Source organism: Tiliqua scincoides, chromosome 9 (assembly GCF_035046505.1).
Source record: "Tiliqua scincoides isolate rTilSci1 chromosome 9, rTilSci1.hap2, whole genome shotgun sequence".
Lineage (NCBI taxonomy): Eukaryota > Metazoa > Chordata > Lepidosauria > Squamata > Scincidae > Tiliqua > Tiliqua scincoides.
In genome coordinates, this window is record NC_089829.1 from 47549888 (window position 1) to 47837262 (window position 287375).

The window sequence follows — 287375 nt, forward strand, 5'->3', positions numbered from 1 at the left end:
GCTCTGACAGTCTGCAAAGCCAGCAAGAATAAGTACAGCCTGCAGCACCTCTTTCTGCGTGTGTGTCTAGGCCGAGTGTTTGAGTGTTTCCCCATTAATTTCAATGTGTATTTTATGTGTATTTTAAATATTAGACTTGATGCTGCCATGATCTGTGACTGTGTTTGGGAAAATGTGACAGCTCTGTACTTTTAACAGGCTACTCTGCATATGCTTTTAACAATGATAGTCAATGGGACTTACACCTGGGTAAGAGTGTAGGACTGCAGCCTAGGATTGCTAAAACTCTTCCTGTTGTTGGTGTCAGTTCTGGTCATGACATCACTTCCAGTGGGTTCTGACAGATTTTCATTCTAAAAAGTGGGTGAGTCTAAAGTGGGTGCTAAAAGTTTGAGAACCACTCTTAGGGGACTTACCTACCGTAAGCCAGCCTGGAGCTTTGAACAGTGCCCAGTAAGGGACATGTGGTTGAGGGGGGGGGGAGAAGGAGGCAGAGCCTCCCCACCGGAGTCCTTTGAAAAGTGGCAGCAGCAGCACTTTTCAAAGGACTCCAGTGGGGAGGCTCTGCCTCACCTCACCTGGCGGCTTCGCTTTTCAAATGACTCTGGTGGACTGCTCACGTAGCAGCTGCACTTTTCGAAGGACTCCGGTGGAGAGGCTCTGCCTCACCACCTCACCCGGCGGCTGCATCACCTCAGCTGGCACAAGCTGCTGCGTGCCTCTAGTCACAGCCATGGTACATGTGAGCCAGTCCCACTGAATGCACAGGAATCTGCTCAAGGGGCAATACTGCATCAAAGGGGCTGTTCTGTGACATTCTGACTCACAAATCCTGCTCTTTAAGATATGACAAGACAGAAAACTCCACATATGCTGGTCATGAAGGAATGGATTTATTTACAATAAAGCTGTTATACAATTCCAAGTCATCTGTGCCATCTATTTAGTCCCAATACAATACCAGTGCCACTTCTCTGTCTACATCAAGTTCCAAAGTCTGACAAGACCTTGGAACAGGATTGGAGGCCTCCATCTTTGGCCGTGCAGAGCGCCACTGCTATGTCACAAAGAGCTTCTGTAGGCCATATCTGGCGTGTGGGCCGCATGTTTGACACAAACTCTTTGCTCTCTATTATGGGTGTGTAAGATTACAGCCTTAGACTGAGCTTTTGAGGGGTGGGGTTTGTTCTACAATGCTATGACGCACCCTGATCCTTTGCGATGTAGCATCAAATCTGAATTTAGCTACAGTATTTTTAACTTTACTTGCTGCTCTTTCAGATGCATTGAACTGATATTAGAAACACCTAAAAAGTTTCAGTTTCTGAATACATTAAATCAATTTGCTTTCCAATAAGTGTCACTGGATTGACCATCCTTAAGACTTATCTTTTCCTCACTGAACACAAGGGGCTTACTTCTAAGTAGATATGCACAGAATTGTATTGTTAATTGCTAACTGGCAATACACTATCAGCATCTAACAATGTTTATGGAAAAATAACATCGCAGTCCTATACATGCCTAGTAAATTCCACCTAGTTCAGTGGGACCTACACCCAGATAAGACTGTATAAGACTGCAGCCTAAATCCCTCTAAATGAGCTTTTATTCAAGAAAGTAAACTTATGATACCCTCCAAAAATGGAATTCTGTGTCCACTCTTGTGACCCAAGTACTGTAAAATCTTAACTGGCGTTGGGGCAGGGAGACAGATTATGATGCCTTTAGAGGGGGGCAGTGATTTTCACGTCTACATTTAATCAGGAAAGCACTAATCAGAAACTAAATTCAGAGATTATTTAAATCAGCTGCCACTGATTATTCTACAGTCACTGCACAAATAGACTTTAAGGATATTCTTCCTACGAGAGGCAGTTTTCAAGTACAGCAACAAGACTGCATCTCTACAAATCACTCAATTAGATGGCATTTGTCCTCAATAGATCCAATAAACCAGAAGGAGGATCTTGGCAGAGGGGGAGGCTTAGAGTGCACCTTTCATCATATTTCAGTTTAACCTTATAGACCTGAATGCAAAATATGGGGGGGGGGGAGAGACGGGACAACAAGACAAGGAGCATGCATTGCATCTGACAGGAGACACAGTGGGGCTGCAGTTCTATACAGAAGCTCCCCTACTCAAGAACATTCAACTTAAGAACTTTCAAGAGCCAAACATGCCTGGCCATGTGTCCACAGATGGCATGAGCGGCCATTCCCACACATTCCCCATCTTATTCCAGCAAGCCCCCTTAGCCTGTGTTTCAAGTTAAGACCGCACAATATAGAGTGATGCACTGCAACTACATTTTTTTCATATTTCCCATGTTTGCTACCAATATAGCATTTTTGGACCTGGACAACTTACAAACAAATCCCTGGAACCTAATCTGTCCTTAAGTAGGGGAGCTTCTAACACACTATCCTGGGAGTAAGTCTCATTGAATCCAATGGGGCTTACTTCTGAGTAGCATGCAAAGGACTGCACTGTGAGGCTCCTTCCAAGTGGCCAACTGCCACTTGGCCTCTCCTTGCACTAAGCAAAATCCACCAGAGGACAGCTACCCTGCAGAAGGAGAAATGGGAAGCTTTCTCATATTGTTCTACCTAGATGTATTTTATTGGTCTCTTGTGAGCAGACCTTGGGGTTTTCTTTCAACAAGAAAAAGGCAAAGAAATACGGGAAGTAAAGCATGAAACATACACAGATAGCACCAATTCTACTAGCTGCTAGTATGTTTTTAAAAAATCATAAACATTTCCCACACAGAGATGAAAGACATGAAATATGTATTTGGGTAATTCAAAGCAATTTGCTACTTCAGAAGGTCTCATATAAAATCTGTAGAAACATCAGATTATTCCTAGACAGGCTGACTGGAGTCTTAACATGATGACCAAGGCCTCACATCTCAGCCCCCAACCACCACACACACAAACCTCTTTTAGCTGACAAGAAAGTAATTCATTTGGAGCAGCTGAGATTTCATAGCAATGCTCAGAATGGACTGCCTGATGCTGACTGTTATTCAGAAGATATTCTCAAGGCAATCTCTTCAAAGTGGGTTTTCTGAAGACATAGGTGACAATTCGGCATGCTGCCCAGACCCAGAGCCATTCTGGTACGTGCTGTCCTAAGAGAACCTACAAAACATAAGCAAGTTAGATTCAAGGGTTTATTTAATACAGTGATTCACCTATAGCTGACATTCTCTCCTGCCATCCTCCCCCCTTCCCTCTCCAACATTTGATTTGAGAGAGCAGATTAATGATGTCTTCTTAACAGACCACTTGTCACCAGTGATGCACAGGCTCCTACCAACAGGTGTTCCTATCAACAGTTAACTGAGTTCGGGTGCAATCCTATCCTGTGGTGCAAGAGGCAAGCCAAGAGGTTTGTGCTGTATCCAGCGCAGGATAGGGGCCCAAAGTGGCTCAGTCAGAGGTAAGGGGAAATTTTTCCCCTTATAGGTAAGGCACCCTGGCTCCTCTGGGTCTCCTTGGACTTGTGCCACCACCAGAGGTGGCGCAAGTCCGAGGAGAGTGGAGTGGCTTCAAACCGCTCCAAACTCCCCAGGAACGGAGGTTGGGATCTGGCATAACTTCAGGGTCCCTGCTCCGCCTCCCGCTCCCCACCCCCTCGCCCCTGGGGCTGCCCTCCACCCACCCTTCCCCCGCCCTGGAACACCTCCCTCCCGCCTCCTCCCTGCCCACCTCAGAGCTTGCGTCGACCCAGTTGGGCTGACGCAAGGCTTGCCATGCAAGCCACCGTGGAGGCTGGGTTCGGCCTCCATGTGCCAGTGCACTTCTGTGTGCTGGCATGGCTTGCTTGCAAGGAGGGGCAAACTTGCTTTACGGCATGTTTGTGACCCTCCTGGACTGGTTCAAGGAACTTCTCTGGATTGCGCCCTTCAAAACGAACCATTTGTAATAACAATGGGGGTACTGAGAAAAAAATAAGCTTCCCTCCCCCCCCCACCCCAGCCACAGAGCATTTCAACCTGAGCTGAATAAAATCGTATTGTAACTGGAAATTTATTGCATGAAAATGGGGAAAAATTTCTCTGACAGACATTCTCATCACCCAAGTCAAGAAGGCTTTGGAAAACACAACTATGTTGGTTCATAATATGCAGAAGAGCACATGATATGCATTCGAACACGGGAGTTGTGCCCTGCTCCCAGTCTCTAGATCTATGAAACAGTAGCCAGGCAATACTGAGTGGTGTTTGAAACCGTAACACAAACTAGCTCAGGATCCTCCACTAGATTCTGCTTCATAAGCTCTGTTAAATCAACCCAGGGTCTGTGTTCATCCAGGTTTTCCTTCCTGGAAAACCAAGAGAAAATTTATTCCAAATAACTGAATTCACAACTTCACCATAATTGAATGTGGCCAGTATCCTGCAGTCCTTCTGGATATTCCAAGGGTGGCAATAGCATGATGCGCATACTCTTCACCAGAAGGCACTAAAATCCCCTTTTGGCTGAGCTTGTCACTGTATGTTGTCATGTTGGTGGACATGAAAGATGGAAGTAAGCTCTGAACAAAGATGCCTTGGGAACCATACTCGTAATGAAGTGCTCTGCTGAAATGGTCCACGTAAGCCTAAGATTAAAAGCACATTGTTAGGATTCTCTGGTTTTGACATGGAGAAACTACAAGGCCCAGCTGCTTAGGGAGCATGGTGTGCAGAAGATTGTGCCAGAGCGGCCAATGGCTTTGATGGCGATCTGAAGCCGATACATTCTTGCCCATCCCACTCCACCTCTCGGTGCTTTCTTTTTTTTTCTTGTGTCCTTCCCAGTTTCTAGAAATTCAGGTTCAAATCTCAGCTCTGGTTGAATCACGGGTAGAATACAGAAAGTGAGAGAGGATGTAGCTCCAGGAAATCTCAAATCTACTTTATACCACGTCTCTCAGACATTGAGGTCTCTACCGGCCCTCTTTGCAACACATACTGTTTGACATGAAATACACTTTCTGGAGGATGATGGTGTCCCCAGCCTAGCACTGCCTGGATGCATACGTTCTTGCATTGAAGGATTCCTTTGCCAGCATATTGTTGAGTTGCATAGTAGTCTGCAGGGAGAAGAGAGGCCCAGATCCCCAAAAGCCCTACTCATAGGCAGCAATCAGGGGACTCATTTCTACCTTTAGTTTACAGTACAGTCTATAAAGGAGCTTTCTGGGGAGGTGGAAGAACAGAGTTCATTAACTAATACACTAAAATCATGGCTAGAGATGGAATCTATTACAGAGGCCAACACACATTTTGCTTCCTTAAACATTACACCAATTCCTGGGTATATTTGGGGTGCTGATTTCAAAAATGGCATCCGTTTTGCCCTATCACATCTAGTTTTGGAGACACAGCACAGCCTCTTTAGTGAATGGTTCAAACACCTTCCTCATGAGGAAACCTACAACATGGCTTCCTCATGAGGAAGCTGCTTGAACCAGTCACTAATGAGGCTATATTGTATCTCCAAAACTAGACGTGATCAGGCAAAATGGATGCCATTTTTTGGAATTGGCACCCCAAATTCATATCAAACCACCATAAAGTTTGGGAAAAACTTTTCTGACCCTCAGTTTTGTAGGCCTGTGTTATTATTTTCACTCTATTTCCACTGTATTTCCACTGTACTCCATGGGTTCAGAGTGACTTACAGATCCTTCTTTCAAATCAAATAGCCTCTGCTTCCTATAGTCATTCCAAACAGAAAAATGCATTATTGCACAAGTGACATATCAGATGGTTTTCAGAGACTGATTTGTTTGCAGGGCTGGTCTATGAGGCACCCAAGGCAGCGCACCAAACTTCTTTACCCCGTGGCATATTAGCTACAGTCTCCACCACTCTTTCTCCTCCCATTCCTTGGATTCAGAAAGGAAAAGGGGAACAGAGGAGAAGAGAAAGTGTGGTGGAGAGGAGCGTGGTAGACTTGAGGGGTCATTTCTGGTGGTGGATGAACAAAGGGTGTCTGCCTCTTCCTTCCACTTCTGATGCACTAGCCCAGGGGTGGGCTAACATTTTGGCAAGAGGGTCACATCAGCTCTCTGACACTGTGTCAGGAGGAAAGAATTAATTTACATTTTAAAACTGAATAAATTTACATAAGTTTACATAAATGAATACTTTAGAGATGGAACTTATATGAATGAATGAATTTTACTAGGCTTATTAATAATAAACATGAGAACTATAATATAAGCATGCAAAGAAAACTCACGAGAACTACAGACTATTAATGTGAGTGGTGGAGCTGTTGTCTTGAGCCACCAACACATCATTCAAGCCCAGGAGGGGAAGGGGAAAAATCTCAGAGCCACCAACTTATTAGAAAGCACCAGGAAAAGGAGGGGAAAAAAATCTCCGAGCCATTTCCCGTCCTTCAGTGCCCCCCACCCGCCACACGAGTGAAAACAAGCAGCACATGGAAACAACCCTATTTCTCCATCTCTCAGAGCCCCCAGCTACCCCCTGACTCCTAAGTTGGCGCACATTCCTTCCCATTCAAAAGCTCCATGTCTTTTCCCCCTCACGCCCGCCCCTCCCAACACAAAGCACACTCTACACTCCAGCAGCATTCACCAGACTTCTCACCCCCATCCAATTTCTGGCCTCTGCTGCGGCCTCCCCAAACTCATCCTGTTTGCCGAATTGGCAGGGCTTCTGCAGAACTCTGGCGCAAGAGCCGAAAAGCTCTGCAGAGCCAGCCTTTCCCTTGCTGCTGCCGCTGCAAAGATCAGTCATGTTGGGCCAGCGAGGGCTCCGGCAGGTCTCCAGAGGGCCAAGTGCCAGTTGGAGATGAGAGGCTCTCTGGGGCCGGACTGGGGGTCTCTGACGGCCGCAAATGGCCCGTGGGCTGGGGTTTGCCAACCCCTGCACTCGCCCACCACTCCCCTCTCCTGCTCTCTTCCTTCCTTCCTAAATCCAGGAAGAGGAGCAGCAGAGGCAACAAAAGAGGATGGCACCCCTTGCCAATCAAGCAATGGAGAAAACTGCCCCAGGTGGCCCCATGGATGGATTAGCCCTGTTTGTAGAGTCTCATGCCCATTTTGCAGCTCAGAACAGTCCATATTACAAGTACAAGGAACAGGGGTGGTCCAGAAGAGAGGCTTGGGCTTCAAGAGCAGGGATCAAGCCTTACTTGATGAACAGCCACTCCTAATCCTGCGTGTCAGACTAACAAGCCACTCATTCATTTATTAATAACTATTTCTCCAGCTCATTAAGTGAGTTTTTGCACCGGTGTTTTATGATTCAGCTAATTCTGAATGTCTGCCTTTATACAGATGGGACTGGTGATGCAGCACATATGCAATCCCCCTTCCCAGGCCTGATCCTCCAACATGGGTCAAGATGGACTTACACCAGCAATATCACTGGCGCAAGCCTGAAGTTACCCATAGCAGTGGCTGGGGCTTTCTCTGGCGGAAGGAGACAAAGATCCCTTTACCTTAAGGAGACATACTCCCTGCTAAATTACCCTATGGGATTCAGCATAGCCTGTGCTGGTGCCATTGCATCAGCACAGGGAAACCCAGAGCGGACTGAGCTGCACATTTGTTCATATTTCCAGAAATTTTCTCCAATACATTTGAATGGGCTTACTTCTGAGTAAGATAAATAACACCTTTTTCAAACACCTCTGTTTATAAGAAATGGTCTGGCAGCTGTTGTGTTTTCAAAAAGAAAGAAACATTGCCACCCTTTGTAGCCAACTTCCATTCAGCATCTTCTCATTTTTTCCTATACCTTGTCCATGGTTGAACTTACTGTCCTCCCTGAGTGACAAACGAAATCCTGATCATTCTTGCAGTGGCAAAAAAGGAAAAGCTACTTCCAGTTTTTGTCACGAAACCAAAAATGACTTTTCTTTGGTGCTAATTATAGCAGTTTGGAGGCACAGGGAGGACTGCAGAGGGGGTCACAGGCTCCCCAGACTACTACCCCAGGTGAGCAGGAAAAAACCCTTCTGTCCCCAGCTGCACAATCATGGCGGCTGCATTGCTGCCTCCTCCCCTCCCCCACAAGCACTTACAGTTCCCAAACGCTCTCTGCTTTAGATCATTATGCAACAGATGAAGCCAGAAACTGAAATGTTGAACACTGACATTTTAAATGTTCTTGGTTTGTTAATTACTAATTTAGATATTACTATTGTACTAGACACAGTATCCTTCCAGGATCCAGAGCCTACCTGTCTGCAGTGTGATTTGGCTGCTTCAAATTCAGTGAAGAAAGCAACTACTCAGTGCTGAATTACCACCACCCCCTTGCTAGAACAGGTAAAAAGAAAAATCTTCTGAGTGAAACAACACCCCTCTTCCATTATTATTAATTGTTATTATTAACAGTATTTATATACCGCTTTTCAATGTACCATACTGGCAGTGAGACAGATAACAGCAAAATATTGGAAGGCAGTGGAACAGCCAAAAGTAACGGAATGGCTTGTAAAACTTTGGGATCTCACCAAAATAAACAAATTTATATGGTACAGGGGTCACTTAAGGACCATGATACCTTCTCCTATCCCCACAACACTGTTGTGTAAACAGACACTCCCTGCCAGACACTCACTGTGCAGGCTATGGGAGACCTGATTGCCTCATTAACAGCCTCTTCTTTGTTGTGTAATCAAGCCACTTGCTGGCTACAGGAGACCTTGTCCCATTAAGAGCCTTTTGGTTGTAGTTTGATCACTGTCCTATAAGTGGTTTGTCATGGAAGGTCTGAAGGTCTTTAAGCAGGCCCACCTGTATACACAAACCATTAGATGGAATAGCTGCAGAGAGGTTTTGAAGAATTTTAGACCAAATTGGAACAGTAAACAAGGTTCAATGACAGGCGATCCTCCTTTGCGTAAACAATGTTAGGATGTGGGTGTTAAGACCACCTTGTTGTAAACGAAGCACACACTGGTTCAGAGATGATTGGTGTTTAAGTGGGAAATGGTTTTTTTTCTTTTGTTCTTCTGTGCGCCATTGTATTTATTTCTTTTTTTGACTTTGATATACCACTTTGTGTAGTACTTATATTTTGCATTACCATTTCACCACATTATCTTTTTCTTCATAATTTAATCATATTTGGCTGTTCTAAAAGCTTCCAAGGAAAACTGCTCACCCACCCACCCCCACACACACACACACACTATACATATATTTTGAACTGTACCTTGGAGGCAGAATATGCTGACATGTGCGGAGTGGGCTGGCAGCAGGCCAGAGATGCAATACTCACAATGGCACCTTTCTTTCTCTCCACCATTTCTGGCAGCAGCATGTATGTCATCATAGTAGTTGCCCCAATATTGATATTGATGATCTCCCAGATTTTATCCTGTGTCAGATTGGTAAAATAATCTGGACAGTCATAGAACACGCCAACATTATTCACCAAGATGCCAACCTCTTTGCCCTTCAAGCCTTTCTCAATGACAGGATAAATCCCATGGCCTTTACTGAAGTCAGCCACAATCACAACTGTTTCAACCTTGTAGGTATCTGCAATCTCTCTGGCAACAGCATCCAGTTTTTCCTTGTTCCGGCTAATTAAGATGACATTAACCCCGTGGCTTGCCAGCTCTTTAGCATAGGCCTTTCCGACACCAGAGGTGCAACCTGCAAGAGGAGAGCAACGAAACCTTGGCATGCCAATCCTAAATGCATTCACCAGTAGTAAATCAAACAGATTTCAGAAGAATTTGTTATTTAAAATCTTTGCATCATGACTGAAAAAAGCAAACATCATTCAAAGCAGCTCAGTCAAAACACAGTATAGCAATAAAAAACACAGAATAGAAAAAAAACAGAAATTACAAAATGTCAAAGAGAACCCGACAAATAAAAAAAACTCAGCAGCAGCAACCAACGCTGAAGCCTCCACAAGGTAAAAAGCTCCCTTTGAAAAACTATTTTCAGTCTCCAATGGAATGAGAGTATAGATAAGGCAAGATGGGTTGCCCAGGTGAGTCATGCAGGAGAGCCTCTCCAGATGACTTTGGAGAGTGGGCAGGTTCACACCAGGGAATCTTTGAGGGCAGTGTTTCTCAAACTGTGGGTTGGGACCCACTAGGTGGGTCGTGAGCCAATTTCAGGTGGGTCCCCATTCATTTCAATATTTTATTTTTAATATCTTAGACTTGATACTACTATGGTATGTGACTGCATTTAGGAAATGTTATAGACCTGTACTTTTAACAGGCTATTATGTATATTCTTTTAGAAATAATAGTAAATGGAACTTACTCCTGGATAAATGTGGGTAGGATTGCAGCCTAGGATTGTTAAAAATGTTCCTGCTTGGTGATGTCACTTCCGGCCATGACATCACTTTTGGTGGATCCTGACAGATTCTTATTCTAAAAAGTGGGTTCCGATGCTAAATGTGCGAGAACCACTGCTTTAGGGATATACAGGTATAACCTAATTATTAACGGATTTTTCACCTGCAGTTTTATCTCAATGGAATGCAGGAGAGCGGCAGCAGACAGGCAATCACTCATTCACTCACTCACTCCATGTCTCTCCCCAGGGCCTTAGAAGTTTAGTTCACTCTGAGGCAAGCAACCCTTCCCTTCCCCTTGGACCAGGTGATAAGAATGCAAAGTGGAAGTGATTATCACCTCCACTTTGCATTCTTTCAAGTGCTCCAGGGGGAAGGGAGGGGTCACTTGCTTCTGAGGGAACTGAAACTAAGCTGTGGATTGATGGCTTGCCTGCCTCCTGCTGCTCTCCCACTTACAATTCTAAAGGAGGCTATTTTTAAACCTCTGAGTGAAGGAGGTTGTTTCTTTAAACTGATTTCATTTAACACAATTTTCAGCATCGGTTGAGGTTCTGGGAACAGAACCCCCACGTACGCCAAGACACCACTTGTATTACTTCCAGATAAATGGCTTACAGTGCTGGCTTCAATCTCACAGTCCTGGTTTTATGCATTTGGATTGTGTCTCACAGCAAGACGCTGCCTAGGAATGCAGGCCTGTAAAGGCCCAAGACCATTTTCTAATCTATGGATATATTGTGACTTCTGAAGGCAGGAGCACCTGGAGAAGACAGGCGAGTAGCTGGCTACTGAAGAGAGGGCCTGTGCAGTGGTAATATCCAAGGTACAGAACTTGCTAAGCATGGTCATCTAGTGCAGCGGTTCTCAAACTTGTAGGTCAGGACACACTAGGTGGGTCACGAGTCAATTTCAAGTGGGTTCCCATTCATTTCAATGTGTATTTTATTTTTAACGTATTAGACATGATGCTGCCATGGTATATGACTGCGTTTGGGGAAATGTTACAGAACTGTCCTTTTTAACAGGTTACTATATATATGCTTTTAACAATGATAGTCAATGGGGCTTATTCCTGGGTAAGCGTGGATAAGACTGCAGCCTTTGGGATGTGTGAGGATTTTTTTTTAAACAGATCTGCAACTACTTGGGAGGGTTAGGAGGGTTCTTCTTATACTTTTTGTAAACTTCTAATTTACTTAATTTGATTTCATTTTGTCATATTTTTCCTGCTTGACAATGTCACTTCCAGCCATGACATCACTTCCAGTGCATCCCGACAGAGTGACATTCCTTAAAGTGTGTCTCCCCATACTAAAATGTTTGAGTACAATTGATATAGTGTCTTCCTTATTATCTTTTAGATGCCAGGCAAAACCTGCCCTGTTATCTTGGCCCTTGAACAGTACTATATAACATTGTCTCCTAAATTGATCTGATTGGCTGTTTGACTGATTTTTGTTATGTTTTGTGTGTTTTTTTTCTTTTTCTGTCTTGTCTTTTTCTGCTTGATTTTTTCTGTTTTATTGTATTTTTAACTGCATATTGTAAGTTGCCATGAAGCTGTTATGAAAGGCAGGGGGAAAATACCTTAATGTTGCAGTGGTTTCAGATGTGATGTGAGCATTTATTTCACATTTCTTGATGCCTACTTACTGCCCTCACAGGGCCATGAACTAAGCACAGAGGGTACAGCCAAGGAGAGGAACTCAAATTTTGGCAGGGTGTAGCAGGGTTTCAAGGCAGCTACCAAGTTGACTTGAAAGGCAGGGCTAGATGTATTAGATCAGCCATTTTCAACCACTGTGCCGTGGCACACTGGTGTGCCGCAAGTGGTCCACAGGTGTGCCACAGGAATTTGGTGGAAGGTCATTTATTAATAGGGCCAATGGGAGATGTGAGCCCCCACTGGCAGCAAGGTGTGCCTTGTCAATTGTCAAAAACCTGGTGGTGTGCCTTGACCATTTTTAGTGCCTTGTCAGTGTGCCATGAGATGAAAAAGATTGAAAATCACTGTATTAGATGAAAATGTTCAGGAAAGTACAAAGTCAGAATTCTGGGCAAGGTGAAGCCAAGATCCAATCAACCGATCCAGGACTCCAGAGTTGCCAGCAAGATAGCAAATGGAATGTGTTGAAGCACAATTCAGTTTGGAAATATTTATTACTGGAGTGTTTCATTTTTGGTCACAGACATCATTTCTCATTCAGGGGAACAAGAAAAAACAGTTGCAGTCTCTTACCTGTGACAACAGCCCATTTTCCATATAGCTTAACTAGATCAGCCTTTCTGACCAGCCTAGGAATGAAATGTAACCTGATCAAGGTGTAAGTGTCATTTGCAAAGGTTAAACAAGTCTTGGCCATATAGAGGGCACCAATGAAAGCCAACATCTCCATATAAGAACTGCAGGACCGTCCAACCTCCCTGAGTAAGAGGGAGAAGCTGTCCACAGCAGCCATGCCAACTGAATGTCTGGAAAATAAAATGCAAAATATTTCGGTGAGGAATAAAGTCATTAGATTAAGTGGAAGTCACAGAGACTATGTCTACCCTACTATTTCCACAGCTGAAAGCTCAGAGAGGTCACGCTGTCAACCAAGGAAAGAATAATTGAGTTATTAATCACCAGTGTTTAAACAGAGTCAATTATATATTTATATACATCTGCATATTATTAAAATCTTGACACCGGCACCTTTGGGGGATTCTGTATTAATTGCATGCAAGTGCTTTCAGTTCAACAAAAGCCACCCATCACTGCTAGGAGGAAAGGCATTCTCCAATAAGTTCTTTTCCTATTATTTATGTGAGGAATTTATGTCCTGTCTTTCCCTTCCAATGCAGGCATCCAAGGTGGTTAATGCTAGTGACCAAGCCAATCTAAAACACAGAAAATAACAGTAAAAAGCAGTAACAAGCAGTGGGAGGGGAGGACATCAAACAAATCCCATAACCCAAAAAGGGAAAGGGAAAGAAAATCACTCCAATTCAGAAAGGCAGCAGAAAACAGAAAGGTCTTCAAGTGCCACTGAAAGACTTGCAGAATGTATGCAAAGTTGCAAAACATACACATAGTTTTCAATGAAGCAGATAACACCCATTAATTCTGTTGAGGTCTGTTAAATCAAAGGTTTGCTGCACTGCTCTCACTAGCAAGTCAGTCTTGGAAAATCTGTTACCTGAGGACCAAGAGGCTCATCTTACTGAACATCCACCTGCAACTACTGCCCAGCAGTCAGGTAGCTGCTGCCCTCACATAACACTGACTAGTCTCCCTACAGGCCAAGATCCATTAAAAAAGCAAACAGAGGCCATTGAGGCATCAGCAAAAAGCATCAGTTCCAAAATCAGTGTTCGTTTTATCCTTAGTCCCATTCCAAAAGAACGAAACCCACAGGAAAGTTGAGAAGCTGAGAGCATGGAACTGCCTCCCAAAGTAGAATTTGTTCTTGGATATATTCTTTTAAACTATTTGCCTACACTATTTCCATAAGAGTTTATGGAAACTATTGGATGGTCAATGAAAATGGATTCTCTGCACTCTTCCTGTCACTAAAAGACTTATACTGAAAGGCTGGAAAGATAAATACCCACCTTCTATTATGCAATGGATGGAAGAATTCTCAACTCTCTCTATATTTGAATCAGCTGTCAATAAAAGGCAATTTTGTATGGATAAATTTATGAAAATCTGGAAACCTTTTTCAAAGTAGTCATCTATAGAAGTTTATCATTGATTTTTGTTATATAAGATGTATGATAAGGCTTCTATATGTGTGTGTGTGTGTGTGTGTGTGTGTGTGTGTGTGTGTGTCCTTTTTTTGCCTCCTTTATTATTATAGTATATATACACTGTGTCAAGATTTTATTATTGTATTATTTTCATTCTTCAATAAAGGTTTAAAAAATTATATCTAATCTATTAGGTAGGATTAGAACACCTGCACAGGTGTTCGTGCACTCCAGCCACTTCAGCTATTTGCAATTTGCCCTGAACCAATTGTTTGCAACCAGCTCTAGCTATGCCTGAGCAAAGAGTTAACATAATCTATTGGCCCCCAGCACTTCTGCACCTTAATTGTACTTCTGATCCTAGTGCGCTCTCGTTCTCTCACAGCTTCTCTATTCTAGTCTATCCTGTCTCTGGCACATGTTCCTTTTCTCATGTTGTCTTCTTCTCTCCCTTCCAGCTAATCCTTCTGCATCCTTGCCTATCTCAATGGTTGCTAGAGCAGCATGTTGGGAAAGAGGTATTACGGGAGTTGCAAGGCAAATGCTTACACAGAAAAGTGCAATACACAGAACCAGGCAGGGGTAGCCCAGACACCATGCAAAAGGCCATGGATGTTGGCCTGTAGGGAGAGTAGTCAGTGTTATGTGAGGGCAGCAGCTACCTGGCTGCTGGGCAGTAGTTGCAGGTGGATGTTCAGTATGATGAGCCTCTTGGCCCTCAGGTAACAGATTTTCCAAGACTGACTTGCCAGTGAGAGCAGTGCAGCAAACTAGGGGCAAGCCAGGACAATTGCATAGCCCAGTGGACAGGCAGAGAGAGAGAGAGAGAGAGAGAGAGAGAGAGAGAGAGAGAAGTGGGTGGGTTAGCATGAAGAATGAAAATAAAGTTCTATTTCTTTAATTAGTCTTCCACTCTCTTCATTACTGAAAAAAAATAAGCACAATCAACATAAAAGAACAAAGAAGAATGGGGTAATTATATACATAACAATACTACTTACATTGAGAGCCAAAAAATTTATATAGTGAAAAATGTGAAGCAATCAACAGACCTTAATCCATAGACAGTAAATATACCATGCATATACAGTATATCTTCAAATATCCCCAAATAGGTCCATTCATACTTGCCATCTATAAGCCATTCACTACAATCTTGGTAACATTAAAAGGTTAAAAAATAAAAAACATTAAAAGTTATGACAGGAGGGGACAAGTGCATGGAGAGTACTTTTCACAAATTCTGAACTGATTGCCAGGCCTGCTGGGTCAGAAAGAATAGTTGTGCAATTTTGTGCACACTACACAAAATCAATGTGGCATACTGATTTATAGACCTGTTTATACATAAGTAAGTTCCACTGAATCCAGTGCTTTACTGGCAGGTAAGCGTGCACATATAGCTGCAGTTCTGGATAGAAAAAAACAAAGGAACACACAAGACATGGTGGTGGCTTCTCAGTTGTCCCAGAAATCATGGCAATTTTAAATTCTTAATAAAATCCAGTTATCTCAGTTTTAAAGTGCACAACTGGAGACAAAAGAGAATTATTCAAGCATGGAAGCAACTGCACATGATCCTTGAACAAAGCTGCCACTCAGCTCCATAAACAATTTCGAAATGATTGCCCATGCAAACAATGCTCTTTTTAAAAACCAAGCAAGCAAAGACAGGCATTAAACTCATTGCGTGTCTCCCTTTTACCTGGCTTCCTTCTTTTATTCAGGCAGCCTCTGCTTTGGAATATAAATACTGCCTCCTGCCTGAAAAGGGTTCCCCCACCCTTGGAGCCTGATGCTGAAGCAGGAAGAAAATTCTCTTTTCTCCACCCCTTACCCTGAAGGGCAATCTCCAGCTCTGAGAGAAATCCTGGGAAGTGGATTTCTGGAATGGCCAATGTAGTAACAACTGCACTGTTAGGTGATGACAATCCACAATCCAGGTTTTGATGCTGCCAGCTTCTGCAGTTTCCCAGGCAGGTGGCAGACTTTGAACACACCCTTAAAAAAGAAAAATACAAGAAAGCAACATAGTATGAAATGTTATCTTCTGCTCACTGTCTAGAAATACTGATGGAGCACTAGAAAAGCAAATACTGATGGAATACTAGAAAAGCAAAGAAAAATACTAGAATCCTAGAAATACTAGAAAAGCTCTTTGCCCCAAATAAACCTGGCGAGAGGATCTAGGCATTTCTATTAATACTAGGGTGTGACTCCTTGTCTGCAAGCAAACAATAGACAATAGAATAAGCAGTTACACAGCAGGCACAGTGCAACGTTGTTAGAGCTGCACTCCAACAGGGCATCTGAAAGCCTTTCATACAAGATGTGAAGTGGCAATGACACATAGAGGCAAATGTTTCAAAATGCAAAGAAAACAGGGTATGCATATTAAAGGGTGTGCGTGTGTGTTCTTTTTCACTGCTGTAACTTAACAGCATCATGCTCTCTTCGCACCAAAAGTTGTAATAATGATAATGAAAAGAACGGCGTATAACTTCAGAGCTCTGGTGAAGATGAAAAACCCACTGATTTCTCTCTCTCCCCCACCCTCTACCAGGCCCCTTTTGCCTCCAAGGCAACCCCAAGAGGCTAACAATAAAATAAAGACATGAATTACAGGCAGTGTCAGCAGAACCAAAATCCACAATTGAATGATCAACATAAAAAATACTGTTCCCCCAGGATCACCATCACTGCAGTCAGCATCCTTCTCCAAAAGACAAACAAAAAAGCTAGCATTTTTGACAGATCTCCTAAACTTCGCTATGTAGGGTAGGGACCAGCTCTGGTCCTTCTCAGGGAATATATTTCACAAGCCTCACCACCAGAAAAGGCCCTGCTTCCTAGTGGAGGGTGCCCATTGTAGTAAAGCATTTAACTGTTCATCATTCCCCACAGTATTCCTCAAGCTGTTGCTTCAAGTCTCCATGTCCAGTAACAACAAGCAAAGTGCTTTAGTAACAACAGCCCTTAGCATCTATTTCCTGGAACAGTTCTGTGGTGGTGACTGAGGGCATACAAAGGAACACTCCCAGGCATGAGGCACTTCTGTAGGAACTGATGCTTGGAAAAGTTGTGCGTGTTTATTGCAAATGCTTCCTGGGCGAGGGAGATGTGAAATGGGGCCACATTTATTTGGTCACCAGTGTGTTACCTCCTAAAAGAAGCTTGCGCAGATACGGAAATGCTTGCTTGCTCGATCAATTGCACACCCTCTCTCTCTCTCTCTCTCTCTCTCTCTCTCTCTCTCTCTCACACACACACACACACACACACACACACACACACACACACACGCACACACACACACTTATTCATGCAAGACTGTTTTCCTAATCGTTCTAGAATAAAACTTAACATCTGTACAGCACTTTCCACATATGATCTTGGTGCACTCCCTACCACAACTGTATAAAGATAAGGAAGCATTGCTACCTCCATATTCAGGCTTGGGAAGACTGAGGTCAAGACAAAGGCCTTTGCTTGAAGCCACCTGATGAGCCTATGGCAGAGGCAACATTCAAACTAGGGAAATCCCAGTTGATAGCTCTGTGCCTTACAGTGCAATCCTATACACACTGACTGAGAAGCCCTATCCAACTCAGTGGAATTTATTCCCAAGTAAGTGCATAGGATAGAAGCTTTAGGGCCCAATCCTATCCAACTTTCCAGCACTGGTGCAGCCGCAATGCAGCCCCAAGATAAAGGAACAAATGTTCCCATTCCTTGAGGAGGCCTCTGAGACTGCCTCCCTGACACAGGAAGAAGTGCATACCCCAGTGGTTTTCAAACTCTCATGGAGAGTTTGAACCACTGTAAGTGCTCGCAGGGGCAGTTGGAAGGCAGTGGCACAATCCACAGGATCATGCCACTCAGGGGGCTGTAGGGGCTTGGATGCACTTACCCAAGCCTCCTGCATCTTCCCCAGGGTGCAGGGAGCCTGGTGAGACCTTTGGCAGAGCTCCCCACAGCAGCTAAAGTAAAAGTGGAGTGATCAGGCCCCACCTCCACTAAAGCCCCACCTCCTCCCTGCCTCCAGGCTGCGCCCACCCCTTAAGGGGGCAGAGGCCAGGGCCCAAAGGCTGGGGCATTGCGATGCCCCAGTTTGAAAAGCCGTGGCATACTGCATTGGCAGAGCAGCACCGGCACTGGAAAATTGGATAGGATTGGGACCTTAGTTTCTATCCAAGCACTACAATTTGAACCTGGTATGTCTTGGAAGTGGTTTAGTGGCTCTTTAAAAAGATACAGATTTACAGCTTTCTGTTACATTTTTTCTTCATTAAATAGTTTGGAGGGTAGCATTTAAAGGAGTGCCTTTTCCCACACAAACCTGTTTGGGTTTGAAGAGTATCCTCAGAAACCCAGATTAGCAAACTTCTGAAGCAAAGCAAGCGGTGATCACAAACAGGGTCTTTTCACTCTTTGAACCTCATCTGAGCAGGTTCCTCCAGAGGAATCTGCCAGGTGGCCTCTGTATACTCTTTCCTGCAGCAGGTCAAAACAGGTAATTTTCCAGGGTTATTTAGATGCCAGCAGTGTCATGCTTTTCAGTTGCTTCTTTTGCTTTGTATTACTAGACTTTTGAGGGTTTCTAACCAAAATCATCAAGTATAAATATGTATATAAAATTGTTGCATACGCTTCCGTCTGGGTGCATTAAAAGAGTGCATGACCACTGGTAACTATAACCCTTGCACCTGGGATTAAAGACTGAGGTCTGAGGGTAATTTTAAGGTTTTCCTCCTCTAGTTTCCTTTCTTGCACACAAAATTTCCCTCCTGCCTGATGTTATCAAAACAAGCTGTATGTATGTATTAATTATTATTAACAATATTTATATACCGCTTTTCAACTAAAAGTTCACAAAGCAGTTTACAGAGAAAAATCAAATAACTAAATGGCTCCCTGTCCCAAAAGGGCTCACAATCTAAAAAGATGCAAATGAATACCAGCAGACAGCCACTAGAACAGACAGTGCTGGGGTGAGGTGGGCCAGTTACTCAGTTTGCATTAAAAATGCAAAAGGAACCAAACACACAGAAAAGAATCTGGAAGAAACAAATACATGCACTGCGCCAACTGTCCGTCGACACCTGCGCTGATCCCAGGCCTCTGCTTGAGGCAATGCCAGTGAGGCTGTGACTGGCATTTGTGTTCTTACCATCGTTCTGATTGTTCTTAACTTGAATAAAAAGGTTATATGTATATATACACTATTATTATATTATTACATTTTATATATGATTTCAATATATAAATTACATATTACATGTAACATATTTCATATATTAAAAATTATATATAATTAAAATTTTTATTTATATATATTGTCTACATATGTAATTCTTAATCTATTTATATTTGTAGAATTATAAGGAGTCCAGGCACAGAATTAAAACTCAGTTGTTCTGCAGAAGGATCCATGTCTGCCCGGCGTTGTGTAGACGCAACAGGGAGCACAGCTGCGGACCGGACAGGAAGGAGTTAACAGCCGCTCCCCATTCGATGCTGACACTCAGTGCAGGTTTTCGGACCTCTATGATGGGCGGACACTGGAGGCGCTCTAGCCAAGCGTCTCTATGTTAGAAGGCGTCCTATGCGGGGGCCATGGAAACGGCGAATAAACTTCCGGCTTCAGACCGGAAGTGCAGCTAACGGCAGAGCTGCTGTCGGATGCGACCGCCTGAAAGGAGGTGGGTGGGAAACGAAGGGGGGGCGCGCGCACAAGCCACACCCCCTACGCACACCCTGTTCCCGCCTCTCAACACGGGCCTCTTCTGCGCAGACGCCCAGGCTCCACAGAGGCTGAGACCACGCCCCCTTTATCTGGTTCCTCCGAGGGAGCCGTTGCGGGGGGCGGGGCCCGCTTCCTGAGGGCTCGCGCGGCGTCGCCATGGTGACAGGGAAGCGGCCGTTGAGCGGGCAGGCGGCGGGGTCGGGCGCTGCGGTGAGGGGCTGCGAGGCGCCTCTGGGCGGCTGAAGGGGCTTGTCATAGGCGGGTCTACTCAGAAGTAAGTCCCATTCTAGTCAATGGGGCCGGTGGCGTAGCTGGGGGGCGGAGCACTGAGCCTGGCAGGGAGGCGCGGTGGGCGAGCGGCCCCTCCCTTCGCAGCCATTCCCAGCGGGAGGGGGCAAAACAGAGCCGTACGGGGGGGGGAGGGGGAAGGGAGAAAGCCTACGGCTCCGTTTTGCCCCGCCCGCCAGGAATGGCTCCGAAGGGAGGGGCCGCCCCCCTCAGCTACGCCACCAAATGGGGCTCACTCCCAGGTAAGCATGCACAGGAGAATGTGCAGGACCCAGCGGAAGTGGTGTCATGACTGGAAGTGACACCATCAAGCAGGAATATTTTAACCATCCTAGGCTGCAATCCTGCCCCCACTTACCCAGGAGTAAGCCCCATTGACCATCATTGTTAAAATATACAGAGTAGCTTGTGGAAACTACAGGTCTGTCACATTTCCCCAAACACAGTCACATCCCACGGGAGCATCAAGTCTAATATACAGTATTAGAAATAAAATATTGAAATGAATGGGGACCCACCTGAAATTGGCTCGCGACCCACCTAGTGGGTCCCGACCCAGTTAGAGAAACACTGCTCTAAGGTACAGTCATTTCCAGTCTCCCTTTCATGACCAGAGCACAAATTGACTGTTGATATGAGGATAATGGAAGTCTCCCATGATTACAGACCTCTTATTGGCAGCTTCCTGATTTGTTATCTCAAGGTCTCCTTTAGGTTTTTGATCTGGAGGATGATTGTGTGCCCTTTTAACCCACAGTGATTCTATGGGGGAGTTGGACCCTCCGTCTGCTCTGTTCAACTCTGCCATTCTTCTGACATAGATGGCCACCCCGCCTCCAACACACCCCTCTATAAACTCCTATAGAGGCTATAGCCTGGGATTGCGGTATCCACTGGTTCTTCACGTTCCAGGTTTCTCCAGGTTTCTCTTATGCCCACCATATCAGTGTTTTCCTTAGCCACCCAGGATCGCTTCGCTAAGGTGGGGCGAGGAGGGTGCTTTGTACTTACATTTAACTAGATAGGACTGCTGAAGGATGCGGGGAGCCCTGTGCAGCCATACGTAGCGCTCCCTGAGGGTCAGAAAAAGTTGGCGTAAAGCATTTCCATTTTACCATGCCATAGGGGTAAGATTCCAAGTCATATTTGAGTGCAAATGAGCTTCATAATTATAACAATTAAAAATAACAATTAATGTGAATTATAATTAATAATTATAAGAGCAGGAACAGGTAGAACTTACTGTAACATTTTTGTACTCTGCCTCACTAGGAGTGTTTCAGAATGCACCCACACAATGAAGCATCTGGGTCAGGAGAGGATGTGATAGAGAAGAGCAATGCAGAAGAAGAGATGGACTGCAGACACACAGACACCCTCTCCAACAGTGAGGACAGCTTAAAGAAAGCAGGTATATTTTGCTACGTAAGCTGCACCTCTATTAAAAATTAGCTTTTTTCTCTCCTGCCATGTCGTACATCTCGCCCTGTATTTCCCTCCATATTTTTCCAGCTCCTAAACCACCCCTTTGTAAGTGTGGTGAAACACACAATGGGGACTGGATGTATTAGTTCCTTTTACCTGGCTATAGGGAATGCCTTGCGTTTTTGAATGGATATTGGAATGCTTTACAGTGCGGATGACTAGCTGCTTTCACACTGTTCTATAAGGACTATTTCCAAATGTTCATACAGAAAAAGTATTGCCATTTAAACCCATGGTGATAGTTGGCATTCCAGTGGCTGTTCATTGCCACTAATTTTAGTATGATCCCCACTGGTTTTCATACTATGTTTAGGGGAACCCTGCATTTCTTCCAGAGCTGTTTGGGAGGTCCCAACATTTATCATAAACATTGAGAAAGGTGAACAAAACAACCTTAGAAGATACAGATTTTCTCAAGCAATAAGTAGCTACAGGAAAGTGTCAGGGGTTTTGTGCCAGCTCACAGTTAGTGCAGAGCATCAGTTAATCTGAACAGGCTTGCCTACTATATGAACTGTGCATGCACCCTAAAAAGTGCCCCAGAATCCCCTCCAATACGCTGAGATTTATGTGGAGACTCCATAGCAAATTAGTTGAGATAAAAAAGATTCCATGAAGTTTGGAAAATGTAAAATCTAGGATAGCAGTTTAGTTCTTTCTTAGTCTACCCCATCTGTACTTCCTTTCTCATCACATCCTTTTTGTCATCTATGCATTTTTGACATTTTATCACTGTTTTGCAGCATAACCCCTAGAGTAAGTGTATAGTGGAAGCTCATTTGAAGTACCACTTCTCTGCTGCAAAGATGGTTACAATCCTATTTCAGTGTACATGTGTGCCCCGGTGTCTGCAGGGGGTCCGTTCCATAACCCCTCACAGTTAACTGAAACTGCAGATACCAGGGAATGCCCCCCCCCATCCTCCAGAGGCAAGAGGAACTCCACCCCCCGTCACTTCCAGAGGATCCTCTGAAACCAGCAGAAGTTACAAACGTCTGTCTGCAGCCTCTGCTGGACTCAGACTGAGCCTTACAGTTAAAAAGAAAGTGATTTTTTTTTTAACTGTAAGGCTCAGTTTGAGCCTTGCAGATGCTGCGAACAGACATGTACGGCCTCTGCTGGGTGAGCCCTCTAGAGCAGTGTTTCTCAAACTGTGGGTTGGGACCACTAGGTGGGTCACGAACCAATTTCAGGTGGGTCCCCATTCATTTCAGAGACTAGATAGGTCTAGAAACAGAGAGTGGGTGTCAATAGGCAATTTTCACAATGGAGAGGTGAAAAACGGTGTACCCCAAGGATCTGTCCTGGGACCGGTACTTTTCAACCTCTTCATAAATGACCTGGAGACAGGGTTGAGCAGTGAAGTGGCTAAGTTTGCAGACGACACCAAACTTTTCCGAGTGGTGAAGACCAGAAGTGATTGTGAGGAGCTCCAGAAGGATCTCTCCAGACTGGCAGAATGGGCAGCAAAATGGCAGATGTGCTTCAATGTCAGTAAGTGTAAAGTCATGCACATTGGGGCAAAAAATCAAAACTTCAGATATAGGCTGATGGGTTCTGAGCTGCCTGTGACAGATCAGGAGAGAGATCTTGGGGTGGTGGTGGACAGGTCGATGAAAGTGTCGACCCAATGTGCGGCGGCAGTGAAGAAGGCCAATTCTATGCTTGGGATCATTAGGAAGGGTATTGAGAACAAAACGGCTAGTATTATAATGCCGTTGTACAAATCGATGGTAAGGCCACACCTGGAGTATTGTGTCCAGTTCTGGTCGCCGCATCTCAAAAAAGACATAGTGGAAATGGAAAAGGTGCAAAAGAGAGCGACTAAGATGATTACGGGGCTGGGGCACCTTCCTTATGAGGAAAGGCTACGGCGTTTGGGCCTCTTCAGCCTAGAAAAGAGACGCCTGAGGGGGGACATGATTGAGACATACAAAATTATGCAGGGGATGGACAGAGTGGATAGAGAGATGCTCTTTACACTCTCACTTAACACCAGAACCAGGGGACATCCACTAAAATTGAGTGTTGGGAGAGTTAGAATAGACAAAAGAAAATATTTCTTTACTCAGCGTGTGGTTGGTCTGTGGAACTCCTTGCCACACGATGTGGTGACGGCATCTGGCCTGGACGCCTTTAAAAGGGGATTGGACAAGTTTCTGGAGGAAAAATCCATTACGGGTTACAAGCCATGATGTGTATGCGCAACCTCCTGATTTCAGAAATGGGCTATGTCAGAATGTCATATGCAAGGGAGGGCACCAGGATGAGGTCTCTTGTTATCTGGTGTGCTCCCTGGGGCATTTGGTGGGCCGCTGTGAGATACAGGAAGCTGGACTAGATGGGCCTATGGCCTGATCCAGTGGGGCTGTTCTTATGTTCTTATTTCAATATTTTATTTTTAATATATTAGACTTGATGCTACCATGGTATATAACTGCTTTTGGGGAAATGTTACAGACCTGTACTTTGAACAGGCTACTGTGTATATTCTTTTAACAATGGTAATAAATGTAACTTACTTCTGGGTGGGTAGGATTGCAGCCTAGAATCAGTGGCGTCACTAGGGTTCACGTCACCCGGTGCGGGATGCCAGCGTGTCACCCCCCATGCAGTGGGCGGGGCAGGCCCGTAGCCAAGATTCTAGAGGTGTCAGGGTGACTATTTTTTCAAGGCGAGCAATGATGTCAGGTATCTGTACTGGTGGGAAAAATGAAAGGATATGTCTCGAGAAACATCAAATAACTTTAACTCTCCCAAATTTCATGAAGAGAAATTAATGTGGGTTTTTTTTTAAAGATGCATTCATTAGCTGTAAAGCAATGTAAAAATAATTTGCATAGAATAAATGCATCTCTACATGCAATGCATCTCTACATGCAATGTAAAACGTATTGCCTGTATAGAAATAACATGCAACATATCCTTTCATTTACACACCAGTGCAATACACAGGCCTGCAACCCTGCAAAAGTAAAACATATCACTGTGATGCAGGTAGTATTTACTTTTATTGAAAGTGCCTATTTAATTCCTATAGAGCGCTTATCTAGCACCTTTCTAACACCTACAGTATATAGCACCTATATAATGACTATCTAGTGCCTATGCAACACCTACCTAGAACCTATATAGCTCCTGTCTAGCACCTATATAGCGGCTATCTAGCACCTATCTAACACCTACATAACGCCTATTTAATGCCTATATAGCACCTATTTCACCTGTCTAGCGCCTATATAGTACCTATATAATACCTATCTAGCGTCTAACACCTATCTAACACCTATCTAATGCCTACATAGCGCCTATTTAACACCTTTTTAGGCCTATCTAGCACCTATATAGCACCTATTTAACACCTAGTGCCTATTTAACACCTATCTAGTGCCTATTTCACACCTATATAGTGCCTATCTAACACCTACATAATACCTATCTAACACCTATATAGCACCTAACACCTATATAGCTCCTATCTAACACCTATATAGCATCTATTTAAAACCTACATAGCGCCTGTCTAGCACCTATCTAGTGCCTATCTAACACCTACATAACACCTATTTAACGCCTTTATAGCACCTATTTAGGCCTATCTAGCACCTATCTAGCACCTATTTAACACCTTAGTGCCTGTTTAACACCTATCTAGTGCCTAACACCTACATAACACCTATGTAACACCTATATAGCGCTTATCTAACACCTATATAGCATCTATTTAACACCTTTATAGCACCTGTCTAGCGCCTATCTAGCACCTATATAATGCCTATCTAACACCTACATAATGCCTATTTAACACCTTTATAGCACCTATTTAACACCTATTTAGGCCTATCTAGTACCTATTTGACACCTATACAGCGCCTATATAATGCCTATTTAACACCTATCTAGCATCTATCTAGTGCCTATTTCACACCTATCTAGCACCTATCTAGCACCTACATAACACCTATTTAAAGCCTATATAGCACCTATATAACACCTATATAGCGTCTATTTAACACCTATCTATCACCTAATGCTTATATAGTGCCTATCTAGTACCTATATAACATTTGTTGATGACACATTGCTGATGCATTGGTGCATATTAAAATAAAATTTATTTACTTTACATCAAAGCAAGAGGAAAGATATGCTAGTCAAATACAGTAATGCAGTTGGAACACTAGTTTTTTTTTTACAGTATTCATTACTTTTAAAAAGCAAAGTACAGAAGATTTGAATTTACTGAATCTACCTGGTTGAACTGAATCCTCCCAAGCTTTCTGAGTTGAATCTCCTTAGAACCTTAGATGTTCTCCTTAGATGTTGTCTCAACATCACTTGCGGTGGGTCCTGACAGATTCTCATTCTAAAAAGAGGGTTCTGGTGCTAAATGTGTGAGAACCACTGCTCTAGAGGTGAGGGGGCAGAGGTCCCATCGCCCTTGGAGGGTGTGCGCATGGGGGTGGGGCTGTCCAATCCACAGATACAGGATTTTTTTCAGCATTAAAATTACAGTTGTCTTATTGCTGAAGCTCTGGGTTTTTTCCCCTCAAATATTGTGAGGATGTGTGCTATGTGGAATGGAATGGAAACAGTTGTGCATGTTTCTTGAGGATCTGTCAAGTTGTGATGTGGCACAACTCCCCCCCCCCATCTTTTCCACATTGTTAATGACTCTTTACTGACAGCATCCAGACTCATTTGAGTTGTACCCCTGCAACTGCATGCTTTTTTTCTTCCCTATTGCCATTGTTGTGAATGAAATTCTACCAGAGTTGAGCTTTACCCATCTTTGAGTTCAAAGGTTGAATTGCATTTTGATTCAATTATATATTTTGCTTCTAGTTAACTATCTTATGAGAAATCTGCTTCAACTGAAACTGAAGGCAAAACTATCCCTTAATTATGAAATGTCTGTTGAGCTGCTTTCCATCTCTCTGAATTCTAGAACTGCAATTGTCTGATGGAGAACAAGGGACAAAAACGGAAACTGAGGATATGAGCCAAGAGCAACTAAAGCTGGAAATAGTTGAGAATACTTATAGCAATGGAGAACCAGGTAATCCTACAGACAAATGTCAGCAACAACATCATCCAACTTCAAAACTACAAATTAATGTGTGCCTTACATGGCAATCCTATACCCACAGGATGCCTGCAGCCTGGTTATACTAGTGTAACTGTAGTCTGGATCCTGTACTGGAACCACAAAGCAGGAGGAGCGAAGAAGGGGTTTAAAATCCCCAAGAAGTACAACCCAGTCAGCCACTCCAGACCTGTGATAGGAGGTACCAGCCATGGGGCAGTGCCCTCAAGATGGGCAGGAGCCCATCACTGCAAGGAGCCAGTGCATAGCAATGCAGAGCTGCTGTCATGACATTAACACACCACACGCAGACAACTTGCTTGATACAAGGATGCCATAACACCTCCTACTGTAGGAGCCACAATGGCATAGGCATCAAAGGGGCAGAAGGAGAGAGCAGTCAGGAACCCTAGCGCTTAGTTCAAGTCTCCTTATGCCACTTGCGTAAATACATCATGCCAGGAAATATCTTTTTGGATTGCAATAAATAAGCTAAGGTGGGGTAGATACACAGAATTCAAGCCTTTCCAGAGCAAGCGTTCAGTTTGCTGGGCGAAACCTATCTGCTGGAAATAACATTTTTGCTTGGCAGAACTGGAACAAGTTAGAAGGGGAGTCCGGAGTGCAATACTAGTAGCTCACTACACAGAAGCCTGTGCTTGGCAAGCCAATTCAAGCTGAGAAAAGTTCTATTTTCTGTTACAACTGTTGAAAATATTTTTCCAGTGATATTTTAATATAACTGATGTAAACAGATTTTGATTCCAATTACAAGTTTAAGCATAGTGTCAGACCTACCATATTGTTTAATTGCAGAGTGTTACATTGCAATATGAACAGCATATACACTTGAAATAGTAAACAACTATTCTTGGGTACACTGAAATACACTATGCTATTACTGTACTAAACACCATACAAAAATTAGTTCTTTGAATCCAGCCTGAATTTCAATTACTGTTGTTAAACTTGAATATTTGGATCCATACATTTTAAAGGCTTTGCAATGTGGATTTTTTTTAACATATAATGTTCAAGCACCACAGAAGAAAAACTACTCTGTGACTGGAATGTGTCAACAAAATGGAGAGAAATCAGATAACTGTAAGCAAGAGACAGACTCATCCTGTGAAAAATCAGAATTAAAACGAGGTGGTTTGAGGTAATTTTGTTTCTAGCTTTTTTTACATGTTTAGATAAACAGGCCAAGCAAAATTATTATGAAGATAATGCTGCTGAACTCTTAAACATTGTTGAGAGATTGGGAATGGGTTTACAGGCTCTCTCCTTCTAGGTTAAACATGGTGAAGTGAGATGTTTGTACTGGTGCAAACCATGGTTAACCAGAGTTTTACCAAATTGTAACAAAGATTTGAAGCTGGCCTGTCAGTAGTGAATTCTGATTAATCCTAGATACAGGCATCCCACCACCATATCTGTTCCCTGCCTCACCCCATGGGTATATATACAGAAACTGTGGCTAAAAGGGAATGCCATATAGAGAAGTACAGTACTTCTCTGTGGCCCTGGCACCACCACCTTCATTTCGCTTCTTTACCAGGGGACCAAGCAAGTCTGTTTCTTCCTTTTACTGAATGCTAAAGCAGGAACACAAAAGGCAGGCAAGCTTAATCTGGACACCTTGAAGTAACCTCATCTAGCCGGGTTTCCTAGCTCGATGAGCAGCCCCATAAGTGGACACTGAGATTTGTGGTACTAGTCCTGTTCTCCCTAAAAACAATACTGCATGTTGGTAAACTGACTTCATGGAGATTTTTTTTAATGTACTCTTTTACAAGCATGGAGAACATTCACCAGTACATCTATCCTCCAAATAAGAAGCCAAAAGCAGAAACCAGTTATAAAATAAAACAGGCACAGAATGTTTTCACTTGATTTGTATTGGCCAGGGAAAACAGTTGATGTAGTTTGATAGCAGAGATTGAGACTGTTTACAGTCAACAGTCAACAAAACCTTTATTAGGCATAAACATTTGATGGGTGAAGACTCTGTACAGAAACTGTAGAGAATAGAAACCTAAGCAGTACACAAATGTATGTATATGTGCGCACCTACGTGTACACCCAGATACAAACATACATTACATTATACATACACACATGAATTATTTAGAAGACAGAAAACAATCAGTAACTACAGACATTGCCAAGATGTAATCTACTCAGTGGTTGCTCGGTACAGAAAGCTCGGCTCGATTCAAATTACTCAAATTTAAGAACTGTGCGACTGAGAGGGTTGTATGCTCCACGTCACCTGGCAGAAGGAATTGAATTATAGCAGATTCTATAGCAGAGATTATAGCATTCTCAGAATGCCCTGTTTTAGCATTGAGCAAGGGAGAGAGAAATTGCTGTCTTAGTGCTTGATATCTGGTACAGCGCAACATAATGTGTATGGATGATTCTACTTCGCCTAAATTGCAGCTACATAAACGATCTTCCCAGGAGGCGTTTCTGAATCTGCCAAATAAGTCATTAGAGGGGGTCACATTACAATGTGCCAAGGTAAAGGCCCTTCTCTCCAGGGGGTGCATTAGGAGGGACAGATATTTTGGTTGTTGACCAGCTGTAATTTTAAGTTGAAAATTCAAAGGGGAACATTTTTTCCGTGCTGCGCCTAGAATCTTTTGCCTTTCTATATCATATAGTCTGGTTGTCAAAAGCCTGGTGATAACCTCAGGAGAAGGGGCCCCTTGTAGATCAGTCTCAAGGCCCATCTGTTGAGTTTTTTTTATAAAATAGTACTAGGCAAGGAGTTAACGTTGAATGAGGCTGTTTACAAAAAGCTTTTAAAACATTTGTTACAACTTATGTTTCTCCTGTTAATATTTTAGAATGACTAAAAAGCTACTTAGGGACCTCTGCAAACAGCATAAGTTATACATGACCCCAAGCTTGAATGATACACTCTATCTCCATTACAAAGGTAAGAGCCATCTGTTGCATTGGATATGAAAACTGAGGATGGACAAATGAGATAATCATGTGATGGCTGAAATATAGAAGTGGAAAATCGAGATCAATTTAACCAATTAATTTAAGAAAAGTTCCATATTCAAGTGCACACGTCAGCTCCCCTTGCATTCTTCTGATGTAGAAAGTGTGTCCATCAAACTAGTTTAAAACGAGGTATCCACATATGCGTTTGCCATGGGTGTGTGCCTCTGGGACTCAGATGAGCAGATTCTCAGCAGCATACAGTTCCCCTTCACAGAGTTCTTGCTTGCAGGACTGTTTGGAGAAAATAAGAAACAGCAGAGGCTTTTCCAGGCAGCAGCAGAGATTGTGTTATTTCATTTCCAAAATGCTGTGCAAATGAAAGAAGCCTCTCTTGCAGGCACTCTGCTTATGCCAAATACAGTAGCTAAGGAGAGGTGAAGGGGTTGGTGGCAACAGCGAATGATGCCTTTCTGGTAAGCCAAGTCAACCTCTGGACCCAGCCCCTCTTTAAAGCTGTTTGATGTTTGTGATGCAGATGCTATCTGTCATGGGGAGATTTTGTTTGCATAGTATTCAACCAGCTGTGAAGTTCACCAACAGCTTATGATGTGGTTGCAACTATATAGTTTTTCCACACTGGAGTAAATGTGATTATATGCATCAACACACACACCCCTTCCCAACTACCTTATGGTTTCCAGTTTCTACTGTGGAAGGCTGCAGCTAGTGCATATTCCCGTTTATTCCACTGATCTTTGTAGCTACTCTCCTTCCACACCTGCTGTGGGATAAACACAGAGCAGGAAGGACAGGTGAGCAAGAAGATTCATGGAGGAAGGTTTTTCAGCTGTAGTGTCTGCATTTGTCTCAGTGTTTTTAAAAGTATATGCACCATCTCTGGGTGAGCACTGAGCAGCCCCTACCTGCTACCTTCTGCTGTTGCTATATTCTCTCCTGCATTTCAAAATGGTTACATCAGATAGTATTTGGTATTGTAAAATCTTTCTGGTAATTTTGTTTAAAGCTTCATCTTGGCTTGGTAGCCTCTCCCTTTGCCACTGCTGCTGCCACCTCCTGGCTGGAGAGGAAATCCCGCCCAGGCTAATTCCATTGCTTTCTCTCCTGTCTCTTTCTATTTAACTCCTGCTTGTCCAAAACACAGCTGTGTACAAGTATTTCTTTCACATGCAACCATTTACTGCTCTCCAGAGCAAAGTAACTGAAAGTACATTTTCCTTGCTGTCTATATTTATTAACAAACTTTATTTTTGAAAAGCTCAGTCTTGTGGCTACTGGTAGCCTGAGTTTGAGGCACTTTGATGTTGTTCTGCCGCTCACCCACATAAACCCAAAATCATCAGATGAGCAATTTGAACAACACAGGCTTCGAATCTTTGCTCAGCCGTGAAGCTTACTGGGCGACTCTTGGGCCAGAACTTCTTTCTTGGACTAATTCATCTCACTTGTGAGGAACAAGGGGAAGGAGAGATCCTCTTGTACACCCTGAGGTCAGTGGGGCGGAGTGGAGAATAAGAAAGAAATTACAATTATTTAGGGCCTCATCTGGGGTTTTCCCCCCTCCAGGATTTGATCGTTTGGAGAACCTTGAGGAGTACACAGGTTTGAGGTGCCTCTGGCTGGAATGCAATGGCCTGACAAAGATTGAGAACCTGGATGCACAGACAGAGTTGCGCTGCCTTTATCTGCAGCTCAATTTGATTCATAAAATTGAGAATCTTGAACACTTGCAAAAGCTGGACTCGCTTAATCTCAGCAACAACTACGTCAAGACCATTGAAAATCTGTGTAAGTATCTCCACACTTAGTGAAACAGGATCCATTTCCCAAATATCAGAGGACATGCAGGTGCAATCCTTGCATGCTTATTTAGAAGGGAATAAGTTCAGTGGGACTTACTTCCAGCCAGGTACATATGCTTACATACCGTTCCTATGAAGTCCCATTGAATCCAGTGAACCTTCTGAGTAAACATGCATAGGGCTGTTAGTGGTGTTACTGACAACTCTATGCATTTCTGACACATGTTGAAATGCAGCTATCTCAGTGACAGCAACAAAGGGCCCAATCCTGTCCCGTTTTCCAGTGCTTGTTGCAGCCATGCCAGTGGGGCATGCGCTACATCCTGTGGTGGAGGGAAAGTCACAGAGGCCTCCTCAAGGTAAGATAACATTTATTCTTTTACCTTGGAGCAACAATACGGCAGCACCAGTGCTGCAAAATCGGATAGGATTGGGTCCACACTCACGCAGGGCTGTTGCCTCCTTCCCCTCTGGTCTCACTCCCCATGCCAGCAATGCAGGGCTGTTGTCACTCTTACCTTGCCAAAGCTTTAGGCAACTGCAACTCCCCATGCTGACGTTGTTATACTGGAGATCCCTGCTTCTCTCCACAACTCCAGTGTGGCTTCACCAAGGTTCTACCAGTGCTGGTTTTGTTTCAGGACAACCAGGACACTTCTGGCCAAGTCATTTTCCTCTTCTGACCACAGTGGTCAGACTAGAGAGCACCCTACAGCACAGTTATTTATATATGTTCACGTACGCTATCTGAAATACCACCAGTGGTATGCATACCACGGGCTGAAAAACAGAGCTTTAAAATATCCAAGGAAAATAATGCTACAGTTCCCTTTTGTGACCTATTCACCAACTGTAGGTTTGTTTCCTTAACAACTTGCCTGAATTCCCTTTACTGAAATTGAAACCACCATCTGTTTTGTTGTTGTTGTCCTCAAACATAACCTCTATACTTGCATTTAATTAAGCACCACTGACCATTTTTATAGTGGGGCAGTTTAGATTTAAGACTATACATTCTGTGTGTAAGATTGAACTCTGTAGAAGGGCTTGGAGATATCCTTTAGAGAAACCCATGATTCTGACCACGTGTAATGTTTCCACAATAGCATATTGTTGTGGGAGAATCACCAGTTCTACACACTGATTAGTGTTAGCCAATTAAACCCATATACTCTGACACAAATCACTTTAAAAATGGTGGTGTTTGATCTGTGTTGAAACTGAAATAGTCACAATAAAGGACTTAAAAAAAGAAGACAGCCACATTAAATATTCTTACAAACCTAGCTGTGAATGCCCCCATGCATACATTTTGAAATTCCCCCCTCAGCTGGACTCCAATTGTTTTGCGTTCTTGTAGTACAGTCTTAATGTTCTTGCTTGGACTGGATTTGTACTTTGATCCTAATTGATTTGGCAGTCCCATTCATTCTGCTGGGGAGTTTGCTTAAATTAACTTTCTCTCATCACATTATTGTTGTTCAACAGCTAGCTTGAAAGTTCTGCACACTCTGCAGATTGCTCACAATAAACTACAAACAGTTGAAGACATCCAGCACTTGCAGGAATGCCCAAGTATCAGTGTTCTTGACCTCTCTTACAACAAGCTAAATAATTCAAACATTTTAAATGTCCTGGAGACCATGCCTGATTTGGTAAGTAAAATGTAATTTAGGATAACAATGATATGAGGGGTGGTGAACATTTTTGAATTGACACAGACACTTTGGGACAGCTGTTGGGGGGGCCTCCAAAAGAGAGCAAAATTATTTCCCAAAAGTGAGAGAATGCTTCCCAGTTGCTAAGGAAATCAGACTAACATGCACCACGATTGCCTCAGCAATGGGATATGGAATTCTTCACCACCACCTCACCAATTCCTCAAACTAAGAGTAAAGTAGGAGCTTTGTTTACCTTCAGACATATCATTGCATAGGCAAATCTGATTGGCTTAGTGCAGGGGTGTCCAAAGTTTTTGGCAGGAGGGCCACATCATCTCTCTGACACTGTGTTGGGGGCCAGGGAAAAAAAGAATTAATTTACATTTAAAATTTGAATAAATTTACATAAGTTTACATGAATGTATTAAAGATGAACTTATATGAATGAAAGAAGGTCTTGCAATAGCTCAAGGCCTATAAAAGGCCTTGCACAAAGCAAGGCTGGCCTTTCCTTTGCTGCCGCTACTGCATCACAGATGTGAAACAGCAAGCAGTGGAAGGAGCCCTCATCCCACAGCTTACAGTCATCCCACAGAGGTCAAACAGTCGCCTGCACACTGAGAGCAGTTGCGTCGGACCAGTGTGGGCTCCAGCAAATCTTCAGAGGGCCAGAGGCTCATTGGAGACTGGGGGCTCCCTGAGGGCTGCATTGGGAGTCCTAGAGAGTCACAAGTGGCCCCAGGGCTGGGGTTTGGGCACCCCTGGCTTAGTGGAATTGTGACATCATCACATTCAATATATGATCCTTGACTATCTGAGATCATCAGGATGGATTAGGAGAACCAACAGCAAGTGCTGCTAATAGCAGCAAAAAAGTCCACAGGAGTATTCTTCCCTCCCAAAGTCACAATTAAGGTGATGCTTGTTAGCAAGAAGCTGCAAGCCAGCCCTCACCCAGTGTCTTGTCCTAGAGATAGCTGGGGCTCAAGAGTCAGTCTGCAACAATACCTCAGAGCCAGGGCAACCTACAGTCAAAGTGCCTTTGGTCTCTTATTTCTCCAGTACTGTCCAGCTCACTATGGTAAAGGGTGGAGGGATAGACTAGGGTGGTGGGTGACTAGGCAGTGAAAGTGGAAAGTTACTGGACCCATGTCTCCTTAGCTTTGCTAGCCACACCTATGAGTTGAAATGCATAAAAAGCTAGCTGCGTGCATCTAGCTACACTTGCACATGATTCGAGGCAACTGGCTACCTTGCTTTGGTACTAGCAATAAACAAGCTGTTTTCTGCTATACCTTGTGTTAAATTGGGATGTAGTACTTCGGGTAACGGACCTCACGCTGCCTTTGTGGGTTCAAGGGCAACAATGCCCTGGGTTCAGCTCTGGCTAAAGCCCAGGGTGCAAGCAGCAGGCTTAAACAGAGCAATGGTAACAGTTGAGCAGCCAAGCCTGGACTCAGACACATCTACAACCCCACCTGTACTCCCTAAGATACATCTGTAAATATAGCTGTTTTATTTTAGGAATTTAAATATGTTAAATTCCTGTTTAAATAACAGTGAAGGATAGGCACTTAGAAGCAACAAGAATATAAGAACACAGACAATATTCAACAGCATAAAAACAATGAAATCTAACTCTTAAACAATCTCTAACCAAAGTATAGCTCACATCTCCTGGACAGGTCTTTCAGCCTTTGCAGTTAGCATAGCAAGCATCCATGTTGAGAAGAGGTGGCAAAAGGCAAACTTTCAGCAAAATGGTAGCTCTTTATACCAATCAGTAGCTCATCAACTAATCAGAAGTTTAAACTTGCCAAATCTTCCCATAGGATACTGACCCCTAGCAACTTGCTCATGGCGTATTCCCCTCCCTCACACTGCCTGAGCCCACAGCTTTAGTGCATCAAGTAATCAAGATTCTAGGAACACTGGCATGGATTAGAACAACCAAATTTTGGCTAAAAATTCTCTGTAATACTGATCCTAACACTCTCCTATATCACCTCCTTGATGACCCATACTTCTCAGATAAACCTTGGAGCACAAAAATAAAGCAACTGGGAGTTGAGCCTGACCTCCTTGGCCATTTGTCCCAAGATGAGGCATTTAGGCTCATCAAAGGGAGACTTTTGGATACCTATACTTCTAATATCCTACTTGCTGTTAATAAAACCTGTTCACCAGCACATTATCACCTACCGGTCAAAGTGGGGCAAATTCCCAATTATTTTTACATTTTGGAATGCCCAAAAATTAGAAGGGCCTTTTCTATGGCCCGTTGCAACTCTATTCCATCCGCTGTTCTTTGGGGTAGATTTCAAGGTATTCCTCTTCAGGAAAGAATCTGTCCTTGCCCCCAGCGAGTTGCAGAAACGTTAGATCACCTCCTTTATCATTGCCCGCTCCATAGTGTGGCTAGGGGAAAATGCTTAGTTCTCCAATCCTATCTTAACTCCTCTTTTGAGGTCTCTGTTATATTGCAATCTTTATTAGCCTCCACTGACCCTAACACCATTTTCCAGATAGCTACATTTATTTCACAAATAGTGGCGTCCAACTTGAAGCGTGTCCCTACTCCCTGAAGTCCGTGTTTTATAATTGTCAATTTTAGTTTGGTATGCTATGGTTCTCTAGTCAGCTCTTTCAAGTTTTGTTTGTTTGTTTTTTTCTTGTATATGTAAGTGTGTATGTATTGTAACGGTATGCCAATAAAGGTACTGAAACTGAAGTAATCAAGATGTCCTTGGCCAATTAGACAACTATGTGAGAAGGAGTCTAATCTGGTATGGCCATTACCACATTCCCCTGAACAAAGTCTTTCTCAGCACACTTAATGAGGCACTTTCCCACTGTACCCCCCATCAAATCCAAAGTGGCTACAGACAGAGGCCTACTTTACTCTTTCTTAACTTAGCCATTTCTGTCACACTGTTAGTCTTGCCTGTCATTAGTATCTCTAGAGGAATTTTACTTCTTTAGCTGATACCATCTGTGACAGGAGCATGTATTTGACATGCTCACATTAAGGAACTCATACAGAGTATCATAATTATACTGTTGGGTAATATGTGGATTTGCAAACTTTAGACCATTGAAATGTAGTTTACCATCACATATTCACACTGGAACTGAAAAAGCCTGGTGTCTTCACCAGATGAGACATGAGTTTCTCTCATAGAATAAAACTTGTAAAAACCGCATTTGAAGAAAGGGGCTGCCTATGTAAACCGCCTTGAATTAGTCTGAGGAGAAATCTGACGACCAAGAAAGGCGGTATACAGGTCCAGCCTATTTATACACTGATTTTTTATCCATTGATTTGACTCAACATGAATGGCCACTGCAAATGAGAAGGAATGTGCTGATCCCTGGAGAAGGGGAAAAATGCATACCTTTAAAATCAGTTTTAAAAACTGAACAGTCCTTTAACAACAGCCTCCTTAATGAGGGGGGGCAGCTGGCTGACAATCCATCAATCCTCCTCTCTCCAGGTGACCCTTCCCTGCCCCCTGAGCAAGTGAAAGAAAGATGATCGCTTTGCATTGGTGAAGGGAGGGGCTGAGTGAAGCCCTTGGAGGTCGACTGATTGATGGATTGTCTTAATGACTTCTTAGAGTCAAAAGGTCAGCAAGGCTGTTTTTAAATCACCAGAGCAAAGAAACTTTGTTTTTTAAATTGATTTGCTATAGTGCATTTGAGACTGAAGGTTGCCACCCATTTTGTGAGTGCTTGGAGCAGAACCCATGCGAATAATTAGTCTCAACTTCTATAAATACCTGTTATGATGTATGCCCCAGGCCTATAGGAATTTACAGGCTGGATAGGGCAAGGCTAGGCCCTGATGTCTTGTCCTGCGTACATGCACTATAGCCCTGCTGCATCATGGGATTGGCTGATGCAACAGGGCACAGCAGGGATGATGCAATAGCCTGCAATACCCTGTCACAAGACCATGAGTCATACTGTAATGAGTCATCATACCCTGCTTCCCATTGGCCAGTGCCAGTATATATTGCAGCTTGTGCAAGCTGCTGTGGGAGATGTTATGGTGTCTGTGGGAAGCTACGGCGGTGGAGTTGGTGATTGTGGAAAGTGCTCTTTGCTTTGCTGCCTTTACACTGTGAATATTGTACATAACTTCAGTAAAAGGACATCTGGTGGTGGAGCACTGCCATGTCTGTGCCTCGTTATTCCCAGGAGTATCTGCCTGACCTTGGGTCTCTGGAACTGCGGTGCCGGCTGCGTACTCAACAATACTTGTATTATTATTATTTATTATTATTATTATTTATTGTCAGCCTGCCTTGATTCTCTGTGACTCAAGTGTAAGAGTCTTTGAGAAAGGCAGTATAGAAATGCTGTAGTAATAACAATTGAAAAAAGACTGGTCCCTGCTCTTATGAGCTACAATCTTAAGGCTGGAATCCTAAACACATGTACTGAGGATACAGGCTGCAGTTCTATATATACTTTCCTGAGAGTAAGCACAAATGGGACTTACTTCTGAGTAAACATCCAAGGCTTGTGCAGCAGGCCCCATTGGACACAGTCAGTCCACGTAAGCATGCATGGGCTTGCACTTCACATTTCAAAAAACGTACTCCTAACAAAGGTTGCCACTTCTTTCATTAAGAGGGCTTTTGAAGCAGCTGAAAGCACAAGCAGTAGGGCTTTGGACTGAAAGCTTATGCAGTGCTGATTCCTGAATAGAGAACATTCTGTTAATTTATTCAAACACCATTTTGTTCTAGGTAGCATTTGCACATCATTTGAAATTTCTACCATCTCTCTTTTCAAGTAAAACTGCAGTCAGTTCTCTTTATATGCAAATTCACTATCTGCAAATTCACTTACTTGCAAGGGATAGAATTGCCACTTACCTCTTGTTATCTGTGAATACTGTGCAGGTACACTTGGGGTGGGGGAGGGGGCTTGACACAACTATGGCCAGGTAAGCAGAGGTGAGAGAAGCTGCAGGAGGAGAATGAGAAGAGACAGTGGCCTTCTCACAAGCAGAAGGTAGCACTGGTGCTGTGCAGGCGGGGAGAGGAAGACACACCTATACAGTATAGAGCCCATGGGGCAGGGGATTGCAGTACTTATGTCCTGTCAATGATACTCCTCTTTTTTTAGAAAGTTATCTGGATTAGGTCAATTTTCTGCATCAAACAGGCATTGGTATTGGCCCATGGAGAATTTGTGTCCACTTCCAGACTTGCCCCACCATCTTGGGCACCATTTCAGGGACTCCAGCTGAACCTTCACACCCCTGGTGATGATGAGAGGTCTCTGGAAGGCTACCTGAAGGCTGATCTGGGGCTGGGGCAAGTCCAGGGAAGGAGCCAATAAATAGGTGGTGGAGGAGGGTGAAGTAACCCGCTTCTCACTGCTGAACTCTGAGGCCTTGTTGGTGGGTCACCAACCTTCAACAAGTCAAGGTATAGCCAGCATGGAGAAGGAAGCATCAGTTGTTGGAGATGTTGATGAGCCCTAGCTTTCACCCAATCCCATAGACTTCAAGTTAAGATTCAGATTCATAGAGCGTATGGTTTCTCCTGGAACCTAACCCCATTTTTCCCATAGGCTCCATTATTCTGTATCCACTGATTCAATTTTCCAGGAACCTAAAACTAGTAGATAACAAGAACTGACTGTACTTTGCTTCCTTTTGCAGCGTGTGTTGAACTTAACAGGAAATGAAGTAATTAAGATGATTACTAATTATAGGAGAACAGTTACCATTCGATTAAAACACCTGACGTATTTGGATGACAGACCAGTTTTTCCAAAGGACAGGTAGAACTGGGGCAGAGCGTGGGAGCGACCTATCTGTCCTTGTAAAATCTGATATATTGGCAATGAGCCCATCAGAGCTAGCTATATCACCTGTGAAACTGGAGTATTAACTTTTTAATTATAAACAATAATAGTTATTATGAACCCTTCATGGTGTCAACAAACAGAATGCCTGAAATGCATTAAAATCCTGAAATGGGGCCGGTTTGAACATGGCAAGCAATCCTATAGCCAAGCAGTCACCCCTGGACTGGGCTCATAGAGGTACACAATTTACCTCCATAGAGATAATGTATCCTTCGATCCCATTGTGGTGCCATATGTACCCTACCCACAGAGAGGTCTTAATTTACACAAATGACACTTCTCTGCTGGTACTACCAGGCAGTGAGCATAACAGAGCCCTGCAGACTTCCAGAGTGTAGGAAATGCCAAATGTATGAAGCAGCTCTCTGTATGGAAATAGAAATCAGCAGAACATATTTCCAATTATTTGATTAAAACCTGCCTGCTTCCTTTCAGAGCCTGTGCAGAAGCCTGGGCTAAGGGTGGCCGTGAGGCTGAGAAAAACGAAAGGGACATGTGGGAATCCAGAGAGAGAAAGAAGATCCAAGATAGTATTGATGCTCTGAGTGCAATCCGGCAAAGAGCAGAAGAGAAGAAAAGACAGCAGAGAATGGAACAAAGAGATGGAACCTCTACTGGCCAGCAAGCAGGTTTGTGGTGAAGCTGCTGAGCAGACATTCCATATCACAAGCTCAGTTTGGAGTAAAGAAAAGCTTCAGGTCAAAGTAATATTGACACTAACATTTCTTATCCAACTGTCTCTAAGACCCAACAGGTTACAAATTAATGAAATCCAAACTATGCCAAACAATTATCACAAAAAGATGATAAAAACAGAGTAACTTAAAAGCAATCTTACCACATGCTTTCCAAAATGGGAAAAATTCCATAGATTTTTGCAAACCTCCCCTTCTGCCATTTCTTGTCCAGTGCATGGCTTTGCCTCTCGTACTAAGCTCCACCTGGCAGTGTCTAAGAGCAAATCAACATGACGTGCAGTGATGACATGACATCACTGCTGAACGTCCAGCCCCCTTCCAGTCAGCAGATAAATATAGTTTGAATCCTAGGGGTGACCTTCTGTCTCATCATCTTAGTATGTTTTAGGGATTCGTACGAACACACATTTGTAATTTATTATTACGTAAGTTAATTTGGTAGGAGGGATTTTACATTCTATTTGTTATTCTGCTGCATTACTTCTTGAAGCAAGGGGGAGGCTTCAACCACTGAAGGGGACCAAAGGGGTCATTTGCATAGCCCTACCCCTGAAGCACATGGGTGGAGTGACCCATTCCTAGAGAATCTCCATCCTAGAGAGAATGAACAGTTACAATAAGTAGGACATTTCTACCTTTATTCTTGCATTCATTACATTTGTATCATTGAGGCCCAGTTTCTTCAATACTTGAAGTACTTTGGAGTGACTTTTGCCACGCAGAAGAGTGTGATCAGTTTGTTTACACCTTCCAAATGGCAGATTTTAGCCTGTTCTGGTTCAAATAACCAGCAGCTAGTCTTTCACAGGCTCAAAACATGGACTGGGAGAACAAGCATTTCTCCGTTTTGTGTATCTTGACAAAACAGGGCTGCTGAATGTGAAAACAAGAATTAGTACTCTTGAAGGGTATACACATTACATTAATTTATGCTGGTTATGGGGCTGTTGTAGGGGCAATTCCAACTGCAAGCAACAATACTGTGGCAGATAATACCGTGGAGGCTTCAGGTACTTCAGAAGAGTTGGGGACAAAGCAAAAGATAGAACAATTTGTAGATGAAAGCATGAATGCCCTGCAGGAAATTCTGGCTACAACCACAAGTTCAGACCAGCCGGATAGTCCCAAGAACAGTACTCATCAGATGGTACAAGAAGCAATCGTGGACACTTGTTTGAACATTAGACCTACTGAAGAAGGTAATGGCATCATACCTGAAATGGCATCATACGTCCAGGCATCCTGAAAAATAACGAAGCCTTTAGAGAAACAGAATAATTATTTTGCTCCCAATTTTACTGGTACTGGTGGCCAAACTGCTAGTTACCTAAGCAAATGCAGACTTCCTACATTTGCCAAGGTAGCATTTGTAAGATAAAATTGATGGTCTAGGACTCTAGGTGTATGTGCACACTTGCCTTTTCCCATGCCCATGGATTAGCTCCTGCATGTCACAACTCGATTGCATTTCTCCCAATGGGACTTCTCATCATAGAGCTATGTGGCATTTCAGTAGAGAGTCAAGAGGTAGAAAATGACACACACATCTGTCAGTTTTTCTGAGAGGAAGTTTGCCTTGCAATGTTCTACACAGAGGGGGTGAATGTGAAACATAGCTGGCTTCACTTTTCACCAGCTTCTGTGTCCTAATTTTCAGGACATGAACTAAAGTAATATCTAAGAGTGAGAGTTCCAGCTCAGCCATGAATGCCTGAAGCAGCCTGGCCCCTGCCCATCTTTATGGATAATACTAGCCTACCTTACAGGCTTTGCTTTTGTAAAGATGACCAAAAATGTCAATGAATCACTTTGAACATCCTGAAGCGTGAACATCCTGAACACAAGTGTGTTATCAAAGCAAAACAGCAGCCTCTCTTATTATGGTTAAATGTGCTTTTAAAAAGGAAACAGCCCCAGTCAGAAGTTCCTCTGAATTACTACAATTTCTTGCATTAATATGAGGGGAAAGTGTCAGGCCCTGTATGAATGTGGCAGAAGAATGACATGTAGTGGTGTCAGGAGTCCATAGCTCTTCTATTATTATTATTATTATTCACATTTTTATACCGCCCTTCCTCCAAAGAGCTCAGGGTGGTGCACACAGCTGCTTCCCTCCTTTCATCCTCACAACAACCCTGTGAGGTAGGTGAGGCTGAGAGAAAGTGACTGGCCCAAGGTAACCCATGAAGCTTCATGGCTGAGGGGGTTTCAAACCTGGATCTTCCAGGTCTGAGTCCACCTCCCAAACCACTATACTGTCCTGGCTCTCAGTAATTGTACTTCTACTTCCACACCATTGTATCTAACACTGCTAAGCATTTTATCTCCTTTCTTTAGAGGTGCCAGTAGCCAAGATGGCTACACCAGGACCATTGCTTACTGAGCTTGCCAGCTCTGAAGGCATTGAGCAGATTAAGTTGGATGTACCGGAGAAGCTTTTCCTTCATGTATGTACTGAGATTGTGGAGCAGGAAAGATGGGTTTCATCCCCGGGTGTGTGCCCCTTGTCCCACAGAGTGAAACTGAATGGGTATCATCCCACATTAGGGCTTTTTAAAGTCACATTCCCACAAACTTTTCTTTAATGTTTAAGTCACTATTTTCAGTAAATGTCTGCACACTTTTAATTTTTAGGAACTGCCTGATTTGGAAGATATAGATAGCAATGACATTTCACTAGATGAGAAGAGCTTTACTAAAAAGGTGAGTTTTCCTCTCATCAGTTATTTTCATCACATTGATAATCCTAGGTCTATAGAGTTAAATTTACATTTATACCTAACAGAGCTTTTGGAGGCAAAGATCCCCTTGAAACATTAACATTGGCTAGTAACACTGAAGTTGCATATACCAGCAATTCCCAAACTTTCCAGAAGTTTAGGAACTGCTGTAAATCTTTGTGGGGGAGGGGCAAAGGCAGCAGCGCATTCACTAGAATTGTGCCACTGCCAGGAACAAAAGGTGTTTTTTTTTTGGTACTTACCAGTGGCAGTACTGGCCTCCCAGGGGGAGGGTGCAGCAAACCTGTGGAAGCCTCTTTAGGACTCCCAGTTTCTAAAAATAGCAATTGCAACTCACTTCTGTCACAACGGTCCAATTTGGAAACCTCTGGCTTATACCTTTCTTAGCTATCTGACACTTTTTAAAGGACTTCCCCATATGATTAGAATGCATTGTAATCTTGGGAAAAGCAATCTCACAGAGGCTTCTGGCCTATGGTGAGTTGATTGTGTACACCATACCCTGAAAGTACTCATTTTCTAGCAGTTTCTCCATGGTATGCCAAAAGGTGAGTTACATTCATTTGCTCCCAACACACTCAGATAATCCACCTCTTTCCCTGCAGGAGGGAATGCACATGCAGCCTCTCACAGGTATGTTGACATACATGCACCTTCTCTCAGATCCAATTCCAACGTGTAGTAACATTATGCAGCCACTTGAGAATTCAGGGAGAGAAAAATCAGACATCTGAATACTCCTTTCTATGGCCGGAACACCCTGTACATTTAAAACTAACACATTGGGGAAGGAGTCTGGGCTGAAAACAGTTTTCCTGACATGCTTTCTTCTCACATGCACAGACATTTTAATATGCAAATGTATACATGCATTCTAAAACAGTCCATTTTACTCTAAAAAGTGCTTAAACTTGGTAGGATCTTACTTGTGTTTTCTGGGAAGCCAAGAGCTTATGAAGGGCAAGGCCAGAGCATCAAGGCCATTTCTGTGGAAACCTTCTCTGGTATCTTTGGATGGGTCACTGGCCGTTTTCCCTTAATAGGAGATCTCGCCTCCAAAGATTGAAGTGATTTCTGAAGCAAGCAATAACACAGTCTACGTAGAGGAGGGGAACCGTTCAGCTACTGCAGAAGTGGAGGAGATCCCCACCACCATTTTCTCAAACATATCCAAGATATCAGAAGGCGATTCAGCCAGAAGGACCCTTGCAGCAGACCTTCTAGCACACAAGGAAGTCTTGGGAACCAAAGTACAACAAACCAAGCCTTTGATTGAAGAAATCATGCCAGAACCTTTGGATTTGTCACTGCATCCCACAGCATACAATGATGCAGATGAATCACCTCCAGAGGCCGTGGGCAGTGGAGTGTCCCATGGTATAGTCCCCACCTATTCAAATCCACACATGCAAAGCAAAGACATGGTGTGCAGATGTGCATTGTAATGAAAGGACAAACCCTATTGGGTTGTGTTCCTGGTCCATTTCAGCTCCCACAACCCTGTTTCAACCCACCCCTTTGCGCTTGGAAGTCACTTAACAGCGTCACCTCTTTCCAGGACCGCCTGTTTCCCTGGTGCTGGCTTATTAGCACAACTTAGCCCAACAGAAACCATAAACCCCTTTTCTTTAGGAGACTCCTGCAGTTCAAATAGGTAGCGCCCAATTGGGATGAGCTTCTGTGTATTTTGAAACCGAGGGAGCACTCACTGGGCGCACATCTTCCTGCTAAGATGTGGCCTGCAGGAACATATCAAGGAGCCACAGCACTTGAATCCCACATCTACTGGTCTGAACTATCTGGTCATTTATCCACATAAAATTTGGTAGTGACCACATGATTCAGACCAGCATGGATTTTACATGCATTAGGTCCTATGTATACATTAGGGCGAGTACACAGACATTCAGAAGGCCTGGAAATGGAACAGACATACTCAAAGATTGTGGGACCAATTTCCCTACAGTACTTTTACAAAGACATTAGCCTAAACAGGAACAACATTCACACAAGATAAAGTAACAGCACACTTGAACCTTTCTTGCAGAATCTTGATTGTGTGCAGTTAAGAGCTTCAGAGAGTTCATCAAATTGTCTTGCCCCAAGTTTCACGTCCAGCCAATTTAGTAGCTTTGCCTTGCCACAGGTTTCAGGTATAGTCAATTTAGGGGCAAATTGTCCTGAAACCCAATAGCCGCTAACAAGCAGAGAAGTACATCTTATCCTATTTGTTAAGTCCCCCATTCCGCTATGGATTGTGTGTCAATTTCTTTTTCTCCCCTACTGATTGTCTTGAAAGAGACTTTTTCTTTCCCTTTCTCCCTGAAGAAACAGCTGTCTTCAGTAGATTCATGTTTTGAAAAAGCAGCTTCATTCTTCTTAAACAAGCTAACAGTACTTTAATCTCTTAACAGAGAACATCTCTGAAGTGGAGAACAAGCAGCATGGAATGGAAAACTTAAGATCTTGTCTCATGCCAGGAAATGGTGAAGATGCAGCATGTGGTTTGGACTAAACTATGAACATCATTTTGTGTCTTGAGTCACATAACAGTGTCAGATGGTCTAGGTTAGCAGTGTTGTTTTTAGCAGCTGTGTGTGATTACGATCATGCTGCTTTGAGCAATGCCACAGCAGAACTTGCCATGAGGGTTTTGTGTCAGACACTGGCAGCACCCTCACAATATTCAAGTGAAGGCTCCACACCTCCCATCCAGAAGCCAGCATTTCAAGTTCAAACATAGTTTCTTACATCTATGTAAGAAAGACATCTTACATCTTTGTAGAAGTGACATGACTACCAGCACAGGCCAGCTTGAGTAAAGCATGTTTTAGGTGCCATTGGTTGCAAGGGGAGAGTTTAGCACCTGCCAGGGTGACAAGATACAATGGAGGACAGAGTGCCTATACCTTTAACCACTGTCCAGAAGAGGGAATTTTGGCAGGTGCAGTTTTTAAAAACCTTCCCTGTTGAGCTGCACCTGCCAGCATTTCCTCTTCTAGACAGAGGTTAAAGGTATAGGCACTCTGTCCTCCATTGTAATTGGTCACCCTGGTATTTGCTCAACTCTCTCCCAACTCAGACCAATGGAATTTAAGCTTTTCTTTGGTTGGAACATTACAAACACAGAGCACATGACCTTGTTTTTACTTTGTTTCAATTCTATGTTTGCTTTTAGTTTAAGTAAAAGTTTTTGTTCCCAGACTCTTGCCTCATTCGTTTATCTTGCTTGTGAGGAATATATTGACCTTTTATGTATCAAGATGAACTTTCACCATCCTGGCAATTCAGGGTGGTGAGTTCCTGGACAGATGCAGCTGGAGACAAAGGGGAAAGGAGGAGCAGAGGTTGTCAACCTGGGTCCTGAGCCCCTGCAGAGCATGTGTGGCTAAGCTAGTGTTCATCTCCTCTAGCAACATAACAGGCTGTAGGTCATAGCCTGTCTGGCTATGAATTGCCTGTGAATTGGCAAGCACTTAAAACTGAGTCTATTTCCACTGGTATGTACCTTTGTCAATGAAAACTGTCAACATGCCCTAAATGAGGTCCTCCAATGCCCCAACCTTATACATATGCATTTCCGTAAAAGCAACGTGTCAGATGTAGCTACAGCGGCTTCTTGCCGAAGGTAAGTGGGACTGATCCTCAAACAAATGCCTACTATGAATCCCCAAGAAGATTTTAAGAGTACTGTGCACAAGGGGAAGAGTGGCATGCAAGGGTGTGGCCGCCACCAACACCAACACCACGACCATGGATTCAGCTACCTTAAAGGACTGAGCAAGGCCAGGTATGTTATCCTGAATTACTAGCTGGATGGGTGGGCAGCATGCCTGCCCTGACTGATGCCAGACACCACTTTTGTTCATAGCAGAAACATAACTCAAAGGGGGGAAAAAGAGGATTGTCAAATTAAATGAGAAAAGAAAAACTTTTACTGATCACACCCTGTAAAACTTTACAAATGTACAGCATAGTGCAAGTTGCAGGCTCAGCGCATCAACTTCAAACAAAAAAGCAATCGGGTGGCATTTCTTGGTTATCGCATAGTTTGCCTGCCTCCCCTGCTGCAAGAGAGGCCTGGAAGCAGATATTCTTTTTCTGTTGATTTCAGAGTGGAACAGTGCCCCTGCCGCTGCCCCCCCCAAATAAGACCCTGCAGAAACCAGGTATCAAAATTACTTTACAAGCCTCACTTGCCTAAAAGTTTGGAAGCTAATTTTCTTAGTTAATTGGAAAAAGGAAAAATGTGTGCAACTACAACATGGCAAAAGCACAAATGGACCTAGAAAAATGTGAAGAACTTTATTCTTAACATTCTAAGGACTACTCACTCAAGTCATTGATCACAAAATTAGATGTGTACATCTCCAATTCCTGCCATTCCAATTGTCTTGCCTGTCCTGTTTCAGCTATAAAGGCACTGTAAGTGGATGGATGAGAGTTCCTTTAAGCAAAAGGGCCTTAGCGTAGATCCTGACAGTAAACCTGTAGAGTGAAATCCTGGTTTGAAAACTACCATTGCAAATGAAGCTTTATCTTGCTGAGAAATTCAGCTGTCACAACAAGACGACCAATTCAGGGTCCACTCAAGAAAATCATTTAAGACACAAAATGGATATAAACAGAAGCAAAGCATTCACAAGCAGTCATCCCCCCACTATCATACACCATTCGGGCTGTGGAACAAGTTTTACACAAAACCAGCTCCAAAGGAGCAGTGCCTGTTCATGCTACAATAATGAAACATTGAGGACAGGGCAATGGCAAAGAATATTCCCTGCAGATGGATCCTGGGAAGGTTTGGACCTCTTTATTGAGGTACAAAATTCCCCATAAGAAAATCTAGGTGTATAGTATCGTACGGGAACAAAGGAGTGACAAATTGGAGGTACAGAGTTTGCCCCCTACTCCAATTTTCAATACATAATAAAACACGAAAAAATATCCAGTTACTTCCAGCATAATCTGATATGATGCCAGTTCCAGAAAGCTAGATAATCCCCATTCATGACTTCAGAAGAGAAGCAGTGAAAACAAGGGATGGTGTCTAATTGCAACAGATTTTGACAGAAAAAGCAACACTGTCACATTTGTGCATCTCCTGACAGTGACTGCCTTCTGCTCCTTACTTTTAGATGGGCAAATGTTCATATGAGAGGAAGAGACACAATAGTCTTATCAAGCTAAGCAAAAGATCACTCAGTGTTCTCATATAAAGGAGTCCGATGTAATGGGATGCTTTCTCCTGAAGTCCACGAAGGATGAGAAGGAAACTGCATTTCCAGATTAAATGCAGAGTTGAACTTTAAGGTACATTCAAAATGGTGCCCTCCAAAGTTGTTTTGGTGGCCACTGGAGGTGCTCAGGTGTTTTCCAGAACAACCTTTCTCCCTAGGAATGTAACAGAAAATAGAGAATGTTTCTACTAACATCAGTTAGGAAATCTTTTCTAAGTGAGATACGATGACTGTAAACATTTTCTCAGAAGAGAAGCACGGCAACAGCATATGCAAAAAAGATCCTGCCATTTTAGACCACAAACTAAACATGAACCAGCAGTGAGATGCAGATGCAGTATTGGGCTGCCTTGATAAAGGAATGAGTCCAGAGATCCTAAGTAGCCATTCCACTTTATTCTGCTCTTGCCAGATCCCACTTGAATATGTGTCCACTTCTGGGTACCCCATGTTAAGGAGGACACCGGTACTCTCAAACAGGTTTGGAGGACAACAAAAGATAGTGAGAAATCTAGAAACCAAGTTATATCAGGGACAGTAATAAGAGCACAGCCCACCACTCTTCTCCCCTGCTCTCCTCCCTCCGACTCCCTTAATCAAAGAAAGGGGTGGAAAAGCATTAACATGGAGGAAATGGGAGGCTAGAGAGTCATAGATCTGATGGAAACCAGGCATAGTCTAGCTCAGGGGTGTCAAACTCATTTCATACCGAGGGCCGAACAGCATTCATGATACCTGCTGAGGGCCAGAAGTGATGTAATTAGGCAGGAAGTGATGTCATTAAACTGTTCATAACCAAAAATAAGCACTTTTTCTCACTTAGAAACTCATTAGCTGCAGATGACAGAAGAGAAAATGCACAAATCTTGATCATATTTCAAGATATAAGACAGCCCAATTTTCAAGTGGGCTTCCCTTACAGCAGTAACACCTCAGCATTGCTCAGCAGCTGAGAGCATGAGGGCCAGATAAAAAGCTTCCGCGGCCTGCATCTGGCCCCCGGGCCTTATGTTTGACACCCCTGGTCTAGCTCATCACACTCCTCCACACTTCCACTTCCACTCCCCTTTTCTAAGCCAGGGAGTGGTGGGAAGAAAACAGGATGGCATATCAGAATTGGGCACCCTGTCACACACATCAAGAGGTTTTTGGAATAATGGAGGATCTGTCACTCGACATGAAACTAGGGGTATGTATTTGCAGAGTCAGCAATTGGTGGTACCTGAGCATAGTTGTTAGAGTGAGGATTCAGCACTTGGAAGGACATCTTATTTGCATTCTTCTCCAGATCCACAGGGGGCTTCTGCATCTTGATGCAAAAGTACAAACTACGGCAATATACAATTACACAAAGACAGAAAGGGTCAGGAAGCATTTCAGACAATGGTGTTCTCAATAATCCTTGTAAGAACTGTGCAGGATAAGTCAGTTTTATGCATTCTAGCACATATCCTGAGTCTGCTTCCCAAGGGCCTTTTAGCACTGCTGAAGCAGGTCTCTTCCACAGTCAGCTGAAAACAGTTTAAAAATGCTGCTTCCACACAGACACACACTTAACACTAGGCACCATCCCCCAAAACAATCAAGGCAATGCCCATCTCAATTGCCAAAACCTAATATTAATTCCAAAAGGGAACTATTATGGACTAACAGCCCAGTCCTATGTTCCCCAGTGTCCACTGGTGCAGCAGCACCAAAGCAGCTACCACGGTATCCAGCAGGTGCCAGGAGGCTGCCAGAAGTCTCCTCAGGGGAAGGGGATTCGTTTGGATACAGGGGATTTGTCCCCTTCCCCCGAGGAGACTCCTGGCAGCTTCCTGGCACCCGCTGGATACCGCGGTAGCTGCTTTGGTGCTGCTACACCAGTGGGCACTGGAAAACATGGGTCTGGACTGTTAGTCAACTGACCATAATAGTTTCGTCCCCTTCCCTTGAGGAAAGCCGTGGCATGGCAATGGGACTCCTGCTGTCTGCAATGGCTATTTTGCCAGCACAGGCACGAGAGTCTCCTTGTTGGGTCTTCTGGCCCAACACAGAGTTGAGGATCTGCTGGAGCAGAGCTCCGCCCATCCCACCCCCTCCCACCCCAGTTACTCCCCCTGCCCTGGCCTCGTTCCACCCTGCCCTCCAGACGTTACCTCCAGAGGTGGCACTCCTTCCTCCTGCTGGCGCTGGACCTGGTGCCTGCATGGCACGGGCCCAGAGCCAGTGCTCCCTACTCTCTGGGTAACATAAATGTGCTGTATGGCACATTTATGGCATCTAGCACTAGCATTGGGAGAGTTTAGAATTGGGCCCTGGCTCAGAGGCTGGTGCAGGAATCTACTGGAGGCAAAACGAACACAGCTTAGTGAGGGGGAGAAGAACTTTCAGGCACAGGAAAGGGGGCAGGATTTTTAGTGTAAGGAAAATTTAGGTGTCTGAAGAGAGTTCTGTCTGAGTCCCTGGAGCATACAGGTGAATGTGTTTCTAGCCAAACCACTACCCAATAAAAGTATGTTTGACTTTGGGGGGTCCGGTGACAAAAGCCCTGTGGGGGGGGGGGGTTGATGGCATGCTCTCTCCCCCCACCCATGATTTGGCAAATGTGTGTACACACCAGCCACCCTTTTCCTTGGTTCCCAGAAACTGCTATACATAGCTACAAATGCTAGACACTTGCCTAGTTAGTGCTGAGCACCTTGTTAAAACTTTCTCAGCTGGGCACCCAATGGGGAGCAGGTGGCCAAAGCCAGCTCTCCTCTTTTTTTCCCATGCACTACTAACAATTGTTAGGTGACCTATGCCCAGATACTGTGCCCAAGCACCAAAGAGGGAAGGTGGTGGTACACTACTGCTCCATTCACCAAATAAGCAGCCCCCCAACCCTGGTGTATTGGGGGGTAGCAGAGACCAGAGCAGACCCTCACTGCCTCAGGGCTAAACTGGGCATGGGTAGAGACCCACCCACCCACCCCAAAATCCCATTTAGACATTCACCCCTTCCCTTCCTTACCGAGGACAAATTCGCCTCCACGTCATTCAAATTCCAATCACTGGCAGAAATACTGGGGCTGAAGACCTGATGGAAACAAGTTGTGCCTCCTTAAAAGCCTCCTTAAAACAAGGGGCTCCTCCACCTCCCAAAACTAAAAACAGAACTGCTGACTGTCAATTTCCACCCAAGTTTTTGTAGGCTTGTTCTGGGTCTCAGCAGGTTGGCTTGGAAGGCCCACCTCCATCCACAAGGAAGAGAGGGCAGAGCAAAAGAAAATGTGCACCAGACAGGAGTGGTGGGCAGAGGGTCGAAGCCCTTCCCATTTTTACCTTTTAGACCCAGAAGCTCATTTCAATGCCACTGAATAATCAGACCACTTTTGAACCTGGAAGATTCATTTACACGACCACAGCTAGTAACAGCCATTGACAGACTTCTCTTGCATTAACATTTCATCTCAAAGTGGTCTCCAGGAAGTTTAAATAGACATGAATAATGAGCAAACAAGTATCACGGATTTAAAAAAAAACTTACATCTAAAGTATTGGCAGCTTCTAGATTGTACTGTTGACTTCTCAGGAGGATCTGAAGCCCTTCTAGATTCAAATCAGTACTGTCCAGCGAATCTGAAATTTCTGTCCTAAGAAAAGCACAAAAAGAATATCTGTCATTGGGAGTCAAATAAGAAATTTCATTCTCTCTGTCTCTTTAAATATTACACAGAGGGGTCCACAAAACAGAACAAGACTCCAACAGGGGAAGCTTTAGCTCTTTGCCCCCAAGATGGTTCCCATGCCAATCATGTCCCACTATTTTTTCCCCAGTTCTTCCACTGAAAGATTCCCCACCCCCTACTGTCATTAACACACAGAAGCAGAGGGGAGGGGAGGGCAATTGGGATCAGAACCACAAGAACAAAAAACTGAAGGTCCCCTTCCTTCCCCCTCATCATGGATTTTCACCTTAGTTCACAACCCTGTGAATGCAATATTTAGCACAAGGACGTGCTATGTATTTGTACGGTTAAGCCCCAAGAAAGTGTCTTTTATATTAACAAATTTCATTTTATCTTCACCAACAGATTATTATTACAAATACTGTATTTCTAGACTGCTTTTCAACAAAAAAAGTTCACAAAGCAGTTCACACAGTGGTCAATCAAATGGTCCCCTGCCCCACAGAGGATCAGTCTAAACCAGGGTAGCCAACCTTTCAACTTTAGGGCTCCTGGAGCTTTGACAATGGTGTAGAGGAGGGAATTTCAGCAGTGACAGCTTGTCATCTGTGAGACCACAAGCTGCACCTGCTAGAATTCCCTCCTCTAATCAATTGTTAAAGGTTGCCCTAAAGGAGCCCTAAAGTTGAAAGGTTGGACACTGTGCTGGGGTGAGAGGGGCAGCTGCTTTTTCCCTGCTAAATATAAAGAGATCCACCAACATTCAGAATCAAGCCTGTTTATTTTCCAGAATCCAGAGGTCTATTTTCCATTTGCTACTTTCCGGAGGTTTCTTTTCCAACCCTGAGCCAGGTGCACATCACTTGGGACCCAGCCAGTCACCAACTGCATCTCTGGAGCTCATGTGATGTGGGTGACTGGTTCTACGCAGAGCTATGATTTTGCCCTGGGGCAACCTGCACATATCAGTATGAAACCACTAAGGGCCCAATCCTAACCCATTTTCCAGTGCCAGTGCCGCTGTGTCAATGGGGTATGCACTGCTTCCTGTGTTGGGGAGGCAGTCAAATAGATCTTCTCAAGGTATGGAAACATTTGTTCCCTTACCTTGGGGCTGCATTGTGGCTACACTAGTGCTGGAAAATTGGATAGGATTGGGCCCTAAGTTACTATGGATCAGAGATTCAACTGCAAAACAGGCCAGCAGAGTAGCCCAAAGGGAACCAACTGAAGTTGCAATGCTACAATACTGAATCCCCTCAGAATAAAGTTGCATTGAAAACAACTGAATTACTTTGAAGTGATTGTGAGGAGCTCCAGAAGGATCTCTCCAGACTGGCAGAATGGGCAGCAAAATGGCAGATGCGCTTCAATGTCAGTAAGTGTAAAGTCATGCACATTGGGGCAAAAAATCAAAACTTTAGATATAGGCTGATGGGTTCTGAGCTGCCTGTGACAGATCAGGAGAGAGATCTTGGGGTGGTGGTGGACAGGTCGATGAAAGTGTCGACCCAATGTGCGGCGGCAGTGAAGAAGGCCAATTCTATGCTTGGGATCATTAGGTAGGGTATTGAGAACAAAACGGCTAGTATTATAATGCCGTTGTACAAATCGATGGTAAGGCCACACCTGGAGTATTGTGTCTAGTTCTGGTCGCCGCATCTCAAAAAAGACATAGTGAAAATGGAAAAGGTGCAAAAGAGAGCGACTAAGATGATTACGGGGCTGGGGCACCTTCCTTATGAGGAAAGGCTACAGCGTTTGGGCCTCTTCAGCCTAGAAAAGAGACGCCTGAGGGGGGACATGATTGAGACATACAAAATTATGCAGGGGATGGACAGAGTGGATAGGGAGATGCTTTTTACACTCTCACATAACACCAGAACCAGGGGACATCCACTCAAATTGAGTGTTGGGCGGGTTAGGACAGACAAAAGAAAATATTTCTTTACTCAGCGTGTGGTCGGTCTGTGGAACTCCTTGCCACAGGATGTGGTGACGGCATCTGGCCTGGACGCCTTTAAAAGGGTATTGGACAAGTTTCTGGAGGAAAAATCCATTATGGGGTACAAGCCATGATGTGTATGCGCAACCTCTTGATTTTAGAAATGGGTTATGTCAGAATGCCAGATGCAAGGGAGGGCACCAGGATGAGGTCTGTTGTTATCTGGTGTGCTCCCTGGGGCATTTGGTGGGCTGCTGTGAGATACAGGAAGCTGGACTAGATGGGCCTATGGCCTGATCCAGTGGGGCTGTTCTTATGTTCTTAACTACAATTCCCAGAAGGCCTTGCAGGTCTCTTGTTATCTGGTGTGCTCCCTGGGGCATTTGGTGGGCCGCTGTGAGATACAGGAAGCTGGACTAGATGGGCCTATGGCCTGATCCAGTGGGGCTGTTCTTATGTTCTTAACTACAATTCCCAGAAGGCCTTGCAGGTCTCTTGTTATCTGGTGTGCTCCCTGGGGCATTTGGTGGGCCGCTGTGAGATACAGGAAGCTGGACTAGATGGGCCTATGGCCTGATCCAGTGGGGCTGTTCTTATGTTCTTAACTACAATTCCCAGAATGCCTTGCAGGTCTCTTGTTATCTGGTGTGCTCCCTGGGGCATTTGGTGGGCCGCTGTGAGATACAGGAAGCTGGACTAGATGGGCCTATGGCCTGATCCAGTGGGGCTGTTCTTATGTTCTTAACTACAATTCCCAGGAAGCCTTGCAGGTCTCTTGTTATCCGGTGTGCTCCCTGGGGCATTTGGTGGGCCGCTGTGAGATACAGGAAGCTGGACTAGATGGGCCTATGGCCTGATCCAGTGGGGCTGTTCTTATGTTCTTAACTACAATTCCCAGGAAGCCTTGCAGGTCTCTTGTTATCTGGTGTGCTCCCTGGGGCATTTGGTGGGCCGCTGTGAGATACAGGAAGCTGGACTAGATGGGCCTATGGCCTGATCCAGTGGGGCTGTTCTTATGTTCTTAACTACAATTCCCAGGAGGCCTTGCAGGTCTCTTGTTATCTGATGTGCTCCCTGGGGCATTTGGTGGGCCGCTGTGAGATACAGGAAGCTGGACTAGATGGGCCTATGGCCTGATCCAGTGGGGCTGTTCTTATGTTCTTATGAAGTAAATCTACGAAGAATTGTTCTACTACTATCGATCTTACACATGAACAAAGCTAGAAAAAAGGTTGAAAAATAGGCAATTAGCACAGCACCAAACATGGCAGAGAAGACAGCTTACAATCATAAAACCACTATCATAATACCAAACACCACGTTAATAATGGAAACAGGCATAATAAACAAACTGAGAGCAATAAGCGATAAGGGGCAGCAGCTCAACAGAAATACCTTCCTAGAAAGGCTTTTCATTGCATGGCGAAAGGACAGGCCTTAAGGGGAGAGGAATCTTTTTTTAATGCTGCTGCTGGCCGCTATCTGGCTGTTGTTGTGTGCAGATATTTTATAGTTATGTGCATTTTATAGGTGATGTATTTTGATTCGTTGGATGCCCTTCGGGAAGAAAGGCGGGATAAAAATTGAATAAATAAAATTATACCCTCAGAAGGCTGTGACCAAAAGGCCCCCTCATGTATCTCCCCACAAACAGACTTCAGAAAGAAGGGGGAACACAGAGTAAAGTAGGCCGATGCAGGGAAAATCAGTCCCTCTGTCCTGGTTCCAGACCATTTACTTGCTGCTGTTAGCACAACTGGGACTAAACCACCTTTGCTGATCTGTTGCAAGTCATTCAAGATCCTACCAGCAGATCCTGATCTACTGTACTTTATGTCTGCCCCAGATTACAGATTAGGCCAGGGCTTCTCAAACTAGGGCACTGCAACACCCCAGCCTGAGGGCCCTGACCGCTGCCCCCTTAAGGGGCAGGGGGGAGACAGCAATGCGATCCCCAGGATCGTGTCACTAACAGGGGAGCAAGGACTGTCATTTATTTACCAGTCCCTGCAGTAGCCTCCCGGGGGTGCGGGAGGTTGGGGGGCTGCCTCCCCCCACCCCCACAAAGACTTATTAGGTTGATTAGGCTGAGAGGGGTTAACTGGCCCAGGGGGTACCCAGGAGGCATCACAGCCAGTTGGGTTTTGAACACTTGGGTGTCTTCCCTCCCCACCAGCAGATTTTAACCAGATGGTGGCTAAAACCCATAAATTGGTTCAGCAAACTGTATCACCAGCACAGCCAGGATACTAATAAGTAGAAGGCAAGGGATTTGGCAAGTAAAGTTTTAAAATGTGTTTGGGCACAAACCTCTAGAGTAGGGCTACCCAAACCCAGGCCCAGCGGCCATCAGGGACCCCCAATCTGGCCCATAGGGAGCTTCCAGTCTCCAATGAGCCTCTGGCCCTTCAGAGACTTGCTGGAGCCCGCACTGGCCCGACACAACTACTCTTAGCACAAGGGCCAACTGTTTGATCTCTGGAGCAAGCTGCGGGCCAAGGCTCCCTCCTTTAATTGTTGTTTCATGTTTGTGAAGCAGCAGTGGCAGCAAAGGAAAGGCTTTGCACAAGATCTTTTATCATTGAGCTATCGTGAGACCTTCATTCATTAATATAAGTTTCATCTCTAATATATTCATTTATATAAATTTAATCAAATTTTAAATGTAAATTAATTCTTTTTTCCGGCCCCCAACACAGTATCAGAGAGATTATGCATCCCTCCTGCCAAAAAGTCTGGACACCCCTGCTTTAGAGGAATAAAGCACTCTTTTGCTTCCTTTAAAGGAATACTGGAACAAAGCATAGCAGTATTTTATTCTACAAAGATTAACAGCACACTCCATTGCATGTCTACTTAGAAGAAAGCCACAGTGAGTTCAAAATGACTTGCACCAAGTGTGTAGGATTGCAGCCCAAAGGTCAACCAGGCATGCTCCTAGTTGCGCAATGTGGCTGGAGGGGGCAGTTTTCTTTTTATAAAGAGCAAGTGTGGGCCACAAAATGTAGCAAAACCACGGGGATTTTCAACAGAAGTACCTCAGAACTCTGAAAAAGCAAGGGAGTCTCTAGCCCACCACCCTTCCCTCCGCCACACCACCCCCTGCCCCACTCCCTTTTCCACTGGCAGGCCAGAGTGAGTCAATGACAGGAAACAACTTTTTGCACAGAACTGTAACTTATGTTTGCCTGCATGTAATTGCACATTGCAGCTGATAATACGCCTTTTATGAAAGCATATTCACAGTAGATCCCCTGGGGCTGGGGATAAGAATAGGCCCTCAGTTTGGCTGTACTTGTCGTAAGAGGCGACTAAACAGCCACCGGGTAGATGGGGCTCGTCAGCCTGAGAAGGCAGCTCATCTGAGAGAAGGAAAACTCTGACCCCAAACCTCCACTGCCTTGTGGCTACATCCAGTTATGGAAGAGGCTTCAGGAGTCAACCTCGAGGCAAAATCCGGAGCCGGAGTCCCTGAGGCAGTTCATGGCTGAACACAGTCACGTTCTGGCAACTCCTGCGACGTCGCTAGAACCAACCGTATTGGCCTCTGCCTTTCCATTGGACCATTTCAGCGACGTGGAGAGGGGGGATTTGCTGCATGGGTAACAGCCTATCCTCCATACCTACTTTACCCAGGCTTCGCGCACTGGAGAGGACACTCTGTTCCAGAGCATGACACCATAGTCTTCCGAGACTAAAGGATGCCAACATATTCACAGTAGACTACTGGTGGCTGCATGTGCGGTGTGTGTGCAACCCAACCCAGCAGTCGCTTCACCTAAGAAGGTGTGCAGCAGTGGGCAGGGCTGGGGGGGAGAGGGCGGTCACACATCATTGCAAGACCACCAGGCTCAGCAGACAAGTCAGAGTGTGGCAGGGGAGGACTCCTGGCTTAGGGGCGGAGAGAGCAGGGCAGCTGCTCTAGGGACAAGAACCAGGCGCGCAGGTTTCTCTGTCCTTCTGGCATCAGAGTCCTTTTCTTTCTTACACTGAAAGCAGCTGTGATACTAGCCAATGCTGAAATGCACAGAGGTGTTCCTTCCCTCACCTGTCTGGAGGTGTCCTTCCTCTTCTTTCCTGTGGCTGGAAAGCCTGGGCACTCTCAGGCTGGGGCACAGCGCTGTTCCCTTGGCCATTCAGCACAGACTGAACCATTGCAACAGGCAGCACAGGAGGGTCAGAGCAGGCACCACAGCCCACCGAGGGGACTGCAGCTTCTGTGGCAGCGGCTTTCGTCCTGGGACTAATGGGCTCTTCCTTGATTAGCAGGAGGCCTGTCTCCCTGAACCAAAGAAAAGTTTCAGCACCTGTGATCAATGTCCTGTTCTCCCCCGCCCCATTTTGCTTCACTTCTAGACATTTCTAGTTTCGCCCCATTATCTTAGGATCTCTTCTCAGTATATTTCTTTAACAGATTGTTCCTGAACAGCCATGTATGGCTGGATGAGTCTGGCACACTCTAGGTCTGGGCTTACCCCCCTCAGGGACAACAGTTGCTAGCCAACCCTCTGCTGGAACTGACATGTGCCCACCAACTGGGCAGTTTATCCTTTTACCTGCATAAGTAAAGGAACGAGATGAAGAGGCCTGGTTTCCCCTTATCCAATTAGATAACCCCATGACGTCAGTCCCAGGATTCTCTAGATCAAGCAGAAGGGCGATTGGGGGCGTTTCACTAGGTCAACAGTCCACACCCTGGAATCAACAACCAGTCAGCCTGTGAGAGGCACACTCAGTCACTCAGATAAGTGCAGAAGTCCCAGGAAAGTGGGCTGACATAAGTAGACAGTCATAGGGACTCTATTCTAGGGACTAGAATAGGGACTCGAGCCAAATGTGTTTTGGGAAGCAATTGTTTTACTTGGACCGTCCACCCCTAGCCAGTCTGCAAACCTCTCTGATGAGGCAGTGGATTTTCTCTGGCGCAGCTATCTCGGTCCCCCTGCTGGGCATTACTAGTTATTTTGTGCACAACAAGCAACAAAGAGGTGGACTAGTGTTGCAGTAAGCGCTGTTTGGGCTTAACAGCCAAGGTCTACAAAAAATTCATTTCCTAATCTCAAAGGACTAGAGCTGAGAACCACAGACCCTTTGTCTCACCCCAGAGCAGCTACAATAATAGTCCACTGATCTTGCTCCCCGTGTGTTCCTTAAAGGACTACACGCTTTCTTTCCGCAACCCAGTTTTTTTCCTGTTCTGAACTCCTGGATCCCAGCCTTTCTAAGGGCTGGTATCGAAGCACTGCTCATGCTCAAAGTCTCCTCCTTCCTATTCATTTTGTTATGGTGTTTTCGTATTCTCACTCGTTTCTCTTAAATTTGTGTGTGGTATTGGGTAATTATGAAGAATATTTGTGTACATTGGAGTCTTTGCCACATGTTCAGCCACAGCTGATTTGTCAATCTGTAACAACCGACAGTGCTCATGTTCTTTTATCCTGGTGTCCACACTCCTGAATTTTAGGAACAGGGGCAAAGTCCTAGAGTCCGCCCCAAACTTGCTGCCATAGTTTCACTTTGCTTCTCTCTGGGTCCCCTCCCCACCATGCTATTTAATAAGACAAAACCAAAACAGGGCAAGTTACATGTTTAAGGTCACATCTAATCTGATTGCAAAGCACTACATATAGGCCTGTGTTACTGTAGCTGGTAAGTGGTAACAGTCAAAGCAGACAATACACACAAGCACACCCAGCAGGAATCTGGCAGCCCTTTTAAAGTCAGAAAGACAAACAGCCAGACACAGAGAGACAATGCAAGAGAGAAGCAGGAGGCCAGAGCAAAGCTGAAGGCTTTCTGGACCTGGCATCATCATCATCTTCAGTACACTACAACTTTTCCTCCTACGAAGCTCCAAATGCAGTTTGCTCACATTAAAAACTTCTCGGGGGGGGGGGAATGGTTGAGCAGCAAAGAAGGCAAGAAGTGTTCCTTCCCTCCCGCACCACTACTCTGCTCTCCATTCCCCTCCAGGAGCAGCATTTTCTGGTTTCGGAAGAGCACTGCCAAGGTCACGATACACACATCTGCAGGAAATGTTCAGTCTGGCCTTGCGCAGGAGCCTCAAGGCAGCACCAGCATTTTACCTCTCACTGTCAGGTGGTGGCTGCATGACCACAGCATTAGACGGTGCTGTTTCAGTAACGTCCGAGATGATTGGTCCTCCAGCAAGGGCAGGGCTACTTAAGCATGAGGCAGGTTCTGCAGGTGGCTGGAGGAGGATGGAGAAGAGACCATTGTGCAACATGGATGAGGCCAGAAAGCATCACTCATCGTGTTTGCTCTCAGTACAAACTTATGCACATTTGCTAGCTAGCCAAAAGCAGTTCCACTTGGGCCAGAACAAAACATCATAAGACCAGTTCTCAGACAGTCATGCAGAGACATCTATGCAGACCCTTCCCACCAGTTCTACCCCTTCCCCTTGTCATGGCTAACTTGTGTTTTTTCTCCCCCAACTAGGCTCAGGGAGTAGAAAGAAACATAACAATAGGAAAAGCTACCTGGAGAGGGCTTATGTAAGAGAGAATCGGCACTACAACAGGACAGAGATCCCCACTGATTCCTAAGAAGGTCCCCCCCCCCCACTAATTCACTCCTATGTGGAACTATTTATTTTAAACACATTTATATCCTACAATTTCCTATCCTGCAAGGGGAAGCTCAAGGAAGCTCATAATTTTAGACCATTCAACAAAAACAAAATAAATCTAATGCAAAAAACACTATTCAATAAAAAATACAGCAAACTACACAACAGAAGCCAATTAAAACAACCTTACCGCTGGGCCGCCCCCCCCAAGTCTGGGCCAAATGAAAGTGTCTTGACCACCCCCACCACCCTGCAACAATGAAGGAGCCAATCCAACTTCCAGTGGGCTGGTGCCACAACAAAAAGAGCTCCGTCACAGGTGGCTGCTGAGTTTCCACAGGAAACAGACCCTGTCACAGAACCTTTCACAGGACTGGCAGATTCGTGTGGAGAGAGCCAGTCTTCAGGTGGGGCTTCCTCCCAGAGAACTGTACCTTTGGATGGGCAGGCTTAGGGAAGCTTTGTCTGAAGGATACAAGCACACTCTCAAGCAGGACTGCAATCCAGTCACAGCTCAATTCCAGAGCTTTGAACAGCTCACATGCACTTCCCGGAGAGATGCAGAAGAGAAGGCAGAATTTGCCTCTTTCCAAATCAATCACCCTCGGAGAATGCAAAAGATCCTTAGCTGCCTTGTAGCACTAAATCTGCCAGTGTGCTTTATGTCTGAGGGCTCACTCCCCATAAAAGTAGTGGCGCTAGATTAATTCTATGGATATTATTCGTGTACGCAGAATTAATCAGCACATCTGCATGTGCAAACAGACACACGCGCAATGCTGCCAGCCCACCACTTCCTCCTCCTCTCTGTTCTCCTCTTCTTTTTTCAGACAGGCTTTAGGCCACCACAACTTCCTTCTTTTTCAACTCAAGCAAGGGAGGGCAGGCATGGCCGGGGCTGGCACATCTCTTCAGGCACTGAGAAGTCTTGGGCCAGCCTTACATTCCTTCCTGCTCATGAAAAGGGGGCAGCTCTTGCAGCACAAAACTATTTGTGTCTATTCAGAAGCTAGTCCCATTCTGTTCAGTGGAGCTTGTTGGAGTTGATGCAACTCCGTCTGCTGTCCAGAGGGGGCAGGATGCTGTCCAGAAGGGGTCACGAAATGGTCCAGTGACTCTGACCTTTCTACCTGTTCTCTCTGTGATCCTTGTGGGGTGTGGCCCTAACCCTTTATCTTTCCCTTCTCCTCTGAGCACTTCCTCTTGTCCTCTGGCCACCGACCTGTTAAGGTGGGCACACCAGGGCTCTGATGCCCAGGCCATCTTGAGCACAAGGCATGCAGGGCGCTGCAGCTCCAGGGCCTCGCTGTCTCTAAGTGTTAGCTGAACCTCTGATCCTAATCAGATGCTGTAAATACACACTCAATGGAATTTTAAGTAAATAACTTCTTTTTGGCAACTGTAACAAGCCATTGCCTCTGTCTTTTTTCATTGATTAGCAGTCAGCCAGGTGAGAGAGGTTCCCTGGGGTGATACCCAAAGGGGGGGGGGTCTGCTGCTTAAGTTACTCTGCTTTCCCCCCCCCAAGAGGAAACTATTTTTAACTTCCTCCAACAGAGCTTACACCCAGAAAGTGGGTACAGGACTGTAGCCTTGGTGTAGCATTCCAGCTGACAGAGTGAGCTCTGAATTGGACTTCTCCAGTACTAAGCTCTCCCTTGTTGTGAATTCACCAGATGGTCTCAGGCCAGCTATTCACTCTTAGCCTCAGCTCCCCAACTGCTGCAGGGGGAGGGGAAAGAATAGTCTTTACAGAATTGTTTTAAAGAGGACAAGGTAACAGAACTGAAGAATTCTGCATGCCACAAAGCACTATATAAATGTTAAGTACTGTAGTGTTATTCTAGATCAGTGGTTCTCAAACTTTTAGCACCAAGACCCACTTTTTAGAATGTGAATCTGTCAGGACCCACCAGAAGTGGCATAATCAAACAGAATTTTAACAATCCTAGGTTGCAATCCTATGCACACATACCCAGGAGTAAGTTCCATTTACTGTCATTGTTAAAAGCATATATATAGTTAAAAGTACAGATGTGTCACATTTCCCCAAATGCAGTCACATACCATGGTAGCATCAAGTAATATACTAAAAATAAAATATTAAAATTAATGGGGGCCCACTTGAAATTGGTTCACGACGCAACTAGTGAGTCCCAACCCACAGTTTGAGAAACACTGCTCTAGACTGGGGTGCCCAAACCCCGACCCTGGGGCCACTTGTGGCCCTCGAGGATTCCCAATCTGGCCCTCAGGGAGCCCCCAGTCTCCAATGAGCCACTGGCCCTCCAGAGACTTGCTGGAGCCCACACTGGTCTGATGCAACTGCTTTCAGCATGACGGCCAACTGTTCGACTCTCACATGAGCTGCTTGCTGTTTCATGTCTGTGATGCAGTAGCGGCAGCAAAGGAAAGGCCAGCCTTGCTTTGTGCAAGGACTTTCATAGGCCTTGAGCTATTGCAAGACCTTCATTCATTCATATGTTCCATCTCTAATATATTCAATTATGTAAATTTATTCAAATTTGAAATTTAAATTAATTCTTTTTTTCCCGGCCCCCAACACAGTGTCAGAGAGATGATGTGGCCCTCCTGCCAAAAACTTTGGACACCCCTTCTCTGGACAATGGGAGTCATCACTATAGTTTCCACTACTCCTACTAAAAATTAATCAGAAGCACGAAGCCTTTTAATTAACCAACATGCTTTTAACCAATTCATCTACTAAGCACTGCAGTCCTAACAGAAATGCTGAACAGCCACTTCCCGAGAGGAAACCAGAAGAACAGACAATGGTCTGGGCCAAGTCCCAGCTTACCGACTGAATGAAATAGGAATCAGGCACAGGATCCAGAGGCAAAGACCTCCTGAACTTGGACACTTGCGGAGCAGGATTCCCATCATCGAGCATGAGAGGTCTGGGGAGGAAGGAGACTGCAAACACTTCATCCCAGTCACTTGGCAATAAATGCTTCCTTCCCATCCCAAACGATTCCCAAGAATATTCCAAAACTCTGTGTTTCTGTGAATGAATATTAACTTTTTCTGCAGAACGATTCCCAGTTAAACCAGCAAGCACCCAGTCCTTTTCATGTTTCTGCAAGGCAGGGGGCTCAAGGCCCTTCCCCAGCACGTTGAGCCACTTACAGCAGTCGTTTGGGTTAAGGCAGAATTTTTAAATTTAAACCCCACCCTTCACCAACAATTCTCAAGGCAGCTAACCTAATGAAACATCACTTAACACTTCGCCTAAAACTTATCACAAGAAAGAATTCAGAGACGTAATAAATATCTTGGGAGAACAGCAGTTGTTATCCATCACAAGTGTCATGGAACTGGTGGGCCATTGCAATGAGCACTTTAAAACGGTGTCCTCTTCTGTTTAGCAGGAGGAGAGCAACTGTCCAACTTCAACCCCACACGGCGTCTTTTCCAGTGGCTGTGGCTGGTGACTCTTGAGGACTTTTTTAAAGACTCCTTTTGGACCCATCGCTTGACCTATTTTATTATGTCAACTGTTCTGTGAACTACTTTGGTTGAAAAAGGACATTGCTACAGCAATGGCGCCTGGGGCTGTGACGCTGCGTCACTTCTGGGCTCTCCTAGAAGAGAAGGTGGCTGTGGCGGCCATGCCATCTCGCCACCCCATTCCTTTTCCTTGGGAGGTTCAGGAGGCAGTGGCGCGGGCAGTCCATTCCCCAGGAGCTGACAGGTGAATGGATGAGCAAGAGGTGTGCAAAGTTCAGGTGTGGAAAGGCAAGAATGAGCCCTGCCTCCTGGGGAGGGGAGTGGAAGCCTGTCCATTTCACTGGAGGTGCCCCAGGATAAGAAGACCTAGTTCTCCCCTCTCCTCTGCTTGCTGCGGGAGGAGGAGGAGACTGTTCCAGCAAAAATGGGTAGCCTCAGTGTTCACCAAGACATTGAGGCCAATTATTACAAGCTGCAACTTTGGAGAAGAAATACACTAAGAAATTTAAAGAGTTATTTTTGTTCTTGTTGCCAAGTGTCAGCAGGATGTGGCTATGGGGGAGGGCATCACAACAGCTGTTGCATCTCGAGTTGTGTCCCACTACACCACCAAGGTTACATCATCATTGCAACAAGCCCTGTTATGGTGTACTTGTTTCACCACACTGATGTGATGAACAAGAACAGCCCTTGAGACACAGAATGTCCAGAGACAAATTGGCATTTAATGTGCTCTGGAATAAAGGCAGAGTTCAGGACACTGATGTGAATGCGGCATGAGAGAGGGCAGCCTTAAAATCAAATGGCAAGGAAGGGGCTGTAGATTGGGGGGGGAGGCACCTATTTTGCAACCAAGAGGCACCAGTTTCAAACTCTGGCAATTTTGGATAGAGCTAAGACTGACCATCTAGAATCCAGGACAGTCACTGCCAGCCAAGGCTGACTCTGGATAACTTCTTGCCTTTGTACTGCCAAGGCTGAGAAAGCCCCTGCTGAGTTTTGCCACAGGCTATTTGCAGAGTCTGCAGGAAGCACAAATGCTATCAAAACACAACATTGTGTAATCTAGCTGCCCATTGTGGCCAATCACTGGATAGCCCAGGTGGCACTTTGCCACAGAGTGTGCATATGCTATACTTCTAAATTAAAAGGGCAGAGAGGACAAGGGGTCACTGTGGAAAGGGAGGGGCAAGAGAGAGAAACAGAAAAGCCAAGCTGGCAGTCATGGGCCAAATGAACTGTGACAAGCAAAGAACATTCAAAGAGATCTTTCTCAGGAAATGCCATCAGAGGGTTAAGTCCAGACTCTTAGCAAATCTCACAGTGGTTCCAAATCTGAGCACAGACTATTCAGCTTCCCATCTTTGACTCCTATCCATCCCATTTACAGTCACTCTATTCCAGGAGTGCCCAAACCCCGGCCCTGGGGCCACTTGCAGCCCTCGAGGCCTCTCAATGTGGCCCACAGGGATTCCCCAGTCTCCAATGAACCTCTGGCGCTCCGGAGATTTGTTGGAGCCCGCAATGGCCCGACGCAACTGATCTCAGCGTGAGGGTGACTGTTTGACCTCTTGCGTGAGCTGTGGGATGAGGGCTCCCTCCACTGCTTGCTGTTTCATTTCTGTGATGCAGTAGCGGCAGCAAAGGAAAGGCCAGCCCTGCTTTGTGCAAGGCCTTTTATAGGCCTTGAGCTATCGCAAGACCTTCACTCATTCATATAAGTTCATCTTTAATATAGTCATTTATGTGAACTTATGTAAATTTATTCAAATTTTAAATGTAAATTAATTCTTTTTTTCCTGGCCCCCGACACAGTGTCAGAGAGCTGATGTGGCCCTCCTGCCAAAAACTTTGGACACCCCTGTTCTATTCCCATGTGTTGCTCTCTTCTGATTGGAACACTGTTCAGACACAATTCTGGGCATGTATTTAGGTACTAACCACTAGTTAGAGTGGCACCAGCCATCTCTGTTACTTGCACAAAAGAAGGTCCTTCCACTGCTGAGGAAGTCGAGATATTTGATGAACTCTCGTTCCTGGAACAGTCAGAGTGACTTCTAGGCAAACAGCCCTCTCAGAGCCACTGTCCCCACACAGCATATTATGTCCCCCACATTGCAGGGATTCTCCTAGCCGCACAAGGTGATTATGGAGGTGAAAAGGAAGGACACGCAGGGGCTGGCAGATCTGGAGACAACCGTTATATCAGTGCTTAGCAGTCTCACTTGCATTTGCCAGCTCCTGTCTGAACAGATGCCTCTATATTAATTATTCCACGAACTGGTGTTCACACCTCTGTGGACCAGTCAAGACAGACAACCTCCAGCCTAGAGTGGAAGAGGACATGCAGAAGGAAAGGAGAGTTCCAAGCTAGAGCAGCAGTTTCCAAACTGGCCAATTTTTGGTGGTTTGTGAAATTGACAGGGCAGATTATTTGGATCAAGGACTAAACCAGCTGCTACTTGGGGGTGGGGGGATAGCACTGCTGCCCAATCACCATTATAGCCACACTCCTCGGCATCAGGCAGCGGCTTCTGGGGGCTCTAAAAAGTTTGAGAACCACTGAGCTAGAGGTTCTCCAATGTTTTAGCGCAACCACTTTCCTTCACGCCTCTTCATCACTCTGCTCCTTTCAAATGCCCAGAGGAAGAGTGGCAGCAGGTGCCTCCTGCCAACCCAGAGTCTGAGGCAACCTCCTCACTCTGACTCACGGAGAGGCCAGCTCTGATTCTAGTACAATACTTTCCACGCTGGCAGTTGCACAGGACTCAGGAAGGAGTTTTCCAAGACGACCTGGAGATGCCATCAAGGGTCAAGCTTGCAAACCTCTGCATGCTGCTGCCACTGCCTCCACATCACAGGCTTCTGCCTTCCCCCAAACCACCACACCTGGGTGTCCTCAATACCATTCCATAGTCACCTACTAAGACCACCCACGACAAATGGTTCAGCGGTCTCGTCCCAATGGAAAAATATCAGTGTGGATTTCAGTGGAAGCACCTGCCTCCCCTTCAAAACAGTCTCCTTTCAGTCCCTTGAATGGTACCAGAACAAAGCTCACAGCAAGCTGACATCAGGGTTCTCCACAGGCACTGAATGGAGCATGTCAGCAGCTCTGACTCATCAGTTCATCCCATTCATGTTCCCATCACCATGGTGCCAGGTCCGGTGACCACCACGCCACTTGGAGCTGACCTCGGGCGTTTTTCAAAATAAAGAGCCATTCCCCAGCCCGGCCACACAACTAGCTCCTTGCCCAGGCACGTGTCACATGAGGTACTTACAGTTTTCTCTTTATTCCAGCACTGCTGGGGTTGGCTTGGAGCTGGCCAAACAAAAACTGAATCAGCTGTCAGGAAAGAACCAAAGTCAGGTATTCTGTCAGTCACCCCAGTGATTCAGCAGACCACGTCTCCTTTAACACCAGGAGCTTCTGTTTTGCAGCAGGAGGAGAGGCAGAGGACACCCACCTTCCTGAACATCAGCACGAACTCATGCAAAACAGGTGCTCAAATATGAAAACACCCAACACACATTTCCATGAAACTGCTTTCCACTGAATTGGTCCATCTAGAACACCTTCAACAGGTCAGTCAGGGTCCAGAGGCTGGCCGTGACCCTACATCAGGTGGGTCAGCAGGCTGCTGCCACCATGTTATTTTGAAGTTCAGACCCACACAGTTGGAACAGCAGTCAGGGCTGGAAGTCCTCTACGAACTTCTACAGGGACAATATTCTTGCATAGTTAAAGAGAATGTCTCTTTTGCTCTCTCGACTGCATTAACTAGGATTGAACACTTGTATAAAAGTCATGGGGAGACACAAGGGTAACTTCTAAATGCCACATTTCAGCAACAACTCTTATTAAATGTGATGAGAGCACGGCCAGTTTAAGCTTTAGGGACCCAGCACAGCTACGTCAAGTCTAAGAGAACTTACAACATTACCAAACTATTATTCTTTGTTAAGAATGTAGAAATATTTTTCTATTTGCATATATTAATAGGTGAAGGTTTTATTTTGACAGAGTACTGAAAAACTTGAAACTTTCAAGTCTAGAGACCACCTTCATAATGCAAGGCCCTCCACTGTAGCTTACTTAACTTGTGTACAGATCTGGCCCTGGAACACAGGAGAGATTTTTCTCCTGCTCCTCTAATGCTAGGACTTGGGGGTCAGCCTGTAACACCGATCGGCCATAGATTTCAGGACAGACCAAGTCCAGGCCTGCCCAAGTCTACATGCCAAAGGCCGTCCCCTCCCTTAACTGGCAATGCACCCATTTCTGCTCTTTCTACTCCCTAGGCTGGAAAAGAAAGAGGGGGTGGTATGGAACTGTCGAGACACTAACCCAACCACTCTCCTTTCCTTTCTTTTCCAATCCTGGGAATGGGTGAAAGAGCAGCACTGGATACAAGTACTCCCTGCTGTCTAAAAGTGACCAACTCAGTCAGCCTCTTGGATGGGCTGGCCCCGGAGCAAGTAGAACAGTTCTCCATGCACAGCAGATTTAAGCTTCATGAAATCCACGGTCACCAGATGTGACAACGGCCACTAGCTTGGACGGGTTTAAACCCAAACTGGGGAGGACAGGCCTCGCATATTCTAAGAAACTGTACCTCTGAATACCAGGTGCTGGAGACAAAAAAAACAAGGGAGGGCTGTTGTCCTTATGCCTACAGTTGTGCTCTTAGAGGACCTCACCCCCCCCCCTGGAATTTCCCAGAGTAACCTGGTAATGCTTTGACAATGACCTCTCCAAGGTGGGCCAGCTGCAACAAACTAAGCCTCACAACTCACACCACACAGCAGATGTTCTTGCTACCCTTTGGATTTGCAATTGGTATCTGTATTCATGTTACCTTATTGATCACTTTCTGTTGCTGGGAATGATTCTGCCTGAGACACACGACCTCCCTCCACAGCACTTCGTTCTGCCTGAAAGGAAGAGAGAATCCTGCAGTGAATGGGCAGTCGCGACCCCACGATGGACCAATGTCTGTGACCTGGGGTCAAATGACTTGCAACATTAAATGCAGCCCAGAGACCTCAATGTGCTTCAGTTTTTCTTGTTAAATAGCAACAGAGTCAGGACTGACTGACGGGGAGGAAAAGGACATTAACTCTACCACAGTCCCAGTCCTCCCAGCCCTGCATCTTATCTTCCAAGAGAAGAAGAGGTCCCAGTGGAAGCTCTCTTTGGAAAATGTGTTCAGAGAGATCGTCTGGACCAGAACCAGGGATAAGCTCCACCCCACCCCACAGTCCTGATCTGGATGCCACTGAACATGGAAACACAGGCGTGTCAAGGCCAGTGAGAAGTTGAACACACACAAAAATTGTTAAACTCTATAGTGGCAGTCCAAAGAAATAATAATGAGCAACTCTGGCAAAGAGACAAAGTTATCCTGTAAAGCAAAGGCGGGAGAATGCTACTTCCTGAACAGTTAAAGCGTCGTGCTCAGCAAGAGGCAAACTGAGATATCAGGGCATATGCTCCAGTCTGCCTTGCCCTCAAATGAAGATGGACAAGGGGAGAGGATGCAAACAGATGGACAGATAGGAGAAGGGAAGGGGCAGATGGATGAAAATAGGATGAAAATGCCCTGGGAGGGGCATGGGGGCTTGTTCATTTCCTCGGATATAGAGCCCAAGGAGTCAGAAAGTAGAAGTGAATGGAACTTACTTCTGAACAAGCATGTTCAGTCTTTGTATACTTATCTCTCCTGTCAATTTTTAGAAATTTGTTTTCAACTACTGCCATCCATTCCAAGAGCTTTGCATGAAACAAGCAAGACCTTCAAATGAAGGATAATCAGTTTCAGAGGAGGGGTCAGGGGCAGGAGAAGAAGGAACACGCTAATGAAGGACTTTAAAGTTGATTTTTTTGTTGTGCAGTGTTAAGTGGGACACAGCCAGGGGGGAGGGAGCACCACGACAAGCTCTTGCACCTCAACATTTATCACTACACCACCGGTTTTCCAAGTAGTCAAACCAGGAGCTCTGCTACGAAGCCGAACGCAAGACTTGCTTACTGCTTCATGTCCTGGACTTGGCATTCCATCGTCTCCTGTTGGCTCCTAAGGATCTGGATCTCATATAGTAATCTGCTGAGGTCTTCCTGGCGCATCTTGGTTTCATCGCTTTTGACAACTGACACCTGAAGAAATGGGAAGGAAGATGAAACAGCAGAAACACAAACACATGATGAGTGTTTAACACTCTCTCTGGCGCAGAATTGGCACCCTCCTTCCCTGTTTATTGGATACATGTTATGTGCCTCACAGTTTGATCCAACAGTGCCCCAGCAGCACCCAGTGCTGAACCTGCAGGTAAGCACCAAGCAGCGTGGGGATGTGGGGAGGGTGTCAGGGAGCCATTTCTAGGCAGGAGTGGGTGAGACAGGCATAGGAGGGGGGTGGGACTGATGGAGGCCTCCTCTGCTGAAACCTTATCCCCCCTCCTGTGCTTAAAAGCCTGACACGGGGCTTTTCATAAGAACACAAGAAAAGCCCCACTGGGTCAGGTCAAAGGCCCATCCAGTCCAGCTTCCTGTATCTCACAGTGGCCCACCAGATGCCTCAGGGAGCACACCAGACAACAAGAGACCTGCATCCTGGTGCCCTCCCTTGCATCTGGCACTCTGAGGAAGGTTACTTCAGAAATGAGGAGGTTGCACATACCCATCATGGCTATACCTGGTGCAGCTCTGAGAAACCCCATTGAGCAGGCTGGAGCTTTACTCAGGGTAAGGGAACAAGTGTTCCCTTACTCCGAGGAGATCTCCAGCCTGCTCAAATCCTGCAAAGGATACAGTAGGAGTCATTTGGCACCTGCGCTGGACAGGACAGTGTCCTTAGTCACTCTCCCACCACAGAAAAAAAAAATACAAGAAAGAGGAGGATTAGTCTAAGCTTCAAAAAGGGAGAGAAGGCCACCAGTAAGCTTAAGTATTATTATTATTATTATTATTATTATTATTATTATTATTATTATACTCATAGTAAGTAATTATAGTAATAGTAAGTACTATTAGAGACTTGAAAATATATTTACTCCTACAAAACAACACATTATACATTATTTTAACTTTCAATGAGCAAACATAGCAGAATACATAGCAGTGGTAGAGCATTCGAGTGATCAAAGTGCTCCAGATGTAGAGACAATATCAACACAACACCTATGCCAGATGCAAGGGAGGGCACCAGGATGAGGTCCCTTGTTACCTGGTGTGCTCCCTGGGGCATTTGGTGGGCTGCTGTGAGATACAGGAAGCTGGACTAGATGGGCCTATGGCCTGATCCAGTGGGGCTGTTCTTATGTTCTTATACAGGAAGCTGGACTAGATGGGCCTATGGCCTGATCCAGTGGGGCTGTTCTTATGTTCTTATACAGGAAGCTGGACTAGATGGGCCTATGGCCTGATCCAGCGGGGCTATTCTTATGTTATACAAGCAGCGTCACTGCAAAGATTTCTGTACTGCACCCTGTTTCAACAAAGAGCAGTTCACAAATCAGTTCATGTAGCAAAATATTCCATAAATGGTTCCCTGTCCCCAAAGGGTTCAGCCTAAAAAGAGATGCAGAGGACACCTGCAAGATCCACTGGAAGAGAGGCCATGTTGGGGTGAAGAAAGACAATGCTCTCCCCCCCCCCCCAACATAAGATGACACCATGTCAAAAGACTCCTTCCCGCCTAGCGAGCAAGGGCCTACTGCAGACAGGGAAGACTGAGGTGGAGAGGGAGCGGCTTGCCCAGCACCATGAATTCTTACTAGGTGGCCGAGGCAAAACTCAAAACTGGGAAAGTTCCAATCAGTCTCTGAGGCCACAATCCTATACATGCCTTCACTGAACACAGTAGGACTTAATCCTGTGCAGACATGCGTAGGACTGCTCTGTTATCAACAATGCCACACCAGCTTTCCAATAACATACTGAGCCTCAGAAAGCAGCCAGGTGCACTGCTGTTTTCTGAGCTTCTTCCAGGCTTGCCGCTTGACTCAGCTCAAAACTGGGGAGGAAAACAGGGTCTTGCCTCAGCTACTGCACTGGGCCCAGGCAAAGGAGGGACAGGGTCAGTAGTTGGGAGCAGCCAAGATTTCAGGATCTCTGGTGAGCATGACCAATGGTGACAGAAAGCAACTCTTGGCTGCAGTGGCACTGCTAAGGGGGGGGGGGAGCTGCCACAGGTGCCACCTTTCTGGAGACCAGAGTTTTTCCAGTTCTACCACTGCTTGTCTATTTGCCTGCTTGCTTCCCACACTCCAGACTTTTATTTTGATCTATAGATGCACACTACGAAGACCGCTAGCATAGAACCGCCCCACACAGAAACTGAGGCCACAAGCTCATTCAGGAACATGCTGATGCTCAGAGAAATGGAGACCACAAAAGCTCCGCTTTGTGGATTTCACCCAAATAGCTGGTTATGCCACACTCCCCACCTTCCTTTTGATGTGCTCCAAGAGGTGCTCATGGCCCTGCAGGAAATACAGGTGCTGGAACTCCGTGTCGTCACGCTCAGGCTTGACAAGTCCTCCTTGCTCAATATTCACCACTTTCCTAAACCCATCTAAACAGACAAACAGAAAACCGATGAGAAGAACGGCCTAAGAAGGTGCGTTGCCTGCGATTCAGATTATGTTCTTCTGGAGACCTCTGAGTGCAAAATGTGGATTTATCCAGTCCAGGAATGGTTACCCCACCCCAGCATCCTCACTATTCTCAAGCTGCAGGACAATTCCAAGCAGGTTAAACCAATGCAAAAGAGTTTGATCCCCCCTGTCTCTCCAAGATCAAGGGGGTCCCCTTTGCCAGGTTCTTTGGCCTGTGTGCTCTCCAAATCCTGGTGTCAGAACTGTTGTGAGCCCCTGTGGCATACATCAGGTAGACACAATTGGTTGTAGGTCCCTGATGGGTGATCTGGGCTTGCCTCCATGTAATGCGTGAAACGACCCTGAAAGGAACAGAGACCTGGATCAGACTTCTGTCCTCTCGCTCCCAACTGCGATCCTATCCATAAAAATCTCACTGCTGCTGCTGAATCCGGCTAATGTTCCTTCCAGCTCTATGTTCCCTCTGTCAACAGTGATCCACCAGAGCCAGAAACAAGATGTTCTTCCTAGATGCTACAGTAGCATTGGGGAACTATCCCTGACCAAGCATCACCCCCCGCTTCTGCTGGTTCTTACAGAAAAGTTGTATACAAATAAACAAACGAATGATTGCACAACATGGTCCTAAACACCCCAGGGGATGAAGTCATTTATTAAATTAAATAGTAATTTATTACTATCTGTGAAGCAATAAAGAGGGCGCAACGGTAACATAATGAACCCTAGAGACAAAATGAATGTGTTCCCAAAAATTCTTCCTGCGCCACTTTTTGGTGCAAAGGTCAATGCTGACCAAGGGGTCACATCCATAGGCATACTATGCAATAGTTGAAAATAGGGTTCAGTTGGGTATTCTGAACAGCTAGATGTTCAAACAAGGAGGGGCGAAAAACATCTAGCTGGCTTAGAAACTAGTTTGCTTCATTCTGAAGGCAGACATTCGGAAGGCAGACACACACATCAGATCCTAAAAGTGGCCAGCACTGCCAAGAGGATGCCCACTGCCCCTTTGGAAAGTGAACTATATTAAGATCATGGCATCCAGTTCCATTAACCCATGGCAAATAGAAGGTGAAGAAATGGAAGCCATGACAGAGTTTATCTTCTTGGGCTCCAAGATCACTGCGGACGGCAACTGCAGCCATTAAATTAAAAGATGCTGGCTTCTTGGGAGGAAAGCTATGGTAAGCTAGACAACTTAATTAAAAGCCAAGACATCACCTTGTCGACAAAGGTCTGCACAGTCAAAGCTACGGTTTTCCCAGTGGTAATGCATGGCTGTGAGAGTGGGACCATAAGGAGCGCTGAGCACCAAAGAATAGATGCCTTTGAATTATGGTGTTGGAGAAGACTTTTGAGAGTCCCCTGGGCTGCAAGGAGATCAAATCAGTCAATCCTACAGGAAATCAACCCTGACTTTTCATTGGAAGGACAGATATTGAAGCTGAAACCCAAATACTTTGGCCGTCTCATGAGAAGGGAGGACTCCTTAGAAAAGACTCTGATGATGGGAGAAACTGAAGGCAAAAGAAAAGGGACAGCAGAGGATGAGATGGTTAGATAATGTCACCAAAGCAATGAGCATGATTCTGGACAAACTCCAAAAGTTAGTGGAAGACAGGGGGCCTGGCGTGCTGTGGTTCATGGGGCCATGAAGAGTCAGACACAACTTAACAACTTATCTTGAAGATATGATGAAAATTTGCATATTTCCTCTTCTGGCATTGCAGCTAATGAGTTCCTACATGAGAACAAAGTGCTTGCTTCTGGCCATCATCTGCTTAATAACATCACTTCCTGCTTAACCCATTTTTTGCCTGACCCACAGGTGTACACCTGAATGTGGGATAGATTTAAATGTGTTGTATGATTGTTGTATAAATGTTTTATGTCCGTGTCTTGGAGTGCATTGAATTTTTGTTGTACCTTGTACAATGACAACAAAGTGTTTATCTTATCTATCTACACATTTGGTCCCTGTTGTGTATATGCGTCATTGGTTTAATGACGTCACTTCCAGCCCTCAGCAGGTGCCATGAATGCGATTTCGCCCACTGTATGAAATGAGTTTAACACCCCTGGCTTAGAGGGAAGACAGGTCAGGGTTATAAGCTAGATGGACCAAGGCTCTTGGCTCAGTTCAAGATTAAGTGTTTTGTGCATGTTCTTAGGATATTATCATCATAAAGGAGAGAATGCAGAGGCCAGCACCAACTTTCAAGGATAGGTTAGGGAGCAGCAGATCAGAAAACTTATAGCTAGGCTAGTTTTGCTGACTCTCCAAAATAAAGTTTGAGGTTTCTAAAATAGAAGCTAAATATCTAGCTGCCCATATCTGCATATGGCAAGTGAACAAAAGTTAATTCTGCCACGACAAATAATGCTGCAATGTTCTTTCCAGACACCAGCACACCATCAATGCTTATGCTGTTCTGGTGGCTGCATATTTCATTACTTTAGAATTCATTTCTCTCCTTCTCACTATACTAGCAAGCTGCACCTTAAAGATTTTGTTGCATTACTTACACATATTCAGCTGCCGGACAAAGCTGGCCATGTTGTTGTGCTTGAAATATTTGGGCAGGACTTCCTTTGCAAACCGACCCTGATCGAACACATGGAAGCTGGTGCCATTCTAAAAGGAGAAAAAAAATCCAGCTGGGTTAGGTCTCCCTCCCCCTCCCCACACATCAATACAAAACTTCTGATCAAAACTGAATGCGAATATAAAACTGGACTAGTTACAAATACAGAATATTTATTTCTCACTTTTTTATACAGTTCTGCTGTTCGTCCAAGGAGCTCAGGGTGGCACACATCGTTCCTCCCCTTCTTTTGTCCTCACAACAACCCAGGAGAGGCTGAGAGATAGTGACTGGCCCAAAGTCACCCAGGAAGCAGGGCCTCTGAGAAGAATTTTATCAGGGGGTACAAAGTTTCTTTTGGGCCCCTTTGCAAAAGGGAAGGGTGGTGATGGGTGAGCAGAATAGGGGCAGGGAGGGGTGAAGCAGGGTGAGGGGATGGTAGAGACAGCTGGAAAAGTCTTTGGAGCCCAGGTCTACCCACCCATGTGGCATTAGTAGTGTCCCCAGTATCCCCAGTCATGGTCGTGTCCCCAGCATCCGTACGGACAACGTCTGAGTAGATAGGAAAATGTCAGATCCCAGAAAATTTCTGGGCCCCCTCCTTTGGCTCCTGGGCCCCCCTTTTGACTCTGGGCCTGGGTATAAATTACCCCCTTTACCCCCCTCTCCTAGGCCCTGCCAGAAAGCTTCACATCTGAGTGGGGATTTGAACCTAGATCTTCCTGGTCCAAGTCCAACACTACACCACACTTGCTCTCAGAACATAGTCACATGCAGACTTGAAAGTTGTATTCTGAGGCATGTTTGCTGCCGTTTTAACTCAAATTTAGTCTGCCCAAGCTGTAAGGAAGGAGCAGCCCAGACCTTTTCATTCCTTGCTGCTGTTTTACAATTACCAGGTGACCCCCCCCCCCCAAAAAAAAGATGGCACTGGGAGGACAGGACGTTTGGGAATTGCATAAGGTAGTGCGATGGCAGGAGGCAAAGAGAAGAAATGAGGACTGTCCACTCTTCTCCCACACTTGCCCAGGAAGCATCCACATGGTAAGCATAGCCAGGTGATGGTGGGAAACAGTGGCAGACTCTCAAGGGTGACCCATGCATGGCACAGGCCCCTGCATAAGAACAGCCCCACTGGATCAGGCCACAGGCCCATCTAGTCCAGCTTCCTGTATCTCACAGTGGCCCACCAAATGCCCCAGGGAGCACACCAGATAACAAGAGACCTGCAAGGCCTCCTGGGAATTGTAGTTAAGAACATAAGAACAGCCCCACTGGATCAGGCCACAGGCCCATCTAGTCCAGCTTCCTGTATCTCACAGCGGCCCAACAAAGGCCCCAGGAAGCACACAAGACAGCAAAGGATCTGCATCCTGGTGCCCTCCCTTGCATCTGGCATTCTGACATAACCCATTTCTAAAATCAGGAGGTTGCGCATACACATCATGGCTTGTACCCCGTAATTTTTCCTCCAGAAACTTGTCCATTCCCCTTTTAAAGGCGTCCAAGGCCAGACGTCATCACCACATCCTGTGGCAAGGAGTTCCACAGACTGAAAACACACTGAGTAAAGAAATATTTTCTTTTGTCTGTCCTAACCCGCCCAACACTCAATTTTAGTGGAAGTCCACACATGCCCCAGCTGTGGAGTCACCCAATTCACACACATGTACACCCCGTATATTAAGAGGTGAGGTAACTGACCAGTATAGCCCCTGCTGGCTGCCTTGATGATGGACATGATAACTGGAACGAATAAACAAAAACCCTGCACAACACACAGTGCCCTGGAGTAAGTGAATTTGTCCTCTCTCTCAAAGACCACACCAGTAACTTCTAACATTAGCTATACTCACAATGCTCCAGCAGATCAAATGGTTGGTATCGGGATCTTCCACCAGGGTCCACAGCTTTGTAAGAAAAGCTGGCACATTACTGGAGTAGCCATCCATAGCCAGAGAAGTGGGTGACTCCTGCATAGTTCTGCAGCCTTCCAACTACACTAGCACCATGTCCTTGTCCCAGCAACTCTCCTTGCATGTGTCAGAGAGAAAGAGCCATTTAGTGGTCTGTACAGAGCCGAGGAAACACATTCTCCCAGTCTGCCCCCCCTCCCGTGAGTCACATCAGCACTGTTGCTGGCTCTTTTCCAACCTCAACACAATGCCCAGGCATGGCCGCCCATGGGAACAATACACAGAATGAAAGCAAGCCGCATCTGACCTCACAATGCCGTGAATAAAGATGCAGCATCATGCAGAGAGAATAGACTTGCTTGCACAAACACAGGAGGCCAGGGAGGTCAGCAAGCCACTGGAAAGCGCCAAGGGGGCCACCTGCTCGTTGCTCGTCGGCACACGCAACCTGAAGGAGGCAAGAGGACACAGGCCTCTCTCAGGCCTTCTGCCTCCAGTATATCCAACCAGCCAACTCCTAGTTGCCTTCCAACAAAGCGCTTCCTCCAGGCAGTTTATGAAAGCAGAACAACCACAACTCAAGAGAATTCAAGACGTTAGAGAAACTACAGCAAGCAACAAGCTGCAGAATTAAGCCCACCTGGACAGGGCCGCATTAGTCATAAGGCTGACTAGGCTGAAGCCTGGGGGTCCCACAGGGACTAGGGGTCCATCTTTTTTTCCTGAGGCCCTGTCATCTGTGCCCTGGGGCTCCAGTGGTTAAGGCAACCATTAGACCTCCAAAATGTGCTTTCCTGAAGAGTTCGACTTGCACAGTAAAAATACTAAAAATTGCGACTAGAATTCATCAGGAGACCCTCAAAACGGATTTAGAGCTACGTAAAACTATCCTGATACTGCAAATGCTTCTCATGAGAACTATCCCAATTAACAGCCACCCCTCTTCCAGCACTGAAGACACAAGCCTCTCACAGAAGACGGAATCCTGTGCTCTTCACATCCTTATATCCCTCAGGGTTGGGACCAGCCCAAGACCTTCCCCCCCAGCTCACGGTGTCACCTCCCCTCCAGATCTGGAAAAGAGCAAAGTGTGGAGGAGGGGAGAGGGTGGGCCTAGAGCCCCTCCAACATTCTGGGTCACCAATTTCTTCTTCTCCACACTTTTTCAAATCCATGGAATTGGAGGCAGGCACCTGTCAATCTGCTGCTCATGAAGACTACCTGCCTCAGCCTCACGGATAGGACAGTCCTGCTTCACAGCCCACCCTCCACCTTCAGCTGCTCTGTGATAAGCAATCCTCCCACCTCTCAGCCACAATTCAGCAACCAGCCATTGACATGCAGGTCCTGGCAGCCTGAATGAGCTGGCATCAGAGCCACGACCTACCAAGACAGGAGTCCCATGCAGTCATGCCAATTCTGTGAGAGGATCAGAAGGGTTCTCCTTGTGGCCAGACCTGCCCCCTCCATCAGTAAGCATAAAATCCATGCACTGGATTGCACTTCTCATTAGGGAGTATGCACGGCTGGAATCACCTGGGTCAAGTGCAAACTTTGAGTATAGTGGACCCTCACTTTACAATGTATTCACTTTACAATGGACTAAGTAAAACAAGGTTCACTATACGATGTCAGTGATTCTCAAACTGTGAGTCAGGACCCAACACTGGGTCACAAGCCAATTTTTGGTGGGATGGGAAAAGTGAACCCAGTTTCAGCCTTTTATCTGGCCTCGAACTCCCTAACTACACATCTTGCTCCTCAGTTCAGCCTTCAGGGTACCCTGGAATGACTATAAAGGTTTGAGGGAACAGACCTTGAACTAAATTTCTAGGAAGAGTATAGCAAATGTTTACACACACACACACACACACACACACACACATACACACACACTCTATATGTAAGGTTGCTAGGTGATATCTCGGCATAATCAGGAACTCTGTGTTATCAGTGGCCATGTTATATAAAATTAGCTCTTGTTGAAACAAGGTAGTGATATTCTTGATGATATCAAGCCATTCCATGCAATACTGACAAAGTTGTGTGGCAGCTGGCAAACCACATTTTGCATATTTACTTTTGGCATCATACACTCGCTTGACTATACAGGAGTTGTTCATATGCGGCTTGGGAACACAGGACCCCAATTATTAATTAATAATTTATTGATATTAATGAATAAAACATTTTTCTAGATATCTTTTTTTTGTTAGTGGGTTGCAACAGATTGTTGTTTTTAAAAGTGGGTTCCACTAAAAGTTTGGGAACCACTACTATGCACTTTGAAATGGGCTCAAGACTGCATCAACAGGACCTTATGGGTGACAGATAAGCCATTGTAAAGGCAGGCGTGTGGCAGCTTCTCAGTCAATAGTCCTGTTTAACATCGTGGCTGTGTATACAGAAGGAAGGGTAAAGTTGGGGCAACAGCTGATGCAAATTCAAGCCTTCCATATATCATCTCAGCCAGTAGCAGCATTTTAAATATCATGGCTGCTTGCACTGAGAGAAGGATACAGCCTTGCAACGTGTGTTTTATAATTACAACATCACGTAAGCAGATAAACATGACCATTAAATAGCTCAGTAGGCACTTTTTAGAGGGAGAAATAGCTCAATTCTGTGGCTGAAATGCCTGCTTCCAAGCTCTTGGAACGAATCCCAAAAAAGCAATGCCTTATTGGGTTCATATTACAAGGTTTTCACAATATCACAAGGTTTATCACATCACAAGGTTTTCACAGTATCTCTGGAATGGATCACCATTGTAAAGTGAGGGTTCACTGTATACAGATCAAGGGGCACAGATCCCATCATGACCAGGTAGAGCTCAACAGGTGCCATTTCCCTCAATTTAGGGCAAAGTCATTGAATTTCCACCTGACAGAAGGTGGCTGTGACAGATTCTCTTTACAACAGTCAGGGTTACTCTACCCTGGTGCATGGATTGGTGTCTGTATCAGACTCCCAGCTGGTGTATTCAGGCTTTGATGTTCAAACACGGCTTTAGAGTGAGACAATGTCTGACCAGTTGCGTTGGAATGGACAAGAGGATTAGCCACCATTAATGGCCTGAAAAGTCCCTTGAACAGAAGCCTCCATTTGGGCTAAACAGGTACTTGTTTTCTCTCACCCTGCCCCACACCTCCCTGAGCAAAGACAGCATAGCAATGATAAATCTCTGTGTATGTTTATGAAACAGGGAACAGCCTAGAATGAAGCAGTGAGAGCAAGACAACAAACAGGACATTTGGAGCCTGAAGCTTCCAAATGCAACCTGTTCTTGCTTGTTAAGAAGCACTGCTGCACAAGACCCAGGACTACCCAAGTGCCTGAGGCAGCCTGCCAGAGCAGCCCTCCCCACCTGAAGAGGCACCAGCCTCTGCTCCTCCTTGTCCAATCCAGGGAGCGGGGCTAGCGCAGGGGTGTCAAACTCATTTAATACAGCAGGCTGAACAGCATTCATCATGCCTGCTGTGGATCAGAAGTGACATCACTAAACGGGAACCAATAGCCAGAAATAAGCACTGCGTTCTCATGCAGGAACTCTTGAGCTGCAAGTGGCAGAAAATACTTACTTGAAAAATTTCTACCCTGCCTTTCTACCACTCATTGGGGCACCCACTGAGGATAAAAACACAAGTTGCAGTGATGTTGTGTTTGTTCCCCTTTGTGTCCTTGGGGCTTTCTGTGTTTCTCTTTCATGGAAAAGTTGGGGGAGAGTTGACTTTAAAAGAAGAAGAAAAGGTGGGAAAGCAGCATTATCCAATTAAGGAATAGGGCGAGGGTCAGTAGGAAGATAAAAACTCAGGAGGCCAGTACTCTTTGTCTTGATGTTCTGGATAGTTAGTGAGTGGAGGATTCAAGAACAGTGGTCTGGTGCTGAGTCAGGGTGTGAAAGAACTCTCCAGTTAGAGCAGAGGTTCTCACACTTTTAGCACTGGGACCCAATTTTTAGAATGAGAATCTGTCAGGATCCACCGGAAGTGACATCATGCAACAGGGAAATTTCTGACAATCTAGCCAGAAATCCTACCCACACTTACCCGGGAGTAAGTCCCACTGACTATCATTGTTGAAAGCATTTACATAGTAGCCTGTTCAAAATACAGATTCGTAACATTTCCCCAAGTGCAGTCACGTACCATAGCAGCATCAAGTCTAAAATATTAAAAATAAAATATTGAAATGAATGGGGACCCACCTGAAATTGGCTCGTGACCCACCTAGTGGGTCCCAACCCACAGTCTGAGAAACACTGAGTTAAAGAATCAGAGCGTCTTTAATGCCAATTAAGGTTATGGAATCGGTTCGAATCAGAGGGTCTGAATTTGGGGGTTAAGATCATTTTATAAATCTGTTGTGGTTATACAGTATTGAATTGATTGTTTGAATCTGAAGAGTTGTATTGTACAACCACTTGCTGTTTGCATTTTACTTTAGTCTGTAAATGTAATTGTATTCTGCCAATTTAGTTGTGGTAATTGTGAGTTTAGTATTTATTTTCCCGTTTCCCCCTTTTTACAGTATTAAATTCTTATGTCTTTCTTTCTCGCTTGGGAATTATGAGGGGGAGGGATAACTTCCCTTTCTTCATAGGTTTTATTAAAAGATAGTCTTAGGAAAGACCTTAAAGGGTTTTGCCTGGGGAGCCTTTGAGAAAGCCTGGACTGATAGTAGCAGAGGCATAACTAAGTTCTTCTACACTTGGCCAAGAGACAAGTAAAAGGTTAATATTAAAACCAAAACAATAAAACAAATCAGACCCCACTGGATCACACTCTCAGCAGCACTGCTTCTACTAAGGCAGCTCACTTCAGCTGCTGAGCTGCAAAGAGACGAGATCCAACGGGTGCAGACTGCAAGAGAGGTTCTGTTTTGATATCAGGACGAAATTCTTGACAGGAAGACCAGTTCGACAGTGGAACAGAGTGCTGAAGGCAGTGGTGGATTCTCCCTCACTGGAGATCTTCAAGCAGAACCTCAACGGGCACCTGCTGGAGATCCTCTAGGGCAGTAGTTCTCAAACTGGGGCAATGCCCCAGCCAGTGAGACCCAGCCTCTGCACCCTTATGGGGCAGGGAGGGGGGAGGCAGCAACATAATTGCCAGAATCATGGTGCTGTCGAGAAGCACAGGAGCTTGCTTAGACTGGAGCAGGCTTCCGGGGGTGCAGAGCAGTCTCTTCTTCACAAGTCCTTGAACACAGCAGCACTGGCCTGGCCAGGGTGCAAGAAATCAGAGGAGAGGGCACTCCCTTAAAATTAAGCCAGTGGCTCCTAATCTGTGTGACACTGTGCCACGGGGCACTGCAGGGCACTTGCCTGGGTGGGGCAGGCTGCCTGGCAGCAAGACCTCAGCACAAGCTTCCAGTCAGTGGCAGGAGCACAGCATGGCAGGCAGAGCTGCAGCGCATAAAAGTCACATGGTGCAAGAAGCCAGCCCGCCCTGACGCTCTTACCGCTGTTTAGAGGCTTGCAGTAGATTCAGAATCAGGAACTGAATGGTGGCGACATCACCATATACGCATTTTGTGAATCACCCTGTGATTCAAAATCCACTTCCAGGTTCTGAAGGCGTGACTTGCAGCAGTGGTAAGGTTGGGACACATTGCATTAAACCACTAACTAAAAGTACTTTACAACCAACTGCAGGGGGAGACCAGTTACCCCCCCCCCCTTCAGACTTGCCTCAGTAGCAAAATCTGGGGCAAAATAAACAATTAACAAGAACTGTAGCCAACATTTCACATTCAAATCTTTATTATGAGGTGATAATTTATTGTAAGTTAAAACTAAATTAAAATGTGCAGCTCTATAAAACATTTCAAAACCCAGCAGCCAGGGCAGAGACAACCCTGAGTGCTATTCGCACAGGTGTCATGCAGGATGTCAGATAATTCTTCTTTCCATGTTGGATTCTGGATTGAGAGTCTGCTAGTGCACATGATTCTCCCTCTTCCGCTTTCTCCAGCAATTTGATACGTCCGTATCTATACTTTAAAAACAGCAGTTACTCCAGAAGTTTCACTTCTGTCCTGTTCACATTGCCAACTTGGGTTTCCAAGTGTGAATGCTCCTCACTCGAGTCAAGTAGCTGGACTAAAGATACATGCAGGTTGTGAGAGTATATCTCCTCAGACCTGTGCAATGCAAGAGGAATGCATTCACCACTGCCTGGCTAACCGTGCAGTGACAATGGATCTCTTTCAAATGCACACATTTACTTGCCAGATCTATTAGTGAGGAATTGAGGTCACTGGATGGGGTCGTGGTGTGGAGAACCAGCTTCTGCAGAGTCTTGCTGTAGTTAGTAGTGACAAACTGGATCTGGTCTGACAGATGCCCAAAGGTATTAAACTGCAAAGCAGTCACAGGGATATTTGGCTTTAGGATCCAAGGCACTTTCCAAGCAGGGACAAGGGGAGCAAACTCCAACTCTACACGGAGTTGTGGATGTTTCTGACTAAGAGCAGACCAAAGCTCTTCAGGGACCTCGTTGTCTAGACCTTCACAGAAGATGTCCAGGCACCGGAAGGGTTCCCTACCAGGCTTCAACAGCTCCAGAAACACATCCTCCGTGAGGGTGCAGTGATAGATTCCCAACGTGGATATTTTGGGACAAGCCCGAAGAACCTCAACGATGGTGTCTGGCTTGAGGATGATGATTCCAGGGGTGCGGACGTTGATGAACAAAGCACGCAGGTTGGGATGGTTAGTCGCCATCAGCTGAACAATCCCATTGTCCAATGTGAACGGAGTCCTCCGGAAGTCAATATACTGAAGGTCAATGTTGCCGGTGCCCTGGCAGAGTCTCCTGATGCGCAGTAGGATGTCTTGGCCAGAATAGAAATACGGACTTCTTCCTGTGCACACGACAGACAGAGCACAGAGCTTGCGGCTCTGCCAGGCCAGGACATCTAAAATCTCAGAGACACGCCTCCGATTGATTTCCAGGGACTGATCAAACACAATCCTCAGGTGTTTGATGTGGGGCAGGAAATGGTGCAAGCTTCGCAACACAGTGTCCGCACTCACATCCTCTATGTTGCAACTGAAAAACATTGCAGAAACGTCACAGCGGGAGCGGCAGTGAACCTGCAGCCCTACCCTGCTGTCATTACTGAATTCTCATGTATGTGCAACCTCCATTCATACAGATTGCACTTAAACTGGAGTCCCTAGTAAGCAAGGTCAGCCCAGCCATGAGGCACGTGGAGGCAGATCCCTGAGCCCATCAGTCTGCTTTAGATAACCCTGGCTACTTCCTCAGTCCCAATCCTGGCCAGCTCTGCTACTACACTGCACATAGGAGAGCAGAGTTGGCCAGAACAAGGAGCTTGGGAGAAGCATTGCCCCACATCCCCCCTCCCCCCTCCCAATTTTTCCTTTTTGGGGGAAAAACAGGGTAGTACTTCTCCCAGTTTCCACGTGTCGACCCAATGTGCGGCGGCAGTGAAGAAGGCCAATTCTATGCTTGGGATCATTAGGAAGGGTATTGAGAACAAAACGGCTAGTATTATAATGCCGTTGTACAAATCGCTGGTAAGGCCACACCTGGAGTATTGTGTCCAGCTCTGGTCGCCGCATCTCAAAAAGACATAGTGGAAATGGAAAAGGTACAAAAGAGCGACTAAGATGATTACGGGGCTGGGGCACCTTCCTTATGAGGAAAGGCTATGGCGTTTGGGCCTCTTCAGCCTAGAAAAGAGGCGCCTGAGGGGGGACATGATTGAGACATACAAAATTATGCAGGGGATGGACAGAGTGGATAGGGAGATGCTCTTTACACTCTCACATAATACCAGAACCAGGGGACATCCACTCAAATTGAGTGTTGGGCGGGTTAGGACAGACAAAAGAAAATATTTCTTTACTCAGCGTGTGGTCGGTCTGTGGAACTCATTGACACAGGATGTAGTGCTGGCGTCTAGCCTAGACGCCTTTAAAAGGGGATTGGACAAGTTTCTGGAGGAAAAATCCATTATGGGGTACAAGCCATGATGTGTATGCGCAACCTCCTGATTTTAGGAATGGGTTATGTCAGAATGCCAGATGCAAGGGAGGGCACCAGGATGAGGTCCCTTGTTATCTGGTGTGCTCCCTGGGGCATTTGGTGGGCCGCTGTGAGATCCAGGAAGCTGGACTAGATGGGCCTATGGCCTGATCCAGTGGGGCTGTTCTTATGTTCTTATGTTCTCTAAAGAGAATAGGCAGAGGGGGATCCAGACACTTGAGGTAGCAATGGTCAGCAGGGTGCAAACAGCCTCAGGTACTGGTTCAACCTGGACCAGGTCTGCTAGTAAGAGTCACTTAAATCAGTGTTACCCAAACTGTGGGTTGGGACCCACCAGTGGGTCATGATCTGATTGTTTGTGGGTCATGAAACAGACTGACAAGCTGATAGCTGACAAGGAATATGTATTAAGCTTGGTGGAAAGTGAAACTGAGCGCACATGCACATAAGGACATAAGGACAGCCCCACTGGATCAGGCCATAGGCCCATCCAGTCCAGCTTCCTGTATCTCACAGCAGCCCACCAAATGCCCCAGGGAGCACACTAGATAACAAGAGACCTCATCCTGGTCCCCTCCCTTGCATCTGGCATTCTGACATAACCCACAAACATTCACTCACAAGAAAGTAAATTGGCATTGGTTGGGCATTGAAGGGGAATGGAAGGCCACCAGAATGGTCCTGATCCTATGTACGCAGAGCTCAAACGCTCCAGAAGGCAGTCCCCCCACCACAGTAAAAAGGATAAAAACAGAGGCTTGAAACTTTTTTTAGACTCATAAAGTGAGGTGGGTTCTGTCAGACTGCTGTTTCAAAAAGTGGGTCCCAGTGCTAAAGGTCTCGGAACCACTGACTTAAAATGAACTGAAGTTCTGCAATAGCGCCTACTACTATCACTCTGTAGTCCAAGAGGGTCCAACCTCCATTTTCAGGGATCACATTCAATAAACTCTGGGTTAAAACACCCCCTGACAACTGTTCAGCCTCGTTATAAGAGAGCTGATGTAGCACAGCAGCAGAGGATCCAAGCAGCGAAACGGAATATCCCCAAATCAATTCTCACCAGGTGGCTTTGGGCAAGTCAAGTCCCTCTCAGCCTTGGCTGCAATATGGGGCTAATACTTACCTTACACAGTGGTTGCAAGGAGGACATCATCAAGACAAACACCTGGGAAGTGCTTTGTGAAAGAGGCACTCTTCCAAGCAGTGCTCCTCATTTAGCAGGGGCGCGTGGATCTCCAGATTCAGCCCAGCAGTGTCTTTTCTGCTGGCATTTCTTCTGCGTCTGGTCACAGGATGACCACAGGGTGGTTAAGGGGCTAGAGCGTATGACACTGCTGGACCACTGCTTCCGCAACTACACTGGCCTGCCATTTGTTTCCAGCCCCAGTTCAAGATACTGTTATCTGAGGGACCGCCTTCTCCCCTATACACCAGCCTGCCCTCTTCAGTCATTTGAGGGGACTCTCCAAGTACTGCTTTATCCCAAGTTAGAGAATGGGGTAGGCCTTCTCTGTAGTGGCACCAAAAGGATGAATTCTCTTCCAGGGAACTAAAAACTGCCCCCTCACTCATGGTTTTTTGGAGAGGGCTCAAGACACGCCTTTTTCATCCGGCATTTGGGTTGCTGGGCGGATGTTTGCCCTCTCCAATCCTGCTGTGGCTTGACTGCTTTCCTGGACTAACCGGTTCCCCCCCTTAATTGTTGTGTTGCATTGTACATTTATTAGGGAGCTTTGTAAGTTGCCTTAGGCATTTGCTTTGGCATGTAAAAAGGCAGGATATAAATTTTTCAAATAAATAAATAAGATTTTTTTTATTGTAAGCCCTTTTGGGACAAGGAACCATTTGTGTTGCTGTGCAAACTGTTTTGTGAACTTTGTTGAAAAGTACCTAAAATTCTTAACATTGAAGGAACCACTTCAACGCCAAGGCAGTTCAAGACTGCTGGTTGGGTTTCTGCTCTCTGGCCAAAAGTTCAACTACCAACAGAGCAAGAACAGGAGTCAGCAGTACCTCCTGTCCCCCTAGCTCCAGCAGACCTTTTGGCCATCCTCCCCCCCCCCCCCCCGTGCAGCTACAGCTGATATTTAACCTTTGTACAGCTTCTTCTGAGGGTACACAAGTACGACACCCAAATAATACAAAGACCCTGCAAAGCAAACCTTATTGTCACCATATTGTAGATGCGAAAGTTGAGAAGGAGCAACTTGCCTGAGGGCACCTAGTGAGCAGGGATGACAGAGGTGAGCCAAGCCAGGAAAACCCCAGTTCGCAGCTCCAGCTCATGGCCACTATGCTACACCAGCTCTCAACCGAGCCCTCTTGCTGTTGAGTGCAAGAAGGAGGGCAGTGGTAGAGGGATTTTTGAACAGTGTGGCAGGAGGAATCTCAGCTACACACTCACACCATATCACAGAGCAAAAGGCAGGCAGTAGTGGGCCCAGAAAAGTGGCTGGCCACCTAGACAAGTTAAGGAGACCTGGCCAGCTTGGCCTTGCAGGATCTCGATTCCTCAGCCAGCTCCCTTCACCTTGCAAAATGAACACAAGCTGCATATTGCCTTAACCCAGCAGCAGTAGGAGCATCTGACAAGGGTCTGTGCAACTCCACAACCATCCACTGCAAGGGCTGCCTCTTCTTACCAGATCTCTGTAAAGCTCCAGACAGAACTTGCAGAAGCTACCTCAGCCCAGTGACTGCACACGCAGAAGATGGTGTGTCTGTCTCTGAGAGGCAGGTAGGAAAATATGTGGACCAGAACTTCTTCAGGGATGTAGTTCCAGGCATCTGTGGGTAGCTTAGCCATCCTTGCAGAACAGCTGGGTGCAAGTTCTGGGTGTGGCTTTCCTCACTGAAAGAGAAAATTGCCCCCAAAGAGGACACACCAGTTTAAAAATATAGCCAGACTTATGGATAGCATGCCAGAAAAGGCACACACACTCAGAGCACCATTTCTGTTATGTTAAAGCAACAGGTTCTCTCTCAATAGTCTCATAGGAACACGGCACTGCTGAAGGAATCCCACGTACATTGCCACACAACCGTTTACACATTCCCACAAGGCGAGCCCTTTCCTCCAAGACCACACAAATATGGAAAAAGTGACCTTAAGTCTTGTCAACCTCCCGAACTGTCATGCAAATCAATGGTCTTCAACTTGTCAAGAGCTGAAGAGACCCACCTCCAACCTACAAACATGGATACCAGCTTCCCATGCGCCCAACATGGCACAGCTCAACAGTAAAATGGTAGAGCTGGCTAGCCAGTCAGCTAGAAAGGTAGACAAAACTGTCATTATTTCTCCCCCTCCACTTAGTAGCAGCCAGTCAGCATGCACTGCTAGTGAGATTCTTCCCTTCTGAGCTGGAAGGAGAGGTAGGGCAGAGAGAACATCCTTGCTAAATCAAGCCAAAGGCCCATCTAGTCCAGCTTCCTGTATCTCACAGTGGCCCACCAGATGCCCCAGGAAGCACTCAAGACAACAAGAGACCTGCATCCTGTTACGACTTCCCTGCACCTGGCATTCTAAGAAAGCCCATTTCTAAAATCAGGTGGTTGCACAAACCCATGGACTTTTCCTCCAGATATCAGTCCACCCCCTTTTAAAGGTATCTAAGCCAGATGCCATCATGGTATCCTGTGGCAAGGACTTCACAGATTACCAATTGCACAAAGCAATTCCTTGATGTCTCCACATCCAAAGGAACACACACACACCACACATCAGAAAACAGGTTCATCTTGAGGCATTTATACTGTTCAACACTTAGGTTAAAATCCTATCCACACTTACCTGGGAGTAAGCTCCAGTGATAATAATGGGACTTACTCCTGAGTAAACATGCATAGGATTGGGCTTTTAATCAGTTACTCATTTGCAATTGCGTGCCCACAGTACTAATTCAAGGCATCATAACTCAAAGAGGATAATACACACACTATACTTTCCTCTTTCATTTGGCATTCAGTACAGTACAAGGTTCCCCTGGGGGCTGGGGATAAGAATAGGCCATCAGTTTGGCTGTACTTGTCCTAAGAGGCAACTAAACAGCCACCGGGTAGATGGGACTCATTAGCCTGGGAAGGCAGCTCATCTGAGAGAAGGAAAACTCTGATCCCAAACCTCCACTGCCTTGTGGCTACATCCAGTTATGGAAAAGGCTTCAGGAGTCAACCTCCAGGCAAAATCCTGAGCCGGAGTCCCTGAGGCAGTTCATGGCTGAACACAGTCACGTTCTGGCAACTCCTGCGACGCCGCTGGAACCAACCGTATTGGCCTCTGCCTTTCCATTGGACCATTTCAGCGACGTGGAGAGGGGGGATTTGCTGCATGGGTAACAGCCTATCCTCCATACCTACTTTACCCAGGCTTCAAGCACTGGAGAGGACACACTGTTCCAGAACCACCATTCAGAGTGTGACACCATAGTCTTCCAAGACTGAAGGATGCCAACACACATACTTTCCTCCAGTCCCACCTGTTGCACTTAGAATGCATTGCCAGGCCACCCCACTTACCCCTTAAGTGTGCTTAGGCGACCGCACAGAGCATTCAACTGCAGCCAAGCTCACTGTGTTGATTCACAAGCTCACTCTTGTGATTCTAAGGAAAAAGCAAGCTGGGCTTGTAAAAACCTCAGCAAGTGATTTTGCAGATGTGGCCTGACAGCCAGTGGGGAGGGGCAATGGCATCACTGGGGTACAGACTGCACCAGACAACACCCTCAGGGGAGAGGTGACACCACTACTGGCCAAACTGTGAAAATCTTGGTATTTTTGAAGAACACAATCATGTTATATATCATTTGATGGGTAATTTAATACACAACGCAATGAAACAAGCTGTGTTGTTTCAATTTTCATTCTATGAAACATTACAGCCAAATAGCCAGGAAAATAAACACACCTGCCTTCTGCAACAAAAAGTGGATTTCCTTGACTCACAACTGACCATTGAGACCGATTGCTCTAAGGGCCAATGGACACAGCAGGGAACCCCTACCGAAGTGATGTTCAACATCTTTCATCTCACAGCAGACCAACAAGGCACTCAAACATTCAGAGCACACCATTGGTTTTTTGCAGACCAATATGGCACACCCCACTGCTGGTGGGGGGGGTTCGCATCCCCAGTGCCCCCAATAGATTACCCTTGCCCTGACCTGGTGGAGAACTGCTGCCAGAAAGTGTGAGTCAGAATCCACTCTCATTCCCGCGTCTCCCAACTGATTCAGCTGCTTGTCACCAGGCAGGCCACTGGCTTTGGGTTGGGTGAGCTGGACTGGGACAGAGAGAGTGAGTGGGGGCGACCCCCTCCCAAGCTGCCGCTGTGATCCAGGAGAAGCTCCAGGGGCGATGGGGACGCCAGCAGCTCTCGCTCTGGGGGTCACCACCCTGGCAAGCAAGGGCAGGGCGCAGCCCCTTCAAACGCCCCACGGGCACCATTCCGCTGCCTTCAGGCCCCAGCCCAGCAGGCTCAGGCTGCAACCCTCTGCGCACTTTCCCAGGAGTAAGCCCCGCTGTGGTCAATGCCACTTCCTTCTGAGTAGACAAGCGCAGGCTGGTGTGCCTGCCAGGAGCGCCCTCCTTCCTCCCTGCCGGGTTCCCCCTGCTGAAGCCCGGGGCGCCTTCAGGGCCTGAGCCCACCGGCAGGGCAGGGCAGGGCAGGGCAGGGCAGGGCGCGCTGGAGGGGTCCGGGGCCCGCCCCGCCGGGAGGCGCAGCAGCAGCGCTGCCCCCGCTCACCTGCAGCCGCCGAGACGCCTGGCCCGCCGGCACGCGCCTGCCGAGGCGCCTCTTCTGCCCGCGCGCGGCACGTGGCGCGGCGCACCTGCGCGGGTGTGGCGGGGCGTGTCCCGGGTTAACTCCTCCGCCCCCGGGGGGCGCGCCGCGACCCGCCACGCCCCGAAAGTAGCAGGCACGTGCGCGGCGGGCTGCGGGACCCCAGTGGGGAGCCCTCCGGCTGGAGCTGCCAGTCTCCCGAAGTGCGGTCCAGAGCCAGGCGCCCCGCTGCCGCACTCTGCCCGTGCTCAGAGGCAAGGCGCTGCCCTGAGCACTGGGAAGCATCGGAAGGCGCCTCCAAATCGGGGCCCCGCGGTCAAGAGGCTGGGCAGGCGCAGCAGCCTCCTTGCCAGGCCTGCCCAAGGAGATGCCGCCAGAGGACAGGGTCGCCGTGCCCAGCAAGGCCCGGGCAGGTTGGGAACCTGCCGCCCGGCCACGAAATGGGAGCGACGGGCTGCGAAGGCTGCTCTTGCGCCTGCTGCAGCAGTGCAGCCCCAAGTCCCGCTCGCTCCTTCCAGTGGGACTGGCTGCAGGAAGAGGGTGGAAGCCCTGGTTGGTTTGGGGGGCAGATCCCAGAACAAGGTTTGGCCAGCCAGCCAGCCAGTGAGGGCAGGTGGCCAGGTGCAGTGGAGGGCAGAGTGCCCAGCTAGGCCTTAACCACTGCGTAGAAAAGGGAATTGGGCAGGTGCAGCTTTGTAAATCCACCCACACTGAGCTGCACCTGCCCAGATTCCCCTTTCTGGGCAGTGGTTAAAGGCAGGCCCATAGCCAGGATTCTAGAGGTGGGGGGGGGGCAACTGTTTTCAAGGGGGGCAATGATGTCAGGTATCTATACTGGTGGGAAAAATGAAAGGATAAGTCTCCAGAAACATCAAATACCCAAAACTCCCCCAAATTTCATGAAAAGAAAATAATGTGGGCTTTTTTGAAAGATGCATTCATTAGTTGTAAAGCAATGTAAAAATAATTTGCATAGAATAAATGCATCTCTGCATGCCATGTAAAATGTATTGCCTACACAGAAATAACATGCAACATATCCTTTCATTTACACACCAGTGCAATACACAGGCCTGCAACCCTGCAAAAGTAAAACATGTCACTGTGATGCAGGTAGTATTTACTTGTACTGAAAGTGCCTATTTAACACCTATATAACACCTATCTAACACCCATATAGCGCCTTTCTAACACCTATATAGTGCCTATTTAACAACACAATATTCATTACTTATAGCAACATCAAGCTGACACGTGCAACATCAAGGGGATATATGATGGTATCAAGCAGGCCCTAGGTCCAACACAGAAGAAAATTGCCCCTCTGAAGTCTGCCGCAGGCTAGGTCATCCAGGATCGGGTGCAGCAGATGGAATGCTGGGTGCAGCACTACTCTGAGCTATATTCCAGAGAAAATGTAGTCACCGAAGAAGCGCTGAACAACATTGAGTTCCTCCCTGTGCTGGAGGAGCTTGACAGTGAACCAACCCTAGAAGAACTTCACGTGGCCCTGGACTCCCTTGCCTTTGGCAAGGCACCTGGAAAAGACAGCATCCCTGCTGAAGTCCTAAAGTGCTGCAAAGAGATCATCGTCACTGAGCTGCATGAAATCCTCTGTCTTTGCTGGAGAGAAGGTGGAGTACCACAAGACATGAGGGATGCAAACATCATCACGCTGTACAAGAACAAAGGTGACGGGTGACTGCAACAACTACTGCAGCATCTCTCTCCCTAGCATTGTAGGAAAGTTGTTTGCCCGAGTTGCACTAAAGAGGCTCCAGGTACTTGCAGAGAGCGTCTATCCAGAATTGCAGTGCAGATTCTGAGCCAACAGGTCCACCACTGATATGGTATTCTCCCTTAGACAACTGCAGGAGAAATGCAGGGAACAACAGCCACTCTTTTTAGTCTTCATAGATCTCACGAAGGCTTTCGACCTGGTCAGCAGGGACGGCCTCTTCAAGATTCTCCCCAAGATCAGATGTCCACCCAGGTTCCTCAGCATCATCAGGTCTTTCCACAAGGACATGAAGGGCACTGTTGTCTTCCATGGCTCCACATCAGACCCCTTTGACGTCCGAAGCGGAGTGAAGCAGGGCTGTGTTCTCCTGCTGACCTTCTTTGGAATTTTCTTCGCTGTCCTGCTGAAGCAGGCCTTTGGAACTGCAACAGAAGGCATCTATCTCCGGACCAGATCAGACGGAAAGCTCTTCAACCTCTCCAGACTGAGAGCAAAGTCCAAAGTCCAGCTGAAATGTCTGCGTGACTTCCTCTTTGCCGACGATGCAGCTGTCACTACCCACTCTGCCAAAGATCTCCAGCAGCTCATGGATCGTTTTAGCAAGGCCTGCCAAGATTTTGGACTGACAATCAGCCTTAAGAAAACACAGGTCATGGTTCAGGATGTGGACTCACCTCCCAGCATTACAATCTCTGCGCATGAACTGGAGGTTGTCCATGACTTTGTGTACCTTGGCTCAACGATCTCCGACACTCTTTTGATACCGAGCTAAACAAACACATCAGTAAAGCAGCTACCACGTTTTCCAGACTCACAAAGAGAGTCTGGTCCAACAAGAAGCTGACGGAACATACCAAGATCCAGGTCTACAGAGCTTGCATCCTGAGTACACTTCTGTACTGCAGTGAGTCATGGACTCTTCACTCACAACAGGAGAGGAAACCGAACACTTTCCACATGCGCTGCCTCCGACGCATCCTCGGCATCACCTGGCAGGACAAAGTTCCAAACAACACAGTCCTGGAACGTGCTGGAATCCCTAGCATGTATGCACTGCTGAAACAGAGACGCCTGCGTTGGCTCGGTCATGTGAGAATGGATGATGACCGGATCCCAAAGGATCTCCTCTATGGAGAACTCGTGCAAGGAAAGCGCCCTACGGGTAGTCCACAGCTGCGATACAAGGACATCTGCCAGAGGGATCTGAAGGCCTTAGGAATGGACCTCAACAGGTGGGAAACCCTGGCCACTGAGCAGCCCGCTTGGAGGCAGGCTGTGCAGCATGGCCTTTCCCAGTTTGAAGAGACACTTGGCCAACAGACTGAGGCAAAGAGGCAAAGAAGGAAGGCCCATAGGCAGGGAGACAGACCAGGGACAGACTGCACTTGCTCCCGGTGTGGAAGGGATTGTCACTCCCGAATTGGCCTTTTCAGCCACACTAGACGCTGTTCCAGAACTACCATCCAGAACCACCATTCAGAGCGCAATACCATAGTCTTTCGAGACTGAAGGTTGCCAACTATTCATTATTTATTCAAAAGCAAAGTACAGAAGATTTGAATGCACTGAATCTACCTGGTTGAGCTGAATCCTCCCAGCTTTCTGAGAGTTGAATCTCCTTAGAACCAGGGGTGGATCCAGCATCTGTATCTGGGAGGGGGCCATAAGCACTACCTTCAGATCCCAGGTCAACCAGGCAGGTAGACCTGGGCTCTCGACTTTGATAGCTGGGTAGACCTGGGCTCCCATTTCAGTTTATCGCCTCTGTGGTGGTTTGCTGGGTGGGTAGACCTGGGCTCCCGTCTGGACTTGGAGCCCGGGTTTACCTGCTGTGTAGGCCTGGGCTCCTGCTTGAGCTTAACGCTTTTGTGGACATTTGCTGGGCAAGCAGACCTGGGTCTGGGCTCCCACCTGGACTTGGAGGCCTGCTTGGGTAGACCTGGATTCCTGATTGAGCTTATAGCCTACATAAGAACATAAGAAGAGCCCTGCGGAATCATGCCAAAGGCCCATCTAGTCCAGTTTCCTGTATCTCACAGTGGCCCACCAAATACTTCCGGGAGCACAAAGGACAGCAAGACACAACCTGCATCCTGGTGTCCTCTCCTGCATCTGGCATTGAGGTAGCCTACGTCTAAAATCAGGAGCTTGCACATACCTATCATGACTTGTAACCTGTGATTGACTTTCCACCAGAAATTTGTCCAATCCCCTCTTAAAGGCATCTGTGCAAGTTGCCATCACCACTTCCTGTGGCAAGGAGTTCCGCAGACTAATTACATGCTACGTAAAGAAATATTTTCCTTTGTCCGTCCTAACTCTCCCAACACTCAATTAGTGGATGTCCCCTGGTTCTGGTGTTATGTGAGAGGGAAAACAACATCTCTCTAGCCATCCCTTGCATAATTTTATATGTCTCAATCATGTCCCCCCTCAGGCCTCTGTGGCTGTTTGCTGGGTGGGTAGACCTGGGCTCCCATTCCAGCCAATCTCCTTGACACTTGCCCAGTGGGTGTTCCCCTGACAACTGATTTTGCTCTCCATTCTGGCAGGTGCCCTTCCCTGCTGGCAGGACAGTTGGGGGGGTATGCACCCATGGCCTCCCCTGGATCCGCCCCTGCTTAGAACCTTTCCCACACTTAAGTTCTTGGTTCTCTTTCGCTCAAATGCTTTCCATGTTTTCTCCCACCAGAAAAAAGATCTCCCTAGCACCCAAGCAGCAGCCATTAATTTTAAAAGTATATCTGAAAGGCAAGAACCTGCCCCCATGATTTCTCCAAACAGAAACATTTCTCCCTGCCCCCCACCCCACAGCAGTACCATTAGGGTAATTAGCATGTTCCACAGTAGAAGAAATAGCACCCTCCCTTCCCCCAGCCAGTACAAGTCAAAATCTCTCCCAACCTTCTTGTAGCTGCTCTTGACCAGCCCTGCTCTCCATGAGCTCTGGATGGGGGCAGGGTGACCAAAGGTCATAACTTCCAAGGAGCCCCCCCAGGACCCTGTTCTATTGCCAACTTCATGAAAAAGTGATGCAGGAAAGAGGACAGATGAAGAGTCTTCTACAATGTATAATAATGCAGAGGGAGGCATGGCCTGCAGTGGTCCTTGGTATTGTGCATGGGAAGGATAGAGTGGATAGAGAGATGCTCTTTTTCACCAGAACCAGGGGACAGCTACTAAAATTGCGTCTTGGGAGACAAAATAAAATATTTCCTTACTCAGCGTGTAGTAGGTCTGTGGAACTCCTTGCTACAGGATGTGGTGATGGCGTTGGGCCTAGATGCCTTTAAAAGGGGATTGGACAAATTTCTGGAGGAAAACTCCATCACGGGTGACAAGCCATGATGTGTATGCGCAACCTCCTGATTTTAGAAATGGGCTATGTCAGATGCAAGGGAGGGCACCAGAATGCAGGTCTCTTGCTATCTGTGTGCTCCCTGGGGCATTTGGTGGGCCGCTGTGAGATACAGGAAGCTGGACTGGATGGGCCTATGGCCTGATCCAGTGGGGCTGTTCATATGTTCTTAACTACAATTCCCAGGAGGCCTTGCAGGTCTCTTGTTATCTGGTGTGCTCCCTGGGGCATTTGGCCGCTGTGAGATACAGGAAGCTGGACTAGATGGGCCTATGGCCTGCTCCAGTGGGGCTGTTCTTATGTTCTTAACTACAGTTCCCAGAATGCCTTGCAGGTCTCTTGTTATCTGGTGTGCTCCCTGGGGCATTTGGCCGCTGTGAGATACAGGAAGCTGGACTAGATGGGCCTATGGCCTGATCCAGTGGGGCTGTTGTTATGTAACAATACAATTGGAAATAGTAACTGTCAGGCCTTTGGCACTGATATAGATTTTAGGGGTTAACCTAACTTCTCTCAGAGGAGGAACATTAGGAAAAACATGACTAGTGTTTTTCTGTTAAAAACAAGGTAGAAAATGTCAAGATGACCTGCAGAAAGAGAAAAACATGTGTGTCATAGCTCTCCCAAAAGGAACATTCCAGGGTCTTGTGAAATCAAAGTGCAAGCCAGAACTTCCCCATACATGGATAACGGACTTCCCAGTTAGGGCTAGAACCATGCACCAGTATGCCAAATAAGGAGAGGGAAGTGATGTGAATATCACATGGGTCACGTGTTTTTCATAGAGTACAAGTACAGGAGTTTTGGGTGTGGTTCGGTGAAGAAATCAAAGATCCACCATGGGGTAACTTAGAACCTGTATCCATCCTAATCTATTCTTAATCTGTAAATAGCATGTAAATAAATTTTTCTATATGCTTTTAAAGAAGTCTGTGTCTGCTTAGCATTTTGACCCAGAGACCAAGTCCCAGAAATCTATCAGTACCTCTCAGGCCTGGAATTGTTGTAAGCCAGGTTGTGGCAGGAGGGGCCTTGGAACAGCAGCACTGTGTTACTGCAATCAGTTGCACCTGTGTGAGCTGGGAGCCATGTGACCTGGGGTGATGTGAGCCAAGGCACCTAGGCAATGGAGGAGTGGTGGAATGCACCACTGAACAGCCAATCAGAAAGGGTCGCAAGACTGTCTTGTGATGATGAGGTCGCCCTATTCTGATTGGCCGGCCCCGGTATATATGGGGGCAAGAACAGACACCAAATGTGGGTTTGCTGTGGTGGAGTTCTGCGTGTTGTGCTGCTGGTTTGTGTACTGACTTGGACTGTCTTATTGTGACTGTGACCTGCTGTATCCCTGACTTCTGGACCGTTTGACTGACTACTCTTCTGCCTGTTCCTTTACCAATACCTGCTTCTGCAACAAACAAGCCTGTGCCTGCTTGTTTGGCTCTGTTTGGGATTGCCTGCTTCCTGTGCTATCTCCCTGCGCTCCTGTGCCACTCTGCTACCGGGAAGCAAGGGTCATCCTCCCCTGCCATCCTGACAGTAACAATTAATTGCACATTTATTCAAAATCCATTGAAAACATTTTATAGTTGAATATGTCAACGGAATTGAGAACTTGATCAAGCGATATCAGCTTTTTAAAGTCAGATAAATTATGCAGGGGATAATTATAATTATAATTATAAATTATGCAGGGGATGGACAGAGTGGATAGGGAGATGCTCTTTACACTCTCACATAATACCAGAACCAGGGGACATCCACTAAAATTGAGTGTTGGGCGGGTTAGGACAGACAAAAGAAAATATTTCTTTACTCAGCGTGTGGTCGGTCTGTGGAACTCCTTGCCACAGGATGTGGTGCTGGCGTCTAGCCTAGACGCCTTTAAAAGGGGATTGGACAAGTTTCTGGAGGAAAAATCCATTATGGGGTACAAGCCATGATGTGTATGCGCAACCTCCTGATTTTAGGAATGGGTTAAGTCAGAATGCCAGATGTAGGGGAGAGCACCAGGATGAGGTCTCTTGTTATCTGGTGTGCTCCCTGGGGCATTTGTTGGGCCGCTGTGAGATACAGGAAGCTGGACTAGATGGGCCTATGGCCTGATCCAGTGGGGCTGTTCTTATGTTCTTATGTTCTTAGATAGTCATTTAGCAAGAATCTTAGCTATCAGTTCTTAATGTGATGCAGTGATACCAGTTTCCCAACATCTGGTTTAAAGTCACTTAGTAGGAGTCTCAAATCACCGCATTCACTAATCCGGAGTTGACTGCTTGGAGAAAAGTAGGATGACCACACTAAAGCCATGCTCCACCAAATATAATGTTGGAAATACAACAAGGACTTGTTAAGAAAGCACTGCTCATAGTGCTGGTTAGCAATCTCAGGAAAGGGAAGCCAAAAAGGAAAACCCCACAAAAAGTTAAGTTGGTGCATGCCTAGTACACACTTCTGGGGACATTCCCAAACAACAAATGCAACCCCCACCACATAACAGTAATTTTACATAGTACCTTATAATTACTATGAAACATCAGCCAGAGGATATTAGCATGGAGAGGTATCTACAATATTTGCCAGGGGCAATATTTAAGCAGCATGTCCCAGAAGGAACAGCCCTAATTACAAGCAACAAAGGCTTCCAGCCTGCTCACTGCGGCTGGTGAGGAGAATAAATCTGTGGTTAAATAGCACTCCAAGGAGAATGAAAGAAAATCCTGATGGGGCAGGGAGATGGTGGAGGAAACACAGGGCAGAAATAGACCCTTCCTTCACAGAGGGTCTGCAACCCAACCCTCTGAATCCCACCCCACCAACTACGGTTTATGGAGCATGATGTAAGAAAACGCCTACTTGCCTCCAATGCTAGTGAGCAAGCCATTGCCAGGTTAACACTAACCCTGACCCAAGCTGCTGCTGCTGCTGTCCAGGAATGTAGCAAGGAACAACTTGCAGGTTGTTGCCTGAGCACTGAATAGGGAGCTTGGAAATGCTGAGGTCGGCCTGCCACAAGGCAGTGCACCAACTGGGTGCTGTTACATTGCGACTTGCTCATGCAAGGGCAGAGCTGAGCAAAGGAGGGAACCGCAAGGCCTGTGCGGTCACACTGCTGCGCAAAGATCCTGCTTGGACAAAAATCTGGTGCCTTAGTCACGTGGGCTGCGTGTCTGACATCCCGGTAGAAGCAGGTAGAAGCACCAGCCATCACCTTTACCAGTGATGATGATGATAATAACTAGGTATTTATATACCACCTTTCTGGTCATTGGATTACTCCTCTGACTTTATTCAAGGCAGTTTCAAGGCAGGTGTTTCTAAATCCCTCAAGGGGATTTTTACAATCATAAAGGTTCTCTTTTTCAAGAACCAACAACATTTCAGAATGGATCTTCCTGGTTTGGTCTCACTTCTGGCCTCCAGTTCTCCCAGCAGGCTGACAAGCAGCTCCATCTCTCACATGGAGGGCAGCCAAGATGCTTCTTGCTCACACCAAGAGCAGGTGGAATCACTCAGCTCGGCTTGTGAGCTGTTTCAAGGTCTCACCATTCTCAGCCCTTCAGGGAGTTGCCGGTGTCCTCAAACTGGCGACCTTCTGATGTTATCTTCGAGCTAATTGAGGCTCTACCCTCTAGACCAGACCTCCTTCCCTATCTATCACACAGGCCTGCTCCCCTGGCCAAACAGGCTCCAGGACATTGATCTAGTTTACAGGGCATGGTGCCATAATCCCACTACCTCCAGCATCCACCTACCTCGCCTTGCCTCTTAGAGCCGCCTAGCTAATAGCATTGCCCTCTAGGGGTATTACCACCCACTTTGGGAAACCACTGCTTTAGAAGAAGACTGAATTCATTATGTGTTCTTTGATAGGGGCTAAACTCAGTAGAGTGGACCAGTGACAACCCCCAGGAGCTCCTCTAATGATAATCCGGTTCAAGCAAATATGGTCAATAGCATTTTTAATGAAACCAATATACTTCAAAAGAAGACCTAAGCAAGGAGATGACCAAGATAAATGTATTAGAAAATGTTCTTTATTTTTTCTCCATTGGAACATTGCATTGCAGAATAAAGTAGATCCTTGTTGTCTTCACCTGTACACAATTGTTCATATATTTGATTAAAAAATTTTTTATATTAATGAATTTAAACAGCACTTCAAATTGTTGTTCTCACTGGAGAACAAGTCCTACGAGGAAAGGCTGAGGGAACTTGGTGTGCTCAGCCTGGAGAAGAGAAGGCTGACTGGGGATATGATAGTGCTCTTCAAACACCTGAAGGGCTCTTATGTAGAAGAAGGGACAAATGTGTTCTCAGCTGCCTCTGAGAGTAGAACTAGATCCAGCTGGTACAAACGGCAAGAGAAGAGATTCCAGTTGGACATCAGGAAGAAATTCCTCACAGTAAGGGTGGTTTGGCAGAGGAACAGATTGCTGAGGAAGGTGGTGGACTCCCCCTCACTGGAACACTCCAAGCAAAGGCTCGACAGGCACTTGCTGGAGATGTTCTAGAATTTTCTACTACAGGCAGGGTGTTGGACTAGATGACCTTGTGGGTCCCTTCCTATGCTATGAAATAGGCCGGGGAGGGAATCTTATGGAGTGCACCCAGTCCAGCACACCCCAAGGCACCCATTCTAGATATTTTACATTGTATCAGATTCCTATTCCCATTTTCACATTATTTGTGCCAACCAGACTGAGGGCCCAATCCTATCCAACTTTCTAGCACTGGTGCAGTTGCCATGCAGCCCCGAGGTAAGGATACAAATGTTCCCTTACCTTGAGGAGGCCTCAGTGACTGCCTTCCTACCAAAGGATGCAGCACACACACCGTTGGCAAGGCTGCACTGGAAAATTGGATAGGACTGGGCCCTGAGTCGAGTCCAGTGGAGGCTGGTACATATGCCATGCCATGAAGAGGGATGGAAATGGGCAGAGCAGCATTTTCCTGGGGGGCCATTTCCATCAGGTCTGTCTCAGAAGCCAGCACAGCACTTGCGCTGGGCGAGGACTGTTGCCATCTCAAACCCCCAGCCCTTCCTGCCACTTAGGGCCGCTGCCTGAGGATGAAGGGATGGCAGCCTACTGCAGAGTTAAGACCCACCAGCAGCTGCAGCCACAAAGCCTGAATATTTTGTTACTGTTACTTTTTAAAAGTCATTAGTCAACCACTCTGGGAGGCATCAGCCTGGAAGAGAACGTAGAAACAAAACCAATATATAAATAAAACAATTAGGTGGCTGGTTAGAGGGCTTCTTGAAGCATGGCGTGTAACTGAATTAACAGATGATCAAAACTCTGGGCTAGCTCACTGCAGAGGAGCAAACTTTACTCCACATTTCCTCCTCCTACCTCCATAACTTGGGGCAGTGGTTCTCACACTTTTAGCACCAGGACTCACTTTTTAGAATGAGAATCTGTTGGGACCCACCAGAAGTGATGTCATGACCAGAAGTGACATCATCAAGCTGGAAAATTATTAACCGCCCTAGGCTGCAATCCTGTCCACACTTACCCAGGAATAAGCCCAACTGACTATCATTGTTAGAAGTACAGATCTGTTACATTTCCCCAAATGCAGTCACCTACCACGATAACAGTCTATTAAAATATTGAAATGAATGGGGACCCACCTGAAATTGGTTCACGACCCACCTAGTGGGTCCTGACCCACAGTTTGAGAAACACTGCTTTAGGGTTTATGACAACTGAAAATGTAAGTTGTAAATTAAACTATATTTTGGCTGAAGCTTTTCAACACACATGAACAGCACGAAAAACAGAACTGCAAATAAGATATGCAAACCTTAACTGAGAATGGATCAAAAATTATAAAGTTATAAAGTGCTGCAATTTTATATGGAGAATAGAAAAACAATATGAAATATGCAATTCTAAATTATATAAACAACCTGTATCAAAAGGAGAGAAAGATTTGTGTGTGATTCAAACTGATGAACCAAGCATTCGGCTGCACTTAAATTTGTTTGGCTTGTGCATTTAAAATCAGTGTATCCACCCGACTCCCATTCCTCCAGCCCCACCTACCTTTAGTATGTGTTTGTACCTATGCTGAAACGGAGGCAGTTTACTCCAGGCGTAACTTGGGCAGTATGGTAGTTCTGCATTTCCACTGCAGTGTCCACACTACAAATTCAGTGAAGAGTAAAACAAGGTGGCAGTGTAACCAGTGCAAAAGTGAAGATACTCCTGGAGTAAACGGTCGCCAGAAAGGTACATGCAGACATGCCCTTAGCTGAAACTCCAAGCTACTGGATAATGGTTGGTTGCCAAGGATGGCGTTCTTTGGTGGTCTTGAGAGTGCATCTCTTTAGACCTGTACAATGCAAGAGGAAAGCATCTACCACCGCCTGGCTAACTACACAGTAACAGTGGATCTCTTTCAAATGCATGCAACTCTTTGCCAGATCTATTAGTGAAGAGTTGAGGTCATCGGATGGAGTGGTGTGGAGGATCAGCCTCTCCAGGGTCCTGCTGTAGCTGTATGTAACAAACCTAATCTGGTTCACCAAATACGTAAAGGTGTTCAGTTGCAGCGTGGTCACGGGGATATTTCCCTTTAGGATCCGAGGTATCTTCCATGCAGGGACGGTGTGGTCAAACTCCAGTTCCACATGCAGTTGTGGGTGTTTCTCCCTCACCCCAATCCAAACGTTTTCAGAGATGACGGGGATGTACTTATCCAAACGCTCGCAGAAAATGTCCAAGCAGCGGAAAGGTGCTCTGTTTGGCTTCATCAGGTCCAGAAAGACATCCTCAGACAGGCTGGCATAATACACTCCTAAGATAGACAGTTTTGGACAGCACTTCAGAACATCTCTGATGGTCTCTGGCTTGACGTTACAGACCAGCGTGCGGTTGTTGATAAACAAGGTGTGCAGGTTCGGACTGCTGGCTGCCATTAGCTGAACAATCCCATCATCCAAAGTGAAAGGCATTTGCCGGAAGTCAATGTGCTGAAGGTCAATCTTGTTCTTGCTCCGGCAGATGTTCCTGATGCTCTGCAGGATGTCTTGGCCAGAATAGAAGTACGGATTTTCCCCTCTGCACCCAATGCACAGCGCCTGCAACCTGTGGTTCTGCTCAGCCAGCATGTCTAAGATCTGTGTGACGTTCCTCCGGGTGACCTCCTCAGACTGATCAAACATGATCTTAAGGTGCTTGATGTGGCCCAGGAACTGGTGCAGACTCTGCAGAGTCCCCTCCTCTTCCTCTGCATCAAAACTAAGACAAAGAAAATAAGTTGTGCCACATCGCTGGAGTTAAGGCAAACAGAAGTCCCCCTCCCCCATTCCCGGTCTCGGTCCCTTTTAGGTAAAGAAAAAGAAGTTCTAATAGTGCTCTCCCGAAGCACACCTAATTTGGCCCCTACCTTCAGTACCGCTTCAACAAGCTGTATAGCATAAGCGTACATGCAGCACAGAAAGAAAAAGATCAACCTCTAGTGACCTGCTGTAATGGAAAATCAGGAGATCACCGAGCAGATGATGTTTGACAACTGGTTGACAGCTCTGTAAAGGGCAGGGCTAGTGTCCACAGCTGTAATCAATTAAGGCCAATGGAGACCTTGATGGACACCTGAGCTTCATTTGGGTTGATGGACATGGCCAAAAGGGGTAGCTCACAGCTGCACCTTTATTATGATGATGGGTCTCTTCATGGACTAAAGAGGTGGCTCACATCTGAGCCTCATTTTGGATAACGGGGACCTACAAGAATCAAAAGCAGCCCCAGAAGGAGCAGAGGACACAGAGAAAGGGAATGCTGGGATTCTGCTGGCGAAACAGAGTGGGATCTTGAAATTCTGCCCGACAGAGCTGTGCTGGACCCATCCAAGGATACTGCTGGATGGCCACTGGGCTGGAAGATTCAGTTGGACTGTGGTTTGAAGCTGCTGAGGACTTGCACTAAGTGAAGTTTTGGGGGAAGGGAAAGCCTCTGGACCAGCAGAATTGCCAGGGTGTGTGTGTGCAGCAATAAATCTTGTTACTTGCTCTCAAACAGATAAGGGTGTTCTGTAGTTCTTTTGCACACAGCAGTTGCCGTTTTTGAAGAAGGGGAGGTGTTAATTAGCCAGAAAGTGGGCACTAGATGGAATATTTTGGATGGGACACCTGCAGGTGTGCTGCTGCTTGTCCTAGTGCATGTCTCTTAGATCAGAAGTTCAGGTTGCTGCTTATTGGTAATCACCCAAAACATTTAATATACCAATACTGTAAATTCACCAAACCAAAGCGGATCATCCTATGCTCCCAAATGGCCTCTTACTACGTACCGATTTTACAGGAATTGGTACGGCGGGGGGGGGGGGGGGTCACTCGTGCAGCAAATTTCTGTTTCAGGCTGAAATCCCTGAGCAATTTGGGGAGTGTATTACGTGTCCCCTATTTCAAGTGAGGAATGTACAAATGGCCACTGCTCAGACGTTCCCAGTCACAAAGGTAAGAACTGGAGTGGGAGGCACCAGAACTGTTGGGTGGGTGTATTTTTAGTCTCGTGTTCAGTCCCCTGAAGAAAGTTACTTGGCTTAAAACACGGCAGGACTGCAATTGACTTTTTTCTCATTAAAGTCTCCCCCACCCACCCTCAAGAACCTTTGCTCTCCTTGCTTTGGCTTGTGGTGCTGCTCCCTTGTTTTCCGCCTTGACTCCACAACCACCCACAGCAGAGGCCACCCTTCCTCACCTGACTTCTGTAAAACGCCAGACAGAACCAGATGAAACGGCTGCTGCCCAGTGCCTGCAGACGCGGAAGGCTGTGTGCCTGTCCTTCAGAGGCAGGTAATAGAATATGTGGGCCAGAATTTCTTCAGGGACGTAGTTCCAGGCATCTGTGGTTGGTGCGGGCATCCTTGCAAGGCGGCTGCCTGCAGATTCACAAAGAGAAAAACCATCAGGCTACTTACTGCACCGTAACCAGACTGACCCATCTGATTCACAAGAAATGGGTCCTGAGATGGGACAGTGGCAATTCTCTCCCCACAGCTACCTGAAGAAGGGGCTTCAGAAGAAAAGCAAGCAAATCACATATTATTGTGGGAATTGGAGAACTGACCTCACTGCAGCCACTTTATGTGAATACTGAAAGGAGAAACAGGTCAGCCCAATCATAAGGCCAGCTGGGGCCATCACCTCAGGGAAGTTCCCTGAGGGCTCCTGAGCGCCCTTCTAGAGATGATGATGATATAGCACAGCAAACTATACAGACAGTGTTTTTTATAGATTGCTAAGGACCAGAATGCTTTCCAACCAAATAAGTAAACTGATTCTCCCACTTTCTCCCACCGACCTCTCCCATGAAAAGTAGGGTTACCCATTACAAAGTGGGACACAATGCCTATATCTTTAAAGCCATTTCTGCCCAACATTGCATATACGCAACGAGGTCCAAATGTGTACACCTGTGGGCTGGGCAATAATGGGTTAACCATTGTATAGAAGAGGGAATTTTGGCAGGTGCAACTCAACATGGAGGCGTTTACAAAGGGTTTTATAAGGGGTATACATTGGTTAAAGGTATAAGCACTCTGCCCTCCACTGTAACTGGTTTATATTGGCAACTTTCAGTCTCGAAAGACTATGGTATCGCGCTCTGAAAGGTGGTTCTGGCACAGCGTCTAGTGTGGCTGAAAAGGCCAATCCGGGAGTGACAATCCCTTCCACACCAGGAGCAAGTGCAGTCTGTCGTACAAATCGTTGTACAAATCGATGGTAAGGCCACACCTGGAGTACTGTGTCCAGTTCTGGTCGCCACATCTCAAAAAAGACATAGTGGAAATGGAAAAGGTGCAAAAGAGAGCGACTAAGATGATTACGGGGCTGGGGCACCTTCCTTATGAGGAAAGGCTACGGTGTTTGGGCCTCTTCAGCCTAGAAAAGAGACGCTTGAGGGGGGACATGATTGAGACATACAAAATTATGCAGGGGATGGACAGAGTGGATAGGGAGATGCTCTTTACACTCTCACATAATACCAGAACCAGGGGACATCCACTAAAATTGAGTGTTGGGCGGGTTAGGACAGACAAAAGAAAATATTTCTTTACTCAGCGTGTGGTCGGTCTGTGGAACTCCTTGCCACAGGATGTGGTGCTGGCGTCTAGCCTAGACGCCTTTAAAAGGGGATTGGACGAGTTTCTGGAGGAAAAATCCATTATGGGGTACAAGCCATGATGTGTATGCGCAACCTCCTGATTTTAGGAATGGGTTAAGTCAGAATGCCAGATGTAGGGGAGAGCACCAGGATGAGGTCTCTTGTTATCTGGTGTGCTCCCTGGGGCATTTGGTGGGCCGCTGTGAGATCCAGGAAGCTGGACTAGATGGGCCTATGGCCTGATCCAGTGGGGCTGTTCTTATGTTCTTATGTTCTTATGTCCCTGGTCTGTCTCCCTGGCTATGGGCCTTCCTTCTTTGCCTCTTTGCCTCAGTCTGTTGGCCAAGTGTCTCTTCAAACTGGGAAAGGCCATGCTGCACAGCCTGCCTCCAAGCGGACCGCTCAGAGGCCAGGGTTTCCCACTTGTTGAGGTCCACTCCCAAGGCCTTCAGATCCCTCTGGCAGATGTCCTTGTATTGCAGCTGTGGTCTACCCGTAGGGCGCTTTCCTTGCACGAGTTCTCCATAGAGGAGATCCTTTGGGATCCGGCCATCATCCATTCTCACGACATGACCGAGCCAACGCAGGCGTCTCTGTTTCAGCAGTGCATACATGCTAGGGATTCCAGCACGTTCCAGGACTGTGTTGTTTGGAACTTTGTCCTGCCAGGTGATGCCGAGGATGCGTCGGAGGCAGCGCATGTGGAAAGCATTCAGTTTCCTTTCCTGTTGTGAGCGGAGAGTCCATGACTCGCTGCAGTACAGAAGTGTAATCAGGACGCAAGCTCTGTAGACCTGGATCTTGGTATGTTCCGTCAGCTTCTTGTTGGACCAGACTCTCTTTGGGAGTCTGGAAAACGTAGTAGCTGCTTTACCGATGCGTTTGTTTAGCTCGGTATCGAGAGAAAGAGTGTCGGAGATCGTTGAGCCAAGGTACACAAAGTCATGGACAACCTCCAGTTCATGCGCAGAGATTGTAATGCAGGGAGGTGAGTCCACATCCTGAACCATGACCTGTGTTTTCTTCAGGCTGATTGTCGGTCCAAAATCTTGGCAGGCCTTGCTAAAACGATCCATGAGCTGCTGGAGATCTTTGGCAGAGTGGGCAGTGACAGCTGCATCGTCGGCAAAGAGGAAGTCACGCAGACATTTCAGCTGGACTTTGGACTTTGCTCTCAGTCTGGAGAGGTTGAAGAGCTTTCCGTCTGATCTGGTCCGGAGATAGATGCCTTCTGTTGCAGTTCCAAAGGCCTGCTTCAGCATGACAGCGAAGAAAATCCCAAACAAGGTTGGTGCAAGAACACAGCCCTGCTTCACTCCGCTTCGGATGTCAAAAGGGTCTGATGTGGAGCCATCGAAGACAACAGTGCCCTTCATGTCCTTGTGGAAGGATCTGATGATGCTGAGGAGCCTGGGTGGACATCCGATCTTGGGGAGAATCTTGAAGAGGCCATCCCTGCTGACCAGGTCGAAACCTTTGTTAGATCTATGAAGGCTATAAAGAGTGGCTGTCGTTGTTCCCTGCATTTCTCCTGCAGTTGTCTAAGGGAGAATACCATATCAGTGGTGGACCTGTTGGCTCGGAATCCTGTAACTGGTGACCCTAATGATAAGACTATATAATTAAAACTGGAGGTAATCATGCACTGGAAATCTATAGAGAGTCCCTGTGAGTAGTGGTTAAGTTCCCCAATGACACCTGAGGTCAAGTCCCTGCTCTACTTTCTGGGTGACTTTGGGCCAGTTGCCATCTTTCAGGCTAGCCTACCATGCAGGGTTCTTCTATGTTGTCCTCAATGGAGGGTGAGAATCAACACCCTGAGCTCCTTGGAAGGACAGATGGGATAGGAAGGTAATAAGTAGTTAAAAACCATTACAATCCTATACAGCTGGGGTGTCAAACATAAGGCCTGAGGGAAGAACTTGGCCCATGGAAGCTTTTTATCAGGCCCTCAGGCTCTCAGCTGCTGAGCAGTGCTGAGGTGTTACTGCTAAAAGGGCAGCCCCCACAAAAATTGGGCTCTCCCATCTCTTGAAATATGATAAAGATTTACGTGTTTTCTCTTCTGTCATTTGTGGTTAATGAATTCCTAAGTGAGAAAAGGTGCTTTTGTGGGGTTATGAGTTGTCATTTCCTGCCTAACAACATCACTTCCGGCCCTCAGCAGTCATCATGAATGGCATTCGGCCCTCAATATGAAATGAGTTTGACACCCCTGCTCTACAGGTTTACTCAGAAGTAAGTCTGTGGTCAACAGACTTGCTCTCAAGAAAATGTGTATCTAATTGCAGCCTAAAAGAGCTGTGGCTTTGTTCTGAGCAAGGGACATAATCTGCACTCACCAAAATACAAGGAGTGGCGTCAGTCATGTATATTCCTCCCTTCAGTGTTGCATAGAGCAGAACCAACAGCCCTGGATCACACAGCAGTCGGAGTAGGGAGGCTTGCCTAATTTCAGTGCCTTGAACCTGCACCTTGCCTCTGCCAGCCAGGGCAGGGGAGAACAGGGACATTCCCAACCACAGGTGCATTACCCTCTTCCTCATCAGCAAGAGATACGTTGTCTCAGAGTCCAGTCCTATCCAACTTCCCAGCTCTAATGCAGCCACAATGTAGCCCCAAGGTAAGGCTGCAAACATTCTGTAAGTTGTGGAGACCTCCATGACTGCCTCCCCATGGCAGGATGCCCCCCTGGAACCACTTCATCAGTGCTGGAAAGCTGGATAGGAGTTGGCCATCGGTCAGCCCGAGAGCTTTCCCTGCACCAGTGCCTGCTGACCCTGTGAGTGCGTGCAGGCTTTTGAGTTACACAGCACACATTTTCAAAGCCGGCTGAAGAAGCCCAAACCGACCAACTAGTGATAAAGTGGTGAGTGATGTGACAACACCCCCCAGCAATTTCTGTGCCACTGAGATGTCACCTCTCAGGGCACAAGGCAGGCCTTCGCTTTGCCTGACAGAATGGAAAAGTTAGCTCACCTGCAGTTCCAGAAAGCGTGAGGCTTTGCAGCGAGGTCAGTGTTATTTTTAGCCAGCTGGAGGACGGCAGCTCCGCTTCTCTTCTCACTGCACGCACCCTGGAAGAGAATTTCCTGTGTGGAACTTACTGGTGGATGCCAAGTTCCTGATCTTCTGCTTGCTCAAGCCTCCAGCGGCCTCCTCCTCCAGAGGCCTGTCCAATCAGGCCTGGTTCCACTGTAGCACGCTAGAGGAAGAGAAGCAGCTCCTGCTTCTGCTCCACAACTGATGAAGTCACCAGCCTGCCTTTGGTACAAGGTTGGGTTTTCATGGGGCTTACTCAGAAGGAAAGCATCACCCTTTGTTTGCTCAGCCCCACCCTTTGTGCTTTCCTCCTCTCATAAAAAACAACCTGCAGTAGGCAGTTTATTCTGTGCCAAAGGGGGAAGGCGGAGCACCTCCTGGCCTTATCCAGCTTCTCCCAGCAAGTGAAATCCGATTGCATCCGGAGTCCAAGGGGTTGCTTGAAAAGAAGCCAGTGAGAAAGCATTGAATGCAGATAGGTAGGCTGGGCTGTGAGCAGGAGTCCAAGCAGGGGCAAAAGTCCTGGTGTAGCAGGTTGGTTGGCAACCTTCAGTCTGGAAAGACTCTGGTCTAAGCCTACAGCAGCCGGCATTCCCAGGCGGTCTCCCATCCAAGTCCTAACCAGGCCTGACCCTGCTTAGTTTCCAAGATCAAGGAAGTGAGCCACGTATCTGGACTGCCTGGGTTCATGTCTCGCCTCTGTCCCTCTTGGCCTCAGTCTTCCCTGTCTGCAAAATGGGTGATTTGATTATCAGGAATACAGAGAGAGGGCCGTGAGGACGGCATGGCGACTTGCCTGCCTGCTTCAAAGGTTGCAGGCATCACTTCTCCCCTGGGGAGGAAGCAGCAGCGGCGGCGGCGGTGCGTGTGGCACCAGTGAGGTGGGGAAATGCAGCTGGGAGGTCCTGGAGGACCGGTTTCGAGCAAGGACGGGAGAGCTAATAATCCTACTGCAGGTACTTCTACAGCGCCTGTCGTGGTCGTCAGACTTCACTTCCAGGCGGTTCTGAACCCCAGGGGGGGTTGAGACCTGCAGCAGGTTCGGTCTCCAAGAAGCGCAAGGCTTCAGGTGGCTCTTTAACGAGCGGGCCTCGCGTCCCGGCCTCCGGTCTCCTCGCACGCAGCTGGCGGCGGCCACGGAGCAGGCGGAGGCGCCGGGCTGGGCTCGCCGGCCGCTTCCAGGTCTGCCCCGCGGGCGGCTGGCACGGAGCCCCGCGGGCCGGGCAGCGGAGAGGGCCGTCCCGGGTCGGGGCGAAGGCCGGCAGGGAGCGCTGCTCGCGGGGCGCGGACTCCACCTCGGGGGCGGCGCGCCGCCCGCGACAGCCCGGGAGGGTCGCGGCTGCCGGAAGACTGCGCGGTGCGAGCGCCTCTGCGCGCCCGCGGAGGGAGCGCGCCCCGCCCCGCCTCGCCTCGCCTCCCCGGGAGGCTGCTGCTCCTCCCCGCCGCTCCTTCCTCCTCTCCGGGCGGGCGCCGCGCGCAGAGGCGGAAGGCGGCCGGAGCGAGGAAGGTAACGCCGCGCACCCCGGGGGGGGAGGGAGGCCGCGCCGGGGCAGCCCCTTCCTCGCCCCGTCCCGTCCCGTCCCGGCCCCCCCTGCCCTCCCCGGGGCCGCCCTCGTGCCGACAGGGGCAGGAAGGAAGGGGGCCCCTGCAGGGTCGGGCTCCGCCGTCCTCACAGCACCCTTGCGAGGTAGGCCGGCCTTTGCTGCTGGGGCGAGGAGCGAGCGGAGGAGCTCCTGCCGGGCCGCGCCCGGCCCCCACGCAGCGCGGCGACCGCGTCGTGCTCCCCCGCCAGGAATGACTCGCAGCCGGGCTGAGAGCTGCGCCCCGCGGAGCCTCCTCCCCTCCCGGCACGCGCTTTGCTGGCTGGAGCAGCTCTGGGTGGAAGCGTCAAGCACAGAACGGGCAGAGAGCGCGGGGAACGGTCGCTGCCCAGGCCGTGTCGGTGGCAGTGCCCGCTGTACCACTGGGAGCGGAAGGGCAGCGGCCCAGTGCCCAGCTTAGCCCCCGGTCCTCGGCCTGGAACAGAAAAGCCCTGCGTTCGAGGGACAGGAAATCCGGCAGCCAGCAGGACAGACGGGTCTTCAACAAGCACCAAAAGATTTCACGGGAGCTGCGTGGTCAGTCTGGGCAAGCAGCTCCCTGAGGCTCTTCTCGCCCTCTCATGTCACCATTGTCAGCGGTTGATGTGAGCCAGCATCACTGAGAGCACTGATCCTAGGTGACTTGTGGCACATTGGCTGATACTGGTGTCATGTGGGTATATACCCTCCCTTTATCAGGGGTCTTGACACTGGCACAGGGGACACACCTGCGATACATTTCCAGTGTGGCCTGAAACGTGAACCACAGGCAGTGTTCCCTCTGAGCTGCGGAACTATCCAGCTTGAAGCCAAGCTCCATGCAGCTCAGAGCTCCGCTTTTGCCGGAAGCCTGGCAGTCCCTGCTAAACATCTGGAGGCCGAGGAGTGGCACAGACCCCTTAGAGCAGGGGTGCTCAATAGGTGGATCGCAATCTACCTGTAGATCGCGAGGCAAAATGAGTAGATCGCGGAGCCCTGTCTCTCCAAACTGCTAATATGTCAGTTTCGACTAGTGACTAGACGAAACTGACATATTTAGCTAAACTGACACTGAAACGGACCCTTTAGCTGCTCTTCAGGCATGCAGCAACAAAACTGACGAAACTGACTAGACTCCAGCAGGGGCTCCATACATTAAAGGGGGTGTCTGTCAGACGCTTCCTTCCCCCCTGGTAGATCTCCGGGCCTTGCTGGGTTTCAAAGTAGCTCTCAAGCCAAAAAAGTGTGAGCACCCCTGCCTTAGAGGAAACGCCGGCCAGAGGGGAACAATTTTGCTAAAGCAAGCCACACATCAGAAATTCCATTATTTTAAAAAAATGTTTATATATCTCTTTGCATATACCATGCAGACTGGACATGGGGATCCCACACACAGTGCCAATATAGAACCAGGTCACTCCCTGTTTACTGTAGTCTGCAAAGAAGGAGCAGGGGAAGCGGAAAAGCTTATTGGGGGAAAATGCATAAATAGGAAATCTAAATAGTCACCCAAAGAAAGACATCTAACAGCACAATCTTATGCGTTACTCCAAAGTAAGTGCTGCTGGAGTTCAACAGGATTTACTCCCAGGTAAGTGTGTTTAGAATTGCAAACTTCATAAATTAACCTGTCAAATCAATTGATTTACAGCACAATCTTATGCATGATTACTAAGAAGCAAGTCCCACCAAGTTCAGTGAAATTAACTCCCAGGTAAGCATGCACAGGATTGCAACCCAAGAGACTGAGCAGGACTTCTCTGGTTCAAAATTTGCCTTGTGACTATTAATAATAAGAATAGTATTTATATACAGCTTTTCAACAAAAAGTTCACAAAGCGGTTTACAGAGAAAAATCAAATAACTAATGGCTCCCTGTCCCAAAAGGGCTCACAATCTAAAAAATGCCAGGGAATACCAGCAGACAGCCACTAGAAAAGACACTGCTGGGGTGAGGTGGGCCAGTTACTCTCCCCCTGCTAAAAAGAGGAGAACCCACTTGGAAAAGTGTCTCTTACCCAAATAGCAGGGACTATGTGCCCTTCGACTGCTCCTTGAGCCTCCATTCTCCATTTCCATCTGTAGTATGGGAATTACTTTCATACCTTACAGGATTGTTGTAAGGAATAAATGTAGATAATGTACACACTTGGGAAAAACTATGCAGATGTTAAGTGTTATCATAAATAATCTGCATTTGGGTAAAAATATTTCTGAAGCAAAAATCCTACTCTCATTGGCAATCAGTGGGTACATAATTTGTCCCCAGCATCACATTGCCTAGTAGGCCAACCAGAGACCCGGGGTTCAGTGGGGAGGCAGGCTTACTGGGAGGCACTTGCTGGATTTCAAAAGAAGAGGGAAACAATGGAAAAAGTAAAGCGAAGAGTAGCGGGCTAGACCAGGGATGTCAAACATAAGGCCTGCAGGCCAAATTCAGCCCCTGGAAGCAATTTCTCTCTCCCTCTCTTCTCTCCCCCCCCCCCACCCCGTTAAGAACATAAGAACAGCTCCACTGAATCAGGCCATAGGCCCATCTAGTCCAGCCTCCTATAGCGGCCCACCAAATGCCCCAGGGAGCACACAGGACAGCAAGAGACCCACATCCTGGTGCCCTCCCTTGCATCTGGTATTCTGACATAGCCCATTTCTAAAATCAATTATAATTGGGCTCTCATATAGTGAAAATAGGAACAAAATTTGCACTTTTTGTCTTCTGTCATTTGCAGCTAATGAGCTTCTGTGCAAGCACAAAGCACTTATTTCTTGCCATCTCCTGCTTAATGGTGTCACTTTCTGCTTAGCGATGTCATCCGCAGCAGGCAGTGTGAGTGCTAACTTTGGCCCTCTGTATGAAATGAGTTTGACATTCCTGGGCTACACTGTTTCCCAGAAGATGCTCTCATCCATTGCTTGCTTCTGTTTCACTTCCTCCTCTGCTCTGTGCCCCAGCAAGAGCAGGAGGAGCTGTGGGGGCAGATGCCTCCATCTGCCCCCAGCCCAGCCAGCCAGCCCCAAAAGTGATTCTAACATGGCTAGGTAATATCGAAAGGACCCTTCCACAACAACTGCTTATATTTTGTGTTCATTTTTTTTCTTTTAGGAGGCCAAATAATGGGGGACAGCTCTGATGTTTGGGTGGGAAGCGCCTACCTGTTTGTCCAGTCGACCTCCGAAAAAGTTTTTCTGCCTGTGCTCTATGGAAACCCTCAGCAGAAGCCCAGCGTATTTAAGGCACTCAAACTGGCCTTAGCAGGTAAGTGTTCTGCTCTCAGCTGCCCCTGCCGTTAGTTGACTTACTACTCTGGGGTGGTAACACCATTGGCCTCTCATCTTTCTGGGAGCTTATGGTCAGGCTGCCCTTGGAATGTGTTTTGCCAAATTCCTGTTCTAAACTTGGCCTAGAGAAATTATGCCCACTTTAAGCTAATTAGTCCCCCTCTCTAGCAGTGTATAAACCTATTGCTGAACTCCAGCACCAGCAGGAAGGTGACTAGTAGGTGGTTTGCCTGTGGGGTTTCAGGATCACTCCTTGTAGTTCTCCAAGCAGCAGCTCTTCTAGGTACAGCAGCAACACCTCAGCTCTCCACCACTCAGCAGTCTCTGTTGGGTTAGTCAGTTAGCTAGTCAGTCTGTTGTCCACCTGCCAGTTCATAATCAGTCCTCTCTCCTCCTTCAACTACCCACCCACTCTCACTGCTCCAGATGCTACTTTTATCCCTGTAATGACCTGACTGCCTCTAGTGGCTGCAGCTGTGCTAATTAAGAGTCCTGGGGTTAACCCTAAGTTTCCTGGCTGATCTCCAGCCACTGCTAGCACCACATTATCTCCTTGAGAATCTTCTGTGATTCCAGTACAGAATGTCAACTTCTTCTGCATCCAGACCCTGTCCTTAGACCCACTGCTGGGGAATGTAACTATTTAGCTGTGCTCCCTAGCCATGTTTGCTGGAAGACTCCTGGACTCCTTCTGTAGGTGGAGGACTCTGATCCTTCAGCTCATGGAGCTGTTTGTGATTTTCAGATAAGACCTCTCCATTCAATGATCGTAAAGATAATGGGCAGCTGATTCACAGAGGCTTGCCTGTTTTGGAAATGCCTTCTGGCCCAACAGAAGGTTGGTTGAAGTCCTTGGTCTCTTTCTCAGGGTGTACACAGTAGAAGTGACAAAGGACACCTGGCAAGGCTTAGTGGAAGTTAGTGGAGACTGAGAGTTTAAGGTAGCAGATGTGGTGCAGGGTTGGTCCTGTGTTTCAAATGCTTCCAAAGCTACTGGGAATCTGGGGTCAGTGAGAATAAGCAGTTGTGAAAACCCTGTAAAGCACTTTTTGATGACTTGGGCACAAGGAGTGCTGGTGGGAAGGCCTGCACCATACTGCTGATGCCAGCTCGGGACCTGTGGCCGCAGGGGCAGGCAAGTTCTGTGCTGGGTGGCAGAGAGGCGGAGGGGAAGCCAGGGAGGGGTGTAACAGGCCAGGAGGAGGGCAGATCAGGGTGGATCAGGCCTGGGAGGTGGGCCGGGAGGGCGGAAGAGGCCTCTGCCATATCCTAACCCCCTTCCCAGGCCTGAAAGCCCAGCGATTTCGCCCAGTGCAGCTCCAAGTAGTCCCAGTGAGCAGGCTGGGACTTGACTTGGGGTAAGGAAACATTGGTTCCTTCAACCTCAGACCTGCAGCCTGCTCAGTTCCAGTGCTGGATACAGCGTGGGTGGCTCTGCTGCACCTGCGCTGGATAGGATTGGGCTGCCCATCCGCTCAAAGGGAGTAAGAATGCTGGCCTTGTGTGGTAATTGTAAGGACTGCAGCAGGATAAGACGCAAAGCGCTTTGCAGGCTCAGAGAGCTCTGTGCAGTTCAAGGCTAAGCAGGATTACCTGATCTGTTTTAGATGTTTTAAAAACTTGCTTGTCATCCCCAAAGCCTCATTTTGGGCATTTAAAACCTTAATGATTGACATCCACTTTCAGTCATATCCTTGGGAAAAAATTGGGTGAAAAGGCCTTTCATAGCCCCACACCTGGGATCCTTTATTCGGAGATGGCTGAGATTCTCTTCATGCAAAGCCTGCACGTTGGCACTGAGCTGTGGAGGAAGGAGATTAAATGTTAACCATCTTATGGCCTTTCAAGGTGCTTTTTCCTGGAATCCCTCCCTTGATTGGCGGCTGGCTTTTCTCCCCCCTCCTCCAGATTCCACAGGTAGCCTCAATGGGGTGGACATGCTGAAGGTCCACTGTAGTGACCCTCATCTGATCATCCAGCTTAAATTCTGCAAGCAAGAAAACTGCCGGAAGTTCCTGCGGAGCTACCGTCAAGGCGATCTCCAGGAGTCGCTTCAGAAACATCTCAAGGTCTCCTTGGCCATGTCCAACACAGTCCTTGTTCAGATGGAGCTGAAAGCAGGCACAGAGAAGCTGGACTCTATACTTTGGGAGGAGAAGCGGTGCTTGGAATGCATCTACCATGAAAAGGTGACAGCAGGAATGCGGGGCAGATTCTTTGACTATCTCAAGTGACTGTCAGTAACAAGGTAGTGTGTTAAAATGTAGATTGGATGCCCAGATAACTAGAATTCTTCAGAAACAGAAGGCTGAATTCAGAGTGTTCCAAAAGTTGAATTCTGAAACCAAGTTGCAGGATTTATTTTATTGTGCATATTTTATATTGCATGGTTTAGTACAGGGGTCTCCAAACCCCGGCCTGGGGGCCAGATGCGGCCCAAGGCAAGCCTCTGTCCGACCCACGGCCAGCCTCTTGTCCCCTGAAAGCCCCAGGCCCACTTTGCTAAACATGACTGGAACTATGCTCTGGTTGCATCTGGAGGGTGTTCTAAGGGCCAGAGAGGTTGAATGAAGGAGCCCATTCATTCATTTATTCACACATCTAAGTTCTATCTCTAATGTATTCATATAAATTTTATATTTAAATTTTTTTCCGGCCCTCAAAACCGTGCCAGACATTTGATGCGGCCCTCTGGCCACAAAGTTTGGAGACCCCTGGTTTAGTACTTCTTAGATTTCAGTCTGCTTGGGAGCACTTTTAAAAATTGATCTGACAAAAACAATTATTTTTTATTATTGTTATGTGAATATTTATATACTGCTTTTCAACAACAAAAAGTTCAGTGTGATCCTATACATGTTTACTTAAAAGTAGGCCACATTGTGTGCAATGGGGCTCATTTGTAGGCAAGTGTGCATTTGGATTGCAGCCCAAAATTCACAACTTACTTACGTGCAAGGAAGGAAGAGAGCAGGAAGTGAATGGGAAACAAGTCCTTCTGGAAATAATGGGTTCACGTACTACTTTGCATTTCAGCCTAACCGTCTCAGGGATGAAGAAATTACGGAGCTGGAGGAATCCCTTCGGAACTTGAATTGTTATCAAGAAAGCAGCTCTGATAGCAAGCATCCCTCTCCCAACTCTCCGCCTCCATCTTACAGTTCCTTGCAGATTTCAAACACTGTGCCACCACTGGACACCTTCACTTTCCAGGGGCAACAGTTTGGTGAGTGCAGAGGGACAAAAACTGAGATAACCCCTTAAGAAAGAGGACTGGTTAATTGTACTGTATGTCTGTACAAAAAGCAAGTAGCTTAACAAGTGCATTCCTCAATGTCACCTCAAGGGGGCACTCTTGCTCACAACTGCATGTTTTTGATTGCACGCAGTTGCACAGAACACAAACACTTGGGGCCAGACTAGGTGCCACTATAAACCAGGGATGCACAAACACTCCAGTGCTCACACTGCAGTCGAGCCAAGCTTTTAAACCCATTCCACGCAAGTGTCTGCCAAAGCTTGCGCCTCTGTCTTGCAAAGGCTCAAGTGTGCCCATGAGAGGATGAAGCTTTGCAGCTATTGGCTGCCCATAAAAGTTCAGCTCAGAAAGAACCTTTGCAAGGGGCCTGTTTGCTCACAAAGGTTTGAACCTTCATGGACACATTTGTGCTCAGCTTGATTCCACTCACACGCATTCAAGTGGGCGGGTGGGGGATTTCATTATTTTAAGCTCTCCTAGAAGAATGCTTGAAAAATCTCTGTCTCCATAGCATGACACATCATTCCCCTCCCATGTAGTCTCTTTATTTTTAATAGTAGCTGCAAAGGTGGCAGGATCTGGATTTGGACTGCATGCATGTGTGTGAACCAGCTTTTTGAAAGCTTCTCTCTTGCCCCAAAGAGCATCCGGGGGGGGGGGGGGGAGAGATTTTTAGTGAGTGCAGTGCAGGGGGGAAATAGTTGAACCCTCAATTCTGATGGCTAATTACAAAGTTAAGTGATAGGGATAGAACTATAAAAACAGCAACAGCATAGAAACAATGGCATACAAGCAGCAACCAAGGGTAAAACGGGTCCCTAGGAGGTTCCTTCTCCCTCGTTAAAATGAATAAAATAAAAGTGAAATAAACGGATTTTTAGGCCCTTCTGAAAACTGTATAAAGAGGGTGCTGTTCTCAGACATTCTGGGAACTGATTCTAGAAATATGGTGCCATAACAGAAAAGCCCCTGAACCTTACCAACTTCCCCTTGGCTCCAGATGGCTGTGATTTCCTAAGAAGAGCCCTATCTGATGATCAAAAGGGGCATGCAGGGTCATATGGGAGAAGGTGGTCCTTGAGGTATCCTGAACTTTATTCACAAAAATCTAGCGAAGGCTTCAGAGTGGATATTAGGAGAATCTCGTGGACTCCCCTGCAGTGTTACAGTTAACATCCCAGACAATGTGAAACAGCCCCCCCCATGAGATTCTGCAGCAACAATGTTGACTGAAAAGAAAGCCTTCTTTGCTGCCATCACTGCTACCAAATAGGCATTAAGATGTACTTTTGCCAGGGTTCAAGAGTACATCAGTCGGGAATATAGCAACGCCGTAGACAAGACCACCGGAACCAGTTCGGGCAGGGAGTCCCAAAAGCAACAAGATGGCCTACACCAGGAGAATCCCTGCCCTGTCTTCCCCATTCAGCACCACATTCAGACACTCAACACATGCACACTGCATGTGAGACATGCACTCAGCAAGGGAGAGAGACTAATGTGACACCCCCTCCTGCTGCCATGGCTGCTGCAACACAGAGAAACCTGGTGGGCACAGCTGGGTGAGATTAACCCCACCATTACCACCAGTTCTCCGTAATGCAGGCCTGGTCAGCACCTTTTCCAGGGTTAAATTAGCTGCTTTTAATGCCCGGAAGGGAGAGAAAGCGGGGTAAAAATTGTGCAAATAAATTGTGGATCAGGCTGATCTTGTTATTCATTGACCTGGCATTCAGAAGCAGCAGCTTCAAGCCAGCAGGGCAGTTGCCAGGACCACCCAGGGTCCCAAGGGTGGAGGAGAGGCCACAAAGAGGTGTGGTCTGCCTTTAGCCAGTTCTCCTCTTGTTGTGAGCTGACCCATCTCACCACCATCTCCACCTCCCTTTGCCTGACAGCCTATCGATTGTGGCACACAACTCTCCAAAGCGTATGATACTGGAGGGGGAAGGAGGGAGGAAAGATGAAAAATACAGGGGCGGCACTCCTGGTCCCTTCCCCAGCTCGAGACTAGATGGGCCTTTGGCCTGATGCAGCAGGGCTCTTCTTAAGTTCTTAATTCCAGTGACCCCTGCTCACTGGGTAAGAGGCACTTTCAAGTGGGTGCTCCTCTTTTATTTAGCAGGGGGAGAGTAACTGGCCCACCTCACCCCAGCAGTGTCTGTTCTAGTGGCTGTCTGCTGGTTGTTTTGCATCTTTTTAGATTGTGAGCCCTTTTGGGATAGGCAGCCATTTAGTTTTTTTTATTTTTCTCTGTAAGCCGCTTTGTGAACTTTTAGTTGAAAAGCCGTAAATAAATACTATTGTTATTGTTGTTATTATTATTAATAATAATCTGCCACGCAAACTTCCAACCACCCTCAACTCTAGGACAGCTCTCACCCATCCTCCCACAGAATCTAATAAAAAGACCTAGGCCCCTCACCCTCACCTCTTACCAGGGCTCTAGGAAGCGGGTTGGTGCACCTCTCCATCCACCATCAAGGGAATAATTCCACTTGGGTTTTATACTCCCCTCCTGGGTTACTGCAGGGTATGCCGTGGCAGTTGCTGCTGTGATGTGTGTTGCTGCGGCTCTTGCTGTGCTGCTCCTCTCCTCAGGTTGAGAACACAAGGAAACGGGTTGTTCTGTATCCAGTATCAGCAGTGCCTGCCAGGATAGGGTCCTCCAGCCAGAGGAAACCAGGCACATGCTCTCTGGGCAGGAGCCACTGGGCTTAAAACTCACACCTCTGGCAAGCCAGAGGCATTAACAGGCTCCCCTGAGGAAAAAGATCCAGCGAAACTTTGAGTGCTGGTTCAGCCCTGAAGCTCAGTTGTCCCCAGTCCTGTCTAAAATGCCAGCTGCCACTTCAACAACCTTAGATTTTCTGCTTTTTCTGTTCCTTTCCAAGTCAACAGAAGGCTCACACCAGACGACCATCAGAAATTTGCCAAACTCGTGTCAAAGAAATGGAAGCAAGTGGGCCGGACTCTGCAGATCACCTGCCGGGCCCTTCGGGATCCTGTCATTGACAACTTGGCCATCGAGTATGAACGGGAGGGCCTGTACGAGCAAGCATACCAGCTGCTGCGCAGGTTTATCGACTCGGAGGGCAAGAAGGCCACTCTGCAAAGACTGGTTGCTGCTCTGGAGGAGAACGGCCTCATCAGCTTAGCTGAGGAACTTGTGGGGCTCCATCAAAATGAAAACAGGTTGTAGAAAAAAGTCCTGCATGTCAGAGACTGGCTGCGCAAGCTGCACATTGAATGATCCCTGCCTCTTGATCACAGTCTAATAATTTGATTTACGGTTGCAGGCCCATTAGCTAGTGCCTGAGGAGAATCCAGCAGAGCTTGTGGAAGGCCACATCCTGCCTCAATGCGGAAATGTGGCTATTCACAGGAAACATCTCATTGTCATCACCGACAGTCTGTCACATCCAGCATCGACAGGCAAGAAAATGAGCCATCCTCAGCCGAATCATCAAGACACAGCTTCCAAACTGCCTAGGGCCGCCTCACTGATCCCCTGTCCAACAGAGTCCGTTCACACCTTTGGCTGCAAGTCATCAGGTCTGGAGAGGGAGCAACCCGCTTGGCCTAGACTGATGCCACAGGAAAGGACTCCGAGCTGTGGGGAAGAGTTTGGTGCAAGCTGTTGTGTTGCAGAGTCTGATTTGTAATAACCATAGGGATGCTGCAGTCTTTGGGGCCGAAAAGTGTGACCAAACAGCCTGACTGGCATTCACATGAACAAACTCCAGATGCATTTTGCACTTCTTATCCGGAAGAGTCATACTCGCCTGCACTCACATAGTGTTTCCTGACAGAAGCAGCTCACCCACGTTTTCCTTGCATGGAGAACCAGCCCGCAGTCCTTTTCCCATCGTTCCCAGGGGGGAGTCCAGATCAAAGACTGTGCCCTTGGTGGCTGTGGCACAAGCGGGCAGCTGTTCCCTTTTCCTCAGGAAGGAGCAAGACAAATGGACTGGGTTAGTAGCTGTCCAGTTTCCTGCTGCCACCTGTCCCCTTCCGCACCTGAACCTTATCGTCACTGGTGAGATGCTGTAGTAACAGGGTTGTACTTCTTTTCTTTGTGTCACATACAAAATGGCAGCCTTGTATGTTGGTTAATTCAGACTAGAGGATTAGTTCAGAAAATAGAATTAATTCATAATGCAGAGCAAATTGCTCCTCACCTCTAGTGGATGTGAATATTCTGATCTTAGTTCATGGTTGCGTTAGTGAACAAGCACTGAATGCTCTTAACATATAGCTGTGAACTAAGTGAAGACATCAGGTTGGTTAACTTGGTGGCAAAAGCCACCTATTGACAAGGTTTCAGTCATCTTTGCTGCAGGGGGATGAGGGGTGCAGAAGCATCACCAGCAATAAACAAAGAATTGTTTATTCCATGAACTAACCTGAAGTGCCTGGCAGCCGCTCATTCTGTGCTCACAATCTCCAAGGCCTCGTCCTTGCAAACTATAGCTGAAGTGGCCCAGGTCAGGATGGTACAACTCCGTACTGCTGGTGGGAGAAACTGCATGACTGAATGCGCCAAAATCTTCCTGCACGGAGAGATGGGTGTCAGAGGGAAGAGCTTTGATCCAGCCTCCTTGCAATGCCAGTTTTCGTTTAAAATGTGCAGGGAATCCCTCATCCCTTCCTGGGGAAGCATGCAAGTTTGCAATCCTTCCCCCGCAGTCTGCAGCAGTATAGACCAGTAGTGGTGTTACCACCTCAGTTGCTGATGGGGGGAGCAGTTCTTCAGGTAAAATAGAACATAATGGGACTTACTTCTAAGTAGACACATCTAGCCTGTGCTGTTAATAAGTTCTCCATTGGGTAACAGTTTGAAGTTTGCTTCTTCTGGTGCTGCCATTTCAACTTCGAAACCAATATTTCTAGATGATTTCTTGCATTGGAATATCAGTTTCTGATGAATATATTGTCTTTCTTGAATATATTGTCAGGATTTACAGTCACACCCATACACTAAAATCTGATGGAAATCAAATGGGTACAGGTTTTTGAAAAGTGTTATTTACTTTACTCAGAAGTAAGTCCATTGTGTTCAGTAAGATTTAGGCTGTAACCTGTCTTACTCACAGGAAACAAGCACCTCTATAAATGGAAAATTCACTTGGGTATGAAATGGGAATTTTTCTTTAGTGCTCAAAATTTGGCACTTCAGACTAGAGAAAAATTCCCCATGAGTTTTATTTCAGCTCTGGTTGTAACTAAAGGAAAGCCAGAACTATTGGCCTTGTAATTGTTTTCTTACTTTAAAATCAACTTTTTTACAGCCTTCCTCTCCTGTGAAATATTCATTCATTTTTAGCTGAATTAAAATGCCCCAGGCTATCACGGTAGTGCTGCCATGTCACAGGACTACAGAATGGTGAGACAGCCTGCTGCTCTCAGCACCTGATGCTGATTTGCTATGTTGCCTCAGGCTGCAATCCTATCCATACTTTCCTAGGAGTAAGCCCCATTGATTATAATGGGATTTACTTCTGAGCAGACACGCATAGAATTGGGCTCTCAGATGGCTGTATAGTGACACTCAGGCTGCAATCATAGCCACACTTACCTGGGAGTAACTATTGACTTGAATGGGTCTTACTTCTGAGTCATAGGATTGGCAACTGCCACCAAATCCCTGCTCATAACAGGGACAGGGTATATTTTGCATGTATTTCTTATACGGCTGGATTAAAATACAGGTGAACCCTCTTTCTTCATTGTGGCGCTCCATGTAGTGTACCTGGGAGGGTCCTAGGTGGGCAACCAACCCAGCAACTTCAGCAAGACTGCCTCGTCATGTGCAGGCCTGGTGCTAACCCTAACAGCCCCAAAATGAAAAAGGACAGATACTCTACAAGAAGTGTTTCTCTTTCTACATCCTGGTAAGTTCCTTGACTTTGCACATATGCACAAAAGTGCCAAATGAATAGAAATTGCAATATTTTCACTGGTAACAGGTGCAGATGATTTTTGCAAAACAAATGGCATCCTTCTTGCCCTTCACTTTGTATTGCAACACTTATCTTAAATGTGATTTTTCCAAGTTTAAAACAGACTGTACGTTTCCATGAAAAAGCCATGGCAAAAATTCCAGTTGAATAAATATGCTAAGCAGTTGAAAAGGAATGAATGGAGTATTTATTGGAGGCCCCTCTTGGGAGTTTGTCAAAAGGGAATTGCACTGCACAGCCTGGGCTGTGTTCACTACTCTGAAAGGTTTGAACGATCTGGGGCCTGGGCTGGCTGTGGGAAGAAGAGGAGCCAAACTGGAACCCGGTGATGTGTTTTGGCAAAGCAGAGAGAAAGCATCCACTGACGTGGACAGGCCTCTCTGACGGTTAGTGTTCACCTGCTTTTATCATAGTCAGAAAACACAACACATCCTGGCCCCAGGTGATCATGAGCCCTGGGCAGCCCAAGATTTTACAGCCCCTGAGATGGCATGACAGGTACTGCCCCCCCCTTACCTGGTGATATGCCAGACTTTCCTTCTTCCACTCCCTGGACTGGAAAAGGAAGAGGGAAACAGAGCAGAAGAGTAAGTGTGGAGGAGACTAGTAGGCTCGAGCATCAAATACTCTGTCTCTGGAGGAAGAGGAGGAGTGGAAGTGAGCAGGCAGGCGGAAGTGGGTGGCCCTGCCACCAGTCTGTTGCGTGAAGCAATGTCTTCAGTTGGCCTCATGGATGAGCCATCTCCGAATGGGCCCTGCACTTCAGGAGGATTCAGCAGCCCCACAGAAGTCCTTACGTTTGAGAGCTGTTCAGGTTTTTTATTTTGGCTAGTTGTGTCAGTGGTTGCAGGTGGGGAAGCAGTTGTCAGTCAAGACGCAACAAGTGGTCTGGACATGTAAAATGTGTGAACGTCACAGCAGCTTCCCATTCATCTGATCTCCATACAGCTGCACTTGGAGTACAGAAAGTGGAATTTCAATTGCTATTTCTTGTGGGTCGCTTTAGAAACTAGCCTGAAAGCCCTTTGAGGCAGAGACCTGACCTCTCAGTATGTGTCCAGCACTATGTAAACTACAAATAGGTCGGTGTTTTCCTCCACCAGTGGTTCCCACCACACCCTCAGTGGCTCCTGAAAGTGGCTGATGACATCACCAGTCACTTCTGGGTTCAGAGACATTGTGTGCTTCAGACAGTGGTAAGGAGGTCAGGGCAAGTGGGCTTTCCCCAGCACGCAGATTTGCATGTGGGAGATCTTCCTGTACCACCAAACCTTGCAGCGCAGTTTCCCTGCCAGGGCAGTGGGCAATCCATGACACCCCAGAAAGTGCCTCAGGGCATTGCAATGCACAGTTTGATAACGACTGGTCTAAACAGCTCAGGCAGCACTTAAGTTGGCTCTTGCCTACAATACTTGGCGTTTCTGAGGCAAGTATGCAGATGAAGAAGACGGAGGCTGGGAAGTGAAAGCCACTTAGGGCAGCCCTGGCAGAAGTTCAAACCAGGGCTTTGCAGCCTAGTCTTTTTAGCTCTCCACAAGAGCTCAGACCAGAAACCAAATGTAGGGCGGGACAGATACCACTAAACCTTTTCCAAAAAAGGGCATGTGTTTGTGTGTGTGTGGGGGGGGGGGGGGTCAAGTGATGACATGTTACTCCTGCAGTCCAGATAGCAATGCTGATGTCATATGGAAGTTATTGGATTGACAATTTACAGCATGACTCATTTTGTCTTTTACGAGGAGCTAACTTTACTACCAGGTTTTTTCTTTTTTAAAAGCAGCATGAGGCTCTCTGTTCCTTGCCCGCAGACGGACACACATGCTCAAATGGACATGCAAGTATAGCCAGCTCCCCTTTTGTTGCTGGCAAACCTCTGCCTGGCAAGAGACCCACTGCTTTCCCCACTCTCCGTGAAACATCTGCTGAGGTCCACGTGACCAGCGCTTGGAGGCCCGCTGGATGCATTTCTTCGACGCAGTATGACGGCTTGAAGAAAATAATCAAGTAAGGAGAGCCCCAAAGACAGGATTTGGCAGAGGAGAAATGAGGGGGAAAGAAAGTTAGCCTGCAACCCTGCAATACACGGAAGGGGTGTTCCTTGTGACAGCACACTGGAAGGAAGGAGAGGCAGCTTTTGCCGAACCCAGCAAGGACTTCCTGGGCTATATGTGGGGAGGCCAAGGAATGCCAGAACTAAGTGCTTCCAGATGTGCCTGCTTGGCAGTCCTGCATCGAAACATCACTGAGGGGAAGCGGCATTGACGTGATCGCATTGGATGTAAGTAATATAGCGTCGGTTTGCTTGGGGAGTGTGTTATACAGACACATTGGGGATCGGGAGGCTGCCTTGCCTATAGCATTTACCCTACTACTGTATCTTTTCTGGGCAGTGTGCGGGCTGGGGGCTGGTTCAACGGCCCTTGACACGCAGAGGACCTGACTGAGCCCTCCCTCTGACTGTGCACACACTTTTCCCTGTGGAGGGGTCCGTTATCTGCAGCAAGGCGCTGCTCACTTTCAGCAGAGGAAGACGTGGCTGTTTCTTGGTGGAGAAATGCCAGAGGACGGTCTGTCCCCCCCACCACCTCAACAAGCAATGCCTGATCTTTTTCCACAGGCACAGGCAGACTGCAGGGACATGCGGTGGGTGGGAAGGCAGGTGAGGCTGTGCCTCTCCACAGGAGTCCTTCTGAAAGTGCTGCTGCTATGGGAGGTGCTCAGGGACTCACAATCCGCATGCAAAGCTTGAGCACCTCCCACGGCTGTGGCACTTTTCAAAGGACTCCGGTGGGGAGGCTCTGCCTTAAGAGCAGCCCCACTGGATCAGGCCATAGGCCCATCTAGTCCAGCTTCCTGTATCTCACAGCGGCCCACCAAATGCCCAGGGAGCACACCAGACAACAAGAGACCTGCAAGGCTTTCTGGGAATTGTAGTTAAGAACATAAGAACAGCCCCACTGGATCAGGCCATAGGCCCATCTAGTCCAGCTTCCTGTATCTCACAGCGGCCCACCAAATGCCCCAGGGAGCACACCAGATAACAAGAGAACTCATCCTGGTGCCCTCCCTTGCATCTGGCATTCTGACATAGCCCATTTCTAAAATCAGGAGGTTGCACGTACACATCATGGCTTGTACCCCGTAATGGATTTTTCCTCCAGAAATTTGCCCAATCCCCTTTTAAAGGCGTCCAGGCCAGATGCCAACACCACATCCTGTGGCAAGGAGTTCCACAGACAAACTACATACTGAGTAAAGAAACTACATTCAGTGCAGTGCTTGGCTCTAGTGCACAGGCTACAGTGAAGAAGGCACAGTGCCCCTGCACACATGCAGAGTGCTCACCACTGAGCAGCCCAAGCACTACTTTCTATCAGAATTCTGCAGGGTTTCTGCCAGTGAGTGAGTGGAAGGGACGCAAGGCACAGGAGCAGTGTGGCTCTGGAGGTGCCTTCAGCCTCCCTTCCCTTTTCCGAGCAGAGCTGCTGAGCCTGTGTTTCTTGTGTAGCTGTTAACACAAGCAAAGCTTTCCTGCTGTGTAGAAATGTGACCATGTGGACAGGCTACACCAGTTTAATTTCTGTCTGTTGCACAGCTGCTGAGAGCAGAGAAGCCTTGGTAGAAAAGTGACTAGGAGATCCACGCTTCTGCCCTACCAACTGTGTAGCCTGTGGGTACATATTTGCTTCTTTGGGCTCAACATCTCCTTGGGGATCAAGTGAACTTTCAAATGGAGAGGGCAGAAGGGCCAAGTTGGCTGTGAATGCCCCGTCCTGACAGGCTCCCTGCATGGCCTTTCTCATGCAGACCCACACAGGGTGTTTCTCACCCCTCCCCCCACCCCCATTTCCCATACCTCACCTGGGGAGGCCCAGAAATTCCACTCCAGCCTTGTGCTTGATATGCAGAGTCATGGTTAGAGCAGGGAGTTTGGTTCCAGGAAAGGAGGCTGTTTATTCCTTAGCCTCATTTAATTCTCTGGCTTGGGGTTCTGATCAGGACATGGCAAACCAGCTGTCTTGCAGCTGTTTAAAACCGGGGGGGGGGGCCGACATAGTCAGAACCCAGCCTCCCAAACACCACTTTGTTTGCTGTATGAGTAGGATTGCCTGAAACTAGTTTTTTTCCATCCTGCTGCAATGCTGGAAATTCCTGAGGACCCTGTTAAAAATCTCCAGGCTGTTTTGTCACCTGGATGTGGGTGCTGATCTGGCAGAGTGCTGGCAAGTCAGAGGCCCTAGGCGGGAGGGGAGTGGCATTAATGGGGGAGAGCAAAGCAGAATTGACAATCAGATGCATCCAAGACCCACAGGCAATACCACAATATTGCCAACTATTGAAAGGGGGGGGGAATGTGGTACCAGGGTGGAGCATTGTGAGAGGGATGGAACCTGGTGGCAGCCAAGAACAGCCTAATATTCACCTTTGTCCCTCACCCCACCCCCACCCAAGAAAAGAGCAACAGGGTCACTTTAGGCAAATTGACAACCCTAATTTTAAAGTGTGTTGCAGCAGGAGGAGGATTCCTGCTAGCCTGACCAGATCTGTACGGCTGTGCAGGGCTTCTTTCCACCTTTTTCATTGTTGTTGCAAATACTCCCACCAGAGAGTATTTGCTTCTTTGCAGCCAGAGAGTATCCCGTGTTCAGGAGCTGTACACAGGAAGGTCCCAGGCTTGCCCCACAGCTGCCTCTGAAGCAGGGGAGAGGCTTCACCAATGGCTGCTGCTCCCCCCAGATCCCACCTTCCTCAAACCCTGCCTCTTCCAAACTTCCTCTCTTCCACCCTGTCTTCCTTTTAGAATCCACTGAATTAATTAATTTTACATTTAAAACTTGAATAAATTTACATGAATGCTTTAGAGACGGAACTTATATGAATGAATGAATTTTTATTGAGGCAATCATCAGGGATGCGCTTATACCAAACACACAGGACAAGTCAGAAAAGGGGAAGGGGTTAACGTAACTCCTGACCACACAGCTCTTCGCAGAAATAAAACACTTGGAGACATAAATTGTTCAGAGGCAATGATGCACATGGGACATGGGGGTGGTTAAAATAATAGGCCAGTCAGGAGAAATCAAAGATTTGCTTCAAGACTAGTGGGACTCACCAGTCTTCTCTTCTTTGTAGTCAGGGTTAAGGGTGGCGAGCACATGGGCGGCTCTGGAGTGCCCAAAGCGGCAGCCGCAGAGATCTGAAGGTCTCACAATAGCTCAAGGCCTTGTGCAAAGCGAGGCCGGCCTTTCCTTCACTGCTGCTTGAGACATGAAGCGGCAAGCAGCGGAGAGAACTCAGCCCACAGCTCGTGTTGGGCTAGTGTGAGCTCCAGCAAGTCTCTGGCGGACCAGAGGCTTGTTGGAAACTTGGGGCTCCCCACGGGCCAGATTCAGCATCCCTGAGGGCTGCAAATGACCCCGGGCCAGGGTTTGAGTACCCCTGTTAAGGCCTCCCAAAGACCTTAGAAGGCTTCCTGAGGCCAGGTTGTGACATCCATGGGTCCCAAATCGGCGGATAAACAGGGCCGACTATATTTCCCCACTTTCCCTCCTCCATCCCATTCCCCTCCATTGCCTCCCTGTTGTCAACATCCAGGGGCAGAGACTGATCTTTTCTCCAGGCGTATTGATAGAGCAAGATTTAATAATTTATGCCAGAAGAATAAGGCAGTGATTGGGGCAAAGTGTAGAAGAAATGCATGCAAAGGACTTGGGAGTAGGAAAGGTGCATACTGCCTGTAGGATCAGGCCTGGGTCTGTCTAGCCCAGCATGTCATTTCCATCAGTGGTCAGTCAATGCTGCTATGTCAACATAGTGGTCTTCACCTTGTCGAGAGCTAGAACCTGCTTCAATCCCCTGCCTGCGACATGGGACCCACTTTCAAGAGCCCAGCGGGGGAGAAATGTGGGTGAGGGAACAACCATGGGGTAGTCAATCAGCACACTCTGCTACTGTGTCATTCTGCACCTTCCAGGCCAATCAGAAGGAGACGGGGCAGAGAATGTCAAGCCAGCAGCAGGCATCCAATTTTGAAAGCGGAAGGGAGAGTAAGAGGAAGTGCCACCATAGGAGAAAGCAGGCAAATGGGTAGGAGGCTAACAGCCCAATCCTATCCATCTTTCCAGTACCGGTGCAACCGCAATGCAGCCCCGGTGTAAGGGAACAAATGTTCCCAAACCTTAAGGAGGCCTCTGTGACTGAACCCCCAACACAGGAAGCAGTGCATGCCCCATAGACACAGCAGCACCGGCACTGGAAAACAGGATAGGATTGGGCTGTAAGGGAGACCACTTGCGATGCTTGGCCAAAACAATCTCTCCAAAGCCAAAATCTCTGGCAGGGAAGATCTCCAACTAGGATCCCCGGCTTTGGCTACTGTTCAAACTGTGCAGTCTGAGCCCCAAAACAAAATGCCAGGATTGCTGTGACCCACCCACTGGGTCCTGACCCACCTTTTGAAACCTCTGCATTAGGACAAGTTCCATATGCTTCTGTGCCACCTCTGTTGACACTGCAGCTGTCTGTTCGTATATAATGTACCTGGATGATACACGGAAATGAAAATTGAATCAATTAATGGGGGAAGCAACACCTTGCTATTAACTTCTACTTCCTCCATAGCTGTTTAAAGCGGAGATCTATTCATATAAATGCTGCTATAAACTGTACCCTGATCTACAATTTTGCGACTTGCAGATGGACGCAGCTGGCAGGCAATTCCCCTGACGCGACACGTGACATTTCTGTGACGCCTGTGGAAACAATGAGAGTTCAACTTAAAGGTGATGCCATCTGCACGCTCTTCCTGGCGGCAGCTCTTTGCGCTGTGCTCTACTCCCAGCTGGGCCACACGTCCCTGAGGAAAGAAGAAGCTCAGAACCAGAAGCAGCCGCTCACAAGCAAGAGGTTCTTCCACCTCCAGAAACAGCTACAGGTACAAGTGACGCCAGCAGAGCCTAAAATTATTTCTGCAGTGGAGCACGTCAAAGTGGCAAGCCAAGAGGATAGAGCCACCACTCCGCCACCCGTGACCCATCCCATTTTCGACTTTAAGCATTACCTGAGAAACAAAGACAGCCGCAAGTTTGAACTTCTTATTAACCAATCAAAGAAGTGCAAGAGGAGTCCTGGAGGCCCCTTCCTGCTCATTGTCATCAAATCACTGGTGGAGGACTTTGACCGTCGAGAGATTGTCCGGAAAACGTGGGGAAGGGAAGGGTTGATCAATGGTGTGCAGGTGCAAAGAGTTTTCCTCCTGGGAGTCCCCAAAAACAAGACCACCCTGCCAGAATGGGAGACCCTTATTCATCAGGAGAGCCAGATGTATCGGGACATCTTGTTGTGGGACTTCCTTGACACGTTCTTCAACTTGACCTTGAAAGAGATACACTTTTTAAGTTGGGCTGATGAGTTTTGTTCCACTGCCAAGTTCATATTCAAAGGGGATGCTGATGTTTTTGTCAACGTGGAAAACATTGTAACCTTTCTTGAGAAGCACGATCCTTCAGAGGACCTCTTTGTTGGGGATATCATCTACAACGCACAACCGATCCGAGCCCGCAATAGCAAATATTACATCCCCGAGACGATGTACGGGCTGGGCATTTATCCAGCTTATGCTGGGGGTGGAGGGTTCTTACTTTCTAGCAGTACTATGAAGAAGCTTTCCCAGGCTTGCAAGGAGGTAGAGCTTTTTCCCATTGATGATGTCTTCTTAGGCATGTGCCTACAAAGAATCAACCTAAAGCCCATTTCGCATGAAGGGTTCAAGACGTTTGGAATAATGAAGCCCTCGGCTGCCCCACACCTGCAGACTTTCGATCCCTGTTTTTACAAAGATCTCATGGTGGTCCACAGCCTCAAGGTGGCTGAAATCTGGCTCATGTGGAACCTGCTCCACAGCCCTCGGCTCTCTTGTACGCAGAAGAAGCAGGTGAAGAAGGCTTTCCGATGGAAGACAAAGGTTAAGGGGACTACAAAGGCTCATGCCTCCTAAAGAAGGGTTCACACAGGCCTGATCCACGTCATCTGACGACGCGACAACTCGACATGCATGTGTGAATGAACCATCGCTGATCTGTCGCTACAAACGGAGCTTACAGATCATCTCCTCCAACACCCTAGTCTTCAAGCAGTCAACAAAGGTGGACCTACTCAATCAAAGCAGCTGTAAGCATGGCAGACATGTGTAGGTGAGGGAAATATGTGGTCACAAGAAGCAACAAGGCAGATTAGTACTGAAAAAGGAGGAGGATTAGGATGGGTTGATCTGAGTAGAGTTCTCCTCACGCAATGGGGCTTTCCTTCTCTTCCATCCCACTGCAGTCTCTTCTGGCCCTGAAAAGCTGTACTTGAGGGTCAAAGGACTCTCTGTAATGGCCCTAATACCAGACAGCAGATGGTACCAAAAATACTATAACTCAGTTGTTAGAAATCAAATGGGCAAAAGAATAGACCAAGCAAGACCAAGTGGCATAAACAGGGCTTGTTTATGCCACTCTGCCAGGTACTCTGCATTTGCATCGATGTCTGTTCTAAGGCAGTTCTACAGCATTGTGTTTTCACTTACGGCTTTGTGATTTCAATATAATATGGAAACCGCATGTCTGACTCTTTTTTTCATTTGTGCACACCGTTCCATTTGTCCCCTACCCCCAAAAAACCTTGTTCCCCAACCCAATAAGAGTACTTCCCATGAATCTCCCCAATTGGTTTTAAAACGAAACAAGGGAAAAGAATAGGAGTGAACTCAGCAGCATCTGTCTCAGGCACAGGCAACCTGTCCATTTGAATGGTGGGGTTCGCACCAACAGGCAGGTGGCACAGCAGTGACACAGTGAACCACTGGGCTCCAGTTCACTGTGGAAGAAGCGGCCTCAATCCACTTCCCTAACCACTCGCCTCACTCCTTCCTCCTGCAGTCCCTGTCAAGTCAGGAAGTGCTTCTTGACTGAACCTCCCAAGTGGGCTCCTAAAGCCTGGCTGTGACTGATGCATCCTGTTGAATCCAAGCAAGAAAAGGTGCTACGCCTCGTTTTCCTTTGCCAGGCACTATGGTCACCTCTAGGAGTAAACAGATGCCAAACTCGGCCAGTCCTGAAGAACAGGAAATCCTGGTGACACAAAGAAGCTTCTCAGAGAAATGCCAGCCAGGGATGAAATGTGAGAACCAGAGGCCCTTGATGCAGGACGCTGACTGTATAGAAAAATAATTTGGTGGGGGGAAGTTTTAGCAGAAAAAAGGAAACAGGTTACGCACAAAGGAATACTCCCTTGGCGCTGACTAATAAAAGCAAATGAGCAATAGAAGCCCATGTGACCTGAGCAGAGGACTTTTCAGCCTCTGTTCGATCAATACCACCTTTTGTAGGTATCACTTCCCCAAGCACCACCACTTCCACCAGAGATGTCGGCTCCACACCCTCCTTCAAGGGGACTCTGAAGGACCAGGCAGCCACACAGCCACATGCTGCCCACTTCCAGTCAGCCCAGGGCAGGTGAGGTGATCACCTGCCATTCTGTGAAGTACTACAGATGGTACTAGTATCAGTATGCCTTACAGCAGGCCTTCAAACTCTGGCCTGTGGGCCGGATCCCGTGTTCCAGTATAATGATCTCAGGCACAGTGGTGGCAAAGCCTTACCATTCTTTCCAGCTTCGCAGCCAATCTATGCAGAGAGCTGCACTGGGCAGCCTCTTCCCCTCAGAAATCAGGGTCTCCTGGGGCAGTGTGTGGTAGAAGTTGCTGCCCTGCATGATGCTCTGCAAAGTCTGACTGCACAGATGGGAGGAGGAGGTGCAGAAGGGTAAAACTTTGCCATTGCCATGCCCTGCCCAAGAGCATTATGCTGGTGCACCACAGGCTGCAGTCTGGAGGCCCCTGCCTTAGGGGAATAAGGAACCACTACACCTCTGGGGGGATCCCACCTGTTCTCAATCCACTCCCCTGAAACCTCCAATCAAGGGATGAGATGGATGGTTAATGATCAAACTGCCAATTCGTATTTCCAGACCTCTTCCCTCCCTCCCGTCTCCCAATTCCCCTGTCATGCCAATGGACTGAACCACCTCTTGCATGCTGCTCGGCTGCCAAAACCAACTGTGGGGAGGAGCAGAGACGGGACACAAACAAAATCACCAAAGACTCACCCAGTAGTTGCAAAATACACGCACCCGGCAACTGTACTTAGACACAGTAACTGAGCTTCATTTTATTTGTCCTTTTAATGTACATGCTACTTATGTATTTCTTATAATTTACAGAAGGGCTGTGAAAAAAACCATGTTAGAAAAGAATTTGGGGGTTTTCTTAGCAAGCAACGAACATAGCAAGAAACAGGACACTGGGAGGCAGGGCAGTCACATCCAGGAATAAAGGGAAGCCAGAAAACCTTTTTTTCCTTTATTCATTAAGTTCTCAGTGGGGCTTCCTTGATTTTATTTTTATTTTTTTTAAAGTAAAACAGTGTAGAATGTCACAGTATACAGGAAGACTAAATGGCAAACGGAGATCCCACATACTCTCAAACACATGCACACAGACACACACACCACATTTATCCCTGCTACTGGTCCATAATTCAAAACTTTTAGTTAACGCTCTAAAATTTTCTACCTCTCATTCATAGATAAACTATACATGATTACACTGTACATGGAGTTAAAATTACAAAAATGTTTTCATATTTACAAAAATCTGTACATACATTTGTAAAACTCACAAAAATTGTCTATAATATATCACAAGTTGCTACACCAAAATATTAAAAATGGGCTTAAATTATACATTTCTCTTCCTCCCCCTGATTGTTGTAAAAAGGGTTAATATTCCAAAGACAGTCTCCTTTCCCCACTGGTACCACCGAACCCCATGCCTCCCTCTCAGGATAACCACGTGATAAAGCAGAATCTCTGGCTGGAAGCAGCTGAAATCATGTCTGCTGAGGGGTGGAGATACAGGTGCGCAGTGTGACTATATATGTACAGAAATGTTGAAACTAGACTAAGGATCTCTTTGGCTAACATTTGGCATTTAAGAGAGATCACAATTGTCAGGAAGGGGGCCTTCCCCCCCCCCCCAATGTGCTATGTCTGCAGTACAGCCTGCCAGGATCACATTCCACAGAAGTCCCACTTGGGAAACTTATCTTGCATTAAGGCCACACCTATTCATCGCGATGAGTCTTGGGTGGGAAAGGATTCCCAACAGCCATGCCTCAGGTTTCCCACTATTGTTTCTCTACGGGATTTGGAAGAGGAATTAAGGAATTTTAAGTTGCAAAACAGGGTAATTGCTTGCAAGCTTACAGAACAGAATACTTCTTTATTTTTCCCCTCTCTTAAGAAAAATGTTTATCAAAACCCTTAAGAAAAACAAAACTCATAGGAATAATCTACTTGACTTTGTTCCCCCTTCTGGAAACTGTATATTTAAAAAATCCACACACACAAATTTAGTTAACCAGGCATGGCAGAAAAAGTTGCTTCAGCATGTCAAGTAAATATTAGTGCAGAAAAAGGTGGGATCATTTCAACCCACTGTATAAATAAGCCGTATGCATGGCGAACAATTAAATAAGCCATCGTACCCCCTCCCCAGCTCACACCCATTCCACAGATGCTCCTCAGTGAAGACTGACAGGTCTTTCATCAAGTAAGTAAAAAGCATATGTAGTGCAAAAATGTTACAACCAAGTCGTCTGTTTTGCGCTCAGCGTTCGGCAGACATGTGGTGCCTGAAATCATGGACGTGTATATACATACTTGTCACATTTGGTTTGATGTCCTACGCCACAGAAATACCCATGTAATTTATTTTGTATATTTACACACACACACAAAGTTCTGCGCATGTATACAGACACACTGTCATCTTTAAAAAAATATGACCACTGGATCAATACAATTAACACAAACAGACTTGGAGGCAAAAAAATTAAAAATCCAATACCTGCTTCCAGATGCTTCAAGGCTCAGAAAGTTTGTGCTTCTAACTGACGCAGTGCTGTGTCTGCCTTCTTTCTTTCTTTCTTTCTTTCTCTCTCTTCTTCAGCTCATTCTTCTAGCTCAGGAAAGCCAGACCAGTTCGTTCAAATCCACACCATTAAGGACAAGGGGAATCAAGAGTAGACCAATGGTGGGGGCGCCCTACAGCTCACCTGCACCGCTAGTGACAGGTCTGGCAACACACAGTCCAAGGCCTTTCCCATCTTGCCCCATATGCTCAGGTGGCAAGACATTGTTTCTGAATGACACACACACATAAAAGAGATTCCATGTCACACCGTGCTTTTCCATATTGTAAGTGGCAGCAATACAAGGCACACTGTACTCATTGTGTAGCATTTCAATTAGCTGATATCCCTTCACTGGGGAAGATCCGACGTTTTCAACTGGTTGCTGGGTCTTGCTGGACCATACAGAGTAACAGACGCTATGTGGTTATTCTGCATCACCTAAAAAAGAGAGATAGTCATATAGAAGGCAGACACGTCCCAAAAGTAAGCCCAAATAAGCAAAGACCATGCCAGTGCAACACAATGGCTGGGATGTGCCTTGATATGCAGGATTGGAGCCCCAAGTTCCCAAACAGTTTTGGGACAGTTTTGTTGCATGGATGCATAGTTAAGTCTACTGACTCTCATTTTAACCATAAGAATACATTTCTTTTTTGTTGGATTATTTATTTTAACTTTTAGTGCTGTATCTTGCCCTGCATAGTGAGGCCTGCAATTAATAATAATAAATAATAATAATACTGGTATTTATATACCGCCTTTCTGGCCATTGGATTCCTCCTCTGACTTTATTCAGGGCGTTCACATAGGCAGGCTATCTCTAAACCCCTGAGGGGATTTTTACAATAACAGAAAGGTTCTGTCTTTCAAGAACCGCACAACATTTTAGATGGATCTTTCATGGTCTGGTATCACTTCTGGCCCCCAGCTGCCTCCCACACTGGCTGACAAGCAGCTCCTTCATCTCTCACTTGAAGGGCAGCCAAGACGCTCCTTTACTCACACCAAAGAGCAGGTGGAATAACTCAGCACAGCTTGTCAGCTGCTTCAAGGTCTTGCCATTCACTGGCAACCTCTGGCGATTCACTGGTGGCCTCAAACTGGCAACCTTCAGATGTTATCTTTGGGCTAACGGAGGCTCTGTCCTCTAGACTAGACCTCCTGCCCTTAAGAACTGATATCTGAACATATACTGTGGGATTCAAAAGAATCATTTCAAAGGGTCCACTACATGGATGATGCTGGAAATCTGGGGCTGGATCTCTCACCTCTGTCCATTTTTGTAAAAGCAGCGATGATTATCTCCCAATTTGGGCCAACACCATGATAGTCAGGAAGGGAGGGGGTTTAACCCTCCCATGAGCTATTTTTCCCATGGAAATTACTCACTTGAAGCTATCTGTCCCATTCAGTTTTCTCCAACAGGGACAAACAGCAGCTTTGGAGGGGGGAGAATTTCACTGGGGAAAATGGTGTGGAAAAGGTTAAATTCCCCTTCCCCCAATTTGTTGCAAGAAGCTAAAGAGACGAGAGGTCTAGCTGTGGATCTGCAACATTTCATCTGGTTTGGTTATCACACCTTGTCAATGTGCAGTCTATGAAATACTCCTCGGAGTTAGTCTAGTGCTTTCCAAGTGTGCAAAGCGCTTCGCGTACATCACCCTGTAATTCTTGAAACAATGCTGTAAGGGGAGTCTTTGCCCCACATTGCAGATGGGGAAGATGGAGGCTGAGAGGGTGTAGCTTGTCAGAGCAACCTACTGAGTTCACGGAGGAGGTGAAATCCACCCTGAGGAAGCCACTACGTGGAGCCAGTTCTCATGAAGGTACATGGCATAGGAAAGCACATGCTGGCACAATGCTCTTCAAGACCATAATGTGGAAAAACATCACCAAAAGTGTTATATTTTCAAAAAAAGTTAAAACCGAAAAAATTGGGGGGAAAAAATCCAAGTTACTTTCTGACTTATTCCAGCCACAGGCATTCATTTTACTCACCTCAAAGATCATCCGTTGCAGACCAAAGCAAAACGTTGATCCAAATGGGTTTGTGTTGTTTGGAGAAGATGACCTGAAGACCACAAAGCAAGACTAAATACCAGCTGAAACCAGGACAGCTGAAAGTATTATTATGGATGTTCTTTTCCCTCTCACACAATGTCAGAACCAAGCAATGTTCACTAGAATTGACTGGCAGGAAAATGACAACAGATAAAGGAATATTTCTTTACCCAACATGTAACTAATCTGTGGAATTCCTTGCCACAGGATGTTGTGACAGCACCTGAAGTAGATCCCTAAAGGGATCCATTTTAAAGGGATTTGGACAGATTTATGGAGGAAAAGTCCATCACCGGTTACAAGTCATGACAGCTGTATGCAGCCTCCTTGTTTTAAAGGTAGCCTGTCTCTGGATGCAGGGAGTGGCAACAGGGTATAGGGATCTTGTTGTCTTGTGTCACCGTGAAGTGCAGCAGCCTGGGCTATACAGGCCCTTGGTGTGATCCAAAAAGGTTCTTCTTATGACAGTGTTACAAGGCAAACTTGGCCTGCCACCACTGCAGAAGAGATCCTTTGAACCAAATAACCTTAACTGATTCCAACTGAACCTGGCATTCAGGATTCCAATGCCATGGAAATGGTCTGCATCCTTCAGGCAGATTCTCTATTCCAGGGGTCTCCAAACTTTTTGGCTAGAGGGCCACATCAAATAACTGGCGTGGTGTGGAGGGCCGGAAAAAATTTTTAAATATAAATTTTAATAAATAAATTAGAGATGGAACTTAGATGAGTGAATAGATGAATGAACGGGCTCCTTCATTCAACCTCTCTGGCCCTCAGAACACCCTCCAGACACAACCAGAGCACAGTTCTGGTCATGTTCAGTTGAGTGGGCCAGAGGCTTTCAGGGGACAAGAGGCTTGCTGCGGGCCGCATCTGGCCCCCGGGCCGGGGTTTGGAGACCCCTGCTCTATTCCATCAGTCTTTCTAGTTGCAAGCTTTGGAGCCAATGACATGAAAGTGACAACTTCTACTGCCAAGTATGAGCATCACCCTCTGACAGTCACCCAACCAATTCATATGCAGGACCCAATCTATGCATTAGGCAGGGTAAAGGAGGACAATTCTTGGCTATTACATTTCAGTCTGCAGGTGAAGAATCACATTTTTAAAATCCCCCTCCATGCAAAATAACTCACAGCATGTAGCAAATGAGCACTCTGGAGGAACGGCTTAGCTAAGACCTCTCCTGCATTTGCTTGTAAGGAGGATTCCAAACTGCAACTCCCCACCAGCAGTCCAGAACACCACCACTTCATTCTGCTAAAGGGTAGATGGAGTCTATGGAATGAACACAGGCAGAATCTCACCTGTGAAGTACCACTGGCTTCTCGACCGGATGTCCAAGAAGTTCCTGAATGTTATCCCACTGCAAGCATATTAAAATATGTTAGGAGAAGAAAGCATCCTATGGATTTTCTTTATTTAGGCATGTTTTCAAAGGCTGTCTGTATTACCCCTCTAGCTTCTATGTGTCAGCAGCATGTGAGTTGGCCGATTCCCACTAATTTGATAGGAGAAGGGCGTAAACAGACCTGTGGGTTTAAACACAGCTGTGGAATATGCAGTAATCTATTCTCCAGGGAAAACACCACTTCCCCCTCTCAAAACAGAGGCTAACAAACGGATTCTTATTCTGGCTCAGAAAGAATTAAAAAGCACCTTGGTAAAGGACTCATTTGACTGCTTGAATCCATCTGGTCCACAGTTCACTAGCATGTTGCCATGACTTAACAGTAAAAAGTAAAAAAAGTAAGAAAAAAGCCAAGTTTTTAGCTGCTGTAATTACAAAGTAATGAAACCTGCCTGGCTAGGATGTTAAATCTGTAAAAATCTGGAGAAGATTCTTTTAAAAGTTTTCCACCATCTTTTAAGAGAATATACTCTACCTGCATTTTTTGCAAGCATTTAAGAATTAAAAACTGAGTCTTCTGCCTGGTTCCTTTGGGGCAGCTAATGATAAATATTGTGATAAATCTATCTAGTAGATTAATCAATTAAACACTGCAACCCTGTCCATAGTCCATGAACACCACTCTTTCCAGCAATGAGTTGTATAATTCTAGCAAATCTGGGTCCACTTCAACATTCGCAAAAATATGTAGCATAGACTTTTATGGGCTTGCAGAGCTTCTTTTCCAGGTTGTAGAATCTGCACTAGAGCTTGTATAAAACTAGCATATCTTTGATTTATGTGGTCCAAACAGTGTGAAAACTCTTGCAACTTAAGGCAAGCATGACTTTGGCAGTACCTTACCTTGCTATAGGTTGTGCAGATTTCTGTCTGTGAATCGGTGCAATCTGTTTGGGGAAAACAGAATTACCTTCTGTAAGACTACAATTCAGCAGGTCATTCCTCCTCCTTTCCAATTCCTCATTTAATATCAATGCCATGGTAGGTGGCTTAGAGGAAAAAAAAATAGCCCCAACTCAAGAAGTTTCCTCTATACAAGACTCTACGTGCATCAGACCCCCTTCTTGGCTACTTTTAAGAAAGGCATGATTTGCATTCTCCCTGGTTTTTGATTACTCAGTCTTCTGGGGATTCTAACACTGGCTTTAATTGCTGGTTTTATAAGGATTGAAACTTTTTCTTATATTGCTTTTCTCTCTCTCTCTCTCTCTCTCTCACACACACACACACACAAAACTTCCCCCTTGAAACATCTCTTTACCTTGGTGGTTCCCAAACTTCTGATCAAGTTGAGATACCTTTACTCTCACATCCAAAAATGGGGTAAGGGGTTCACACAAATCCACTTTCTGGTTTGCTGAGTGAATCACTGCTCTAGGTATGCCTCCTTACTAGAAGGAGACCAAGCTCAACATGAGATGGGTCAATTCACGCTCTGGTCATGAAAGAGGCAGGATTTCTTCAGAAACTAAATGGCTGTGTCTTAGAGTAGCTAGTCATGGACCCCATCAGAAAACAGTCGACTCTGGATTTCATATTGTGTGGTACTCAGGAGCTGGTTGGGGATGTGAATGTTACTGAGCCGCTGGGGAACAGTGACCATGCTGAGATCTGTTTTGACATGCATGTCAGGGGAAGAGTGACAATCAAATTGGACACAAAAACCCTTGGTTTCCAAAAGACAGTCATCCCTCAAATGAGGTGGCTAAAAAGAAGCTGAAAGGGAAGGCAAAAAGAGCCCAATCTCTCCAGAGTGCATGGCGACTGTTTGAAACAACAGTAATAGAGGCCCAGCATAAAAGGAAGAAGGGCTTGACCAAGTCCAGCAAAACAAATAGACGAACAGGCCTTGCTGAGGGAGAGACAGCATGGCTTCTGTAAGGGTAAGTCTTGACTCACAAACCTTACAGAATTCTTTGAAAAGGTCAACAGACATGTGGATGTGGGAGAACCTGTGGACATTATATATCTAGACTTTCAAAAGGCGCTCGACATGGTCCCTCACCAAAGGCTACTAAAAAAACTCCACAGTCAGGGAATTAGAGGACAGGTCCTCTCATGGATTGAGAACTGGTTGAAGGCCAGGAAACAGAGAATGCGTGTCAATGGGCAATTTTCACAATGGAGAGAGGTGAAAAGCAGTGTGCCCCAAGGATCTGTCCTGGGACCGGTGCTTTTCAACCTCTTCATAAATGACCTGGAGACAGGGTTGAGCAGTGAGGTGGCAAAGTTTGCAGAAGACACCAAACTTTTCTGAGTGGTGAAGACCAGAAGTGATTGTGAGGAACTCCAGAAGGATCTCTCCAGACTGGCAGAATGGGCAGCAAAATGGCAGATGCGCTTCAATGTCAGTAAGTGTAAAGTCATGCACATTGGGGCAAAAAATCAAAACTTTACATATAGGCTAATGGGTTCTGAGCTGTGTGTGACAGATCAGGAGAGAGATCTTGGGGTGGTGGTGGACAGGTCGATGAAAGTGTCGACCCAATGTGCGGCGGCAGTGAAGAAGGCCAATTCTATGCTTGGGATGATTAGGAAAGGTATTGAGAACAAAACGGCTAATATTATAATGCCGTTGTACAAATCGATGGTAAGGCCACACCTGGAGTATTGTGTCCAGTTCTGGTCGCCACATCTCAAAAAAGACATAGTGGAAATGGAAAAGGTGCAAAAGAGAGTGACTAAGATGATTGCTGGGCTGGGGCACCTTCCTTATGAGGAAAGGCTATGGCGTTTGGGCCTCTTCAGCCTAGAAAAGAGACGCCTGAGGGGGGACATGATTGAGACATACAAAATTATACAGGGGATGGACAGAGTGGATAGAGAGATGCTCTTTACACTCTCACATAACACCAGAACCAGGGGACATCCACTAAAATTGAGTGTTGGGAGAGTTAGAATAGACAAAAGAAAATATTTCTTTACTCGGCGTGTGGTTGGTCTGTGGAACTCCTTGCCACAGGATGTGGTGACGGCATCTGGCCTGGACGCCTTTAAAAGGGGATTGGACAAGTTTCTGGAGGAAAAATCCATTACGGGTTACAAGCCATGATGTGTATGCGCAACCTCCTGATTTCAGAAATGGGCTATGTCAGAATGTCATATGCAAGGGAGGGCACCAGAATGAGGTCTCTTGTTATCTGGTGTGCTCCCTGGGGCATTTGGTGGGCCGCTGTGAGATACAGGAAGCTGGACTAGATGGGCCTATGTCCTGATCCAGTGGGGCTGTTCGTATGTTCTTACGGCTAACAAGCAAAGTTAGAGACTGTAAAGGGCAAGGAAGTTTCCTTTCATAAATGGAAGTCCTTCCCTAATGAGGAGAATAATAAGGAACATAAACTGTGGCAAAAGAAATGTAAGAAGGTGATACGGAAAGCCAAGAGAGACTTTGAGGAATGCATGGCCAGTAATGTTAAGGGGAATAATAAAAGCTTCTTCAAATATGTTAGAAGCAGGAAACCCGCCAGAGAAGCCCACTTGAAAGTGAGTGAGGAAAAGGGGCGATTAAAGGAACGAGAGGCCTCCGGAGATTCTGAAATAGCATTTAAGTGTTTTAGGAAACACTGTGGCATCCAGGAGATCAGCCAATTATGTTAACCATGTGCAGCAACTCCGAAACAGGCAGAGACAGAGACCAGAACTGTGCAGAGCACACAATCCAATGGGTCCTCGAATTAAGGAGGAAAATACTGTTCTTGTTTCACTTAACGTGGTTGGTTATTAAAACATCCATGATGTGGAAACGGCTGCAGAATACAAAGTGCAGAACACCAGAGAGAACGCAAGGCCTGGACTCAACCCCTGCCTCAGCTCTGGATTCAGGAGGTATAGTGGAAATGGAAAGGTATGATGACTGGACTGGGGCACCTCCTCGACGAGGAAAAGCTACAGTGTTTGGGGCTCTTCAGTCTGAAAAAAAGACGCCTGCGGGGGGACACGATTGAGACATGCAAAATTATGCAGGGGATGAGAGATGCTCTTTTCCCTCTCACACAACACCAGAACCAGGGGACATCCGCTAAAATTGGGAGTCAGAACAGACAAAAGAAAATATTTCTTTACCCAGTGTGTTAATTAGCCTGTGGAACTCCTTGCCACAGGAAGTAGCAATGGCATCTTGCCTAGACGCCTTCAAGAGGGGATTGGACAAATTTCTGGAGGAAAAGTCCGTCATGGGTTATAAGTCATAATAGGCATGTGCAAGCTCCTGATTTTAGAAGTAGGCTACATCAGAATGCTAGATGCAGGGGAGAGCACCAGGATGCAGGTTGTGTCTTGTGTGCTCCCTGAAGCATTTTGTAGGCCACCGTGAGATACAGGAAGCTGGACTAGGAAGCTGGATTCAGGAAGCCTGATCCAGAGGGCTCTTCTTATGTTCTTACGGGTAAACATGGACAAGACATATTTTCCCCTGTGGGACTCAGGCTCTTCTCTCGAAAATGGGAGTGACTGCCAGAACACAGCTTGTTGAGAGAATGAATGAAAAGGAAACTGCACTATCCTAGGAATAGAGCAGACTATAAAGGTGAATTGTTTTGCTATTAAAAACCATCATTCATTTTTTTTTTTCAAGTTATACATATCCTTTCTGTTCAATCCAGGCATTTCTCTTTCTTACCTCGCTTAACAGCCAGTGGAATCTTGAATTCACAACGGTGGTAGCTAGAAAAATGGAAATCAAAGCATTATTTGGAGAGAATACGAGCCTGAATAAATAAGGTTGCCCATTTCAGATTCAGTCCAGTCTGAACAAAATCTTAAATGCTGCACAGTAGAGATGTGGCCTGGACACAGAGATGTGTTCCTGGAACCTCCTGCAGCCTAGTGCTTACACTCCAGAACAGGAACAGTCCATTTAGTACAACATCCTGTTTTTCACAGTGACCAACCAGGTACCTTCAGGAAACCCACATGCAGGGCAAGACCACCACAATATTCCCTCACAGTGTTGCATGAAAATGGAAATCTTGAGAATTTCATGATGACAAAAGCATGGAAGCTCTGGGTAGCTGCGACATTTTAGAGGAAGGCTTAGGAACTAGGGGAACTGGGCTAATGAGTGGCGATTCCACAGGCTGCACAGTTTAACATCTTCTGCAACATCCAGGCTACCCATATCCTAAGCTACAACAGAAACGTTTAGCAAATGTGCCCCCCCCCACTCACATATTGAAGTTGTAATGACCAGGGTAGTTAGTGTGCAGGACAAATTTCTTCACTTTGTGAGTATTTGCATCAAAAAGGATATCCTGCAAAGGAAATTGGCAGGAGTTAAATGATGAAACAGCTTTGTGTAAATAAGGAGACAGTCCTGGGCACATTTGCCATTTAGGTGCACCTGAGGGAACATGTTCCCAAGAGCAAGTGAAGAAATACCATCTGTGCCAGCAGCACTGTGACAGTTCAGGGCAACCTTGTTCCTGGAGAGCTACCTCTGTTCTTTGCTTCTCTGCCTTGTCCCACTGGCCCCATCAAGAACTGGTTGACTAGAAACATCTGATCCTTGATCTCTCCCGAGAGCATTTTTTTAATCTGAAAGAGCTAGGCTTCATTCTGAAAATACTGACTATGCAGAATACAACCCATGAGACATGGATGGCATTAATGCACTATTGCCCAAACAAGGCAGGATTAAAAAGGAAGGGGTCAAACAGCCCAGCAAGGGAGCTCTGGAAGTCATATAAAATTTGGCTCCTCGTCAACTACTTAACTACACATATTGCCCTGGAAATATGAAACCCGTGCCCTGATTGAAGGAGAAAATGATTGCTTTGAATGTTTGCAACTCACCACCCCAAGAGTGAAGTAGTTGAAGAAGTAGTCATTGCACTTCGAAGGAACCTGCTTGTGAGGGGAGGGTGAATGAATTTTCATCTGTAAAGAAAGTCAAAGTCAAAGTTTTGGGGACACGGAGACCAGAACACTTTTCAAACCTAGCAGTCTGGTGTCGTAATTTTCTCCAGGGGAACAGGGTGACCACTGTCAATCTCAGAGAGTGGACCACTGGGGCCTGGGCAATGGGTCTATGTCCTCTCTGAAGGACCCTACCCTGCCCCAGCTGCTGAGGGACTCACAGTGGCAGAGAAAGTAACTAAGGAAAAATCTAAAAGTTTCTGCATGATACAAGACTTTAAGTCCAATTCTAAGTTGCTGCAAGCCCTGTGGCAGTCAATGTGATTCTCCCAGAAGCCCTTTATTGTACCAGGAAGCAACCTCTACTGGCCCTGGGGAGGGAGTACCTACATGAACACTTCCTCTTCCCTCCTATCCCCAGGTGCCAATGACCCAGCATACTCCCAGCTGGTGGGACAGCCACCTGGGAGCAAACCATGATGGAAGAGATGAACTGTGTCCGTCCACCCCTAGCCTAGAACAAGGCCTTGTCTCAAGGCCCTGCCCACTGGTTTCTTCCAGGAGGTGGGTCATGCAAAATGGTATGGTGGGGGACAAACGAAGGCTGATCTATACCAACGTTTAATCCTCACAAATCAGTAGTTTGAGCCGCTTTGGACTGCTAGGGAGAATACAGATGACTGAACGCGCCTTCACCCAAAATAAGAAATTCGCTATTTACAGAAAAACCACCAGAGAAAAGAGTTCTAGACTAGTCTTTCCCCCAACCTGCTAGTTTCCTGTGTGGGAAAGACTTTGTGGGCAAACGTTCCATCATGTGAACCTCCTCCTGAAAAATCTGAAGTGGTGCAGTTCAGATATTTATCAGCTCAACTGCTTCTTGGGAGAGGCAGGCAAGAACAAAATGACTATTTGGTGTGGGTGATCAGATCAGCAGTGCATCCTGGAAAAAGGCCAGTTGGGCCAGCCCACCTATGAGGTCAACCAAGGTGCCCTCTTCAGGTGGTGGACTTGCAAGGGGCATCCTCCTTCAAGGAGGTATGCTTGCCAACCATTCTCACTCCTCCATCCTTCCTCTTCTACTCTGTTCCCTTCTTCCTTTTCAAATCCAGGGAGTGTGAGGAGGAGCCATGAAGGCAGTGGTGGTGCACTGCCAAGTAAGCTGTAGAAATATTTGGCACAGAAAGTCGCTGTGCAAGGGGTGGGTAGCATTTGACATGCCATCTCAAGCACCAGGAGGTCGTGGAGTGGTCTTGTGCAAGGTTCAGTATTTCCTAGAGAGTGCAATACATTTGAGGATATAGAAAAGTGTGGAGAGATTGGCAGTTTTAGTGGGATAATCAAAAGAGAATCTGCATTAAGTTATTCATGGGCATCTAACCTTATCTTCCGACTTGTAGAAAACTTTGTGAGGAGACCCTAAAGTGCTCAGAACATCTTGGCACGAATCACCGAAATACACACAGCGCTCAAATACCCGCATCTTGGCATCAGCTAATACGCCAGGGCCGCAACCTGAAGAACAAAGAGAAATGGAAACAGATAGTTGGAGACTCGCAGGCAGCACCTTTCCCAGTTATCTCATGGTCTGAAGGCTAAGCTCCAGCTAACTAAAAACCTAGCTAGAAAACAGTAAGACAGTAAGGGGTGCTATTACAGCATATTTCAGAAGCCTTTAAGTAACAAAGCTCTAGGTATTTCCTGAAATACGCCTAACTACCTTTCATCTGTGTCAGTCCTCTTGCCATCCCTCTTAAGTCTGTTATGAACCACAGATTTTACAACTATTACATCATGGCTCCTTTTTTGTTTTTTTGCTTTGTTTAACTATTTAGCCTGATGAAGACTTCTGGAAAACTTCAAAACTTGCTATCTGAGACTTGGTATCCTTTTGGTTCTAGTTTCTGAGAGTAAATTCCATTGAATACAGTGGGACTTCTGTCATGCATAGGATTTCACTCTTAACGAAGACTGCAACTTCAATTTTTTTTTTAAACTAACAGACCAAAAAGGATATCTATGATTTCTCTTTAAAACGAGCAATCTTGGAGAGAGAATTCAAAAGTCAAGCTTCATTTTCAAATTAAAATGAAGAAAGAAATATTCCAACACTGTCCAAATGAACGTACAACAAAGATCTGGGCTTTGTGGCACATTCTGAAAGCTAATCTATTGAATTCTAATGAGTGCAAATTAATCCAAGTCCAAACTATCAGGTTTTCTCCTCCACCTCATTTGAGCAGGAAATTGTACAAGAGCAAATGTGCACTAGTGTTAAGGGAGACAAGTGTGCTAGTGCAGGAGGGAATATGGTGCCCTTTGAAACTTGAAAGGGGGCCAAGGTAACAAAATACTTCACTCCGCATGAGAAAAAAAAACCCCAGGTCTGAGCAGCCTTCTACAGAAGCTCCAAACTGCCACATAAGGAATTATTCTTATTCCACCTTTCCTTCAAGGAATGAAGGGCAATGACTACCCCCCACAACTTCATCCACGTACTACCACTTCAAGGCAAATTAAGCTGGGAGGGAAGACAGGACAGAGCTCACTCACTGGCTTCATGGCCAAGAGGGGCTCTGAATCCAGGCAACTGGCCACATTATTTTCAGTGGAGTGAATTATTTAGTGGAATAATTATTAATACATGTTTAATACATTCATTTCCACCACATGTGTCAGCCCACACACTTTGCTACTCCATCAAAAGCCTTGCTCCAAGTCCCATGGGGTGGGGCGTGGGAGGTCTGACTGGCAGGAATAAGGATAGGGGAATTCTTGATAGTGGCAAGAATCTGTGGAACTCACTCCCTCCCTCAAGAGGCCCAAATGGTTAGACCACTGTGCTTTTTGAAAACACCAGGTGAAACTCCATTTGTTCCAGGTTGGCTTTTGGACTACAGTATTTCCTTTGCTGACTACAATGATCTGGTATTCACTTGACTGTGCTCTGGTATTCTCCTGCATAGAGTTGTTTGAATTTTTAATTTAATGCTTTTCATGACTTGGTTGCCTATTTTATAAATTGCATTGTATTTCTTACAGGTTGCCCTGGAGGCCCATGTCAGTAGAAGGGATGGGATCACTGATTTCACCCCGCCCCACCTTCCTGAAATACGTATTGAAAGTGCTTACGGTTTCAAGGTGCCCAAATTCCATTTTTAAGTGCATGGGTTAACCTATACCTATGGGTTAAGCTAATAAACCACTAATAAAACATCTCTCTCTCTCTTTAAATCTCAGGCACGTACATTACCTAGACTTTACACTCTACCTCGAAAAATGACTTTTCCAAACCAATTATATTATCTGGATAATAGCTAACTTCTTCCTACTATAGCAGGATATATGATCCCTGTCCTAGGCAGTTCTTCCTCATCTTCTGAAAAGACAGAAACAAAAGTCTCTTAAAACATTGTCGACTGTTTTATTCACCCCTATTACATGCAACAATCAAAGCCCTTCATTTTGTGAAGTTAAAATTTCAAGAGAACACACTGGCAGGATGTAAGATATGCTGAAACACTTCAGGTCATTAACGCTTGACTGCAAATAAGCTCACATCAAAACTTGCCATCAAAATGTCATGGAAAACCAACCCCATCTTCCAAAGGAACCTTACTAAACCAATTTTTTTTCCAAAACCACCTAAGATAGCTATTCTAATTTCCCTGCTTCCAAGATTTTCTGACTTGTTTTCAAATGTGATCTGATCTGTGATCAGTTCTGTGATCTCATAGTGAAATGTGCTGGGAAAGGGCACCAACTGAGGAGAATTTAGAGGGTCTGAAGGATAAGGAACCCACTTACCACCACCCTGCAAAATTTTGAAGGACTGGCTTGACCAAAACTTTTGTTCCCATCATGCTCTGTCCTACTCTGTTTCAGGGTATTTCCACTGCAAAATCCTGGGGCTCTGTTTTTCTTTCTTCAGTATTCTCAAAAAAACGACAAACTTAGCTTTAAATTATAGATCTAATGAATTTCACAGTGGTATAAGTGTAACCAAGATGCACTGCCAGGTGACTGACTGTGTGTTAAAACTTTAAATCTAAGTGCATTTCAAAATGCAAGAATAAAATCAGGCAGTCCCTTCTGTGTCGTTTTATGTTAAAGGCAACCCACTCCACGAACAGAAAATGTGTCTGTTGTGTTCACGCAATGCTAGACCTTAGAATCCCAGTACCATGTGCAAGTCACTTGAGGAAAAAACAGCCGCATGCCTTGGGAGACGAGGGCCCCTGCTTCAGGCTTACTGGGTTCTGCTCACCTGTCGGAGTCCCTGAGAACCCTTTCCACCTCTCCTATTCAAGAGCTCTGGTAGCGAGTGTGTGTAGCCCACACTGTTTTATAAAAAATTCCTGTCTTGCAGGGAACCCATTTCCTCATACATAAAACTAAGTTCTGTGGCCAGTAAGAGCGCTGCAGTACACCTGGAACCTCCTGGAGAAATATTTCTGGAATATTAGTCCTCCCCATCCAGTCCAGAAGATTTGGGTAGAATTCAGACCTAAGCAGTTGCTTGGATTCTCTCAACGGCAGTCATGCCTTTGAAAGGAAACAGAACCACAAATGTCTCCCATCAGCAATGATACCTGCAGTGAGTAAGCGAAGTCGTAAACCTGAGGGTCCAGCTCCATCCCTCAGAATGTCAACATTCTCTGCATACACATTACCAAGGAAGCAGCTGAGGGGCATCACGGGAGCTCTGAAAGAGTAAGATCACATTCAATGGAGAAGCACTGAGTGCCCTCAGAAACTTACTGTTTCCCCGTTAGCTTTTCTAGGCCAATGATGGGTGCAGTATGAGCAAGTAACCTTAACTCCGCCAGCTGACACAGGAAACAACTGGCAGGCACAGAAGCAGCAAGACAACAGATTCCATTTTACAAAAATAGGCATTTTTTGTACAAGGCCCGAGTGTCTACTAAACCTGTCAGAGAAATAAATACGGCACGTTCTCACAGTTAAGACGTTAACTAAAGTATTTTAGAAACATTTTAAACAACTAGATTTCAGATTGCAAATTCATTCACAGAGCTTACAGACTCTGGAGCAGTTTGGACAGTGTACATCACGGGTAAGGAAGATGAACTGATCAGTGTTATAAACCTCCTCTTTTCTTCCCCAACATGTCTACCCTAACTCCATTTTGGTTTCTGGCTGGCATTTCTGGGAGCTGGGCAGGACTTTGCTCTCAAAGGGGGCCATGTTGTGCTGAACTCTTAGGAGAGGCCATGCTACTTAAGGTCCATTACGCAGCAGGAAGGCTTTAGCACTGCAGGACAGCTGTGTCTTCCTCCAAGGTCTTGCAAATTTGGGTGCCCCATCCCAACAGTATATTGCTACAAGCACTGCTGCATACTAATTTAGGGTTCCAAGTTGCCCTGTGGCCAGGCCCCCTGGGCAATCTCTTCAGATTCCTATGCCAAGGAGTCTCTCCCATCAAAGACTGGAGCCTGGATCCAGCACACACCTGGCTGTGCCTTTTGACCCTCAAGAACTTCTCCAATTAAGGTGTAATCAAGTCTTTGTGCGCTCCTGGAAGGACACACTAAAACTCAGTCAAGTTCAGGAAACCTGTGCCGCGTATCCAAAGAGAAGCTCTAAACTCCTTTGTCCACCCAGAAATGCTTTGGTTCCCATTGTGTAAAGTTCTACACTCCTGTTCTGGAAGCACAATTTTGTCATCCCTTTCACCAGCAGGGATTTTCTTTTTTTCAGTAGGGACTGAGCATTTTTTTCATCTTTTTCCCCAGTAGAAGTGCCCATCTAGCTGTGTGTTTTGATGGTCTCATCCTGTTGAGATTCCCTACGTTTTGGTGACACTTTCTTCCCTGCTGAAAGCCTCCACATTTTTTTTTTCACTTGGCAATGTTGTCCAATAGTCAGGAAACCTCTTGATGGGTCCTCTTGCTCTGGTAGGTACCCTCACTCTTGAAGGAGCTACCTTCCAAGCCTCAAAGGAGCACCTTTCTGGCTGCATTTTTCTTCTGGTTTTCTGGGGATTCAGATAGGGGCCTTCCCCAGCCCTACCTGGAAATTCTAGGAATTGACTCTAGTTTATCAGAGGGCTGTGATCCTCTTCCAAGACGCTTGTGACCAGGAGGGTCACGGCCCGTGCTTTGAGAACCCCAAGGTGTTAGAAGGACCAGAACTGTTATTACAGAACACCAATGCTAACTTTTTAATTGATTCTACATTATCATGTCACATGTTTTCTGATTCATTCATCAAAGCTTTCCTTTTGCTAGCTTTTTCACTTCTGCTTTTGTGGTTTTGTCTAGGATTAACCAATATCATGTTATATCATGTTATTTTGCTTCAAGACTAGCAAGATTTCAACATTCCATAAACCTTTCCTTCTTCCATTTAAATCTGTGCTTAAATAGTCCACCTTTGGCAAGCCAGTGCGGTTTCTCTTACCAGATAAAGTTTGGCACAATTGTTTGCCATTGGTCTAAAACAGGAGACCCACGTTTCTTCAGAACATTCGGAAACTGCAGCGACACTCTTGGTGATAGATTTGTTTTCACTAAATCTGTCTTTCCTAACTATGACAATGATAATCAAGTCCAAACATCCAATTCCTTCGCAACTGATGAACAATTGGTTGTATATTTAAGCATGGAAGTGAACTAGCCTGAAAATGCTTAAATGCGTGGTGAAAAACCAAACAACTGAATATATCTCAATACAAAATAAAGTGCTGTAATATACTGCACTATAATTTGTATTACTTTGTATTATATATCATGAAAATAGGCAGTACAATTATGGGGATAAGGTTTTGATTGTTTTTTAAACACACAATTTAACACGTACTTTGTATCCTGCAGGCTGTTTCCACTGTAGATATACATGCGCTTCACAGTTGCACCATGGGGAATTTGCAGAGAGGCTAGGCCATGGGCAAAGTTTGGCTACAGAGACAATAAAATTACTTTTGATCAGAAAACACAGGTATATGCATACACATGTCAGCTCTTGAAATCTGATGGGACAGGGTGATTGACAAACATCCATAAACTTTATCTCTTTGCACTGTGAAGCTAAGATGAAAAACAACTTGCTTCAAATTGCTTTTTGGGTTACTTGGCTCAACTGGATATGGGCCTTGTGCTTTCTGGGACTCCACAAGCTGGTGATTCTTCAGTGTGTGAGTACCGAAAAACACAGGCTGAATCACCCGCACATCTTTCTCTTGTCCTCCAGGGCTTCCCGGGCCTGATCTGAATTTTTAAAAAGAACTCAGTAAATAGAACTGGATGGAAAGTTATTCTACAGTGGGATGATCCTAGATTAACATTTCATCACGGGGCCCCACTTGGATTTGGGGTCACACTCAGAATTTATTTTACATAAAAGGTTAATCTTGCTGTGTGAGTGGCCAAATGATAACCAAATTGCCTCTGTTTTCCAGAAAAATTGCTGTACCAACTTTTGCAAACAAGACCAGGTTAAGGGACTGTATTATTATACCACATTCTATGCTCAACCAACAGACTCATCTAAAAGCTCCCAGGTTATGAATTTCAATGGCTGTTTCAGATTACGCAGGGCTCAATTGTCAAACCATGAGAATACTCTCCAAGCTCACATATTTCACCTCCTACCGTTTTCCAGTTAAGATAAACCAAACCATAGTTACTGTGACAAGATTGAACTTGAATTACTGCCGTCAGCACTAACCACAGCAGCAATGAAAACATTGTGGTTTCAATGTCAGGTTATTGGTTAAACTATGGTTAGCAGTAACTGTGGTAATGCCAGTTTCAATGTCATGGTAAACCTGATATCACTAACTAGGAAAGGCTGGCGGAGGAGCATGCAAAGTGGCGGGGGGGAGGAATGGGCAGATTCATCACCAGGGCACTGAGGGTCCTTGAGTAAAGCACCATTATGGGCCACTGTATATGTGAACAACTCCCGCCATCCCAGTGTGCCCTACCCCTCCTGCATGTTTCTCCCCCCCACCCAAACCTTGCTTGGTATTGAAGGTTCTTCCTCACCTCTGGCTTGGTCTCCAGCAGCAAAGCTGCTGAAAAAGAACAAGTGAGAGGAGGTGGGGAGAAACTGCTGCTGTCACCATCACCACCACCCCAGCCTCAGGTAAGGGACTAGGTGGTCAATCAGCTTCCTTTACACTTTCCCAGCTAGCAATGAGAATAACAAGGGGCTATTCCTCTTACAGTGCTTTGGGGGAACTAAAGAAATGGGAAAGAAGCTGCCTGTCTTGCCCTTCCCCACCTACATTATTGTCCGGGCTTCTGAGGAAGCCGAACTGTGAATGGGGGCAGTGGGAGAAAGCAACAATGGTGGCAGTCACTCAGTTGAGCAATTCATGCCACCACTGCCTGCTGGCTACGGGGGGGGGGGGGGACGACTTCAAGGGCTGGCCAGATGTGCTCATGGCAACCTGGCTATGGGCCGGTGCTTGACCTGAATCCACCTATGCAAGGCACTCCCAATGGACAAACAACTGTTTGGCAATTCAGTCCCAAGATGTCTGAACCAAGCCTGAGGGAAGGGATGCATTTTACAAATGTTTCATTAAAGTCAGGAAGAGCACAGCTAAAGCATTTCCAAACACAGTGTTGACTTTGCTTAGGGAACGGGCTATTTCTGACCTCATACTTTGGAGTTTCAGTCCACGAATCTAGTTGAAAGGAAAAAGAAAGTCCTCTGAAATTGAGGTGAAAAAGTTGTTCAGCCGAGTTGTACACTGGGAAAAAAAAAAACCACACACATTTACATTCCTATACAATACACCCTTTCCAAAACTGCCAGCACTATCAGCCAAGTTCAGCCCAAATATCCAGAGAGCAAAATGTGAGAGTTGGAGCTTCAATGTGTTTTCAGTCAATTAAAAACAAATATTGAAAAATCAAAAGATAACAAAAGGACATGGCAGGTTATGGGACCAGAGAGGATGTTTTCAAATTATAAACTGGAAACACATGAAGCAACCTTCTGTTGCAATGAAAATAGCAGCAAGAACTTTCTTCCCCAACCCTGCTGCTGTCACATCAGCATGTATTTGTAGGACTGGAAAAACCATCACTATCTACTAGAACTCTTCCAAACTATGAGGAGGCATTAGAAATCCAACACAGGCCCTACTGCAAACATCACATTCTCAACCTAAGCAAAGTAGGAAGATCAAGTGGAGCCCTAGAGTTGTATGGTTTGCTTTAATCATGATATAGTGTGATGTCTGCATTGTCTGTCATGGATGTAGCCATGGCTAGTTTTTAACCAGGCTAGTTTAAAACCATACGGGAAGGGGTGAAGCCAGTTTGCAAGCCCCGGTTAAAAGTTTACCATGGTTAGCGCTGACTTCAGTGCCAATAGAATGCATAGAACTAAGGATGAAATCTGCATGGTGGGTTGGGGCTGCTGGCTCACTCTCAATTTTCTAATCATGGTTATTTTGGGAATGCTGCATATTCATATAACTAGTATAAGAAAACAATTCTCTTTGGTGTCTCATTGCTTAGTGGTGGTCCGTTCTGCTTTAGTGGAGCTAACGATTGTACTCCAGTCTTCTACAGCTAACAGAAATTAGAGATTGACCTTACAGGGAATTCAGAGCAAATTTCTCAAGTGTTAGTCAGGTGTTGTGATCCTGCTATCCACATAATCTTCATGGAGGTGATTTTTCCCAGCACCTGCTACATGAAATCCTTTTTGAACATGGAGTGCTGGGAGTTGAGCTTTGCTTCTGTGTGCAAACCTGATGCTCTAAAACTGAGCTACATACCTTGTCATTCATGTACAGAGGTGATGCTATATAGACTACTTCTCCTTATCTGGGTAGCCTTAGGCAAGCCACTCTCTCTGTAGAAAGAGCCCCCTATCTGTAATATGGGAATAAAGTGGATCTGCCCTTAGTGGATTGTGTTAAGGATTACTTGGTTAGCATGACAGGCTTTTGGCACTCACGGAAAATATTGTTTTAACCAGTTCGTATTAGAAGACAGCAGAATGTTATCTCACATCATCCACAACTAGAAAGTCAGAACTCATCACTCCTCACTCATCCTCAAGGAAAGTTTCTTCCGAACATTCATTCAAAGATTGCATTGCCTACAGTTTTGTTAAGACTCGTAAAAGAGGGTTACTTGAGTTTTGTTACTACAGTTTTGTTGAGACAGTAAAAGAGGATTACTTGAGTCTCCTATGTGAAAAATTGGGGTTTCTGAGCAAGATACATCTGAGAAGGGCTTTAACTGTACTGCCAAGCCACATTGGACACCTAATTATACAAGAGGGCTCTCCCATCCACAGGAACACTTGCTAAGGTTTAAAAGGTAAAAGGGTTTTGGTCCAAGAGCACATTTTAATTTTGCAGCTCAAGCTCTGGTAGAATAAAGTCCAGCCTACACAAAAATACACAAGGGTGATGTAAAAAGGTTTCACTAACTGTAATTTGGAGGTCAGAAATGCAGCCTGTATCTTCCTGAGACAAGACACCCCTTTCTTTTCTTACTTTTGCAACGGCAATGCAGAGCTGCAGTGTTTAAATCCTGGTTTGTTAAAACAGCCACGTGTGTCATCCAAAAACAGATAATAAACTGCAGTTAAACCAGGATATGAAACCAAAGTTTCATGATGATTTCACATCATGGTTTAACAGTGGTTTATCAGCCAACGGCTCTGGATTCAGACGACACACACAGTTGTTTTCACAAGCTAAAATGTTGGCGGCCTGAGGGCGGAGATGCTAAGAGGAGGGGGCTTGGAAGGGTTCCACCTGCCCTGAGGTGGAACTACCGCTTGCTTGCATCTCCTCACTTTTTGCAGTAGGTTACACACATTTCTTTTGCTGCACGGTAATTACTGGTCAAACACACTTTGACCAGTAATTACCGTGCAGCAAAAGAAATGTGCAAGTTTTTGAACCACACATGAAACATACAAAACCAGTTTGACTAGAAATGACAATGGGGCAAGAACAGTACACGCCAAAGGGCGAAAATGAGTGTACAAGCAAAGAGGAATCTTTGCTGATTCATTAAAGGATTCTATCACATTTAACATGTGCCTTGACATTTTGACAGCAATTTCATTGAGATTAGCCAACTGCCATAGCACCAGTGGGAACACAATGAGTTGCATACTACTTTTTTATCTGAATGATTTGCAAATGCTTTTCTGCCCTCCTTCCTCCTCAACTGCAATCAAGACAACTTAACAATAAAATATTTAGAATACAAATATTATAAGACAGCAGAAGAAAAAACTATGTCATTACATAGCAGGAGATAGAATAAAAGAATGATTAAATCTATAATCAAAGTTAGGTGCAGTGACAAACATATTAGACTGCCCAAGAAGCCACAAAAATGAGAAAAATTAAGAATGTAACTAATTAACACCCAGAAACCAAGAACAATGGACAGGTTTCATCTGATGCCTAAACAAATAAAATCATATTCCAGGCAGATCTCCCTTATGAATGAGGTTCACAGCTGGAGTGCGATAGCAGAGAAGGCCCTCTCTCTTCCACCCTATTGCTTAACGTTCACTGGGAAGGGCTCCGAGAGAAGGTGGATTTGTGTGTGTCAGGTGCAGTCACAGTTTGGCAGGTTCACACAAGACAAATACTCCTTCAGCTACCCTGGTCCCAGACTGCTTAGGGCTTTAAAGAGAGCATGTTTAAGTTAGTCAGATAACTTAGCAGGGCCTTCTCAGCTGTGGCAGTGACCTTATGGAACAGCCCTCCCTACACAGGCTTAGTGGGCTGCTACCTTGCAGTCCACCAAGAGAAGTAAAATTCTGCTTTTGGGGATGGTTGCTATTATTCTGCTTTTCAGCTGGGAATTTTTGTTGTAGTTGACTTGGTTTAAGATTATTTGTTATTGCTTTGTTCTACTTGATTATAAGCCCCTCTGGCATGACATAGACATGGCGCAGTTTATCCTAAATTTAAGCATTTCTTGTGAACAATCCTGTAACTCTCTGCTACACCTGACAGCCAGCTCCAGTGCATGTTCAAGAAAGAGGTCTTTGTGTGGACAAAGCCAGCAAGCCATGACTTCATATGGAAATAAAGCTTGGAACTACAACTCACCTCCTGGATGGGTTGCTCCAAAAGACTGATCAATTTGTTCTATGGTTGGAGCAATAGTCTGAGAGTTAAAATGCACACCACTGAAAAGGAAGAAAATAAACATCTGTGAATCAATACTGAATCAGCAAATTCAAACTACTGCTTCAAAACCATCTTAATATAGCAAAGTGCCTCTACATTCCTTCACCTACACACTTAATTCCAGTCTCCTCTTTCTTCACGTTCATGCCAAAAGCATAGAGGCTCTGGGCTTGAGAAAACAACAGAATGCTCCATCTAACCCTCCCCTCAGAAATCTGGGATTCTATTTCAAATTCCCCATCCTACACGCCTTGCAAACACGACCTGTGAAGACTCCTGCAGAATTTCTGAGTGAAAATATTTTGGAAAGTTGACGAGACACTCAATACATTTTTAGTCACAGAGTCCGCTTACTTCACTGAGTAGACCAAGATATTTGAGAGGGCCAGACATGAAACCTTTTTAAAGCCAACTTCCTCTTTCCATTATTTTCAGCTATAACTGCAGAGTTATGGAGGTCACACAAAATGAGCTGGGATAATTTCTTAAAGAGCAAATCCCAAGCAGTAAAGGGCATATTTACATTATAGGCTTAAACTGGTCTAAGCACCACTTCCTCTCCCCAGGGAATAACGAAGATGACAACAGATTTACAACAGAGTATATAGACACCACAACATAATTAAATTGGAAGGATTCTTCATATGTTGTGGCATTTAAAAAAAGTAAATGTAAGTTTATCCACTCTTAAATTTGCTGCTCAGACAGCAAGAACTGTCTGGATTTCAATGCACTGGAAACTGTTGCACAAGTTTTAAGTCAGTGATGAAGGTACACAAATACATTTTATAATGAACCATTTATGCTCCATTTAGGGAGATGGGCTCCTTTCCTTCCCTTCTCCCATTAGGGGCAAGCCTCTGTAACCAAGTTGGAGAAGGGGTAACTGTTCCACGTACTGCATATGAGAAAAGTGTGGCATGGACTTATCGTGCGGCAGAATCTTTCTCCAGAGTACGTAGGAATTCCAAGGATGCTGCATGGGGCAGGGTTGAACAACAGATAAATGGCTCTGCAGTCAAGTTAGGATTCTCTAAATTTATGTTTACAACTAGCACAGAGGGCAAGTTAGGCTGACACCCTCTCTGCGGTTTCAATTTCTGCAGCCATAAACAATTTTCCACAGTTTAAAAATGAAAGACAAGCCACTCTACAATATGGATTCTAAGTCACTCCAGGTGACTAACCACTTACCAATATTTTAACTTCACTTTAGTCAAGTCATACACTTCAATCACCTAAAAGACAGGAAAAAATTACTTCAGAGGCATATGAAAGGTCAGTCATTAAAGCTTAGAAAGATGTTCACAAAATAATAAAGAAAAACAAGCTTAGGAAGGAGACACCAGCAAACAGCTGCTGGAAAGATGCTCTGTTGGACTGAATCAGGACAGTTGCTGTCCCTCTGCTAAATACAAGACAGCCACCGCTTGAAAAGGTGTTTTTTTGACCAGGGATTAATAGTTCCAAAAGGAGAATGCAGAGGACAGAACAACAAGAATGGGGCAATGGGAAAGCATGGTTGGGGGCAGGAGGATATGAAATTAGGACACAGAAGTAGACCAAATGGACTCACTCTCTAGGGATGTCAGTCATTTATTAAACCAATTAATTTTCCGTGACTTGAACATATTTAATTGACCCATTCAAGTAAGCATCTCAGTTAATGAAGGCTATCATTTTCTTTGGGCAAAAAGAAAATGCAGAGAAATAATTATTCTTTGGAAAAATCTTCAATACTGAAGCAAGATGAACACAGAGACTGGTTGAACACAAGGATTTGCTCCTAGCAATGCTTTCAGCGATAACATCTGCTTCAGAGGAAACAGCTCTGATAGCAATCAGATTGTAAATCCACATGTTGAATATGTATTTAAATAAATTGACTTAGCCCAGCAGCCTAAAGAGATATATTTTCTTACAGTGCAATCCTATCTTACACTGGAACAGGCAAGCCAGGAGGCTTGTGCTCTATCCAGCACGAGATAGGGCACCAAAGTGGCTCAGTCAGAGGTAAGAGGAAACTCTTTCCCTTACCCCCAAGTAAGCCACTGCAACCCCTTTGGTTCTCCATGGACTTACGCCACCTCATAAGTGCATAAGAACAGCCCCACTGGATCAGGCCATAGGCCCATCTAGTCCAGCTTCCTGTATCTCGCAGCGGCCCACCAAATGCCCCAGGGAGCACACCAGGTAACAAGAGACCTCATCCTGGTGCCCTCCCTTGCATCTGGCATTCTGACATAACCCATTTCTAAAATCAGGAGGTTGCGCATACACATCATGGCTTGTAACCCATAATGGATTTTTCCTCCAGAAACTTGCCCTTTTAAAGGCGTCCAGGCTAGACGCCAGCACCACATCCTGTGGCAAGGAGTTCCACAGACTGACCACACGCTGAGTAAATAAATATTTTATTTTGTCTGTCCTAACCCGCCCAACACTCAATTTTAGTGGATGTCCACCTCCTGAAGTGGCACAAGTTCGAGGAGAGTGGAGCAGCTTGAAGCCACTCAGCGCTGCTCAGGAATGGGGATTGGGATCCAGCATAACAGCTGGATACCAATCCTAGCTCCCTCTTCCCGTCCACCCACCCCCAGGACCACCGTCCACCCACCCCGAGCTCTACCAATGCAGGCTCCCTCCACAAGCCACCAGGGAGGCTGGATGCAGCCTCTGTGGGCCAGTGCACCTCCATACACTGGCGTGGCATGCTCCCAAGGAGGCACAAACATGTTTTAGTTCTTGAATCCTAACTCATGGTTAGGATTGTGCCCTTAAAAGGATTATTAATATGGCTTGGCCATTGATAATCCTCGAACCCTGTTTATGGGGACAGGTTATGGAATAGCTGTTGCTAATTCATTTCCCATTTCCACAACACTGAAATATTTGGATGTTGGCCATTCTGGTTATTTATGGAGAATGATACAGAGACTTATTGTCAGAATAAAATAACAATCAATCAACAATCTTAACCTGAAGGGCAAGGAACAAAGACTGTGTCTACCAAAGATGCTATTCTTTGATAGCATCGATCTTACGAACATTGCATAGCACATGGCAAGTATTTGAAGGACTGCTCTTGGGCAGGCCAATTTATTCCTGGCAGGAAAGTGCCAGACAATGGCTAAGGATGTTGACTCTTCAACTTTCCCCTGCACTGTAAGGCTTCTGAGAAACCTGCTGTTGAAATTTGGAGCAATATACCACGACTATTCCAAAATACCCAACTAGGGAAGGCAGTCAACTGATGAAATGCAGACCCTGTGGACTTCACATACATCAAGGGCAAACTGGTTGAACTGTTGGAAGAGAAGGTGAGACGACTAGAGGAAGACGCATCCACCCTTCGCCAAGTCAAGACCTGAGAAGTTCCTGGACACCACATACGTGGAACTTCTCCAAAGGCAACAACCTGAGGATACCACTAGGAACAAGGAGAACAACAAGACCTCCACTAGGGAAGACTCTGCATGGAAATGAGTGACGGTTCGGAGAAGGAAAGTCAGAAGGCATGTTGAACTACTGGACCTACACAACTGATAGCAGTGTCTCTCAGATGCTAGCGCTTCTTGCAACACCCCCTTGCGGACACCAACAGCTGGCAGAACCAGAAAGTGTGGGGGAATCTCGACCCAAGAAGAGATGGCGAAGGAAGGTGGTGGTCACTGGGAATTCTCTGCTAAGGGGTGTCGAAGCTGCTGTGTGCTGATCTGACCCGCTTGTTCATGACCAGGTATGCCGTCTCCCTGGTGCCAGATTTCGGGGTTTTCCCTGGGGCATCTGGTGGGCCACTGTGAGATACAGGAAGCTGGGCTGATCCAGTGGGGCTGTTTTTATGTTCTTATGGGATGTGACGGAGAGACTGCCAAGGCTGGTCAAACCCAATTACTACCCCTTCTTGCTCATCTGCACAAATGATACTGCTGAGTGCAGCTATGAGTGGATCATTTCAGACTATGAGGCTCTGGGCAGGTGAAAGACCTGGCGGCCCAGGTGGTATTCTCATGTGTTCTCCTGGTTACAGGCAGAGGACTTCAGAGGAAGAGAAGAACACTTCAGGTGAACGACTGGCTACATCAAGGGTGTCATCGGCAGGGGTTTGGCTTCTGGAACCACAGACTGTGCTTCCTGGATGAAGGGCTGCTGGTTCAAGATGGACTGCACCTTGGGAGGAGGGGGAAGAATTTTTTCAGTGGAAGCATGGTGAACCTGATCAGGAGGGCTTTAAACTGAAGGAGAAGGGGACTGGAGATGTCAGCCAGAAGCTTATTTCACAGGTAAGTGTTCCAGATGGGAACCCTCTGGACACTAACTAGGGAATATTTGAGAGGCCCATCCTAATTAAAGAAGGGGAAGGGACATTGAACGGTAACCTCCAGGGCCTACATTGCATATAAATATATATATAAAAGCACCGAGCATGGGAAATAAATAGGATGTGTTTGAACTTATTGCAAGTGAAGGTAAATTTGACTTCACAGGAATAACCAAAACCTGGTGGGATGACTCTCATGACTGGAATGCACAAATGGAAGGTTATCAGTTGTTTAGGAAGAACAGATGTGGTAAAAGGAGAGGGGGTTGGCATTATATGTCAAAAATTTACACACCTGCTCAGAATCCAACAAAATGGTCCAGGTATCCCTGTGGAGAGCATCTGGGTGAACGTTAAGGGGGAAAGCAACAAACACAACATTGTGGAGGGCGTCCATGCCAAGAGGAGGTGGAGGATGATGTTTTCTCGAAACAACTGGCAGATATTGCAAGGAAACATGAGGCAATTGTAAAGGGGGACTTTATCTGGATATCTGTTGGGAGACTAACTCAGACAAGCATGGGAGCTCCGATGAATTTCTGTTGTGCCTGGAAGATAACTTCATCTTCCAGAAAGTGGAGGCAGGAACAAGCGGAGAGGCCATCCTCAACCTGATCTTGACTAATAAGGAGGAATTGGTTGATGAGGTCAAAGTAGTAGGAACTTTAATAGGAAAGTGATCAAGAACTGCTGGAATTCTCAATCTTATGGGGAACAAAAGGAATACATAGTGAAACCTGTACTTTGGATTTCAGGCTGATTTTAATAAGCTGAGAAATGATAGGTAGGATCCCAATGGGCTGATGAACTAATGGGAAAAGGCGGGTGGGAGCTTCTTAAGAAGCAGCTTCTATAGGCACAGTCAGAAACAATTCCAATGAAAAATAATAGGAGAGGACACCTCAAAAGCCTGGATGACTGCACAAGCACCTTAGTGGCAAATTGAAGATTAAAACAGCCATGTACAGGAAATGGAAGATGAGACTGATCACCAGGGAGGAGTACAGACAGGTAGCCCGGTCTTGTAGTGTGAGGGTCAGGAATGCTAAAGCTCAGTATGAGCTGAGGCTGGCCAGGGATGTCAAGGGTTTTTTAGGTATGCCAAAAGGAACAGGAAGAGAAATGAGAGGGTGGGATTGCTCCTTGATAAGAATGGCCAATTGGTGTCTGCAGACAAAGAAAAGGCAGAGCTGTTCAACTCCTACCTTGTGTCTGTCATCTCTCAGAAGGAGGATTATGCAAATGTGGATGCTAGATCTTGGTTCATGGGGGGATATGCTTACATCCCCACCTGGACGAACAGGCCTTGCTGAGGGAGAGTCAGCATGGCTTCTGTAAGGGTAAGTCTTGCCTCACGAACCTTATAGAATTCTTTGAAAAGGTCAACAGGCATGTGGATGCGGGAGAACCCGTGGACATTATATATCTGGACTTTCAGAAGGCGTTTGACACGGTCCCTCACCAAAGGCTACTGAAAAAACTCCACAGTCAGGGAATTAGAGGACAGGTCCTCTCGTGGATTGAGAACTGGTTGGAGGCCAGGAAGCAGAGAGTGGGTGTCAATGGGCAATTTTCACAATGGAGAGAGGTGAAAAGCGGTGTGCCCCAAGGATCTGTCCTGGGACCGGTGCTTTTCAACCTCTTCATAAATGACCTGGAGACAGGGTTGAGCAGTGAAGTGGCTAAGTTTGCAGATGACACCAAACTTTTCCGAGTGGCAAAGACCAGAAGTGATTGTGAGGAGCTCCAGAAGGCTCTCTCCAGACTGGCAGAATGGGCAGCAAAATAGCAGATGCGCTTCAATGTCAGTAAGTGTAAAGTCATGCACATTGGGGCAAAAAATCAAAACTTTAGATATAGGCTGATGGGTTCTGAGCTGTCTGTGACAGATCAGGAGAGAGATCTTGGGGTGGTGGAGGACAGGTCGATGAAAGTGTCGACCCAATGTGCGGCGGCAGTGAAGGCCAATTCTATGCTTGGGATCATTAGGAAGGGTATTGAGAACAAAACGGCTAGTATTATAATGCCGTTGTACAAATCTATGGTAAGGCCACACCTGGAGTATTGTGTCCAGTTCTGGTCGCCGCATCTCAAATAAGACATAGTGGAAATGGAAAAGGTGCAAAAGAGAGCGACTAAGATGATTATGGGGCTGGGGCACCTTCCTTATGAGGAAAGGCTACGGCATTTGGGCCTCTTCAGCCTAGAAAAGAGACGCTTGAGGGGGGACATGATTGAGACATACAAAATTATGCAGGGAATGGACAGAGTGGATAGGGAGATGCTCTTTACACTCTCACATAATACCAGAACCAGGGGACATCCACTAAAATTGAGTGTTGGGCGGGTTAGGACAGACAAAAGAAAATATTTCTTTACTCAGCGTGTGGTCGGTCTGTGGAACTCCTTGCCACAGGATGTGGTGCTGGCGTCTAGCCTAGACGCCTTTAAAAGGGGATTGGACGAGTTTCTGGAGGAAAAATCCATTATGGGGTACAAGCCATGATGTGTATGTACAACCTCCTGATTTTAGAAATGGGTTAAGTCAGAATGCCAGATGTAGGGGAGGGCACCAGGATGAGGTCTCTTGTTATCTGGTGTGCTCCCTGGGGCATTTGGTGGGCTGCTGTGAGATACAGGAAGCTGGACTAGATGGGCCTATGGCCTGAACCAGTGGGGCTGTTCTTATGTTCTTATGACGACACAGGTCTGCAGATCTGGATTGACAGGGAACTATTAGAAACCACTTAACTGGCCTAAATGAATTTGTCATTTGGAGTGGATGAACTGCATCCCAGCGCACTAAAGGAACTTGCAGATGCACTTGCAGAGCCTCTGTAAATTATCTTTCAGAAATCCTGGAGGATGGGGAGATGCCGCTAGACTGAAAGCAGGCTAATGTGGTCCCAATCTTTTAAAAGGGGAAAAAAGAAGACCCATAGGTTCCAAGTCGCAGGAAGTTATGATTCTGCTTTACTCTGCATTGGTTAGACCTCATCTGGAGTACTGTGTCCAATTCTGGGCAATTCTCATTTAAGAAAGATGCAGCCAAACTGGAGCAGGTTCAGAGGAGAGTGACGAGGTTGATCAGAGGGCTGGAGGACAAGCCTTACGAAGAAAGGTTGAGGGAACTTGGTTTGTTCAGCCTGGAGAAGAGAAGGCTGAGAGTGGATATTATACCTCTCTTCAAATACCCGAAGGGCTGTCATATGGAAGAAGGGACATATTTGTTCTCAACTGCCTCTGAAAGTAGAACTAGATCCAATGGGTACAAACTGCAAGAGAAAAGATTCCAATTGGATAACAGGAAAAAAATTCCTGACAGCAAGGGTGGTTCAGCAGTGGAACAGATTGCCAAGGGAGTGATGGACTCCCTCTCACTGGAGCTCTTCAAGCAGAGGCTTGACAAGCCCATGCTGGTGATGCTCTAGGAGGATTTTCTGCTACAGGCAGGGGGTTGGACTACATTATCTTTTAGTCCCTTCCAACTCTGTTTCTATGATCCTATAACCACCCCTTATTTGACTGCAGTTAAATCAAGGAGTCAAGAATGTAAGTGGCAGTTTTTATGTCCGGGGACACTTGCCCCCATCGTGAACAGGTAAAATCTAGGCCCAAGTTGTCATCCATTTTGGGACTTGCAACTTTCTCTTTCCTGCTGGTGGGAAAAGAGGTAATTAGCTTGAGGAAGGAATGTGTTACACCTGCTTCTCAGTGGCCAGGGAGGCCAGAGCTGAGTGCCTCTTGCTGGCTCAAGGGCGCCTCGTCAAAGAAGATTCCCAACAGCTGTGTAGTTTCTGGTTGGGAGGGTAGTAGCAGTGACCAGTGCCGTCACTAGGATTCGCGTCACCCGGTGTGGGAGGCCTGCACGTCACCCCATGCAGTGGGCGGGACAACGCCCCAGGTGGTGGACGTGATAATGTACCATCACCCCGCCCCCTCTGGTTTTTTGGCTGTACCTTTTGTTAGAACACAGATATTTCAATGTGGTTTGTTTCATTGCATTCTGCATGAAATTATACACTGATGTTATATTGATATATAACATGATAGGATTATTCTTCCAAATTCTGATTTTAGTGATTTTGAAAACTTGTAGAGTCACACACACACACCCATGTCAACTTACTAACACCTTATTGCAGCGGTTCTCAAACTTTTAGCACTGGGACCCACTTTTTAGAATGACAATCTGTCTAGGACCCATTGGAAGTGATGTCATGACCAGAAGTGACATCATCAAGCAAATTACAATAAATAATTATAAATAATTAAATTAAAATAAAAGAAATAATTAAATAAGGGGGAACCAGTCCTGTTCCACCAAGTGAATCTACTCTGAAGTAAGTCCCATAGTGGTCAATGGGGCTTATTCTCAGGAAAGTGCGTAGAATTGCAGCCTGTGAGCCCAATCCTATGCATGTCTTCTCAGAAGTAAATCCCATAGTGGTCAATGGGGCTTACTCTCAGGAAAGTGTTGATAGGATTGCAGCCTGTGAGCCCAATCCTATGCATGTCTACTCTGAAGTAAGTCCCATAGTGGTCAATGGAGCTTACTCTGTAGTTTGCCTGCAAGAACAACCCCCCAAAAAGAATCAGTGAGCTCTTCAGCCCTCCCAGTGCCCAGTTTAAAGTTCTTCTATTTCAGGCACATCAAGATAAAAACCCTCCTGGCTTTGCAAGTGCAAAACAGAAAACATTCCCCTTACCAGTTCAAGTCTCTTTTCTTTGTCCTTTTTGGGGACAGGCTGCCTTCTGGAGCATTTGTTGCACTCCAGCTCCATCGGATCAGGACCATTCTGGTGTCCGCATATTCCCCTTTGCCCAGCCTGACCACCAGCCAAGGCACGTCTGCCTACTTGCAAGTTAACACAACATGAGGCTCCTTCACTTTGCATAGGGCTCAATAGACTGCAGCTGGGAGCGAGGGAAGGACCTCCTTCTCCCTTTTGTGTTTTTGGGGACTGCTTTCATTGGATCGGGACCATTCAGGTGTCCTTGGATTCCTCTCAGCCTGCCCTTTCCAATAGACTATGGCATGTATGCCTACTTGTGAGTAAACGCACGATACGGCTCACTTTCACTTTCCATAGGGTTCCATGCATTTTTTATTTCTGGTTTTCTGGCCATAACTTTTGACGGAAAGGAGCTATTTCAATTCCGTTTTTTGCACTGCACTCTGCTGGGAATTCTGCATCCAACAGTTTATGGTATGATGTGGTAGCTCCTAAAGCCGTGAAGTTAGTGCATCCTTCCCCCAGGGCGCGTCACCCCCCCGCATGTCACCCGGTGCAGCCCACAACCCCCCGCACCCTCCTAGTGACACCAGTGGCAGTGACCAACAGCAGCCTGCTAGCCAGCCCTTCTAGAAGTTTCATATCATCCTGCATCCTGATTGGCTGGTGCCGATGTGATTAGCATAAGGAGATAAAAAAACTCCAGAGGGTGTGGGGTGCTTCCCTTGGGCAGGAGTCTGGGGCACTGCCCTGTCTGCTGCTTGTCTCTTCAGCTCTACTTGCCATAATGGGTGCCTGGCCCAACAGTTAGCCTGGAAGCCATTTGTTGTCCAGTGATCACCCACATGAGAGACAGATTTGTAGACAAGTGTAGTCAGAAAGCTAGCTTTGTTATTTTAGAACTGATGTGTTTCTGGAACTCTGTATCTCTTGCAATTGCTGCCTTGATTTATGTATGTGTAACCTTAACTTTCTTTAATAAACCAAAATATATTGTACAGACCTGAGTTTGGTCTTGAGTTTGGGGAACGGGAGTTAGTTATCCAGCCTAGCTGCTTGGCTGGGCTACCAAGAAAACTTACAATCCAGAGCCTTAAGGCCTAACTCCCTGAGTTGGATGGAGCCACAAGACTTGCCAGGGTTGGTGTAAGCCCACAGGGCAGGGTTCTTCAAACTGGGGCATTGCGACTCCCCAGCCAGAGAGCCCTGGCCACTTTCCCCTTAAGGGGCGGCGACGGGGGAGGCAGCAATGCAATCCCCAGAATTGCATCGCTAAAGGGGCTGCAGGGACTGGGATGTACTCAAGTCCCTGCAGCAGCCTCCCTGGGGTGCGGGGAGCCCTGCGCGAGTGTCTGCAGGGCTCCGCACCACTTAAAAAGTGAAAGCGAAAGCGATCACGCTCCAGTTCTGGTTTTGCGGAAGTGAAGCGCAATCACTACACTTTCGCTCATGCACTACCCTTTTTGCTAGAGCAACATCCCAAAGAACTGGCCTATTATCAACCATGCCAATGTCTAGATCAGGCATGACAAACAAAAGGCCTGCGAGATGGATATGGCCTGCAGAAGCTCTTTATCCAGTGACACATTTGCAGAAGCAGCACTGCTGAAAGAGCAGCCCGCATGATCACTGGGCTCTCCCATATCCTGAAAATATGGTCAAATATTTTCTCTTATGGCATTTGTAGCTAATGAGTTGCAAAGTGAGAAAAAGGTGCTTTTTCCTGATCATTACCCGCTTAATGACATTTCCTGTTTTATGACAATACTTGGGACCCTCAGTAGGCACCCTGAATGCCATTTGGTCCATAGCATGGAAGGCGTTTGACACCTCTGGTCTAGATGACGAAATAAACCTCATCTTTGCTGCAGGACATTCGCTCAACATTTTCCCAGACATAACTAAGAAACTGATTGCCCATTTGGAAGATATGCCACTGCTAGTCCAACACAGAGGGCAAACGGTTTTCCCACCACACGACTCAGCTCAGGTTGCATTCACCAAGCAACCTTTGCAGTGCGTTTAGAGCCCTGCATGACAAACCTTCAAAAGTTCTAAATGTTTAATAGCCCTCTATTGATCAGTGCGTGATTGGAAAGCTATCCAAAGCACTTTAGGTTCTCTGAGAAAGCAGAAATACGGGAATTGGGAGGAAAAGCCTCATTAATTAGGAGACGGCAACCTAAACAAATTAATGTGTGGGCAAAAGCACACACTGTCAAGGAAATGTGTTTCACCACTGTGAGACACACACACACACAAAATACAATACGTATAACAGGTTAGTGAAGCTCTGAAAAACCAAAGTGCTTTGCATTTTCATTGATTTCAACTTGATGCAGATTCGTGAGGGAAGATTAGGTATGCTAATAAAACTATTAATGCTTTCTTGTTCTTCTGCTGAAAGCAACAGCACTGTCAGATGGTGGGCAGGAATCAGTCACAAGTCATGAAAACACCTTTTTTTCTGACTCATGTACACTCAAGTCACCCGTGTTGATGATGCCAACGCTGATTCGAGTCTGAGACCAGTGACTCAGAAATGAGTCAAGAATGTGAACAAGTTGTGTCCGCGAGTCTAGGTATGCTTGCTTACTTTTTTGGCATGTGAAAGACCTCATGGGACCATCATTCAGACCGGATGAGCAGCAGTGAAGTTCCAGCCAGGCGGCAGGGAAGGGTTAACGTTTTGGTTTTGCATCGAGCAGGAGACAGAGGGTGTGAGATAGGAGTGAACTCTCTTGTCCAACTCTGAGGAACCGATAATCATTGGACGTAGGACGGGTGGAAGGAGGAGCTCAAGGGCTGAGGGTGGTATTCTTGCCTTAAGAGGTGGGGAAGCGGTTCCTAGCAGTCAAAGAGAAACTCATGGCTCCAGCGGGCCACCATGGAACTGCTTCTGAGTAGAGTAGTAAAGGACTGAGTCATACTGACAAGCCTCCCAGCTGCTGTGCACGCTCCTCTTCTCGCTTGCCGCTTCTGTCTTGCTTTCACGCAGTCCGCCCTACCCCCTCCCACCTTGCCAAGCTGGGATGCCTCCTCCCTCCCTCCCAGATCCATCTGTGCTTGGCTCTCCTTCTGAGGGTGGAATCGGGAGTTGTGATGTGAATGGAGGTTTGTGCGAGGCTGGAATTTGTCAGGAACAGATCAGCACTTTCTGCACTGCTGCCTTCATTTGATTTGTTTACTGATGGGATGGGAAGGGACATGTGGGGAGAGTTTAACGAGAACTCCGACTCAAGTCAAATTGAGTCCTGAAAACACTCTGGACAAGTCTCCATGACCGCCCATTAACTTGTTTCAGATAACAGGGATGAAGCTGAATTGGTTGAATGGCCACCAGGTCACAAGGACACCATCTCCCCTCCACCAACAAACAAATTGGTTCTCTATGGAGACAGGGTATGTGCTGCCTGGTAGTCAGACCAAAAGCCCATCTACCTTACTACTAGCAACACTGACAGGCAGCAGCTCTGCAGAGTTCCAGACAGAGTTCCAGACAGCAGCTCTGCAGAGTTCCAGTTTTTCCCAGCCCTTCCTAGAGCTCTGGAGATTGAACAGAGGGCCTTCCACATCAAAGATCCTCATTGAATTACAGCCTCTCTACCCCAGAACAGCAAGGTGCAGATAAAGCCCAGGATTCAAGGGTGAACAGCTGCAATACAAGGTCAATAGAAAGGAGAGGGACACGACCCTGGCTTCAACAAGTTCTGGTATCGTTACCAAGATGAGCCAGAATTTGTAGACCCTTATCTCTGAGTTACGTCCCTGTCTGGGAGCCACTGACAACCCCAAAGTGCAATTCATCTGGAGGTCATCTAGTTCAACCACATGCTCACTGCTGGCAACTGCTTACGGCATCCCCAACAGATGGCCATTCAGCCTGTGCTTCAAAACCTCCAACAAGAGAGAGACCATTACCATAAAAGGAAGACTTTTCCAGTGCAAGGAAGCTCTTACACTTGGAAATTCTGCCTTGTGTTTAGCCTAAATTTCTGTAGTTCCAACCCACTGGTTCTAGTCCTGCCCTCAGGAGCCACAGAGAGCAAGTCCTCCCCTTCTTCTGTGTGACAGCCCTTTAGAATTACTCTTTCACAATCAAAATAAAAAGGAAAAAAGTTGGATTCATCATACCTCTGCAGTCAGAGAGCATTCTATGCTTATCTGCCTATCCAAACATCTGAAGCAACATCTGTTGCCCCTGCAGCTCTCTGATTCTACCAGGAAGCGGCTGCAATCAGGCAGCCACAGACCAAACTGAAGCAGAGTTGCAGAGACCCAGTTTCACTGTTGCTACTCAGATCATTGTTGGTATCCTTTCTGCACGTGTGCAACCAATCTGTGCAGTGCAGGTTTCAGTCTTAAAGCAGAGAGGGGGTGGAAGGATTGTATTTCTCAGCACTTACCTTAAGCCTTTGATTGAAAGCATCAAACAGCAGTTTGATTCCGTCCTGAGTCAGGTTAAGGATGAGGTCATGGCTAAGAGGAGACTGGAAAAACAAACAGACATGTCAGTTTGTCAATGGCAGGTGGATTACTTGCAAAGTCAGTCCTGCTACACAAAACCAAGCAAGAGGAGTTCAACTCTGGTCCTTCCAGCTGGCACAAGAGACAGTTGTGTGTTCCATAAATTACAGCAGCGTTTGCCAGATCTCCTCCCATTTCCCTATTCAAATGCATCTCAAGATGCCTCTGGTGACATTCATGCACCACTTGGACTCAATGTTCATCCCTTTCATGGAAGAAAAGTAACAGTCAAAGGCAACGCTTCTGGCCTAGGTGGAACAACTAAACTACACAATAGGAAGGAATTGGTCTCACTGCAGATAAAACTGGGAACCAGTCCCTTTTGGAAAAAGAAAACCCGAGACCCTTCCCTCTAAACCAGGGGTCTCCAAACCCCGGCCCGGGGGCCAAATGCGGCCCACGGCAAGCCTCTATCTGGCCCACAGGCAGCCTCTGATCCCCTGAGAGCCTCTGGCCCAGCTGACCAAACACAACCAGAGTTGTGCTTGTGGGGTGAGAGAATGGGGGTCCATTTAAGTGTGTGCTTTATTTCTTGGGCTGTGTTTATGCCTGGAGAAGTCCTGGATATTTGAGCATTTGACATTCCTTTATTCATTCATCTAAATTTTACATTTAATTTTTTTTCCGGTGCTCAACACTATGCCAGATATTTGATGCGGCCCTTCAGCCGAAATGTTTAGAGACCCCTGCTCTAAACCACTGATGGCAAACCTATGACACACATCAAAGGTAACACGCCACAATGTTTGGAGTGACACACCCGCATTCACCAACACCTGACAACAACTGAGTTTGTTTTACTCATATTTCATTTTTGTAATTATTTGACATTTCTCTATATAGTACATAGCACAACACGTGAATGGACTGGAAAAAATGTGTATATAAAGAGTTATTTCTCTTTTGTTCGGGCGAGGGGGGGGAACAGGGGTGGGTGACACACCAGAAGAGTCAAGCTAGGCATTTTCCTAATTTTTTGACACACTAAGCCCAAAAGGTTTGCCATCACTGCTCTAAACCAACAAATTATAACTGAGCCAAGTGTCAAAAGTGTTATATGCTTCAAAATATAAGAAAGGTCAGAAACGGAGGAGAAACATTCACTGCAAGAAATGGTTTCAGAACTGTCTGCAGTCTCTTTGGAATTTATAACACAGAGCTTCAGAAAAGAGCAGAAAGGAACCAGTGTCAGCAGAAAGATTTCAAAATGCTGAAATCAATTTGAGTTCCTTGACCAAATCAAGGATGTAATCCTGCTCTCTTGGGGCTGCTTTACAAGCACACCAGGACAATACCCAGTAAGGGTGAATGTGAATGAGCCCTTGCAGCTCTTTCACTCCTGAAAGAACTCTCACATCACCTCAAACATCCAACGCTTTCCAATGGAATGTCTTTATATATTCCATAGCAGAGGAGAAAAAACTGGCACACACCTGTCTTCTACAGCGCAGACAAGCAAATGGCAAAGCATTTTGTGAACACTGACATACCACTGAAAAGTGCTGTAGGAAAAATTGTTCCAGATGAGTCGTGTCAATAAGCCAAGATGGCCAGATGTTAACCCTAAGATGCTTAAAGGACTCTCTCCCTATATGAATCTGTCCACCCACTTTGATCAATACCTTATCCTCCTTCTGAAGCCTGGCAAGGGCAGGGGAAACCCAGATTCATGGCAGGGTCTTTTCAGCAGCGACACTGCAAACATCTCCCTGGAGCCGCAGTTCCCAAACATACAGTGGTCACAGCACCCTATTGTGGCAGCGCCATAGCCCAGCTCTCCTGGGTGCCACCATCTTGAATCACAAGAGATCACACACAATTCAAGAGGGTGGAACCCAGCTCTCCCAAGCACAGCCATCTTGAATCACACGCGGTCTCATGCAATCTAAGATGGTGGTGCCTGGAATTGTCAAGAAGAAGAGGTCACCAGGAACATCCCATGGTCCCCTTGTGAGTTTGCTACAGCACACAGTTTGGGAATCACTGCCTTAGAGGCCTGGTAGAAAACTTGTTTTGTTCAAGCAGATGCTTTGTTCATTTTTAACCTCTATTTGTATTTGTGTGTTTCTGCTCCCCTGATCTTTAAACGACACTCAGTGTGGTTGAATTGATTTGGGTTGGTCTTGTTTCATGTATTTTTTTATGATTTTGTTATGTTTGTATGTTTCATTTAAACTGCTGTGTGCCTTACTGGTCTCTCTGGAGGCAGAAAAGCGAGATAAAACATTTGGATAAACAAAACTAAATAAATGAGGAGTAAAGAAATAAATAAATGAACATTGTGGGTTGCTGAGGACTCTGATGGTGCTTCCACCCCCAAAACTTCTCTCTGTCAACTTTGGGTCAGTAAGCTACAAGCTGCATTGTGTGAAGCAGCTTGTAGACCCACAAAAATATTCATTCCCCCCATCATGAAGGAGACGGACCGTCCCCCACCAAAAGTGCAAGAGTTGATGGTGTTTAGTTCTCAATTCCCCCCTCCCACTCCTCATTATTTTCAGGTCTCAAGCTTTTAATAATCTTTTAACCTTTGAGCTGCAGACAAAACTATGGTTCATGGTCACCCAAACTGGACCCAAAAGACTTCAAAAGTGTGCAGCTAGTCTTATACACATACAAGGGCCCTAGGCTTGGGTTTCCTCAATAGTACACACCCAATGGCTTTAACCCTTAGGGCAGGTGAGTGTGCATGCCACACTGTTCAGCATTAAAAAAAACGCCAACAAAATGCCTGGGCAGTCACATTCCCAGAGTGCTTATTACTACTGGAACACAGGAAGCTGCTTTATCCCAAGTCAGACTCCGAGTCCCTCTAGTCCAGTCTTGTCAACATTGACTGGCAGCATCTCTCCAGGGTTCCAGGCAGGAATTTCTCTCTGTCCTCTCTCAATGTCCTGCTGCTGGACACTGAACCTGGCACCTTCTCCATGCAAAGCAGGGCTCTTCCACTGTGCTATGGACTCTCCTGCTGCACTAAATTCCAGGGGCACAGCAGCCACATTAGCTTTGCAGCAAACCCAACAGAGAGTCTTGCAGCACATTAAGAGTTAGCCAATTTATTTTGACCAATCCTTTCATGGGTGGCAGATGCATTCATGCAGCTGGTGAAGTGGAGCGTTTAAAGTGCTTGTCATTTGTGTCTTTGTGTTTTATCAGGGGATAAAATCTACATGGAGGTTGAGATCAAAGACACGCTCCAGAAACATAAGAGCCTAGGAAGCTGCTGCGTGTGGAGTCTGAGCCTTGATCCATCTAGTTCAGTATTGTCAGACACTGACTGGCAGATGCTCTCAAAGATTTCAGAAGGAACATGTTTTCTACTCCATCTCAAGATACCAGGGATTCAACCTGGGACTATATGCATGCAAAAAGCCAGCACTCTTCCACTGACCTATTGACCTGTTCCTGTCCACTGTGGTATTAACTACTACAGCCATGGTAATAGAGGATCACCCTAGGAGTACAGTAGGTTAAAAACAAAGAAATGTGGCAGTTATTCATAAGGCCCATGTGATGCAAGACAGACAAGTGGCAACAAATTTCTTTGAGAAGTGGGCTGAACCAGTACAAGCGACGATTGCACCATCTCTCTGGGATGCATTAGTGAACTCCCATGAAAGGTCACCACACTAAGATGGGAGTTTTATAATGAGATAGTTGTAGGTTCTTGTGAAAAAAACCACACTGAGTTGCTTCACATTTCCATAGAATTCTGAGGCGGCAATCCTAAACCCACTTACTAAGAAGTAAGCAGCACTGAGCTGAATGGATCTTACTTATATGTAAACACATTTAGGATTGCACTGTGACTGAACCAAGAGACACAAGATATGACAGACTTCTGGGCAGCCAAATGAATTCTGCAGTTGAAGAGCCGCGACTGCCTGCACTGCTAGTAACAGGCTGCCTGTCCAAGCTGCAGAATAAATACAGTCATTATGGAAGCCATAAATCCATGTAACCTGGAATAACAGGGGACAATCAATTTAATTAAGGGAATCTGTACTTGGCAGAAAATCAAAAGGTCAGGATTTACTTGCAATTATGTTAGTAATTGCTATGCGTTGGAGAACCACATCACTCAGCTATCGAGCATTTGGCACAAATTTGAGCCCAAGACCACTAATGGAGAATAATTTTTTTTTAAAAGCTTTCATCCCCCACAGCCCCTTCCCTGCACCTGTGTTTATAGGCAGAGTTGCCAGAGCACATGGAAGAGAAGATGCATTTCCAGCCTGCTCATTAATGCTACATCAGCTTCCACTTGCCTATTTCAGTATTATGACTATCCTTGAAATTAACTTAACACTTTGGACTACATCTCTGCCCAGACAAACAATGCACTTCTACACCCAACAAGACCCTTCAAGATGCTTTAAACAGTTCAATTTTACAACAGTTAAACATTAACATTAATTAATATCTGTGGTCATTAACAGAAAGAGCCAATTTAATCCCTCCCCATCAGGAGGCATGGAATCATAGAGTTGGAAGGGGCCTGATAGGTCATCTAGTCCAACCCCTGCCTTAGGCAGGAAACCCTCTTCCAGCATCTCCAACAGGTGCTTGCCGAGCCTCTGCTTGAACATCCCTAGTGAGGGAGCACCCACCACCTCTCTCAGCAATCTGTTCCACTGCTGAACCGTCTGGCATTTTTTCCTGATCTCCTCTCTGGCAGTTTGTACCCATTGTTCTAGTTCTACTTTCAGAGACTGCTGAGAATAAATTACTCCCTTCTTCCATATGACAGCCCTTTAGGTACTTGAAGAGATCTATCATAACCCCCTCTCAGCCTTCTCTTCGCCAGGCTGCCCATGTCAAGTTCCCTCCACCTTTCCTCGTAGGGCTTGTCCTCCAGCCCCCTGATCATCCTCATCGCTCTCTGCTGAACCTGCTCCAGTTTGGCTGCATCTTTCTTAAAGTGGGGTGCCCTGAATTGGACACAATACTCCAGGTGCACGCAACCCTTCTTTCCCAATGCAACATCATTTTCCATAGCTCCCCATCCTACAAAACTGTACAGACCAAAAATCTGAATGGTCACTCAGAATAGGCAGCTATGGCATCATCAAGTCAGCATACAAAACCTCTGGAGGGAAAATAAATATGGCAAATCATCCTTTTTTATTCCCCCCCCCCCCCGATGGTTAAAACAACAGGGAATTTGCTCCAGGATGTGGCAATCATGAAAGATGACTGGATAGTGTGCAGCTGGGCAACCACATACAGTGCTGACACATCCTCCCATCCCTTGTCATTTGCTGGTTATTTGTCACCCATAGAAAATGGAAGCAAGCCAAAGAGGCTGTGACTTACCTGCTCACTGTAGAGAACCTGGACATTTCTGACAATGCGACAGTATTTCTGAAGGATTGCTACAGCCTGAGCCAGTGGCATTCCTGCAGGGGGGAGAAAAGGACACCAGGGAGGGTCAGAAGTGCAGCTCCTGCAGAGCCACGCTGGCAAAAATGTGTTTACTCAGCAGGGTTGGCATTTGGCAATATTGGCTCACCAGCCAAGACTAAGTTGAACAGTACAAGCATTTCTAGCCAGCTACCAACCCAGTCCTCTCATTCAAGGAGAAAAAAGCCTGTAACTCCAGAGCAAAAACAGCCACGCTGAGCCACCAACTTGGAACACTTACTAAAAAGCTGGAGGAGAGACGGCTTTGCCAAGACAGACACCGGACAAATGGTCCAAGTAAACTATGAAAGCCACATGCATCCAAATTTAGCAACCTGCTATTTAACATCCCTTCTACTCGATTTAGTAACTACCATATAAGCGCAAGGACCTCTCTCTAAAGGCTTCATTGTGCCCACAATTCCTTACTTGCTGCACTCCCATCTCTTCAGCCTACACACACCTGAGCTCTGCATCCATGACATGCCTTTCCTGACAGCTCATCAAGACCAAGCTGCATGTTACACAGCAACAAACTTGCATCTGCTGCCACCAAATGTTTCCTTAAAAAGAAGCTGCGCTCTCAGGTAAGCATACCGATACGGCCATTTTCAAATACTTGCTTGCCCCCTCCCCATCAAATCACACTTAACATCAATCCTCCCTCTTCCATAGCCTCAGTGTTTTTAAGTACACAAAAGAAGACCTTCTAGAGCAGGGGTGCTCAATAGGTGGATCGTGATCTACCGGTAGATCGCGAAGCAAAATGAGTAGATCGCGGAGTGCCGACCCCCCCCTTCAGGTGCCTCTGGGAGGAAATGCCGGGACTAAGGCCCATTGTACTCAATGGGGCTTACTCCCAGGTAAGTGTGGCTAGGATTGCAGCCTCACAGCCTAATCCTAGGCATGTCTACTCAGGAGTAAGTCCTGTTATACTCAGTGGGGCTCAAGGTACACCAACATACATTGTACACATAAATGTTATATGTTATGATGGCGCGAACATTGTAAAAAAAACTCTGGTAGATCTCCGGGCCTTGCTGGGTTTCAAAGTAGCTCTCGAGCCAAAAAAGTGTGAGCACCCCTGTTCTAGAGATATGTTCATCTGTCCAATGCTAACTTACTGCCCCACACTCTTTAGATGAGGTGGCTTACGAGTCTGAAAGCAAACTCCATTCTCAATATGTTTCCAGTTCTGAGGTTAAAGTCATATTAAGCCTTGAGAAGACTCCAAAGGACTGAATTTATCAAAACATCACAGCAAATAAAAATTATGGCCAGGGAGTACACTCTGGTCCAACTGTCAACTGCAGAAGCAAGGGAAGCACCCTCTGGGCTCTGTCATTAGCCAGAGAACTAAGGGCTGCTGATCTGTGGATGTCTGGGTGTAAAAAATCCAAATCCACCAATGATTGCAACTGCAACCCAGTGTCAGCTCCCTGGAGGATCATGTAGTCAGAAGGCAGAGGTACAGATCCTCTAGTCCAGAGGTTCTCAAACCCTCTGGGAGAGTTTGAGAGCCTATAAGTTTCTGCTGACGGGATGGGGGTGGGGGGAAGGCAGTAATGCTGCTGCGCAGGGGTGCACTTCCACTCACCCCCACCTGCAGCCGCCTCCTGGGGTTGGAGGAGCCCGAGGCCAGCCTCAGCAAGGCTCTCCACGCAGCGCAGGACACAACTGTGACCACTGCCAGTTTGGCAATCCAGAAACCGGAAGTGGCTGCGATCACATTCTGCAGGGAGCTTTGCTGAGGCTGGCACCAGGCCCCTCCAAGCTCTGGGAGGCTGCTGCAGGCGGGGGTGAGTGGAAGCACGTCCCTGCACCCTGTTCAGCGGCGCAATCCAGGGGATCGTGTCTCTGCCTTACCCCCCCTCACCCCTTAAGGGGGCAGAGCCCAGGGACCTCAGGCTGGGTCATCATGATGCCCCAGCTTGAGAACCACTGCTCTAGTTTAAATACAGTGAACATCACCACACACACTACAATCTAGTCTAGGGAAACTTCTTCAGGCTCTTCAAACCCAGTGCGGTTGTGCCTCCAGCACTTCCTAATGCACTCTAGTTGCAGCCATTCAATCTAATATCACCACCCAAAACCAGCAGACTAGTTACACTGAGGAGGATGAAATTACCATCTCCATAGGAAAAAACAAGCTGCTGTGAACAAATTACAGTCAGAAATCCCTGGGTCATTTGTCCTGTTTTTGTTTAATTGAACGTAAGCCGCTAATGACAGATTGCTGCATGTCCAAACTCTGTTTCTTTCTAGCTTATTAAGAACAGGGTTATCCAGGCATTCTGGCAGGAGGCGCACATCACCTCTCTGACACTGTGTCAGGGGCCAGGAAAAAAAGAATTAATTTACATTTCAAATTTACATAAATGAATATATTAGAGTTGGAACTTATACGAATGAATGAAGGTCTTGCAATAGCTCAAGGCCTATAAAAGGCCTTGCACAAGCAAGGTCGGCCTTTCCTTTACTGCTGCTGCTACATTACAGACGTGAGACAGCAAACAGTGGAGGGAGCCCTCGTCCTACAGCTCACGTGAGAGGTCAAACAATCACCCTCATGCTGAGAACAGTTGCGTTGGGCCTAGTGCAGGCTCCAGCAAGTCTTTGGAGGGCCAGAGGCTCATTGGAGACTGGGGGATCCCCGCGGGCTGGACTGGGAGTCCCCGAGGGCCGCAAACAGCTCCGGGCTGGGGTTTGGGCACCCCTGCCTTAGAAGATCTTGTAAGGCCTGGTGTAGCACAATGGTCAGAAAGCCCCCCCCTCCCCATCAAATCACACTTCAGCTATGAACTCCTAACATGGTCTCAGGCAAGACAGAAATCTTTCCGCCTCAGCCACCATGGGGATGATTATACTGGCCTTCATTACAGATGCAAAGCGCTTGGAACGCATTAAAGCAGGATTGCGGCAGCTCCATAGGTGGGGACCACATCCAAGCTTGGCCAATTCCTGAGAGGGTCTGCCGCTGCCACCACTTCCCACCATGGCCCAGAAAGCCCACGGGGTGGCTTAGTGGGCGACCTCAGAGGAGCAGCACCAGAGCAGCCATCTTCTTTCTGAAATGCCATTTCTACCATTCCTGGACACCCTGTTCCTTGCCACTGCATCAGGGCCTGGGGCATCTGTGAATTGTTAAGCAGTACCAGGGAAAGAAAGAGGATGATTCACCTGCCACTGCCTGCTCCTCTTCTTCCCAGGAAGCCGCCTCATTGGGCCCCAGCTGGCTTGCCTAAGGCAGTGGAGAGCAGCAAGAGACTACCCCCTCTGCTCCCCCAGCACCACTCTACAAATCCTGGATGTTCAATCTCTTGATGCAACACTGTGGACTGGGGCACCTGGAAATCGCAAAAGGACATCAAGGGAAAACGAGGGTGTGCTGCTGCTCCCACCAACAACCCCAACGGGCAAGAGTCACTGCACTTCACAGCACTTCAGCTGTGGGTACAGGTGTGAAAGAGATCGTGCATCTATCTGCCACCTGCTTCTCTGGCATTGGGGAGGGGACTGCTGCAGCTGGCACACACAAACAACAGGGTTGGCCGTAAGTCAGTGGTGGGACACCGGCTTGCATGCAGAAGGTCCCAGGTTTAATTCCTGGTCGTGCAGAGAAGAGATTCCTGCCTGAAACTCCGGATGCAGCCAATTCTAAGCTGGGTGGACAAAGTGTCTGACTCAGTAGGAAGCAGCCTCCTAAAGCAGGTGGGAAGCGCATCACTGCGGGCAGGCAGCCCCAGAAGGGCTTTTGCCCCAAGACCCGTCACCTCCACCTAAGCCGACAACACCAATATCAGAAGAGTCTGGAGAAGGGTTTGCCACAGCATCAAAAATGCTCTAACCCACCACTTTCCTCCCCTGATCCATCGGCCCTTTCCATTCCAGGAAGTGGGAACAGAAGTAGTAGAGGAGGCAAGAGGGTGGACAGAGATGGGTGGCCTCTGCCAAGCTGCTTCCTGAGGCAATCGCCTCAATCAGACTCATGGATGAGCTGTTCGGCCCTGGGTGGTGCAGATACAGTTTGGTTCGCTTTATCCAAAGGGTTATACTGGAAAGGAAGACAATACAGCATCATTTTATTATCTAAATTACATGCTCCAACTTTTTCCATCATGGAATTCAGAACGGCACACATGGGGTTCCCAGGGAGTTCCCTATCAAGGCTGGCACTGATCCAGAGACAGGCATGCTTAGCTGCAGCCAAGTGCTTGTACCATGTGCCTCCTAGCAGCAGCTTCCATCATTACTGGTTTGGTACTCAAGAGACAGGCTACATCCTGTAAACCGACTTACATGAGCTTGCAGGAAACAAAATACCTCTGAGAGCAAATATTAGCAAACATCCTTGATGGATTACCACATTTTTGAGCAAGGAACACACCCAATCCATTGCTGACCAGTCACAGTTCAGAAACTGAGAAAAGTATATTTCTTAACTGTCCAATTGCATGAGCCAATTTAATGGGTTTTTCAGGGAACCTCCTAGTTTCTCAATCAGTCATTTCACCACTGTTAGGCAGGAAGGAGCTTTCTGCAAGCACAGTACAGGCATGCCCCCTTATGCACAGAGGATCCATTCCAGATCCACCCCATGGATACAGAAACTGCAAACAGAGGGGACACTATAAGAACAGGGGCCCCCATGTGCCTCCCCGCACCCTTTAACATTGTTATAAAGCTTTAGCAGGGTGAGGTTTTCTTGTTTAAACAGGTCACTAGAAGCATTTAAGCTTATAGCCCCCCAAGCAGACTGAAAATGTCTAAATGCTGGACGTAACTAGCCCGAATGCTAAAAAGGAAGCAGTTAACTTCCAATGCCCTTTTCAATCATTCTACAGTAAAAGATTTGAAAGATAAACCTACCCATACAGAAGCCATGCTGATTCTTCCTCAGCAAAGTTCATTCTCCTGTGTGTGTCAAGATTTTATCCTAGATTAGGCTTTTGCTCTGGAACAGATGTTAGGCTGACCAGCCTATAATTTCTCAAGTTCTCTCTTTTTCCTTCTTCTTCTTCTTCTTTTTTTTTTTTTTTTTAAAGATTAGCATGACTTTAGCCAGTCCTCTGGCACAGTGGCCATTTTAAGGGACAAGTTGCATATTTTAGCCAGAAGATCAGCAACTTCAGCTTGAGTTCCTTAAGAACTCCTGGGTGGATGCCATCTGGGCACAGTGACATTAATTTTTAATTTAATTATTTAATTTGTTAGTTCTGAAATTTCTCTTTTAACCTTTATTTCACTCAATGCTTTGGTCAGGAGGGGCCATATAGGCAGTGGTAGCTACTCATAAGAATTTTCTCCTATTGATTCAAGAAAATCAGTTCTCTTCTCAGTTGCAAGGGATGTAGTTTCTGCAAAATCTGGACACGTAGAGGCTGCAGCTTTGATCATTTTAACCCTAAACCAAACGTCCAGGCACCAAGATAGCAAAGAACTGGTTACCCTACAAATCTGTGCCACAGAGATCAAAAACAGTGGTGTATCAGCAACTACAGGGAAGATCAGGCATCTACAGTAGTGGGTCAGCTCTACTGGCAAAAGCAACTTAGGGAATCTCAAAGAAGAATCCTTGCCAGTGATTGAGAATGCTATCAAGCAACAAAACTCTGCAGAAAGCATTTATCATCACTGCAACACAAACATGTTCAAATAGAATTTAATGGAAGGATTTTGCATTCAGTTGTGTAAATCTGAAGTAGGGCAGAATTGAGAAGATCTCAACTTTAGTGAAAATTCCATGGGGGGAGAAGCCACCAAAAAGATTAGACTTGTGATTTAACACACTTACTACAGCGCATGCCCCACTGAATACAGTGGGGCTTACTTCTGAGTAACCAAGCACAGGATTATGTTTTTGTTCATAAGCAGTTTTGGGGGACAGGATGAACATATGAAGAATTCAAATAACGCTAAATATTACCTGAGAAGACTAGGCGACTGGGAGAATGAATAACACAGAGCTCAAGGCTCCCATGCACTTTCCATTTTTCTGTTTACCAGAAGGAAAAGTAAGCAAGGGGAAGGGCACATAAACCAAGCCTGAAATAGGTGAGCTGATAAATAGAGACAAATGCTAGGGAATAGTGCATTATCTTCTGATAATTGGCAAAGGCCAATACTTCTGATTGGCAGAGACCATGAACAGACAATGCAGGACAGTACCAGCTACATCAAATGCACACACAAGATCAGTTGAGTAAGACTCCAAGGAAGTGATCTTCCATCCCACGGTAGTAGTCCTTTCACGTTGACATCAAAAGGCTTGTGTTTCTGTGCGTGCATGTCCTGGGTTAGTTTGACAGTACAAATGTCTGGAGGATCCACCACAAACCCAGAGTATCTACAAACAAAACAAGACTAATTCATCTAAGCAGGCATGGTGGAGCCAGGGTTATGTAGATAAGGAGGATGTAATAATCCTCCTTTACCAACCTACAGTAATTGTTTTGTTATTGTTAATTAAGTGTCATCTGCTACCAAATAGAGGGCAGCAACCAACAACTTCAAAACAAACAGTTCAAGGTAGGATAGGTCAACACGTGTGCGTGAGTGTGCTTCGGCACAACTTCTTTCAAATACATGGATCAGCATTTTGCAGACTGGAGGTTATACAGGTGCCCAAAGGGTTGAAACTCAATAGCACCACTTACTCTTACAGTGGCTTCCAAGCCGCTTTCTAAGGAAGATCAAGGTTCATCAAACAAGGCCCTCAGGAATCACAGGCAAGTAGCCCTGGAGGACAGCTTGTCCACCATGATCACAGGGCAATGGTCATAACGGAGTGGGCTGGCAATTTCCAGGCCTTGATGGTGCCCACGAGAACTTCCAGCATTCCACATGCCAAAATGCCCTGCAGAGAACAGGTTTCCTGTGGCAGACATGTAGGGAATCCTCAACACACCAATCAATGTGGAAACAGTTTCCCGAGTAGAGGAAATTTGATAAATCAGTGTGCTACTCAAATGTAGGGCTGGATTTTTAAGACATCCATGCTTCTCTTGCTAATCAATGGTGGTGAGCTTAAGGCATACAGAGAGGGACCTGCTTTACTGGCCTTCAGTTACCAAGCAGGGACCTTCCCTTCTGGCCTGCTGACTGAGCTTTTGTGGATTTGTTGTCAAACAATTTTTATCTGCTCTATTTCCATTTTGTAACTTTTGCGATTTTGTGTCTTTGAATTATATAACCTATGGAATATCTTAATAGAAGAGCAGGCAATAAATCCCTTTAACAAGCAAAACAGTGAAAGCTCAACAGCACATAGGGGAAGGCCAAATGCCTCACATCAGACAAGTTAAGATGATCATATTGTGACGCAGCAGTTTTCAAACTCTCAGGGAATGGATCCCTCTGCGGGGGATCCATTCCTGGACACCCCACCCCCACCCCCCGCGGACACCAAAATATGCGGATAATCAAATCCACGTATTGCAGCACCTATTCTCAGATCGCAACCAGAGCTGTGCTCCACTGAAAACCAGAAGGGCCTATTTTTGGCCTTCCAGTGGCTTCAGAAGGCCTCCTGGGGCGTCCTTGGGAAGGCTGCACATGGCTTCCTTGGCCCTCTGAACACAGCTGGAGCACAGCTCCAGGCATGATCAGAGGACAACAGGTGGGGCAGATCTGCAGGTTCAGGACCTGCAGTGAGCTAAAACCACGGGTTCTGAATCCACAGGTCAATAGGCCCCACCTGTACAGTGACAGCAACACCAAGAGCACTTGCTTTCCAAAGGAGCATCTCTGAACACTCTTTGCAGGGAAAGTGCTTTGTGGAGCCTAGCTGTACTTTCTGGGCAGTGCATTGCAATGCGTTCTTCTGATCTGTACACACACTTTGCTGTGTCACCAATACATTCCTGATCCCAAAAAATGCAACCAGAATGCAAAGATTCCTGATACAGATCAATTGCACAACAGGTGCAAATACTAGCAGCCTGGGGAAGGAGCATGGTGAGGTTACTGTATCAGAATGCGTAACCTGCAGTCCTCAAGATATACACAACCACCTTCTTGAAGTTAAGCAGTTATCGAGTCTGGTTAGTGCGTGGATGGGAGTCTGCTTGGGAAATCTAGGAGCAATGCCTTGAATTCCTTCATGGTGGGAAATAAACGCAGAACAGGCTCATCTATGAGGTTGACTAAGACAGTCACTTCAGGGAACAGATTCCCAGAAGGCACCCAAGTTTGGCGGGCAACGCTTGCCTCCACTCCTCCTCCCTCCACTCCTGGATTAGAAAAGGAACAGGGGGCAGAACAGAAGAGGAAGTGGACATTAGTCTCCTCCACACTTCCTGGATGGAGAAGGAAGAGTGGAGGAGGGAGCAAAAAAAGCAGAGGCTGACACATCACCAGATAAAGAGGGGCAACATTTGGTTCAATGCCTCACCCTGGCCCTATTTAAAGGTAATACATATTAAGAAGTAGAGACAAGGAAAAGGAATGGAGGGGTGGGAGTGGGGCAGCTGATATAGTTTGTGGCAGATCAGATACGTCACTTGCAGAATGTCTCAGGTTCAGTCTCTGGCATCTCCAGCCAAAAGGCTCTCAGACAGCAGCCTGCAGAAATAGCCCTCTATGCCCAAAACCCTAGAAAGTTGCTACCAGTCCAGAGCAGACAATATTGAGCCAATCTGACCAATGGTCCAACTGAGCAGAAGGCAGCTTCATATATGCACCAGCCAGCATGTGCACACACAGCTGGACTGTGGGCACAGCAGCAGGCAGGCGCCAGGCAACTTGCTTGTCCTAGGTTGTAATTTCTGTATTGAACTGAAGCTCACACACAAAGGCCATAGGCATTTAACAGTGCCTAAATCAGTTTGCTTTTGCTCTAAAGCAGGGGTGTCCAAACTTTTTGACAGGAGGGCCACATCGTCTCTCTAACACTGTGTCAGCGGCCAGGAAAAAAAAATTAAATTTACATTTCAAATTTACATAAATTTACACAAATGACTATATTAGAGACGGAACTTATTCGAATGAATGAGGGTCTTGCAACAGCTCAAGGCCTGTAAAAGGCCTCATAGATGTGAAACAGCAAGCAGTGGAGGGAGCCCTCATTCCACAGCTCATGCAAGGGGTTGAACAGTCACCCTCATGCTGAGAGCAGTTGCGTCGGGCCAGCACGGGCTCCAACAAGTTCCTGGAGGCCCAGAGGCTCATAGAAGACTAGGGGCTCCTCATGGGCCACATTAGGAGACCTTGAGGACCCTGGGCCAGGGTTTGGGCACCCCTGCTCTACGGGGCTCAGGGTGGTGTACGGAGGATTATTCCATTTTATCCTATCCTAGTTAGGCTCAGAGACAGTAACTGGCCCCAAGTCGCCCAGTGAGCTTCCTGAATGAAAGGAGGTTTTGAGCCATGTCTCCACAAACTACAGTTATTTTCCATGTATTTCTCTAAAATATGTGCAACCCACCTTCCTATTCATGAGAATCTCCAAGGCAGCTCACAGCCTTTACTTAAACAAGGACAGTCATCAGCTTCCACCTTTCAAATTGGTTCCAAAACTGCTTCAGTTTCCTCTTCTGTTAAATGGAACAACCACAACATATAGATGAACCAAGATCTTTGTCTGGAAAAACACTCCACAACTTTCAGGAACCCTGCTTCCAAGTGCCAGCTGTTCTGAGCAATGGTCATGTGACCTCTGATGGATGTTGCTAAACATACTAGAATTACCAGAGAAGGAAGTGCCAAAGGAAAGCATAAACAAAGTGTGACTCTGTTTAAGGGCACCCAGAAAGGCAGAAGGCAAATGACAAAACAGAATTCAAATTATGCACAATTAGGTGCTAGAATTATGGGTAGGACCAAGTAAGATGGCTTCAGGTTTGAAGTCATATTCTGAATGCTCCTGCAGATTAAAACAAATCTCTATATGCAATAAACTAGCTCCTCAGGAGAAGGTCATTGTAAACATCTCTCACTGCTAACTGACTGCATGCTGCTTTTTATTTGGGGGAGATCAAGATATGACCTCACATCCGGAACAGGATGGCATGGAATTCTACAACATACCTTCAGTAAACCACTTCATCCTGCATAATTAGTCCATTTCTGCCCGGCCCACAGGTGTACATGTTTGGACCCTTTTGCATATATGCAACATTGGGCAGAAATGGCTTAATTACAATTATTTCATTTTTCACATTTATACACTGTCCTGCCTCAGAGGAGCTCAGGGCGGTATACGTGCCTCACAACAACCTTGTGAGGGAGGTCACTCAGTAAGCTTCAGGGCTAAGTGGGATATGAATGTGGCTTTTCCTAGTTCAAGTCTATCTAGCACCTTAACTAGCACTGCACTACACTAAGGGCGCAATCCTAACCAACTTTCCAGCACTGACCTAGCCACAATGCAGCCCCAAGGTAAGGTAACAAACACGCCCTTAGCTTGAGGAGGCCCCCTTGACTACCTCCACACTGCAGGATGCAGTGCACACCACATTGGCACAGCTATGTCAGTGCTGGAAAGTTGGTTAGGACTGTGCCCTAAGTCTAGCAATGCACTACATTAGCTCTGACTGGCATTACATGACTCTCTCAGAGAACATCCCTCTGCTATCACCATCACAAGATCAGAAAAGTATATTTTGTTCAGTATCCCATTTCCCACAGGGTCCCCTAGCTGCCTTTAGGAAGCCCACAAGTAGGGGAGAAAAGGCAGACTTCTATCCCGCCATTGCTCTCCTCCAACTGACACCATGACTAACAGCCACTGACAGACCTGTCCTCCAAGAATTTGTCCAACCCCCTTTTTAAGCCATTCAAGCTAGACCCCATCCCCACGCCCTGCGGAATGAATTCCACAGATTAATGATGCGCTGTGTGAAGAACTACCTTCTTTTGTCCATCCTAAATCTCCTGCCAATTATTTTCACTGAAGGACCACTGGACCTAGTATTGTGAGAGAACGAGAAATAAAATTTCTTTCCACACCATGCCTCATTTTATAAGTCAGGTCACTGTCGCAGTGAATCAACCCTTTTTCCAAAAGCTAAAAAGCCTCACATATTGTCCACTTTCCTCATAGAAAAAGTGCTTCAGCTCTCTGTTTCAATAGTCCTTTTTGCACCTTTTCCAGCTCCAAAATATATTTCTTGAAGTGTGGCAACCAGAATTGCAAATAGGGCTGCACCATCTGTTGTTTGTATACAGATAATTTAATACAAGCACTCTTATTCTCAGTCTCCTTGCATGGAATTTGCCTTCTCCACAGCTGCCAAAACACTGGGTCAACATTTTCATTGAGCACCCTGACCCCAACATCTACTACCTGGTTTGTAACTGACAGCTCAGACCCCATCACTGTATCACTTCATGCTTCCTGACTTTGAATAGCATTTGGCTGTCCATTCACTGACTTCAGAGTAGTCCTTTTGGAGCTCTTTACAATCTGACTTTTACCACTCTGAATAGTCTGGTGCCCTCTGCAAACTTGGCCACCTAACTCCAAGTCATTTGTGAACAAATTAAGAGGCACCAGTTCCAAGTCTGATTTTTGCAGAATCTCAATTTTTATTTCCCTCAATTTTTATTTTATTGAAAAGTGTCCATTTATTTCTACTCTTCCCATCCCTACTGCTTAAACAAGTTACCATTTCCATTTGTTTCCAGAAAATTGGACATATTTCATAAGTAATCTGGAATAAACTTATTCTCAAAACAACACTAGAAGGAAAGTCATATGAACACAAGATGGGCCTTGGACCTGATCCAGCAGGACTCATTTAGTCCAGAATTTTGTTCCCCCTGGTGCCCTACCAGTTACCCCTGGACACCAGTAAGCAGGAGATCAATTCTCCTTATAAACAAGATCTTGACAAGGCAACACACACACTTACCCAAGGTGAATTCCCATTGTTCATTCCCAAGAGATCGCTCGGGAACCACTTCCAGATCTAGCATTGGCCCCGGCAGAGGAAAGGCCCAAGTAATCACACAGCAGGGTCAAGATGTTACTGTACTTTGATCTGAATAGAGAGAGAGAAAACACATGCCCAAATTTGTGTGTCATCTTCCTAATCTAATGTCATAAGCCAAAGCAACATGTAAATACTCCCTCTTGCTCAAAAGAAGGTAAACAAAGAAACTACTGCTCCTGAGGGCTGGGCATCACTGTGCATACGAAAAAGTTGTCATCTTATCTTGCCCATGCCCTAAATCCTGCAAGAAATTTAAAAGGATTCCCCAACCTAGTAAATATCCAAAGCTTAAATGCATGCCCACTGAGGGCAATCTGCAAGTATTGGCAGGAGATTCTGGGTCCCATCTTGTTGATCATCTCCTCAGAGAGCACATGCAGCCTCACCAAGAGATGGGCAGGATAAGTGCTTTGAGAATGGGGAGGCATGCAGAGCTGGGCTGCTTTACCGGCCTTGTCCCTCTGCCAAGAACAAAAGTGAATTATGTATCGACCAAAGAATGGAAAAACCCTCCTGCCTCTCTCCACCATCTCAATGAGTGCCTGTGCCAGAGAAAAGGGAGAGGGCTTCCGATGGAGAAATTTTAAAAAAATTTTCCTAGCGCCTCTATTGCTACTAAGACACTCAGCAAAGTGATGAGGTTAAAAGACCTGCCCCCCTCTTTAAGGTCAAGCCCCCTTTTCACCCCCCAGACAAACCACTCACAAGAAACTCTCTCCCAGCAGTAGAATCCAGAAGACAAAGACCCCTAAGAATATTAGCAGGTCAGTAGCTGAGAGTCTGTTGAGACCCCGAGGCCCGGTAGCCGAGACCCTGCAGGCCAGTGGTTTTCAGCCTTTTTTGGTTCATGGCACACGGACGAGGCACCAGAACGGTCAAGGCGCAGCATCAGTTTCTGGACCACGGACAAGGCACACCGTGCTGTTGGTGGGGGGCTCGCACCTCCCAGTGCCCTACTAATAAATGACCCTCCCCCAAACTCCCGCAGCACACCTGCAGACCATTCACGGCCCACCAGCGTGCCCTGGCACGGTGGTTGAAAACGGCTGCTAGAGACGAGGGGGCAGAAAGCTCAGACTGAGGATTTGGGGGTGAGGCTGGGGGTCACTCCCTTCCCCCAAGGACACAGGAAGCCCACCACCCACCACCGTCACGTGCCGAGTGCCGGGGGGGGGGTCAGGGCGATGGATGTGGGTCCTCAGCCAGCCTCGGCCCCCTTGTCAGCCAAAGGCACCCGCAGGCGAAGTCTGCCTGGGGCAGTGGCGTAGCCGGAGGGGGCCTCAGGCGGCCTGCAAGCGGCCCCCGCCCCGCCCTGCCCTGGGAGCCGCACTCGCGGGGGGAGCCACAGGCAGCCACAGGCTCCCCCCCCGGCTGCGTTTCGCTGCCCCCGCGGGAGCTGCTCCCAGGGCGGGGCGGGGGCCGCTTGCAGGCCGCCTGAGGCCCCCCCGGCTACGCCACCGGAGAGGCGGGGCCCCGAGCCGCCCTCCGCAGCCCCCGGCCCGGCCCGGCCCGGCGCCAGGCAGGCAGGCAGGCAGGCAGGCAGGTCTCGGCAGGCGCCCCAGCGCGCTCAGGGCCGCTCCGGGCTCGCAGGAGGCCCCTCGGCCCGACGCGCCCCGCAGGCCGCTCCCCCGCCGGGTCCGGGGCTCCGGGGCGGCGGGGCTGCCACTCACCTCACTTGCGGCTGCCGCAAAACCGGGGCGGGCCTCGCAGCCTTGCGCGGCGGCCGGCGGAGGAGGGCGGGGCCTGCGGCGCCTCCCCCGCGGCGCACTCTGCGCACGCCCAGAGGCACCCCAGCCGCCCTCTAGCGGGCGCCCAGAGGCACGGCCGCCCTCCCTCCCCGGCCCGCAGGCCCCTTGGCGCGCTCAGAGGCCCCGTCGCCTCGCCGCCCCTCCTGTCTCCTGAAGGCACTCTGCACGCGCGCAGAGGCACCCACGCTGCCTTGGCCCTTTCTTGCTGCAAGAGGTGTCGCTGCTGACGTCTCCCCCCTTCTTCAGGCCCTGGGTTTCCATCCCAAAAGGCACTCTGCACGCGCTCAGAGGCACCCACGCTACCTTGGCCCTTTCTTGCTGCAAGAGGTGTCGCTGCTGACGTCTCCCCCCTTCTTCAGGCCCTGGGTTTCCATCCCAAAAGGCACTCTGCACGCGCTCAGAGGCACCCACGCTACCTTGGCCCCTTTCTTGTCAGCCCTCAAACAGCTCTCTTCTCTCCCTCGTTCATCTTGCAGGTGTGCAGCAGGAAGGCACTCTGCACGTACTCAGAGGTGCTCTCACGGATTTCATTGTTTCCTCTCAGCACCAAAGGCACAGAATCTCAAGCCGAGGCACCCTCCCCTGTCCTAGTCTCGGAGGCATGGTGGAGAAAAAACACTCTGCACGTGCTCAGAGGCACATCTTCAGCATGAGAAGTGAGCTCAGGCTTGCCCTCTCCACCCCACCCCACCCCAATCTTGGAGATGTGATTGGGGAGTCACTCTGTGTATGCTCAGAGGCACCCAACATCTTAACAGTTCTTGGCATGAGACGTGTCTTGCCTGCACACTTTCTCTCTCCCCAGCTGGGTCCCGGCCCTGGGGTGGGAGGGGGAGAAGCACATGCCTGTTCAGAAGGACCCTGCCGCCCTCAGCTTCACAAAAGCGATTCTCCTGCAGAAATCCATTTTCTTACGTGGAGGAAACTGGAAATCTTGCATATTTTCCTGCATGCCAATAATGAGCATCAGAGACTTTTTGCAGGCCGAATGCAGAGCCAGTCTCAGAAATTAAAAAGACATTAACCCGCCTTGATGGCCTTGAATGCCTGAGAGGGGGTAGTTATCCGAGAGGGCTTGTGAAGGTTAATAGTGATCTGTTGGTGCCTGTGACCCGCTAACTGCTGTTGAGGAAGCAAGCTGTTTGTGGAACACTGTACGCTGCTCCATCCCTAGCAGCCCTGCAGCAGCCTATCACCATTCTGGGTGCTTTTAACTTTCTACAAAATTACAAGCAATCCCATGTCAGGCCCCCTGACATCACCTCCAGTTTGGTCCTTCAGAATGGAGGATAAGCCTGTTATCAAGGTGTAAAAAAATAACACACACCAGGCAGGAAGGAGCTGCAAGTGAACAAAATAGCAAAAAGAGTTTGTGTGTGTTGGGGCACCAAGGCATGTGCAAAGCGCCTTTAATGTCTCTGAGGTGGGAAGGAAAGAAGCCGATGAGTAGCAGGGGCAGGTTTGGACCCCAATGGTGAGAAGTAAAATGGTCAAGGTGGCAGTGTACAGGTGAACACGCACAGAGTATCTTCTCACATCCCCATTGTCCACAGCCAGTAGTGTAGCCAGGGAGTGGTGGTGTTGATGCAGGTGGTGTACAGCAGTTGCAGCAACTCCCTGTGTAAGTAACTCCTCCCAGTCACCAACAGAACTACTCCGGGCAGCTACTGGCTGGGAGGAGCTGCTTTCACAGGGAGTTGTGGCGCCTGCTATACTTATCATACTGTGTCCCTGGCTGCAGTACTGTCCACAGCACCTCTTATTGCACCCTTGGTGTTCATGTATCCCCAGAAAACTCACTTCACAAGTGACAAACCTCTCTAGAAAAGTCACAAGAAGCCAAGGTGCAAGCTTATGTGGAAGTCCCAGCCTGGCCTTGATCCTCCCTGGGGGAGGGCAGAGGGAATGCCCTCTGCACATGTTAGTTGCTCCAGCCAACCTGCAAGCATAGGAGCAATTTCCTGTGTGTAAAGGAAAATGGGAGATCCCTCCAGGTGCCGATGGTGCTCAGGGAGTTTGATGACATTGGAATGGTTCAAACTAAGTAGTGAGGTTGATGTTTTCCCCCCTGTTGTGACTTGTTGGCAACCTTCAGTCTCGAAAGGCTATGGTATCGCACTCTGAATGGTGGTTCTGGAACAGCGTCTAGTGTGGCTGAAAAGGCCGATTTGGGAGTGACAATCCCTTCCACAGGCACCACTTCTTATCCCTCCTTGCTTGAGGCCAATCTAGCACGCCCCCAAGTGGCAGGGCCACTGAATGGGAGCAAGCCAGGATGGTGGGAGGGGAAAGGACTGCTCTCACCCACCACCAAGCCTGTCCACTTGAAGATAAACGAGGGAACTAGGCCAGGACAGGCAAGGAGGTTTGGTGGGAAGGGACAGGGCAAGCTGTGGGGTGCCACAACATGGCGAGCTGAGGTGCCACATACACGCCACGGGCTCAGAACCTGATGCTTCCTACCACCAGCCCAGTCAAAAAAAAGGACAACCCTGAAAACCTTGAATGCAACTGTTTGGCAGTGACTTTGTATTTGCTATTAAAAGTGAGCAAAATGATGGGTGGCTGTTCAGGAAAAAAAGGCCAGTGTTGCAGCAACATGTTTAAAAATGGACATTTTGTTAATTCCTCAGTGAGGGGGTTATTATGGGGTCCATAGGGGGTATAAATGGGACATTTAGGGGTGCTTAGGGGGTGTTAAGGGGGTATTAAGAGGTCATTAGATGGTAAAGGGGTTATTAGAATAAGCTTTTCTCCTCTCCCCACTTCTTTTCTGGAGAAAGAGATTTGCACAGAGGGATCTTTTCCTGCTGACCTGGCATTTTTGCAGGACCAAGTGTTGATTTTTTTTTACTGTGGAGCTGAATTCCCACTTTGTTTGTTTTTGCTCTGTCTTCCTGGATCTCCCCAGGGACATGGCAGGAAAGAAGCACTGGAGTGAGGGTGATGACATTTTGCTGAATAAGATTCCAAGAATTAAATGACAGACAAAGACCCATTTAATGTTCCAAATGGGAGTTATGGGAACACATTTCTCCCAGAAAGCTCGTAGAACACTTGGCAGTGTGTTCTTCCCATTTCTGGCACAGTTTCATTCTGGGTGAGCTACTAAGTACAAATAAGATCTTCCATATGAATTTGAGAATGAAGTCTAATCTTGAGAAAGTTCCCATAGCCCAAACTTCATGGGGTTCTTCATAGTGGTCATGGGAGGCAAGTGTAAGGTTCCCAACTCAGACTGAAACTATTTCTGGAGAATCCCCCCCCCCCACACACACACACACATGATCTCCTCACAAACTCACTCTGGGCAGCCGCTTCTGCCTGGAAATTGGGGTGCAGAGCCTGCTGGGTCCACAGGCAATGGAAGCAGCTGCCCGGCACGTGTTTGTGAGGAGACTGGAAGGAAAGATAAGAGGCTGTGATGTGGAATGGGACACACTCTGATCATTGTCTCAAGCCACGATTTGGTGCCTTTACCTTCAGAGGCAATCCATGAAGAGCAGGATCTTCTTGGTGGTGATGTTGATCTCGTGAATGTTGGAGTTGGTGCAACTCTGTCTGCTGTCCAGAGGGGGCAGGATGCTGTCCAGAAGGGGTCAAGCTATGGCCCAGTGACTCTGACCTTTCTACCTGTTCTCTCTGTGATCCTTGTGGGGTGTGGCTTTTATCCTTCCCTTCTCCTCCGAGCACTTCCTCTTGTCCTCTTGCCACCGACCTGTTAAGGTGGGCACACTAGGGCTCTGATGCCCAGGCCATCTTGAGCACAAGGCATGCAGGGCGAGGCAGCTCCAGGGCCTTGCTATCTCTAAGTGTTCGCTGATCCGCTGATCCTAATCAGATGCTATAAATATACACTCAATGGAACTGTAAGTAAATAACTTCTTTTTGGCAACTGTAACAAGCCATTGCCTCTTTGTCTTTTTTATTGATTAGCAGTCAGCCTGGTGAGGGATACCCAAAAAAGGGGGGGGGTCCACTGCTTAAGCTACTCTGCTTCCCCCCCAGAGAGGAAACTATTTTTAATTTCCTCCAACAGCGAACACCCTCCCTGTGGAGACCAGATTGGCCCCTATGCTACACTCCTTCAGGTGATGCATAAAGACCAGGCTTTTCTATATAGCTTCTGGAGGGAGGTGATGTTTGGCAATTGTATCAGGGTTCTTTAGTTATGACTTTTCAGTTCTGTTACATGAAAATCCCCTTTAGCCTTTTAGTTGTGATTTTCTCTGTATCTGGTTATGTTACTAAAAAATCATGCAGACTAAAACTTCTCACACAGGCCACATTTCCAAAACTCTGGTCAAGTCACAAGCTCATGGTTCCACAACTACCACCTCCCTATGGTCACACATTATGGGAGGAAGTCTGGCATCTTAAATCATGTTTAAGTGTCTCCTACTTTACTGTATTAATTGTATTGTTTTAACCCAATCACTGTTTAAGTCCTGTATGCAAACTTGAACTGCCTTCTTGTGTTGGTATTGTTTAAGTTCCCCCAGCTAGGAAGCCAGCCATAGACCCCATTGAATTTTGCTGATAACTGACACTGATCCTTTCAATGTTTTACACACTCCAAGCACCCTGCTGGGTGGTAGTAAGCAAGCTACAATCTAGCTCAGCTCTGCCTGAAAACCCTTTTTAAGAGAGGGCTTCCTGCCACATGCTCTCTCTCTCTCTGGCTCTCTCTCCAAGGACCAACACATCTGTGTTGTGTCAGAGGGTCCTCTTCACAGGACTCTCCCCCACCCCTCCAACTGCTCTACAGGACAGGTAACTATCTTGCGACTGGAACTCTTTCCCCTTTTTTCTCCCCTTCTCTCCCCATCTTTAGTTAGAAGCTGGGGTTTGGCAGATCAGGAACCCCTAAAATCCTTCCCTATAACCTTTCCTTTTTCTAATTTCCTCGGATGCACCAAATACTCTTTACACGCAACCACCATGAAAGCTAGGTACACTGGATTCAAGCATTAGGACCAAGAAACATACACTTATCATTTCTCCACGTGCATTATGTTTACCTTTGTGCTTTTGTAATAAAACTTTAATCTTTTATTGAAAGTTGTCTTTCTCTCAGTCTCCTTTTTAAGCAAAAGGGAATTTCTCTGCATTACGCCATCTTGTTATCCAGCCTGCGATCCTGAGGTTCCAATAAGTGCAGTGTAATAATTCCCCTAAACAAAACAGCCCTTTTGGTAGCAGTTCTGATGTTTGAGTTTGGTCAGAGTCTGTCTTCCAGGAGGTTCCCACTTTCACCTGCTCGTTTGCCATTACTCTCCACTCCCTGAACTGGAAGAGGAAGAGGAGGACAGAGCAGAAGAGAAAGTCTGGAGGAGAGGAGAGGGAGACACAGCACCTTCACTCTCAAACTTTGCTGCCTGTCTCCCATTAGGAAGGTTGTGCAGTGTTGCTGTCCTGTGCTCTGGCCTTCCATCATCGCACCCCAACTGGTCCATGCCAGTGGAAGCTTTCATCCCAACTTCCATCCCAAATGATTGATGCCAGTGAAAGCTTTCAAAAGATGGTAGAATGTAGAGATCTGCCCAGGAAAAAGTAGCCCGCTTTTTTCAGCCATTTGTCCAATTATAGCTGACGATGACTGTTGCCCACATGATTAATGGGAGAGCATCCTAATAAAGTTCAACATGTGTCATGTTGAGCTGGTGATTCTGGAGATTTAACAACATCATCAACTTGATGTCCACCCAGGCACAGAGCCTGAACTGACTCTGAAAGCAAGGAAGAATGAGTGCAGCAGAGAAAAACAGCTGCCAGCCGGGTTCCTGAAGGATATGTGTTTACATGATTTCAGCAACTGGGATGCGAATGTAAGCTTGCAACCTCTTCATGGCCCAGAATAGCAGCTGTCTCCATCCATAGCAGCCAGCAGGAGACAAATGAGTACAGCAGCCTTTGTTGGGTCCGCACTGGACTTTATTGCTCAGCCCTTTGTTTCAATACAACATGAAACAATAATCGTAGCTGAGAACAGCTGTGTGGGCAACCAGCAATGAGAGAGAAGTCTACATATGACCAGGACTATGCAGCTGGACCACAAATCTACATAAAAGAGGAGCTACTCTGCTCTGGAAAGATGCTCACCATGTTCTTGCTGAACAGACCCCATAATCTCTGGAGTCCAGCTTGGGGAAACATCCGTTTTGCTAACTGCAGAAGCTGATTGATAAGCACCAGGCCACTGAATATTATCATGGTGTACAAAGTTGCTTTGGGGCCCTTTCCTAAAAGGGGAGGGGGTGAAACAGAGCAGGGGTGGGTGGTAACAGTGGTGGGCAGAACTGGGGTGGGGAGGGGGCAAAACAGGGCAGGGGGACAGTGGAGACAGCCGGAAAAGTATTTGGAGTTCAGGTGTACCCATCCATGTGGCATCGGTAGCTAGATACAGTAATACAAAAAACCAAACACACTCCTAAGTCTGTCTAAAATCTTTTAAACATAGAAAATCATGCAGAAAATTAGCATCATCGTATTTAGGCCCTCACTAGAATGGAGAGTGTCCTGTGCGGACCAAAACGTGCTTCTGCAGCAGCTGTAGCCCCGCAGCTGTGTCCCTGAGCTCCCATACACTTCTTCATGGTGGGCAGATCCACAAGCCAAGGAGTGACTGTAGCAGGCTGGTTTCCTCCCAGATTTGATGCTGTGTTCAGGAGTGTCACGTTTGCATTCCTCAGCCCAGCACATATGGCTTGTGGCAGCAGCTGCCACTGTGTGCCCAGCATCCCATGGAGTCCGTGATTCCAGGTGAGAGAGGAAAATGTAAGACTGTAGGAAATTTCTGGGGCCCCTCCTTGGCTCCTGGTCCCCCGGTTTGATCCTGGGCTTGGGTACAAATCATCCCCTGCACCCCCCTCTCATGGGCCTGATTAGCACCTATGCTGTCACAACCCCCCTCTTTGGAGCAGTTTTGCAGCAATAAAAAAAAAAGAACTTGTTTCTGGGTGCCAGAAATAAGATAAGATGACAAATGAACTTTTCATTGCTGAAATGCACAAGGCTCACTTTGGAGCTGAGTTAAAAGAAGTCCATTCACCTGAAGTGGGTGGGGCTAGAACTGAGAATAAAATGGCCACTGTTATCATGCCATTGTACAAATCAATGGCAAGGTCATATCTGTATTGTGTCCAGTTCTGGTTGCCACATCTCAAAAAGGACATAGTGGAACTGGAAAAGGTGCAGAAGAGAACGACCAACATGACCAGTAGGCTGAGACACCTCCCGAAGAAGAAAAGGCTGCAATGTCTGGGCCTCTTCAGTCTGGGTGGAAAGTGCTTCCTTCTCACACAACACCAGAATCGGGGATCATCCAGTAAAATTGATGGTGGGAGAGTCAGAACAGACAAACGGTCAGGCCACATCTGGACTTTATACAGTGTGTAATTAGTCTGTGGAGCCCCTTGGTGCTAGACGTGGTGATGGACCTGGCCAAGGCATTTTCAAGAGGGGATGAAAGAAAAGGTTACAAGCCGTGTTGATTGTATGTAATCTCTGAGTTTTATAAGTAGCCTATTTCTGAATGGCAGATGCAATGGAGTGGCAACAGGATATGTGGGTCTCTTGCTGTCTTGAGCTCCTGGAGGCATCTGTGGGCCACTGTGAGATACAGGAAGCTGGATTTAGACGAGCCCTGGGCCTGATCCAGCAGGGCTGATGTTCTCCTGAGAGGCAAGACCAATGACTGAATCAGTAACAAAATCCTGGTAAGTTTGTCTCTCTGAGACAGTGTGGAGGTGGAAAGGCAGTTCTCCCCTTGGGAGGCAAATCTCCAGCAACTCTTGGGCTGTATGTAAGTTTGTAACCACAAATCAATCTAATTCTGGCACAGTTTTGCTCCACTCAACAAGGACAGTGTCCTCCATCTAGTGTTGTGTAGTTCTGCATGTGGGACATCACTAATTTTGCAGGATGCCTCAACATGATGAGTAAGCTGCCCCTCTCCTCGCTATCAGAGCCATTCCTGGTGGCGAGAGCAAAGTGGAGGTGTCTCCTCTGCTCACTCTCACCGCCGGGAATGGCTCTGACAGTGAGAGGGAGGAGCAGCTTACATGGTGTATTGTACTTGTTGGCAACCTTCAGTCTCGAGAGACTCTGGTATCACGCTCTTGATGGTGGTTCTGGAACAGTGTCTAGTGTGGCTGGAAAGGCCAATTTGGGAGTGACAATCACTTCCACACCGGGAGCAAGTGCAGTCTGTCCCTGGCCTGTCTCCCTGGCTATGGGCCTTCCTTCTTTGCCTCTTAGCCTCAGACTGTTGGCCAAGTGTCTCTTCAAACTGGGAAAGGCCATGCTGCACAGCCTGCCTCCGAGTGGGCCACTCAGAGGCCAGGGTTTCCCACTTGTTGAGGTCCACTCCTAAGGCCTTCAGATCCCTCTTGCAGATGTCCTTGTATCGCAGCTGTGGTCTACCTGTAGGGCGCTTTCCTTGCATGAGTTCTCCATAGAGGAGATCCTTTGGGATCCGGCCATCATCCATTCTCACAACATGACCGAGCCAACGCAGGCGTCTCTGTTTCAGCAGTGAATACATGCTGGGGATTCCAGCTCCTTCCAGGACTGTGTTGTTTGGAACTTTGTCCTGCCAGGTGATGCCGAGGATGCATCAGAGGCAGCGCATGTGGAAAGCGTTCAGTTTCCTCTCCTGTTGTGAGCGAAGAGTCCATGACTCGCTGCATGGTGTATTGAGGCACCCTGCAAAGCTTAGTGCTGTGCTCCCCCTTTGCTACACTACTGGCCCAGAGCTTCCTGGAAGAAGAGCAATGCAGCAGATGATGAATCAAATTTAATGTGACTTGGACTCCACCTCCTCCTAAGAGCCCAAAGCAGGTCATAATATCTGAATTGTTCTACTCTATCCTTAGCCACCTCCAGCCAGTTCGAATAAAAACATTTTCCATAGTTTCTGGAAGATGCAATGGTAGCAAATCATCGAAGCTGGAGGGCAGCTGGTGCCAATGGCCTGCTTTTGCAGTCCTGACTTGATGCATAGATGGGGTGCTCAAAAGAGTTTTCCTGGTCTACCTTGATGGTTGTGGTGGGACACAGGAGTGAAGTTAGTATCCTCACTGGAGAAAGGGGTTCCAGGGTCAGCTCCCAGCTTCAGGGGGCCCTCAGGAATGCAGCAGTCCAGGGGAGAACAACAGTCTCTGTTCCTCCAGCAGAGCCTTGTTGACAGTGACTCTTTGCTGGGATGCCTTTTAAACACACACAGAGACAGGGGAGGGGACCGTCCTTTCATTTCTTTTGTACGCAAACCCCTTTGCGACCTCTTTTTTGTCTGCAAACAACCATAGCAATAAGAGTCAAAAGAAAAAGCAAGCGCTCTCAGGTCAGTGAGCGGCTGAAAGCCAAGTCTAGTTTGTCCTGACACTTGGGCTGAAACCCTATGCAAGTACATTCCTGCAAGTAAGCCCCAATGGTCACATTGTGAAGGATTGTGCTGTTACTCCACAAAGGCAACTCTAGACATTCAGTGCAGGCAAGGAAGCCGGTCTATAAATACTGAATTGAAATACTAAATGCTTGTCCCAAACATTGGAACAGTGCTGGCGCCATCCATCAGGCTCTCCAGCAGTGAATCTACTTCCTATCCTGCAAAGGATCTGAACAGTGAAGAAAGGGCGGCATCTAGTGGCCATTTGGGATCATCTCTTGCATTTTTCTCCCATCTTCTTTCCCAGGAGTTCAGGGAGTCATCCTCATGACAATCTCTTGTCATGCAACCATGTCACACCCCTGCTATGCCTTCTGCATGGGCTCTCCCAGGCACAGCCAGATGTGGTAGTGGTGACCTACAGAGCCCTAGGATTTAAATATTTGAAGGTTGGTCTCTCTCCACCTATTTGGTCACCCAGTGAGAACATCTAGGGAGGCTCTATTGCAGGGTTCACATCTATAGGAAATCTTGTTGATAGTGACCTTTTCCATTGTGGACCTGGTCTTTGGAAACCCTCCCTGTGAAGATGAGATCTGCCCCTTTGGGGATGGGGGAAATCAAGACATTTTTATTTAGCCCGATCTTTCATTCATAACCCTGTGAAATGAACCAGACATGATCAGTCAACACAGCTTAATGATTTCCAGTGAACTTTATGGCTGAAATGGAATTTTACTCTGGCTCTCCTAAATTAGACGAGAATTAGATGCTCCACCCATATTCACTACAGTTCACTGGTTTCTGTTTTAATGTTTTTTTAACTTTGCATCCCACCCGGGGCTGGCCCAAGACCTCCTGATGCTCAAGGCAGCAGGCCAAAGGCTGCCCCCTGCTGACCCAAGCCTCTGCTCCTCCACTCTTCAATGTTCCAGCTCCGGACTCTCCTCCCTCTATATTCACTTTTCCCCTCTGCCCCCTCTTCCGTTCCCAGTGCAGAAAGAGCAGCAGTGGACTGAGAAGAGCGCCCTTCCCCCACCGATCTGCTGTCTGGTGTAACAGCTTCGGCTGGCCTGGTCCTGATCCTCCCTCATGGCAGAACTCACAGCCCAAGCCTAACTTGCACTAGAACACGCAGGCTATGTGGCCTGTGCTGTATGCAGCATAGGTCAGGAGGTGGCTGGAGGGCAACCTGGGGCAAGGGGATATTTCCCCCCTTACCCCAAGTAACTTCCCAGGAATCCTTACGGGCTACTCAGATTTGCACCAGCAAAATTGCTGACACTAATCTCAGCAGCCTGTGTAAGTCTGGAGGGCCCAGGAGTGGGGGGTTAGGATGTGGCACAGGCTGCTGTGGTAGATCCCACCACCTCCCAGGCCCATTCCAAAGTGCCCTTCTGCCACCCTCTCCCACCCTCTGCGCTGGCTTACCTGGGTTGGTGCAAACTTACCCTGTCTGGGCATGGATCTTGTGTGCCCAGCCAGTTCTAGAGGAAGTACAAACTTGCTTTACAGTTTGCAGCACTCAAGGTGGTATGACGCCCCAGGGGCAGCACCACCCTAACTGAAAATTTGGATTGTGCTCTCAGTGATAGAACACCAGCTTGCATGCAGAAGGTTCAATTGCTTTCAGTCTTCTAGGTAGGACTGGTGATGGCTCTGGGGGAGTTGGTTTTTTTTTTTAAACTTTGTTTTTACAGTGTTTTGAATAAAAAAAAAACCCACAACATATACAAACATATACCCATTGCACAATAAATAAATAAATAAAATAACTGTTTAAATTACTGCATTCGGTTAGTCTGATATACCTTGAATACAAATAAAAATAGAATACGTTAGATAGATATTGGATGTATACTTAAATTAAAAAACTGAGCCTGGGAGAGTTGCTTGCCAGCAATGCAATACTGAATTGGCCTGATCAATGAGTCTGATTCTGGATAAGGTATAGCTTTGCATGTTCCCATTAATACATGAGCCTTTGGTCTGAACTAGCAGGGCTCATTTGATGCTCTTATCCATGTGCATGGATCCAAAATCCCAGCTCATGGCTTAAGTTCTTTCTCTCCCCACATGTGCCTATCCAGATAATTACAGATTGCAGAATGTGTTAGGGGTGTTCTGTTGGATGTACAACTGGATCTTGTGAGACAAATCTTTTAATTTTTTTTAAAAATTTTTTTAATTTTTTTTAAAAAAGAAACTATTACTACATTAAGGCCCAAACCAGTTCTCAATCCAGGAGAGGACCTGTCCTCTAATTCCCTGACTGTGGAGTTTTTTCAGTAGCCTTTGGTGAGGGACCGTGTCAAACACCTTCTGAAAGTCCAGATATATAATGTCCACGGGTTCTCCCGCATCCACATGCCTGTTGACCTTTTCAAAGAATTCTATAAGGTTCATGAGGCAAGACTTACCCTTACAGAAGCCATGCTGACTCTCCCTCAGCAAGGCCTGTTCGTCTATGTGTTTTGAGGAATGCCTATCTTTGATGAGGCATTCCACCATCTTACCCGGTATGGATGTTAGGCTGACCGGCCTATAGTTTCCCGGGTCCCCCCCTTTCCCTTTTTAAAAATAGGCATGACATTTGCTATCCTCCAATCTTCTGGCACCGTGGCCGTTTTGAGGGACAAGTTGCATACCTTAGTCAAGAGATCTGCAACTTCATTCTTCAATTCCTTAATAACCCTTGGGTGGATGCCATCAGGGCCCGGTGACTTATTGATCTTTAATTTATCAATGAGGTCTGAAACATCTTCTCTTTCAACCTCTATCTGACTTAACTCCTCGGTTAGGAGGGGCCGTTCGGGCAGCGGTATCTGCCCGAGGTCTTCTGCCGTGAAGACAGATGCAAAGAACTCATTTAATTTCTCTGCCATCTCTAAGTCTCCTTTTATCTCTCCTTTCCCTCCCTCACCATCCAGAGGGCCAACCGCTTCTCTGGCGGGTTTCCTGCTTCTAACATATTTGAAGAAGCTTTTATTATTCCCCTTAATGTTGCCGGCCATGCGTTCCTCATAGTCTCTCTTGGCCTCCCGTATCACCTTCTTACATTTCTTTTGCCACAGTTTATGTTCCTTTTTATTCTCCTCATTAGGGCAAGACTTCCATTTACGGAAGGAAGCTTCCTTGCCCTTCACAGCCTCTCTAACTTGGCTGGTTAGCCATGCGGGCACCCTCCTGGATTTAGTGGAACCCTTCTTTCTTTGCGGTATACACCTCTGCTGGGCCTCTATTACTGTTGTTTTAAGCAGCCTCCATGCACTCTGGAGAGATTGGACTCTTTTTACCCTCCCTTTCAACCTCCTTCTAACCAGCCTCCTCATTTGAGGGAAGTCCGCCCGTCGGAAGTCAAGGGTTTTTGTTAGAGATTTGCCTGGTATTCTTCCCCCAACGTGCACGTCAAAACGGATCGCAGCATGATCACTGTTCCCCAATGGCTCAGTAACGTTTACATCTCTAACCAGGTCCTGCGTACCGCACAATATTAAATCCAGAGTCACCTGTCCTCTGGTGGGCTCCGTGACTAGCTAATCTAAGCCACAGTCATTTAGCACGTCAAGAAATCCGGTTTCCTTATCGTGACCAGAACACAAATTGACCCAGTCAATATGAGGATAATTGAAGTCCCCCATGATTACAACCCTGTCCCTCCTTGTCACCTCCCTGATCTGTTTCCTCATTTCAAGGTCCCCATCCGATTTCTGGTCTGGAGGACGATAGCACGCCCCCAGTATTACATCGCTGCACAAGCCTGGTAATTTAACCCACAGAGATTCTACGGTGGAGTCGGACCCACCTTCAATCTCTACTTTGCTGGATTCTATCCCTTCCTTAACATAAAGGGCCACCCCACCTCCAACTCGCCCCTGCCTGTCCCTCCTGTAGAGTTTATAGCCCGGGATTGCGGTATCCCACTGATTCTCTGCATCCCACCAGGTTTCCGTTATGCCCACTATGTCAATGTTTTCCCTTGTCACCAGACATTCCAGTTCTCCCACCTTTGCTCGTAGACTTCGGGCATTCGCATAAAAGCATTTTTACACTCACAGAGGCTTCCTCAAAGTAAGGGAATGTTTGTTCCCTTCCCTTGGAGCTGCATTGCCCTTATGTCGGTGCTGGAAAGTGGGTTAGGATTGCGCCCTGAGTATCTCGCTTGCAACGCATCTTGCTTCAGAAGCCAGACCAAGCAATCACCGAGCAAATCAAATACACCAGCGCAGGACAGACAAATATTAGCTATTTATCAGTCCATTTTTACCCCCCTTTCCACCCCCAAAAAGGGTACTTAAGGCAGCTGACAAAACAAATACAGAAATAGATAAAAGTAATACACAAACACAATAAAATAGATCATATCAAATGATTTCACTTTACAGAGATTTTATACAATGCCATGAAATCAGACCAGAGAACAAGCAAAGGGGCAGCAGTGTGAGGACAGGGTGTTCGATGTTCATTTGTGAAACGCAGGAGGGCAGCATGTGAACGTGCAGGTGGCCCTGCCTTCTGCAGCAGCAGCTGCCGGCCAAGACAGACAGAGGATTGTTGCGGTGGCGACTGGGGCCATTTGTCTTTGGTCATCCTCCACATTGAGATGGCATCAGCACCTGATCAGCCTTCTGAAGAGTTCTGCTGGTGCAATGCCCTGCCCTGCCCTTTGCAGCTTCCTCCTCTTTGCCTCTTTCCTCAGCTTGTCTCCGTTTGGAGCTGGGTGGCTGAGAGAGGCTGTAAGGTCTTGTGCACGGTGGGGGAATCTTAAAAGTGCTAATTTTGCTGGTTGCAGACATCTCTTTGTGGGTTGGGAGCCCCCTTCTGGCCAAGCTGCAGCATTCCACCAGTAAATGAGCTTTGCATGGCATTAGCCTGGAAGCTCATTCTCATATTGGCATCCTTCAGTCTCAGAAGACTCTGGTATCGCACTCTGAATGGTGCTTCTGGAACAGAATGTCCTCTCCAGAGCACGAAGCCTGGGTAAAGTAGATATGGAGGATAGACTGTGAGCCTGGAAGCACTTGCTGGCAATTCAGTAGACCAGTTTGTGATACACAAGGAAGAAGCAGTCATTGGATTGGTAAAAATGCACAGCATCAGAACTTCTGCAATGTCACCATCTGCAGAGTGGTGATATTATTCTCCAACTTTTTCTGGCCCTGTTGTGCCTCTTGCAGAGAATTTGAAAGTGCTCTTCTGAAGTGTTGCTTGCACGCACTCATGTGCATGAGAAGTTCTTCAGTTTGCAAGGATAACTCAGTGCCGCCCACTGCCAGAAATGGTGCACCAAATCACCCATAGGGTGTTGTACCAACTACTGCTTTATTTCCTTATCCTGTCCCTGTGTTTGAAAAGGAAAAGGGGAATGGAGCAGAAGAGGAAGGGTAGAGAGCAAGAGTGGGCAGCGAGAGTGTCTCTGTTCTGAAGGGGGGAATGGAGCAGGATAGCAACAAAGGGGCAGCCCCCAAATGGCCTGAGGTGAACTGTGGGTGCCTGCCTGCCTACCTGCCTGCTTGGGTGGGGAGGCAAGAACAAAACAGGGGCAACATGGTCATTTTGGGGGAACATCAATCCTAGTTTCTGGCTGTGTGCACCAGATCACCAGATCAGGCAGTCAAGTCTTTTTGTAGGTGAGCTGATGCACCAGAGTGACCAAGGCTGAAATTCTCTACACACATACCAGGGAGCAGGCCAAGGACTTCAGCAAGATTTGCATCTGAGAAGACACGCACAGGGTTGTGTTGCAAGAGGCTGACCTACGATGGCAAATCAGGACTTACCAGGCTCATCCTGCCACAAACTCACTAGGTGGCTTTTAGCATCTGCTTCCTTCTCAGCCTCACTTTTCACAGTCTGCAGTATGGGGACAAAATGCCTTTAAGAATTATGTCAAGATAATATATACGAAGCACTTTTCTTTATGATAATATTATTACAAGAGCATATGATGTCTTTGGCCTGATGGCACTTAAGCCATTTGGGTGTAGTGTGGTAGACAAGCAATCAGCTACATTCACCCCAGGATGCAGGGGGTGGCACCAGGATGCAGATTTCTTACTGTCTTATGTGCTTCCTGGGCATTTGGTGGGCCGCTGTGAGATACAGGAAGCTGGACTAGATGGGCCTGTGGCCTGATCCAGTGGGGCTGTTCTTATATACGTTAAGGCCCTCTAAATGGGCTTTTGAAGGGGGGGTTCTGGGGACTTGTGCTTGGTATCCCTGGTTTCAGCAGAGAATTTCTGCAATGTCTGGGCTCTCTCCACGTCCTCCTCTTTGGCATGAAAGGAAGCACAGGAGCCGCTGTAGCCGAAGCTTATAAGGAAGCTTTCTGTCCCAAGGTTCCCACAGGTCGGATAATAAGCGTGGGGGAGAGGTTGAGGCTCCAGCTGTTGGCTACCAGGGGCTTGATAGCTCCTTGGGGCTCTGGCCTATGTAGTCCTTGCCTTGTAATAGCCAGGGCTGTGATCATAAACGTTTTTACTGTTTTCCATTGTCGAGGGATGGTTTCTAGCTAAACATACATAAGACTGGACTGTGAGGCTGCAATGCTGGGCATGCTTTCTGGGGCAGAACTTTTGTTGAACACAAAGCAAGTTGCTTCTGAGTCAACATCACTACAATCGGAGAGTCAGAACTGAAAAACAGATAATTTTGTATTTTGAAAAAGGTCTGAGGCAGACAGAGTTGCTGAGACTCAAGGCTGAAAGCCAATCACTTTCCTCAGGTCACAGAGTGGAAGTCAAGCAGTCGTCTCACAAACTGGCTGTCCTTTTGAAATAAGTTTCAGGAACGTCAGTGGGACTTGGGAGCAAAAGTGCACAGCTTTGGAGTCGAACCCTTCGCAGCCCCTGTTTATTTTGCATCTTTGTGGAAGTGAATCCTCCCCACCTTTCGGCTGCCTGCATGACTGCACTGGTTGTGGGTGATGCCGGGAGCGGGAGTCGTTTTGTTCTGCTCTGACTGCAGGAGCTGCAGGGTCTGGATTCCTTCCCATCTTGTGAGGTGGAGCAGGAGTGTAGCTGAGGGAGTCGGGGCGACGTGCAGCACTGGAACATCTGCTGCACAGAAGCAGGTCCAGCCCAGCCATGGGGCTAACTGAAGCGACTGCCCCATGCAGCGGGGGGGGCGACCCCCATTTCTGTCCGCCTACTTGCCTCCACTTCTGCTCCTCCTTCCATGCCCTGGTTTGGAGGAGGGGGCTGAGCAGAACGTTGGGGAGTGGAGGAGCAGTGAGTGGCACATCACTGGGGGGCAGCATTTGGCAGGCCAGCTTCGGTTTGGGGAGGTCTTGAACTGGCCCTGCACAGCAGTTCTCGCCTGCTGCCTTGGTCTCTGTTTCCAAAGGACAAGTCGAGAAGACGCGTCCGGCTCAGCAGAAGGCTAGCTGAGAAAGTGGGCTGGGGACTGCGCCAGCCTGCCCTGCCTCCAGGCGGACGATGGAAAGGGGAGGGGGGTATCCACACTCAGTGTCTGGGTAGGAGGAGAAAGAAGGAATACAGAGAGGTAAAAGAGGGAAGAAGGAAAGACTTGGAAATGCTCAGTGTAGATGGGAGGCTTCATTGGCTGAAGTGCCCCAGGTGACAGGAGGCGGAACTGACTTCTGAATAATATACCTTTTATATTAATTTAGAATTTTCAAAAATCCCATTGGTCCATTTTTGAATGTATGAGGTTTGGACTATTGAATTCCACTCCAAGAGTCTGGGGATGAAATGAGAGCCAGCTTTAAATGAAGCATCCAGAGTTTCAACACAGAGACAAGCGGCAGGCTGAGAAAATGCTCTGATGAAGACACTTGACTTTTGGGCAGGGGAGTGGTGTGGTCTTAGTAGGGTACAGCTATGCTCTGTGCGCCAGAGGAGCTCCTGCAGTTCAGAACTGATGGCTGCATCAATGGCAGGAGAATGGTCTAGGAGGGGAAGGCCTAATTCTAACTTAGCCCACAGAGTACAAAAGTTGGCTCTCTCAGAAATGTTAGTTGATGAATGACTCTTTCCTTCCATTTTTTCTTAAAGAAGAAAGGCCCCCTGTTTTCAGAGAGAGAGAGAGAAACTCATGGCAAGCCCCTCCCTTCTGCAAAAGTTATCAGGAACACCCAAGCCGAAGCTTTGTCCCCAGGTTGATGCCATCCAAATGCATCTCTCTCTCTCACACTCACTCACACACTTTGCTGCCTGATTAAATTGTTTTTTGATGAAAGCACCGCCAGTGGGAGAAGAACGCCGGAGGAGGACTGACAAGGGCGGCCCTGCTCAGCCGCAGCCCTGCCAGTCTGGTTTGGATTTTCTCAGAATCCGTCCCACCCATTAAGTGGTAGGAAACAAGCGCTGCCTCCAGTGCTCGGGAGCCGTGACACGATGCTGCCTCCTGGCAGCCTGGCTCCAGGCGGTGGGGCCTGCTGTGGGGACTGGAGCCAGAGGAGGAGGCTCCTCCTGCAGCTGCACAGCACAAGGAAGCAATTAAAGAAAACAAAAAGTAGCCCTGGGCAGGGCTGCGAACCGCAAAGCAGCAGATTGTCTGGCTGCTCCCTGGCACCCCCATGGGTCTGCAGTGCTTCCCCATTCATCCTCATTACAATGGCATGAATGTAGCAAAAAGTTGGCCCAGCAGTTCTGCTCTGAGCCTGGATTCAGGCAGAGTCAGAGCTAAATTTGTACCCTTCATGAGAAACAGATGCGTGTGTTTCTCCTGATTTTTCAAAGGCGGTTTACCGATAATGCAGGCCGCATGTTGGGCACTGCGAAATCCCTTGCGCTGCATATATTAGAGAGAGACTTTTCTGGCTGTGTTTCCATCCCCAAGCCTGGAGTCTCATCAGAGGCACACAAGTCTCATGTTTCTGCAGGGGGTGAGAGAAGGGAGCTTGGGTGCGACACACGCAGGTATCGGATGCAGACACACTGAAAATATATCCGGCGTTGTTACGTTACTCAGCAAACAGCTAGAGAGAGACGTGCAGCCAACACAAAAAAATCGTCATGACCAAGTGCTCTGTTTCCATCTGCAGACAGCACTATAAGATGCACTAGATAGAGCGGGGTCCCCAAATGTCTTCTGCTACCAGGGCCACATCACTCAGCCTTGGTCTTATGGTGGGCCAGAGCAGGGCAGTTAGAGAAAACATGCATTTTGTATGTAACTCTTAAGAACTTCCACAATAGGAGAAAAATACACTGCTCAAAACAATAAAGGGAACACTTAAACAACACAATGTCACTCCAAGTCAATCACACTTCTGTGAAATCAAACTGTCCACCTAGGAAGCCACACCGATTGACAATCACGTTCACATGCTGTTGCACAAATGGAGTAGACAACAGGTGGAAATCATAGGCAAGTAACAAGACACCCCCAATAAAGGAGTGGTTCTGCAGGTGGTGACCACAGACCACTTCGCAGTCCCTATGCTTTCTGGCTGATGTTTGGGTGACCTTTGAATGCTGGCGGTGCTGTCACTCTAGTAGCAGCATGAGGCGGAGTATGCAACCCACACAAGTGGCTCAGGTAGTGCAGCTCATCCAGGATGGCACATCAATGCGAGCTGTGGCAAGAAGGTTTGCTGTGTCTGTCAGTGTAGTGTCCAGAGCATGGAGGCGCTATCAGGAGAAAGGCCAGTACACCAGGAGACGTGGAGGAGGCCGTAGGAGGGCAACAACCCAGCATCAGGACCGCTACCTCCGCCTTCGTGCCAGGAGGAACAGGAGGAGCACTGCCAGAGCCCTGCAAAATGACCTCCAGCAGGCCACAAATGTGCATGTGTCTGCTCAAACGGTCAGAAACAGACTCCATGAGGGTGGTATGAGGGCCCAACGTCCACAGGTGGGGGTTGTGCTGACAGCCCGACACCGTGCAGGACGTTTGGCATTTGCCAGAGAACACCAAGATTGGCAACCTCGTCACTGGCGCCCTGTGCTCTTCACAGATGAAAGCAGGTTCACACTGAGCACATGTGACAGACGTGACAGAGTCTGGAGATGCCAGGGAGAATGTTCTGCTGCCTGCAACATCCTCCAGCATGACTGGTTTGGCAGTGGGTCAGTAATGGTGTGGGGTGGCATTTCTTTGGGGGGCCGCACAGCCCTCCATGTGCTCGCTAGAGGTAGCCTGACTGCCATTAGGTACCGAGATGAGATCCTCAGACCCCTTGTGAGACCATATGCTGGCGTGGTTGGCCCTGGGTTCCTCCTAATGCAGGACAATGCTAGACCTCATGTGGCTGGAGTGTGTCAGCAGTTCCTGCAAGATGAAGGCATTGATGCTATGGACTGGCCCGCCCCTTCCCCAGACCTGAATCCAATTGAGCACATCTGGGACATCATGTCTCGCTCCATCCACCAGTGCCACGTTGCACCACAGACTGTCCAGGAGTTGGCGGATGCTTTAGTCCAGGTCTGGGAGGCAATCCCTCAGGAGACTATCCGCCACCTCATCAGGAGCATGAGGTGTTGTAGGGAGTTCAAACAAGCACGTGGAGGCCACACACACTACTGAGCCTCATTTTGACTTGCTGTATGGACATTACAACGAAGTTGGATCAGCCTGTAGTGTGTTTTTCCACTTCAATTTTGAGTATGACACCAAACCCAGACCTCCATGGGTTAATAAATCTGATTTCCATTTATGATTGTTGTGTGATTTTGTTGTCAGGAACAAAGCATTTAATAGGAATATTTCGTTCATTCAGATCTCGGATGTGTTTAAGTGTTCCCTTTATTGTTTTGAGCAGCTTATTTGCAGCTACAGAACTGTTTGCTGTTCCCCCCCTCCTGAAAGAGAAACACACACAGCTGAGCTCGTCAGAGCCATCCAGCCCTGGAGTCACTTTATCCAGCAGGAGTGTTGCAGAAAGAGGAAAGCCCCCCCCCCTTCTTTACATTCACAAGTGATGTGCGGAAACAAAGAAGGCTGAATCGAAAGGTGGATTTGGCAAGGAAAGCTGTATTCTTTGATCAAAGGTAGTTCCCCCTTCCCACAGGGTGAGGAACTCACAGGAGTGCATAAGCAGTTCCATTCTATAGTTCAGTTAGCATTGTACCCTACTTGCAACATAACTTCAGCGAGTACCCTCTAACTGGCACTTGTCCCAGCTTAGCCAGTTCTGACTGCTTTCTGTAGTCCTTGATTTTAACTAGCTTGCATATTTCGCACAAACAGAGCTTGTTCCGGGCAGAACTGAGAATGTTGCCAGACCAAATTTGTCTAGGGGTCAAGATGGAGTCTGTCTCGTCAACATTATTCCCCCCACTGGCAACATTCTCAATCTTTCCCTTTCTTAGTCTTCAACAGTAAAGTCATATTCTGGCTTGTTTCTAGCATGTAACATCAAATAATGACGAACTTGAGCTTGATTATAGATTTGTGCAGGGCTGGGAGAACAAGACTTAAGACAACCGTTACAAAAGACATGTAGCACAATAGCAAGAAGCACAAATTAACAGTCCAATTTTTACTGATCCTATTATGAACTTAAGCATACGTCTAAGCCTGGACATTTCAGGCAGCAACTAATCTTAAAGTCTTATTGCCTTAACTTCACTTACAGTACAGAATACTTCAATTGCTTTTTTGATTTTCTGCCCATTTTGCTCTATTTTTGCAGACTGATATAGAAGCAACATTGTTCGTGTATAATCACACAAACCTTTCTCTGTCTGGCTAGTAAAATGTCCATCACACTGTGAACTTGTTGAACTTCTTTGGCCAGTGAATCTATTTCTGATTGGAAATTTTGGAGGGCTAGTACTGTTCTATTAGATTTTTTCAAGAGAAGTAGAGAAAGGATTTCACTTGAAATGTTGACAATAACCTTTCTAATTCAGCAACTTTTACCCAGTGTAGGAACCATCATGCAAAGGAATGAAAACCCATGGTCTTCTAGCTAGTGGATTATATAACCTTCTGATTCTATGTCTAAAACTTCCAAGTTGGTGGGATGTGAGGAATCGATACTATCTCTTAGCTCTATGTCAGGCACAGATGCCTTCCCAATTTGGGGGCAATGCCTTGCAGAGGCTGGTCCTACAATCAAAGAAATATCCCTCTGGGACTACTAGAGTTATGAAGTTGGCAAAGGCTTCCTCACCAGGTAGGTGCTTTGGATCAGCCCAATATGGTGGAAGCTCAAGAAGACATGCCTTGTTAGTGTACACAAAGGGGTAATATTGGAATAAGTAGCGCAGAGCGCTTGAAGATAAGTGAAATCCCAGTGTAGTTTTCTTTGGATTAGGTTTCACTGACTGGACTATGTTGCTGCATGTGAACAAATGGTAGTCTGAAGTATTACAGTCAAGGGAGTAGGAGTGGCAGGAGTGGGTTGTGCCTTAGATTGCTGCACTAGAGTGTGATTTATGGTGTCTCCTGTGACTGAGTAAATGCAAGTGGCATTATCCAGGTCAGTGTAATACCACATGTTTTTTCATTCCAGTGAGGGAAATCAGAAGCTTTGTTAAAACACTCGCTCTGTTAGATCGGTTCTTATTATATTTGGCTTCTTTTAAATCTTACTGACTTTCACATAGATTATTTCATTTGTGAAGACTGCAATCCCAACCACACTTTCCTGAGAGCAAGCCCCACTGAACAAACTAGGACTTACTTCTGAGTAGACCTGGCTAGGATTGTGCCCTAAGTGTGATTAAGTGGTCACAGTATTATCCTGGTATCCTTCCTACTGGAACTGTAAGCTGGCACAAGAACATAAGAACAGCCCAGCTGGATCAGACCATAGGCCCATCTAGTCCAGCTTCCTGTATCTCACAGCGGCCCACCAAATGCCCCAGGGAGCACACCAGATAACAAGAGACCTGCAAGGCTTCCTGGGAATTGTAGTTAAGAACATAAGAACAGCCCCACTGGATCAGGCCATAGGCCCATCTAGTCCAGCTTCCTGTATCTCACAGTGGCTCACTGAATGACCCAGGGAGCTCACAAGACAACAAGAGACCTGCTTCCTGGTGCCCTCCCTTGTATTTGGTATTCTGACATAGCCCATTTCTAAAATCAAGAGATTGCACATACACATCAAAGAAACACCCTCCTCTGCCAATCCGAACCCTTCTAACACTCAATCCTAGTGGATGTCCCTTGGCCCTGGTATTATTATACAAGAGGGAAAAGAGCATCTCCCTATCTACTTCTCATCCATAATTTTGTATGTTTCAATCATGTCCCCCCTCTTTTCTAGGCTGAAGAGGCCCAAACGCTGTAGCCTTTCCTCATAGGGAAGGTGCCTCAGTCCAGTAATCATTTTAGTCGGTCTCTTTTGCACCTTTTCCATTTCTATGATGTCCTTTTTGAGATGTGGCAACCAGAAATGGATGCAATGCTGCAGGTGTGGCTTTACAATTGAGCTGACAGTCTCCCTTAGGTGAGGAGAAGCAAAGAGAATAACATCATTCCTATATTCGTACTGAGATGGGAGAGGACACTACAACACCTTTCTTTGTAACTGGCAAAAACTGAAAAAGTGTTGGTTCTTTCGACCACCTTTTGTAAGAAGTCTTCACCATCCTTATCCAACGTAGACCAGAATATCGAACATATTGGCTCGTGGAAGGATCATTGTCTATGAGTGCATAGCTAACAATTGCTCACATTTGCCCCCCAATGTACCAGTTTGTTAACAATGACCTGTAGGGCTCCAACTTAGGGGATGGGATGGAAACCCACAACTCCACTTAAGGTTATTCATCACAGTTAGGAGCAAACACAGCCACAACCTCTCACCTTGTCAGGGAAGCTGAAACCACCTTCACATGGGAATGATGTATCCACTTCTGCTTCTCTCCGATCTTGATGGCTGTGTGGGTTGTCAGCAGCACCTGGTACGGACCATCTCACTTGGCTTGAAAAGGCTCATCACTCCACTTTCTCACCAGGACCCAGTCTCCAGGCAGGACAGGATGAATGGGGGAGTCCAACAGTGAGGGTTGAGTGTCTGCGATTTACCTGAAAAGAGAAAACAGTATGGGGGGACGGGACGGGACTCTGCACACATTTTATCAGTTGTACATTTCTTACCTCCCTCTGCCCCAGAGTCATAATTCTTGCCAGGAGCCAAAGTCTCATATACCAATTCAAAGGGCTCAGATTTAACCTCCCCCTAGGGCTAGCTCTTCGCCTGACCAGTGAAACTGGAAGGGCATGTGGCTACTTTAATGCAGTCTCTTGGCTGATCTTGGTCAGATGTCTCTTTAAGAGTCCCATACACATTTTTGCTATTCAAAAAAATGTTAACAAGTTTCCTTTCTGCTTCCTTCAGAACTTCAGTCTTTGCAGTGACTGACCTTCGCAGCTTGCACTGATAAAGAAGAAGGGAGTCTCCCCCCCTCTTCTAACTATGCCCATGTAGAGCATACCCTACGGCATACCCTGTTTACAAAACTCGAGACATCACAGTACAGAAGTTTGTCTGAGTTTGGGATTGGCTTTTGGTATAAACCCTCTCGGATTTTTTTGAAGGTCTATAGCCTCTAAACAATCATGTTCAATTGGTTCCTTTGTTTCAGGCAGGAAAGTGGCAGGATTCAGGTGGACCCCTGTATTAAGCTGTATCTTTTCATTCTCTGCCAACAAAGCCTTCATCTGCTATATGTGACTGTTTGACAGGTGGTACAGTCCCTTCATGTCTTTAGCAAAGCATGGGATGACATTACTGTCAGGCTTGGTCTTGGCAGCAGCTTGAGAGCTTTCTTTATCATCAGAGTTGCGACTGGAGCACATCCTGATTCATTTCCCAGCGCATTGTCTACTTCGAAAGTTGTTTTTGGATCCCTTTTTACGACATCCTACTGTTCCATTTATCGATCCCTGTTTCGCTTTGCTAAGTGATAATCAGGCAGATATTACCTTAGCAGTTGCCAGGTTTTTATCCCTAATTATTAAAATATCTTCTATTTCCTAAATTAATTTCTATTTCCCCTTCCGTCATGTACATCTTTTCAGTGGTCGATTATTATTTAGTGACTGTTGTAATTTTATATGCCAATAAAGGTATTATTGTATTGTATTGTATTGAGTTGCAACTGCAACTGCCCTCAGGCATTGGGGCCACCCCCTAGCTATTGAATCCAACAGCTTTGAGAAAAACGCCAAGGGTCTTTGCAAGGGACCTTCTGCGTCAATCAGGATCCTTTTTGCTATTCCTTTTTCCCCATCTACGTAAAGCTTGTGATCTGCCTGAAGCAGGTGTAGAGCCAATGCATGAGTTATTGCCTGTATGCTTTTCCGGTCTTCCTGGGTAAGCCTGAGCAGTTTTGTTTCTTTCTAACCACAGGAAGGCTGGCAAGTTCTTCAGGGTTTCAGGGAGCTCCATGTCACTGATTGCTTTCACTTTCTCTGGGCACAGCTGTCTCTTTCCCTCTGCCAGGCATACTTCCAAGTAAGTGACTTTGTCCCCTAGCTCTGCTGGGAACTCAGGAGCACATACCTTAGCCCTCCTGCATTGTAAGGGAGAGAAAGTCACTTCTAGCTGTTCATTTGGCTTGCACTTTATCCTTGTTCCCAATTTACACAGTGCTGACTTTCCCAGAAAATTGGTACTACCATTTGGAAGGTAGGTCAGTGATTCTGATGCCAACAATTTCTAGTTCAGCAGGGGCATACATAATGATGTTCTCTTCACCAGTAGCTCTAACCACAATTATTTTATCAGCAACGAGGATGGGGAGTTGGCGTTGGACCGCCGGAAAGACTGCCCCTGTATCAGTCATAAATGATAGTTCTTTCCTCTCTTAACTTCACTGTCACTTGGAGTTTGGGAGGTGGGTGCTCCCTTCCCTGACATTTCACAGTCTGTCTGCAACATACATCATTCTCATCAGCATCATAAGAACATAAGAACAGCCCCACTGGATCAGGCCATAGGCCCATCTAGTCCAGCTTCCTGGATCTCACAGCGGCCCACCAAATGCCCCAGGGAGCACACCTGATAACAAGAGACCTCATCCTGGTGCCCTCCCCTACATCTGGCATTCTGACTTAACCCATTCCTAAAATCAGGAGGTTGCGCATACACATCATGGCTTGTACCCCATAATGGATTTTTCCTCCAGAAACTCGTCCAATCCCCTTTTAAAGGCGTCTAGGCTAGACGCCAGCACCACATCCTGTGGCAAGGAGTTCCACAGACCGACCACACGCTGAGTAAAGAAATATTTTCTTTTGTCTGTCCTAACCCGCCCAACACTCAATTTTAGTGGATGTCCCCTGGTTCTGGTATTATGTGACAGTGTAAAGAGCATCTCCCTATCCACTCTGTCCATCCCCTGCGTAATTTTGTATGTCTCAATCATGTCCCCCCTCAGGCATCTCTTTTCTAGGCTGAAGAGGCCCAAACGCCGTAGCCTTTCCTCATAAGGAAGGTGCCCCAGCCCCGTAATCAGCTTAGTCGCTCTCTTTTGCACCTTTTCCATTTCCACTATGTCTTTTTTGAGATGCGGCGACCAGAACTGGACACAATACTCCAGGTGTGGCCTTACCATCGATTTGTACAACGGCATTATAATACTAGCCGTATTGTTCTCAATACCTTCCTAATGATCCCAAGCATATAATTGTCCTTCTTCACTGCCGCCGCACACTGGGTCGACACTTTCATCGACCTGTCCACCACCACCCCAAGATCTCTCTCCTGATCTGTCACAGACAGCTCAGAACCCATCAGCCTATATCTAAAGTTTTGATTTTTTTGCCCCAATGTGCATCTCATCACATGCTTGTGGGGGGGGGGGAGGTGTGTGTGGGGAGAAGTGCTGCTTCCATCGGGTCTCTCCCTGCCCCCTCCTCCTTGTGCTGGCCCTTGCCAGGGCAGCCATATCTTTTGGTTCACTTTTTGAGTCTTTCTGACTCAAAGAGCTTGCTGTGCTAGCAAGTTGTTGGCAACCTTCAGTCTTGAAAGACTATGGTATCGCGCTCTGAATGGTGCTAGCAAGTTAGTGCATAAGATGGTCAACTGCTGAAGACGAGGTGTATTTACACACTGCCAAACCTGGGCTCCCAAGCCAGGTTGGGTCAATCCAAGTGTGGTCCAGATTGATTCCTTTGGAGTGGCTTGTGGGCCAGGATTTGGAGACCCTAGCATTAGGCCAACAGAGGAAGTCACTTCAGCCAGAGGGAATGGTTGGAGGCATCAGCTGCATGAGTTCTCTGTGCTTTCCGCTCTCTTGCTTCCCCAGAGGACAGAGTGGAAGAGGATGCATGGAGATGAACAGAGCTGATGAACTCAGTGTTGGCAACCTTCAGTCTCGGAAGATTCTGGTATCGCGCTCTGAAAGGTGGTTCTGGCACAGCGTCTAGTGTGGCTGAAAAGGCCAATCCGGGAGTGACAATCCCTTCCACACCGGGAGCAAGTGCAGTCTGTCCCTGGTCTGTCTCCCTGGCAATGGGCCTTCCTTCTTTGCCTCTTAGCCTCAGACTGTTGGCAAAGTGTCTCTTCAAACTGGGAAAGGCCATGCTGCACAGCCTGCCTCCAGGCGGGCCGCTCAGAGGCCAGGGTTTCTGACCTGTTGAGGTCCATTCCTAAGGCCTTCAGATCCCTCTTGCAGATGTCCTTGTATCGCAGCTGTGGTCTACCTGTAGGGCACTTTCCTTGCACGAGTTCTCCATAGAGGAGATCCTTTGGGATCTGGCCCAAACTACTGTAGCTGCAATCCTATACACTGTCTTGAGAGCAAGGCCTATTGAAAACAATGAAACTTACTTCTGAGTAGACATGTGTGGCACTGTGCTGCAAGTAGGGAAGAACAGTGTTTGGTTCACTGCCTAAGATGATGGGAGGTCTTAGGACAGCCCTGCTTTATCAGTATCTATTAATGAAACAATGCGCCCCCCCAACACACCCACAGTCTGGTATTAGGCAAAAGGGAGAAAGCTGTTCCCTTTCTCTGTCCAGAAGGGTTAGGCCAACACTGCTGAAAGAGGGAGTAGTACCAGTTGTTACAAGGGAAATTCATCTTAAAATTCTTGAGCCACCTCAGAAAGGGAACTGTTAAAATGACAAATTATTTTTTGTATGTAAAAATACTAGCCTCGATTTTACTTTGTTAACCACAACAGTCTGTTTTCATGACCAAAGCCCAGATTCAGAATAAGATCAAAACCGAAGACCGTTGTCCCAGGGGGGAAGGGAAAAAAAACCACCATCTTTTAGGAAATGAGTCATGTGTTTTCCAAACCAGTGGATGCTCTGACTGTGGTATGAGAGAAAAATACACACCATATTTTGCACACTACGAACTGAAAAACCTCCTGTGGATTCTTATCTAGCATGGGAAAAGCCTTGCAAACTATTTTCTGTACAACTCTGTTTTGATAATCTCAATAAATGTAATCAGACAGCTATGAAATTTTAACAATTCTGTGTGCTTGCAGAGAAATAAAGATCAAGAGATACCACTGCGTAGTTGCTGTCAATGCCACTTCTGCACATGTAATTCCACCGCAGCCCCATCTCTGAACAGAACATTCCAAGCTGGCTTCTGCAGAGCTGGACTATTTGTCCATCTAGATCAGTTTGTCTGCAGTGACTGGTATTGGTTCCAGAGGATCTAAGATGGGATTTTTTCCCCAGCCATTGCTGTTAGGAGTGGTCTTCCTCTGAATGACAGCCTCACTCCGTATCACCACATCACACTCAGACGCTGCCTTCCCAGGGAACTCAGAGGGGGGTACATCGAGTGTCCCATTTTATTCTCACAAAAGCCCATGGGGTAGGTGAGACCAGAATGACTGGACCAAGGTCATGGAGCAAGTTTCACAGCTTGGGGGAATTTGAACAAAGGTTTCTCTCCCACTAGTTAAGCCAAAATGCTACAATGGATCTTAAGTGGTTGCAAAACAGAGAGGATGCAACTGCCATGTGGCATAGTGTGTTGTGGTAGTACTCAACACATTTCTTTTAACAGAAAGACAATGGACAAGGGCCTCCTGCAAGAGGCAAGACATTATGTAGGGGGTTCCCAAGGTGTGTATGGCAATGCCTTAGGGCAGTGGTTGTCAACCTTTTACATCTCACGGCACATTGAAAAGGCATTAAAATTGTCAAGGCACACCACCAGTTTTTTAACAACTGACAAGGCACACCATGCTGTCAATGGGGGCTCACAACCTCCAATGGCCCTACTAATAAATGACCCTCTCTCAAATTCCTGATGTTCCAGATTCATGATTTGAAAAGACTTGAGTCATTCCCTTTAAAAAGCCAGCCCTGGAAAGAAACGGGGCTGCTGCTGGGGTGTGTGTGAGTGTGTTGGAGTTCTCTTTTAATACTCCCCTGATGTTCCCATCCCGTCTGTAAACAAGGTGGGAGGGGATGGGACAGAAGTGGCAGGAAGGAGGAGGGTCACACACAGCAGCTGCAAGGCTTACCAGGATGACCCACTCCTTGGCAGCTCTACTCAGAAGTAGTCCTATTTGCACCAGTCACTCAATGAGGCTTTCTCTAACAAAGGAGCCCACCAGTAGCGTAGCTAGAAGTGCAAAGCACTAAGTTTTGCAGGGAACCTCACTCCAGCTTGCAAAGCACTACATGGTACCCTGAGCCTCACCACAGGCATGCAAGTGGCCCCCTCCCTTCAGAGCAGGGACAGCAGGTGAGGCAGAACTGCCCCATTGTTGACCATGGAAAAACACTGCAGCCAGCTGCCCTGCTTGCTTCCATCCAAAGAGGCTCTCCTTACAATCGCTTTCCTGGGTATAAGCACATGGGGCAGCTGTGGTGTTTTTCCATGGACAAGATAAGATGTTCTGCTTCACCTGACGCCCCTGCACTGCATGTCCCTGCTTCAGTGCCATTCTGGTCCACTAGCGGTGAGGCTCTGTGCAACATGGAGTGTTTTGCAAGTTGAGGTGAGGCTCCCTGCAAAACACAGTGCCATGCTGTTGGAGCCAGACATGCAGTTGGAAAGAATGATCACTACGAACTGCCTCCTCTCTTTCCCTATCAGACCCCCCACCAGACCCCCCACCATCCTTTGTCCAATAACCATCAGTTCCTTCAGAGAAGGACAAGAGAGCCGGTTCCCACTGCCCGCCTGATACAAAAGCAAAATATTAACCTTTCTCTGCCTCCTGGCTGGAACTTCCCTGCTGCTCACCAGGTCTGAATGATGGCTCCACGAGGTCTTTCGTGCTCCGTTAAAAAGTCACCAAGCACACCCAGCAGACTCCAGTGCGCATGTGTGGGGAATCAGTGCCAAGTCAAGTGGCCTCAGACTCGATTCAGTCCAAGTTATCAGCACAGGTGACTTGAGTCTTCACGAGTCAGCGAAAAATGCTGATTTTTGCAACCCTGACTTGAGGCACCTGACTCAAGTTCCCACCCCTATCACACTCACAGGAGTGCCACAGGATGTCCTTGGTCAGCCCTCCTTCCTGCCCGCCCCCCCCGGGAACAACCATCTTGGATTTCACAAAACCTTGAAAGAGCCAAGATGGTGGCACTCAGATCTGGTGAGATTTGAGTGCTGCCATCTTGGATTTCATGAGATTTCAGCCAGAAAGAAGAGACTGCAGGGGAAACAAATTATTATGCCCTCTGGGCAGCTCTGCTATTGACACCCCATTGACCATGTAAATTAATAAGCAGTATTTGCACAGTATCTTCAAGTGCTCAAAGCACTTGGAATTTTGTTGGTTCTCTTTACAAGTACTGATCCAGGTGCGCAGAAATGCCTGTTACAATGTAAGATTCCTCCTTCTTGCTCCCACCAAATGCAGTTCTTGCATTTTCAATGGAAAGCCAGAAGTAGACTGCAATGCTTATACTCAGTTATATTACTAACATAAGACTGTCTGCAGGTATACAGGAAATGCAGGAATGTGACACTGTTGAAGGGTTCATTTTAGCACCCAGCACATTCACCTGCAACACACCCACTTTACCCATTGAAATTGTGAGGACATAAGCATAGTTTCTATTTATAAATTCCAAGGTTCCAAAGTCACTTTTGCTACATAATCCAGAGAGTTTCACTATGTCAATCATGCAAGTTCCCCACATCTGCAATGTCAAAGCAGTGCCTTATGTTTAGCAAGGGCAAACTTCGTTGTTGTTACTCACCGGTGTGCCCTCTGGCTATTTTTAATGCCCACTTGCACAGAAAGGCTATGGATGTCATCACATTCTTCAACACTAAAAGGAAAACAGTTTTCTTCAAGTAACATGCAGGCTAGAGTGGTGGGCTCCCATACTACATGTAAATACAGCACCCTGCCCCCTCCTTTGAACAGTATGCCCATACCATATCATTAAATAGAAAAAGGAAATAAGGCCAGGTGTGTGCACGCGTATGTGCTTGTGAGTCAATCTCTTCATTGGACAATTCTAACTACAGAAAACATTTTCAACAGGCTTTTGTGAAAGCAGGTTAAATATACTTTGCACCTGCTTCTTCCTTTAAATCCACTTCACCTGGTTTCATTGTCTGAGCAATATCAGAGGTTAGCCCTTAAAGAAAACACAGGCAACTCAAACCATTCAAGAGACAGTCACTCTTCCAGTTAACAGTAAGGGGAAATACCGTGAAAGAATCACTGCTAAGGAAACACCATTTAAAAAGCCGCCTGAGATCATTCAACATGTTCTTGACAAGACTGTTCAAACTCAATGCAAAGGAAATGCACTTTGGGAAAATGGATGGTCACAGCAAGTCTCTTAATGGATGCTGTAACTGCTGTGCATACATGCAATTGAAGTTCTTCATTTGTGCTCCAGCTTCACACATCTGGACTCCATTTCTAGAAACAGATGCAGAACTAAAATGCTAGGACTATCTTCAGTTATGGGGTGTCAGACTCCAAGTAAAAAAAACCACTTGCCAGGTGTGCATGGAAAATCTCTGGTACTAGACTTTTCAACCTCTTGTTTTTGCAAGTGCCAGCTTTTGCAACCATCACCACTGCCACCCAGAGGTGGAAACTATGCACAAGACTTGGGGGTTTATGCCACAACTGGGGCCTTACTCTGCACCCCTTCCTTGAACTGTGCCTTTTTGGGTCTGACAGCTGTACTCATATCATGCCCACTGATGTGCCACTGATCAACCATTTCTCCTACCAATGGAGTCTGGTCAGGTGGGGCAATGCAACATGGTTGCTGTGTTGGTGGGGCCAAGTATCACCTGTCCTACTTCATTAATACTGCTGGTTGAAAATCTCTGACATGCTTATCTAAAGGCTCCTTTGTACTCAATCAAGACATGTCAGCCAGAAAGTTCTTGTTCAAACTGAGCCTCTGCCACACAGTTGCTTTTTAGTTTACAGTTAACAAACATACTTCATACATTCAATTTCTATTTAAAAAACAAAAGCACAAAGTGTGTACATATTATATAATTTAGGAATTGCCACATGGTCAAAATTGCAGCTTTTGGCTGCAAAGCAGATGTGAACTGGGATAAAACTGGCACCCCACATGCCTTTATTCTTCAGTCAAAAGTAGGCCCTTTGCAAGTATCCTGTCTCCCCACTCCCATTAAGTGTTTGCTTATAATGAACAGATATCATATAACATTGTGGAAATGGTAATGAAACCATCCCCTAAAGGCACTACTGCAGGTAAGGCATTATTCCAACTGAAAATTCTTATCTATTCATTCATTCGTACTTTCCATTGATGTCTTTAACACAAGTGGAGAATTCCGAGATCTAACACACTGTTTTTTGCAACAGACGTATTAGAAAGCAAGGTATGTATATGTGGGGTGAAAATACAGGCAATATTTTATATATAAACATACAAAACAATCCTGCATAGAAAAGCAGAAATCAAAGGGGCCGATAAACTGAGTTGTACAAGATTAACAGAAACCAACAGCTGAGGTTAAAACAGTATACCATATTATTGTATTGGCAACCTTCAGTCTCGAAAGACTATGGTATCGCACTCTGAAAGGTGGTTCTGGAACAGCGTCTAGTGTGGCTGAAGAGGCCGATTCGGGAGTGACAATCCCTTCCACACTGGGAGCAAGTGCAGTCTGTCCCTGGTCTGTCTCCCTGGCTATGGGCCTTCCTTCTTTGCCTCTTAGCCTCAGACTGTTGGCCAAGTGTCTCTTCAAACTGGGAAAGGCCATGCTGCACAGCCTGCCTCCAAGCGGGCCGCTCAGAGGCCAGGGTTTCCCACCTGTTGAGATCCATTCCTAAGGCCTTCAGATCCCTCTTGCAGATGTCCTTGTATCGCAGCTGTGGTCTACCTGTAGGGCGCTTTCCTTGCAAGAGTTCTCCATAGAGGAGATCCTTTGGGATCCGGTCATCATCCATTCTCACGACATGACCGAGCCAACGCAGGCGTCTCTGTTTCAGCAGTGAATACATGCTAGGGATTCCAGCACGTTCCAGGACTGTGTTGTTTGGAACTCTGCACCATCCAACAGAAAACAGTATACCATATACAAATTTAAACAGGATTTTTTTCTTGCAACTGACTTTGCTCTTTGTTTTCCAGTAAAGAAGACTTACGACTCTTCTGTCTTGATGTTGCCATTTATTTTCTTGAGATATTTGGTCAAAAATGTATTGCTTCTACTCAGGGAGAGATTTTACAGACTGCATGGTGGGCACTGAAATGCTTACATGCTGACAGGGTATAAATTTAATAAAGCCATATGGAGAAAATCTGGGAGCACCTCAGTCAAAACGAAATGAAAACAGAAATTCACACAGATAGTATGGTAGCGCAGAAGGTCGTGTCTGAGCTGGCCTAACATGTTCTCTGACTACTCATTAGAACTTTAAACCCACTGGACTGTAATGAGAATAATTTAATCCCTTAAAAACTATACATTTTAAAGACTGGGGTCAAGCAGAGCCATTGGTCACTGCTATGCCATTAAACAACGTTTAATTTTACTGGACTTTTCTGTGGCACAGAGATAAAAGATGTGGGCAGTTGTAAGACATGAAGTACTACTATTCCTTTCAGCTTCAGCAGTGGCCGTAAACTTTTTGGCAAGGATAAAAATAAAATGAATAAATCTTTAGACTCCAATTAATCCTGGAGAGAGAATTCCAAAATGCCAGACTCAACCTTATGTTGTCCTTGCTGTAATTTAAAAAATTTCAGCCAAATGAAAATATACAAAAATGAAATGTTCATGTGTATAAATCTTGATTAAACTTCATTGTATTTTATTTCACTATTAAGTGTATTGATAATATCCATTAAAGCAGTGTTTCTCAAACTGTGTCAGGACCTACTAGGTGGGTTGCAAGCCAGTTATAGGTGGGTCCCCATTCATTTCAATATTTTATTTTTAATATATTAGACTTGATGCTACCATGTTATTTGACTGCATTTGGGCATTACAGACCTGTACTTAGCTAGTATGTATTCTTTTAACAATGATATGGGACTTACTACTGGTAAGTGTGGGTAGGATTGTAGCTTAGGATTGTTAAAAATTTTCCTGCTTGATGATGTCACTTCCCATCATGACATCACTTCCAGTGAGTCCTGACAGATTCTCATTCTAAAAAAGTGGATCCGGGTGCTAAATGTGTGAGAACCACTGCATTAAGGAATATATTTAGGACTAAAATATCCCACATGTGCCAGCATAATTCTTAATGGATGGTATAAAATGCACATTTCTCCCAAAAAGATGACAGCCATTGAAATCTCTGCCCAATTGCCCTTCATCCCTAAACCTAGAATGGCACTTGTCAGAATTGACCACTAAGTATTGGAAAGGAACTTCCAGTCACTTGTTTTCACTACACAGAAGTTTATTATGAATGTGAGATTAACATTACACAAAAAGATAGCAAAAGCATCTTGAAGCTTAAGGCATCTCTTAAGAGACAAGTTCAAGGAAGATGATGCAACTTCTGTTTAAATAGAAATTATGAAAAAATATCACATTGCATCAATAACTTAAAAACGTGCTTTAACAAGCCTGCACTAGCTAGCAAAGAGAGAGGGCGTGTGATCTTAATGCCAGCATTAAGATATAGTAAGAAGCACTTACTAGATAAGAAAAAGTTAACTATTTACATACAGACAGCAATGTTATTAAGCAATGATATCATTTGTGTATTTCTGGTCCAAAACCACTAGCTGAAGCAATCAGAGAACACCACACTGTTTCAGGGCACACTGTGGAAGGGATGCCAGCTGAGAATAAAAAAAACCAGAATTTCTTGCCTGGCAATTCCTGTTCAGAGGAGAGGAAGGGGGCATTTCTGACCCTCTGGGAATTCCACCCCTTCTATCAGGGGGCAGGGCCCATCGTGAAACAAACGTCTCCTCCTTGTGGAAAGGCATCCTGCTCCCAGACTAGTCCTAGAGAGCTGGAAAAACCCTCACATCAACACCAATGGTACGTGCTGGAGGCAGCATCTCTTTGTGAAGAGAGAACAATGACAACAAGGATAATCAACTGACAATAGGAATGAGATTAGGTAGATGTTCAGTAACAGTTACCTAGAACAAATCTCCAAAATACTGGCTACCACCCCACATGTAGCCTATCACCCAGGAGAGCAAGGTACTGAGACTGGTGAAGAGGTAGGTGGAATGTCCCCCCCTTCCTCTTCCCAGAGCTGGAATGCCTAAGAAATTTCAGTTTCCTCTAGTAGAGGAAGGAGGGCATTCCTGGCCCTTTGGGACATAACAGAGCCTTTGGAACTGGGTGGGCCAGGTAAAGTATCATCACTCAGGCCTTCACTACCCAACGCAGGACATGCCTATTAAAAGCAGCCTTGGTTAAGGCTGCTGTGTCCACTGTATAATGCTTTGCAAAGGTGTGCACAACCAGGTGGCCACCTTGCAAATCTCCACCAGGGAGGAGCACCCATCAAAGACAGCTGAGGTGGTCACTCCTGAGGGAGTGTGCCATAATTCCCATAGGTGGGTTCCTATCAGCCAAGGTATAGGTCAACTTGATGCAATAATGGAGCCAAGTGTATGCCAAGCCTTTTCTGTGAGCATTAGGGCATGCTTCTGACCAGGTACTCGCCAAAAATCAGTATCCAGGTACTCAGAAGATTTCTGCAATGTGAGTACCTTTTGTTAACCATCTTCCAGCACTCACTCACTGGCTGAGATGGCATTCCACAGTAATGTGCAAAATGGAGATGCCCCCCTATAGGGATAGATGCTGGAGTTAAGGATTGCCCTGTTCCTTGGAGGTCTTGGAGGAAAAGAAAGAGTGGGAGGTCATTCCACTGCTGGGTTTACTCTTGAGGAAGAACCTGGATTTGTTCCACCTGGGTTTAGGTCTGGACTGCTCTTTTGGGTGGAAACACTGCCTGGAGACCTGAAAGGATAATAGGTATTTGTTCCTGCTCTATTCCTTGCACCCTGCGGGGAGCACCTTCCTCTTGTCCTTGTTCTCTACTAGGAGAGGGTCTAATGCCTATCCAAAAAGTTTCACACCGTGAAAGGAATGCCAACTAGGCGGGACTGAGAGCCAGGATCTAACTCCCAGTGCCTTAACCATATGTTTCTGGCCACTCTGTTAGAAGTGACTGCCCTAACATTAAGCTGTAATGTGTCCAAAGACAAGTCCAGCCAGGAAGATCTTTAAGGTATTCCTAACTTCCTTGAGAATTCCCACCTCAGAGATTGCCAAGTGCCCAGAGGACCGCCCTGGCCATGATAGAGTTGGCAATGGGTCTTACCTCTTGATACAGCGAGTGGCATTCGCAAAGGGTCATTAATGCCCCCCTTCTTCTACCAAACAACAGGAAAATTACTTCCTAGACCATTACTTCTTAAATAGAAGGGAAAGGAAAACATGCAAAGAAACAGTATTAACACAATGACATTTGCCAGCAAAGCATTTTTATCTGGTGAAACCATTTGAGAGCAGTTCCTAGAGATGACAATTTGTGTAGTTAGAAGATTCAGGGTGATAATGTATGGGGAAAAATTCTTTTGTCTTCAAGTAATAGCTGAACTTGAAATAATTGCAGACCCTTCTAAAGTTCAAAATAGCAAAAGGGTTGTTTAAATTATCTGAAACTAGTCACTTGAAGTAGTGATATCCACAAACCGAAATAATGTATTTATAGGATACAAAATATGGCAAAGAACACTCTACTGATTAATGGAGACAAGAAAGCCAGGAATGAACTGCAAAGGTGGACTATGCTCAATCATAATTTTACTCCAAATGTTTCTTGTTCGAAAATACTATGTAATAAAAACATAAAAGGCATCTTTTGGCTAGCATGAGACTTTCTGCATACAATTCAAATGTTTCAATTCATATTTCTACTAAATACAGGCAGAACAGGATATAAAAACCCTTGAAGCAGCTATCTTCAACATGATTGTATTGAACATATCACCTTTATCCTCAGTCTAGCAGACTGCCAAACCTAATCACAAGGTTGCAGTATCCCGTTTTAGATCTATTTTTAAAGAGTCCCTGAAAAAAGAAAATCAGAGCCAGACTGCAGTAAGTTTCAGTAGATTATTCATACAGAGGGCACTGCCAATTAGCAAGTGCAGAAAATACTCTATAACAGAATGTGCTGACAAATTAAGGTCTCTTTTTCAGAACTTTTCCCATATGAAACATAACTTAAATGCTTAAATTTATCACTGGAAATTGCAGTTAATTATAAACATATAATTCCACAAAATCAACTGACAACACTGTGTTGCTGAGTTTAGATTGCATAATGCAAAAGGATAAAATGTGTTGCAAATATGTGCAGAAAAAAGAAAGTGCAAAAAAGACAAACCATAAAGAATGTATGTCTAAAAGCAAGAACACAAGAACAGCCAAACTTCCAAAAGTCAGTACAAAAATTAGTTTAGAAAGTTTTGGTGTTTAATAAATCATACAAAACACTTTATTCTGCAATGTTTTGACCTAAACTGAAATGAACAAATATGACAGTTGAACTGTTTTTATAGCTGCATAAAGTTCTCTTCACTAAAATAGTGCCAATAAAATTATAAGCTTGCATAGAAAAACAAGAATCTCAAATTCCCACTGGCAACATGCTTAAAGAATAGAAATGCAGGTATTGTAACACAAACATAGTGCAAACCATGGCAGAACATGGTAGTTTAGCTGCTGGAGCTTAGGGAATAGACGATAGTATATACCCAGTTATCACAGTTTCTGGTCTTTTGATTCCATCATTTGCCAAGTTAAAAAAAGTACACCCATAGCCACATCAACACTTCTCTCAACGCAGTTTGAGATCATCACCAGTTCCTAGGTTTGATCCAGGGCTAGGGTCTTGTTGTCTTCTTGCCTGAATTAACAGGAAGAGAGGGAGAAGGTGGTAAAGGAGAAGGAAATGATTAAAAATGTCTAAACTATACATTCTGAGCATACAGCAAATCAAAACAGTTTTTACAATAGCACACACAATAACAGTCAATCTAAACCTGCACTGCACATAACTGATTAAGGTTTTCTAGTTCCAGTCTTTCTTCTTCTTCTGACTATAGCACTCAATTGCCATGATACTCCTGAAAGAACCTTGCAGAGCCAGTCCAGCTAAATGTCCCAGCTGGAAAAGGTCATGCAGTGTCATGACAATCATACTGTGGAAAAGAGTGCGGCACCAGAGAGGAGGAATACACATATTAATTAACGTGGAAGAAGAAATTATGTTTTTGTTCTAAGTGGCACCATTTTAAGCAGTTTACTGAAGCAGGTTTCAAAATACAATACACTATGTTTACAGAAATACATGTCAGTATATTTTAAATGAAATGCAAGGTTGTAACTTGTTAGATTGTGATATATAAATTCAAAACATTCAAATGCAAAGTTACTTCAGTCAACACTTTCAAAGTACCACAGACGCTTGCCTATAAGCTGATCTCACAGATAAGTTGAGGACAGGTTTTGAGCTCAAAATCATGTAATTTTCCATCACCCTCGGATAAACTGGTGGTTAAACTTAAGGGGGTGTCTGACTATAGTGTTGTCTGGTTTTACCTGAGGCCAGATCCTGAAAAATAACCTACTAGTAATTGCTGCCCAAGAATTGTACAGTCTCTAATTTATTAAAAACATAGTAGAAGATCATAAGATACATTTTTAATATTTTTAAATTCTGGTCTTCACCACCTTTCTGTAAACACTATCAGAGTAAGTGCACTGTAAACAACATACCACTAAACAGTGGTTCCCAACCTGAGGTTCATGTACCCCCAAGGGGCACTCAATAGGACCTTTAGGGGAACTTGAAAAAGAATGGAATAATGGCAGAATGCAGATAGTGCTCCAGAATGCCTTGCAAGGCCAGCAAGGCAGGAAGGGAGGTAGCTAGATGGCTGTGAAAGCCCCACCAATAGCTAGTTTTTGGTCATCAATTCATGTATGAACCAGTGATTGAGAACTAGCACAGTAAAAAAGCTAAAACATAATATGGAAAGTGATCAATCACCCAGAATTGTTCAGGACACTTCTGGTGCAAAACAGTGCAAAGGCAGAGTCTTCTGTTCTTCAAACAGATAAAAAGAGAAAATACTGTGACGAATACATGAAGTCTGGGTTTTCATATGGAGGAGATGAGGGCTTATATTACAAACATTTTGCTAATATGAAGGGTACAATTTATGGGAATAGGCTGCCAAGGGATATGCAAGTAAAAAAAATTGGGAACCACTGCAGGAGATCCATGAATCAAATTCACCTTTAAGGTGCCTGGTGTGTTAAGCCAGTTGCTCTACATATAACATACAACTTGCAACACATAACTGGGACTGTGCAATTCAATTAACAGTAGAGAGATGAGCAAGTGCAGTTGCATATAGTTGCAACCCTTTTTATTCAGAAGTAGACCCACTGCTTTCCATGGTGTTATTCTTAAGTAATGGTGCACTGAACTGTAGCCTGGGACTCATTTCAAATGGAAAGGAGGATGACATCCTGGTGTTGAAAAAACAGACCTCTGACAAATGCAAGCATTTGCAAAATGGAAGGAGGAGAATAAAGGGTTAATTTTGGCTGGAATTTCCCAGCCAAGTTACCACAGAAATTAACTGCCCTCTAATGATCTCTGAATTGCTTCCAACAGTTCCCATCTCATGGTTTGACTGGATGGAACTCAAACATCAGCAACTGAACTCAATACACTGAATCAATTTCCAGCATGAACAAGGTGGCAGTCACTTTGACTTAATTCATAGGCACTTTATGAGAATTCAGGTAGACTGCACTGGTTCTATCATATAAACAGACTAGGAGACCATTTATGGTGCACAATTCAAGAATGCCAACTTTGCCAGTAACAATAGGTAAGTACATGAAGCTGCAAATGTCACCAAATCTCCTAGTCAAGTATGCTCCAAAGTCAATACAGGGTTCAGAAACATTCTCCTGGTTTGCAAGTAAACGTCCTTGCCTATCCTAACAAGGGAAACTGCAAAGTCTGTATTACATGTAGACAAGAGAGCCTGAGGGCTTCTTCATAACTGGCATTTTATAGTCAGCCAGGTACAAAATGTGTGTTATCTAGTCAGATATAAAAGAGCATTCATGGATACGAGCTAGCATTTTTTCTTTTTCAGAGGAAGAAATGAGGACATGTCCTTCATATGCAAGAATTTGGGTCCTGACATCCACATATAAAGCAGCCTTCCCCACTTCCCTTCAAAATGGGGATGAGTAACTGGAATGGCAGTCCAAACAAGAAAGGCAGCCTTCTGTAAAATGTAGTGGAAAGATCAATGCAGACCAGAAAAGAATGAGTTTGGCTACATATACAAAACCACTAGAATCTGACTGACAGCTGACACATACACCAAATAGTATTTGAATTGTATTATGTTATTTGAGATTTCAATTTAAGTCCTCCTAAAATTAAATGTAAATATATAGTCAGACCTCGGTATCCATGGGGATCCATTCTTGGACCCCCCCCCGATACTAAAACCTGTGGGTGAACAAATCTGTGGATCTAGTCCATATGGCCTCTGAATATGACTGGAGATGGTCTCCAGTCAACATTCTGGAGGTGTTCATAAAGGCCTTTGGAGGTGCCATAAAGAACATCTCCAGTCACATTTGGAGATCCTATGAACTGGATACACAGATTTGTTTATTCACCGGTTTCAGTATCCATGGGGGGTCAGTAATGGATTCCCCAAGGATACTGAGGTCCAACCGTATACAGGTTGTGCCTCTGTATCCATAGGGGTTTCGTTCTGGAACCCCCCATGAATCGACAAACATGAGAGAATGCCCCACCCTCTGCTGAGTACAGAATGACAATTAAAATAAAAAACGCGACTTCTATTTTTTTTACAAAAACTGGAAGTCACATTTTTACTCTATTCGTCATTCTGTGCCTGGCAGAGGCCACAGGCAGATGCAGACGGCCTCTGCCGATCCCAGAAGACCCCCCAGAGGCAAGGAGAGCAGATCTCCCCTTGCCTCCTGGGGGGGGCACAGACTTGATTCATGGATAAATGGAACTGCAGATACGGGCCCCCTGCATACATGTGTGTGGTGTGTGCGCGCGCACATAAATGCACTGTTTATTTTATTTACAAATTTATATCCCGCTTTCATCTCTGTGCTGGGCTTTCAAAGTTTTATGCAAAACAATTGGACTTGCTGACCTATTGCAATGTGCTATACAGTTTTAATACAAAGCATGAATACATAAACTGGGACTGATGACCTTTTGCCAGCATAGTAATTGCACCCTCTCCACACAAATATCATGCCATTCACAAAAGAAATTAGCACTGTTATCACTTAAGCATGATCACTTATTTTACCTTATGTGTACTGGTTACATATTTTATTTTATGTATACTGGTTACAGAACAACATGATTAGTTTAGATGCCAGAATAATGTGATGCATACCATTCAGAAGCAAACTATAGACTACAAAAGTGCTACTGCATGCACGCACCAAGACCACATTTACGATTTGCACAGAATCAATGCTGAGTGTAGGAACTGAGCAAATCAAATCTGCAAGTCAAGCAATAGTCTAAAGCATTTTCTTTGAGTCAATGTAGGTTAGAAAAGGGGCTGAGTAACAGCAAAATACTGACCCCACAGCGATCAATAGTAATTATATATTTATAGCATTGTACCCGATGTGAAACTATATTTCTCAACTGAAAGGATCCTTGTTCTAGTGGAAAAAGCTTCATAAGAAGCTAAGATTCTTAGCTGTCTTCTATTGACACAGACGGATACAATAATAGCAGCCAACTGAAAAATGCATATCAGGGGTTTAAACTCAATTTCTAAGGGAGTCCAAGACATCATAATTTGTGTTACCCTTTTGAAGGAAAAGTTATTGCAACATTATTAATTGCCAATTCTGGCATTTCAAAGAATGCAAATTCAGTAACTATTCCATGATTACATAATCTGATGTTCGGATGCTCTTGCCTCCTCCATTCAATGCCAAAATTTATCAACTTTTTCCCCTTATGTTTATACCCAGGGCCTTTCCTGTGTCTCTCGATTCTAGCCTGGACAGTTTGAAAACCTGCTTTCCTCCCTTACTGACAGAGCTGGTCCAATAAAGAGCATCACGTGCGCCATGCTGAATTCTCTCATTTATGACTAAACCCTGCAACTATGCCAAGTAAAACAATGTAACAGAAGGCTTGGTCAGCATACCAGCAAGCACTCTGGCAACTGCAGGTTTAGTGACATCAATCTATGATATTTTTGCAATGTTCTGCTCTGAACCAATTTGCATGATTTGCCACACTGCTTATTGAAGCATGACCAGCACAGAACAATCAAAGATGCTTAAATGTATGCAGCAAAACCATCTTCACTGTCTCTAGAACAGTGCTTCCCAAACTACTACAAGGAAATTGGGAGTGCTGTAGACTGCTGTGGGGGAGGGGGAAGGCAGCAACACAAGGGTTTTCTACCTACCTGCAGCCAGTGCTGCAGTCCTGGAGGGCCCAGGGAGCCCTCCGCAGGGCTCCCTTTGCCTGCAAACACCCCAAAAATGATGAAACAGAGCAGAGGGTTCCCCGCACTCCCCAGACCCCGCAGGACTGCAGTGCTGGCTACAGGTAAGTAGAAAACCCCCTTCCAGCCCTTGCCAGCAGTAAGATCCTGGGGATTGCATTGCTGCCTTCCCTCTGCCCCTTAAAAGGGTATAGGCCAAGCATCCTAGGCTGGTGGGTCATGACCCACCAGTTTGGGAACCACTGCTCTAGAACTTGCAAAGCCAAACCCCCCCCCCCCCCCCCACACACACACAAAGACAGGCTAACAAATAGCATACAAACCCAGCACTTCTCTATTCTGCACTCAATTCTAAGACTTGCACAATTTTTACAGGAAAAATGGACATATGCAAAGCAGTCGAAGTGGGTTCAAGTAGGATTTGCAGTAGACAGGATCTCAGTAGACAGGATCTCAGTGCCCTGTACAATCCACTGCCCCTTCTCTAGAGTCTAGTGAGTCTAGACTAACACAGTGGTTCTCAAACTTGAGTCATGAAGACTCGCCATTTTGGGCCTGCAACTCTGCTTTGTGTGTGCGCACACTTGCTCACTATTTTTTCCACTGCTTCCACTTGCCCCTTCCAGATCAGTTTCTCGATTCAGAAGTCGGCATTTAAACCAACAGGAGCAGCACATTTGGTGGGAGGACGGTAGGTTGGCTCCAGGAGACTGGGGGTGGAGGGGAGGAAACAGGTCTCTTGTCCATCTTGGAAGGAACTAACAATTGACTGGCCCAACTGATTGATTTTTGTCTCTAGATAAGGGAGTAGAGAAGGAAGAGCCCAATGGACAGGGGAAGGGTTCTTGCCATAGGGAAAAAAATGCCTGGATACCCCATGGAAGGGGCTAAGAAGGCAGGCAAAGCAGGGGGGAGGCTTTTCCTTGTGACAGAAGAGGAGGAAGGAAGCCCCACTGACCACAACGGGACTTCTCAATAGAACTGCAAAGGATTGGGTCGTAAGCCTCACAGCTGCTTGCCAAGCTTGGACGCCTTTCTGTTGGTCCATCTAGGGACATGCTGCTCTGGGACATGCTGTTCGGCGCTCCTTCTGAAGGTGGAATCAGGAGTCGTGATGTAAACAGAGGGGAATGTTGCTGGTGCTTGGAAGGATCCAATCACTTTCTGAACTGCTGCACTCACTTGAATAACAGCAGAGCTTTTGTTTACATCAATAAAATGAAAATGGTGCTAGAAGTGAAGAACATCAACCACCTTGCTGGTGGCAGATGGGATGGGAACGGAGGGAAGTGTTAAATGAGAACTCCAAAACACCACACGCACCTCCTTTTTTCCGCAGAGCTGCTATTTGACTTCAGTCAAAATGAGTCTAAAAAAGACTCAGGATAAGTCATGCTGGCTGCCCATTATGACTGGTTTGCAACTTGAGTCAAGGGAAGAGAGACTCACGACAACTTACGACTTGGTGCAGCGACTATGGCACATTCCTGGCACTGGGACCCACTTTTTAAAATGACACTCTATCAGGGCCCACATAGCTTTAGGAGACTAAAAAAGCTGATCTAGAAAGAGGCATTTTTATTTATTACAATTCATATTTTTATTTATGTATTTGTTTGCAAAAAACTTGATTAATTTCTCATAGTGAGCCAGCCCTAATGGAAAACCTCAAGGTTTGAGAAACTTGCCTTCACCTGCCCCCACTTTCTATCAGTGACTACTTTGGAGGAAAAAAAACCCAGAAAAAGATGCTCAAACATTTATCTCCTTGTGTTTATTCAAGCTTGCAAAATCAAGGAGCTCAGTTCCTTGCAAACTGCAACTCAGCTGTTTGCAGTGCAGTTACGCAGCTATCTGATTTTTGAACAGCCTCAGGAATTGAGGTAGTTATCTAATCTTTCCATCACCTATGTTCACTGGGGGCTCTGCAGGACCCATCTGAAATGGTCCTGACCCAGCAAGTGGGCCCGGACCCACAGTTTGAGAAATGCTGGACTAGTAGAATCTAGCTTTTCTTCGTACCAAATCCTGATTCTTTTTAGCAAGGAGCACAAACCCATCATACAACGATCAGACCGAGATGCAGAGAGTTTGGTTTTTCCACTCTGATTTGCTTCAATTGTGACAGATTCAAATGAAGTTAACAGAGCTAAAATCCAAAATTTCTGCAGTCTTGTCCTAGGACCTGCTTTACCCTGAAATTAATGATGGGTTAGCAAAGCTTGCAAACATGCATTCTCACTGACATTTAGGGGTTACATTGCATGCAGAGCATTACATTTTTACTCATAAAAGATAATATGGTTCTAAAGGACAAGCAGGAAGAAACATTTGCTATCCCTCCAGCACAGAAAATTTATAGGCAACACATGCCAGATGCCATCACATGATACTTTACATCCATCCTTCCCAAGAATCACCTGATTCTGGCTATCAAAAGAATACACTAAACCAACCCAACACATTCAACTCTTCCCTGAGGCCTGAATTTGCTTATTTCCTGCATGCTCAGCTTCCCTACCACAACTGTCCCTTTAGTCTCCTTCTATGCTTACCACCTACCAAACTTTGCTGTTTTAGAACATATCTAGCTACTTCATCTGTACATATTTGTTTTAAGAGATTTTAGTTCTGATTTGTTAATCTTGATTTGTAATTTAGACTATTCTACATTCTCAACTTGGAAGGAAAAAATAGACGAATAGATAATTTTTCTTCTCATAGTGAGTGGTAGATTTTATTCATTACAAATTTAATGAAAAGATATTAAAAAAGAGAAGCAAATTAAAAGATATTTTAAAAGATCTTTAATTGGTTGTCAGCCCCAAATAGAAAACATTTTTCAAATGATGTGGTAACATGGTATGAAATGCCTTGCTTCCACATTCTCATGTTGCATAACTACTCCTCCTCCTGCCACTACAAGAATGCATTTGTATCACTTCTGTACGTTTTTAAACAAACATCCTGTTTTCTACAAAGTGTACTGATTCCAACATGCTCTCTCTCTATACAGTAATTCTATTTGTAAGATCTTTCATTTAAGCAAGTTATTTTTTTAAAATATTCTTGAAATATTTATCATAGCTATTCTAGTTTCTGTGCCATTGAGCCACAATGCTACCCTTTAAGAAAGTGGACAGTCGATTTCCCCTAACAGTGTGAATATCGAGTATACTGAATGTTACAACAAGGCCCCCTTTTTTCTTTTTGCAACCACCACAAGGCTTCTTATAGTTAAAAAGAAAGTTGCACAGTATGTTAGAAAGTTATGGAACATCTCTTCTACAAAAGAAAGCTGTATAAATAAAGAACAAAATCTGTGATCATTTTCATATGCTCCTAAAGTTTAGTTGAATGCTTCCAAAGAGCTGGCGCCTCTCTTTTGGGTAGTGGCAGACCAAGTACTGCAAGGGTTTCTCTCTCTTTATTGGAGTTCAAATGTGGTATCTATTAAAGGCATTTTAAAAAATGCAGACTTAGCAGCAACCCTAAGGGATAATTTCTAACAATGTGACTTTCAATCTTCTTATTTCCAATCATCAGGCATTTTATTCTGAACACATCTGCAATAACCTTATGATCTGAAAATAAGTTTTTGGGTTTGGTTTTAAAAAGCTGTTCTACTCTGAGCAGAAAACAAGGAATTTTTACAGAATGCGTCTCTCTAAATTGGTTTTCTACAAACATAAAAACAAAGTGGAGACTTAGCTGGAGTTCACTTTGCACACATTTCACAGTCAAAATGACCTTTAAAAGTGTATCAGTGAGTGAGGAAAAAAATAGACTTTGGTCTCTAATAAGGCAGTGTGCTTCCTGTTAGTCTAAAACTACTAGTCTGAAACATAACCAGAAGCGCACTGTTTTGACTAGCAAAAGGAACAACGAATATAAGAGCACAATAACTGGTCTTTACTGCATGCTCCACAGTTTACTTTACGGCTTTTTTCAGCAGCAGCTTCAGCCTCTGCAATTCAAGGCTATCTTCCATGCATGTCAGAAATGTTTCCTCTCCACCGCTCTTAACTCAAGTTCATAAGCCATTCTCGTTCCAACAATTAAACAATGAAAATCCTCCTGCTGCAGTCAAACGTTTCTGCCACCTTTCTATTCAGAATACTAAAACCAACACACTGAAATGATGTGAATATATACGATCAATTATAGGAATTCCCCAAAAGGCATCATAATCTTTACAGAAGCTTCTCTTGTATGTTGCATGTCACAACTACAGATCCGTGCCATATTTGCCTCTTCCCCCCCCCCATTTCTCCATCAAAAGCCCTTGTTTTGTGTACCTAAAATATCTTGTGTGTTACTAAATAATGTGCAGATGACAGGATGCAAAATCTAACACATGCAGTTACTCATGTGTCACACAAAGTAATGGCTAAATTTCTCTTGGACAGGAGATTGCCCAAAATGAGAGTAAAACCAACATCAACCGCTAGCTTACATTCAATATGAGGCTGACAGATGAATCAGACCCACCAGTCTAAGAATGTTCTCCAGGGATTTAGACAGGGGTCTTTCCCAATCCTTGATGAAAGTATCAGGAATTGAACCTGAAACAGTGTGTCTGCAAGCTACAGCCCCTTTAATACTAATGTCCCTTCATGCCAATACCCTTCTGACTTAGGAATAAAAAATGCCAGCAATTCCCTGCATTAAAAAGCAAACTTGCTTTGTTAGAAGGGTTCAGACTCTCAAATTACTACCTTAATGCTCTTAGTATAAACAGGATTTGTTAAAATGACAAAATTCAAACAACAACATGTTCTAGACAGAGAAGGTATTAAAAAATCTAGATTTTGTAGAGTACTAACCAGTAACTGACAGCAGCTGTGAAACTCTCACCTCCATTTCCTCCCGATGAGACCTGTCTCTGTCCTCAAATTCACGAGTTCTTCTTCGAGCTTCTTCAAAAGCCTGTTGTGCCAATGCATCTTCCTGCTATCAACCAAAAGACAGTCATCCACAAAGCAGCTACTCTTAATTTGAATCCAAAAATGGCCAGTTGGTTCTGGCTGTCATTTAGCTAACAAATAACGGGGAAAAAATCAGTCACGAATGATGCAGGAACACATCATACCCCAACATCGCAAGAGCTACTTTTCAGAATTTAGCTTCAGTTTGCCAGATTAAAGGTTAGCTTTAGAAAAAAATCTAAAACAGTGGTTCTCAAACCCAATAGAGTATTTTAAAAAATCGATGCTAAAATACTCTATTGGGACCCTAGCTTTACAAAACTTAAAAAGGTGATCTACAAAGAATTAATGTTTTTTATTTATTTACATGTAATATTTCATTTATTTGGAAAAACTCACCTTCACCTGCACCCATTACCTGTCACTGACTGAAAAAGACTCACATGCCAAGAAAAAGATGCTCAAACGTTTATCCCCCTATATTTACATAAGCTTGCAAACTGCAGGAGCTCAGCTCTTTGGAGGACAGTTAGAAGCTACCTGATTTCTAAACAGCCTCAGAGCTTGAGGCAATTAGTTATCTGCTCTTTCCATGACTCTTATTTTCACTGGAGACACCCTGGAACTCACCAGAAATCTGGCTCCAACCCACAGTTTGAGAAACACTGATCTAAGACAACTTTTAATGAATTTTAATTTCTTGACTTCTTTTGCTTTTTAAAAAATAGTTTTGCATGTTCAGCTGCGATACAATGGGATAGTAGTTCCCAAAACTTTTAGCGCCAGGACCCACTTTTAAAAACACCACCCTATTAGGACCCACCTAACTTTATGAGGGGTGACATGATTGAGACATGCAAAATTATGCATGGGAAGGATAAAGTGGATAGAGAGATGCTCTTTACACTCTCACATAACACCAGAACCAGGGGACACCCACTAAAATTGAGTGTTGGGCGGGTTAGGACAGACAAAAGAAAATATTTCTTTACTCAGCGCGTGGTCGGTCTGTGGAACTCCTTGCCACAGGATGTGGTGCTGGCGTCTAGCCTAGACGCCTTTAAAAGGGGATTGGACAAGTTTCTGGAGGAAAAATCCATTATGGGGTACAAGCCATGATGTGTATGCGCAACCTCCTGATTTTAGGAATGGATTAAGTCAGAATGCCAGATGTAGGGGAGAGCACCAGGATGAGGTCTCTTGTTATCTGGTGTGCTCCCTGGGGCATTTGGTGGGCCGCTGTGAGATACAGGAAGCTGGACTAGATGGGCCTATGGCCTGATCCAGTGGGGCTGTTCTTATGTTCTTATGAGTCTAAAAAAATGTTTCACTTTACCAGTCACTTAAGCCTCTGCTTTTATCCTGTTTACTATGGTGTGGTGGTGGGTGCTTCCTGGAACATTTGTTGAGTTCCATGTTGATAGGATAAGGGCCATTTTGGTGACCTTACATTCCCTTTTGCCTGACCTTTGATAAGAGCCACAGCATGATCATCTACTTGTGAGTAAACATGCATGTGTGGCTTAGTTTTGCTTTCCATAGGGTTCAAAACACTGTCAGCTTGGAGGGAGGGGATTTCTTTCTACAGAGCTTTTGGGACTTGCGTTCATCGGAACAGGACATTTCTGGTGGCATTGCGTTCCTTTCAGTCTGCCCTTTGAAGTGGACTGAGGCATGGTTACCTACTCATTAGTAAATGTGCATGTATGGTTCAGTTATCTTTCTACAGGCTCAACAAAATCAATTTGCCTGTTTCATGACCACCAACAACCAGGTTGCTGCCCATTGCTGGTTCCCGATCCACAATCTGGGAGACACTGCAACGGGAGCATGGACCAGTTCTGCTGTGTGTTCAGGGCCAAATGAGGCTCCCCACAGGGCCTCTCGTCCCTCAGAGTACATGACAACGCATCAAGCCACTGTATCACATTTATGTCCTGCCCTTCCTTTGAACCCATTTCTTCCCAGTACAATACCAAAACCACTAAAACACAATAGTGCTTGATTACATTACAGGGAATGGGAGGTGATTTTAATTATACAGAAATGGATGACTGAATCAAAAAATGGGAGGACTGCACAGATTGCCTTTTCTCTGCAATAGTACACACGATATTGCCCATACATGCATGTGGCCAGGGGATGGAAGGAAGAAGATTACAGGTCTATTAGAACCTCAAGAAAGTGTTAGCTGGCAAAGGGATAATGAGAGATATAAAATATTACATCAGTTTACTATTTAGCCAAAGGCTATCATAAACTGTTATAATTTGCTTTGGCATAGGAAACAAACAAACAAATAAACAAACCTTCAAAAATGAAGTGGCATATAAGATATAAAACAAGGTGCAAAAGGAACCAGTAAGGAAGTACTACCTACCACAATTCTATAAATTTCAATATTGTGCCTTACAGCAGAGATGGCTTTGGTTTTTCTTGGCAAATGTGATCTCCTACTGCATCAAACAATAGCTAAAGCGTTTGGAGTTATTTCATGCAGTTATTTTGCCATAAGGGAATTTTATAATGTAAGAAAATTTTATTTCTAATATTTTCCATTCACAGAGAGGTGAGGAATACCACCCAGTTCAATATCTTGGTTACCATTTCCCCTTCACCTCAAGTGAATAATTTCCACCAAAAATGTTTATAATTTAAAATTTCTAATGCACCACCTCAGCAAACTTAGTTTCAAAACCTTGTGCATGGATTGCTGCTTGAGTTTGCACTCCTACCTAACCCTGAAGCGAACTTGCTTATAACTGTGTATCTAATAATACAAGATAAACTGCTGTGAAAAGCAAGCTTGGCCCCTACAGAACTGAACCTTTTCCTCCCCACAAACTCCTTTGGTGGTTTTATATCAATCACAAATTGTAAACTGAAATTATAAAAAAAGACATACGCAGTACTTTCAATATAACAGTATCCATTTAATAGCAAAGACTAACAAGATTAACAGAGAATAAAAAGAGAGTTGTCTGCTTAAGATAATTCAGCTACATTTTAATGTACCACAAGACTAAGCACATTAAATTTTAAATTTAAAATAAAATAGTTGTAGTGCGAGAATGTCAAAATTGCTTTTTTTGCCCAAGGCACTACCCTGTACCCTTAAAGCTATTTTGTGAAATGATGTGAAAGGGTGCCCCTTGTGGCCTTGCTCAGTTTAATACAAACATCTGTCGATCAATAAATGTCAGCTCAGCCCAACAATGTGCACTGAACATAACTCAGTTGGAGGGGGGCCACAGCTCAGTGGTAGAGCAGATAAAGACTCCTGACATCACCAGGTAGGACAGAGAAAAAGTCCTGTCTGAAATCCTAGATGGCAAGGACTAATCAAAGATGGATGTACTAATGGTCTGACTCATTACAAGACAGTTTCCTGTGTTCCAGAAGAATGAGACAGGAGCAGGAAGCATATAGTTTTTACATGTTTTAAATTAGAAATAAAGGAATCAGAGTAAAAAGGGGGAAGAGAACCAGAAGCTAAGACCAGTAAAGAAACTGAAAGAACATGTGCAGGACCACTCTGAGGGGTTAGGGGTAGGATCTTCAACCTTGCATGATCAGAATCTTTGCATGGTGTGATGGTAACCTAGGATTTGAAGCCAGTTTCAGTCTAACTGGATTCTGCATTTTGATGCAAGGGAGAAATCTAGCGGTATAATTAAGTGGTATAGTTAAGGTACTTATGCTACCTCTGAACTATATAATAGAGAATGCTTCCCCCCCTAAAGTTATGAAGTATATCATAATTACAGATGTTGTCTCTAAACTGGAATTTGAGAGAACTGAAACTCTCTTCCTTACCTGCGCCCGCTCTTCATCAAATTCTAGACACCCCATGCCATCTAGTCTTTGGAGATCTATCCAGCCTTTCCAAATAACACAGACTCCATTAAGAATCATAGGCGCTTTTAAGTAGACCTGAAATAAGAGAAGACATACAAATAATGGAAACTGAAATGCACGCGCACACAGTGATATGCATTATCAACTCTCTATAAGCTCAAAACTCTGTTTTTAGTACTTTATTTTTTGCTTTCACCAGCATGATATCCAAGCTTCGCTACAGTATTTAGCTACTTTTAACCCATCTTGACTCCAATAAACTTTCCTTTGATTGCAATGAACAACTGAAATGTTCCCCATGTCAGGCAATACCTTGTAATTATTGAAAGTCATGGTTGCAACAAATATTTTTGGTTATTTTTTATTTTGAATTGGTTTTGTGCTATAATAGCATAGTACCATGCTTTGCAAAGGCATTCGCAAAAGGAAAAGAAATTAAGAAAGTGTATATGTAGTTTGAATAATGTGAAGCGTGTTGATGCAGAAAAATGATGAAGTGAAATTCAGAATATAACATTTGATGAAGAAATAGCAAAGGGAAGATTGTAGTGGAAAAAAATAGAGTGAAAAATATATATGACCTTTGTTTCTCTACTTAAGGACCTCTTTGTAGACCACATTGGAGGTTCTCCCCTCAGGTGCTAGGATCACCAGGCTGCTGGGTGAGCTCACTCTTGAAGAGGCCACGTAGAACTAACTGCCCACGTGAGAAGCACTGTAAAGCCCCCCTCAAGTCAATTCTTGCCACCTGCAGAGACTGCCCTGGGACTTGTTGAGGGTCAAAGCAAAGTAGACCTTGAGGGGAACTGAAGCATCTTAAACTTGAAAAAGTACTCTGATGGTATGAGTTGCATGCATGGTATGAACACCAACTCTCCCCAAGCACAGTCAGTGAACACTGTGGTATTGATGTTCCTGTGGAGGGTCTTCACTCGCAGCCTGGTGCCACTGCAGAGTTTGGGCAGGTTGAGGTTCCGAAGCAACATTACTGGATCCGCCACTTTGAGAAGAAGCTTGTGGGCTGGGAACCCAGGAGGGTTGTGGAACTCCACGGGTACTGAACCACCCCTCCCTATCTGTCTTCTCACTGGAATACAGGTATAAGCAGAGCAATGCCTCCTGTGAGGGAAGCTAGAAGGCACCACATAACTCTTGAGCCTGTGCCCTTCCCTAACTCTCCTCTCACTGGAACACAGGGGTAAGAAGAGCAAGGGCTGATGATAGCACAAGTTCTCAGGAGAAATTGAGTTGGTATCCTTCAGTCTCGGAAGACTATGGTGTCACGCCCTGAATGGTGGTTCTGGAACAGAGTGTCCTCTCCAGTGCGCGAAGCCTGGGTAAAGTAGGTATGGAGGATAGGCTGTTACCCATGCAGCAAATCCCCCCTCTCCACGTCGCTGGAATGGTCCAATGGAAAGGCAGAAGCCAATACGGTTGGTTCCAGCGGCGTCGCAGGAGTTGCCAGAACGTGACTGTGTTCAGCCATGAACTGCCTCAGGGACTCCGGCTCCAGATTTTGCCTGGAGGTTGACTCCTGAAGCCTTTTCCATAACTGGATGTAGCCACAAGGCAGTGGAGGTTTGGGATCAGAGTTTTCCTTCTCTCAGATGAGCTGCCTTCCCAGGCTAACGAGTCCCATCTACCCGGTGGCTGTTTAGTCGCTTCTTACGACAAGTACAGCCAAACTGAGGGCCTATTCTTATCCCCAGCCCCCAGGAGAAAGGCTTGATAAAATCTTGGGGTAGCAGAACTTTGCATTGAGCCAGAAATACACTTCATCTTACTGATCAAACACTAAAATGACTGTTATTTTACTGTTACTACCCCTTGCCATACTGACTTTAAAAAGGTTAAGTTAAAAGGGCTGTTCTGACCTCAGTTGCCATGTAGGCCACAGGCCTCTCTCAAGCACTAGTACAGGGGGAAAAGCCAGCCAGACCTAAATAATAGAAAGGGTTCTATAATTCACCCATGAATTTAGATTCGCCCCTTTAGGGGCTGATTAGGGCAAAATCCTGAATTATGTTTTTAAGCATTTGTATGGGTAACTTTTGTAAGCAAAAACCAAGTAGGTATCTCATCAGGCCTAAGAGATACTGAGAAGTTTGTGAAAACATGTTTTCACACCTTACCTTGATTTGCCTTGAAGATTGCCTTACCCTGAGGAGGCCTTTGTGATTGGCCCCCCCCCCCCACATTGCAGGATGCAACACATGCCCTGTTGGCCCAGCTGCATTGGCACTGGATTGCTGGATAGGATTGGGCCCTGGGTCAAGGAATTATTCATTCTCCCCTATCCTTACAGTTATTCTTTTTCAGGAAAATTCCCCCTCCATCCACTTGCCATCTTTAACTCATTGTTATGTCTGCACAGATGGTTAATAATGCTGTGATGACAACCTAAGGTTGAAGTCAGTTTCAGCCTAATGAGTTAAGGCAGACATGTGAAGTAACTGCACAAATGATAATTAAATCTGTTTATGTACACAATACACAAAAAGTGAAGAGGATTCCATTAGGATTGGAACAAGTGGGGGAGCTCTCTCCTCACCCTTTCTAACCCCCTCCAAGTCACTTTCCATTTCATTATATTCAAAAATTGTGGGACACAAGCATACACAAGCTTTCAAATGCCAACAAGAAACAGATATCCAAATATGCTGTTTTTAGAATAAAGAACTTTCCAGTTTTCTCATATGGTTTTCACAATAGTATTCTGTATAAAGAATGACCACAGAAACTGCAATGTAGGTTGGTTAAAAATATCTGAACTGCGCTAAAAACTAACCACCCAAAGCCAATTAGCACAGTTCAGATTTTGATTTTTCACAGTTTGTGCTTGTTGTGTAAGTGAATGTTTGTTGTAAATAAGGAGCTGTTGAATTGCTAATATTTCTTCAACAGGTATTCTTGCAGTTTCGCCTATTATAGAAGACTAGCTTGAATGTAAGGATTGTCCTGTTGAATTAGACCAAGATCAATCTAGTCCTGCATTCTGGTTAACTGAATAATCAGGCATCTTTATAGCAAGTCCAACAGAGATTTAGACTTCAACACCAGACCCTTACCCTGATATCATTTCCCAGGAAAAACAGCTTTTGAAACTAAAGGGAATTTCACAATAGCTTTGCTAAAGAGCAAGGAGTATTCAAAGAAAAAAGGTGAGAATTCCCCTGGCCTCTTGCATGAGCACACACAATTGTTCAGATCCTAGACTTGGTTTCAAAGAGTAGCCATCTTTATAAGTTCTTGAAACAGGGTATGAATGTGGTTGGCCATTTGTTCCATTTGCTTCAGCACCTGGTAGTCAGATATATGCTCCTTCTGTACACAAAGGTTCTCAAAGAGGGCTTTCAGCGTTTTACTAATAATCCTCTTTAGTACTATCATCAAATTCCCAGAAATAAATTTCCAATATATTTTTAAATGCTACTATTTAAGATTTATTAGACAACTAAATCTGCAGCTTATCGCTCAGACCATAACTATCACAGCTAATGTTTGTGCACTAGAGTTTCATTCGAGTAGCATACACCTGGAGCCCAATGCAAACAATCCTAATCTATGTGATTGGGGAAACTGGGAAGCAATTATCATGCTACTTCATAGGCCCAGAAGCAAATAGCATGATCGTGATTCTCTACCACACATAGGCTTTCAGCTAAACATAACAGGGTTGTAAAAATGGCATTTTGGGGGAGGTGTAACTACTAAGTAGAAATGCAGCTAGTATGATGCACCTTCAAAGACTGTCATTTGATTCACTGGTGTATCTGAAACAGAACTGTGACAATTCTTTATGAAGGGAGGTGAAGTGAGACTAAAATAATCTGTGGCGCATTATACATACTAATTGCCAGGCCAAATACATATATACTGTAAAGCCACTGCTTTGTGTCATAGTGTTTCCCCAGCCATTGCAAAGGACAGCTTGGAAAATGAGGTGTGATTGCTTTTGAAACTATTCCTGCAAGAAGGAGCATACATGTCTGCCGAATAGAGAATTTGATGCAATTTTTTCCACTCTGCTTCTCTTCACAGGAAAATTTTTTAAAAGGAATGTCAACAAAGCTCTTTAAAACAAAGACAATCCAATTATGAAACCTGATGCATATAATGTTTCTGTCACTTACCATTCTACTAGTTTCTGTTGAGCAAAACCACACAATGTAAGGCTTGTGGATAACTGTGGTCCCCTCTTGCCTATTTGCAGCCTCACCATTCTTCTGCAGTCCTGTCCTACCTTTCTCTGGAAACCTCTGCAGTCTACACAGACTCATTAACTTGGTGGATGTGGGGAAAAGAAAATGAAATTTTTATGTTTTGCATTGCTGGCACTTTGTTCGCCTGGGCCACTAACAGTTCACACTCCTTCAGCATGTTAATTACGAGAAGAAGACAAAACTTTGTAAGCTGTCTCTGCTGAACTCAATGAGGAGGAATAGATGGTGGGAGAAAAACAGAAGTACTTTAAAAAGACAGTTTTCTTCATCAAACATCTCTTTAAATCATACTGGTGCAATTTCCTCTCCGTCAAGGAAAGAAGTGGCGAACACATTCTGGAAGAAGGGAAACTGCTGCTGTAGCTTAAACCGTTTGACCACATTTCCTTCTTTTTAGATAAAAATTGTTCCTTTCATTTCAAATCATACTTTTGATATATAGTTATCATATAATGACCAAACAACTGCAATCATTTGCAACTAAACTAGTTAGCAAATCAAGTTAACTGAACAGATATTCAGGTCACTATAAGCCAGTTTATAATGGGTTGTCAAAATGTGGTGGTGGCACTAGCTGAGAATAGCAATTTTGTCAACAGCGTAATTCAAATACAAAATGAAAAATCAAAACTAAGTACATCTTTTTTGTATAAATTGGAAAAACAAGGGATTTCAAAGGTAAGCTGCTTTTAGTAAACTAAATTTGTATTGCACACAAGAGCTAAACGGTTGTGAGGCTATACTTCTACTGCAGTACTGCAAAACTATTCAGGAAACAATTTTTCTACCTGGTATGAAAGCAGAGCAAGTTCTATGCTTGTGCATGCCCATACTCGACTACAACATGGATCAAAACCATCCCACTTATGATACTCATGGGATAAAATAAGTATACCAAAATAAGATCTCCAAAACCTTAGGACACAGCTACTGTGTCAGTTCATATATTTTTTGCTACACAGGAAGAGAAGTGGAAACTTTGCCACAAGAGCACATAATGGTCCTTTCATATGCCAGAAAGCAGAAGTGTTTGTGTAAGGGGGTCTAAGGATACGCTAAAAGTACTAGGTTGTCTGTGAACTGTCTCTTTGGTAGCGTTCAGATGTAGTGGGAAATCATGGTTTCCTGCTAGGAGAACAAGTCAAAAAGCTGAGCAATCATGCTCTTCCTCTTCCCTCTCCTTCTGCAGGTGAGAAAAGGAGAAGTATGCGAGCTCACGGTTCTCCAAGGCTAGTTCTCACAACGGCAAACTACTCTGCTTCCTATTATGCCTGAACACAGCTTTTAATAAAACGCAAATATGCTATTTTGGAAATAACAGACTAATTTCTTAAGACTCATCTGCAATGTCCAGAATTATTCTGGCTTTCTGAGGTTATTTCAAGATGTACTCCTGAAAACCTCTACACCTTAGAAACCACTAATGACATTCAAATACTTGTCCATTCTTCATTTGGTGGGTGGAAGTAAGCCATACCTTACATCAAGAGTAATTAGGGTAACACTTCTGAAAGATTTCTGATTCGTGTACATTTTGCAATTAATTTGTTCCAAGAGCTCGGAAGCTGAAGTTTTTGCCACAGAATTAAACTATTTCCAACTGTAAAATGTGCCTATGGCACACTTTACATTGTAGTTATCAGTTTACATAAGGTTGTAAGGCTCACAACAGGAGAGGAAACGGAACACTTTCCACATGCGCTGCCTCCGACGCATTCTCAGCATCACCTGGCAGGACAAAGTTCCAAACAACACAGTCCTGGAACATGCTGGAATCCCTAGCATGTATGCACTGCTGAAACAGAGACGCCTGCGTTGGCTCGGTCATGTTGTGAGAATGGATGATGACCGGATCCCAAAGGATCTCCTCTATGGAGAACTCGTGCAAGGAAAGCGCCCTACGGGTAGTCCACAGCTGCGATACAAGGACATCTGCCAGAGGGATCTGAAGGCCTTAGGAGTGGACCTCAACAAGTGGGAAACCCTGGCCTCTGAGCGGCCTGCTTGGAGGCAGGCTGTACAGCATGGCCTTTCCCAGTTTGAAGAGACACTTGACCAACAGTCTGAGGCAAAGAGGCAAAGAAGGAAGGCCCATAGCCAGGGAGACAGACCAGGGACAGACTGCACTTGCTCCCAGTGTGGAAGGGATTGTCACTCCTGAATTGGCCTTTTCAGCCACACTAGACACTGTTCCAGAACCACCATTCAGAGCGCGATACCAGAGTCCTTCGAGACTGAAGGTTGCACACTGCTAATGGCTGAGATGTTATCAAAACTTAGTGTCCTCTTCTACCAAACTTAGAAAGCTTGCATTTGCATCAGCATTCGATCAGCTATATGCTTCCCTCAATTCTCTCTCTCTCTCTCTCTCTCACACACACACACACACAAAAGATGTTTAAAATGTTGCTATTGGCTGAGACATTACCAAAATGCTTGTGTTGCTGACCGACTTATCTATCAGCCCATGTAAAGTGAATAACTTATTGTATAGTGAACCTTGTTTTACTATGTCCAGCACAAAAGTAATGGAATCCGTTATAAAGCAGGAGTGTAGTATGTTCTACTGTCTACACTCCTACCAAAACACTACCTCCTAAACAGACAATCCCAGTAGATCAGCAATTCCCAAACTGTGGATCGCGATCCAATTTATGGTGGATCCTACAGCAGCCTATTCAAAAAACAAATACAGGTTGAGTCTCGTTATTCACAAGGGTTCTGTTCCCAGAACTCACACAGTTGGAAAAATTGCATTAAAGCAATTCTAACAATGGCCCTTTGCAAGACAATTTAAAAACAGACTTGCTGACCTTTGTGATGTAAGACAGAGTCATTAGGCAGACAATCCATCCATCAGTCTCTCTCCAAGCACTTAGGAAGGCTTCACACTAAGCCAGTGACCCTTCACCAATGCAAATTGATTATGTTTCGTTCACATACTGGAGGGGGGAAGGGAGGAGTTGCTTGCCTTGGAGTGAAGCTGTTCTAAGTGCCTGGAGAGAAAACAACTGATGGATTGTCAGTCAGCTGTCCTCTCTTGCATTAACAAGGCTATTGTTAAAGGACTTTTCCCCTTTAATTTAAAGGACCCTTCTCATTGCACTGAAAAATCTAGGGATAATTAGGTTGTACCTGTAGCTGCTAATTACCCTGCAAAAAGCTCAACTCCTTGCAAAGAGAGCTATTGCAGTTTGTAAGCATGTGAAAATACAGGGAAATAGATGCTTGAGCATCTTTTTGGGGTTATTACTTGTAAATAAATAAATGATGTCTTTCTAGATCAGGGGTGAGAAACATAAGGCCCGGGGGCCGTATGTGGCCCACGGAAGCTTTTTATCCAGCCCTCAGGCTCTCAGCTGCTGAGCAGTGCTGAGGTGTTACTGCTGCAAGCGCAGCCCACATGAAAACTGGGCTCTCTTATATCTTGAAATATGATCAAGATTTGTGTATTTTCTCTTCTGTCAGTTGCAGTTAATGAGTTCCTAAGTAAGAAAAAGTGCTTATTTTTGGTTATGACCTGTTTAATGACATCACTTCCTGCCTAATGACATCACTTCCTGCCTAATGACATCACTTCTGGCCCTTGGCAGGCATCAATGCTGTTCGGCCCTCAGCATGAAACGAGTTTGACACCCCTGTTCAAGATCTTTTTTAAAAGTCTCATAAACCTAGGTGGGTCGGGATGCCAAAAAGTTTCAGAATCACTGCATTAAACTTATACTCTGCATTTACTGACAGTAGTTTTAGTGTTTTCTAAAGAAAAAAAATTCTGTATAAGCACTCTAGAAATCTACTTTCAAATGTATACATCTTAATTTAGCTCTTCAGTCCAAAAGCTCTATTAAGCAGCAGGACATTTCATCCCTACAACCATTGCTACTGAAATGCTCTTTCCCTCTCTAAGGCATTGTCTTTCTCTCTTTCTCATTTCTAACTCAACAGATTGCATGTAGTTCATCAGTCACCACCCATCAATTGGTGAGTCAGCATGCTAACAGTCACCACAGAGAGACAGAACAGCAAGAACATACCACAACAGTGGAGTTTTCAATCATATTCCCAGCAAACATGCCCATCGTGCATTCTTGTAGAAGATACTCAGGGGTGAGTCAGTGCCCAAGTTTCATTACATACATCTTCCCCTATGCTTCTCATAAGAACATAAGAATTCTCCCCATTCATAAGTACATAATGAACTGCTGGTCTGCTTGCTAATTACAATAATGAAGTTTGAGTGTTGATCCCACATGGCCCTGAATCATATCAGTCACACAAACTCTCCTTTCCAGCAAATCAGTTTTCTAATGGCCCCTATCTTCTAGAATAGTAAATGAGAACAAAAGCAGTTTGTTGCTGATCAAAATTGTAGTAAAATATGCAATGTGTTCCTTAAAATGGCCATGGTGCCAGACAATTGGAGGATAGGCAAATTGTCACACCAGTCTTTAAAAAAGGAAGGAGAGGGGACCAGGGAAACTACAGCCTAATGTCTGTTCCAGGTAAGATGGAGAAAAGCCTCATTAAAGATAAAAATCCAGATGCACATAGAAGAATGCCTTGCTGAGGAAGAAACAGCATGGCTTCTGTAAGTGTAAGTCTAGCCTCACAAAACGTTTAGAACTTTTTGAAAAGTTAACAGGCATATGCCACAGCTTCCAATACCATGGCTACCTCACAAAGAAGCTGTGTGAATCAGCATATAATGTGACTATACTAGGGTTGTACTCCTAGTACAACCCTAGTACTATACTCTACTTGTACTATACTGTCAACTATACTCTAGTTGTACTCCCACAACTAGAGCCAAGCAGGCAAAACCGATCCCATATTGAATTTGGCACCCCCCAAATACCCTAAATTTATTCAAACATTCTTGGTAACTAAAGAAAGTTTTTTTTGTAGGCCTGTATTACTGTTTTATACAAGATGCATTATGTGCCAGAATAATTACTGGAAAAAATAGCTCTAATATGTAAGGTCAGAAGTTTCCAGATTTCAAATTTTAATCTATTGGGCAAATACGCCCCAAATCAACAAATACACGTGACCAAAAACCCAGGCATAGATGTTCTCTCTACAGCCTGACCAGAAGTCACCCAAGGTCCTCATTACTGTGGACAATGGCTTTTACAACTACATACATGGGTCACATGTCAGCAATTTTCTGTGCACAGAGAAATTCAAAGCATTAATACGAAGGGATATATAGTGCTGTATCAGACATTGCAACTAACGCTTTCAACAGAGAAACAAGAAACGCATTTAATTTTAGTTTCTAAAAATGGTATAACAGAATTGTAATTAAAATCTGTTAAAAGGGTTTCCTGTAATCTATACATAAATGGGATAGCGTAATCCAGTGAGGTGGGGAGGGGGAAAGGAATGAATAAAAGTTTACAAATGAATTGCAATGTTTTCCCTTAAGCACTTATTCATGGTAAGACCACCATGATTGCCAACTGGCACCCTGCCATACATCTGGACAACAAACCAACCACACAGGAATAGCCAATGCTCTACATGACTTTGGAATAATGTCACCCAAGAAGAGACTTTTTGACTACTAGGAATAAAAGATGGAGTGGATTTTTTGTCTCCACTGAAGATACAATACAGAGGTTCTGAAGAGCACAATTGTTTCGACAACTTGTCAGAAGATCAAACAACCTTAAACACACTAAAACAAAACATCGTAAGATGTCAATTCCTCAGGTATAACTTTTTCTATTGCAATTTTATCTTATTTTTCTGTTTTAAAGGACAAATACAAAACACCGCAACTTCAATACTTTACTAAGACTTTAACTTGACGTCCCAGAAGTTATTTAGCCTCTGGCTCATAATTTTGCATTCTCTTCCAACCTTCATCCTTTATTCTTGAACCCGCCACCTGCACAATCTTGAACTCGTTACTCAGAAACATAAGACTTCACACATAATGGGGGGGAAGGGACATTCATTGCTCCAAGCCATATAATTTAGAAAATCATGGAGAGGCAAATTATTTTTGCTAAGTGTAATATCAAACTCCATCTGTTTTCTGGGTTGTTCAGAGCTTAGTCTCCCAGTCTCACTACCTATTAACTTGGATTGATAGTTTGTTCTCACTCATGATAAATAATGATCATTAACAGGCTAGTCCAGTGGTTCCTAAACTTTTTCAACTGGCAGCTCCCTTGACCTACTGGGGTATTGGTTGCCAACAGGGCTACAATCCTATACATGTATATAGTGGTGTCACTACGATTCTTGTCACCCGGTGTGGGAGGCCTGTGCATCACCCCATGTAGTGGGTGGGGCAACGCCCCAGGTGGTGGGCATGGTAATGTACCATGGCCCCGCTCCCACCGGTTTTTTTGGCTGTAACTTTTGTTATAACATGGATATTTCAATGTGGTTTGTTTCATTGCATTCTGCATGAAATTATGCACTGATGTTATATTGATATATAACATGATGGGATTATTCCTCCAAATACTGATTTAAGTGATTTTGAAAACTTGTAGTCTCACACACACACCCGTGTCAACTTACTAACACCTTATTGCAGCGGTTCTCAAACTTTTAGCACTGGGACCCACTTTTTAGAATGACAATCTGTCCAGGACCCATTGGAAGTGATGTCATGGCCAGAAGTGACATCATCAAGCAAATTACAATAAATAATTATAAATAATTAAATTAAAATAAAATAATTAAATAAGGGGGAGCCAGTCCTGTTCCACCAAGTGAATTTACTCTGAAGTAAGTGTGCCACCTGTGAGCCCAATCATATGCATGTCTACTCTGAAGTAAGTCCCATAGTGGTCAATGGGGCTTACTCTCAGGAAAGTGTGGGTAGGATTGCAGCCTGTGAGCCCAAGCCTATGCATGTCTACTCTGAAGTAAGTCCCATAGTGGTCAATGGAGCTTACTCTGTAGTCTGCCTGCAATAACAACCCCCCAAAAAGAATCAGTGAGCTCTTCAGCCCTCCCAGAGCCCAGTTTAAAATTCTTCTATTTCAGGCACATCAGAATAAAGACCCACCTGGCTTCACAAGTGCAAAATAGAAAACTTTCCCCTTACCATTCAACCTCTTTTTTTTGGGGGGGGGGGGGGAGGCTGCCTTCAGTTGCACTCCAGCTCCATTGGATCAGGACCCTTCTGGTGTCCTCACATTCCCCTTTGCCTGGTCTGACCACCAGACAAAGCACGTCTGCCCACTTGCGAGTAGACATGACTGTGAGGCTGCTTTGCTTTCCATAGGGCTCCATAGACTGGGAGGGAGGCAGCTGGGAGGGAGGAAGCTCCTTCTCCGGTGTTTTTGGGGGCTACACTCATTGGATGAGGACCATTCTGACATCCTTGGAGCCTCTCAGCCTGCCTCGACTAAGGCAAGTCCGCCTACTCGCAAGTAAATGTGGCCACATGGCTTTGTTTCGGGGTCAGACTCGCAGCTGGGGGGGAGCTTCTCGAGTGTTTTTTGGGGCTGCATTCATTGGATCAGGACCATTCTGGTGTCACTGGATTCCTCTCAGCCTGCCCTTTCCAACGGACTATGGCAAGTACGCCTACTCACGAGTAAACACGCAATACAGTTCACTTTCACTTTCCATAGGGCTCCATGCATTTTTTCCTTTGGTTTTTTGGCCATAACTTTTGAATGAAACGAAACTTTTGAATTGAAACAGATTTCAATTGTTTTTTGCACTGTACTCCGCTGGCCATTCCGCATCTAACGCATAGCATGATGCAGTAGCTCCTAACGATGTTAGCGTGTCCTCCCCCAGGGCGTGTCACCCCCCCAGTGCGTCACCTGGGGCGGCCCGCACCCCCCGCAACCCCATAGCGACGCCAGTGCATGTAAATAGGGCAACAGATTTTTCACAAGGATACCATGGCTCCCCTGACTGGTTTCTGTAGCTCCCTGGGGAGCCATGGCATTTGGGAACCTCTGCATTTGTGGAACATTAGAATACTAGCAGTCTTATTCTTGATACCTAGTAAGAAATTTCCTTCTTCACAGGTGCCACACACTTGGTCAATGCTTTTATTGAGCTATCCACTATGATCTCTTTCCTGGTTTGTCACAAATAGCTGAACACATTAGCCACCTGGCTGCCCATTCACCCAATTTGGAAGTCCTCTTGGAATATTTCATAATCTGCTTTTGTTTTTAAACAGGATGAATAGTTTGGTGTTACAGGCGCCCCTGATATCCATGGGGGATAGTCTGCTGCTGCTTCTGCAGATACCAGAAACCATGGATAGCTGCAAACCCTACTCAAATCCCCCACTGCGCTCATGACTCACCTCTCTTCTTTGCCAAGGCTTTGCACCAATACAGCTTTTTTCCTTTGCTACAGAATGCTGTGAAAATGAAACTAGACACTAATAACACTAGGCTTAGAGCTGCTAGATTAATGTTAGAGGTGGTGACAGAGAGAACACTAGCAGGAAGTGGACAGCAGAGGAAGCAGACAGAATGCTAGACACAAGTGTAATGGGAAATTGTGGGTAAGTGAAACTGCAGATACAGGTTCCGTGGATACACGGGAAGCTTGTATTAGCAATGCTTGATACTTCCCCCTTCAGTTCCTACTCTGCTGTTTTTGGCCACTGTGATTTTAGGTATTGTTTTTATGTATGTTTTGTAATGTATTTTTAACCCAGTTGTAAACCACCTTGTGCACCAGGCTTTTAGCCTGGGCAAGGTGGTACAGAAATCTTCTAATAAATGAAGCACCTGCTCAGGAAAGCACTCATTCATCTCTCTTGAAGGATTAAGTCTTTGCACATCCTCAGGCTACAGAAATAAAAAGGGCAGACCTTGCAAGAAGGAGAGCTGTATGTTCACATTGGTAGTACTGGAAGGAATTATAGTGGGCTCTACTTATCGACATCTGCACATCTGAATATCTGAGGATGCCACGCCCACTGCTGGAGGGTCCAAGAGGATCTCCTGGACACTGCCAGAAGTGGTTTCTGGTCATGTCTGGAAGAAAGTTTCCTGGGGGCAACTGGAAGGCATTTCCAGTTTCCCTGGCATGAACAGAAAGTGCCTTCCAGTCATATCCAGGAGGCTAGGAGGCCAAGTGCGACCCCTGGAGGGGCAGGTGCGGTTCCAAGGTAAGGAACTGTGGTGCCACGTGCTCTGCCCCGCAGGCTTCATTATCTGTAGAATTTGGTATCAGAGGGGGGCCCTGGACTGGATGCCCATGGAAACAGAGGACCCATTTTGCTGTGGTTATGACACTCTATGAGCACCTGCTTTGAACATACCTTCTGCGCATCTATTTTTAGCAAACTAGTTCTCAACAGGAAGCATAATTTTATAGAATATACAACTTAAAACTCAAAATATCAACATTTAACATGCGACAAGAGATTCACTTTTTGCTTTTGTGGAACAGCGTGAATACAGATGACCAAATTATCAAATGGTCAGTGTACAAAAATTCCCTCATTTTGGAAATGACTGCTGAAGTGAACATATAGTTGTAGCTGGTTTGGTAATATTCTGCAACTACTGTTGCTCAATGACTAAATACAGAGTTGTTCTATTGCTATCTAGTAAAAACCTATCCCTCCATGCATTGTTTCAGTGTTTAGCCATCATGTTCTGGCTATTTGTTTAGGGAAGTAGTAAATTTGTTCTCACAATCTTAAAAGTTTATTCATAATATAGTCTTCTTAGAAGAAAGTGGGTTTTTAAAAAGAAAATTGTGTTGCTTTTAAGCATGTAAAGTCCTCTTTTATATGCCATTTATACCTTAGCAGTGGTTCTCAAACTTCCCGGGAGTTTTACTCCTGGGGTAAGTCTTTATGGGGGAGGGAGTGAGGGCAGCAATGTGATCCCAGGATCACACCGCTGATGGGAGTGGAAGGGGAGTGCTTTTACTTACAGGTGGTTGCAGGATGTTGCAGAAGGTGCAAGGAGCTCCGCACAGCCCTCTGCAGGGGACCCTTTACCCAAACTGGTGGGTCAAGACCATTGCCTTAAATGGGGCAGAACTTTCCTGGCTGGTGTATCGCAATGCCCCAGTTTGGGAACCTCTGGAATAGGCAAATCTGAAGGTTCCCCAGTTCAAGTACATATAAGGCTTCGTAGGTCAAAATGGCACCTTGAGTTGAGCCCAGAAACAAATCGGCAACCAGTGTCATCACCAGAGCAGTGGCCTGACAGTTATCAAGCCACCAAATAATCACACCAGCTACTGCATTCTGAACCAGTTGCAATATCTGAATGGTCTTTAGGGGCATGCCCTTTTTGAGCTTCCTTCCCAACAGCAGACATTCTTGTAAGAATCCTAACAGAAGTCCTGGTGTTCTGATAGTTCTATCATCTTTACGGAGAGTCGTCTAGCAATGACTTAACACGAGAAGAAATTAGTGGTAATGCTGTTATTGCAATTTGAACTCCCTCCCTCTATGTTGTCTGATGTTTATGTTTTCTTGTCCCATACAAAGCACTGCAAATGATACAATGGATGGCAAAAATAAAACGGACAGGTCTGAACAAACTGGCAAATTATATGTCTCTGTATCTTAACATTTTTTCTTTGAAAATAAGCCATGGCACATTGAGTTGGTCACACCGTAAATATTTCACTCATAATTTCAAAACTGTATTTAGCACTAACTGCATTTAGAAACTGTACTGTACACAATCCAAATCAAGACAAGACAAGAAAAAAAATGAGGGCTTGCAGGAAAAGTCAAGAATTTACTTACGCTAGAAGTGAATGAGTTGTGGCTGCACCTTGTCTTCCATTACTTATCAAAATGAAGACCAACTCATTGCCAGACTCTACTGCACAAGTTGTAACAACTAAAAGTGTTTACCTCATTCTCTAGTTGCTCTTAAGTGAACCATGTCTCTCAACGTGTTCCCTCACCCACAAAAACTGATATAGAAAAGATGTTACTGTATTGCTCTAGAAGGGAATTAAATGTTAGGTTCTTACCATTCTGATCTTCAATATCAGATATTAAAAGCAGCTGCATTGCTAACTCTGCTCCATCATTCCATCAACATTTTCATATGACTGTTTCTAGTATTTTAAATAAGTTAATATGTACTTTAAAAGCACAGAATTACAAACAGCATTAAATGAAGGTACTTCAAAGCAATAATGCTGTGCATTCAGCAAAACTGACTGATAGAATACATATATTCAATTAAAAACCCATACACTTGTCACCTTCCTACATTTTGCTCAGGTCACAACAGGGTGAGAGCCTTAAAATTCACACGAAAGAAATTTTGGTAGGCTTTTCAAGTATTAGGCCAAGGAGGCCAAAAGGTCACCAAGTAATGCAATGCTTTCCCAAGAAATAGCTGTCTGTTTAATGTCATAGCCATGACTGTACCAATGGTCACCTTACAGCCCAATCCTATGCATGTCTACTCAGAAGTAAGTCCCATTAGAGTCAATGGGGCTTACTCCCAGGAAGGCGTGGCTAAGATTGGGCTGTTAGTTATACCATTAGTTCAGTGTAAACTATTGGTCTCTTATTCTGTTCACCAGATGATAATGAGATGACACAGAGAAACAAAGAAGTACTGTGAGTAACAAACTAGGAAATGCAGAATGGGAAAATGAGTCAAGAGCTGCTGCCTCACTTTCAACATTTAACCAAACATAATGAAAGAGAGAGAAAAGCTCCAAGTGGTAACATCTCACTTCCCTTTGCAAAAACAAGAGTTATCAGCTCCTTATGTTCTTCTTCAGTTCAACTATATTTGGTCAGATACATCAGTTTTAAGTTTAGGTACAGATAGTACAGATAAAGGCTCTGTGGTTTCAGTTATCCACGTATCCTGTTTCAGACATACCCCCTTATCCCCAGAGAAAGGAACTCCCGCTGATAAGGGGGCACACCTATACTGTAATAAAAGCGGTTATCAAAGTTTTTAGCATTGTGACCCATTTTTAAAACGACACTATTGGGACCCACTTAGCTTTATAAGACTTTAAAAATGGTGATCTAGGCGGAAAGTTTTTTTATTTACAAGCATTTTATTTATTAAAAAAAAACCTCAATCCATTTCTTGTAATGAATAACCCTCATGAATAACCTTGAGGCTTGAGGGGTTTATTATGTGGCCTAGTCTGCACTACCTGTCATTGATGAACTTGGAAAAAACATAGGAGAAAAAAAATGCTCAAACATTTCCATATATTTACACAAGCTTGCAAACTGCAGGAGCTCAGCTCTTTGCAGGACAGTTAGAAGCAATCTGGCTTTTTAACAGCCTCAGGACTAGAGGCAATTGGTTATCTGATATTCCATCACCTGTGTTTTCACTGGAAGCTCTGTGTGACATACCAGAAATTGGGTCCTGACCCAGTTTGAGAAACACTGCTGTAACTGAATGAAATTTACTAGAGAATAATGCCCTAAGGCAATGAAATTGATTAGCATGTAATACTGTACAATAGGTAATTGTAAGAGAATGAATAGAAAGAACTAGTTTCTGTATATAAACTTTTATTTTGTTAAACTATTTAATAAAACTTTGATTTTTTTAAAAAAAATGAACTCCTTTGCACAGTGCTTTTTTGTCTTCATGAACTTCTTTGTTGAGTAAACCAAGCCTCGCGTGAAGGCTAAGGGAGACTTGACTGCCTCATTAACATCATCTTGTTTGTGGCGTAAACAGACACTGCACACAGCCTAATAGAGACCTGATCTTGTTACAGACACTTGCATACAGGCCTGTTTGTTGTGCTTTGATCTCAAACGATTACCGGTCCTATATGATTACCTGTCCTATATGTCGTTAGGCGGAATGTTGCCAAGCAACATGCCTGTACCTGAGTTTGGAAGGTGCAGGGGAGGGAGAAGAACTGTCTTATGTAATTTTTTCATTAATGACTGTATGAAAGAGACAGCTGTAGATGTTATCAGTGCAATCCTATGCAGGTCTATCAGAAGTAAATCCCATTGTGTTCAATGGAGCTTACTACCAGGGAACTGCCTACAGGACTACAGCCTTAAGAGTTCTTTATTCTATTAATCAGGAAAAAAATATTTCAACATAAACATGTATGAAAAAATCTCAACATTTGAAAATGTTACTTTGTTCATGAGACATTCCAAGTTAATTACTGCTTAGTATTCTGTAGATGCTCTGATATCCAAATTTTTGCAGTCATTTTTCCCATAACAAGCATATTTCCAATAATTCCTGTATGCATAAGGTCTGCTGAACTCCTTATCACACCAAAGATAAGTAATGATGCTATATACACCTTTCCCTCTTTGTACATGCCGAATCTGTTCCTGAAACAGCCCTTACAGTAAAAAACTGGATGAACAAATTATATTAATTTCAACTGGAAAAATTCTAACGTTCTAAAGCCATTACAATTGCACCCAAAAATAACCCTATAAACCCTAACAGCATAAGGGAAAAAGTTGCATGACATAATAAAATAGAAGAAACATTTAATAACATCATACAGAATCAATACAGTGCCAAAGTTGACAATGAAAACATTTCAGAAATTCTAGCATCACATAATCAGGGTTAGCACCTTAAACTTAAGTTGCAAACTCTGACCAGCTCTTACACTCTACCTGTTCTTCCCATTTTTAAAAATATTTTTCTGTCCTTTAGGACTCATAATTTGTAGAAACAATGCACAAAAACAGATACAGGTCCAACCTTGTTATACACAGATTTTTTATACACGCATTTGACTCAATACAAATCGCCACTGAAAATGAGAAAGAATGTTTTGATTCCTGGAGAAGGGGGAAAATGCATCCTTTTAAAATCACAGTTTAAAAAACTGCTTTTCTTCCTGTTGTAGAGTGACAGGGACCAATCCTATCCAATTTTCCAGGGCTGGTGCAGCCATGCCAATGGGGTGTGTGCTGCATCCTTTGGTGGGAAGGCAGTCACAGAGGATTCCTCAATGTTAGGGAACATTTGTTCCCTTAACTCCAGGCTGCATTACAGCTGCACAGGTGCTGGAAAGTTAGATGCGATTTGACCCACAGTCATACAAGCTCACAGGTATAACCTAATTATCTACAGATTTTTCTATCTCAACATGATAAGGGCCCTTTAAATTAAAGGAAAACAGTTGTTTAACAATAGCTTCGTTAATGTGAGAGGGGGCAGCCAGCTGACAATCCACCAATTATTCTCTCTCCAGGCAGCTTCAGCTTCACTCCAAGGCAGTGACCCCTCCCTTCCCCCTGAGTATGTGAAAGAAAGATCATCACTTTGCATTGGTGAAAGGAGGGGTCACTGGCTTGGAGTGAAGTCTTCCTAAGTGCCTGGAGAGAGACTGATTGATGAATTGTCTTCTTAATGACTCTGTCTTGCATCACAAAGGTTAGCAAGGCTGTTTTTAAATCGCTTAGCAAAGGGTCATTGTTTTTTAAATGGTTTTGCTTTAATGCGATTTTTAATGCATGAGTTCTGGGAATGGAAGCCTCATGAATAATGAGACTCAGTCATTAGTATTACTTGGAGTCTACTCCTGAACAAACATGTGAAGGATTGTACTGAGAGACAGAGAAATTGTAATCCAAACCAGTTCACCCCTTACCTCATTCCCCATCTTCCACTGAGGGGGAGGAGCATAACAAACCTAGCACAACCTATCCATTCCTAGCCCTTTGCTGTTTACTCAAAAGAGAACCAATCTGACCTGTTTACCTAACAAACCTTTCTGGACACTGTTCCTACCAGACCACTTTTCTATCTCAATAGCTATATCAACCTTGAATCGAGTAAATAAATCTAAGGTACATTAAAAGTACTCTGAAAAATTGGCATCTTAAATAACACCCCCTCAAACACACCCTACAAGAACATTAACGTCCTATGTCTTCCAGAAGCCTCCCCTAAATAACTATGGTACCACCCTTCAAATACTACCCAGAAAGCAGGCAGACTAAAAAAACAGATTGGAAAAGCAAAGCCTAATCTAGTGTCCTTGTTGAGTAAACGGACACTCCCTGTCAGACACTTTCTGGCTGTGCAGGCTACTGGAGACTAATTGCCTCTTCTTTGCATTAAAAGCCTCTTTGTTGTGTAAACAGACACTCTGCTGCAGGCTATGCGGGACCCGATTGCCTCATTAAGAGCCTCTTTGTTGTGCTTTGCTCACTGTCTATATTTGGTAGGAAGGTTGTTAAGTGGTTGGCAGAAGGCTGTTAAGTGATGCACACCTGTACTGTAAACAATAACCCTTTCTCTTGGTAACTAGCACAAGTTCAACTCCTTTAAAAGAATTGCATTGATTTTTTTCCTGGACCCTTGTATTACTATCAATTCCCCAGAGAACAAAGACACACATACACACAAAGAATTGTCAACTAAACCTCATACTAAAAAATGACCACTTAGAGATGCCTCTGTAGTGAGCACAGAACAAAGATTAGATTTTTGTTTCTAAGCAAGAACAGTAACTTATCTGTAATGTTGAGACTGAAACAGCTAATGTGTGACTTCAAAAGAACAGTTTGCAGAAACAGCAGACTATTTGCTAGAAATGACACTAAAATGGATGTAGCATAATCCTGGATAGCCTGACTCAATGCAATAAAACTGAAGTATGGCTGCGTCAACATGTCTACAGAGCTCCCAGCAAGTCTGGGCTTCCCTGTTAACTGCCATGCTAAAGGTAGTGCCATACATACAAGAATGAATGTCTGTCTCTTCCCCCTACTGAGCTGTTTCTACATTAACAGAACACAACACCTTTTTGAAGGTTCTTCCTTAAACAATAGGCAATTGGTCTCTATATAACAGGGCATGTACATATTAAATGTATAACTGCAACCGAATCATCAAGAGTTTCATACCACAGTCTCCAGGTCATATTTTAAAGCCTCTGGAAGAAACTTACACCTATACTACCATGTTCTATACACTGTCCTTACCTTGCCTCCCTCTCTTTCAAAGTCAACGTATTCTCGGGTTGGTGTCTGCCGCTGCTCTCCCTGCCAGCTGGCCGGAAAAAACTGGAGAGACAGATTGGTTCCTGTGGCCACAAAAGCCTTTTAGAAAAATCAATACAAACAGGATCAGGGAGCAAGACATTACATAAATTATGCAAGCAAGTCATTTATTTTTACATTGGTTTCTGTCTTAAAGCCAAGCTGCATAGAGCATACTTAAGTAAAAAACATGCACTCACAATTTTTCTTCAGTATTAAGTTACAAACAACTGATACCATTTGACAACAGCTGTGATTGGCTGCCTCATATTCAAGATACAAAGCAGAATCGATACTTTATTTTAATGTTTCTTCTGGATATTAGGCTCTAATTTAGAAAACTATCTGAAACACCTATGCTGGCTTACTCCTCAATTAGGACTGGCTGGTTAAAAATTCAAGATTTGCCTTTTTTTAATATAAATAATTGTACAAAAGATGTGGTTTTAAGTGCAGCTTATGAATAGGAAGTCTGACCTCTACAGCATTTTAATGATTTGGTAAGTCCAATACGACTTTGCAAATGCAGACTGAAAAGATTTCATCAACATCCAGTTGCTTCCATCATTAGCGACATGTGAAAACATGCAAGACCAGTGTACATGTCACACAGACTGCAATTCTATGCACCCTTCCCTGGGAATGAGCCCTCACTGATACAATGGGACTGGTTTCTGAGTAAGTATACATAAGATGGTGTTGTAACAGAGCTACAGCAGTAGAAACAAAAATGAATGCTAATATTGAAAGCAACTTTCTTTTGATTCAAGCGTTGTATATCCTTAGACATGCAACCAAGTGTATTAACATTTTGTTAAATTCAAGAAGTCAGTCTTTGCAAGACACTGCCACAACATTAGGAACATCAAGTGACCAAGAAACTAAATAACAAAAATAAAATAATGCTGCTACAATTTACCATATAGCAAAGCACATATAAAACAATTACAAACACACTGCTTTTTGAATAGATCAGCATTCCTCAAACTGTGTGTCAGGACCCACTTGATGGATCATGACCCAATTTCTGGTGGGTCTCGCAGAGCCTCCAATGAAAACACAGGTGATGAAAAAAATCAGATAACCAATTGCCTCAAGCCCTGAGGCTATTCAAAAAAATCAGACAGCTGCTAACCGCCCTGCAAACAGCTGTTTCTTCACAAGGAACTGAGCTCCTGAAGTTTGCAAGCTGCCTCTGGGAGGCTCTGGCGACCCTCTGGAGGGGAGGAGAGCAGAGCATCCCCTTCCCTGCGGAGGGTCTGCATTGCACTGCATCAAGCTCTGCTTGATGACAGGGATCACAAACGACTGTATTGGCGCACGACTGTATTTAACTACTGAATGTGCAACAGCTACAACCCAATCCCAAGTTCCACTACATTCAATGGAAGAAGCTTCCAATTAAGTATATATAAAATTATACCCTAAACTACTTATAGTAGAGTGTGTCATTTAATTCAAGCACAGAAAGATGCAGTCAGTCTGTAAAAGTTTTAGGTCACCTAGGCTCAGAGAAGGGGTATGACAGAAGTACACAGAGGCTCAGAATCACACAACCCTCAAAAATCCCTTTAGATGGTCAAGCAAGGATCAAAGATCACTAGCTTGCAATCTGAATAGCAGTGTTTTTTGTGAAAAAACATGATACAAATAGTAATTGACAATGTTTCAATTCTTTAATTACAGCATATTATACAATTTATCTACTATAAAACTACTATAAATCCCAAGCACATAATAATCTCATTAACATGTTGTTGAATAAAGGTCATTACGAGTTCAAGTATACATGGTCTGAAGGTTACTCCCCCAAACAACTGAATTTTCATTAAAGGATTAAGAGCCCAATCCTGAGCTTGTACTGCCAAGCTCTCCGCCAGCAGTGAGCATCACAAGTATGCCATAAAGCATATTTGCAGCCCTCAATGCCAGCCCAGTGCCCGAGGTAGCTCAGTGCCAGCCAGCGCTGGGTTTCCATGAGTGGATCACTAGTACTCTGCTGCTCAGTGGTTGTGTGGAATGCAGGGCGGCGGAGAGGTGGGTGGGGGTGCGTGGGGAGCTGCGGAGCCCAAAGGTCCCAATACGGAGGCTCTTGATTCTGCGCCAGCCAAGGGCTAGCGCAGAATCAAATAGTTCCACTGTAGAACCAAGTTGCTCCATTGCAGGGCTACTTCCCTCACCTGGGGGAAGGTGACAAAAGTGCCCTTCCCCCAGGGAGCTGCTGGCGGCTGTCCTGTTGCACACAGGATGCCATGGCTGCCATTTTGAAGTTGCGGCAGTCCAAACGCAATGAGCAGCTCAGGATTGGGCCAAATGATATTTATCCAGATGATATTCTTGAACAAAGCAGTTGTCCACTTAGGTAACTATGGCAGCTCTGAATATAGATAGCATACATATGTTTGCCTGTTGGATGACAGTATACGCGCAGAAGCAGGTCACAGTCATTAAGACCAATCCGTGTGCTGACCACCACATCTGATGAATGAAGATAACTATAGCTGGGTTCTCATCATCTGTGGGTTTGTGATCAATGGTTGACTCAACGCAGACTGCAAGCCTGTGTTGAAGGAGCTCAGAGGACCTCCCGGACACGACCTGTGTCTTAGAAGGCCTGCCTGAGCCTTTTGGCAGGCACGTTCGGTTTAGTGAAAATCAGAAGTGCCTGTCAGAAGGTCTGACTGCGGATTTCAGTATCCACATGGGGTCTGGGAACAGACACCCCCTCCAATGGATAACGAGAACCTACTGTATTTAACTTTTCACCATGACAGAAAGGCCTTATGAGAAGAACTGGCTACAATAGGAACATTCATGTCTAACTCAAAAATTCCACACTACTACACGAACAGTTGCTATGCACAAATTAACTGTGGTGATTTATGACCATATATCATTGGCCTCCAGCAGCCATGAATCCTAAAGTAAACTGCCTAGGCTAAGAACTTCAAATATAGTGTATGTGCTTGTTGACTGTCCTACCATCAACATATTAGCCCAACGTAGGACTCCCTCTTAATTTGATGACATGTAAAAGCAATACATTAGAACTGTGGATCTCAAAATTTTAGTACTGGGACCCTCTTTTCAGAATGACAATCTGCCGGGACCCACCAGAAATGATGTCATGCCCAGATATGACATCATCAAGCAGTAAAATTTTTAACAATCCTAGATTGCAACCCTATCCACACTTACCCGGAGTAAGCCCAATTGACTATCATTGTTAAAAGCTTATTGTAGCCTGTTCAAAGTACAGATCTGTAATGTTTCCCCAAATGCAGTCACATACCATGGTAGCATCAAGTCTAATATAATAAAATAAAAATAAAACATTGAAATGGAGACCCACCAAAAACTGGCTCATAACACACTTAATGGGTCCCAACCCACAGTTTGAGAAACACTGCATTAGAAGACAATGGATACGAACATGCCTGACCAAATGAATAGTTAAAATAACTAAACAATGTACACAAATCATTAGGTAACATGCACAGCTCTCATTAAAAAAAACAACACAGACTAGGATCAAGTAATGAATTCTGGACAATACTTCCAATTCATCAAAATCCAATAGTTTCACATTACAGGGCAGTGATATTAGCAATCTACTCCCTACCACAGTATACTTCTGAATTATAAACAATCTACAATTATAGTTGCAGAACAGTCTTATTAAGTTCTAAAGCTTAAAACAACATACACCTAATTTGGCACAGAAGATATTAGTTTTATGCCTTCAAAAAACCTTTTTGTATTTAACTACATACTTTGTTATTGTAACTACTGACAGGCTAGAGCATGAGCTTATCTCTTAACAGCACTTTTAGTTTTTCCTGCGCAACAACAGTTAATTCTGAGGGCTTTTCCTGCCAAGACAGTTACCATGAGTGTTTGTAACTGCAGAATACTAAGGCATTCGTAGTTTACCAGCACAAAATCTTTACTCCTATTTACTTTTTACACTCATTTATACTTTATCACAGCTTGATTTTAGTTTCTACGCAGAATGTCTTTGTTTTATAGTACTATATAATTCCTAGTAATTTTAGGCATGTTATAAGTGATGAATTTTACAGTTAACATTATTATTTTAAGTATTTAGGAAGACTGCACTGCAGTATAATGCACAAGGGAATAGGAACTCAAAGAGACATATCTGAATGGGGTTCACTCCTCAGGCTTGTGAAGAGCCACTCACATAGTCATCTGCAGTGAGAATCTTGGGAGGGAAACTTTTTTAAACTGAGTTCATCCAAGTGCTACAAACAATAAATGAATAGGCTGGCTTGTAAAGGTATTGTAAGCTAACTTTCTTGAGCCTATCTGCAAGGATGCTAGTAACAGACTGAGTATCCATTCCACAAACTTTCTGGAGAAAGCAGGTAAGAACACCCCCACCCCCTTTAAGAAGCAGCTTAGTACACTATTTCATATTGAAGAGAGATAACTAAGGAGTTCCCAAACATCCATGCAATTCATCTACTTTTGAAAATAAGCCAGTTGTCTCTTTGAACTGTCCAGCGCAAAGAATAGTGAGAGATACAACAGTTACATAAATGTCAAAAGCATAGGATAGAAGCATATGCACTTACTATCTCAGACCGACCATCTCTGCAGGCATTCTGGAACCTAGCCTGTCTTTCTTCATGTGGTCTGTCCCTGAAGCCAGTGTATTTAATCTGCAAAGAACACAAGACAAATCAAAACTGAATCCTGCCTCTTGAAAGAAAAGCGATAAGCAATAAGGACAAGCCTGCAAAATCATGCACTGAAGCACACCCTGCTTCCTGGGAGTCTAAGCACAGTACTCTGAATGAGTTACAAATATAAAACTTACCAATTTTATTGATACAAAATATCAACATACAACTACCCACCTCAAGTATCTCTTTAAACACAATGCATGAAAACAAAACAAAGCCCTATCATGATTCCCAGCTCCTTACTTACCTACCTTGTACTGGGATGATAGAGGAAATAGTTTGCAGATAATGAAACAGAAGAAGGCAGGCAAAGGAAATGCATACATAAACCATCAACACTGCATTTGCAAGAGCAATAGCATCAAGAGAGGTATGCTCTTCTAAACTGGCAGTACAAACTTTTGAAATTGTGTGGAACTTTAAAAAATGGAACTTTAACATCTCACAGAAATAACAAGACAGACAGGGAAGATAGTTATGATTTCAGGAACTCTACTTTGTATGAATTCCCCTGGCGGAGGAGAGTTTTTATCTGAAATATCAATCATGTACTCCCAAATACTGCTCTGATTGTCCAACATGGAGAAAAAGTAGGGTAGAAATCTGTAAATAAAGTATTTGACAAGGAAAATACAAGGGTAAATCTACACTCAGATCCTATAATGCAATATAATATGCATTAAAAAACCTAGTGCAACAATATTCACTTCCATGATGAACCACTGTAGGTAGCCAAGAGACCAAAACAAGGTGCACCATTTAGTGCCCATCAAATCTAGCATTCAGTTTTGAAGCAAAGAAATAATCTGAATTTAACAGCAGAAATTAGGGATATGAAATCCACTCTAGTTCCAAAGGAGAAAGCTGCCCTTTTATTTTAACAGCATCTGTAGCATGTGATGCAATAAACCCCAGAGGCAAGCTGGACTCTAGGAACACACAATGAAAAAGGGGAAATAGGAGCTGCTGTGCTCTGAATTCAGGAAGCCCCAGGGGAAAATGTGCTCATAAAGAGGGTGTGGCGCATTCACAAGATCACACCCTGAGAAGTACTACAGAAATGTTAATGTAGCACCCAGCGCACATGCAGTTTGTCCCTATGAATGTCAAAATTATACCCCTTTCAAAAGGGTTGGTATGCCTGTTCCTTAGTTAATACTGAACACAGGGGTGTGATCTTGTGCATATGGCAACAAAGTCTGGTTCAAGTATGTCAGGCATAAATGATGAGTATTAATCATATGCAAAGCTATACACCTTTGAGCTACATCAACCTGGGACAACTGCTATCTTCTTAGTTTGGTACACAAGCACCAACACAAGGTTAGATTTCCCTGTGCTACTAACATAACATAAGAAAAGGGAGAAGAGCCCCCCCCACACCTTTAACCACCACGCTTGTGTAAAAAGATGATTAATGGTATAACTAATGCATGTGATCATGAGAAAGCTGTTGCCAGATACAAGAACCTAGCCCTATTACTCACTGCCAGGACACCCCCAGTCACCCATTATCTCTTCCCCCAGTATAAAAAGGAGCATAGAAGTTCCAGACCTTTCAACGCATGCTTATGGATCTCACCCCTGAGCACAGAATCAAAGGACTGACATTATTCCCAACTACTCAATAAGCAGCACAAGCATTGAGAGGAAGGGAGGGAGAGTGTGCATGTGCCTTTATTCTTTCCCCATCTGTTCTGGTGCATCCAAGATGCTACAAGTGGGTGAAAAGAGAGTTAATCTGGGATTTCCAATGAAACTGTGTATTGTGGTAGGAGATACAGTCACTTTATCAGTAACACATTTCGCTAAACTCAGCAAGGGCTTTAAGTAGGATAACTAGGAAATATATGCCTTGAAGTTAAATTGAGGTTTACCTTTGGCTGCAGGTAATGGAGGACTGACGGGGGACTGAATTACCCCATCACTACCAGACTATACAATACTAGGTAGACAACATGGCAGAGGCTTACCCAACCCTATGATAAAAGTAAAGTTCCACTGAACCCGGTAAACACGCTCAAGGACCAGCTACAAACACTTGCTTGCTTGAGACAGGTGCGCTGAACGTAACAGGGTGCGCTTCGCACTACACACACCTGCAGGGGGGTGGCGGACTAGAATGCAAGGCTGCGAACGCTGCTTGCGAGCAGATCTCGCCTAGCCTGGAGGTGCTGGAAGCCCCTCTGGAACAGCAAGCGAGCTCCGCGGCTGCTGCTGCCTTTCCAGCTGAAGCTTCCCCGGGCCTGCAGGAAGCCTCAGCCGCACTCCGCCTCGTGGCTCCCCGCGAGCCTCTGCAGCCGGGCGAGGACCCAGAGCCGGCGCCTGCCTCTGCCCCACGAGGGCGCCCAGAATCTGCCTGAGCCGCAGCGGGCAGGCGGCCGCGGAGCCCGAGCGAAGGGGCGGCCCCAGACCGGAGTGCAGCCCGATCCCAGGCACGTCTACTCGGGAGCCGGACCTGCTGCGGCGCGGGGCTCGGGCGGGCGGGCGGCTCTCCCCTCCGTCTGAGCCCCGCCCGCGAGGGAAGCCCCGAGAGCCGCCTCCTCGAGCGCGGGCAGGTCTCCTCGGGAGCAAGGCCGGCCCCGCCGCGCCGCGCCGCGCCTCTCCCCGTCTCTCCGGGGCTCGCTCCGGCTCCGGCTCCGGCGCCCCGCCCACCTCGCACTCGCGGCTGAGCTTCCTGAAGAACTCCTCGTTCTCGAACTTGCTCCGCTGGTCCGGCACCACCCGCGGCATGGCGGGCGCGGGAGCCTCGGCCGGCTCGCTTCCCTCAGCCGCGCGCGGGCGCTGCGCTCCTCCGCGCTCCTCCTGCCGCCGCCGCGCCGCTCCCTCAGGCGAGGCCGCCCCGGCCGTGGCGCGCGGAAGAGGAGGCGGCGCCTTCCCCTCAGCGCGCCGCCAGGGAGGCTCCGGCGAGGCGGCCCGCTGAGGGAGGGCGCGAGGGGAGGGCCCTCGCCGGCGCGCGCCCTCCGCCTCTCTGCGCAGGCGCGAACCCGCCGCTCCTCTCCCCCCAGGCGCAGCTCGGCTCCCTAGGCGGGCGGCGGCGCACTGCTGCGCATGCGCGGGAGGAGGGCGGGGCTGAGTGCTGCCAGTGGCGTAGCTGGAGGGGGGCAAGGCTTTGCTTCAGCAATGAATTTCTTGTCGATTCTCAGTTGGCAGGTTATATACACAAAACATATGGAGGGAAAGAACAAGCACTCACCTTTCCTGGAAGTGAGTCCCATTATGGGTCTTACTTCCCAGTAGCCATGCACAAGACTGCTCTGTGGGAATGCCTGAATCTTGCACATTTGCTTTCTGGGAGGGAAGTCCTGTACAGTACACACTACCTTCAGAGTGGAAGGTGAGTTGTTTCCAAGTCAAAATGCTTAGGATCGTAGGAGTAGTAGGTCTTAATGAGTTCAAGACTCCTAAAGAAGTATAGGTGCACACAGCCCGATCCTAGGTATGTGAAAGCTGAGCATTTAGACACATGTAAATCCACTGAAAGCAGCATCTCCTGCTGTGTAGGAACTGGTTGTAGGGCTGCCAAAATCCGATACATGCATACTAGGAAGTAAGTCCCACTGAACTCAGCAACAGTAGCCATGCACCAGTAGTCCTAGGCACTGGGCAATCCTACTCAGTGCAATTCTTCTACTCAGAAATAAGGATTGCATTTTGTTCAACAGGGCTTACTCCTAGGAAAGTGGGGCTAGGATTGCAGCCTAAGGGCCCAATCCTATCCAACTTTCCAGCACCGGTGCAGCCGCAATGCAGCCCTGAGGTAAAGGAACAAATGTTCCCAGACCTTGAGAAGGCCTCTCTGACCACCCCCCCCCACAGGAAGCAGTGCCTACTTCATTGGCACAGCAGCACTGGCACTGGAAAATTGGATAGGATTGGGTCCTGAGCCTGACTTGCGGTCCATAGGCTCAAACTGCAGGTAAGCTGGCCAAGTCTGACTGAAGTTACTTCTGGAGAGATTTCCCCCCCAACAGGATGTAGTGCTGGAAATGCCTGGAGGCCCTGCTGAAAATATTCCAAGGTTGCTTTCAGGCATCACCTGGAGACAGATGCAGATTCCTGGAGACTCAGTCCAATCCTGGTGGGGTGGCAGCTAAATCTGTAGAGTGGCAGCCCTGTGCATATTTTATTGGGATCAAGCAACTGACTGACTTCTGAGTAAACATGAATGGGATCCAGCCGTTGCTGGTTGCAGAAGAAGAAAGAGGAGGAGGGTGGAGTTGAGTCATTTCTACTGCCTGCCCCTGTACAAGATCACACATGATGCTGTCACACACAGTCGCCTTGTCTCATTGGTTTCCGGTTTCCTGCTAGCTACAGGTCTCAGTGACAGCAGTTTTAACTCCTGGATCCTGCTGTTAGGAAACCAAGCAGGCAACAGTTCTCACATCTCACTTGCATGGGCAGCAACTGTGATGTGGGAGACCCAGATGTGTGCTGTGACAAGAACAAATGCAGCTACAAAAGCAGTTCAGGCCACAGAGTCTCCTAACATTTACTTTTCAACTCTCATCAACCAGTTACATGACCCCCAGGAATCTCACTCAAAAGCAAGTGGAGAAGTGGGATATTTCACCCCAACAGCTGCCAAGGGGGGTCTGCTGCTTCTGAATAAGCTAGCTTGGCTTTCTGACGTGTATCATCTGGAGAAATTGTGCATTTCCCCAACATTTAAATATGGTGTTTTAAGTGCTGGAGAAAATGCAATTTCACCATAACATGGTGAAGCATAACATGGGAAGCAAAGATGTCTGGATTCCATAGGATAAGTGATAGTCCATGAGAGGCGGGGGGGAAAGGGTAATTTGTACCTGGGCCCACGGTCCAAAAGGGGGCCCAGGAGCCAAATTAGGGACCCCAGAAAATTCCTGGGATCTTATATTTTCCTATCTCATGTGGACTTGCTGCCTGCATGGGTTGCTGCCGCCGCCAAAGACCATATGTGCTGATCCATGTGCTGTGTTACATGACACTGTAACACAGTGTCAAATCTGGGAGGAAAATGACCTCCTACAGTAGCTCTTTGGCATGTAGATTTGCTTGAGATGAAGGACTGAATGAGAGCTCAGGGACACAGCTGTGGGACTACAGCTGCTGCAGAAGTATCTTTTGGTGCACAAAGGACACTTTCCATTCTGGTGGGAGCCTAAATGCAATAATGCTAATTTCCCACAACAATTTTCTTTATTTAAAAGTTTTTAGAGAGACTTAGGAGTGTGTTTGGTTTTCCATATTACTGTTTCTAGCTGCAAACCCTGCACGGGCAGGTAGACCTGGGATCTTCATTGGGAAACCCAGTAGACCTGGGCTCTAAATGCTTTTTCAGCTGTTGCCACCCTCTGCCTGCCTTGTTTTGCCCCCTGCCCAGCCCTGTCCTGCCCACCCTTGTCACCACCGTCCCTCACTCTGTTTCATCCCCTCCCCCTTTGGGAAAGGGCCCAAAAGAAACTTTGTATCCCCTGATAGAATTCCTCTTAGAGGCCCTGGTGATGAACAAGAACTAAAGGCAGAAGAGGGCATCTGCTGTGAAGAGCATCTTCTGTATATTATTGGCTTTTTTATGGTGTGAATTGACATAGACGACATCCAACTTCTTTAGATGAGATGAACTGAGAAGGGGGTTTGATATATTTGTTGCAGTCAATACCAAAAATGTTACGACCAATGCAAGTCAATGTTTACTCACTTCAGACTTTTCTGACATTTCCCCCAAACTACCTAAACCCTGTAAAAACAGATGAAAATGTCGGAAAAGTCTGAAGACCAATCAAGAGTTTTCTCCTAAAATGGTAAGAATTATTGGTAGTTGTCACTATTGACTGAACAGTGCAGCCCTAGGCGTGTCAACTCAGAAGTAAGTCCCATTGAATCCAATGGTGCTTACTCCCAAGTGAGGGTGCGCAGGATTGCAGCCAGGTAGCCCAGTCATAAATAAATTCCCACATGGTGATGGTGCAGTCCATGCTGCACCCTGCAGGGAATTTTCGGGTTCTAGGGGTCTCCGCAGGGTAAAGGGATATTGCCCCAGGGCTCCAGCAGCAGGTCCTGCACCAGTGATATTGCTGAGTTGGGTCTAAGTTAAGCCATGCAGACAGATTGGACCCAGGAAGGGGGTTAGGATTTGGCTTGTGTTCTCTTTAATACTCTTTTTAAAAATTTTTAACCAGGATGAGATCTACCCAACTTTCTCACCCCATATTCCTGTTACTCTTGTTCATGTACTTCCATTTATTATGTAGGTTAGCAGGGCCAGCTTTAAGTTAACTGGACCAGTTGCACCCATTTAGGCCCTGCGCCTAAGGGTGCCCTGCACAAGGGTAATCTACTGTAGCAATGGTTCCCAAACTGGTGGGTCACAACCCACCAGCCTGGGAAACGCTGGCCAATGCCCTTTTAAGGGCAGGTGGGGGGAGGAAAGGCAGCAACATGATCCCCAGGATCAAGCTGCTGCCAGGGATAGGAGGAGGGTTTTCTACTAATCTGCAACCATTGATGCAGTCCTGAGGGGTCTGGGGAGCCCTCCGCAGGGCTTGCCTTGCTTGCAAATGTCTAAAAACAAAGAAAGAAAAAAATGGGGACTTCCAGTTTTTGCAAGGAAAACAGGAGTGCCCTTTTTCCCTCTTTTTTGGGGAGTCCTGCAGAAGGCTCCCCAGATTCCCCAGACCCCCCCCCCCACCGGACTGCAGAGCTGGCTGCAGGTAAGTGAAAAACCCCCCTCCTGTCCCTGGCAGCAGCGTGATCCTAGCGATAGTGCTGTTGCCTCCCCCCCCCCGGCAGCAACTTAACAGTGCTCCCAACTTACTTGTAGGAGTTGCGGAAGCACTGCAATGTAGTCTTATACGCAATTTTGTATGAAAATGTGCTTTGATCCATTTGGTCCATTATCTCACCTGCACTTTTAAAGACAAATTTGGATTGCCTTCCATTCTGCCATCAAGATATAAAGTCTATAATAATTTTTATTTCTAGCTCTAAGATTCTACAGACTTTGGCTGTGAACATGGGACCCCACCAAAAGAGTTTCCAGTTGGGCTCTGCAGCTCTCAAGTTAGCCCTATAGGTTAGGCTGGGATACAGTGAAATGGTTACACATCAATAGTCCTCAGCAGTGTCACACTGCAAAAGGTGGTTTCTCTCCATTTGAATAGTGGGATAACCACTAACATCCTTTTCAGTGGTTTGAACCACAAAGGTTACTACAAATGCACCAGATGAGTAAGATAGAAAAATTAAAGACATTTTCCTAAAGGCAGCCACCATTATCTCAAGGACAAGCATGCAAGGATACAGCTCTCTTGTACTCAGTGGTGGAGCAGAGGTCAGCCCAGCAGAGCCTAGTGAATGACCCACACCCATCAGAAGGTGACCTAGCCAGCCTGACTCCTGAATCCTCAGAACTCGTGGGAGAAATAGTGTCACCTTTTCCAGTGGGGAGGACAGAAGAGCCATTGGGGCTCCAAGGCAGAGCTTTGCCCCAGAACCCCCATCAATAATCACCAATACTGATTGTATTGAGTCAGTCCAGGATTCTGGCTAGCCCAGATTTGTCCAGTATGTGTTGTACCACTGAGTTGTGGCCCATCCCATAGACCTTCAACACATACAACCTCCTGAAAGCATGATGGATAGTGAAGGAGCATTTAGAAAAAAATTTTATTCACTAGCAACTTCAGCTGGGCCGCATGCAAGTGTGAATACACTAGGAAGGGAAGGCTGAATCTAGGATGTCCACCAGGGGCATGCATTTCCATCCACATGTAGATGTCCTTCCACCTTATGGTACAAGACTTGGGAACACTTGTTCCATGTCCAATTGTACATTTGAGACTGTTTGGAAAGCAACACAAGAATTCCAACCCATCTCACCCCCAAAGGATTTTTTTTGGTAAAAAGGGTGATTTATGTCCAAAATGGTCAATCCACAGGCCAGTTTGATCTGGAAAATTATTTTCTCCAGACCCTTCGCTGTCCCATGAACCTTTCTGCTGTCCTGGGCTGATCACCCACCTGGGAATTCCTGGAGCATGGAATTTAGAATGTATTTTTGTCCAATCATATTCAAGCTTTTTTCCAGTTTAAAAAAAATGCCAGAAACAAAATACCATTTGACCTTGAACCTGAGCATTATTGCAAATATGTGACATGTTCATGCTCCAGACTTGACAGTTTGATCATCCCTGCAAGTGGTCCTGAAATTTGGACATTTGGACATCATGAGCTAAGGGGCTGGCGTGTTTTTAAAGATGGATCTGTGTTTTAATATTAAGATTATCAGACTGTCCTGATTGAAACTATTTTTCAACTCTTCTTCCTTTGGTCTTCAAGCCATCAACCAGTTTGCTAAAACCCCTGACATCTCCTGTCTGGGGGCGAAATATCCAGGTTGTGGGGGGGAGGGTGCAAGCAGCAAATGGAGAAGTGATTACACACACTCTCTTGCCTGTTAATTCTCCCCCTCCCCACATGACTCTTTCTTCTACGTTAGAATTATTTACAAGGTCAGAAACATTTTCTGCTTGGCAATGCATAGTTCTGGCCATGGGTTCTGATCTTAAAATTGCTGTTGCAATTGGGAAAAACTGGGCATCTGCATTGGTATTTCTGTCCTGCATCTCAGGTCTATCCAGATTTTGATCCCATTAGGAAGAATAATTAGGTATTTAAAACAGCAAATACAGACATGCCCCATTTTTGTAAGATGAACACAGTCTGCTAACAGCAGACATTCATAGTTTTGTCAATCTGTTTTATCACCCTGGAGATGCCTCCAGGTCTTTATTGCTGTTAATCCTTCGTCACTCTGTGTTATTCTATCCAATTAACATGATCGACTGCATTTTACATTGTCTCAGCATAATGGTTGCAGAATGTTGTGCCAAAGTCAGGCAGTGGAGTTGATCTGTTACTTTTGTACTAACTGAATATGCTTTAACCCATTAAATTATATTAAATTAACCCATTAAGGGCCCAATCCTATCCAAATTCCCAGTGTCAATGCAGCTGGGCCAACAGAGTGTGCACTGCACTCTGTGGTGGTGATGGGCAATCATGGAGACCCCTTCAAGGTAAGGGAATGCTTGTTCCCATACTTTGGGACTGCATTGAAGTTGCAGTGGCACTGGAAAGTTGGATAGAATTGAGCCCTAAAGCCCATTAAAGAATGTGCTTTAAATTAAAATGGTCTCAACTGGAATTGCTCCCTAAGCTAACTATTAGCCCCAGAAGGAAAACTTCCATTAGAGCCAATGGGAGTTCCCTTGAGAGCTTCCCTTCCATAGCAACCATGGAAAATAATCTGGATTGGGAGCACGGTGGAAGCAAAGGGTTACAGTCCCCGTCCCCCCCTTGCTGCAGCCCTAACATGGATTGGGTCATGGATTACTTATTTCAGGTGCCAGGTCATCTTGGGCTTACCCTGACTCTATCAGGTTGTTGGCATCCTTCAGTCTCAGAAGACTATGGTGTCACGCCCTGAATGGTGGTTCTGGAACAGAGTGTCCTCTCCAGTGCGCGAAGCCTGGGTAAAGTAGGTGTGGAGGATAGGCTGTTACCCATGCAGCAAATCCCCCCCTCTCCACGTCGCTGAAATGGTCCAATGGAAAGGCAGAGGCCAATATGGTTGGTTCCAGCGGCGTCGCAGGAGTTGCCAGAACGTGACTGTGTTCAGCCATGAACTGCCTCAGGGACTCCGGCTCTGGATTTTGCCTCGAGGTTGACTCCTGAAGCCTTTTCCATAACTGGATGTAGCCACAAGGCAGTGGAGGTTTGGGATCAGAGTTTTCCTTCTCTCAGATGAGCTGCCTTCCCAGGCTGACGAGTCCCATCTACCCGGTGGCTGTTTAGTCACCTCTTATGACAAGTACAGGCAAACGGAGGGCCTGTTTTTATCCCCAGCCCCCGGGGGAATACCAGTGTATACCAGTGGTATACAACATTTAAAATGGTGTGACTGATACAAGAGCCACTAGATGGCAATATTTAATGCCTTCCATGCACAAATGTGGCCACATGTTCCTACTCTTTTGTTGTCCTATATACTTATTAAGGATCTAAGGAGAAGTGCTAAGAATTCAAACCAGACTGATAGGAATTGTTTACTGAGGATTCTGTCCCTTTCTGATCAGCAATCCCCCCCCCCCCTCACTCTCCCACTGGTATTCACTGAAGCCTGGGGAAAAATATCTGTGGTCCTAGACTACCTCCCCAAGTTCTGTCTGTCTGTCTGTCTGTCTGCACACAGGTGTGCATCGCTTAAGAACCTTCAGCTTAATGGTGGATCGAATATACAAGTGGTCAAAGCACAAGGAAGAGACTCTTAATGAGTCAGGAGTTCTATAGCCTGCAGCAAAGTGTCTGTTTACACAACAAAGAGGCTCTTAATGCAAAGAAGGAGCAATCTCTCTCCAGTAACCTGCACAGCCAGCTAGTTTCTGGCAGGGAGTGTCTGCTTACACAACAAAGGCACTAGATTGGACTGAAAGTTTGCTTAACAATCTAATTGCATAACAGTGGGGGGGTCAGAGAATTTATCCCAGTCATTAAGTGATGCACACCTCTGTGTGTGTGTGTACACATACACAGGCACATAGGATCAATTTGCCTCATGTTCCGAAGTCATTTTGGGCAAGCCATTCAAGCACCTTTTCTGTATTTACCACGTGTCTAGTTTGAGACCTTAAAACAACTCCACAATCAATTTATCTTAACCTAGAATGGGTCTGAGTCCTCCAGGACAGGCGTTCAGAGCTACAGCTTCCCATTTAATTTAGTTTGATTTATCAATTTATACCTCACCTTCCAGAGTACAGAGTGCAGTCTAGGTGATTTGCATCCAAAATAAAGTGACATATGTACAATGCTGTTATGTTAAAATTTATTCTGAATGCAAGTCACTTGGACTGCACTCTGTACAGGAAGTGCAGGAGCGATTCATGAGCCCCACCCCAATAACCATGTCTCATTAAGACATAACAGCACACAAAAATGAGCTATACACTTCTTCATTAGAGTGTTCTCTTTTTGTACCACTGATTTCTGCTTTGACCATTGAAAGGTGTTTATTTCATCCCAAACTCCTGGAGTGAATTGCAATAGTTTATAATAAACTATAATAAACTACATATAATAAATGTATAAAACAATGACAAATGAGATTTTTTAAAATTAGACTTACTCAGAAGTAAGTTCCACTGTGTTCCTTAGGAGTTAGGTAAGGAACGTTTGCATGGAGTTGTAGCCTAAATGTAACTACATACTGTCTTCCAAGTTGCCCTTGGGAAAGATATAGCCTAGAAATTGACAGATGCCTCCCACGCACATTTCTCAGTTTTCCTCCGGCTGGGCCTGATGCTTCTTCTCAGCTAAAGTCCTTTGGAAAAATGTTTCCAAGGTAGCACCTGAATAGTCCTGCTGATGACATCACCATTCCTGCTGTAGGAGAAGTCCCAGAACTTTGCTCCTTTCGTCCTGATCTCACCCTGCATTATAAATGAACAGTATAATGCATACACACACAGTCAAACATAATAAATTCCAGCCAGATAACTGTAAATGGTCTTAGAAAGAGGCTTCTTCCATCTAAACGTCCCCACCCTTGGTCTCTCCCTTTTGCCTTCACTGTTCTTCTAACATTCAGTGATGGTTCTCCCAGGATAGCTTCCCAGAGTTCAAAGAGGTAATAGAGCGGGGGAAGGGATACATTCAGCCAAGAACCCCAGTGTGCAAACAGGCCAATGGATTAAAAAAAAGGTGCTCACGGACACACCCAGGGGTCAGTTGCACATCCTTGTTTGCCTTTTAAAAAAAGCATGTGCCTGTCCTTTAACAGAATCACCAATATGGGACTTCATAAGCTCTTGAGATATGAATGTGCTTTCATATGCAGGGAAATTATTTTGGAGGAACAGCTCATTTCATGTTGATTGCAGAGTCCATGGAGTCTGGGAATGTGATGTTTAAGGTGTTGTTATTAGTTCCAACAGGCTTAGTTTTCCTTGAATCAATAGCAGCTGGATTAGGGCCCCATGAGATTTGGAACCATGGCAGAGGTTGGGGGATTTTAACGCTACCCTTGACCACAGTCTCAATCTAGCTGTTATTGATGACATAAGAGTTACCAATGCCAATCCTCCAAGAATGACCTGGAGTCTCCAGGAGTCAACGTGAATCTCCAGGTGATGACTGAAAGCAATTGGGAAGATTTGAAGGGAGCCTTGAGGAACTTCCAACTTGATTATCATGCTCGGGGAAAAAGTCTCCAGAAATTCTGTAGGTCAGAACTGACAACTCTAAAGAGGAGCTCTGCTAGAATCGACCAAAGGCCCGTCTAGTCCAGCATCCTGTTATCTACAGGGCCCACCGGCTGCCTCTGGGAAACCCACAAGCAGGATTGAAAGGTGTGTTTTTCTCTCACCATTGATGCCCTGCAACTGGAATCCCCATCTGGGAACTGGGAGGTAGCATGTTGCCAAGGTGACCAGTAGCCACTGATAGGCTAGTCCTCCATGAATATATCCAGTTGAATTCCCTTTGGAAGTCCCCTTGAATTTAAAAGTTGAATTGAATTCTGGATCTCCAACTCTCTTTCAAGTGGCATTCCTCTCAGCCAGCTGACAAAAGCTACGAAGAGAAAGTGGAAAGAAGAAGGGAGCCCATTAGCGTCATAATGGATTCCATGCCACTTGCAGTTTCTTTCCCATTTGTAGGCGAGGAAGCTTCAGTTGTGCTGTTGCACGTCTGGCCCTTCAGCCCTGTACAGTTCAGTCTCTCCTTGCCAAGCAGAGAGTGGGAAAAGTGAGTCCGGCCTGCCTGCAATTCTGCCGGCAACTCTGGGGAGCTTCTGTCCCTCAGTGTCTGTCCTGAACCTGGCACAGCAAGGGTCTGGCTCCAAAGAAAGCAGCCTCCGATGTGTCCAGCTCTGATTGGTTTGGTCAGCACAAGGCCGCTTCATACTGCATTGATATTTTCTAGCTTTGTTTCACTGGCTTTCGTTTGGGGAGGGGGAAGGGAGAGGACTTCATCTTCCCAAGGAGCAGGAAAGCTATGACTTTCTTTGAACTATCCAGACTGCATGTCTGGTCTTGTCTCGTTTGTACACTGGGGATTGGCTGTCTGAATGCCAAGAAAGAAAAGCCCACAAGGGATTTCTCTGTGTTCTTAAACCACTGATGTGTGGCACCTGAAGGGAGCCTGATCCCAGTGACATATATACACAAGCCATCTGCAGCTCAAGGAGAATGAAACAGGCTGTTTGCAAAGTCCAATTAAGTGCAATGAGTGTGAAATTCATCCCACATACGTATCTTGAGCCTGTGTATTTGTGTTCAGTCACTGGATAGCAGAAAGGGTGACCAGCACCCCCCACATCCCCACCTGCAGAGAAGATGGCATCTCCTCTCTCTCCTTGCCCAGTTGGAACTTATGCCAGCAGCCTTCCACTGCAGGTTTCTGCAACAGTATGTTTGTGGGATGGGTCAGATTTGGAGAGTCATATTTCAGCAATATCATAACTGGGGGCAGCAGGCAAGGGGAGACAAGTGTATAGAAATTGTCAAGGCAGTCATGCTCGACAAATAACCAAGGCAGTTGCGGTCCTGTCCATTGAGACAGTTATCACAGGCAATTAATTGTCGGGGGGGGAAGCACTCTCCTCCATCCTCCCTCTGCCTCCACAACTCCTCCTTTCATTCCCTGAATTCAAAAAGGATGAGGATGCCTGGAGGAAAGAAGAGTGGTTGTCTAGAATGCTGCTCTAGCCCAGCACTCTCTTCACTTCCTCTCATCCTCCACCCTCTTTTCCTTTTTTCAATCCAGGGAGGAAGAGGAGGGAGCAGGGCTGGCCTAAGATCTCCTGATACCTGAGGCAGCATACCAGATGGTGTCCCCCTCACCTGATGATGTGCCAGCCTCTGCTCCTCGGGCTCTCCAGAGTCCTAGCTCTGCACTCCCCTCCACGTCCTCTTCCTTCCTTTTGCAGTCGAGGGAGTGGAAGGAGAAGGAGGGGCAGGAGAAGCCAGCAGGCAGACGGAGACAGGGGCCTCCATCCGTTTGCTGCCTGAGGCAACCGCTTCAGTTGGCCGTCATGGGTGGGCCAGCCCTGGAGGACAGGTGGAGGCAGCAGCTGTCCTGCTTCTGGGTAAGAGGGGAGTAGTATTGTGCAGCAAGATGCTGCATGAGGGGGGCAGCATTTGATGTGTTGTCTTAGTTGCTGGGAGGTTTCCTTGGAGGGAGGGAGAAACCCTCTTCAGGCATTCTCATTGAGACAGGAAACAGCAATGCAGGGCCAACAGGAGTGCACTGGCTGGCCACGCCACTCTGTGCCAGTTTGTGTTTCAGTCTCCAGCGGGAGCCACACTGCTGATCCGACTGGCAGGCCCAGACATCTGTGAGCAAGTGAGTTTGACCTTTCGCCTCCAGAGTGCACAGAAGACATAATACAAGAGCCCAAAGACAAGGAGCAACAACCGAGAGTCTCTTGTGTCTAATTAAAAGGCAAATGTGCCCTGATGCCGTAACTGGCTGCAAATGCCAGTCAGGCCTCCTGAAAAGGATGGTGCCTGAGCAGAGAAACCTAGTGAATGGGCACTGATCAGGGCCTTTCATGCTGGGGGAGAGGGAGGGAAGAGGCCTGTGTTCTTTGTGCCCTGAGCTAGAAAATGACATTTGGAGCACCTCCAGTGTTCGTTGATGTTTTTTGATGGGGTGGCTTTATTGGAAGCTGGATTTGGCCTTTTCCTGTTCTGCAGGTGACTTCAAGGATAACAGTAGGAATGAGAAACGGAGGTTGGATTTGGCTTCTCTCTGTACTTGGTTGGCATTGCGGGCCATTTTCCATCAGGAACTTCATGGGGGAGTACTGGACCTGTTCCCTACATTTGGCCTTGTGAACAGCGTAAAGTGCTCTGCCCCCAACTCTCACCTGAAGAGTATGCCTCCATACCTGAGTCAGATTCTTGGACCAGAACTGTTCGAATGGTGTCATGCTGTGGTACCCAACCGTTTTAGCATTGGGACCCACGTTTTAGGTACAAAAAGCTGTCGGGACTCCTCCAAGACCAGAAGTGATGCAATTAAGCAGGAAGTGACATCATTGTGCCAGCAGGCCAGATGTCATTGTTTTAATACATCGCACTTTTGAAATAAATCAAATGTTATATTTATGGATGAATCAGTATGTGGAAACACCTTGAAACGTTTTTTCAATAACTAAACTGTGTGCTCAGTAAAGCCATGTGTTTGTTTTTTAGACTTTCAGCTTCTCTGCATGATTTCCATAGGAATTAATACTGTGCACCCAGGACAGAGCCTGTAAAAAACATGTATGTAGACTACTATAGGTTACCAAATGCAGCAGTTGTATTCAGGTATGTGGAAACACCTTGAAATTTTTCAAGAATGTATTTCTCTGTTTGTAGGTTCCCTAAAAATGTTGCAGAAATGCAATTTTTAAAATGTTGCACAAACACATCTGTGGTAGTAAATGGTGTCTCCACAACCCCCTGAAAATCAGCTCACGACCTCTCAGGGGGTCGTAACCCCCCGATTGGGAACCATTGAGATAGTGATTCTGGAGCTGGACTTTTACTTGAACCTAGACCTGGATGATCCAAGTTCAAATCTCCCCCAGCAATGAAACTTCCTGGGTGACCTTGGGCCAATCTCTCTGTCTCAGCCTCACCCATCTCACAGGGTTGTTGTGAGGACAAAAGGAGTGGAGAAACTCTGTACATCACCTTGAGCAACTTGGAGGAAGGGCAGTATAAACATGCAAAAAGTAAATAAATAATACAAAAAAGTCTGTTCACAAGGATTGCAAACTGGTCTCCTTTGTAAATCCTGCATTTAAATCTATTTATGACATTCATTCATCAGTTCAGCCCTGCTGGAAACCAAGATGGAGCAGAACCTGGAGGTTGTCCAAACTGGCTGTTCATCCTGATGATGCAATGAGGAACACCACAGTATGTCAACAGTTGCTCTAAACACAAAGTTAAAAAGTTACCAAGTATGAAGATCTTCAGATTAAGATAGAATGACTGGCAAAAAGGAAAACATTGTACTGATAGTAGCGGGTCCTTTACTTGCTATGCTGAAAAGCCTGGAAAAACACCTGTATACCTTGGGTGGAAATGAATTACTCCAATGGTTTCCAAACTGGTGGGTCACAAGCCACCAGGGGAATCAAAAGAGAGCGATTGGGGGGAAATGCCCAGAAACGAGTGCCTTGATGGCACTGCAGCAATCAAGGCAGTGCTGGGATCAAGGGGCTTTTAAACCTACCTGGGAGTTTGCACAGCTCTTCCCCGCAACCCTCCCTGCTGCTGAAAATAGCTCTGACCATTGGAGCTGACAGATTCTCATTCTAAAAAGTGGGTCCCGGTGCTAAATGTGTGAGAACCCAGCTGCCCTAAGCCATGCTTTCCCTAATTCATATTGAATCAGCAAATTGGAGGGCTTTCAAATGCAATGGGGGAAGGAAGCATCATTTCCCCTCCTCCACAACTTGCCAGGAAAGGAGTGGTCAGTGGGACTGCCATAAATTCAGACAGCTGGACAATTGCCAGCAAAGGCAGGAGGTCTGCTTTTTTCCAAGGCTGGGTTGCCACCAGCCAGATAGGGCCTGTGGCAGACAGCTCTGTTTTCCTCCAACTTATTCATCAGAAGTGAAATATTGTTGGTGCCATTTTTATTTCTGGGTGCGCCGCAGAGATCTGGAGGCAAGACTTGCATGGCTGTCTTCTGCCTCTGCCTTCTTTTGCAACTCTTTTCCTCTGGCCATTGGCAAATATCTGCAGATCATTTAATGTCTAAAAATATTCACTGGTTTCAGTACCTTGAGCCAAACTAAACTTGTGGCGAATACATCTGAGCAGTAGGTGAGAGAGAGAGAGAGAGAGAGTTTGGATGCAAGAACTGCACATTTATTCACCTCTCATTTTCTTTGTGCTTGACCAGAAAATAGAATTTTTTCAGTGTACAGGAAGTTCATGTACAACGTTTGGGGCATTGGAAGGATGTTCCAAAGTGAGTGGCAGCAGCATGGTGTGCATTATTCATCAAGTGAAGTCTTATTGTCCTTAACACTACTATGCACAGTCATGGGCAGTTCCAGCAGTGTGGCCTTATGGGCCATGTGCCAGAGGCTTGGAACTACCTGATTCATAGGTAGCAATCGCATGAGTTGTGGCAGCCTCGATGTCCATTAAGGCAGTATAAAGTTGCAGCAGGACTTCCTTATTAGACCTGTAGGGTGCTGCAACTCACGTGACGGCAAATGAGGTTGCACCCAAGTGGTGTGTGCCCTGCACTAACACAGGGACCACTACATAGGAGCACCTCTGGCTGTGGGGGGGGCAGAGGAGGACATGGTGCCTGTACAAGACTTGCAAGGGCACTTCCTCCTCTCCCCCAGCTGCTAAGCAGTGGGGTTGTTCCTAAGTGGTGCACCTTGCTCTGCAACTCAGAGGCATTCTGCTGCCGGAGAGCAAGCCAGGACAGTAAGAAGTAGCCCCTCTCTTTCTGCACTCCAGGGGTGGAAGGGGAGCAAGAGAACCTCCCTGGCCACAAGCGTGTCTCAACCAACTGGCCAAGCACAGGTTCATTCTGAGACTGCCAGACTGAATGGACGTGAGTATCCTTGCGGTGATGTCCCAATAAGACTGTAGGCTTTGATTTTTGACTAGATGCTGCAGGGCACTTGTGTGTGTGTGTGAGGAAAGGAGGGTGGCTGAAGGCAGCCAAGGTTCTGATGTGGCTGAAGACAGCAGATTCCTCGAGCCACGCTGGGCTCCAAAGAGACTGCAGGCTGCCCTCTAGTTCCAAGGAGACCTTCAGTTGCGATAAGCTGAGCACAGAACAAGTAAACAACTGCGAAACCCAGGGATGGTCAGAAGAACAGGACTTGAAGGTCTGTTATGTGGAACTGAAGGCCACGTCAGAACCCTGGCCTGTCTTCAACGCCTTCTGCAAGTTCTCGAGAAGAGTGTGTGCCTCTCCCCCCCCCCCCGATTTTTGTTTATCATCTTCCTGGTGAGGATCTCTAGAAGACTGGAAGGCTCACTCTGGCATTTTGCTGCTTTTTGGCTGGTCATAATAAAGGCATTTTCCCTCCTGTGATTGTGGATGGATTCAGCTGGAGTTAATGATGGGACCCCAGTGCACCAGTGCAGCCCAGCGAACCGCTCATCAGGGGACGATGAGAAGCAGAGTCTGGCCTCTTGGGTCTCCTTGCCATCGAAAGGCTGGCATGAGACTGAGGCAGCAGCCCTAAGCACACTGACTAGAGAGCAAGTCCTGTTGGACACAGTGGCCGTTATGTCTAAGCAAACTCCTTTGGAATTGCAGTGTAAACCGCTGCACGTCTTCCCCACCCACAAGCTGCCCAGCCGGCAGTTCTTGTGCTGCCACCTTCATCAACAAACAAGCATTTTCTGCCACAGAAAATGTTTTCCAAACTTGGAGACTGTTTGAAAATGTCTTTTCTTTTTGATGTCTGCAGCACCATTTCATCTCGACTGGTTCTGTGCTCAGGTGGTTCTCCTTAGATGTGGCTCAGCCCCACACGGCTGTCTCTCGTACTGCAATTAATTTGCACCCTGTCTCCCTGTTTCCCCATTTTGCCTTCAGCTACGCTTTGTACTCTGCAAGACTTGTGGCTTCCTAGAGGTGTTGGCCCTGAGCCCGTCTCACATTTGTTTCCACCTGATTGGCAATACTCGACTGGGATTAATTCATCTTCCCTCCGCCTCTTTTTCCACTCTTGCTTTGTAGCTTGTCGTTTCTTGGGCTTGTCCTGTGTGCTGCTTGGGCCTAGCGATGACGGAATGCTTTCTCCAGCACAGCCCTCTGCCGTGCTGCCTTGGAAGTAAGCCCCATTTGGAACAGTGGGGCTGACACCCGGCTCAGTATGGAGATGACTGCAGCCAAGCACCCTGAACCTTGGCATGTGTTCAGTGGTGTGAACCTCTGGGCAGGGCTGGCCCACCCATGAGACCAACTAAATCGGTTGCCTCAGGCAGCAGACTGTCTCAGGCAGCAGGGGGGGTTGTTCATTTCTGTCCACCTTCTTGCCTTGACTGCTCTTCTTTCTTTCTGGATTGGAAAAGGAAGAGGGGGATAGAGAGGCAGAGGAAATATGGAGGGGAGGAGAGAGCTGAGTTACTCTCAGTGAGCTACTGGAGAGTCGGAGGAGCAGAGGCAGACACGGCATCAGGTAACGGGAGCAGCATTTGCCGTGCTGCTTTGGGCATCATGAGGTCTTGGGCTGGCCCTGGTTCACTGGATTTTACTCCCAGGTAAGTCTGCATAGGACTGCAGCCATGCCTAGGAAGACACCCTATACCAAGCCAGTCTATGTAGACAGGGCTGGTCTGAGGGGCCCAATTGTGGGGCCCCAGGTTCACAGCCAAGATCCGCAGAATCTCAGACATAAATAAAATATATTATAGACTTTATTTCTCTGCGGTTGAATGGAAAGCAATCAAAACGTGCGCTTGAAAACTGCATGTGAATTAATGGACCAAATGGCTATAAGCACACAATTGCATACGTGCGAGCCTATAGCCAACAAACAAAGCGTATAGATCACCTTTGCAAAGGAAAAGAGGGACAAAACCACTTGTTTTAGTGACTGTGAAATGATTTAGTAAAAATATTAATCTTAGTTTTATTTCCATCCTGCTGCAGGCAGAGAGCCCAACTGGGGGCAAGTGGTCCATTTGGCTGAAAGCAGGGCCTGCATGTAGCTTAGTCTGGTTGACTCCAACCTGCAGCAGCTCTCCAGGGTCCCTCTGCCTGGGCGCCTCTCGACCTTGAGATGCTGCCAGGAATTGAACCTGGGCATGTGCTGTATCTGAGCTGCATCCCCACCCTGATCCCATGCAAGTTTCCTTAGAAGTCCGTTTCAATGTTTTCAATGGGCCTTACTCCCAGGAAGAAGTCTGCAGCCGGAGGACCATACTGCACATTACATGTGAGCATGGCCTGCTGTGTGAGCTCTGTTTTTAGTGACTGGATGGATTAGGGGGCTTTAGCACTCTGTCCCTGCCAGAGCTTCACTTCGGACTGCTACCCCTGGCATGCCATTTTACAGACAGACAGACAGACAGACAGACAGAAAGAAAGAAAGAAAGAAAGAAAGAAAGAAAGAAAGAAAGAAAGAAAGAAAGAAAGAAAGAAAGAAAGAAAGAAAGAAAGAAAGAAAGAAAGAAAGAGCTTTTGCTGAAAGTCAATTTTTTTAGCCAAAGTAGCACATGTGCATATGGGGCCTAGTCAAATGGCCCAATCCTGTACCCCACTGGTGCACAGGATTCAGGGATGCCAACAGAGCATGTGCTGAATCCTGCATATTGAGGGGGACCAGGCCAACTGGTTACATTGCCGGGCTCTGCATGTTCCCTTATGGCTCCTCAAAACAATGCCAGCTCCTTCTGGGGGCAGGTCAGCCCTAGGACAGGGGTAGAAGGTTTGTCAGACATGGATGCTGCTGAGATCTGTCCCATCCTGCTGCCAATCCACCCCCAACCTGCCCCCAAAAGAATCCCTTTACTGGCAGAACTCTGGTGTAGGCTAGTCTGTGAAGCAGTGTCAGCGGGGCCGTCTTCCTGGCTCGTGGTCTGCTAGCATACCCTGCAGATAAGATTGGGCCATTAAAGTCCCCCCAACCCTAACTCCTGCTGCAGTTCTGCTCTCTTTTGAACTGGCTCCCCTCCCAGCATCACTATTTAAATAAACCTGAGACAGCACCCCACAGGCCAGGTTGTGCTCTGAGTCACACGTAACTGGGCCCTCAGGGTGTTTCCTCAGAGTATCTCTCTAGTAAGTCTTTGTGCCTTTAGCAGCTGCAGGGTAGACAGTAATTCTACAAGTACAGCCTTTCCTGGAATGGACAGGCAGTAATTGGAAAGCTTCTGCACTGGATGCACTTGCTCAAGGCCTTGACCAGTCATTTTATTTATTTATTTATTTATTTATTTATTTATTTATTTATTTATTTAATGAATTTATACCCCGCCTTTTTGCCCAACGGGCACACAAGGCAGCTTACAACACTTTAAAAATATAACATTAAAAACAATCATTAACAACAATTTACAATAATTAAAAAATCTAAAAACAAACAAACCCCGTGGATTTTCATATAAAAGCAAGAACGCCAGCCAGCCTGTCAACAATTAAAGGCTTTTTGAAATAAAAAGGTCTTCAGTCCACGCCGAAACGTTAGCAACGAGGGAGCAGTTCTCAGTTCTAAGGGGAGGGTATTCCACAGTTCGGGGGCCACCACTGAGAAGGCCCTCTTCCTTGCCGCCACCCCTCTCACATCACTTAGTGGCGGCACAATCAAAAGGGCCCCCCCCAGATGATCTAAGAGCACGGGCAGGATTGTAAGGAAGGAGGCGGTCCCTGAAATACCCCGGCCCTTAGCCGTAGAGGGCTTTAAAAGTCAAAACTAGCACCTTGAACTGGGCCCAGAACGAAACCGGCAGCCAGTGTAGCCGCCGGAGCAACGGCTTGACAGAGTCAAACCGATGTGCCCCAGCAACCACACGAGCAGCCGCGTTCCGTACTAGTTGTAATTTCCGGACCATCTTCAAAGGCAGCTCCACATAGAGCACATTGCAATAATCTAATCTAGATGTCACTAGGGCATGGGTTACTGTGGCCAGGTCCACACAGCTCAGGTATGGTCGCAGCTGGTGAATCAGCCAAAGCTGAGCAAAGGCTCCCCTGGCCACCGCCACCACCTGGGACTCCAGGAGCAGCTGTGGATCCAGGAGAACCCCCAAGCTGCGGACCTGCTCCTTCAGAGGGAGTGCAACCCCATTCAGAGCAGGACGATAGTCCAGCACCCGAGCTGTGGATTTCCGAACCAAGAGCACCTCTGTCTTATCCGGATTTAATTTCAGCTTGTTCACCCACATCCAGCCCCTAACCGCCTCCAGACAGCGATCCAGGACTCCAACCACCTCCTCAGAATCAGGGGGAAAGGAGAGATAAAGCTGGGTGTCATCAGCGTACTGGTGGCAACCCACTCCAAACCCCCGGATGACCTCTCCCAGCGGCTTCATGTAGATGTTAAAAGCATGGGGGATAAGATGGAACCCTGTGGCACCCCAAACCTAAGAGGTCGGGGTGCCAAACAGGCGTCCCCCAGCACCACCTTCTGGGATCTGTCAACCAGGAAGGAGCGGAACTACTTCACAACAGTGCCTCCAAGCCCCAACCCGGCCAGCCGGCCCAGAAGGACACCATGGTCGATGGTGTCGAAAGCCGCCGAGAGGTCCAGCAGGTCCAGCCTGCTGAGGCCTGCAGTAAGCTCCAGCCCTTATTAGAAGAGAATAAAAAATGTTGTTTCATGAGATGTTTTCTCAGAGATGGATGAAATTCCTTTTAATAGCCTTGCAATGGCTTGCCTGAAACAAGGAGATGATTTCTAGGAAAGGAAACAAGTCTAAAGTGCCCATGAAGACTGAGGTCGGAGGGAAACTAGTTTAGAAAAAGTCCCACTTGCAAACCTGCAAAAGGTTAAATGGTGATGCACCCTTTCTTTTGAATGCATTGGGCAATTGCAGTCTGCTAGAAGGGTGCCAGTAACCCCAGGAGTGGGGACTCTCCCCACTTAAAGTAAAAAATCTGAATGTAGGCTGATATAACTTTGCATTCACTCCTCTGCAAACATCCCGGAATGTCTTCTCCTGAGTGATACCTTTGATCCAACTAGGTCAGTATGGTCTACACAC

General features: G+C 45.9%; 9 protein-coding genes across 21 annotated transcripts; 3 read left to right on the plus strand and 6 right to left on the minus strand.

The window, feature by feature from the left end:
• Positions 1 to 871: 871 nt before the first annotated feature.
• HSDL1 (hydroxysteroid dehydrogenase like 1) lies at positions 872 to 18031 on the minus strand. Of its 3 annotated transcripts, XM_066637604.1 has the most exons (6): positions 17950 to 18031; positions 15877 to 16040; positions 12547 to 12779; positions 9195 to 9640; positions 4385 to 4612; positions 872 to 3147 (listed from the first exon to the last, which is right to left on the minus strand). In XM_066637604.1, exons 3-6 carry the CDS (start codon positions 12764 to 12766, stop codon positions 3046 to 3048), a joined length of 996 nt encoding a protein of 331 aa, XP_066493701.1. In that variant the 5' UTR covers positions 12767 to 12779; positions 15877 to 16040; positions 17950 to 18031; the 3' UTR covers positions 872 to 3045. The 3 variants fall into 3 exon arrangements, with proteins under 3 accessions (XP_066493701.1, XP_066493703.1, XP_066493702.1); XM_066637606.1 differs by lacking the exon at positions 15877 to 16040 and having other exon boundaries at positions 17950 to 18028; XM_066637605.1 differs by lacking the exons at positions 15877 to 16040; positions 17950 to 18031 and adding an exon at positions 15745 to 15863.
• A 1627-nt stretch (positions 18032 to 19658) lies between these two features.
• DNAAF1 (dynein axonemal assembly factor 1) lies at positions 19659 to 45296 on the plus strand. Of its 3 annotated transcripts, none has more exons than XM_066637546.1 (14): positions 19659 to 19741; positions 21346 to 21484; positions 26507 to 26617; positions 27683 to 27806; positions 29500 to 29591; positions 31190 to 31411; positions 32914 to 33080; positions 38764 to 38885; positions 39408 to 39601; positions 40624 to 40869; positions 42008 to 42117; positions 42305 to 42373; positions 43455 to 43788; positions 44826 to 45296. In XM_066637546.1, exons 2-14 carry the CDS (start codon positions 21358 to 21360, stop codon positions 44924 to 44926), a joined length of 2019 nt encoding a protein of 672 aa, XP_066493643.1. In that variant the 5' UTR covers positions 19659 to 19741; positions 21346 to 21357; the 3' UTR covers positions 44927 to 45296. The 3 variants fall into 3 exon arrangements, with proteins under 3 accessions (XP_066493643.1, XP_066493642.1, XP_066493644.1); XM_066637545.1 differs by lacking the exon at positions 19659 to 19741 and adding an exon at positions 19931 to 19995; XM_066637547.1 differs by lacking the exons at positions 19659 to 19741; positions 43455 to 43788 and adding an exon at positions 19931 to 19995.
• A 2426-nt stretch (positions 45297 to 47722) lies between these two features.
• HSF4 (heat shock transcription factor 4) lies at positions 47723 to 76495 on the minus strand. Its single transcript, XM_066637433.1, has 12 exons — positions 76373 to 76495; positions 74458 to 74566; positions 71761 to 71888; positions 69345 to 69469; positions 68172 to 68247; positions 66594 to 66658; positions 62660 to 62759; positions 59336 to 59460; positions 51163 to 51268; positions 50647 to 50712; positions 48874 to 48979; positions 47723 to 47805 (listed from the first exon to the last, which is right to left on the minus strand). Exons 1-11 carry the CDS (start codon positions 76493 to 76495, stop codon positions 48920 to 48922), a joined length of 1083 nt encoding a protein of 360 aa, XP_066493530.1. The 3' UTR covers positions 47723 to 47805; positions 48874 to 48919.
• A 6040-nt stretch (positions 76496 to 82535) lies between these two features.
• On the minus strand, positions 82536 to 87259 carry LOC136660692 (F-box/LRR-repeat protein 8-like). The gene is made up of 2 exons (XM_066637999.1): positions 87096 to 87259; positions 82536 to 83487 (listed from the first exon to the last, which is right to left on the minus strand). Exons 1-2 carry the CDS (start codon positions 87257 to 87259, stop codon positions 82536 to 82538), a joined length of 1116 nt encoding a protein of 371 aa, XP_066494096.1.
• A 12094-nt stretch (positions 87260 to 99353) lies between these two features.
• On the minus strand, positions 99354 to 109072 carry LOC136660585 (F-box/LRR-repeat protein 8-like). Its single transcript, XM_066637866.1, has 3 exons — positions 108426 to 109072; positions 104040 to 104220; positions 99354 to 102578 (listed from the first exon to the last, which is right to left on the minus strand). Exons 2-3 carry the CDS (start codon positions 104201 to 104203, stop codon positions 101603 to 101605), a joined length of 1140 nt encoding a protein of 379 aa, XP_066493963.1. The 5' UTR covers positions 104204 to 104220; positions 108426 to 109072; the 3' UTR covers positions 99354 to 101602.
• An 843-nt stretch (positions 109073 to 109915) lies between these two features.
• On the plus strand, positions 109916 to 122716 carry TRADD (TNFRSF1A associated via death domain). Of its 4 annotated transcripts, none has more exons than XM_066637651.1 (6): positions 109916 to 109995; positions 111699 to 111761; positions 113151 to 113303; positions 115235 to 115515; positions 116363 to 116552; positions 119477 to 122716. In XM_066637651.1, the coding sequence occupies exons 3-6, from the start codon at positions 113162 to 113164 to the stop codon at positions 119782 to 119784; spliced, it is 921 nt and encodes a 306-aa protein (XP_066493748.1). In that variant the 5' UTR covers positions 109916 to 109995; positions 111699 to 111761; positions 113151 to 113161; the 3' UTR covers positions 119785 to 122716. The 4 variants fall into 4 exon arrangements, with proteins under 4 accessions (XP_066493748.1, XP_066493751.1, XP_066493749.1 ...); XM_066637652.1 differs by lacking the exon at positions 109916 to 109995 and adding an exon at positions 110088 to 110175; XM_066637654.1 differs by lacking the exon at positions 111699 to 111761 and having other exon boundaries at positions 109960 to 110175.
• A 1503-nt stretch (positions 122717 to 124219) lies between these two features.
• Positions 124220 to 131151, plus strand: B3GNT9 (UDP-GlcNAc:betaGal beta-1,3-N-acetylglucosaminyltransferase 9). The gene is made up of 2 exons (XM_066637002.1): positions 124220 to 124823; positions 129245 to 131151. The coding sequence occupies exon 2, from the start codon at positions 129312 to 129314 to the stop codon at positions 130542 to 130544; it is 1233 nt and encodes a 410-aa protein (XP_066493099.1). The 5' UTR covers positions 124220 to 124823; positions 129245 to 129311; the 3' UTR covers positions 130545 to 131151.
• A 2236-nt stretch (positions 131152 to 133387) lies between these two features.
• PHAF1 (phagosome assembly factor 1) lies at positions 133388 to 188722 on the minus strand. 2 transcript variants are annotated; one of them, XM_066637000.1, is made up of 17 exons: positions 188641 to 188722; positions 186890 to 187018; positions 174948 to 175030; positions 169511 to 169594; positions 157242 to 157285; positions 155967 to 156046; positions 152521 to 152615; positions 150716 to 150813; positions 148486 to 148598; positions 145275 to 145408; positions 143831 to 143914; positions 143207 to 143289; positions 142659 to 142702; positions 138884 to 138927; positions 137937 to 137995; positions 136564 to 136636; positions 133388 to 135003 (listed from the first exon to the last, which is right to left on the minus strand). In XM_066637000.1, exons 2-17 carry the CDS (start codon positions 186951 to 186953, stop codon positions 134914 to 134916), a joined length of 1272 nt encoding a protein of 423 aa, XP_066493097.1. In that variant the 5' UTR covers positions 186954 to 187018; positions 188641 to 188722; the 3' UTR covers positions 133388 to 134913. The 2 variants fall into 2 exon arrangements, with proteins under 2 accessions (XP_066493097.1, XP_066493098.1); XM_066637001.1 differs by lacking the exon at positions 188641 to 188722 and adding an exon at positions 187964 to 188226.
• Positions 188723 to 222805: 34083 nt separating this feature from the next.
• Positions 222806 to 267573, minus strand: CBFB (core-binding factor subunit beta). 5 transcript variants are annotated; one of them, XM_066637823.1, is made up of 6 exons: positions 267295 to 267573; positions 264529 to 264615; positions 259874 to 259990; positions 239717 to 239833; positions 235830 to 235922; positions 222806 to 226315 (listed from the first exon to the last, which is right to left on the minus strand). In XM_066637823.1, exons 1-6 carry the CDS (start codon positions 267370 to 267372, stop codon positions 226247 to 226249), a joined length of 561 nt encoding a protein of 186 aa, XP_066493920.1. In that variant the 5' UTR covers positions 267373 to 267573; the 3' UTR covers positions 222806 to 226246. The 5 variants fall into 5 exon arrangements, with proteins under 5 accessions (XP_066493920.1, XP_066493919.1, XP_066493921.1 ...); XM_066637822.1 differs by having other exon boundaries at positions 235830 to 235925; XM_066637824.1 differs by having other exon boundaries at positions 235799 to 235925.
• Positions 267574 to 287375: the final 19802 nt, after the last annotated feature.

Coding starts and splice junctions, on each gene's coding strand:
- B3GNT9 (XM_066637002.1), top strand. CDS start 129,312: ATGAGAGTTCAACTTAAAGGTGATGCCATCTGCACGCTCTTCCTGGCG.
- TRADD (XM_066637650.1), top strand. CDS start 111,587: ATGCGTTACTCCAAAGTAAGTGCTGCTGGAGTTCAACAGGATTTACTC. Junction 111,639..113,150: donor TCAACAGGATTTACTCCCAG/GTAAGTGTGTTT, acceptor TTTTTCTTTTAG/GAGGCCAAATAATGGGGGAC. Junction 113,304..115,234: donor ACTCAAACTGGCCTTAGCAG/GTAAGTGTTCTG, acceptor CCCCTCCTCCAG/ATTCCACAGGTAGCCTCAAT.
- DNAAF1 (XM_066637545.1), top strand. CDS start 19,942: ATGGTGACAGGGAAGCGGCCGTTGAGCGGGCAGGCGGCGGGGTCGGGC. Junction 31,412..32,913: donor CAAGACCATTGAAAATCTGT/GTAAGTATCTCC, acceptor GTTGTTCAACAG/CTAGCTTGAAAGTTCTGCAC. Junction 42,374..43,454: donor AGAAGAGCTTTACTAAAAAG/GTGAGTTTTCCT, acceptor TTCCCTTAATAG/GAGATCTCGCCTCCAAAGAT.
- LOC136660692 (XM_066637999.1), bottom strand. CDS start 87,259: ATGGCTAAGCTACCCACAGATGCCTGGAACTACATCCCTGAAGAAGTT. Junction 83,488..87,095: donor TGGAGCTTTACAGAGATCTG/GTAAGAAGAGGC, acceptor AATGTTTTTCAG/TTGCAACATAGAGGATGTGA.
- HSF4 (XM_066637433.1), bottom strand. CDS start 76,495: ATGCAGGAGTCACCCACTTCTCTGGCTATGGATGGCTACTCCAGTAAT. Junction 69,470..71,760: donor TGGAGCACATCAAAAGGAAG/GTGGGGAGTGTG, acceptor CCATTTCTTCAG/GTGTCAGTTGTCAAAAGCGA. Junction 50,713..51,162: donor AAGCTGCCAATACTTTAGAT/GTAAGTTTTTTT, acceptor TGTTTCCATCAG/GTCTTCAGCCCCAGTATTTC.
- CBFB (XM_066637822.1), bottom strand. CDS start 267,372: ATGCCGCGGGTGGTGCCGGACCAGCGGAGCAAGTTCGAGAACGAGGAG. Junction 235,926..239,716: donor TTGATGAAGAGCGGGCGCAG/GTAAGGAAGAGA, acceptor TTTGGTTGATAG/CAGGAAGATGCATTGGCACA. Junction 226,316..235,829: donor CTCATCGGGAGGAAATGGAG/GTGAGAGTTTCA, acceptor CTGTTAATTCAG/GCAAGAAGACAACAAGACCC.
- LOC136660585 (XM_066637866.1), bottom strand. CDS start 104,203: ATGCCCGCACCAACCACAGATGCCTGGAACTACGTCCCTGAAGAAATT. Junction 102,579..104,039: donor TGGCGTTTTACAGAAGTCAG/GTGAGGAAGGGT, acceptor TCTTTGTCTTAG/TTTTGATGCAGAGGAAGAGG.
- HSDL1 (XM_066637604.1), bottom strand. CDS start 12,766: ATGGCTGCTGTGGACAGCTTCTCCCTCTTACTCAGGGAGGTTGGACGG. Junction 9,641..12,546: donor AAAATGGGCTGTTGTCACAG/GTAAGAGACTGC, acceptor CTCCTCTTGCAG/GTTGCACCTCTGGTGTCGGA. Junction 4,613..9,194: donor CAGCATATTCTGCCTCCAAG/GTACAGTTCAAA, acceptor TTTTAATCTTAG/GCTTACGTGGACCATTTCAG.
- PHAF1 (XM_066637000.1), bottom strand. CDS start 186,953: ATGCTAGATCTGGAAGTGGTTCCCGAGCGATCTCTTGGGAATGAACAA. Junction 150,814..152,520: donor CTGAAACTCCAAAGTATGAG/GTCAGAAATAGC, acceptor TTGTCTCTGTAG/CCAAACTTTGCCCATGGCCT. Junction 143,290..143,830: donor ACTACTTCACTCTTGGGGTG/GTGAGTTGCAAA, acceptor TTTCCTTTGCAG/GATATCCTTTTTGATGCAAA.